The sequence below is a fragment of the Crocodylus siamensis genome, chromosome 5 (assembly GCF_052110815.1).
Source record: "Crocodylus siamensis isolate JL-2025a chromosome 5, ASM5211081v1, whole genome shotgun sequence".
Classification (NCBI taxonomy): domain Eukaryota; kingdom Metazoa; phylum Chordata; order Crocodylia; family Crocodylidae; genus Crocodylus; species Crocodylus siamensis.
In genome coordinates this window covers 164,689,079-164,977,436 of record NC_143399.1, presented here as the reverse complement: position 1 = coordinate 164,977,436, position 288,358 = coordinate 164,689,079, and the positions used below count along the sequence as shown (strand labels likewise).

The window sequence follows — 288,358 nt, the reverse complement described above, 5'->3', positions numbered from 1 at the left end:
CTCTTTTTGTGTAATGTTGTGGGTGTTTTCTTTTGCATGTTCTGTGGGGATGTGCTCTGTCCTCCTCCAATGAAACAATCTGCAGAAAACTCAGAAAGTGGAAATCTTTGTCTTCTGCTCCACAATTGCTTATTTTGTTCACGATATGTCTCCAACAGAGGGAAACATTCAGAAAATATCCCCAACATACTGTATTATTTCAAGTGACACCAAGAACTATGTACATTTTCATAGTACAGTCCCCATATATTGAACAAGATAAATACTGGACAGGGTGCAGCAATGAGAATTAATCTTTCAGAAATACCCTTTGTAATATTTCAGTGTTGTCTGCTGCATCTAGTGCAGGCTGATACACATAGCGTGGAATGAAATTAGCATCATTTTACTCTGATGTGGTGCTTCTGTCAAATTGGCATTTCCTGGCTAATTCTTGCAATTTTTACCTAAACAAAATTTTAGTTGATTTTGTCCTTTTGCTATACTGTAAATTGAATCATATGAAATGCAGAACTTGGCTGCACTAACAGGGAGCATCTACACGCATGCTTTACTGCGCTTGAGGAGTCGATTAATTAGCTCTGCAGTTAAGCATCACAGTCTACATGTGCGCCAGTATTAGGATGCAATAAATTAATGAGCTCTATCTTATAGTGCGCTGCGCTGAAACATATGTGTAGACAATGATCAGGGTCAGGCCAGACTCCTGGCTCCACAGGCTCTGCACCCTCATACCCCAGCCAGCCACTCCGCTACCTGACGCTGACCCCCCATGCTCCCTGCCAGCCTAGGGCTACTCTGGCTTGACTCAAGTGCTGCTGTCATGGGCATACTTGTAGACACTGCCCAGGAGCAGTTGACTATGGCCCAAAGAGCTCTGGAGTTTATTATGTCACATTAAGTGAACAGGCAGATGAACCCACAGTGGGCTAGACTGTATGTAGCAACTCGAAACACCAGAAACATTTCCCTTCATTATGTCCTCCCTACACTCAGTGTCTAGACACTCTCAAACCCCACAAGTACAAGAATGACTGTCTCCTAACAGTTTCCTCGGGCACGTCCCTACAAGCTGGAGCATGTGTTCCCCAGGGACAGCTAGCAGTGGCACACTTTCTTTGACAAATATGTACCACTGCTAGTTGTCCCTGGAGAACGCGCCTGCATGCACACTCTGGCATGCAGCAAGTTGCCCCAGGTGAGGTAGTGGAGGCTGGGGCTAGCACCTGGGATGGCCCCAGCGGCCTTACCTGGGGTCCTAGGGACTTCCCAGGGCTCCAGCAGCAGTGATCTGGGTGCATGGAGACTTGCTAGCAGCTGGTATGTGGCTCTGGCCAGCCAGTTTCCAGTTTTGGGTGGCACATGCTGTTGCCACACACACTGCCCTGCTTTTTTCTGGAGTAGGTTTTCTCGACACTGGGATTTCCCGGTGTCAAAAAAATCTGCTGTGCTGCAAATTAGTAGCACGGCAAATGCCTGTATATGCAGTGTGTGTAGTCTGTGGCACCGCAGAGCAGTCTGAAGCACTGCAAACTGCATGTGTACTCTTGTGGGGATGCACCCCTTAGAATTATTGATAGGCTATTGAAAGGGGCATATAATGTTCATGAGGCGCATATTCGTATGTTCATATATCTGTAAGTACTGACAAACCAAATGATTTATGGTCTTAGCATAAACCCACACAGTGTGAATGCAGATGGTCTCCCAGAGGAGTTATTTTTCTCAGGGGTAAGTTCACATTGCAATTCAGAGGTGTGATTACAGCTTAGGGAGATATATTCAACCCATTTCTAAATTAGCTACTAGCAAGGTAGCCGTATCCCCATGGCTTCAGCCACTAAATACCAACTTGAATTCCTGGGTGGGCTTGTGCAACCCACACTGAAGGCTGTGGTGCCATAATAGCATTGCTTTCAGTGCAGCCAGCCAGGGAATGTCTATAGTATGCTGCAGTGACGTGTTTGAGTCAATTGTGTTCTGAAACCCAGTTTTCTTGAGAGCTCCCTCTGGGCTAGTTGAAGTCTGGAACATATCGAATACAAGACAAGAACTGCTAGACGCAATCTGGCCCAGTTTTGCTCCTAGTTAGTTAATATTGATAGTGAGTTGACTTCTGTGTTTCTAAAGGGCAATAATGATTCTTTCTGGAATGAAACATTAAGCAGAGCAGAGTAATTACACAGTATTATCTGGGGTACCTTTTCAGGGCAGCAGTTCCCATGCAGTGCTTTGAAAAATGTACCTCCGCATGTGTGAGAAGGTCTGTTTCTGTCAATTCACCATTGATTACAAAAGACTTTTCAGTTCTCATTTTACCCTCTAACATTTGTCTCTGTGAGCTGCCTTGTTTTGGAAGATGAAGCAGAAGCAAAATTGAATAGCAGCTCTTATTGATATCAACTCTCCTTTACCTAACAGCTCATTTACTTCTCTCTCTCCCTCCCTCACCCTTCTTTTGCTGCTGCTGAAGGCAAACTAATTAGGCTGTTCCCTTAAGAAAAATATTCGTCTAAGGCCATAACAGTCAAATCAGATAGAATGCTAGTATAAAGTCTCTCCACAAGATAGCCTTATAAGTTCCTATCAGCCTGTCATAATAGTTCCCTGTCTGGTTTCCTTTTATTCCTCACTTTGCTGAGAGAGTTGTCTCAGTTTATTTTCTCTTTTAGTGTTAAGTATTTAATTTCAAAATATACAAAATACATTTCTTGAAATGTGGTTCTTATTTCCCTTCATTCCCACATTTTATTTATAAGTTTTCAAGATACTAAATAGCATCCAGTGGAAACACAGGATCTATATCTTTCTTTTTTTTGTGAATGCTTAACCTTCTGTTAACCCAATATATTAAAATTCTTCAGACACAGAGTAGCAATGTTCATAATCTCCAGTTCATTATCTTAATTAGATCTGTCCTATATTATCCCACAGTTTATTCTCATTACTTTAAAGGTGATCAGCCTTAGAGAGGAGTGTGAGCAGAATTCACTGAATTCTATTGTGGCAGCATTTTCTCTGATCTGCCTTTGGATCTTGCAGGTGCAATAATGATAATGCTACCGGTACATTTAATTAAAAATTGCATTTGAATTATATGAATATTCATTTTGGGGAATGAACATAGGATTAACTCAGGGGGTAAAATGTCTGTAATGGCCCAAGGATGTGAACTGAGTCTGGCTCCCCATTAAAATATAAATGAATCATTAAAAATGATGGAAACTCCAAAGTCTCCCACCCCACAAACTATTAGTAATGCTCTGCCTAGGTTTAGTGTGTCTCCTCAGGTGGCAACAGACATTTAGTTTCATAGGCCATTAGTGTTCATCCTTTGGTAACAAATTATACCACATGTACCTGACATACAGTCCTGCCCGTAAGCTAATCCATGGTGTTGAATCTTCATTAAATAATTAGGAAGGGTCACTGCCTTTTTAAAGAATCTCAAGTTAAAGTGTTATATCAGTAAGCACCAGCTTACCTTTAATTGTCTTTTATGGAAAACATAGCAGCTGAAGAGCAAATTGGTTCCCAGAAAACTAATATTGCATGTGATGATGGTATGGAAAGGGAAAAGAACTACTCAAACCTTTGATAATGCAGCTTTCTTTATCAAAATCCTCTTTGGCAAAGCCCAGTGCTTGAATATTCTAGGTAGGGATGTTATGTAGCGTCTCTTTGTTCTGTGAACAGCACCACTAAAAATATCAAAATGGTTCCTGTTTATTTTCCAAAGTTTGTTTATTGTCCCCCCGCCCACCCCAACACAGGAAACATCAAATAGCAAACAGCTCCTGTAAAGCTTATCTGGGATTGCAGGATGCTTATTTTTAAATAAGACTACAAAACAGAGATAAAAGCTCTTTGGTGTATGGACCTGTGTGAAGTTTAATGAGCATTTGCCAGAGCATGTTTTACCAGCCGCTAGCCAGTTGCCAAGGAAATTTATAGGATTCGGGTTCCAGAAGATTTCCTGAGAGTGAAATGGAGTCTGTTAAGGTGGTTTACATGGAGGCTTGGCTTCGAGCAGAAGTGAAATTCCAGGCTCGTTCTGCAGACAGACACCGGTATGCACCTCCCCATTCAGGAAACATGCTTCCTCACCTTGCCTTCATGGTTGGTCCTTCTGTGCGTGCTTGGCCTTTTACCATGCGGACTGTGTTAAACTTCATGTTTGCTGTCTTCTCCCATTTTTAGAGGGTAAATATTCAGCACCCTCAAAATCAGCCTTCTTCAAAGTGCTCAGTCTGGACACCCAAATGCTAATCACTAGTCACTTATGAAAACCTTGTTCAGGCATGATGGTGAAAATATAAGCTATGTGTAATTCCATTGAAGTTATAGACTTAAGCTGCATCAGGGTTGTATTTGGTCCACTAATTGTATCTGAGAGTGAATTAATAGCTGGACTGCTGCTGCTGCAGAAAACAAGAAACAAATTCAGTGTTTTGTTTGGCCGCTCATGTCTTCTGACAATCTTGGAATTATTTTATTTATGTTTGCACTTAATGTGTTTCACTTTAAGATTTACTTTCCAGGTAAAATAGATCACTGATGCTTCTTTTCTATCTTCCCATTTCTCCCCGTTGCAAAGGGTAGTCAGTAGGTGATAAGGCACCTGGGCTTACATTTGTGCCAAAGGTTTTCTTAGGAATTTAGCTAGAAGACTGATGTTCTATGAATAGATTAATGTGCTCTGTTTTTGGGAAGGAGCCTCTGCTTGTTTTGTATGCCATGCAGATGTTTTGTATATATTTATGTAGTCAATGTGCTCCTTGTCTAATATTTAATTCAAACTTCAATGTTTAATACAGAGAAAGAATGATACGGTTGCATCCTGCCTATTAAGCCCTTAGGAAGGATATGTTGATTTCCCATCAGATGTTACTGATGGAGCTCTTTGGCAACCTTTTGTTGAGTGACAATTGCAGTTTTAAGAGCACAGTACAGAGTGCCACTTTAACACCAAACATCTCAATTCACAGCCGAGAGAAGGATGAAGTTGTGCAGCTGGAGGATGCTATTTCTTTTCAGCAGCTGTCACTGAAAAAGCATGTGTATGCTCTAGATGTCAGGTGTCACAAAAGCTTCATGCAAGCTTTGTCACACGTTTGGTAGTATAATGTCAAGTGTTTGGTAGAAGTTTTGAATACATTAAATGTATTCAGGAGGCTAGATTCTGCCCTAAAATCTACTGAGTTATAGTCAATGGCACTGAGAAATTAATATTTGTGAGACTGTAATCAAATCCTGTATATTTTATTGGGAAAAGTCATAGTGTCATTTTATGTTCCTACAATAATAGGAAGTTTTATATTGGTGTGAAATATCTTCTAATTCTAAGGTGCTTGGTGTTACTTTTCACCAGCTTGTGGGATAAACTTTATGGGTAAATGAATGTAGTGGTCATGCTGAACCTGACTGTGGAAGAAAGGTAATTGTAAAATTCATCTGAATTTAGAAATCTTAGTTTAGGAAAGGGTTATAAACCCTTTTCTCTATGGAGTATACTTATAAAGCATCCAAAGACATTCAATCTGAAAGTTACTTAAATTCAACAAAGATGTCTATCTGCAGTGTGAGTAGTTCTGCTGTAGTCAATACTCACATGCTTACGGTTAGGCACATGCCTAATTCCTTTGCAGAATCAGGGGCCAAAGAAATTAGGGTAAATTACAAAGCCTTAATGCCATTCTGTTATAAATGAATCAGTGAAACCAGATAAAAACACTGCCTGTATGGCAGGGACTTAGTGATTGTTTGGATAAAAATCATGGTGGGAGCTGGAGATAGGAAAAGATAAAGATCTGAACGTGTTTGTTGATCTGTCTGGCTTAGAGGCAAGCTAGCCAGCACTTTGGGCACCATGCAGTTTTTCTCTTAACATTGGACTCCCTTTTTATTGGCACGTGGTCATTATTTTCCATGCCTCAGGTAGGATTACAATGGACATGTTTTTCCCCATGTCAGCTGACAGCTCTGAAGCTATATGAAGTGAAACCAGATATGGTGAAGAACACTTTCAGTTGCTGTTATGTCAAGGGGAGATGTATCAATAAAGTGTTCCTAGTGCTACAATTGCCACCAAACAGTACACTGAATTTACAACCTTGACTACCGTTGAAAGGAATCAAACTCTTCTAGGGAGAAAATAAACCCAAAACTCAATCAGTTCAGTATCATATGATAATAGGTGAGTTTAAATAATAGGAGATGATATCCCTGAGCATCTCTGTTCATTAATGGCTTTTCAAAGGGACTCTTGCTAGGAAACCATGAAAAGCAATGGCGTATCCCCAGAAGCCACCTGATAACTATGATTTACTTTGCACTTGTTTAGATGAAGATTTTTTTTGTAAAAGTACTAGTTATGATGTACCTCTCTGAACTGAAGTTATACCAGATAGGTCAAATGGAGTTGGGACTTGTCAATATTTGAACCTGATTTTTTTGAGGAAAACCCATGATCCTTTTGGACTTCCAGGCGGGGAACTCTTCCCCGTTGCCTAGAACAAGTTAATGTCATGTGGTGGGTTCACTGTATTGCTCTTGTTGCCATAGTGTAGGTCAAAGGTAATGAGAATTTCCTGTCCTTTTATTATAATTACATAAAAACTTACAGCGCTAGTCTCAAGAAATGGGGCTTAATGTCAGTTTGTATTTTCATGAGAAAAGTGAAGGCTATTCATCTTAAACTACAAAAGTATTCATCAGCAGTGAAAACGGGGCTCCCTCAGTTACAAACCTTTTGGAACCTAGGCAAATCGAATTTTAACCAAACCCAAGGTTTTGCAGTTCAAACTGGGAAGATACGTTTAAGCCATTACAATTTATTTTCTGTTTATGGTACCTATACAATTTCTCTTAGTCATTCAAAATATCATACCATTTTCTTCAGTTATGAAGTTTTTTTATTGTACAGTGCTAAAACAGCATCCAGATTTTCTACCTCACCCCAGATGTGGCTGTATTTCAGTGCTTTGAGAAACACTATATATAGCATGGAAAGTGTTTAGGGATCACACAGGATGAAATGAATTAGCATGACTTGATTGCTAGTGACAGTTATCTCTTTAAAGTTGTGGAAATGTTTCCATTAGAGGTTTTTTGTTATCAGTCGATCAGAACTTTCTAAAATGTTCTTTTGGGATAAATGAACTAGGCCTGAAACATTTCTGAGGGTTCATAGTCTTTGGACTATTTAAGACAAAACCAGTTTAACTTTTTTCAGTAGAGGGAAATATGAAACATGGGCTATTCATTAAAAGAAGGAATTCTTCATCTCCTACAAAGTGCCTTTTATATGGTGCACACTGAAACAGCCAGAGGTCTGCAGGAGTTCTTTGAATTCTGTATGTAAGACTTACATGGGTTTTATTTTACTGATCCTGTATAGTAAGACACAAGATATTTTATTTGTCAAATACATTTTATGTTACATTGTACCATTTGAGAAAGTATTTGATCATGTAATTGCAAATTATCATAAAGAGCAGAATTAAGGTTGTATATGCAAACCTAATTTTGGCATTTCTTGAAATTTTGAGTATTTAGACACTTAACCCTAATGATCTATTGCAACATCATTTTGATATAAAGGTAAATGTGCTTTTCAAGTGATGTGTAAGGAAGCATAGGAATCATTTTGACATTGAATTTAGTTTTATTGTTGTCTATGCAGGCAAAGTTATATTGCATGCTCAGTAGAACATGTCGTTTTAGGATGAAAAAATAATCTGATTTTCATGAAAAGGAAACAGTGACAGAATGGAAGGAATGCAAAGATGACCACAAAATGTCAGTCTTTGGAGTATGAGAATGGACTACAATTGTCTGATTTCCTGTACCCAGGTTATGTTACAGTCATTTTCCCATGCACGGTATGTTATTTTCTCTCCTGGTTACCATTGTTGTCATGAAAAAGTTTTTATCAGAACTGTAATGAGTCTTCTATTTAAACCTTTTTGACAGTCCCTGTATCTTGAATGACTTCTTTTTTAACCTCTTCCCCATGGATTACTGATGCTGAGAACAAGAATTGGTGTCAAATCAAATTACTGAAAAATCAAAAGGTTAAAGGACAGATTATTATGATCTGTGACAAAGATTATAAAAAGAATGGAAAAAACCTCAACCTGAGTCTTTCAATATCCCCTGCCAATGAAAAACAAACAACCTGCTACACATAGGCCTGATCTGAAAGCCACTGAAGTAAATGAAAAGACTCTTAGGGCTAGACTCAGAGAGCTAGGATTCAGATAAGGCCAGATCTGGGTGGAGGGTTGGGTCTGATTTCAGCAGCGCCAAACATCTGAGAGGTCACAAGATTTTGGCTTACAAGTGCCAGTTTTACAAGATAGCAGGTCTTAGAAATTTTATTAGATTACATCATTTTATATAGTGGAAAATTATGTAATGTGGTTGTTCTCAAAAGATTGCCTCTATTTTAAGCCAGTTTTTTTTTTTATGATTAATTGAGATTTTCTATATCCAACTTGGATCTGAAAGGTACACCTCTTCCAGTTTAGGGTCAGACTTATGAGTAAAACCATACTGGCTGATGCACACATAGGGATTCAAATCAAGCCAAAGTTAGAATTCAAAAGGATTCACAATAACATTTTCCTGTCTTTGGGCCCTTATCCTAACATAACAAGAAACTAAAGTAAAAACAAAATCGTCATCCTAAACACAAATTCCATATGGCATCATAAAAATATATATATATTTTTTGCATCTCTTAATTTCCCATAGCCACTCTAAAGATAACAGTGCCCCAAAGTGCCTGAGTTTCTCCAACAGTATGAAACCTAACAACGATATAAAATAAAATGAAATCTGACTTCAGCAAGAGCTGCAAAAACCCACCAATCCTTAAATTTGCCCTGGAGAAGTTTAAATGTTACTCATGAAAGCAACCTTTTATTGAATCTTTCATAATCTTGAATTAATTATTATTTGCTTACAGAGGTACAAATCCTATTCCCTCTGCAGCTATGGAAGGCTCAAAACATAGAATATCCCTGTGGTTGTACTGTAGAAAGTCTTAGGTGGAGGAAATAGAGGACTATGCACTTTGGCAATATTCTACCTTGCTGAAGAATTTTGCCTAAAAAATTTTTTTTTGTAGGAGGTGCTTAAGGAGTGTGAAGAAAGAAGTGGGTAGAAAGAAGTAGGAACAAACAATGAAAGAGGTAAGGGTAGAGCCTGTGGATCTGATGGCTATCCATTCACTGGCCATTCCGTTATACTTACAAAAGGGGCTATAGCAACCCTCAACTTCTGCTGTAAGTACACGGCCTGGAGAATGGAGATGGGATCCCTTGGCTACCCAGGGCTACATATTCCCTCAAACATATTGCCTATCCATTTGGGCTCCATGGTTGATCCATGAACTGGAATTAAAACTTGGTAAGAGCCATGGTATTTGGGGAAGAATAAAACTTAAAAAGTATTTCATATAAAGACAATGTTTATTTTGTACCAAGATTCAGAGTTACCTTCCCCCATGAACTGGTTGAAAGCATTCTCTTTCTCTCTGCCAGATAATCTTCGTTCTTAAAAGCGCTGCTGATTAGTCTGTGATGCTTCACAGACATCTGAGATACTCAACTGAGCACATTAAACATCAGAAACCAAGATTCAGGATTTTCTAATATCCTTGTGACCCTGAATGTGTTCACTCTCCCACTTTAATGGTAAATATACTTCACAAATGTACATACTGTGCTTTTTACAAAGATGATTTTCTACAGTATGCAGGAACATTGCATAAGAGCCTCATGAAAAGTACACAAAGAACAAATACAGCAACGAATTTATCTACCAAGAATTTTTGAGTATAGTGTGGCTGTGTTTACCCACATTCTCCAATCTCCATCTGAATAAATAAAGTGGCATCATGGGACATACTGCAATACTGATAATGAGTTTTATACTCATTCACCCTGAGAAGTTTCAACTGATATAGTTTGCCTATCAAATGGATTTAAAATTGTATCGTCACTGCATTGCTTTCTGCACTGATTGCTTTTGTATTGTAGTTCCATGCCTCAATAGACAGTTTGATTGTCTGTATCTGCCACATCGAAGTCTGTCTGTAATGACCTGTAATTTGAAACCCTCCTTTTTAATAATAAAATTCAGCATATTCTCCCACAATGATTTTTAACTTGGGGATACTGCATTGACAATAACATTTTGCTTTGTCTCTCTCTCTCATTATTCCATATTTCAAGCTGGGAGACAATCAGTTTAGCTTTATTAAAGAATATTGAAGGAAACGTTTTAGAAGGTAAATACATGTTGCAGAGACTGCTGCAAACATTTCTGTAGTTTTGAATTGCCATGCTCTACACAGTTATAATAGAAAACCTCACTCACCCTGTGCTTAGCTCTCTATTATTTTTCAATTTGTAATAGACTTATTTCAACTTGAGGCACACTGGATATGTCTCCACAGTCAAAGGGCCATGATAGGGGCACTGCAGTGAAGCATAGTAAACTTGCTCCAAGCATGCTATTTCCCAAAAGGATGTAATATAGCTGCCCTTAGTGTGACGATGGTGTGCTCTGTCTTATTGGTGCTCTTTGGCAGTACCATGGCAAGAAAGTTTGGTGCCTGAGGCAAAACCTGCAGCGGCAGCCCACCCTTGCCCTGCACACAGATCCCCCATGCTTGCCTGGGAGTGTGCACAGTGGCAGGAGCCACCCTCCCGCCCCATCTCCACACCTTCCCAAAGGAGCCACTCGCAGCTGTGTCCTGCCCCATGCCCTAGTTGGGCAGTGCCTGTTGACCAATACTGTATTAAGGGCAACTATACTGCCTCCTTCTGAGGTGTAGCATATATGAAGAAAATATGCCACGTCTAATTACAGGATTTGTTAGTACTGTCCTTTGGTGGTAGACATGTACCTATGATGTTCTCAGTTTAACAAAAGTATATGTTGTGTTTTAACCACGTAAGTGTTCTCACTAGAATCACGGGATTAGTAACATGATTCAAATTCAGCACAGGCTAAGATGAGGCTCATAAGGCTGTGGTTTGAACTAGTCCATTCCACTTCGTCAAAACTGAATCAGTCTGTTTAAAATGTTGCATATATACCTCCACATATATGAGTCTATCTATGGGGAGGCAATTTGAGCAGTGACACTTAGCCATGTTGAAGAGGGGAAAAAAGATTAGGCATTGTACTGTATGAAGATTTTTTTTTTACTGAATTGCTTTAGTGAAAAATTACACATTTGTTTTATCTGGTTAGCATCAGTGGCTATTGATACAGATGGGTAGCTTTGAAAAGGCTGGGTAGTTACGTTACTTTTTTTCACTTGTGATTTGTTAATATGAAGAGACCTGTCTAACTCAATGTGGGATAAAGTAGCTGCAGGTTATATTTGTGGACACACTGTTGTAGGTGGTGGAGATAGAAAGGCAGGCCTAAAAGTCTGGACACAGGGAGCTAAGATCCCGGAGTTCTCTTCCTCACTTTGCTGCATTACATCTCTCCACTATATAGCCCTCTTCATCCAAGAATCTCGTAGTGAGTGCATCTACACACACGTATTTACTGCACAATAACCAAAATTACTGCCCAGCATGGGTGCATGTCTACACATGCGCACCCATACTACACAGTAAATATGGCAACTTACACCAACTTGAGTGTAAATTTGATACCTGCTGTGACAAGTGGAAACTCCCCGACCAGCACTCTACTGGCTACCCACCTGTCTTTGGGCAACACCCTCTGCCTACTCTCTTGCTATACCTTGATTGTAAATAGTTGAGTTGTTGAAGGCAGGAGGCTGCCCTTCAACTGCCCTGTTGACAAGGGCCAAATGTACATGCTCCAACCATCCCTACACATGTCCCATGTCTCACAAATGCTGCTAACAGCTGTGCTAAGCTCTGGCCTGAGGCTGGGCCCAACTCATTACTGTATTGAGCCTCTCACTTTCTGTCCTGTTAAGGGCCACACTTAGACCGCCTTCCCTCTCACTGGGGCCTCTCATGCTCCACCAGCTCTCACCCGGTCTTTTTCATCCAGCCTTTTCTGGGCCTTACTCGTACCGCCCCTTCTCTCCTGGGGACCACACTCACCCTGCCCTATCCCGAAGAGTCCCCAGGCTTGATACCCTTCACTTCCCGGCCAGCAAGCATGCAGCTTTTTTGGGCATCTCCCACTACCCTCATCTGAATGAGCACTGGGAGGTTGACAAAATACTGTGCTGACTCTGCTCCCGGTCTCATATCTGGGTAACTCCCCCAGCTGCTCTCCATAAAGGGGCTGATGGCTTGCCCCCTGTTCTCCTTTTGGCATTTCCTCTGTCACCCTCTAATTGGTCTCCAGCCCATCTGTGGCCTCAGGTGCCTGAAGGCTTACCTGGACCTAACTCAGGCCCCAATGCTAGCAGGGCCTCAACTCAACTTTCTCATTCACAGGGCTTCACAACTGCCACTCCCATACAGCCCTTCAGGTGCCCCTCTACACCCTACTCTGCATCACCACCTCCACTGAGGCATCTACTCCACCCTGTACCCCAGGGTCTGGAGTTGAACACCCCCACAGACTCAGGTGCTGCTCATCAGCATGCCTGGCCCACAACTTGCTCCCTCTCACCAGGGCCTCGACTGCTTGCCCCCTCTCTCAGGGCCTTAACTGGTCCTCTTATGGGGTCTTTCACCCCTTCAGGCTCAGGCACTTCTCAAAGCTTACCTGCCCCCACTACACCCCTTTGGGATCTTGTACCCCTATGGGCTTAGGTGTCTCCTATGGACATCCCTAGCCCCACTACTCCCTCCAATGTTAATCCTGTAACCCACCAGGTGGTGGGGGCAGGGATTTAGGCACCTCAGCCCACCATTACACAAGGAAAGTCCTTGGTCTTGGCATTTGCTGGTCCTGCCCCGCCACAGACAAGACCACCAGGCTTCCCTGTCTTGGCAGGGTGCAGTTTTAGGTCATGCCCAGGATCAATGATGCCTCCTCCTTCCCCATAGACTCACCCTTACCTCCGAGCTGTTCTCGGAGGAACAGCTCCTCTGGGAGATGTTGCTTCCTCAGTGTCTGGCAGCAAACTGCTGCCTCCAGCCCTGCTGCCCTGGGACTTAAAATGGCTGCTTGTCAGGGCTGAGTTGCACCTGCCTGCTGCCTTATCCAGGTCTTGAAGTGGCAGAGCACTGAAGGTGCTCTGACATCCACCTTCCCCCTTACCATGTTTACCAGGGGAGGCTTTTACCTGCTGCTTCCCAAAACAGGCTCCCCCAGAGCCTGTGATAGCCCTAAAGTGGCAAGCACCCCACTGGTGCTCTGGCACATCTGCATTATGCAGGTATGAAATTTACGCCTGATTGGTTACTGCACAGTAATGCACATGAAGATGCCTTACTGTGCAGTGACACTGTGTGTGTGGACTGACTTGGAACTAAGGTTAGTCCCAAGTCAGTCCGTACGCAGTGTTAATCTGTTTTAATGCTTGCACATGTAAATAAACTGACAGCAGTCACCCTAAACACACCAAGAAAACTGTGATAAAATAAACTGACAGCCAAGGCGTCAGATACCATTGAATTTGTATTGAGAAAAACACCCGGGTACCTCTCCACTATTTACCTGCAACATTCATCCCCCTTCTCTCTTCCACCCCCACCCAGCCTGTCCCACCCGCTGACTCCCAAATTTACATCTTCACTGACTGGCTTTCTTGCATGCATACCAGCCTCTGGCTTCTTTAGTATTCATTCCATCCAGGAAGAGCACATGCCAATGGCAGAGGCTTCCTCAACCCAGCTAAGGGTTTTTAAACCTGAACGCTTGCTAAGAAAATGCTTTTCCAGCTATTTAAATTGGTCTAATAAAAAATATCAGATTCACCCAAAGAATCTTGTCTGCCTATGTCCTTAGACCAATACAGCTACAACCTATACCCCTGTACCATATCTAGAACTCAGTTCCCCTAACAAGATTTATTCCATGTGGTTGAAATGCAGCTGTGGTGTGGAACTGCATCAGAAAATTTCTACACTTAAAGACAGGGTAGCAGAGCAGCCATATTGTGATGCATGAGTACTATCTCTGTCTCACAGGAAAAGTCTTCATTCCAGACCCAAATACGTTAAAAGAGAAAGATGCTGGTGAAGGGAGAAGCCCCAGAATCTATATACACTCATATAAATATATTTCTTGACTATAAAGTAAGCTCCAGTATCTTACCAAAGTTGTTTTAAAAAAATCATCTGCCATTGCAAAAGGTATTCCTTACCTTCTGTCCAAAAATATGAAACATCACTGAGTACTGTTAAGAAGCTTGTTCCACCCTAGCAGCACGTGAATTTCCACTGTGAGAAAAATCAATCCTCTTTATCGAAAACAGTCCTGGTCCTTTTGAGATGAAAGGTGCTATAGAAAGGCAAGTTTTGACAATTTAAGCAATGAAATAAGCAATCCTAATTTCACTATCCTGGGCACAGTGAAAAGTTTATTGAGGCTTTGGTAGACTGGTGTACATTATTGAATTGCGATAAGATAGATAAAAAGGTAATGGAACTGGCAGTGTTATTAAACTAATTGTATCTGTAAGGATATTAATTTAATTTATCTCACTTGATTATTATTGCCATCAAGCTAAAATGCAAGTTCTCAAGTGTGAGTTAAATAGATTATTGAATTCATTTTGGGGAAAAATAAGGGATTAAAAATGATAAATGTTGCTTCATTAGGAGAATTTGAGAAAAAAAATGTAATCTTTTTTCATAAGAAATCCATTGATTTCCTTCTCATTTTCTAGTCTTCTTACTAGGAACTTAAAAAACTCCAATTTAGCTATAAAGAGAAATAATGTGTACAGTTTCTGTTCATTGGACATGAACATGCTTGCTTGATATTAAGAACTTTATTATTTGGTGTTTCAGCTGAAGATCAGGAGAGTATTTAAATGAGATGAAATGGTGACTTCAAAGAGAAATGTGAATGGTTGTTCTTCTGCCTACAGAGAAATAATACGCTATAATTAATTTTAAAAATTGCATTAGGGTTACTATTAAGCTGACATGAATAAAAAACATTTAAATTCAGAAGAAAGGTGGTATATTTGCATTCCAATATGTGGAGCTTTTTTAAAATACCAACTCCTCTCTCAAGGTTCTGTTTTTCACTTTTTTTCATTTACTATGTGTTGATGATACAGATTTAAAATCCTGATTCCAGATTAATTTGTATGAAAAGTAATGTGTTCTAATGGGCTAGGGATGAAGTCTAGCCCCATTGAAATCCAAGTAAAAAAGCCCAATAATTCTAATTGACCATGATTTCAGCCAATATATAAAAGGTGGAGTTGGGATTCCACCTTGACCCTAATGCAAATCTGATGTATAGAGGTTCAGCTCCTGAACCCTCTCTCCCTCTGTTTTTAACCCACAAAAGAGGAATAAGGATTCGCTGATGTCACATGAAAGAAGATATGAGGCATGATTGTTACGTGTAACGTACTGGGCATATCTACACATGCATTTACACTGGCTTAAATTTACTGTGCAGTAAGTGGGAATAGGCCAGTGCCTACATAGATTCATAAATATTAGGGTCAGAAGGGACCTCAGTAGGTCATTGAGTCCAACCCCATACCCTGGGAAGGAAAGAGTGCTGGGGTCAGATGACCCCACCTAGGTGCTTGTTCAGTCTCCTCTTGAAGACCCCCAGGTAGGGGAGAGCAACACCTTCCTTGGAAGACCATTCCAGATTCTAGCAATCCTTACTGTGAAGAAGTTCTTTCTAATGTCCAACCTAAATCTGCTCTCCATCAATTTGTGGCCATTGTTCCTAGTTACTCCAGGGTGTGCCCTAGTAAATCTCCTATTCCCTGCTGCCCTCCCCTGATGAATTTATAGACAGCCACAGGATCACCTCTCAGTCTTCTTTTGTGAAGGCTGAAGAGATCTAGGCCCCTCAGTCTCTCCTCGTAGGGCCTTGCCTGCAGGCCTGTGACCATGCGAGTGGCTCTCCTCTGAACCCTCAAGATTTTCCGCATCCCTCTTGAAGCGTGGCGCCAAAACTGGATGCAGTACTCCACCTGCAGCCTGACTAGTGCCTCATAGAAGGGAAGCATCACCTCCCTGGACCTGTTCGTCATGCATCTGCTAATGTATGATAAAGTGTGGTTATCCTTGTTGATCACTTCATCACATTGATGACTCATGTTCATCTTGGAGTCAGCTATGACTCCAAGTTCCCTTTCCGCTGCTATGCTGCTGAGAAGGTCATCCCCCAGCCTGTAAGTGTGTTGGTGGTTCTTTTGACCCAGGTTCAGCACTTTGCACTTGTCTTTGTTGAACTGCATCCTATTTCGTTCTGCCCATTTTTCCATCCTGTCCAGATCCGTCTGGATCTGTTCCCTGCCTGCTAGTGTGCTATCCACCACCATTCCCTGGGTGTGACCCCTAAGCCAGTTTGCCAATCATCTAAGATGGCAACCTCGAAGACAATAGATGACTGACTAAGTGTGATCCAGCTCAAGTTAAGCCATGATTCCTTTAGCCTCAAATAATAACCTTCCTGTAACAGGCCATTTTTAAGAGAAAATGCCATCACCCATGTGCATGTGACAAGCACTTCCAGTTTTAAATCTGATGTAACAGACTGCCAATGTGGGCTCACCAGATTGGCTTGAGATACTTACCCTGGGCTAGAAACAGTGCTGGTGAACTCTGAGCGACCCCAAGGGTGGAGCTGGGGAGCCCTGCCTTGTGGAAAAGGAGAAGCCAATCGAAAGAAGAGGTTTTCAATCCCCTCATTGGTATGGAAGGGGGATGGCCGGAGTTGGGGGCCCGCCACCCTGAGACCTGCTTGGCCAGTTTACAAGCCAGAAAGGGACTGCCCGAGGGGATAAAAGCAGCAGCCGCACTGGCATGGGGGGCTTCTGACAGTGACTCTGAAGAACGATGCAGGAGGCCTAAGAAGAGCTGGAGTGAGCTGACCCAGCAGAGGGGGTAGAGAGAGCTCTCTGAAGAGCCTTGAAGGCCCTGGTAGAAGAAGGCAGTGGCATTTGGCCGTGCCTCCAGCCCTGCAGCAAAGAGGGAGCCGCAGCCAGGGCTTGGGGCAGAGAGCTGGTGCCCCAAGGCCCCATCACAGTGTGCTGGACATGCCAGGCATCCCGGAGGCTAGGGGTGGCAGTAGGCCCCCCACTCCACTGTGGAGAAGAAGCAAGAGCCAGGAGCGAAGGCGGTGTCCTTATCTGGAGCAGGGAGCTGTGCCAGTGAGTTGAGGAAACCAGCTGGGGAAGGGGACAGCAGCAGGCAAGGCACTGGGATCCTGAGGAGCGGCAGAGTGCCAGGACGAGGGTCCCTGGGTGCTCGGGGCACAGGCAGGTACTTCGAGTGGGATTGGTGAGCCACGAGGTGTGTGGGGTGCCTGGCCAGTCATCTGGAATAAAGGTTTAGAGCAATGACCCCTGAGAGCTGCCTGTACTGCTGACCCTCTGCCACTGACTGCCTCAGAGGGGACTCAGTCCTGTCCCGTATCCTGCAGCTGATTGTCATCAGATGGAGTCTCTGAGCTTTGCTTGGGTCATACTGATTGCTGCAGGAGCCTACTCTGTTGCTTGCCGTTTTCATTGCCACAGAGGGTCACACCCTTCAGCTGCTTTGGGGGGTTGGGATTTGGTACAATTTGATTGCTGCAGACCAGAAGAGCTTAATCTGTTGCAGTCTGTCGCTTATTGGGAAGCCTGTTGGAGCTGCAGGGAGTGACCACCTTGCTTCCTTGTGGTAGCATCTCAGCAGTGGCTGAAAGCTGATGGTTACCCTACCTATGGTTCTTGAGTCAAGGGTTGACTAATGCATTCTGGTTTGTTTTGTGATTCTGGTTATGCCATTTAAATTCACTTGTAAATAACCTTTCTTATTGTAACCTGGGTGGTACTCCAAGAGGTACCCCCTCTCCAACTGAAGGGATCAAAGCAGGTGCACAAGCGCTGTGGGAGGTGTAGGGACTCTCCTCTCCCTATAGAGCAGAGCCAGGCCACTAATGGGGACTTAACCATATACCTTTTAATACTGGGAACACAACAGGCATAAATCAGAGGGTATAGTGGACACTACAATGCTCCAAGGGGGCAGGATTCAACAAAGGTTAGACACTTACAATCATTAACAAAAGACAGGGTTAACAAAATATAAAACACAAACAGCTCAACAAACAATACTGGTTGGTGAAATATAAAAAAAGTCACAAAATACAAAATGTCAAATAACAACAAAACATAGGGCCTAAGTACTTGGAGGGGGAGAACACAATGGCCCCTTTCCACTGCAAGAAGATTTGCTTTTTGCTAGCTTACTCATCCCAGCAGCTGGGACTTGAACTTAGATCTCCTACATGATAGGCAGAAGTGTCATCACATAGCCACCAGTGGTGGTGCTGCTTCAGCCTGCTAGGGGTCTTGACCTTCCTGGAGCCCTGGTCTCACGTTGAGTTGCCGGCCTCTGATTGAAGGAGCTGGAAGCAGAGCTGGGAACCCCTCAGGTCGCTGCTCAGATCCTGGCTGGAGTGGGGGAGCCTCTCCTGCTGGCTGCAGCCTCTCGTAGGTGATCCTGGAGCCCAGTGGGGGGCCTCTCCTGCTGGCCACACGCCACGTTGCTGAGGGTCCCACTGCTGCCTGCAGGTCCTGCTCTTTCAGGCTTTTCTGGGGCACTGCTCCTACCCTGCTGGCTTAACTCTTGCCAGCTCTATGAAGCGCCTTCCTTGTTGTCCCTCACTGGTCTCTCCTGAGTCAGCCCACACTGCCCCTTTTATCCCCCTCCAGGTGACCCAAGGGGCCACGGGGGGGGTGGGGGCGGTGAGTCTCTGGGGCCTGATTGGTGTGGAAAGGGACTCCCAAGTCCTCTAATCATCTTCTACCCCTTCAAAATCCCTGGGCCTAATCATCTTCTACCCCTTCAAAATCCCTGGGCCAAATCATTACCAGATTGGTAAGAAAAGGGAATCCCAAGTCCTCCAATCATCTTTTGCCCTTTGAAAACCCCTGGGCTAGGTCACTGCTAGCTAGCCCGTCACACTGTTATTCTTGTTTTGTAAATAAAGTATAAAAAGTTAAATCAGTTAAGTGTTAGACTTTCTTGGGACCATGGGCTGCTCTGTGGGAAGCAGGGGCTGGCTGAGAAGTAAATGTCACTGACCAGAAGCCCTGCCCCACTCTCACCACACCATCCCTGATATTGGCCAGGGGTGGCAACTATTGGGCAGCCACCTGGGTTATACTAACATTTTCATGTGAAGTTTATTGCAGCGTTGCCTAATTAGTGCCGCAGTAAAACATTACTGTCTACATGTGTAGTGCTGTTCATTTGAAGTAAATTAATTAAATCTGCTGTAAGATAGTACTGGTAAACACACATATATCCTATGGTGTACTTACTTACTCTGCGGCAATACACATATAGACACTGACAAGGCTGACTGGGGCATGAGGGTGCTTCAGTGTGGGGGCTGCCTGCTGGCCCAGCCAGCCCCTCTGCAGCAAATTCAGCTGGGAAGCGGATAGGGAGGGGGGCAGGTGGGGAACCCCAGGCTGGCAGGCTGCCCTCTGGACCTCCTGCTCTGCTGCTGTGACCTGGCTCAATGTGCTGTGGTCCTGGGTGCATGTGCAAACAGTGTACCTAGGAGCAATAAACTCCAGCACAAAATGTGCTGGAATTTTCATGCATATCAATTGCACTTGTAGACATGCCCAATGTCATTCAACTTAACAGACTTAACTCAGAGACACAATGATGATCATTGGAATGGATATTCTGTAACTATTTTACTGCTGCCTAAAGCACATAAGAAAGAAGATGGAGGGTCACAAGCCTGCCCAGTATCATCTTGGTACCATGAACGGATGGTTTTTGGGAGAGAACTACAATTTTTTTCCCTTTTTACACTGCCTGTCTTAGCAGGTAAAGATCAGGAAAGTGGAAGAGAACCCGAAGTGCCTTTGGGCTCCCTAAGCAAAATCACAAAGTACACTGTGGATTTCATTTTGCTTGACAGCACCCCCATAAAGCTTGAAACTAGCCCTGGCTTAGCTTGCCTCATAGGGATGATCACTAGGTTGCAACATTTTGGTCCCCTGTGTTTTCAAGCCAATGAGGATGCTTCCCTTCCTTCCCTCCCTCCCGCTCCCCATCCTCCCCATTTCACCCCCTGGTTCAATGTGTTGCAGAAGGGCTGCCTTGGGCACAAAGATGCTACAGCGGGGGGATAGCCAGCAGGCAGCCCCTGCACTGAAGCACCCTCAGAAGGATCTGAACACTGTCTCTAGATCTGACTTCTCAGGTATACTGCTCTGTCTGAGACTCCTGCTTGAACACTGGAACATCATGGCTCAGCTGTCCTGTGTCCCAAGATGAGTGATTCCTTCAGCAAGTTTCTCTCATAGCTCATCCTATGGTAGGTGGCCAGATTAACAGTTTCATTTTTGGGTCCATGTAATAATATGTCTAGTAATACGCAGGCCTTTCTTAAACACACACTTTACTATTAAAAAAAAACTTTGAAAGGCTATTAACACTTGAATACAATCCCTTTTTCCAGTGTTCTCACCACTCCTGAGGGGCTTTTAGGTTTTGGCTAGTGACCTTTAGCAGGTCTTAACTCTTGCTCTCTCTTTCTTTCTGCTCAGCCTTTTGTTTTTGACAAGTGTATATCTGTGTTTGTCAGCACGTCTCTTTTACAAACAGTTTCTAAGGGCTCATCTGTGTTATAGGTCTGCTGCTGCTATAGCTTCATAGGCATATCTCTGGAGACAGAATCCTTGTATCTTTGTTAAGCTATGTCCCCAAATAAGAGAAGCTCTCTTCTGCTGACACAACTATGCTTGTCAAACTTTGTAGCACAGGCCAAGCCTAATGCCTTGAATGCTTTCTTTCCTCGGTTTTACAATTTTCCATTCCTTACCCCTCCATGAGCTTGCAGGCAGAAGCTTATTAACACTTACTAGCTGAACTGGTAGCTTCCATTGTCTTGCTAGTGCAAGGCCGTAAAAGCATCTATGGACTTTTTTCAGTTTCTCAGATTTCATCTATTTTATATAGAAAAAAGAGGATTTATTTCATAATGAAAGTTATCATCAGAGAAATAATTAATAAAGACAAATGTATTCATATGTTTCTTTAGAAATGTCCCCAGACTGTCCCCAGTTATTTTTGTAACTGTTACATTGAATTCATTACAAGCTCTTAATAAATTGGTAAAAGAGCCAGGAATAAAACCTAGGAATCCATAATCCCAGACTTCTTCTCTCAAATCACAAGAGAACAGACACATATTTGAAATTATGGCACTATAATTTTTTACATGTTACAAATCTTTTAAAGATAAAATGGTTTGTCGATGGAAGGAGAACATGATACAATATAGCTGTATGCTGTAGGTTGGCTTTCTCCGAGCAAATGTGTCTGACGTATGGGTACTCACAGATTTGAATGAATGAAATTGGTGGGCATGATAACCACTTTTCATTCAGGCTAAATACAGGAGCAGTTAGAACCCCTCCATTTAGTGATAGCTGAAATGCCTTCTGAGTACTTACAACAAATACCACCACCCAAAGAATGCAAACATAGGGTCTGGGTGGAACCATATACGTCTGCAATTTAGTGGCTTACAGAAGCAGCTAAAAAGCAAGCAGGAGGGTTAGAAAATAGAAGAGATAGTCAGAAAAACAAACACTGAGAGAAAGCCAAGAGAGAAAGTTTTGGGGACAGAGTAGTGGTTGGAAAGACATACTTGGAATTGTCTGCAGGGAAACTGCCTCCTGTTGTCTGTTCCATCTGTCTTCAGGGAAACATTAGGTAGATTCTTTACAAATAAATTAACTGCATCAAGAACTACCAGATAAAATAACAGAACCAATCCACAGAGCCCCAAATATTGGCTAACTGCTTGGACTGAGAAACGTAACAGTACAATTAACAATAAAATTCCCTAGATAAGCAGTTAATTGTGTTGTTCAACTGAGTTTTACAAATGAATTATATTTATGTTGAATTTCTAATTCCGAGTCGCCTTAGTTTTAAATGGACAAAGTAGACAGATTCCTAGACAAAAGTTAGAACCCAATCTTCAACTTATTCCCCTTCTCTTATTGTCATATATGTGTATATATATAGGCTAGTGTAGGTATAGTGGCAGCAGCTCCGTAATAGACAAGTCCTTCCTGTTGATTGGAATAAGTTGAGGATTGGGTCCTAGCTTTTGTCTAGGAATCTGTCTACTTTGTCCATTTAAAAGTGGTGTGACTCAGAATTAGAAATGCAACATATATATTGGTATAACTCCCTAGCAGTTATACCACCTCTAACAATAATATCAGCTAAGCTGACAGAAACCCTCTTCTGTTGGCATAGCTGCATCATTCTCACTCCTAGCTGAGCTATGCTAGCAAAACTTTGTAGTTTAGATTGGCTAACACTCCAAACAATTTCAATGGACTTTGGACTTGCGCCTTCTTTTTGCACTCAAAATCAATTTGTGGAAAGAATCCATTTGAGAAAGCCTGAAGACTACAAATGTGCAGCTTCATAAGGAAGCTAGTATCAGAAGCCTATAAATAGAGAAGATTTCAATATACTAATCCAGATGCCTGACTGTGAAGAAGCTACTCCCCTTGCATTTCCTATCTAGCTTTTAGTGGATTGAACATAAGAAGCAGAAGACTATGTTTAAGGAAGAGATGATAAGTGCCTCTTTTATCAAATGTTCTGTGCACCAAAATGGAAATACTCAAGGAATTTGTTTTGATGACATTTTTCCTCAGTAAAGGAGAGTAATTTTAGGAACAGTACAGAGAGACTGATGAAATGATTATTGAGCAAGATTTGCACAGATGGGTCCACAAAAGAAACAAATATATAGTATAGTGTGTGATCGCTTTTTCTGGAGCACTTATTGGGCAGGCCTCCTTCTTCCTGAAGAAATGTAGAGACATATTTTGTTCTTGTGGAAACCCAATGACCCATTCATGTAACCCTTGGTGGGTCAGAGTAGTTTTATATCAAGTTGTGTTTTACTCTAAAATGCTGGAGGCAATTCATTGGCATAGCAAGACAGAGGGTTAAAACTAGGGAATTAACTGAGACGTCTGAGGAAAAAGAAAGGCAAGGGTAGAAATTAGATTAGAGCAGTGGTGGGCAATTATTTGGGCATGAGGGCCACATAAGGAGTTTTGATAACTTGTCGCGGGCTGGGCCAACACCCCCCTTCCCTCACACAACTCACCAAACTCCCTACGGGGCTATGGTCAGGCGGGAAGCTGTGTTCAGGAGGGGAGGATCACATGCCCCTGCCCTCTGGGGTGTGGGGGATGTGGAGAGGAGCGTGGGGGGTATGTGTGTGTCTATGGAAGGGGGTGCTGCCTGGGCACTAGGTTCTGGCAATCTGCCATGGGTGAGGGGAGGAGGGAAGTGGGGGGGCACATGCAGCAGAGCGTTATGGACTATGCTGCCCCCTCAGCACTCTGCATGGGGCCAAACCCTGTCTGCTCATGCTGGGGCAGCCTGTGCCACACTTACCACACTCCTGCACTCCAGGTGCCTCTGGCCCAGCCAGGTGCTGCTGTGCACTCCCCACCTCCAGTGGCAGCTCCTGCTCCTGATCTTGCCCGTGCAGTGCCGTGCTATACCATGCCATGCCACGCCATGCCACGCTACTCTGGGCAAGAAGCTTCAGCTGGGCTTCTGCCCCAGTGTGCAGGGCTCTGGCTCCAGTTCCTGGAAAAGTGGTCAGGAGCTAAAACCAGAGCCGTGACACTGGGCCAGGAGCTACCTGGCTGAAGCTGCTCGTCCAGAATGGTGCGGCACAGTACAGCATGGCAGGGGCAGGAGTAGCTTCTGGAGGGCTGTGCCTGGTGTGTCTGCAGCCGGCCAGGTGCTGCTCTGTGCCCCCCGCCTCCAGGAGCAGCTCCTCCTCCTGCTTCCACCTGCTCCCCTTTCACTGGAAAGTGACCAGGAGCTGAAGCTGGAGCCCTGCATGCTGGGGTAGGAGCCACCCAGCTGAACCTGGTCACCTGGAGCAGTGTGGCAGGGCCAAGATCAGAAGCAGGAACTGCTGCTGGAGGTGGAGGGTGCAGAGCAGCGCCTGGATGCAGCCGCACTGGGAACAGCCTTGCCAGGCTGGGGCCTGGGCTAGTGGGTGCCCAGCACAGGCTGCCCTGGTGCGAGCAAGCAGGGCATGGCCCCATATGGATCACCACAAGGGCAGTCATGGGCCAGATCCAGTCACCTAGCAGGTCAGATCCAGCCCGTGGGCTCTATGTTGCACACGCCTGGATTAGAGACTATGAATAGAAAATGGCTAGAGAATGAGCTAATTGGGAAATCTGAAAGGGAGGAGAGAATTGATTGGTTAAGGACTAGTTGAAAGGACTAGTTAAAAATAGCCAGAGGATAGGTTGGAAGTGTCAGTGAGTAGAGAATGAAGGATGCAATGGACTGGTGAATATGACGTAGCCTACATTTGATGATTAAGAAAAGAAATGACCTGTTGCTCCAGGGAGGTAGGCATTCTGTTGGTGAGTTGGTGAAAGAACATAAAATGGTTTGGAGGAGAGAATTGCTTGCAAAATTTTATGAGTTTAGGGATAGTGAATAAATTGAGACAAGACGCCAGAGGGAGTGTGGCATAAGATGATAAAAGATAAAAAACATACGTTTGTAAGTATAGTTCCTTATGGTGAGCAGAAAAGGGGTCTTATAATTGAGGCTGAGAGAGGTCATGAGAGTCTCATGTTCCCACAATCAGTTTTTCTTTGATATGTCAGTTCAAGCACATCACATCAAGCTCTTGCTATGAACATTCAAATGGCCTAGCAGAAAACCCAGTACAAATAATCATTAAAAATCCCTGACAGATTCATTTCAAAGAGTCTATATTTAACACTGTCAGAATATTGCAACAAACCTCAGAATGTCTTTTAACTAGGACCCCCAGTTCAGAGATTTACAGGCAGAAGGACAAAAGGCTTAGTGCCAAAAACTAACAAGCTTCTTTAGACAAAGACAGTTAATACTGAAGTAGTTTTAAAAGAATAGGTATAAATGCCAAGAAACCAGGCAGAAGAAATAATATGAAGGAAGTGTCAAAGACATTGCATATGAGAAAGAAAATGTTAGATTTAAAACAGGAAGTCCTTGTCACCCGACAAGGGAACAAACATCCCCTCATCACCCAGGTTGCTTAGTTGAATCGCCTCAGTGAGAAGAGTCACACTGACAGAAGGACAGAGGACATCTAAACAAAACACTGCCTCTGTTTCTAGGCCGTATCCAGAATGGTGCCAACACTGGTCATGCACGGCTAGAGGTAGCTTATGCTCACTCCTGCGCAGACAGTGAAAGCACTGAAGCAAATCTAAGCTCAGGACGTTGGATCCACCTTGGCAGCTGAAAATAATGTGATCACAAAGAAACTGAGCTTCACAGTTATCCATGCAGAGGCAGAATTGTCCTTCTTTTTGTCAGGTGGGCTTAAGTCCCTAACTTCCTTCCCAGAGGTCCCTATATTTGAGTTTCATTGACTGACTGTATCACTTGAAGTTACAGTTTCTGGTTTGTGTGTAACAACAGCCACTGGAGACATGGGATACCAACTCTTGCCAAGTAGGAGGGATATAATGGTGTGTAACCTTGCCCCACATGATGTGATAGGGTTCAGAAAAGAAAGATGAAATCTTTTACCGGAACTCAAGGGGGGCACATCTTTATTACAGAAAGGGCGTAATGCTTTCATTCCCCTTACCCTGTCCATTAACATAGTAAATATTTGTGTCATTCCTTCTACTTTTCTAGCTGCCAAGCTGTCTTTTGCTGTTTCAGTAGTGCTTGTGTCTGAGGACATGCTGCTGGTAGGAACATTTTTTTCTTATCAGTGCTAGGAAGCAACTTCTTCCCCTTCTGTTATGACCTAAGTCTCAGGTCTGTCATTTAACAAAAATATGCTCAGGTATGTTTCTATCACTCTAAAAACCAACAGTTCCCTGTTGCTTTAGACTGTGATTTTATTAGATCAGTGGGGAATTGAGCCAAAGCCCAGTGTGAATGCATCTGCTTGCTAGATCTGAATCACATGCTTTCTTTCTTCTTCTCTGTTCTCACTCTTTCTGTTTTAAAAACATGCACAATAATCAACAAAAGCTATTGATGACAAAGTCCCAGTGTTTACCTATTCAGCTCTCCAGACTGCGGAAGCTAACATGACTCTGGGTACATTGACTTCATGTTCGCAACTCATAGGGAGGATGCTTGAGTAGTGTATACAGGCACACATAACCTGTAGGACTTAAGCTTGGAGTGCCAAGAACTGTCACCATGAATTGGCGTTTTGGGGAGATGACACCAATATAGCAGCCTGTGCCAAGGAAAATTTAGGAACTTGTAGATGAAGAATAAAGGAAGAAGAAATCTGCTTTGTATCTACACAAAGTGGGCCTCATTCTTTGTTTTGTTGGTTTAACAGTGTCCCTTTAAGTCAAGAGAAGTATATTTAAAGCCAGTCATAGTCACATAAGAAAAGTTTGATTTTTTTCCCTACCTTTCTTATTCTTAATGTTTATAGTTCAGTTTCTCCCGAAGTCTGTTTCTCCTGAACACTGTGTTCTGGCATAGGCTGGATCCTGTGCCCCACATATTCATCGTATGATGCTGATAGCCATGCTAAGCCCCAGGGCTGGACTTCTCCTTTGTTCCAAACCAGATGTTCTGTTTCTCCCTGGTAACGGTTAACATGGTGGTACCTTATTATCTCTCTCTCTCTCTGGAAATTATGCCAATGCTACTTCAAAATCAGCCAAGAGCTGTGTTGAATCAATGAGACAGTTGGCACCCTCCCTGGAGACTGAATGTTTTACCTTTTGGATTTGTGCAGTCTCTACTAGCTGAGATCCAGGATGCCATGAATGATTTTTCTTAGAGACAGGTGAGAACAAAAGAGCTTTGTAAACCTAATTCAATAGGAGCAGGAGACATGGTGCTCTATTGATTACAAAAAAACACACACAGTCCAGTTGCATTTTCCCTGTAATTGATTTTTGTGGGAGATGGAGGTGTGCATTCTATCAAACAAAGAAGTCCATAACAGAACCGTGCTATATATAACAGCAGGTAAATAGTATTTTAGCTTATACGAATGTCCATAAGATATTTACAAAAAGAAAAGTAAAAAAGCAAAGATTTAATTTTTTATCTATTACTGAATATACTTAATATTTTTACTGCATAGAGTGAAAGTGTATAAGTAACTGTACAGAATGTATTTGAAGAGGCTTTTAAAAAGTGGGCATCAGAAACAGTGCTTGAACATTTAGCTTTTACAAAACACTATATAAGTAAAATGAATCAAAAAATTCTCAGTGCAATCCCCTATAAGGAAGTGTAGCTGATTTTTATCATATAATCCAAAATATACTCAAATATTGTATAGACCACTCAATGGGCACATCCTCACATGCAAGCATGTGGATTTGCAGCAGCTCAAATAGAAGTGGTGCAAATTTGAGCCAGGGCTTTTTGTCTCAGTGCACATGCTCGAACATTCACTTTGTTGTGGAGCAAATTGTGCCACTTGGGGCAAAATAACCCTGCCTGGCTCCTCACAGATCTGCAGCTAGGGGGAGCTAGAGCCTGGGACCAGCACCTGTACTGTCTCCAGCAGTATCAAAAGCTGCCCTGTCCTGGCCCCATCAGTACAAAAAACTGCCCTGGCAAGCAGCTCAGGGCTACTTGCTCTCAGGAGCTCCTAGGGACCCTCAAGTGTGCCAGGCTGCAGCCCCTCCACCTTCACCTCCAGAGCCTCCTCTTGAGGTTCTGATTGAATTTCACCCCTCACCTTTTTGTTTTTGATCACCCCATCTGTGGCCCCACCAAGTCCTGGGACCTCCTGGTCAACCTCCTCCTGGCCCTGGCCAAGTGGGCCCTGTACATGACCAGGAAGGAAGCTCTGGTCAGCAAAGTGCCCGGAGACTAGAGGGCTGCTTTCCTCTCCCTTGTCTGTGCACATTTCTGGGTGGAGCACCAGTGGGCAGCATCCACCAGCTCCATGGATGCCTTTGAAGAGCAGTGGGTGCAGCCCGGGGGGGCTCTGCTTGGTGTTCCCCTCAGGTGCACTTATTTTTACATTTTGACCCTTTGACCCATACGACACTCCTTTCCTGTGTTTTTCATTAGTTGTCCGAAGTATTTTGTTGTACCATGCACTCATTAGCCCCAAAAGGGGTTACTTGTTAGCCAGGTGGGCCTTAGGGCCCATGGTATGAGTGTTACAAATAGACAGGAGTTCCTAGGGCCCAGCCAATTGGTATCTGGGGACACTACCCCTTGTGCCAGCTGGACTGCTACAGCAGCACCCCAAATCCATTTTTAAAAATACTCCAAAATCCATGTTCCTGCTACTTGAAGAGTAGGAATGGTCATCCAAGTGCCAGTTGCTGGGGCAACCAGGAGGAGCTAGCGGCTCACACCTGTTGAGTCAGCTGACCAGAAGGGGCAGGCCTGGCTCCTATATAACTCCCAGGCTGAGGCTATGTGGGGGCGCCTGCCTGTGACAAAAGGAGAAAGAGCTCTGCCCTGAGTGGAACAAGGGAGAAGTCTGAAGGTGGGTGCAGATGGTGATATGGGGGAGCACTTGTGGGGTGGCTCAGAAGATGCTTTAGCCATGAGGCCTGGATTTAAGTTATAGTGCGGAGGCTTGTGTTTTGTGTTTGTTGTTTAAACTGGAGGACCAGGCTATAAGGGGATGGAGGAGGCCTCCAGGACACCCCGAGGAGGAGAGCTGGGGCTACAGCCACCTGAGCCCCAAGGCTGCGGTAACTCCAGAGCAAAGGGGGCATTGCGGAAAAGGCTGCGGAAGCCATAGCGCCTGTGAGGCATGATTCCAAGAAAAGGTTATGGAAAGCCAGAGCTCCTGTGGGGTGCGTTTCCCAAGAAAAGGCTGTGGAAAGCCAGAGCACTGTGGGGCACGATTCCGAGAAAAGGCTGTGGAAGCCATAGTGCCTGTGGGCCGTGACTGACAGACAAGGGCTGTGGAGAGCCCGAGTGCCAGAGAGGGCGCGAGGGCGCAGACAGTGAGACAGACCAAACAACGTCCGGTCCATCAGTGAGGATCGGGGCATGGTACAGGGCTGGTTGGAGCCACGCATAGCCTATAAGGCTGGGGTGCCCAGGAACACCCATTAGTGGAGCCGGGCTAATGTACAGGAGGATAACCGTGTCCAGGGAACTGACAAGGCAGCCTCCCTAATTACATAATTGACATCAAAGACATGGCGGGTGAGATTGAGGTTGCGTCGTAGACCAACTTGGCATGGTAGAGGGCGCTAGGGGAGAGCATGGCAACCCTAGGATGTTTCCCCCACCTGGTACAGGTATATTTACAATGTTAAAGCAATTTCACCGTTTCATAGTTTCATAGTTTGTAGGGTCGGAAGGGACCTGAGCAGATCATCAAGTCCGATCCCCTGTCATGGCAGGAAAGAGTACTGGGGTCAAACAACCCCAGCAAGGTGTTCATCTAGCCTCCTCTTAAAGACCCCCAGGGTAGAAGCCAACACCACTTCTCTTGGAAGTTGGTTCCAGATCCTAGCCACCCTGACAGTGAAGTAGCATCTCCTGATATCTAGCCTACATCTACCCTCTGCCAGTTTGTGACCGCTATTTCTAGTCACTCCTGGTAGTGCTCGGGGGAACAGGGACTCCCTCAATGCCTGCTGGTCCCCCATGACTAGTTTGTAACAGGCTACTAGATCCCCCTCAGCCTTCTTTTGTGGAGGCTGAACAGGTTCAGGTCCCTGAGTCTCTCCTCATAGGCCTGCCCTGCTGCCCCCTGATCAGCAAGTGGCCCTCCTCTGGGCCCTCTCCATGTTGTCCACATCCCACCTGAAGAGCGGCACGCAGAACTGGATGCAGTACTCCAACTGCGGCCTGACCAGTGTCGCATAGAGGGGGAGGATCACCTCCTTGGACCTGCTTGAGATGCATCTGTGGATGCCTGACAAGGTACGGCTGGCCTTCCTGGCCGCATCCCTACACTGTCAGCCTATGTTCATTTTGGCATCAATAATGACTCCAAGATCCTTTTCTGCCTCTGCACTGACGAGAAGGGAGTTCCCCAGCCTGTAAGTATGGTGCTGGTTGTTCCTCCCCAGGTGCATCACCTTGCACTTGTCAGTGTTGAAACCCATCCTGTTCTCATCCGCCCACCCCTGTAACCTGTCTAGATCCAAGTGCAGCCTATTTCTCCCTTCTAGCCCACATTCCCCCACATCTTAGTGTCGCCTGTGAATTTGAACAAGGTGCTTTTTACCCCCTCATCCAAGTCACTGATGAAGATGTCGAACAGTGCAGGCCTGAGGACCGAGTCCTGCAGAACCCCACTGCCCACATCCCTCCAGATCAAAAATGACCCGTCCACCGCCACTCTCTGGGTTCGGCCCTCCAGCCAGTTTGTGACCTATCTGACTGTGTAGGTGTCGACGCCACAGTCCCCTAGTTTTTTAATGAGAATGGGGTGAGAGAGAGTATCGAAAGCCTTCCTAAAGTCCAGAAAGACTACATCCCCCTGTATCTAAGGATTTGTTACCTGGTCATAGAAGGCCACCAGGTAGGTCTGACAGGACCTGCCTCTAATGAACCTGTGTTGGTTGCCCCTAAGGATAATCTCCCCTGCTGGCCCCTACCAATTTGGAAGCCTACCGGTGTCTCTATCATGATGATAAAATAAATTCTAAATACCTATGTGTTGATGTGTGCTTTTGGTTTTCCTCACTCATGATGGGTGTGTGATGGGGGGATGTGGTGTTTGCAGGAAGGGAGTAGGAAGGCGTGTGGGGGAAGGCAGGTGGGTGTGTGTGGCGAGATATCAGTTGCTGTGTAGGCAGGTGTGGGGTAATTGCTGGGGGGAATGTGGGTGTGGGGGACCTTGTGGGGGGGCTGCTCAGGAGGGGTGGGTCCCCTGACCCTCATAGGGTGCAGCCCCACCCACACAGCACATGGAATGGCCCTCCCCCACAGGGTCCCAGCTCCCCCCTGGAGGGCCACAGCCCCTATCCCCCACAGGGCCCCATCCCCACCCCAGAGGGCTACAGCCCCTATCCCCCACCATACCTCAGCTCCCCCCTGGTGCCACAGGCCCCCCACACAGGGGCACCCTGCAGGGCCACAGCCCCCCTGTGCAGGGCCCATAACTTACCTTCTGCAGCAGCAGTGGGAGTGGGGTGCTCTGAGCCTACTGCTCCCAGCTCTCGGGGGCACGTGCCAAGCCCACTCGGGCTGAAAGCATAGCATCTCTTCTGGAGGACTGACTCCTGTGTTTCATAGTTTCATAGTTTCATTTCCTCCAGGCACAGTCCCAGCTCCGCTGTTCTTTGGAGTGGTTTTTTTTTTGGATCCTTGGATATCTAGGATCTAATTTTGCTCCCCCATAGGGAACATTTTTTCATTCCTGCATGCACCTCTTGACCCATCTCAAGGGGGTTTGAGATGGGGCAAGAGGCACATGTGCACTTGTCTGGATGAGCCCCATCTGCTATATGACTTGCACCAAATTCTCTTTGTATATCAAGTATTCTATATGTCTTCTCTCAAAGCAGCTAAGTTCCTGGCTTTTGTAGAATGTATGCACATTTGGATAGAATAACCCCAATACCCAGATTCAATTAGACCTTACTTTTGCCATCCTTGTCAAAATTAATGATAATACCCAGTTTTAATCAGGTTCTCCTGTAGTCATTCAAGGTGGTTAGCCTTTCTGGGTTTGTATGCTCCCATGCTTCAGTGTTATGTTTCCAAAACAGTCAGGAATGCAAACTTTTGTGTGAACAGAAGTTGGGGAATGCATCCTAACTTTAACCATGCATTATACTATCTGTACTGGCAACATGATTAGTAACACTTGTTGGGTTACCTCTGTCTTCCAGCTTATCACTGGTAAGTGTTAGGAAGTAGTGATACGACTAGTTAAAAAGAAGCAGAATGAAGTGTCAGTAGTTGTGGAGGAAGTTGTGTCATTTTTTGTTTGAAATTTGAAAAGATCCAGAAATGTATTATCGTTACAGTAGTGCCTAGAGTTTTCATCACAATTGCTATGTACAAGTGCCACAGAGGATGAAAACTGAAAATCCTGAAAATGACATTTATTAATCCCATACAAAGCACATGAGTTTCTAGTGGTATATAATGATAATTTGTATTTCTATGACATTTTTTCATGTTAGTGTATTTACAAGCAATAAATTAAGTATCACAATGTTATTGTTGTGAGGAAAACCTTAGTATGTACACATTCCTCCACCCATTAATGAAGCACCGTAGTTGTTTAATAGTCTACAGCAAAACTGAACAAAGGCGGGGAGAGAAAATGAAGAACCTCCTGCTCAATTGAAATGGAAGGGGAAAGCAGAGAGAATATAATGACCACAGCTGGGATTTGACCAGAGTACAAGAAACAGTGCCAGTTCCAAAATAGTGGCATATAAGTAAGTAGTCAGCACCTCAGTTGTACATCTTATCTGAAACAAAGTATCTTCAGCAGTACATTGCTTTCTAATATCATTCTGAGATACTTGACTGATAGCAGTTAGATGAAAAAATGCTACCTACTGAATCACAAATACTCCTTCCTGAAACATCTCGGTGTTCCTCAGAGGTTTACTACGCAGATACTGATAAAGCTTAGTTTATGAGAGATGACAAAATCATGCTAAAATGTGTCAGGGAGAGTGCAGAGGCTTAAAAGCTCCATTGTAGAAACTGGATGAAGGAAGAAAGATACATAAAAAAGTCTTGATTTCTCTTCCACAGCATTCTCCAGCCCATATAAGTTTTACTTATATTTGTAGAATGCACATTTATCCATGCAGAGCTCCATGATGACTCTAAGTAGCTAGGGATTTTAGTGACACTATTATAGCTCAGAGAGACTGCCTACCTCTGAGATGCCTTTGCAATTAAGGTTTCATTGAGGATGGAGGAATGGTAAGCTATCACAAACTTTTGTCTGTAGAGGCCATCTAGATGCCTAAATGATTTAAGCACAAGTTAGGCAGCAATAATAAATATGTGTGATTGGGTCCTGTCTGATGGGGCATGTCTACATGAGATGTTTACTGTGGAGCTGACTAATTAGCTCCACAGTAAAGTCTCTGCATCTATACATGTGGCCCTATTAGGTTACAGTAAATTAATAAATGCTGCTGTAGGTTAGTACTTTTTACAAATATTATTCTCTGTCACTGTTTACTGCTCAGCAATGCACATGCTGAAGGGGCTGGCTGGGGCACAAGGATGCTTCATTGTGGGGCTATCCAGAAGTATGTTGAGCTAGGCTGGAGCAGTCCTGGGCTGGCAGACTAAACCCCCAGGCCTCCTGCTTGCTGAGGTTGCTCCAGCCGAGCTCAATGTGCTGTGGTCCCAGGTGCACATGTAACTGTGGAGCTCAGGAGCAATAAACTCTGGTGCAAGATCTGCTGGAGTTTATTGCTTTGCATTAAGTGTATGTGTAGATGTACCCACTGTGAGTGGAATAGGAAGGGTAAGGGAAAAAAGTAAACGTATGCTGCATCTTAATTGTGTTTGGCTTTTCTGAGATGCTACTAGGCCAAAAGCAAAATTAGTCATTTCTCTTATTCATACTCCTTCTTGACAAGATTTATAAAACAACATGTATTGGGTTGCAATGTCTTTTTGAGAAAGACACTGCAACTTTTCAAGAAAAACATTGGTGTGGTATGGTGAGTCTGCAAAGCAATTCCTCAAGTGGTGTGAAGGTGGGGCTACAAAACAATTATTCAATGCTGCTGAAGACAGTAACATCTACAATAAAAAACCAGAGCTCCCATGGTAAGGAACATATTACTGATGAAATGGAGGAAAAAGAAAGGAAGGGAAACAGGAACGCAGGGTCTAAAATCCTGGACCTATTCAGGTTAGTAGAAATTTTGCCTTTGACTTCACAGAAGACAAGATTTTTTTCCAGGATGTCCTTTTTGGGGGATATTGTAATATTATTTTAGTTGTTAAGATACATAAATTCATCCTGTTAGATGCACATGTTGTTTCCCTAGCATGTTTACCTTAGAATGGTGTCTGTGATTCTAAACCAGGCTGCCGCAGCAGTCTGAACTGCCTTCAAGGGTGCCGCAGTGTGACACACAATGTTAGCATTGTTAGGTATGTAAACATGACAAGATAAACCCAGAGATTTCAAATAGGAATCCATAGTGTTAAAACCATTCTGACCTGTCATGAGCTTTTTGTTGTGAGACAGAAGAATTGCTTTATTATTTTTCTATAGTAAAAGAAAAAGAGTCAAAACTTAGAGCTGGCATTTTCTGAGGGGTGCCTTGAGACTAAAGAGGGGTTTTGTGAGCATATCTAGGGGTGCCTTGAGCCTAAGAAGGTTGAGGACCACTGAATTACATAATCCTTTAATAGGCTGTTAGGACAGTATTTTTAATGTATGTAAAGAAGTTGAACAACATTAATAAAAAACTCCATGCTGGAAATTTTCCTTATGAAGAATTAGGGAGTACCTTTGAAAGTGGCCAAATACCATTATTACTCACAGTGATTAGTCAGTAGTCACAGCAGCTCCATTTAACGTTGGAATTGTCCCCTTTCTACACATCTGTTCAATAAATTACACATTTGCTTGTGACTTCTCTTGTAAATCCATGCAATCTGCTGTGTTATTTACAGGGACCATTCAGGCCTCCTCTATCTAGTCATGATTATATCTGGGTGTTATCAGGAGTGCAAGTAGGGAAAGGGGAAGGACGTGTATTTTTTTCCATAACTTCTTGCAATAAGAAAAACTCTTTATAAGATATGACGGGCTAGCTGGCAGTGACTTAGCCCAGGGGTTTTGAAAGGGCAAAAGATGATTGGAGGACTTGGGATTCCCTTTGCTCACCAATCAGGTCCCAGAGACTCACCCTCCATGTCCCCTGATTGGCCCCTTGGGTCACCTGGAGGGGGATAGAAGGGGCAGCACAGCTGACTCAAGAAAGACAAGCAAGGGACAACAAGGAAGGAGCTTCAAAGAGCTGGGCCAGCGGGGCAGGAGCAATTACCCCAGAAGCACCTGAAAGTGTGGGACCTGCAGGCAGCAGTTGGACCCTCAGCAACGTGGCGTGTGGCCAGCAGGAGAGGCCCCCCACTGGGCTCCAGGATCACCTACGAGAGGCTGCAGCCAGCAGGAGAGGCTCCCCCAGCTCCAGCAAGGATCTGAGCAGCGACCTGAGGGGTTCCCAGCTCTGCTTCCAGCTCTTTCAATCAGAGGCCAGGCAGATCAATGTGAGGCTCAGGCTCCAGGAAGGTCAAGACCCCTAGCAACTTGGTACAACACCAGCACTGATGGCTGTGTAGTAGAGTTTCATAAATAATACACGGTAATGTGGGAGATCCAAATTCAAGTCCCAGCTGGGGTGAGTGAAGTAACAGGGAGAAATTTTTGTTGCAGTGGAAAGGGATCATTGTATTTTTCCCCTTTCTCTCCCTCCAAGTATCTAGGTCCAACAAATATTCCTTGTTATTTGACATTTTGTATTTTGTACCTTTTTATATTTCGCCAACCAGTATTGTTTGTTGAGTTGTTTGTGTTTTAGATTTTGTTAACCCTGTCTTTTGTCAACTGGCTGAATATGTCTATGATTGTAAGCGTCTAACCTTTGTTGAATCCTGCCCCCTTGGGGTGTTGTAGTGTCCCCTATATCCCCTGGTTTATGCCTGTTATGTTCCCAGTGCTGTTCTCTCATTAAAAGATATATGGTTAAGTCCCTGTCGCGGGGAGGAACAGAAGGGAAGAACCAAGGGGGAGCCCCGAGGGCAGGAACCCTCAGAAGAAAACAACAGGAAAAGAAAAGAAAAGTAAAACTTTTTACCTGCAGCAGGATCCGTGACGGAGCCGGAGATGGAGGCAGGGCCCGTGTGGCTCGTTAGCTTCATACAGCTACAGCCAGCTGATCAGGGCAGCTGTGGGAGCCAGCTGGGAGGGCTAAAAGGAGCAGCTGGCAAAGAGGGAGGGGAGAGACCCGCAGGAGCACCAGCAGGGAAGTCTCTCCCAGAGCCCCCACAGGGGGGAAAAGTGTGGGAATCTGCCTCTCGTAGCACAGGAGGACATAGTGGAGCCTGCCATGGGAAAGACGCTGCTGGCGGCAGTGCAGGAAGCGAGGGATCAGAGGCACCTCATCCAGACTGGGGACCCCGAGTAGAAGACCAGGAAGAGCAGGAGGAGCTTGACAGGCGGGGTTGCCACCGAGGAGCCAGAGGGGCCAGCAGATGCCAAAACGCCAGAACAGCTGGGACCACCATGGGCTCTGGAGGGCTCAAGGAGGTGCCCTAGGTGAGGGATGAAGGACATAAGCAGCGTGAGGGGCTGCGGAAGATGGACCCCAGAGGTACAGAGCCACCCTGACAGGGCACATGGGGAAGGTGTACCAAGAAGGGTGTACCGAGGGTCCAGCGAACATACAGGCTGGCGAAGAGTGGAGAGGAGGATGCAGTAGCCTGCAGTTTAGCCTGGACCCATTTTAGGGCTAGCTAGGGGCCTCAGGTGACTGGAGCCTGTTGTTGTAGGGCAGGTCATGGGAGCAGGCAATAAAGGGGGCGGAGGGCCTCTTTTAGTATATTTGTATTTCTCTGGGGTTTTTTTGTTTCCCACTTTTGGAGGGGTTGCAGGACAAGGTATATGGAGCCCGAGTGTTGTTAAAACCTAAAGGGGGTTTACAGTCTCAGGCAAAGATAGACAGCTGTGAGAAACGGTGGGTGGAGTTAGGGTTGGTCCGGCAGACCTATAGCCTGTCTCTGCAAGAGTACGTGGAGCCTCAACAGTTGGGGAACTGGCCGAAGGACATCTGGAGCCCGTCAAGGACATCTGGAGCCTTGCAGATCACCAGACAGATGTCCCGTAGCCGAGAGACCTCTGGTAGTCGGACACCCACCACTGGAACAAGATCCGAAGTCATGGCAGGAGAGACTGGGGAAAAGCTATACTGGAAGGAGACACCCACTCGGCAGAACATCAGGGCGGACAGACAAACACCACTGAACATCCGGGCCCCTGCAGCATGTGACCAGATGTTTGAGGCCAGATGGACACGGTCCCCATTGGTGGTCTGGCTCTGCTCTATATGGGGAGGAGAGTCCCTACACCTCCCACAGCGCTTGCGCACCTGCTTTGATCCCTTCAGTTGGAGAGGGCATACCTCTTGAGTACCGCCTGGGTTACAAAGATATGTTGCTTTACTTCATCAAATCATAAATTTTGTCTGCAGGTGGCTGGGCTATGTTTCAGAGTTTATGGAATATGACACGGCTTATACTATGGATATTTCAAATAGTGCCCATGGAAAGAAGAACCTGTGTAAAAGCATTCCTGGAGGAGAGAAGGAGGAACTGAAATACCTAGCAGCAGATTAAGATAAGGCCCTCTGAATTCTAGGGTCTCCTGATCAATGGTCAAGGAAGGTCTCCAAACTTAGGAGCAGAGAACACTCAGCTTGAAGGATTCCTTACTACAGAAGTTATAGTAGCAGCTCACAGCTCTGTAAATAGCTTTGTAAGTGTTACTACATAATAGTAGTCGGTCCTGAAATCTTTTTGGCTGAAGAAAAGCACACCGAACTGAGCAAAAAGAGCCAGGGCATTTTAGACATGCTAGGATTTCTTCTTTCCATGTGTGAGAAAGCTGGTTCCTTTTTCTCTCAAGACAACTAGGATTCTGTGGGTGCATCTACATGTGTCACTATGGTGACATGAGTACTGCACCTTGATTTAGTACTTCCAAAAGCACAGTAACGGCCTATACTGCACTGTAAGCATGGTGCAGTTATTTTTAACAGCTACTTTGCCATACTGGCGCACTGCACGGGGGGAGTATGTCACTATGGTGAAGTAGCTGCTGGTAGCATGTTGCTATTGCAATGCAGAGTCACATGTGGATGTACCCTATGAGTGTAAAAGAATGGCAGAAAAGAGAGCTACTGCTCAGAATGCCATTCGGCAGAAGAAGCCTTTGCCCAGTAAGAAAGGAGAGAATGAAGGATAAAGAATTATTTTACCTGTAGCCTCCATACCGCTAGGAATACAGGTGAAGACAAAGAGGATGTGGGGCTTAAAATAATTTTCACAGCACTGGATAGACAGGCTAAAAAGATGAAAAATGAAATGTACTGCTCTTACTGTGCTTTCAATATTATATACAGGAAATTACAGACAATAAAATGCCAAGTTAGTGTTTCCAGCCATGACAACAATGCGAAAGATGAAGCTAGCTGTCATTCTTTTGTTTCTTAAATGGCATGTTTTCAAATGACATGCCAATTTGGGTGGCCATCTTATTCTGAGTCTCTGATCCTGGTCTAGTGCTGAGAATGGAGATGTCAAATTCAGTTGGTTTGACACTGGGTAAAGAAGCAGGTCTCTTTCAGAAACCTACCAGTATTTCAATGGAGTTTTGCAGAACAGACAGAGCTTGTATCTATCCCATTTTTGTCAGGTGACACATAGCTCTCACATGAATCAAATCTCCTTGCAGTTTTTTTGATGTATTACTCCTCCTCTCTTTCTTTGCTGTGCTGTGAACTACTTTATCTCCTGCTCTGCCTGATACCTAGTTTCCCTTCAATTTACAGACAGAGATAGGAAAATGGTCTAAGGACTCATTTACTTTATCCCTAAGGCAACATCAGGGATGTTGACAAGGGACTACATGACTCAAAAGAAGATGAAGACAAAGGATTCCATGACACAAAAAACAGTAACATGAGGAGATGCAATGAGAGAAACACACTTTGGATGTGCTGGGTAGCTTCCCTTTAGAACAGTTGTAATGAAGAGCATCTTACACTTGGCACAATCAGTTATCCTAAAATCATCATACCGCAGAAAAAACATGTAACCATCCGTTCAGAACAAAGAAGCTTTCAAAGCATTTTAAGTAACTGAAATTCAAGGTTAAAGCTTAGAACAGTGCATAAAATGAATAAATACACAAGAGATTTACGCAATCTCATTTCATACGAATAAAGAGTAAAAAATGGATTTATTTGGACAAATAGAGTTCCTTGCTATAATTGCTCCTTTAAATTAGAATATATCATGCATGCCTTGTTAGGAGAAAGTTCCCATTTAACTTAAATCATACATGTGCTCAAATCAATAAATAGGCATGTTATAAAGTAACATTCGAAAGGAATTGCGTGATATTTTTATCAGTGCCAGCAAAGACTGAGATCTGATGACTCAAAAAGTCCCTTTCAGTTTTTGATATCTACATTTCTGGCATTGTGAGGTAGGCAATAAGTTGAGATTGTGTAAATCAAAGGAAAAATCCCAGTACATCTATGGTGAAGTGACTTGCCAACATCTAACATCTTACTTTATCAGTATATTTAGTTTCATAGCTGAGAGAGAATGTATTGCAACAACTCTAGCTACATTTCTGATCTTCCATGTATTATTGGCCAAAAGCACTCACTCTGACAACTGCAGTTTTCAAGCAGTCCAGCCTTATGCTTGGCACTATTTGATGATTAATTTCACTGTACCTTCTGTTGTCATTCTGACTAGAATAGCTCATTCTTTTAGGCCATTCAAAGGATACTTTTCAGACTCTGATCTCTCTATTTTGTATGTGTCTGTACAGTTCATTAAGAGTTTCATGTACAAAGGATGGATTATAACACCTGCATGTTCAGCTGATAGAAACTTCACACAAGTAAGTCATTTGTCCAGATAGGTTATATGTGCAGATTTTACCATCTGCACATGCTGTTTAGAGTCTATCTAAGAAAGTTCTGGCATTTATTTAGCTGCTGACAGTATTATTCTTTTAATATTTCCTTAGTATTTTTAGGGCTTGAAACTAAGTGCTAGGGTGCCTATCAGAAACAGCAAAAACTCTATGAATCTGTGCTGATGTTTCACCTTTCAACTTGGTAGAGTCTTTATAACTCCTTCAGCAACTGAGAATGGTTGGTTACTGGATTTTCACAGAATGACATCAGTTCCCAGACATCATCTTTCTCCATTGTTAAATGACAAAGGGATTTGAACAGATCTTTTCTGTATTTCCATTCCTCTTTGATTTTCTCCTGGGGCCACAAAGACTTCCTCGCAACTTACCTACTCAGAAATGTGTATCAACTTGCAGGCAAGCAAGTTCTTTCTTGGGAACTCTGAACAAGCTATAGATCATTGCTTTCTTTCAGTTTTTTCTCTGTGAGTATTTTTTCGCAGTGTGAGTGGATTAAAATGTTGGTTCTCCCCCCCCCAGACTTACAGTAATGAATAGTTTTCACTAACTCATTGGGATTTAAGCAGTTTAATGGCAATGCCATGCTTACCTGAGCTCTTTCTTTCATTCTTCTTCCCTTTTGCTTGTTTTTCCTTGTGTAATGTCACTTTCATCTAGTTTTTTGTTAACAGCTCATCTAGAATCAGCTCAGTACAGTAGTACAGTAGCTCCATTTTCCAGAGCCCACTGCTGTACATAATAGGGTGTCTTTCAACACAAAGTATTCTTTTTCATCTTTGTCAGTCACTGGTTCCAGTCCAATGACCTTTTCACTTCTCTTTACAATGAGCCAGTTTACAATCACAAACAATTTCTTGCCATCATCTTACTTGCCTCCTCCATTTCCAATCTTTTCATTTGCCAGAACTGTGTCATGTCACATCTTGTCGTAGAGTTGTCACTGCTTTATTCAGAACTGATCTTGCATCTCATTTTTATTTTCATTTCACCTCTAAGCCACAGTGTCTATACTAGCATCATTTGGAGTTTCAGACTCTTGGCACAACTCCTTCCAACAAAAGAAGAAAGCAAGGTTAGGAGACATGAAGCTAAGCCAAATGTAAGTCATATTATAGCTGCAGTTTCTCTAAAAATCTCTTTATAGTGGAATCATTTGCAAGACCATTAATAATAGGCAGTATTACCCAACCATTTATAACCAAGTTTAATTTTACATGTAACATCTTGCTGTATGGTATGTTGAGGATGCTACGTATTAAATTCAGCCAGGAGATATCAGCCTTCTTTTGTCACAGTTTCATGCATCTTGGATCTTGAGGATGAGCTTTTATTGAAGAACTGCTCAATGAACAGGCCCTGACATTAACATAGATTGAACAAACTGTTTTAAAAAGTTTGGGTGCTTTAGAGCGTAGGGATCTTTTGAATCCTGGGATTCCAGGAGAAGTCTGTGGAGGGTCTGAATACAAACAGAATAACAGATTTTCCAGTCTCCACTACCTAGAACAATGGGTACCCTTTGTGTAAAATATCTAACTCTGCATGGTTGGCATGATGGCCTTTTTTTTTTAGCTTGTTAGCACCAGTTATATTTTGAGAGAGAATCAACAGGATTTTTGGACTGCTGGAACTAATCCTCCTTTGGAAAAGGCCAAATATAAAGTGAGTCCAAAATCTGTGGAAAAAAAACGAAGTTACTGAAAATAAAATGGTTCTCATGGTACTGTGGCGGTATCCGCACAGCCTGTTGTGGGGAAAGGGGGACTGCCAGCAATAAGGGGAGACCAAGATGGCTGCTACCCCCCTCCCCTTGCTGCTGGTTGGCTGAGAGGGATGCCTGTCATGTGGCCCTGCCTCTCTCCACCAATTGGCTGCAAGGGGCAAGGCTGCGTGATGAACAGCCCTTGCAACCAAGCAGTAGGAAGGGATGCGGGTCACTCAGGCTTCTTAGCCAATTAGAGGCCTGCCTCAATCATCCTGTGAAAATGGTGACCAGCCTCATGATCTCCCCACAAAACTGGCTGGCTGCCCCTTTGAGTTGGGTAGACTCCCACCTATTATTAACTTGATTCCTACTAATTAACTTTCACTCCAAAGGTGTTAACAGTCCTCTCTCCTTTTAAATTGTTTGACGTTCCAGTAATTAAGCTATTAAGTAATTATTTTTGCCTGTTAGCTCTCCCTGATCTCTTTTCTCTTATTTCACAGCCCTAGATCCACCCATGGAATCCAGCCTTCAGCAGCAGCTACAGTTCCAACTTTTGGCTGAGTAGCCAAGAGGTGCTGGCAATTCTGCTGTGAAAGAATTCAACTATATCTTTTGCCTGAGCAGGAAAGAGAGGGTGAGTGAGCTGAAGATTAGGCTCTGTCCCTTCTTTATGGGGCTATAACTCTAGATTAATATTTGTTCTTCATTCTGCTTTCCACAAAACAAGGTGCATGTCTTATTTAGGAACATGTGGTATGTTAGAACACATGATATGTTTTAGTGCTACAAATAAGTGTGCTGGAGGCATCATAGGAAGGTGCAAAGGCTGGGACTGTCTTGAGTACCTTAACAAAGACTAGATTTTATGACTTTTGCTTATTTTCAGTAACACAGATTTAGCACACGAACAAGCCCTTTGTTGTAGTCAGGCTACTTTTGAGAACAGATGATGCTGTATAGGCATAAATGGTGCTTGTTCATGCCCTAGCCAGGTACAAGCTAGCCTGAACAAGATCACTTAGTTTTGCCTCAAACAGCCTGTAGTTGCTTAACAGCTCATACCTTAGAGATGAAAAAGCAAAGGGGCAATTTGATAATCTCAGGAGTCTTCTGGGTTGGTATTCAGGGTCAAATCTTTAAAAATTGCCTCTTGTTTTTGCACCAACAATTAAGTATGGGGACTAGGAATTTTAGTAACTAGTTAACATATTTGCAGAAGAAAACAAGCACAGAGCTGTCTACATGCTATTGTTTTCCACCATGGTTATTTACACCTACAGCTGTGGACCCACAGAAAGCAAAATATCATAAATACCAAAATGTTGACCAGTGTAAAGTCCCTTTAAATAAATAGCCATTGGTACTGGCATAATTCAGGATGTGATGACTGATCAGATATTTTCTCAGGGATCCTAGTACTGGAGAAGCGACAGTTGTGAACATTTACTTGAACTTTGGTTGATATCATAGGAAAAATAAAGGCCATTAAATTGGGATCCATACTATTGGCTGTGTCTATTAGCATGCTGATGCTCCTATAAATGCCTAGTCATGCCCTTTGGACAAAGTGCACATTAATCTAATGCCCTTGAAACTGTTTCTCTTTTCCTCAGGCATGGTAATGAAGAGTCCTTACATCCAATAAGGGAGCAGAGACCATGAATTCCTGAGCTCCATTCCCAGATCTCACAAGGACACTCTCACTCTAGCCTTGGACATGTCACTTATGGCCAGATGCTGAAATGTTGAAATCAGCAGGGGTTTGGCCATTGACTTCAGAAGGAATAAGTTGAGGCCATTAATCTTTCTGTCTCAGATCTTGAATATGTTAAAAGAGGATAACAACACTTGCCTACATCAGTGTGATGCTGTGAGAATAAAGAAATTAATGTTCATAAAGCTATGTAAATTCTAAATATTAATAAATGCATGGATATTATCATATTGACTCATTGAGTTAACAAAATTATTGTTATTTAATAGTCTATGCTGAAAGTCTGTTAAGAACTGTGGCATATCTTATATATCAGATATACTCTGTCTGTAGATCTATATCAATCATATGCTTAAATATACCTATATATATGCACATGTATGTATTTGTGTGAAATAGTGGCTGAAGCTTCATATAGACAGCTATATTTCACAGAAAATTCCTCACTATTTGCAATATTTTTTCAGTATATACCTTTTTTATCCTTAATGGGCATGGCTTACACTTATTTCTGACTAAACGCCCAGTTCAGCATGATTCATAAAGGATGCCTAGGTGAGAAAGTAGAAAGAAACCTGCTTGCTCCAATATGGTTTATGGAAGTTGCCATATCTTGGCTTGGGGAAGAGGTCTGGTGTGGTATAATGAAGAGAACAAAATATTAATATTAAAAACTGCAATGGGGAGCAGCTGGATACAGCAAATGGTGTGAAATCAATTTTTTCAATGAATATTAAGTTTTACAGCATATTAGAAGAAGATGATGTCACTATATGACAGGTTGTAGATTATCTTGTCTTTTAATAAGCTTCCAACAAGTTACAATTCAAGCATTTTAAATTTGTGCATACACATTCAGACATTACACATTCACTTGTGATCCCAAAAACAATTATACACATGCTTAACTTTAAGAACAGGAGTAGCTATACCAGTAACAATTGTATTTCTTGCAGTTAAAGCATATGCTTAACTGCTTGGGAGATCAGGAACTTAATGAAGATACCTTAACACCTTCCTGTGTAATTTTGCAGGGAGCACTGGAAGATCTATTGAAACTTCAATTAAGTAGCTCAGCCATTTTAGTCTAACATCATACCCCACGGTGGTCCTACTGTCAGTTTGGAGGGTTTAGTGTTGAAAATTGTACAGCTGAGCTAATATATTATTATTGTTTATATCCTAATAGTAACCAGAGGCTTTATTCAGGTATAGTACTAAGCATTATACAAATGCATAAAAAGACACTTTGGGACTGGATCCATCTTAATTACAAGAACACAATTATTCTTGTAATGATCACAGGGTTTTTAAAAAAAATAAAATGCAGAACACGACTTTTCCAATTATTCTGTCTTTAAATATATGAACGAATGCAGCTTTAGCGCTGAGCTTTAGCGTGGTGTATCAGATATATGCACTACTGAAGAATAATCAAATACCACAAAACATAGCATCACGATTGCACCCGTATAACATGCAATTAACCTTAGACTAATAGTGCAGTGAAATGTTTTTTTGGCAGGGGCACTGCATTTTCACAGTGCTCTCCTCTGTACGCACACGTCTTCTCTTTTACTCTGCAGTAACTGGTTTTGAGATGAATCCTGTTTAAACTCTCCTGTTTTCTATCCTTCTAAAGTATCCCCATGTAGTGGATCTTCTCTTATACACTTTGCATTAGCAATTTCCTGCTTCACTGCTTCTCCACTATGAGACAAGCTTTAAGATTTAGTGATCTTACAGCAGAGTTGAGTAACAGCACTTCCATTTCCTTTTACAAAAACTGGCAACTCTCTTGCCTTGTGAGAGCCTGAGCCACTGTCACTCAGATGACAGAGGCATCTAAACAGAAATAGCACTAGAAAAATCCAAGGAAAGAGCAACATCAGCCATTTTAACAAGAGGAGTTCAGTTTTTGTATTTTTTCACTATCTTCTGTACGTTATACACAGACACACACACATATCTACCTAACCAGTGTTATGTTAAAAGCATGGGTTAATTCAAATGGAGCTGTGTCCTCTAGTTTGCCAGCACAGTTTGGAGCCACATAATGAACTAGCTTCACAATCTATGCCCACAAAAAAGGAAGATTGTCTTTCCAAACCATTACTTCTATGTTTTTTTTATGAATGAATGCTTTTTTTGCTACGTGTACTGTAGCAGTTGAGTATCTTCAATGTGAGCAGAGCATAGAATAAGACAGAGATGTTTTAAAGACTCTTGCCACAGTTGCAGAGGTATGGGTCTGAGCCTTCCTCCACGCCCATGCCAAAAGGCTGCCCCCAGTTGACCCAGCTGTAAATGATTATCAACATTGCTAGGGAGTCTAAAGTGACTGGACATAATACTAACCATGTCCCTTCTTCATGTGTTGTTGGCTATAGAAAGTAGTGTGCCTTATCTATATTAGCTCAATGGGCTGTTAATATGGCCTTCATTTGATATTTGGTAGTTGCTGTATCAAAACAAGATTTCTTGGATTACAGTTTGTTTGGTGGGAAAAGTGAAGACAGAGCTGTAGTGCAAGTGTTTGACCCCTCAAAATGTGAATATAAATTTCAAGGCCTGCTATTTAATGCTTAACTGACACAACACAATCTGATGAGAAATAGTTGGACAGGAAGGTGATGTTCATCCTTTTGGTTGGGTCTCATTATGCAATTCTGTTTTTGCTGCCGAGAAACTATTTTTCATTCCAAAGAGAGCTCAACTTTAGTGTGTTGTATGATATTTCAAATTCATGAAAACAAACAACTTGATTCCCGTCAGTCTAATTTTTATGTCCCCTAAGTTTCACCTCTGCATATTAATGAGAACAGTTCTCTTTCTAGATAAAATATATCTTCTTCATCCAGATGGCAAGAATGCAACCAACCAAAATACTAGTATCAGTTATTTATTATTTATACCATGGTAGTGCCTAGAGACCATTGTGGTAGCCTCATACAGTCGTTAGTGTCAGTTATATGGCTGAGAGGTATGGAGTGCAGGATGAAGAAGAGACATTTGGCTATAAACATAAGCAGTTTACATTAGCATTTACACTGTGGTTCCTGTGTTCCTTGAAAATTACCCCATTGGCATTAAATGTGGGTCCTCTTTGTATTTAAATAATGATGAATACTGTTACATGGGTGAATTGAGATTATGTGTTTTAAACAAAAATTATAGGCCTATAATTGCACTGAACACCCATGTAAAATGCTAATGCTACCTTTTAAGGGCCTGTTCTAAAGCCCGTTGAAGTCAATGGGCGTCTTTCCATGGACTTCAATGGGCTTTGGATCATATTTAAACATTGGTATTAGGTAAAGTGTTTACAATTCAGTAAGAGTGGAAAATGTAGTTTTGCTGTGTCAGTGACAGAACACTGTTAAATACAAAGTGTGACAAAGGCATTCTAGCTCATAGCCTGTGATTTTAAATTTATGAATAGCTATGTGTGTAATTGTCAGCTTATGCTTGGAGAATATGAGGTTTAACAGAGGGTGATCATTGCAGTATTATACTAAACCACAAGGTGGCACTAGAAGATTGTAATAATCACAGTAATTAAGACCCCCCCTCCCCTTCCCTGTAAATCACATTATTGTCAAAGTCAAGGAAACTGAATTTTTACATTAATAATACAAACCATTCAAATACATCATTTCTTTTTCTTTGGATTTTGGCTTTGCATCCTAAGAATTTTTACTACAATGTTCTCAAAAGTAAAATTGAAATGGGGCAGTGTACAGTGCAGCCATGAGAACTGTCTGACAAAGTGACCCGACAAATGAACAAACCTCTGTTTTTACAACATGCATTCTTTAGCACTGCTGATCCTAAAAACTCTTTTTTTGGCCAAATGCCCACACCTCAGCAATGACTATGTATGAGAAGATACATTTATTTCCACTATAATGTACTTGGGACATGGAATAAACCTTTCTCTCATAAATATATATATGAGTATCACATTTATATTTATATACCTATATATGTAACAGTATTTAAATCATTTTGGATGTACAAGCTTTATTCTGCATTTGATGATAGGTGGACATTCTTACAGAATTTATACATATTTAATGGAGATTGCACAAGACAGCTTCATGTTTTACATATCTTATTTACCAAATGTAACCCTGGATAATAACTGACCAAACCAATTCACTGTTAATGCATGATTTTTGGTGACTTTTCCTAAGGTGCAGCCCCTCCCCAAATCTAAAATTCTATAACATCCCAAGACTGCTAAATATGTCAGTCCAGATCCTCAGTTGATGTACATCGGCATAGCCATCAACTTCAGTGGAGCTTTGCCAGTTTACACCAGCTGTGGATCTAGTCCATTGCATTTATGAATGTATGCAGCATGTATAATTAAAATGTCCAATGCAATTATATTTTTACTCCTGGTATTTAACCACAGCAATAACATACTGTACATGAACAAATAGAAAACAAAACTGCCCTAATGAATATGACTGCCTTACTGAAAAAATGCATAGCATCACAGAAGCTATCAGATAAAGAGCTCAGTCTGGTTACATTTGAAGACAATATCAAAATTTTCATTGATTTCAATGAGAACAGGATTTGGCCCAAAATTACTTGGGGAACTCAGTGCCATGAGCAAAACTTTAGTGTTATTTTTTTCTGCAGCACATTTTGAATCGTAATGAAATCTTGTAATATATCATTTTTTGACTACAAGAGATGAAATAACCCTTCAATCAAGTTCAGTATATCAAATGTTCCCTACTGAATTCCCAGTAAAATCAGAATGTAGTAGATGGAACTTTGTTCATAAGCTTATCATGAAATAAAAAAGATTTGTAAAAGCATGGAGTTCCATGTTTTACTTAGAAACCTAATTTAGGGCTCTCACTTTACCTGCATGCACTAATGACTACATTAAATGTAAAGGAGATTGATAAATGAGCCATGACCTCAATCTGTTCTTTTAAACAGTGTTGTTCCTTTATCACATGTTGTTTTTCCATCCAGTATTAGCATCTGAATTATCTTAAATTGGTACTGTGGCAATTCTATTCATTTACAGGTCTGAATGTTCACTTTCCAGCTGGTGCAAAGCATTTCCTATATCAATAGCATTGCATTTAAACGTGATCTCTGTGACTGCCTACTGCCCTATGTAAAATATATGGCCTCAGTCCAGTTCCCAGTGAGAAAGTGATCTCATAACAAAAAAAACAGCACTGCCACTGGCACTAGCTATCTGTCTTGCTCTAAACTGCTTGGCACAAGACCCAAAGATGGAATAAGCAAGAAGAATGAATTGACCTCTGAACTCGCTAGTGGTTGTTCCAGAACAGCAGAGAGTCACATTGATGAGACAATCTGGAAAGCTTGCACTGCTCAACTTCTGCGCACCTATTTTGTAGATTAACAACATCTCTCTCCAGGAGTGTCAGCCCACCACTCCTCTTCTGGAGCATGAACAATTCATAGAAAATTAATAAAGAAGAATGACAGAAAAGAGGACAACACAATAGTAATATTCAAGCAGGAAACCATTTCCTTGTTTATGATATGTATGAATGGATAACATTGATTGCATCCATCAGGAAGAAACAAACATTATGGGCCCTACTATTTGCTGCCTTGTGCCTTACCACAGCAGGTTGGGGTACTCACACACCCTCTTAGGAACCCCTAAGGGTCGTCCTACGCTTTGGGAAACACTTATTTAGGCAATATCCCAGGCTGGTGAGGTACAGAGCAATACGACTCTGCCTAGGTAAAAAGCACTGGGAGGAACTTTCCTTTACAGCAATACAATCTGTCCTTGACCTCTCTATTGCTCAGCCGCAGTGAAGCAACATCCCTTGGGTGTGACTGGCCATAATCTGGGCTGATGCTGAACAATAGGTACTTCTTCCCCAAGCTTTCTGAGACACTATCGTCCACCTTTTGTTAAAAGTATTTTCTTCTTTTCTTACAAAAGCAAACAAAACAATGTAACTTTCCAAATTGTCATGGCATGGCCTCTTTAGGGTATGATAAATAACATGTATAGGTGATGCACTTACCAACAGTAATTGTGTACTGTACAAAAGCATTACAAGGTTTATTGTATAAATGTTCCTGAACTTGGGGCAGCTAAAGAAATGTAAAAAATGCTTCCTACATAACAGCGCTTAGAAACTCTTTTTTCTCTTAGTTTTGTTCATGATCTTGACAATTATCTTTCCCTGAGTTCAAAGGTCTTGTTACTAAGGAACTTCTGAATATAGGCCATATTGTACCCAGACATGTATAAAGTTGGTTCACTTGAACTCCAGAACCCTGCTTCAGATTTTCATCTCAGGTACACAGATGTCAATCTAGCATAACTTCAGTGATGTCAGTCAGATTGCTCCAGATTTATGCCTGACAACTGGAAATGAGACCTGGGTGGTCCAAACAGCAGTCTTTGAATACTAGGTTCAACTCCGCTCAGAAGACACTGAGGATCAGTCCCTGCTTTCACTGACTGTGTGATTCCCATTCATTTCAGTGGGAATTAAATCAGGCTCTGACTTAGAGGGAGGAATGTTAAAAATGTGTCTCATGAACTCAAGCTCTTCTGGGCAAGTGGTAAGAATGTCTGCTTTTATCTAGCATAGAGATAAATACCACCTGATGGTGCATCTTGGATTGTCACTAGCCAGAAATCAAGTTACAAAAATTCCTTCACACAAACTTGTACATGGACAAATGCAATTAGTGTTATAACAGCTAAATTTGACCTTGAAAACTTGTGGAAGTAAAAAGTAAATGGAATAAAGAATGGAGATGAAGGTACTCCATTTGGAATATTTAAAATATTCATAAAATTACTGCTGAAATATGTGAGGTCCTGTAGAATAGAAGTCTATTGAAAATGTGAAGGGGAGGATCTGTCTGAAGTGGACCAAATTGAAAGTTCACTTCAATGAGACTCTGTGTGAGCAACATGAACAGGTTTTGGCCCCATATGCTGAGCCTGCAAATGCATTGAGGCAATGTAGCTGAAGAGATGCCATAATCCATCATTGTTGTACACACGCAACTCCAGTTTAATTCAATAGTAGCTGAGTATGCATATTGATGGGAGGATATCACTCATGGCAAAGATTGGTTTTTCATTTCAAGACAGCCATGTTAATATTTTAATATCACTTTTGAAGAGATGGGGCAAAACTCCCTTTGACTTTAATAGGACCAGGATTTCACCCTGGGCATTAGGTGTGATTCTGAATCTGAAAACAGCTCAACTGTGCACATCACTTTCTAGTCAGGGATTCAGATCAGGGGGTCAGGTCCTCAGCTGCTGTAATTTTTTTGAGAATCTTCAGACTCTGAACTCGGCCCATTTCTCTACGCTCTTGAGTGCCTAAGTGTTTCCTGTACTTTTATATTCAAAATGTAGTTCGAAAGAAGAAAGTGGGTTTTTGTTTGGATAGGTTTTGTTGCAAGAAACTGTACACTCCATCCCCATTTATGGATTGTAATATAGTTTGCACAGGCAACAGGTATGTTTGGTTCCCTTTATATTGTACCCTTTATTTTTTAGTCAAACTAGTTAAACTACATGACTATCTGCCCAAATCACTTATGAGTCTTTTGAGACTTTTTTTTGACTGCTTTGACTCTCAAAATATAGAGCAATATTTTTGTAACAAATTGTGATTTAAAAATGTCTGAATTTTGAGGCTTTCAAAATGGTCAATTTATAAATCCTTAAACTCTGTTTTTTTAAATAACATTAAAACTCACTGACTGAGGGACCGTACTTTCCTCGAACTGTGCTGGTAAGGACCACTTTATTAAACTGTTTACAAATGGTTGCAATTAAAATACTCTTTTAAAAAATCCAATACTCCTCTCAGGCTACTCTACCAATATTAAATTGAATCAGATAAAAGTCAAATTATTGTGCAAGGAAAACCATGGATTCTTAATATCAGATTTTCATTAGCATCACACTATGAAAAGTGTCACATGTTCATATAACCAGAATCTTTTGGCACATTTCATTTTTAAATCAATTGCATCCAGCTTCTTACTTGCAATTTTAGCAGGCTGCTTTTGTGCTGTCAAACGATAACCAAAGTGGCAATAGGAACAGACTTCCTGAAGTAAAGCCAAATTCTGTTCCAGTTGGAGTCTAGGCCAAAACTGTCACTGACTTCAGTGGAAGTGGTTTTGGGTGAATAGCACCTGATCCAAAGTCCATTGAAGGGAATCTTTCCATTGACCTCAGTATGAAGTGAATCAGGCTCAGAATTACAGACAATTCATTGCATTTAAAAGTATGCACAGCCTGAAGTTTTCTCTTCTCCCTGAAATCAGACAAAGGGTAACAAGAAACTGAAAGAGCATAACAGGGACCAGAGTCTATACTTCTTATTCAACCAGAAGTCCTATTCATTTCACTCAAAGTGAAATCCTGGTTCCATTGACTTTAGTGGAGCCAGGATTTCAGCCTCTGCATTTTACCTGAGGAGAGACTGCAGGGCTTAGGTTTGATTTGAGAATGTAATAGGCCTGATTCTCTGGACTGAAGTCATGCTGGATAGACATTGGGGAATGCTACTCAAGCAGCGGAGACAGGTTCACTAAAGCTGGCAGTCCCTTTCTTTGGGTCTATCAGTGAGATGCTGAGCTTCCTCATAGAGAAGTAAGGCTGGAAAGGACCTTAGGAGGCCAACAAGTCCAGTTCTGTGTTTAAAACAGAATTACATCTCTGGAATTGCTCATCACCAATGCCTTCCAATGAAGAAGATATTGGCTCAGAGCCTAGACTTAGCTGAGTCTCAGTGCCTTATTTCAGAGGAAGCCTGTACCTGGAACTCTGTCCCAGTTCACAGCTCTCTCACAAACTGCAACTGTGCCTAAGCCCTGAGACAAACTAAAAGATGACTGTCCTTTTCTTCGTGTCTATTACAAATAGGTTCTTGCCGCTCAGCAGACTTTAGACCAGTTAAAGGAGAGAAAGAGGGCTACCTTCTGCCAACCCTGCTCACAAACCATTGCATTTTACTTCTGGAAATCAGTGAGACTTCAGGCACTACTCAAGATGAGCAGTCCTGTCCAGGGGGAGGGTAGGGATGCTGAAGCAGATTTTTGCAGCAGTAACTGTTTGGAGGAGGCTCTGTGGACTGCTGCTGCTGTCAAAGTCAGCTCCAAGCAGCTGGTTGCCCTGGAGGAAACAAGATGACTTGTCTTTTGATCACTTTGGATAATCGGGTTTGGTCCCTTGAGTATTACTGGAGCCACAAGAGCCCCCTCCACAGCCGGCTCTCCCCCTGACAGGATCTGTGGCTGAAGACTGAGGTGGCAGCTGCTGGCCAGGAGACTCTCCCTGGCGCCTGCTGCTGAAATGGGCATCATTGGCCAGGTGGCCTGAGCCGTGGGCACTGCCAGGTGCCAGCACTGGCAAAGCATTAAACACAGATCACCTCTTGAAACTGAGGGCACTGATGGTCCAAGCGCAGGCCCCGGTTTAACAGCGCCGCACAGACAAGCACTAAGCTCTCTGCTCTCCGGGGGGCATCAGCCCCGGCTGTGCCGCAGGGACCGGGCAAAGCCAGGGAGGGAGGCTGGCTCGGGGAGCCGGTGTCAGAGCAGCCTGAGAAGGCCCGGCTCTACTGGGGGGTCTCCAGACAAAGCACAGAGCCCCCCCCCTTAAAATAGCCCCTCGCCCCCAGGGTGCCTGGTACAATGGGAAGTCCTGCTGCAGGGGAGGAGGGAAGCAGGGTCGCCAAGACCTCTCTGCTGGCGATGGCAGAGGGCAGCCTTGCCCCGGGGGCGGGGGCGGGGGCGGGGGTCTGGAGCTGCAGGTGGCTGCCTGCGCCCCTCACTCATCCGCTCAAAGCAATGGGCGCCTCTCCCGGTGCCCAGGCGTGCGAGGCTCCTGTCTTCACCTCCAGAGCCCCGAGCTGAGGAGGGGCAGTCCGGGAAGAGGATCGCTTGTGCGTGTGTATGTGTGCGCGGGGGTGGGGGGTCGCACCAGCCCCATTCGTGCTGTTTTGCGGGGGGGAAGAAGGGGGAATTGCTGCCGGGCGCTAGGGGGGCAGCGGCAGGAGCTGCCCCCCCCGGCTGCAGGGCAGGACGCAGCGCCGCGCCCCGGCAGGGCTCTGATTCGCCACCCGGTTTGGAGGAGAGGACGGGATGCCGCTCAAGTCGCCTTCCCTCCCTCCCCGCCTCCCGCCCGCCCCTCCCCGCCGCCCCCAGCACTGACTCTCGGACAGTCCTCGGCGCGGCCGCCGTATTTGAAGCCGCTCGGCCGCGGGCCTCGCAGACAGCGCGCGTCCAAAGTTCAAGCGGCGGCGGCGCCCGCGCCCGCAGCTCCCCGGTGACGGCGACACCGCGCCTGGAGCCGCCGCCGCCGCCGCCGCCGCCGCTCCGAGCCGCGCGCCCGCGGGACGTTGGCGGCCGTGGGGCGCGGCCGGGCCGCCTCCCGCATGCCGGACCCGCGCGGGCGCCTGCCGCGGCGGGGCATGGCGGGGAGCCGCGGGGGGGACCCGACCTGCCCGCCCGGGCGCCGCCAGCCCTTGTAGGCTGCGCATGGAGCGCGCGCGCCGAGCCCTGCCCGCCCTCGGACCCTGCCCGCAGTACGTCTGGCGCGGGGCGGCTCCGCGCGGGGGCGCATGCTGCGGGGCGCCCTGCGGCACCCGCCGCTCGCGGCAGGACTTGGGGAGAGCAGCTGCCGGCGGGACGGTGCCGGGCTGCGAGGGCGGGGGCGGGGGTGCGGTGGGCCGCTCGGGGAGACGCAGCCTGCTCGGATCGCCCGGCTGCGGAGCACCCTGCTCCCTAATCCTGGTATGTCCCCCCCGCCCCCGCCCTGCCCGTCGCGCTGCCTGGGGATTTGGTGGTGAACTCAGCAGCCCCTTTCCTCCGGCACCCGGGGCGCCCCCCTGCCCCCAGGACTGCCGGCGCCTCGCAGCCACTTTGCTGGATTAACTCGCTTTAATCATTAATTGCCCCCCTCCCCCCCGGCAGGCACACGCCACCCACCCACCCGTCACCCACCCCTCCTCCTCCCCCGCCCCCTCGCTCCGCGCTCCCCGCTCGTCTCCCCGCCTAACCCCGCCGCGTGGCCATGGGCTCTACAACCTCCTCTCTGTCTAGGCAGCTGGGAGCGCCCCGGGTTGTGTAAAGTGGCGGCCCCGCTGGATCTATGGTCTGCGAGGAACAAAGAGCGAGCGGCCGCGGAGCGGGGCACCTCGGAGCCGGGAGGATGCAGGCTGTGTACTGGTGCGCCGTGCTCCTGCTGCAGCCCACCCTCGACCTGGTGAGTGACGCCCGCGTGTCCGGCGGGGCCCCCGCGGCGCGTCCTGCTCCGACGGGCCCGGCCGCAGGGGCCGCCGAGAAACTTTTCCTTCCCCGTGCGCGGGGCCCGGGCCGGCCCCGGGGCAGGGGCTTCCTCCAGCGGATGCATGGTGGGAGCGGGGGAGCTGTCCCAGCCCCGTCCGCGGGGCGCGTGGTGCCGCTCCGGAGCGGGCGCTGCCTCCCGGGCCGAGCCCCGCCGGCGGCGCCTCGGCTCCCCTGGCCCGGGCGGCGGGAGCCCTGCCCGGCTCCGCGGCGGGGAGCGGCTCGAGCTGCCCCTGGCTGAGGGCGCGGGAGCGCCCGGCGGCCTGCCCCGCTCCCCGTCCCGGCTCCGCGCCGCCGTCCGTGCGCTGGCGGAGCGCGGCCGCCCGGGGGCGCTGCGCGCCAGGCTCAGCCCGGCCGGCCGCGGCGGGGGCAGCCGTGCCGAGGAGAAGCCGCGGCTCCCCCGAGCGGGAAGGGGCGCCCCCTGCCCCCCCACCCCGGGGACGCGGGGGCCTCGCCGGGCGCCATCCCCGCGGCCTGCCCCTGCCGGGACCCGCCGCGGCGGCGGCGGCGGCGGCGGCGGCGGCTCTTTCTTCTTGCCCTGAATATCCTGCCGCACGAGAGCGGCGGCGGCAAATCATCTATAAAAAACCCGGCGCGAGATCAATACGTGGCGGTACATTTTGGCACTTAAACTGTTTCCCGCTCATTACAACAACAGCGCTGGATTTATTCTAATGCGCTGCAGCCTGAACAACAAGCACATTAATTCTCCTTTAATTGTAAACTGGGAGCATTTGAAAACCATTCAGTGTGCAAATTATGCTGATTCAATTACCGTTTAGTTACAGACTTCATTACCTGAATGCCTTTTTTTTTTTTGCGCAGGCATGACAGAGAGAGAAAAAAAAAGAGACAGTTTTCCCATTTCCCTCTAAACAATGCGAAATATGATACAAGAAACCCGAGAATAAAGGCCAGTTTAGGGGATGGGGAGACGCACTTCGGCTGTGTTGTGCCCCCTGCCAAGACAGGGAGAGGGGGAATAAATCCAAAGGGTTTCCCACTCTCACTTGGTAGCTGTTTACAAGTCAAGCATTAGACCTGTAGTCTCACATCTCGCTCTCCATTGAACTACGGTGTTAGCGGGGGACTTTAAAAAGTTGGACCTTTAGGCCATCTTGTAATAATAGACTGATGTTGGCACCGAGGCATGAAGTTTTGATTAAAGCTCTAATGCATGTGACACGAGCCAGCAAGATGGAAATGTAACTCTGTGTGCGTGTGAGACACACACACACACACACACACACACAGAGTCTCTAAAACAACCCCCCTAAAACTGAACTGATTAACCTCATCTAGGATTTGCCTTTTCAAGGCTCAGCCATTTAGGAGGTGAAAACTAGATGTTAAAGCCCTTCTGCTTCCCATGTAGCTTGCTTTGAAGTGCAGGGCGGATGTTGGGGTGGATCTGCGAAGGGGAAAGAAGGTGGTTAGCTTGCGTCTGAAGCAGACGATGCCTAATAGGAGCGGACAGACGAAGCTACGCTGGGTTGCTTGCGTTAAGTTAAACACATTCAGAAATTTGCCGGCTTGTACCTTAGCTCGAACCAGGAAACCGGTGCTTTCCCTTCCCACCCACCCCTGTAGCCTTTTCTAATCAAGCCTTGTAAAGAGCACTTCTATTCTTTATGTCACGAGGCCTTATTATATGAAATGTATAGAGGTCGTTGCTGATACACATACATCTTAATGAATAGGAGTTTCATGGGGAGACTTTCCTGGTGAAAAAGGTTTCACAGTATTATGTATACTCATAAATAAGGATATAATCTAGGCCACACCAGACACTCGTTTTGTCCATGCTCTGGACTGTAGTTCTGAACAATGCAACGTCTTGGTGGTGTGCTGTATTTGATTAGTGCAGTAAAAGCATTTCCTCTGGCCTAAAGGAATAGCCGAGTGATATTAGTATTTTGAAGTTAAGGGCACACGCTTCTCCTTTCTTCAGACTGGAGGGTATTATACTAGACATATTATAGCACAGAGCGGATTTAAAATGCTGCACTCTTACTTCTGATTTTTGCTAGAGATCCTCACGTTGGCATGGTCTATCCGAAAACACCTAAGCACAATCTTATGATGCAAGTTTTCTTAAGCTATAAGGCTGCATCTTACAAGCTAAGATCGCCATTAAAATGACCCAATATTACTCAAGAAAGAAACGACAACTCTTCTCTATGGTAGATCCTTAAGCGCTGTAATTTTCGAACTGTGTGTACTAAAACAGATAATCAAAGCAACTCTATCCGGTTTATAATAATTCCTAAATTAAAAGCTCTCTTTTAATTCCTGGATAGTTTCCAGTCTACTTCCAGGATGATATAATGGAACAATTAAACTCCAGGCGAATGTGATTTTTTTTCTTTTTTCTTTTTCTTTTCTTTTTTTTTTTTGTGCTTGATTGAAGCAACATGCTGTACAAGTGATGGAAACCATACAGTTCTTGACAAAGACCAGCGGAGATTCTAACTAGAGTTATTTCTCAATAGGACGGGTCAAGGATGGGCCAGAAAGGACGGGTCAGACTATTTCCATACAAATTGCTAAGGAAATCCATTGTTTGACATAAAACGACTGGAGATGGCCGATCACGGCGCGAGCTGCTCCACGGAAATGTTACATTGCGAATGGAATAGCAACTCCAATCCTATGGCAGCAGTGAAAGGGAGCCCGATTGATTTAATACATTAAGATGACGAGAGTAATGTCACCGGGGCAAACACTTTAGGAGATTTGCGTGCAAACAGCTAAAATATTCCTGCTGGATAATCTTATTATCAGCCGGTGGTTGAACGCCGTCCATTCTTCCAGTAAATCTAAGGCAGTGGAGGCGAAGTGCTTTTTTTGGCTGCAGATTTTTAAATACCTTTTTCCACACCGCATGTACAGATCGCGGGTTTGCGTTCGTCTGCTCTATTGTGCAACTTCCCATGCGGTATCCTGAATGCTTAGGATTCATTTGTTTTACTCTGGGTTAAAGGTAACCCCAATTCACGAACTACTTGTCATGTACCAAGAGCAGCTCCCGACACAGGACTAAATGGGATTGCAGCCTTGCTTAGTGGGATAGGCGAATCTCTTGTGCTGTTGTCTTTTTCAAGCTAAAAGATTAAGTTATTCACTAGTGAGTTTTCTAAAATAAGCTTCGGACTGTATTTGATGGGCTTGGCGTTTTCAATGGAGAGGGAGTTACATAGCACAAGACTAAATTAACATCAGCAGGCAGCATTTTAGGAAGAAATTTATGGTCCAGAATAAGAAGAGGGCATTGTAGGTAGCTTGTTTAATAGGAAGCCTAACAGGCTCGTGCTTTTGAAAACAGAACAGTAGTCTGCTTTTCTTTGCTTTCCCTCCTCTTCCTTTTCTTATGGTAAAGGCTTACAGAAGTGGTTGGTTTTATAGACTTATCCCCTTTGCAAACGGTTTTACAAATAGACAGATACCCTCCTGAATTCTCTCGGGCTTTAATTACTCTCCCCCAACATTTGTGAAGTTTGAAGTTTCTGATATTCAGGCGCAGAATCTGGTGACTGTTTAAAATCGGCCGTAGAGGTGGGACTTGGGGCATCAGCTGCTGAGGGAAGGAAACCTCATGTTGATGGCTACAGAGTTTGTGTACACTTAATTCTGTCGCTTTGTTTGCGGTCATTCCTCCGTGTTTAACGCGAGCCATTGTTGACGTGAAGAATATCAGGTGTCTGGGAAAGCAGGTTGAGAGGTGCTGATGTCCTACTTTTTTCTGGAAGGGGAAAAATCTCTAGGGGGCGAAAACAGAGAGAGACAGTATTGTCCTGCAATAACCACTATCTACAATATTTTCAAAAGGTATTTTGTGCTGAAAGCATTTGGGTATTATTGCTTCCTCCCCCCCTCCCCCTTTTTTCGCCCAAATAAGCAATTTTCTGCCTTTGGCTTATTTGATGTAGAGCGTGGAAAAAGAAGAGAACTAGCAGGGATTTTTTGTGTCTCAGTCTGGAAATAAATATATATATATTTAAATATAAGAGCTGTGTTCATTGAGAAAAGTTGCACTGGGGAGGACAATGCACCCTAATTGCACTTGGAGCCGGTTTGCTTGCAATTGGCAGAAAACTGCCTATATGATTTCCTAGTAAACGCAGAATGGTTAAACTCTGTTCAGGGCGTGTAGGTGGACGTAGAAGGAGCCGAAAGTTCCTTTTCATCAGTTGTTAGTGGACAAGCTCACTCGGTGCATTCACTTTTTTCAGTCGCTGAAGAAAGCAGTCTGGAATATGTCTCGCCTTTCAAAAAGGCACCTGAACGTAATCCAATCTCCCCGCCTCTGTTTGATTAGCCCAATCTTCTAAGTCAGTAGCTGGAGGTATCCATTTTAAGCAGTTTAATATTTTCCTGTACCTCTAAACCGCCATTTTAATTAAGAAAAAGCCAGTTTCCCCAGTAGTCTTTGGAAATTGCAGAGAAGCTGCTTGGTAAATAAATGTCTGGGAATAGCCAGAACCTTAAGAAAAAAAAGGGCCCTCCCTTGCCTTCCCAGGCTTGGCTCCTGTCCTTCCGATTGTATTTGGATAAGTTTCGATGGTGATTTATCAGATAGTTTAACTCACAACTCATTCTTCTGGTAAGTCAGCATTAAACCTCCTCCCGGGCGCTTTGTAAATACGGCTTTAGCTTTTTATGCAGCAGATTGACATGTAGACGACTCTGCTTTAAGGAATGTGACAATAAAGTGAAAAACCCAAAGCTTGGCAAGCACTTCATCAAGGATAAAAAGGTTCTGCTGTAAGGATGTCACTCAATTTATTGTGAAAGTCGAATGAATTACGTTTAATGAAAGTGCTCCCCAGATGAATATTACCAGCAATTTCCTGAGTTGGCTCTGTCAGATTGATATGAGGAAATGCCAACCCATATCAAAAAACATCTCCAATCTCAATTACTATGCAAGCTTTCGAAGAGCTGCTTTTATTGATATGATATATATTGGCGGATTCTCAATGCTATGCAAACTGCTTTCTGTTCAGCAGGACAGCACATTTCCCGGTTTATTGTTTAACCCTGCGGATTGCTGGCTGTTGTTTAAACTTCTATTGAGTGCGCTGCCTTTGGAGGAAAGAGAGAAACCACACTGCTGAAACTGTGGACAGAGACAGCCGTGACGCACTCTTCTTTTCAGGGCCATCAAGAGTCAGGACAAATTGGATGCGAGAGCTCGAAAGTTACTACAACATTGCTGGACGTAGCGAAGGTCAACTAAAATGGCTGTTGAACCACTACAATACAATAATATTGCATCAGCTCATTGTCAGTGTATCTAGAGATGACTACCCAGACCCATGCCAGTAGTTGTTATTACTAACACAGTTAATATTGTCCCTTGCTGCTGTGTCCCTCTAGGGCGTCTTTGGACGTATTAGAATTTCAGTAAGTCCCAGACCAGCTCTTATGTCACCTAATCTACATGAGCACTGACATTGTGAGAGGCTTGGCTGCTCTGTTTAAGTGCAGCGACTTTATTGGCTATTTAAAATTGCCACACAATCATCCATTTTACTGTGTTTCTCTGGGATTAGAACTGGGATTCAAAATATCTCCACCTCTTCCCCACAACCTTGCCAGGAGTGGGGGCAAGAGGAAGAGGCCATCAGTGAAGGGCAAGCGAGGGGTGATCTCTGGGCCATAGCCAGGAACACCAGACTGCAGGAGTGGAGTCAATAGGAACTTCCTACACGGACTACATTCCTTTGCTTACATTATTAAAAGAGAGCGGGGGGGGCGGGGGGAGAGAGAGCGACAAAGAGAAATAACCTCCCACTCTATTCTACTTCAGGTCATTCTGGATTCCAGTTGTCATGTTCTTTGCTGGAAAAGAACTGACTTCAATGAGAGATTAACCCCTCTGACCTGTTAAAAAAACCCACCTCTTCTCTAGCTTGGGTGTGTTGACTCTTCAGAGCCACTGATCAGTATAGAAAGAGCAGCGAAGATAATAGGCCGGATGCAGTAGCTTCAAGCTTAATGACTTGCACCCTCACAAGAGGGACCTGGGCAGGGTGTTTTTAAACGTTTGTGAATAAATGGCTGCCGGGAGAACCACCAAACCTTCCGCTTCAGTCTTGAACCAAAGGCTTGGCAGAGCAAATGCAGCTCCCTGGCGTGCGGCTCTGAACCCATCTCCTGGCGATCTGTGGCGGAGGACGGACTGACTGTCTGGTTCGGAGTCCAACCTGGCACAGGGCTGGGTGAGGATCTCATCTTTCATCAGTGCCATGGGCCTTTCTGAGGAAGACTCGCTCCTACCTCTCTCCACAGCAGGCACTACTCCTGGGGTGCTTTGAAGGACACCTCCTAGATAGCCTTTTTCCAGCGCCCAACGGGGATTTATTTCCCAGATACCTCTAGCACAAGAGTCACTCTTCCGGGGTGGATGCGGTGCGGCGTTTCAGGACCACGGACAGCGCCCAGACGCGCCCCTACCCCCCGAGGGTGCCTGCCCCCTGCGATCTGTGGGGTCCGGCTGCGCGCCAGCACCTCGGACAGCGCCCGGCCCGCCCCCGCCCCCCTGAGCCGGAGGGCGAGGCAGCTCTCAGTCCGTGGTGACAGGGAAATCCACGGGGCTACGCGCCGGCTCACGTGGGAGGCCAGCGCTCTGCACACAGTGCAGCCCCTTCGCAAACAAAGAACCTCAGCCACTGAGCCTGAAGTCTCATTAACGATTTTATGTACAGCCGCCCGAATAAAACATTGCTCTGGGAAGCTGGCTTCCACCCACCCCTTAAATAGAAACGCCTTTCTTTTCAATAGTTTCCGTCCCTGCTGAAAGGCCCTGCACCCCAGATCGGAGCTGGCTTTAGGGAGGGATGTCCTGTCTGAGCTCCTAAAAAACTGTAGCCCCAGTTACCTTTTACCGTCTTAATTATTCCACATATTAGAAGAGCCTGTGATTATTCACGGATGGTAAAAGAAAACGGTTTAGCAAGGAAATCAATATATTTACTATTGTTACTGACTGGCTTTCTTTTAATGTAGACTGATGGTAAGGCAGCTTCATTATTTTCTCTGGGTAAACTGCCCACTGTGAGGACGTGGGGGCAACCTTGAATTTATCATCATTAGACCCGAGGAAAAGTAACTCATCTGGTTATAAATGCTTTCATTTTCGGCTCCGGCTTGTCTCTTTCCAGCCCATCGCTCCAGGACCACCCATCTTTGGGCAGAGAAATTCAATTTTAATGTCTCCGCAATGGATACTTGGAAGGTTATTGACTTTGAGGAAACCGCATGGCAGTGGGAGCAGGGAGGGATTAATTAGAAGAGGCACTTCACACTCCTGCAGTCGGGAGGAGGCTCCCTCTCTGATTTAGTCGAAGGTGGGGGTTGTGATGTGCATCGCCAATTCGATTTCAGCCCAAGCCAGGGCGAAGCGGGCTCTTTGTCAGAGCTCAAAGCGGAGCAGCCATTAGGCGCTGCGGGGAGCACGGAGCGGGTGCTCGGTTCTATTAAAGAAGCAGTGGTCTAGAGTTTCCCACCAGCCCCCTTCCTACTTGAAATAAGAGATAATCGTTGGCTCTGTCCTCCGACCACATAAATCCCAACTTACTATCGACAGAGCTGTCCTCTAGGGCTCTGCCGCCTGAAAAGTGCTTGTCAATAAAACACAGGACGTTGACAATGAAGGTGTAACCGGATGACTGATGGGAAGCCCTTCAATAGAGGAGTGTGATGGGAATTGACCGGGCTGGGAAAAGTTTTAGTGGAGTCTTTCATAGATTATTTGCATCAAGGAGAAGGAGGGGAAGTAGCCAACAGCAGAGACTGAGGATAGACGAGAGCGATTACATTTCTTACGCTTAAATCGTTTCCCGATTCACAGTTAGTGGGAAACTGTACTGTCTGCTTCGGAGACATCGCTTTTATCTTCCAAATGCCACCCTCATTACTGTCAGCGTTTTGCAGCCCAGCCAGAGACAAATGTCTCGGTACGTTCATCTGCTTAGACCGCTGCATCCATCTCTCCAGCCTTCCTGTCTTTTCCTCTCCACGGGGTAGTTGTTCTCTCATCCTCCATTGGGAGGCAATGTGTCCACTTGATGTGTCCTCTAAACTAACATGTGTGCTTGTCCATCCCCTTCAGTGCCTGTTGGGTTGTCACCTCTCCTGTGATTAGAACCCTTCCACCGCTAGATAACGGTCTGAGCATTTGCCTTGAAAGGCAAGCTACGCTTATAGGTTGCCGAGAAGAGCCCTTGTTTTACTGTTGTATCTGAGTGTCTTTAAAATGCTCTAGTGTCTTTAAAAACCTCTAGTGCTCTGCTTTCCTCAAATAGCATTTCCAAATCTATACTCACTTGGTGCAAAGGTAGTTGAAGAATAAAAGTTCGGGGTTTGTTTCTGATTTTCTGTTGAACTTTTAAAATAGATGTGTCTCTATTATTTTCCTGGGTGTTAAACCTTTGCAGCTTCCTAGCAGAGAATCCCTTGATTCTGTTTATTCCTTTTAGTGGCAGAGCTGACTGCCAAAATAATGCCAGGAAGGCAATGATCCACTGACATTAATTCTTGGGTCCACAAAGACTTTTAGAGCTTCTGTAATTAAAATCTATGAGATATATGTAAAATGCATTGTGAAGTCTTTTAATGCTATAGTTATGTAGCATGCTAAGTAAAAAAATTAAGGAGACACTTAAGCCCTAAGTAATGCAATTTCCTTGATTTAAAAGAAATGTGCCATTTATTTACCATTTTGGTTATAATCTTTAGACTTTAAGTGCCTGATCCAAAGACCAGTGAAGTCAATGGGAGTCTCACCTTTAACTTCAGTGCATTTTGGAACAGGTCCTACATGCAAAGTGGTATCTACAGACACCACAAACGTTTACCGGAATATATATAACTAATATTAAAAATATTTACTGAGCATACAAGCTTGCAGGAAGAAAACCTTCCCTCATTAATCACATATTTAATGAGCATGAATGTGCAGTTGGCACAATATTTTCAGCCCCTACCTTGGCGATGCCTACAAATTGTTGGAAAGAATTAAAAATAAAATAACAATATTTTCATGGGGGAATTGAAAATCATGGCCCAATCCGTCTGTATTATCTGAAGGAATATTTAAAATTAATGGATCATATGCTTGAACATGGACTGCAGAATTAGTCTCTTGAAGATCATACGGACATTTTAATCACCAAAGGTTACCTGTTATTTAGACTTCAATTTAAAATTAAAGTCTAATGCTCTGTTTTTGAGAGTGTTAAGAAAATATTTTTGTGCTAGGAAGTGCAAACTGACAGTGCCAATAGATTTCTCTTCATACTCAGTTTACAAGCCATTCTTGATTGAACTTTAGCAAAACAATTCTTCTCGTAAGCTATCTTGTCAAGAAATGTTGTCATAGACCTTCAGGTGTATAAAACTGCTTGTATAAAATTAATGGACTGCTTTATATATTTACAATCTCATCCATAGTGTTTGAGGTTTTTGCAAAGGAAGGCATTTAAAATGGATATAATGTAAAAAGTGCATATGCATGGTTGTTGCACAATCAATAGCAATACTGTAAAATATCAGGCTGTCTAAAATTGGATTGTTAGTTTGTAATTTATCACTAATTTAGAGTCACCCTTGTTGTCACTAACTGCACGTACAGAACTCTGTTTTTCCACACAAAAAATTCTCTATTAATGTTTATGTGGGGAATGCTTAACACATTTAGGAAGGTTTTCTAGGTATATATATTGCTAGGTAGAGTATAACAACAGTATTACAGTTCTGTGAACAATACAACTGATGACTTAACAGATTTTTAAAGAGAAGTGGAGCTAGGATATAGCACAAATCTAGAGATACGACAAAATTGGCATAATAAATAGCACATCAAAACTCTACCAATTTACAGATAATAGATTCCATCTTACTGCTTTCCTTTATACCCGGTATTGCCTTACTAGAGCTCAGGTTTTGATACCCTTATTATATTGAGTAGCATCTTACCCCATAAAGAGTAGTGTTTGCTTCACTGGGAATGCTTGTCATATATAGGGCCGTTGTTTGTGAGTAAGAGTATCAGGCCGTGTGAGAGCAATTCTCTTTAATACACTAGCATTACTTGCCTAGATTTTGTCTGTAATACTTTACTCTTGTGAGCAGTTACTCACACACAGACTCTCATTAGTTTCAGTAGGTCCCATCATGTAATAACTCAGCAATTTGAATAAAGAATTCCTGTTCTGGCCCTTGGTCTGATAGTGCTCCATGTTAATATCTTAACATTATTTATACAGAGTCAGATTCTAACTTTCAACCCCTGTTGTGTACCACCTTACCCTAAGAATAACTCCATTGATTTTAATAGGACCACACAATTGAGTAAAATAAAATTTAACATGAGTAAAGGTATTAGAATGTGGTCCTAATGTAGGAAAGTTAAAGGGTGAGTTCAAGGCTAAGAGTAGATTTGAATGATAATTTTAGTCCTTCAGTGTAAAATGAGCAAAGTTTAAAAAGCAAATATATGCATGTGTAACTGAGATGAATTAAAGGAATCTGAATGTTATTCATTTTCACAATTTATGGATAATTGAAAATACAGGATTATAGCTTTGCAGCCTTTGTTAGTTTTGTATGTTGGAGAGTGGGAGAACTTGACATAAACATATATTCATAATCCAAAGACCAGATAACAATGTAAGCTGACATATACAACAAGCTTTTGAGGAGGCAGGCCCTTGTTCAGCGAAGCACTTAAGAAGGTGCTTATCTTTAAGCAGATGCTTAAGATTTTTCAAATCAATAACACTTATATCATTCCTAAAAATAAGCCTATGCTTTACTCATGAGGGATTACTCACATGTTGAAGTTTAAACCTGTGTTCAAGTGCTTTGCTAGATCAGGAGTACATAAAGTTAATGTTTCTTATGTTTTGCATTTCTAACCATAAGGTAGAATATTTTTATCCTGCTGCAATCCTATTTCTACTGCTATATGACTTATTAAGTTATGGATATGGTAAAATATTATCCCTTACCTAGAAAATTTCTGACTTTATCTCTAAATTATGAACCCAGCATCTACTGCACAATTAGCACCTAAATACATGTTTTATGAATTGCATACAACCTCATTCTGACTATATTTTATCTATGATTTTCGCAAGTAATAGATTTTAATTAGTTCTTTCTTTAACTCAAAACACTTTTCTGAATAAGGAGCTGGGGAGCAGGTATAGCTGTTGATTCAACCACTTTAGAAATATGTTGCTAAATATCTTCATTTCTGAAATTAAATAAAAAACTGAACTTTTCAAACAGCTCAGGGGTGGTTTTTTTTTTTACCTTTTTTTGTAATATGGCCTCACAACATCAGGGGCACCATCATTTACTGTTTCACAAAGATAATGAACAAAGAAAACCACGGCATATCTGAGGAAGTCATGCATGGTCAATATATATAGTAGTATTTCTCTATTTTAGATATGAAATCTAATTGCTATTGATGTGGAGATTTTGCACAGCACTGCAGATTTTTTGCTTCTTTCACAAGAAATATGTATTTGAAAGATGACTATATAAGGCTATATTTAAAAACCATATTTCTGCTTGCATACAGATTTAGGGCTTAATCCTGCTCTACAAGAAAACAGAAGTGTTGCCATTGATTTCTTTGGAAATAGAATAGTGTCTTTAGCTTCATAAATATTTTAACTTTCAATAGGCATTTTGAAAACAGTATTTCATTACCATTATTGAACATGTAGGCTCAGGGTTCGAATTACCCTTTGATTCTTGGGGGTGGGGTGCAAAAAAAACGGACTGCTCATCACAATGCCCTAATAAAACCGGAGACCCCCAGGTTATGATTTTTAAATCTTACAGAAGGGCTCTTGTCTCTTATGGGGGGGCTCAGCCCCCCTGAGCTTCCCCATAATTTGAAACCTGTCTAGGCTAATGTAAAACAAATGCCTAAGCTATTGGAGGTCAAACTTGGAAACAAGGCAAAAAAACCCTCAAAATGTTTGTATAAAAATCATAAAGCATCAATATACAGCCAGGAAGTTTATAAAATTTGATTATTGCAAAGCACTGCTTAGAGTGGGGTAAGTCCCACAAGGAACTGAGTAACCTCAGCTGCAGTGAAGGCATTAAGAGCTGAGGATGCTCTATTCTATTCTATTCTATTCTTATGTTGTACCTATTATGGTATGTCAGTTTTCTCAGTAGAATTAACTTTGTTCTTCCACAAGCTGTGAACTTCAAAACTCAGTCTTTTGTCCTTTTGTTAAGAAAGTAAACTCCTGTTGTCCGCAATAGTACTTGACCCATGTAAGGACTTCAGGATCTTTCTTAACCTTTTTTTTTTTTTTAATTTTGAGCTTTACTTTATAGAATTTTGTCAACTATACTATCTCTGCTGTTGGTATCAGGTGGAGAGTTTGCTTTAGCTCAATAGATGGGGCTACAATTTAGTTATCTAGTGGACTCAGTTTACATAGTCCGCTGGACTAAGGCTTGGACTATTTTAACCAGCATAGTTTGTGCCATTTTTGTATATTCTGTTCTCTCCAAGTGGATTGATGGTTTGGGTTCTCTAACCTCCTGACTTGCATTCAGGTAATTAGAAGCACAAATGAAAATGTATTCTCCTAATGCATTAATGAATCTTCATTAGGCCAATTGTGCTTTTAAGAGAACATTGTGCACTGAAGATGTTATGATGTTATAGCATCCAGTGAACCAGTGGGGGCATTCTGCTTCAGATGCCATGGTGTTCAACAAAAACATGTTTTCTGCTATTATGCCTGCTCTGAAGGTTAGTGGAGAGATTGAAATAAGAGGATGTCTATGCTGAGTCTCAACTCCTACTGCCCTGTGCCCTTTGAGACTTCTGTGGATTGGATAATACATTTGTATTCTGGGAGTACAGAGGTGGCAACTATGCCCTACCTTCAAGTGGGCTGTACAAGAGTTTCAAAGTGTCTTTGAACACAAGGTCCCCAAAGCATACAAAAGCCAGAGAAAACCACAATATATAGCAAACTCATTGGCTGGTGTATAGCTACATGTTCATACATTACGTGCAGCTTCTCATGCACTATGTCCTACAATACTTCTTTGCTCAACATTTCCCATTGTAGCACTATCTTCTGCGCTGCTCTAACAAGAGAAATGCTGGTGATTCAACCTACTATATTGCAAAGTTGTACCCTGAGGCTGGTAGCAGACTGGTAAGAAATTTGGAGCAAATTCTGATGTATGGAGAATAATAGAGAAGTCCACATTCTGTCCTTACTTCCAGACTTATTAACCTGTTAGGGAGCTAGGGAGCCTTGCAGACTGACGCCCAGAGAAGCTACTAATTTTCCAACAGAATAAAGGCAGCTGCCTCAGTCTGAGTCATTCCAAGGGCTGAAGTTACAGGTTCTGAACTCTTCATTTGACTTGTACAGGTATCACTTTCATAGAAGTGATATTAACCCTGCTCAGTGTCTTAAAGTTGTTTGCTTGTGGTTTGTGCTTTAATTGGAAACCAGTATTTTTTATTCAGGCAACAAATATTAGGGCAGAGTTGAGAATTAATGATTGATATCTTTCTGGTTGTCTTTAGAGCAGGGCTGAAGTCTTCAAGGGTTCAAATATTTCACCTTGGAATCAGATTGCAACATTTCGCCTTGCAATCACGTTACACAATGTTAGTTAATTAATCAATGTTTAGTGTGCAGTTGACTAATACACTGTGCAGTAAATGTATTATTATCTACTTATGTGCCCCTATTAGGGTGCACAAAACTAATAAACTCTGCAGCAGGGTAGCGCTTGTAAAATACAAGTGCTACTCTGCTGCAGCGTTTTTTCTGTGCACAGCAGCACACATGTATACGCTGCTCCGGCTGGCTGGGACACAGGGTGCTTTAGTGCAGGGATAGCGAGCTGGCAGCCCTTGTACTGAAGCACTCTTATGCCCCAGCCAGTCCCTCTGCAGCATGTGGAGTCCTGTTGGAGCAGTCCTGGGCTGGTTGGCTGACGTCCTCCAAGTCCCCCATCAACTTGGGCTGCCTTGACCAGGCTCCACATGCTGCACACAAATAAACTTTGGAGCAATATCTTCTGGAGTTTTTTGCTCTCAGGCTCCTGTTCAAATGGCCTGCCTGGGAGCAATAAGCTCCAGAGTTTTTTCATGTGCATTAACTGCATGTGTAGACATGCCCATAGTGATTCAGACATGGCTGGTGAACTCAGACTGGTGGGGCAGGCGGAGTGGCACATGGGAGCAGGGTGGGAGGGGAGAGATTTGCAGCCAGCCAGAAGCGGGGTGGGGTTTGCAGCTGGCTGGGAGCAGTGGGGTTTGCAGCCTCCCTGCTCCCAGTTGGAGTGCTTGGCCAGCTGCAAACCCCAGCCTGTTCCTGGCCAACTGCAAAGCCCCTTTCCCCTCCCCCCCACCCACTTCTGTGCGACGCTCCACCCGCCTCACCAGTCTGAGTTCACCAACTGCGCCTGTTGTGATCATGGTCAGAAGTGAAAGGTGTTTACCAGGGTGGGAGAGTGTCTCAAACCAACAGTAGGGGAAGGGGAATGGGGCCCATTCAGCGATGAAGGTGGGAATGTGCCGGACTGATGGAAAGAATGTTTACAAACATTAGTTCTGATTCTAAATTACCCATCACTTCTACCACGCTCTTGTCTTTTACTGTTAGGTTTAGATACATATTTATGTAACTTGTTTTTGTTTTGGTGATTGTTTGGTGAGTGTTTGTTTTCCATGTGAGGCCTTGTATCCATGTGCCATCAAAGAGTTTTGGGCAATCAGTACACATGCTAGTCACATCAGAAGTTCTCATCAAGCACTATTTATAAAAATATCCAATCAGAAAGCAAAATGAATATTGTATGATGCAGCTTTCTAACCCCACCCATCCATGAATAGGTGATTCAGGTAAAGTTGAGACATCCAGAACATTATGGAGTCTGAAGTCAGCTTAAAACATTCTTTGAACACCTGTACATAAATTAACAGAAATCAAAGCCTGTAAGAGGATAAAAATGGCCTAAATTAATCATATAAATTGTTTGCTATTAATAATGAGTCTATCTATAGTCAGAATCCAATAACGGTGCCCAGAAAAGGTGGAAACCTTCCTCAGTTGAAATATATTGATATATCTATCTAAGCTCCTGGGTCACAGGTCTTTTGTGTGTGTATATATATATCTATAAAACAAAAGCTGTCAGGACTTAGCAGCCACAGCTTTGCACATGTAGATTCTATAAGAACAGGGATCTTTTCTCTTGTAGCTGTATAGGGTAGGCTAATCTTTGCTTTAGGGTATTTTCTTTCATTATCACAGAAAAATAGTAGTCAGGATTTTAAAGTTATTCAAAGGTCTAAAATAAACTCCTAATTTTATGGAGAACTCTTAGATAATGTTGAAAATGACTTTGGATGGATATGAAAATAAATTTGGGCCTATCCTATTCCACGCTTCATAATGGGTAAAAATGATCTGAATGGTTTATTTAAATTTACTCCTCTGCTTGCTTTCTGTTTGAGGAATGCCACCTTTGCTTTCACTAGAAGATTTGCTGGAGATTTTAATGGATATGCATTATTATGGATGTATATTATAAACTGAGACTGTGACCCCATGGTAACTGAATCTTTAACAAAAGTTTGTCATTTCCAAAATGTGAATTGGTCATTGAAGCTATGCAGGAATCAAGAAAACTAGCCATAAGACAGCCCCTCCAGAAATCCAGATACAACTCTGAGAAGAGCAAATTGAATCTAACTGAGCATTCCTTCCCTTGTGGTTGTTTAACTTTCACTAGGTTGGCTCTTGTGATACTAGCGTTTCATTAGTTCCTTAGTAATCACAGGCTAGCTTCACAGCAAAGAATACATGCATCTCAAATCCTCCTGAAGCGTGTGAGGCCAACATTTAGGTATTAGTGAGATTTGTAAATCTTCACTTTGGATGCGAAAGTTTCTCTGGCCAACCCTTATAGGTGTTTAGATTTTTGCTAATGGATATGCTTATGTCTGGCTGTGCTGAGCTGTTTGGCACTTATCCTGTACTTAAGACCTGAGCATATTGCATTGTTGGGGCCTGATCTGGAGGCCTGTGTACGCCATGTCTTACTCCACACAAAACCTATTGGTGGTTTCCTTATCCCAGTGCATAGAACACTTTCTCTGGATATGGAAGACCCAGGTTTGAGTTCCTCCTCTGTTTGAGGGTATATGAACTTAGCAGTTCTAGCCAAAGCATTACACTGTGAGAGGTTCTTAGCTGAGTTCTTCCCTCATTCCTCCTGTTCAAATGTTCTATGTATTTTGTATAAAATGATTAACTATTCATGATTAAGTAATGGAATAGAACCCAAATCTCTACTCTCCCGAGTGAGTGAGGCTAGGACATGACCTTACTTTCTTTTTGGCCCAAATTATGATTGATTATTATCCTATGCAACATGGAAGAGCTTCTAACAGAGTTATTGAAAGCCCCATATCAGGATACCTTTTAGCTTGGTGGTTAGGAAATTAGATTCATATCTTTTGAGGTAGAGGAAATCGAACCTGGGTCTTCCTCATCCTGGGTGAATGTGCTAATTGTTAATCTTTAAGTAAAAGGATGCTATCATTTCTTCTTATAGCGGTGCTTTGAATGACTGATGACTTCTCAGCTTTTGAAGGAGAAACTTAAGTGTCTAAATCTAAGAGGAAGCTCACAGCTGTGAATTCCAAGAGAATGTAGGACCTCAGTTGCTGAGGAGGCCCTTAAGTCCAACCTCTTTTCTCAGCATCTCCTGTTGCTTAACTTTGGTGGCCTCCAGCTCAGAATGCTGGCTTCTGTGAATCCCATGTGAAGATATCTTTCCTAAGGCATTGCACAGGGGAATCTGGGTGCCTAATCCAGGGTTGTGAATTTCACTAAGTGGAAGGTACCTAAAAATTAGGTGCAATGCAGTTCCACTGTCCCCCTTTTGAATCTATCCCTTATTATGCTATTCACAGTAGAAATTCTATCAGAGACTAACTCTACCCTGTTTCTGAATAAAATAAAGTAGGACACCACACCACATTTATGTTTATGAAGAAGCTATGCAATTTGAGCCAATTTTTCTCCTTTTACACATCCTTTTAACAAACATCTGTCAGCCTGTCAGGAACACTGATAATGAATTATTTTAGAGATTGGTATTCATTTGCCTGTGACTGTGGAGGAGCATACCCTTCCCTATTAGGAACTCTTATGATGGGCCATGGGTTTATAGTTAACTCAAAACTGTTTTACAATTTGTCAACCCCCATATGTTTAGACTAATAATTACCAATTGCTTTATTTAGCTGTTTTGTAGCAGAGCTTTTAGCTGCATCTCACATTTCCCAGGAAATCTTCCACCATTGCAATACCATCTTTACACCTTCACTGATATCAGCAGTGACGAGAGCACTAGCACAGATCAGCTACTGCTGTTTTATCCGCCATGTTGTCTTAATCTGCAAAGCACCTATTTTACACACAAAAGCCTGTGTTAAAAAAGCGTTATAAATTTTGCAAAATCAAGCATTGGATCTAAAATCTAAGACTGAATCTAAGGTTGTCTGTTGAACCTTAATGGCCCTCTTGTGAATATAACATACATTATGACACTGACTTCAAGAACATGATCACACTTTTTTTCCAATAGAAGTCCTTTGAACTTATCATATACTTTTCAGTGTAGTTCCTAGGTTTATGAAAAGGGAAACAAAAAACAGGAATGGTATCTTATGGCCTAATGCTTATACCTATATGGGTCAACAGCAGGTCTGCCACATGAGTAGCAGAGTGGCTGATAGCAGTGGAAGGGTGTCATCTTCTGTTCAGACCATTACTAAAAGGGATGGGACACTACTGGGATTCTTAAATACTTGCTGGATCACAGGTCTTTTGTGAGTATTCACAGATACAGTAGGAAAAAAAATGAGATTCAGGGATCTTGATTCTATTCTAGGCTATAGAGGAAGTGTGTCTTTCTTTCTGCCTCCTCCAAACTTTACCCTTCCTATTTCACCCCATCTCACCTATCCGTTCTTCAGTCTTGTTTCTGCCTCTCTCACTTCTTCCAGTCTTACTGGTCTTCTTGCCAAGCAAATTCTAATCTCACTACTTCCTGCTCCCTCTTCCAGTCTCCCTGCTAGGCCAGTTCCAGTTCCTTCTTCCAATCCTATCTCCCACTGCCTTGGGAGAATTCAGAATCCTCATCAGCTGCTTTTGCCAGTCTCTATGATCAGCAAGTTACACGTCTCACTATGAACTCTGGATCCTCATTAGATTCCCTTCTTTTATTTCCTTATCTGTTCTTTACTGCTTCCCGATAGCATTCTCTAGCCAGCTTTTCATTTGTCTTTGGTATCCCCTTCTATAACTTTCTATATTTCTTCCATCTCCTAGTTGCCATCTCCTCCACACCTAATATCCTAGTCTCACCACCCCAATCTCACCCTAAGTCCAAGCCCAGTTTGCTGACCTAGTTTACTTCTCTTCCTACACCTACCTCCAGTCCCAATTTCCTGTTCCTCAGTTCCTTATTCTAAAATACTCCCTGTACAGTGGAGTTGTGTCTTATGAGGGAGTTACGTGTTGAAGTCAGCGCGTAAGGTGAAAATCATGTATAGCTGAAATCGCCCTTCCGGCCGCACTCCTCGCCCCTCTCGTCCTCTGCTGCATCGTCCCGCTAGGGCAGCCAGCTGAGCGTGAGCGAGCTGCTGCCCCCCAGCCATGCCGGCCCGCAGGAAGTACCACGCGGTGCCTCGCTATGCTCCATGCCCTGGCCAGCACCTGGTGGCCAGCCCCAGCAGCCGAGTGCATATAGCTGAATTCACGTAAGTTAAATACGTGTAAGATGCGACTTGACTGTAATTCCCAACCTTTAGTCTGGCTCTTGTCCCCTCTGTTTCCTGCTCTACCATGCCTCAGTATTAATAGTGGGGGTCATTGAGAGAGGTGGTTTCCTTATTCTCAGTTCCAATGCTTGACCTCTGTTTCAGCTTCCAGCATTACAGAGGAAGTATGTATTTGCCTATGTAGTATTCTGGAGGGGCATTCTGGTCATACATGCAGCCTAATCAGGCTGAAGCATACTCAGTGTGCATAATATCTTTATTGATTTTAGCTGGAAAATCTAAGGGTATAGGCACATAAACTAGCCACTATGACTAGTTTATGTGCATCAGCAGTTTTGAGGTAACAGCCTGTGTACAAACTCCTGCCCATCTTTTTCCTTTTTACACTGAGTGGTAAGTTGCCATAGTTTTTCTTTCATTTACCGTGGGGTAGGAGCAGACACATGGGAAGTTACCACATTGTAGATTATATACTATAGATCTGCATCAAGGTGGCTAGGTCATTTCTATGTACCCTACAGTATTTCTAAGGAGAAACAAATGCACATGTAAGTTTGTTCTCAGAACCATTTTGGCTGAAAAATAAATTAAATAAACGTCAGTTGAAGCAAATAGCTGCTATGGAACATTTCAGCCCAGACAGATAAAGTAATGCAAACTTCTAAGACACTGTTTTCAGTTGCCTATAGTAGGAAGTGTTGGACAGTCTTAATAACAGGCCATAATACCAGACCAATCTCTAATTTATAGACGTGTACATCCTTCTAAGCATTTGTGTGGCTGTAAAATTCTATAAATATGCATCTCCTTTTCAATGCTGCCTCTTGGAAAACACAGAGCATCAAATAAGATAAATAGAAAAATGTCTGCTCTAATGTTTTAATGTTTGTGTCAGTGATGATTACTGTAGTTATTAATATTTTTTTCCAGTAATGCCTACTATGTGATAACTACATACCAATCTTAACCAGAATCTCTCTGCCATGTGGAGCTAACATACAAAGGACAGAGGAATTAGGCAAGAGGTGGTGGTAAAAAATAAAGGAGAGTTTTTTTAAATATACAAGCCAGCAATAGGCAGAATGAAAAGACTGTTTATAGGGGGTAGGCAGGAGTTAAATGTGCAGACCAGATCAACAGGATACATAGATCCAGTTATTTCTTTATATAGGTGGCATTATCTCTGGAACGTAAACATTATATTATTTTTGATCCAGCTAAATATGTATGTACATATGTGTGTGTGTATATTCTCATTCTTTAGGACTAGAACTCTTTAATCTACATGGTTGAATGATTTTAGCCTGTTACAGCAGCTGCAAACATAGTTAATGATCAGTTTTCAGAGAAGCAGTTGAAGAACATAGAAAAGGAAGTCTATTCTCATTGTTTCTTATCTAACCATCTTAGACTGTGGGTTTTTTGATCTGGAGAATGAAAATAGATCACCAATACCACCAAATGAGGGTGAAATATATTGGCAGCCTTTTGGAAAAGGTTTGCATCTTTTCAGATTTGTACTACATATGACCTTGGGAGAGCTTACTTATGACTTGGGGCAAAAAAATTAAATGTTTCATTTTGTAGCAGTATCTTCCTTCACATTTATGTGGATTTAAAAATGCAAATAAAATTGCTTTCTATAGATGGTATACATGGAGGTCATCTTCATATTCTCCATCGGAATTCAAACTTCCATCTGACCCATCATTGGTTCAATAGACAATAATATATTCTATTAGTTTCTAGTAATCTACTTTAAAAGCATTTTATGGCCCAATATTTTCATGTCTCGTTCCTAGTTTCAAAAATAAGAAATAAACCTTTAAGCACTTCATTGTAGATGTATTTATAGAATAACTGCCTGCATAACAAGCACTGAAGTTTTCAAATGCCAGCTTTTTTTGGATTACATTCTTAGTTGCAAAAAATGGCCATACTTAATATTAGCAGAGATAGGAAAAACCACTAGCAAAGGATTTTAAGGACTCTCTCCTACATTTTTTTTCACTTCAATGTGCTTATCACACTTAATTCTCTCACAGATCTTCTTTGCAGCAGATTGGGCATGAGCTGTATTCTTCTAAAATTCACTACAAGCAACAGCCAGTGTGCCTGTTTCTGCAGGGGTGGGAATGGATAATAGCATCGTGAATGTTGATTATATGGTATAAATAAGATTTTTCAATTTGTGGTAGTAGAAGGCGTGGGAATCAAGTTTTGTTTGCTGTAGTACATGCTAACTGAGTTCCTGGTGCTCTTTCTAAGGAAATCTGGAAAGCTTTTGCACCACCCCTCAGGTGGTGTAAGTCAGCATAGTTCCATAGATATACTTGTATATATTCATTCATACTGCCTTTGTTACTTCCTTCACACATTTTTGGCTTCTGAGCTGGTTATTTTTAATGTGTATAAATTGGCATGCCTTGAAACTTAAGCCAACTGCTAACTGACAGCAGTTAGAAAGCAATTTCCTGTCTATACAGCTTATTCAGTAATGGTTTACCTCAAAGGAGACTTCCCCAAGTGCCTAAGTGATTTAGAAGCACAAGTTCCATTAAATGTGTTTGAGGCTTTTCTTTGAAACATCTGTAATTGGCCAGAGTTAGAACACTAGATGAGATGATTGCACTAATTGGCCATTGTTTTTTGTTTCCATATGACACACATATTTTACAAGAATAGTAGCATCCTTTTAGAATTCGAGTACCACAGAGATTTGAACACTTCTAAGCACTTTTTTTTTGCAATATATTATAATTTTGATGGACACCACCATATCTCAACCCTACACTAAAAATCTATGGATCCAAAACAAAATTCTAGCCTTTATTACTACACTGAGACACAGACAAAATGCTTAGGTGCCATTTTTTTATATATATACTCACGTATAGGAGGGCAGTGAACAATGCTATTACTTCATTTTGTGCCTATTGGGCACATCTACATGTGCATGCCCTTAATGCGCCTTAAAAGTGATGGTTTAAGGCTATGTGCACCTAAATTTGATACCTGTATAAAGCAGGTATTGAATTTAGGTTCAAATAGCTAAGTCACATTAGTGCATGTGTAGATGCACTAATGCACATTAACATTGTATGCGTTAATGGATACACATTCCATTAACACACATTAGCACATCTGCACATGTGCTAATGTGACAACTATTTGTGCCCAAGTTTAATGCACCTTTATGTGTATTAGCGCGTCCACATGTAGACGTGTGCTTAAATCATCTTAATGTGCCTTAAGCAAAGGTGCATTAAGTTTAGGCACACATAAATACACATGTAGACACAATCACTAGTAGGTAAGACTAAGAGTAGTCTAGGTTGTGGTGAAGATGCCACCTTCATCAATTGCTCATAGTTCCCAATGTCAGTTACTTTTCCTCATGGGCAACTGGTCCCTCCTGAGTCAGGAGGCCACTAGTCCCCCCAGCGGCCAGTCAGTGACCAGGGGAGAGGGTCCCCCAGTGGCTGATTGTGCTGACCCGGGAGTGCCAGAGGTGTGCCCAGAAGTGCCAGTGGCGCTTCTCCTGGTGCCCCCACTCCCTGGCTGGCACTCTCAAGGAGGGCACCAGTGCTCCTGACTGCCCCCCTGCCCGTCGCCTAAGTGGGGAACACTGGCTGTCAGAGGGTGCACCAGCACTCTCAGGGGGTGCATGTGCACCTCTGTGCACCCCCTACACATTGCTACTGCTTTTCCTTGTCTTTGTTTGTGGGTTTAGAATTGGATTCATTGAGTATAAGAAGGGCAGTATGGAACTTATGTTTGTAAAGCAGTGGTTCTCAGATGTTTAGTCTCAAGATATCCCTTGATATGCCCCTTGGTATTTCCCCTTGGAAAATGCCAGCTTTTAGTTTCACTCATTTTTTAACTACAGAAAAATAATACAGCAATTCTTCTGCTGCAAACAACTCAGAAGGTCCACGATAGGTCAGGATGTTTTTAACATTATGGATTCCTATATGAAATTTCTGGGTTTATCTTCTGAATCATGTTTTAACATCTAATAGTGCTAACACTGTGTGGCATTGCGGCTAGCTTGAAAGGATCTCAAGGCATTCTAGGGTGCCTTCATGTCCTGGTTGAGAATCACTGTTGTAGAGAGTAGAACTTGTCTGTAACATGAATGATTAAGAGAGCATGTTGTATAAGAGTAGAATTGCTATAGTTTGGAGAAGTACCAATTTATAACTGATACTGATCTTTTTTCTTTTTCTTCTTTTGTGATGTGAATTTCCCTTTTGCTTTGCTTTTGAGATAAGCACAGATGCAGAAGCTAGCCCTAATAGTTGTAACTTGAATTTTTAAGTAGATAGCTTATAAAGATATGTAATCTGGGATAGGAAAATATATTTGTTTATTATTTAACTATAGTTTGTGTGCAGAGAGCATCTTATCCAGATTGCATACCTGAAATCAGTAGGAGTCATTCCATTGACTTCAATGAGGTTTGGACTAGGCCTTTATGTTTTTCATTAAAAAATGTTTTACAGTATTGGGAAATATTATTCAAACTTCCACATGCACAGATATTAGCATGTCAGATATTAGATAACTAGGTAAAACTGTAAAAGATCTGCTCATATGGGATATATTTATACCTATATTACCAACACTTACATTACTTGTCTATTTGACTTGCCCTAACTTACTTTATGTGTCTGTGGCAAAGCTGGAAATACAACACAGTTCTTCTGGTTGCCAGGCTTGTGCTATAACTACTTCCTCAAGGCTAGTAAAGTCATAAACAGCAATGCAGGTTCCTGAGGGGACTTCATATCAAAGCTGTGATGTCCCAATGTGCGGCAATTGTCCTAACTGCCATAAACAAGTACATTCTTTTACAAACAGGAATATTCCACCAACTGAGAACAATTAGCAGGATGATAATTCAACACTTTTAATCTTTAACTGAAGCTGTAGAGCTTCACGAGAGAATAGATCAGTATGGGGCAGAGGTACCAGGAAAAAATATATTGATTTTTCAGTAATGATTTTTAAAACTGGATTCTCTTCCCTTCTTGTTATTTCATTTCTGATCAGTGTTTTATTATATTATGTATTTTTGCAACTATCTTTGTTGGATTCAAACTTTTTTTATTTCAGATTTTGCTTTGAGCCAAGCAAGCTGACATGGAGAGGAGTACAAAGCAAAACCATATGCCACAAGAAAAATATTAGTAGATAATTGCTAATAATAAAGATTGCTGAGGACAATGGTGAACATTATTCTTCCTGGTCCCAGCAGGGCCATATCATAAACTTTCAACACCCCTAGATTGTTCTGAATAGGCTCCCTGGACTCCTTTGCTGGACTAGCTGGGTCACACCTCTCCAGAAATCTTCATACTTTACTTAAATCCCTTCAATGTTATTTTGCAGATAATAGCTTACAAACTAGAGAGTGGCAATTACAGGCTCTTTATAAAGGTAGATAAATAGGTGTCCACTTTGCTGATGAAAATAAATCCTGCCTGGGATTTACTGTTAATTAATGAATTTTGTCCATTAGTATCTGGTAAAAAGAGGAACTACTCAGTATCATAGGCTGCAAATAGATTCCCTTGTCACAATACAAAAAGTTTCATGGTGAAACAACATGTGAGCATATAGATGTTCTTCCCACTTGTCACATCACAAATATCTAAAAATGTTTGTGTGACAATACCTACTAAGGTATTTTTTTGTCCCATTTTATTGCAGCTGACATCTGTATTGTTATGGCAGAATAATATTGGCTAGATGCATCATTGAAGAGCACCTGCCTATGTGGAGCTCACTGTTACTCATAATTAAAATAATAAAGTAATTGGGGAACTTGAGTAATCCTTGTCCAGAGCCCAGTAGAGAACAGGCCCTGGAGGATATGTTCTTGGAGGGCAAATGGCAGCAGCCTGGACTTAAAGTGTGAAGAGAGGGGACACAGTGAGAAAAGGGAGCCTGGGAGCCAGAGACAGGAATCAGCCACAGTCCAGCATGCTCTCACTGATGCTGAGGCTGGAGTACAGGGTGTGGGGGTGACTGGTGCTTGGCGTGGAGCAGCTTGGTGAGGCTGCCTGCAACCTCCAGCCACCCCATGCAGATTCTGCTTCAGGTTTGGAAAAGGGGAAGAGTGACTTGGATAAAAGGGGAGACTTAAGGGGAAGAATGCGCCGTTCTTCCCCCTGCCACCCACCATGGGCTTCGCAGCCACAGCACAAATCCTGCTCTGTGAACCCCCATCCTCCCTTCCCTCAGCCTACTGAAATAGTGCATCCTATTCTTTAAATCTTCTTTGAAAGTTGTTGTGTGGACACACCAGTCTTCATTGTGGCACATACTGCCGCACAATAGGTGCTGCAACAACTGTGACTTCTGTTTATAGCCAGACAGACTAAGACAGACACTGCTAGCATTCCCAGCAGATAGCCTTTAGAGTGCTAGCCCAGACAGCATTTAATCATGTGTTTAACTGTAAGGACAGCAAATCATGCTGTGAACAATGAGACTTTTCATGTACATTAAATTAAGCACATGCTTAAGTGCTTTGCTAGACTGGACCTTGTGTACTGCAAGGGACACCATAGGCAGGGCAAGATAGATCCTCAAGTAAATATTAGCCTAAATTGGACTCTAGTAATGACTCAGTATTAAAGGGGATTCTATGATCAAATCTTCCCTCCAGAAATTTACCTAATACATTCCCTAGGATTTCTAAGATTTGATGCCATCCTCCCTGTTGCAACATGAAGACCGAATAACAGAGAGGACCCAGTAACAGAGAACTATCAACATTCACATCAAAATACATCCTCTGAGTAGTGTGCCACATATATTTTATATTTTTGTGTATCTTGGTGTTGGTAATTTTGTATTACACAGTAAATTGTAAAGGATGAAATACACCTTTTCTGAGGCCAAGCACAAAGGCTAAACACCAATTAAAACACAGATTAAGCTGTACATATGGGCTAGGGACACACATTCAAAAAGCCAGAGCCTGAATTGATTAAATCTTTGGAGGTTAGTCTAACCTGCAGAGGGTGAACTGGTTTGCAAGTGGATAGACATTTGGCACATGCCTGCAGTGGCTCAGGCCAGAAGCTCTAGGGAGCTAGAGCAGCCCTTCCCTTCCAACAGGGAAGCTGAGCTGAGGGGGAAGTGTGGTCAGGCTCTGGCAGGCCTGAGTAAGATTGAGGAGGGGTTTAAATCCCCAACTTGGCCTGCAGGATTTGGAGGGTGGGAGAAGAGGGAGCATCTGCTGTGGCAGGGGGGTGGGGGGAAAAGGAAGAGGAAGAGGAGGAGGGGAGGAGGAGGAGGTGAGAGCTCTGCCTACCCCAGCAGTTCCATGATGGCTGAGAGCAATCCCAGGACACAGGGCTGCCTGGCACCACAGGGGAACTCTTCCCCCTCATCCCTCTCCCCCACCACTGCGGGATGGGGAGGGGGGCTTTGTTCGGTGCTGGAGGACTCTTTCCCTTCCTCCTCCTCCCCGTCTCCCTCTCCACCTCTGCTGCTCTGGGGTGGGGAGGGGGGCACTGTAAGGCTGTCCAGGCCTGGGAGGGGACTCTTCCTCCTGCTTCTCCCCCACCACTGAGTGGTGGGAAGGGGGCGGTTCATGCGATGCTGCCCAGCCCCAGATGGGGACTTTTCCCCTCCTCCCCCCATGGGGTCCCGGCCCCAGAGGGGGACACTTCCCCCTCCTGTGTTCAGTGCTGGGTGGGAACTCTTCCCTCTCCTCCTCCTTCCTCCTCCTCCTGCTGCTGTGGGGTGGGGAAGGGAGGCTCTTGCGGTGCTCCCCAGCCTGGCCTGGTCCAACCAAGGTGCAGGGAGCAGCTGTAACAGAGCCGCAGCTGTTGGGGGTGGCCCTGGCCCAGTCTGGCCTCACTCAGCCCTGGCTAAGGCAACTACTTGGTGGGGTAAGGCCAGGCTGTGGGGGTGGGACCGCCCCTGGTGGGTACAGCTTAGTGATGGGATGCGTGTACAGCCCGGCAGCTGCTTTTCCTGTCAGCGATAGCAGCCTGGCATGTGCAGCTGGTGGGTGGCTGGGCAGTGACTTATCTGGGCCTGCTCAGAGATGCCGTGGGCCTGGAGCCTGGCAGCTGCCCACCATGAGGCTCGCTGAGGCCCTATGAGCCCCCACAGTGCCTCCAAGCAGGGCTGGATAAGTCGCTGCCTGGCTGGGGTCACATCCCGGTCACTAAGCTGCATCCACCAGGGGTGGCCCCATTCCCATGGCCTGGCCCAGCCCCACCAAGTGGCTGCCTTAGCCGGGGCTGAGCAAGGCCAGGCTTAGCTCAGCCACAGGGCTGGGACCACCACTGGAAGCTGCAGCTCTATTACAGCCACTCCCTGCACCCCAGCTGGGCTGTGCCATGCCATGGAGCACTGGAAGAGCCTCCCCTCCCTGCCCCATGGCAGCAGGGTGTGGGGGGAGAAGTAGGGTGAAGAGTTCCCTCCCAGCACTGAACATAGCCCCCCCACCCCATTGTGGGGAGGATGCATCTCCCTTCAGGGCTGCACAGATCCCCCTTCCCCGCCCCTCAGCAGTGGGGGTGGGGACAGAGGAGGAGGAGGAGGTGGAAGAGTACCCCCCCAGCATGGAACAGTGCTCCCCTTCCCATGAAATCCCACCCCATGGCAGGAGGAGGGGAAGAGTCTTCATTTGGGGCCAGGCAGCATCACACGGAGCCCTCCCTCCCCAACCCATGGTGGTGGGCAAGGAGCAGGGGGAGGATGGGAGATGGCCTCTATGTGAGGCTGCCCAGCCTGGTCCCAACCCTGGAGGGGGTCTCTTCCCCCTGCTCCTTCTCCCATCTCTATGAGGTAAAGGTGGGCCCTGCGCAGCCTTGCTCAGCCAGGGCATGGGGAGTGGCTATAACTGAGCCACAGATGCGGGGGGGTGGTGAAGAGTGGGAGAAGAGTCCCCCTCTGGGGCTGGGCAACTTCGCATAGAGCCCTGACGTGGGGGGAAGGGAGGCAGAGGAGGAGGAGTAGTCCCCCTCTGCGCCCTACAGAGCCCCCCTTCCCTGCCCGAGGAGGGGGAGGAGGGGGATTCCTCCTCAGCACAGAACAGAGCCCCCCTCCCTGCCCCACAGGACAACCATTCTGGCATGGCCCTGTTAAGATGAAGGGGGCAGGGAGAAGGGTTAATTCTGCCCTCCATCCATTCTGGTCCCTTCTGCCCTGCAGCTGGAGTCTGCCAGCCTCGGGGCCACTGCCACAGCCCCCTCCCCTCTGCTCCCCAGCTGACAGGCAGACCTCAGCTGCATTGGGGAGGAGGGGAAGGAGGGAAGAATGATTCCTCTCCCTGCCCACTTTACCTTAATGGGGCCATGCTGGCCGGTGTCTCGCCATGTCCAGTCCCTGCTCTGGCTAGAGAGTAGAGGGGCAGGGCCAGCCCAGCTCTAACAGAGCCCCACCCAGAGAGCATGCCGGGATGCTGGTTTAACTCAAACCAGCCAGGGGTCTGGGACAGACATTGCATTAGCCCGTTTGAACCAAATTAGTTACTTTTGATACTACATTCAACCAGATTTTTCTCAAACCAGTTTCAGCCATTTTGATACTGGTTTATGTGCACTGAATGTCTATTCTGTTACAGGCTTAAACCAGTTTCTGATCACTTACCCCTTTTTATAGGTAATGTCTGTCCCTAGCCATGCAGTTAATAGGGTTTAAACATTTTCACTATGCATATTACAAGAAAAAATCAGCTCTGATTATATTAGAATGAATCTCCAGTAGTATTAGTAAAGTGACACCACTCCTAGACATTCTACACAGTCAACTCTAAGACAGAAGTAGCAGAAGCACAGAGGAAAATTATGAAGTGCCCAGGTGCTGTGAACTGGATGTTGTAAGAACCTGCTGCATTGCTCACTTGCTTTTAGAACCCATTTCTATTTCTACTGCATAGTAAAGTGCACTGCCCAAATGCTTACGTACAATGCTGACCAGTTGCTTTGAAACAGTACGTGGTGGGCAGGCAGTGACCAGTGACTCATTTGATATCTCAGAATGTAATAATGGCTCCAGTCCAATTGCATTAGATCACAGGGCCAGTTCAGACTGGTGTTTGTATCCTTAGCCCCATCAGCTGATCACATGAAGTTGGATCCAAAGCCCATTGATTCTTTCTGCTAACTTCAGTGGATGTTGGATGAAATAGTTTTACAGGAACTTTCTTGCTCAGGATTTGACTTTCGCTTCCTGCATATACAAATATAAACCGTAGCAACATTAATAAATTATAGATATTCGTATTTTTATTTTACAATTGCCTCTTTCAAGTAACCACACTTCAAGTTGATTCTGTATTTTAAAAGTTTATTAGTCTGAAAGGTTTGAATGGCCCCAATCCTATTCTTATTAAAGTCAAAGGCGGTTTTGCTATTGGGAACAAAGCATATTATAAAATAGATAGCCTGCAAATTATGCATCTATATGATCTGTTTTTCTCTCTGAAATTTAAAAAGTAAATGAATGTGATGATCAGAACTACAATGGAGTTACCATACTCACTTGGGGTAAAGCTTTATCTGCTTACAAAGCTGTGGTGGCTCACAAAAAAGAGAAGCTTTTCTTCTTATGCAAACTGTTTTAACAATTTTGGAAGCCTTTGTAGGCCAATCTTTGCAGGAAGGCTGGCATTGCCAAGCAAGAATCTTAATTTCAGTCATATGCAGGGGCTACAATGTTCACATTCATAAGCAGTTTATGAATAGGAATCAGGAGGAAATTACCTACTTCTTATCATTAGTCACTGTTTGCACTGTCTGCTAAAAGGTTGGGGGAGAATATTTATTTTTATGATAGAAAATACAAGTTATTTCTTTTATAGAGTTTTGAAGTGTGCATGTGATGTTACAGAACAAAAGAACACATATTTTACACACAGAGAGCACAAAGACTATTATACCTTTCAATATGACAAAACATATGGAACAAAAATAACTTACACCTACATCTTTTCAGATACAGATTCAGGGATAAGTTTGATCCCTGGGTGCTGTGTATGTGCCTAAAGGGACAGCCATATATGGTGGGGGAGTTTGAAGGAGACTTTTAAATGTAGGCTGATGCACTGGGAACAAGGAGGGCTGGCTCGCCACTCTCTTCTGCTATGGGCATTAGGATTAGCTTTCTGCAGGCTGTAGGGTGAGGAGAAGCTTTTGCTGCAGCCTCTTGTCTGATTAGTCTGTCATAAAAGGCCATTTTTTTCGATGCATGATGAGCCAATTTGGTAGCACTGGGCCTTCTTGCACACCGTTTTTTACTGTGAAACTCTAGTGATGGAAGAGTTATTCTTAATTTCCACCAGCACAAGTTAAAGGAGAAGTGATGTGTTGCACCTGTTTGCTTGAGACAAAGTATTTTCAGGAACACTGCATCACTCCGTACTATGGGTTGTAACTTTAATCTTATACGTTTTGCCCACTAGGACCACTCTTTGTTTCTGCATCTTTGGCTGCATGAGGAGAGGGAACAGGCTGTTCCCCCCTGGCCAAATGGTGTAAGTAGGTTGCATTATGGTAGGAAGTGGACAGCAGAGAATTTATAGTGACACTTATAGTGAGACTCTCTTCTAGCAGTAGAAATTGCATGGCTCATATTCCAGTCTCCTATTCTTATCTTCAGAGTAGGGATGCTAAGGGCAGGGACAAACATAATTCTGCTACATTTGAGATTCACTTTTGGATCTAATATCAGTATCAGAAGTTAGAGTGCTCCTACTAATGCCTAGACTAAACAGTACAGATTTGGGAACCACAGCCAGCCTCTGGTAAACACCTCTCTTTTCCGTGTCTAAACTCTGCTGATATAAGGTATTGAGTCTAGCTCAATATGACTATATTTTTCAGTTTAAAAGACACGGAGGGTCTTATCAGAGAGACATCTGCTTTCATTCCACATATGAAGCACCCTGGGTTAGCTGATCATGGTAGAAAATAAAATTGAGAAGCTTCATAGTGTCAACTTTTTTCTCTGGCAGTCTATCCTGGGTCTATCTTAACATCAGAATCTTTGCAGAGTTCAGCCTGTTGCACATGGCAAATTGCCTGGGTCTTAATCTTCATTTATATATTTTCTTTGCTGTTCAATTTGTTTCCTTTACTTCAAAAAGTTTTTAAAGGAAACTTATTGGTGCCTTGACAGCAAAGGAGACTGAAGACCACATATATCCACTGCTTCACAGGTTAAAAGCTATCTATCTCATTGCCAGTCTTCTGAGCCATCTAGTTCCATGCAGATCTGCATGGTATTTACAATCTTCGTAGTTTCTTAAGACTGCTGTGGGAGCTGTTAACTCTACAAAGTTCCATAACAAATTCAGAAAGCTGATCTGTATTTCAGCTCCTTAACTGGAAGTGGAAGATCCATTAGACATTCTTTCCTAAAGGTTTTTCAGTAGTTAAAAATGCCTATTACTATTTCCCAATTTTTTTATGTAGCAGAAGCCAACATCAGTAGAGTGAATTTAATGAAAGTACAAATATTTCAAAGAATAAACTTGGATTAAAGAATCTAGGAAATATACAAATTAGCTTTCTTTCCTGAAAATGAAAATATGCGCCTGATGTGTCACTGTCCTATAGTTTGCATTTAACTTATCCCTGTTTTAAGTGGAAAAATTGCTCAAAGAATTATGAGACCACATATATTCTGATGATTTTAGTAAAGCAGGAATGACTGAAAAAGCCATAAAGGAATAGTGAAACTACCCCATCATCCAAATTACAGTGGCAAAATTGTTGATCATCATGACCAAGACTTAAACAATGGGCTAGGCTAGGAACTGATGTTGCATGTCTCCCAGGACAACTTGTGTCTGTGTTTAGCCTGGAACAGAAAAGTCCCAGGACTGGTGTGTACACACATCACCCTTCCAATCAGGATTTAGTGAGCAGCTGAATACACTTACTCTTCTGCCTTTGATTCACTGATGAATCTTGGGATAACCATTCAGATACACCTTGGGTGCAATTACATGTACCGATTTAAGGCACTTTAGCTTAATTTAAGGCATATGAAGGGCATATATCTAAATGTGTGCACCCTTAATGCACCTTAAAAATGGTGATTTTAGGTTCTTCACACCTAAATTTGATACCTGCAAAAGTTATCTACTGTGCAGTAATGCTGTGTATGTTGACTGACTTCCAAGTTGATCACACATTGTATTAGTGTACCTTAGCAGGTGCATGTGTAGACGTAGACAAATGCATATTAAGTTTAGGCATATAAAAGCATGTGTAGACATCTTTGTGATGTCCCAGGACAAACTGTTAGTGCTTCTTATGCCATGAACTTTTTTAGGGTTTGTCCTGGGACAATGGGCATGGACATTGGAATGATTACACTTTGCCCTGGGATACAATGGTTTATCCTGGGACAAATCTGATGTCTGTTGTAGCCTAAAACTAAGACCTTCAATATCTATGTAAGCATCTAAGTACATAGTCAGGTTTTTGAAAGTGCTCTCATTCTTCCCTATAGAAACTTCGAGGCACTTGGCCCTTTTGAAAGTAAAGCTGTTTGCTTAAATACTTTTGAAAATTGGATGCTGACATAAAGACTTAGGAGCCTAACTTAAGATTTTATATTTAAAAATGTTTGACTAATGTTTTCATGGTTCTGAACAGAAGACCAGCAAGTAATGAACAGCACACAGAGGTTAGCTAAATGATATTGTCTGAGGGTGAATGTGGTGTTCCTGTGAGGAACAGCTATTCCTCCAAGAATTATATAAACCAAGAGCCTGTTTGGGAAGAATATTTTAAAACATCAAATAAAAGGTATATAAACATTGAGGAAGTGAGAAGCTATTCTGAATTACAATGATGTTTGGAGAGCAGTTTTTGGCAATATTCATAGCTCATGAACACATGTCCCAATTCAGTGTCACAGCTGTTCGCTCCTTTCTTTGTTTTCTTTACTTCTTCTAATTAAGTAATATCCAATAGCATATGCTTTACTTAGGACCCAGTCCAATCTCCCATGAAATCAATGGGTCTGAGTCTGAAGGCACATATACTGAAGTACCTTAGGGATGGCAGTGGGGCTGCACCAATGTGAGCATATTGAGAAACAGTCCCAGTGACTACACAGAACATTTTAGGTATCCATCACTTAACAGGATTGTTTCCCTGACTTATATAGAAGGTTTGATTATCTCAGGTGAAATGATTAATATGAAAAGAATAGATATTACTGTGTCTGGATGTATATATACACATATATGTGTATATACACACTTACATATATATGTATAGATGTACACGTGTGGATATATTAATGACGAAATATGAGAAAAGAACAATTGATTTTTATTGTGTGTAAATTTGTCAAGATGTTACAAATTAAAGTAAAACACCCTTCATTAAAATCTATTGAAAATGCAACAAACCCATTTATACTACATTAATTTAACTCTTAAGGATGAATTACAGACCTTCAGTAATAAAACACAGGATTAATTAGATTTTTCAATAGTGTAATTACAGCTTTATCAACAGTGACAACAAATCGTAGGCCTGGAGTTTGCATATGGCATTTGAAATGCATCTGAAATTTAGGGCTAAAACTAGACCGTTGTGCTGGTGCTATATTCAGAGGGAAGGGGAATAGTACTGGCTGCAAGGATGCCTGCATAGGGCTCAGGGATAGGGTTGTGGATATTCAGTGGACTGCACTTTGCTGCTGCTCTGAAAAGGAATAGACTGAAGTCCTCTGCTTGTATGTGCTGTGCATGGCAGCACACAAATTAGGCATCTTGCTATTTCCTCTCATAGATGAATGTTCCCCGTGATGCAGCTAAAACCCAAGAAGCCATTGTAGCTACTGGCTTTAACTGTAGATGCTCAGCCACTTTCCCTTTCCCTCATTATATCTGTTATTCAAGTCCCAAGGAAGGCCAGAGATAGCACAGAGGATGTTATCTTCATCTGTTTTACTGGAGGATCCTATTGGAATCATTCTCCCATTAAATGGCTGCACTGAGTTTAGGCCTGCAGGGCTTTCCTGTAGAACCAGGTCAAGCACAGATGAACATGGGCCTCCCTGGGTTTCAAACAATACTCCTCCACTTATTTTAACATATGCATAAGTCTGGAAACAAAAACTATAGAATATCAAAAATCAAACTTGCCACAGTGATATTTTGTTTATTTTTTCAGAGGTTTCATAACTTGCCTGGCCTTGGCTCCACAGGTGATACCATCTCTTATCTTGGGAATGGTCTTTTACATAATTGTGCCTGAATGTCTGTAAGGCCTGTTCTTCTTACTTGATCTGCAACTGCTTCTGATTTAACATCTTTTATTATTTTTCTTTATTCAAGTTTATTTCTGACTTCCCTTTTTAAGTCACAGTTATCCAACTGGTGGTCCATAGGCCACATGTGGCCCACAGAGGTTTAGCATATGTAAAGAAACTGGAGATGCTCCAAAGACAAAGCATAAACATGATAAAGAGGTTGGAAAGCAAGCTGTATGAAGGAAGGCTGAAGAACTGAGAATACTTAGTCTGGAGAAAATGAAATTCAGAGAGAGGTAAGATAGTAGTTTTCAAATATTTAAAAGGATCCCATAATGGAACAAGCTACTCAGGGAAGTTAGGGAATCTCCTTTCAAGATAAGGCTGGATACACATCTATCTGTGATGGTTTATATAGGAGGGGTTGGACTAAATGACCTCCTGGCCCTTCCAAATCTAAGATTATATGATTTTGCATCCTTAGTGTGCTCTCAGGCTGCAGCTTCTGGAAAGATGGAAAAATTCTCTCCAATTTAACCTAAAGCCTTTGAGTGAGCAGGAAAGTAATCTTGTGTAGGACCTGTTTCTATGGGTAGGTATGACTTGGGAGCATATTCTGCTTCAGTAAAGCTTGGTAATATTAACTGCATTTGTTAGTAAATAGGACTGGTCAAAGGAATCAAATTCAAAAGATGTGGTTCTGCAGAAAGATTTCCAGGAGATGAAAATCTTTGGTGAGCTAGGTAGGGGTAAAGCTGGTCAGGTGGGAGCACAAGAGTGGATGTTTTATTTTGTTAGGTGGTCAAACTTTAGAGCATCATAACCATTAGCATCAGTCCTCCTGACCCTGATAACATACACTGAAAATATATGTTCTAGTCATGCAACATCCAGTGTGAAGATGTTTACTATTAACCACATGCATATGTGTTTACAGAATCAGGGATGTGTCATATATATTTCTGTGTGCATGAATGCATGCATCTATATGCACCTTTACACCACCATCTTTGCATATACTACTAATAATGATGATAGCTAAAAGAATCATAGAATCATAGGGCTGGAAGGGATCCTGAAGGATCATCAGGTCCAGCCCCCTGCATGAGCAGGAAAGACATCGGGGGTCAGATGACCCCAGCCAGGTGACTGTCCAGTCGTCTCTTAAAGGCCTCTGGGGTAGATGATTACACCACCTCTGGGAAGAGCTTGTTCCATCGTCTGGACACCCTAGTTGTGAAGTTTTTCCTAATGCTCAGCTTGAAACTAATTTCCAGGAGTTTGTGGCTGTTGTTTCTAGCTTTCTCCCAGGGCGCCCTGGTGAACAGTTGTTCATCGAGCCCCTGATATATGCCTCTGATATAGCAGTAAGCTGCCATCAGGTCCCCTCTTAGCCTTTTCTTTAGGCTGAAGTCTGAGATCCCTCAGCCTCTCCTCGTATGGCTTGCCATGCAAGTGTCTGATCATGTGGGTGGCCCTTCTCTGGACCCTCTCAAGCTTTAGCACGTCCTTGTTGAAGTGTCGCACCCAGAACTGGATGCAATACTCCAGCTGTGGCCACACCGATGTTGAGTAAAGCAGGAAAAAAAAAAGAAAAGAAAAAAGCTACCATGCTAAATAAACATAAACAATGTATTATCTATCTGATTTGGCTTTGCTTCTTCTTTTCCCTTTCCTCCTCCTTTAGACTGGTTTTTCTGTATCTTGATTTATCTTTTCCCCAGTGTTTATGAGTACTTGTGCTTTCTCTTCTCTTACACTAATTTATCTCATTCCATGCCTTTAAAACATCATTTTCTTCCCCTAAAACCTTTTTCCAAGACATTTTTCCCTTGGTTGATTCTATTTTTTGTTAATTCATTATTTTTCACTTGAAGGTTTGCCTTTTCTTTTACGGGTGTTATTGTTTACATGTCTATTAATTTCTTATCTTCCCTGTACTGAATTTCTTTTTTTTTCTGTTTAACTCATTCCAACCTCTCTCCATCACTCTTATTTGCTCCCTCCCCATTTTTCCATCATTTTTTTCCCCTTTGACTGGTATCAGAATAGATGTCACAGGGTCATTCAGGCCTGCCTTCTCAACACTGTGGACTCTGGCTTCTTCAGCCAGCCCTGCCAAGCAGGAAACAAGTGACAAGATTTCCCCAACAAAGCACAATATATGTAACTTGCTGTTTCAACTCCACTACCCAATAGGGCAGTTGGAGCTGTACACAGGAAATACCTAGGAGTGTAAAGAAATAAACAGAAACCAAAATAAAATGTGGTGCATGGTCACAGACCATAGAACTATTTTTTATTAGAGGAGTAGGGTTTAGGAGCCAGGTAATATTACATAGCATTTTCTTAAGATGATAGTTGCATTTGATGGCCAGTGCTAGGAGACTGGGTTGTGGAGATCTGGCTGACCTTTGAGTGCTGAGCACGATCAAACTCAGATTTGGTTCTGAATACTGAGAAGCCACAGAGAGAGCAAGGGGGGAGAGGGGGTGTGAAAGAGTGCTCTGAAGTGACACTTTCTCAGGGCAGGGATGAACAGTCACAGAGGCCTTTGCAAAGCTATTATACATTTGTATTAGAGAAGTATCAAAAGACTCCGGCTGAGAACAGGAACTTAACTGGTGCAAGAATGTGTATAGATATGGCAAATAAAAGGAGGAGAAACACAGAGAAGTGACACTGCTGCCCTAAATCATACAGTCAGTCAGTGGCAAATGCCAAAGTAGACCTGAAATCTTTAGATTCTACCTATCCACTAGAACCCATGGCCCGTTACATGACAATTCTGGAAATGCTGGAGGAATGTCCCCCTTATTTAATAGTATTCTGAGCTCAGATTTTTCTTTTATAAAAGTGATTAATCAGGCTAAGATATTTTATGGCAGAAACGAATTACAGTCTGCCTTTGTTGGTAATCAAGATTTATTATGGAATCACACAATAAATTTTGTGACAATTCAGAAGGTTTTTTTTGACATCTCATAAAAATCACTGTTATTTATTGCACGTTGTATAACTGCCTATAATTTATATGAAGTTGAATTTACAATGAATCTTTGCAGTTCTTCTAATAACGGATAGAAACATAAACATGTTATTAGATTTACTACATGAAATAGGTAATATGAAAGAAAAGTATCTTATAGTAAGCTTACGTGTCTTAAAAGTAGAGGAAGTTCAGGGTTGTGGGTAATGCTCAGGAGTGTGTTCTTAGCTCTGCCCAGATTTCCTATGTGACTGGGCCCAAGTAATTTCAGGCTTGTCTAGACATCCTCTCTCCTGACCACAGGCTACAATTTAGAAAACAAGCCCGTCCCACTTGTTTCTGCTCAGGCGCTGGTAATTAGAATACATGTCTCAGGAGCATCCCCAACCAGCTCAGAGTGGGCCAGAGTATTTGACCCTTCTGTCCTGAGAGTAACGGTGAAGTTGCTTAGGTCCATTCTGAGCCACTTGGGACCATCTACTCCCATTAACTGTGGTCTCTAGGGCACCCAAACAGGAATAAATAGGCAGGCCTTATTTTGTTGGTGGAATTCCTCAGGTCAGGAAGGAGGCTGTACACAAGACTTCAGGGTATAAGTTTCAAAAGTATTTAAGCAATTTAAGAACATAATTTCCACTAAAAAACAAACAAACAACTGAAGTACTTAACAGCCTCAGTTTTACTAAATGTTGCTTGTAGGAAGCTATGCCTTAATTCCTTATCTTTAGGGCTAAGTACACAGTCAAAAAGCCTGAGGCTGAATCAGTTCAGTCTTTGCAGGTTAGTCTATGCTGCAGAGATTAAACTGAAAAACAACAGGACAGGAATTTACCTTTGATTCAGGCAATGTAGCCACATGCCTGCAGTGGCTCAGGCCAGAAACTGGGGGGGACTAGAGCATGGCTTTCTGGCATGTAGCCAGCATGGCCTGTGTGTTTGCTTCCTCTTCCTGCTCTCCCCAAGGTCTCTGGGATTTGTAGTCCAGTATCACAGCAGCAAGACTCTGCAGGGTTGCTTATCACTTCCTCTTTCTGCTTCCAGGTGCCTCTGCAATTTGTAGTCCACAAGTACAGCCACCAGTAAGTCTGAATGGGGGAAAGGTCTTTAAACCCTCTCCCTGGACCCAGACCCTAGCCAGGGTTTGCCTGGGGGTGTAGCTAGGGAGCAGAGGGGTGGGTTGAGTCCTGCTCTCTGGGATGCAAAGCATGATGGGATGCTGGGGGACTCTGATTTAACTTGAATCAGGAAGAAGTCTGGGACAGAGGTCTGGTGCATAAACTGGTTTGACCTAACCTAAATCAGTTAAGTCTGATCCTACATTCAACTAGGTTTATCTTAAACCAATTTCAGCCATTTTGAAACTGGTTTATGTGCACTGAACTTTTGTTCTGTTACAGGTTTAAACAAGTTTCTAATCACCTAAACTTGTTTATGTGTAACTTCTGTCCATAGCCTAAAAGGGTAATACTTCTTTTGCATCACCCTTTGACCTTAGACTGTCTAAGGAGAAAAGTCTGTCGTAGACAAAGACTGTTTTACTATCTCGTTGGATATTGCCTAGCACAATAGGGTTCCAGTTTAAGTTGATAACTTGAATGGATAGTTTAATACAGTGAAAATAATAGTCTCTTTTGGATCAAGTTCTAGAAAAAACCCCAACTCTCATACCTCATAAATCATCCGAGTTTTCCAAAGCATCATTTCCAAGAGGACTGTGTGTCATTAGACACAACCTAAATTTTTAACACCATGTAAGTCCTGGAGTGCAGGATTTTAATTTAAAAATAAAATCCTAGATATGGGACTTATTTTGCAGCTTTCACATAGCAATGTACAAAATCTGTATGCATGTACGTGTACACATACATGCAGACTGCTCATTCAGAAACTCTGCAGGTGTATACAGCCTTGACTTTTGTACAAGAACATTTTAGAATATGCTACTATTTTTGATTCTCAACCATATGTGCATGCTTATGGGGGTGAGTATGTAGGCGTATTGTTGAAGACAGGCTTCTGAGTCTTGTTGAATCTCTGTGTTGCAGAGGACAGGATCTAGCAAAGAGCAAGAGGTTAGAAACAACACTGAGGAGATGCTCAGATTCAGACTTGTCATTATTTGTCAACTATAATGTCATGCTGTGACCATCTGTTGATGGTCTGGTGGTCCAATGCTGTGTGAGAGAAAGGTGTCTGGCACCTTGCAAAATCAGTTGAAACTCTGTAGGTTTTGTTTTTAGTGTTAAAAAGTGCATTTTTACCATAGGATTACTGTTCTAGATTAGTGATCCTACTGTAAAATCCCTGAGGCAACAGGGCAATACAGTTTTACAGTGAAATAAAGGAGGTGAGGGAAGGAATTATATAGTCTTGATCATGCCTAGGTATCACATAGTGCAGTGGTTTTCAAATAGAATGCTGTGGCATCTTGAGTTGCTGTGAAATCCTTTTATAGATGCCACAGTGTGTTGCACAATATTAGCACTATTGGGTGTGCTAACACCTACACAATTCACAAGATGAACCCAGAGATTTGAAATAAGAATCCATATCATCAAAAACATTTTTGAACTTGTAGTTTGAGTTCCTTACAACAGAAGAAATGTTCTATTAAAAGCTAAGAACTGGCATTTTCCAAGGAGTTCCTTGGGTCTAAAGAGCTTGAGAACTACTGCCCTAGTGGAAATGACAGGAAGTTTGCCCAGTGAGATAACTCATGCATCTTAGTTACTGGTATCATCCTGGAAAAAAATCCCATCTGTAACTTTTCAGCAATGAAGGCAAAGCCAGAGATCTCAAGACAATGAAACAGAAGTGGAAACGTAGGCAGTTTCCTGATATTTTAAGACTGTCGCTTATTTGTCTGGTTGTTTGTGAAAGTTGAACTGCAAAGACACTAAATACAGGAGGAGAAGAGGACCTACCCTCTAAAATTTTGAATTATAAAGTTTAGAAGGCTGAGCTTGGCAATATAACTAGTACAAATATGACTTTAAAAGCCTGTACATTTTATTTTTGATTTTATTCTAGAATTTCCAAGATTTAACATTTTAGAATGACTGTTTCATTATTTTTTCCCCTTAAACAGAGAATGGGGAAATTATAGCATGATGTTATTAGCCAGTCCACCATATCAATAGTTTCTTCCTTGATTTTATTCAGGAACATAGAACACATGATTCAACTGAGCCCAAACAAATTTGTAAATATTAGTTTCTAAGGGTTAACACATTTCTTAAGTTCCAGCTAAAAGGAGAGAAAATCAGAGTAGTAGACTGTGAATTTGTTATGCCATTAAACAATTTCCCCCCAATAATTTATAGCCTTTAATACACTGAAGGTGTAGTAATTGTGTACTGTCTAACCCATGTAACAAATAGGATTAACTTGTGGCAATTGTTTGGTTTTATAAACTACATCAAAGAACAGAGAAGACAGAGATATTTTAAAGATGGAAAAAGAATTACTGTTGTAAGCCTTTTAATCAGGTGTGAAACATACATTTTCTGAGTTGCTGTACTCTTGTGTATTTTATTGAAGGGCTTGTTAGGTGTGAACTACATCATTAGTCTTTAAAGAATGGTCAGTTACTGGGAATTGCAAATTAGCTTTCCCTGTCAGTCTATCCAAAGTCTTTGCCCATCTACATTATATGAAACAATAAGGGAATCTAATGTCATGGGAATCTCTAAAGCAGCTACAACAATGAGCAAATTGTTTTTAAAGAAGATGGAGCCTGATACTTTATGTGAGTGAGAAGATTAAATGGGAAATTGGGTGAGCTGGAAAACCCAGCAATAGGAAAAAAGACTTTGATATAATGACTGAGGCTGGAAAAAAGGTTTAACTAGGAACCAGAACCCATGCAAATCATTTGTGTTCTAGGTAAACTCCCAGAGATCAGCCCTGGTTTAAGTTCCTGACCTTATGGAGCACTTACAGCACTCATCTTCTGTGGCAGTCCCTCACTGTCAAGGATGATTGTCTTCTATGAATGTCTTATGTGTGGGTCTGATGGCTGATGAGGCTGATTTGGGATTGACAGACTATTATAACTCAGGCATGTGTTTCTCTGTGGGGTTGGTATCTCAAAATTCTTGATTTGGCCTGTGGCATGCTGCTTCTGCCACTCCTGCTTTTCTGTCTCCTGTTGTTGTGGTAAGGTTTCAAAGTACAGAGATCCTTACCGGAGACTCTTCTTCCATTTGGGGTGATCCTGGGTGAACATCTCCCAAGAGTTGATATGGATGTTGCATTTTTTCAAGTTGGCCTTGAAGGCATCCTTGAAGCACTTTCTCTGTTCTACTCTTGAGCGTACATCTTGACTGAGCTGGGAGAATAAAACTTACTTTGGAGTCTGGACTTGGACATCTGGATGATGTGGCTGGCTCAGCAAAGTTGATATCGGATGATCATCACCTCAATGCTCATGGTGTCTGCTTCCGACAGGATGCTAATGTTGGTGGGTCTCTCTTCCTACCACTTGTGTGACTGAACATTGTGTTACCTGTTTCATGTAGCCATTTTCCTTTTGCACTTGCAGATTTGAGGGGTTGGTGCCCTAATACTTCCTATATTGGAATAGAATGTTCTAATCCAAAAGTTATTCTTGCCCTTGGATGGTTTACCTTCTTAAATTCCATTGAGGAAGATCATCTTGCCCACCCAGCAGATAAGTACCTGCATGACCACAAAGCACCAAAAGTACATTTAAAAGTCCTGTAGCTGTTTGTGAGAACCTGCTTGTAAAAAGGGGAAGTGGTAGGAGGAGGAAGAGAAAAATGGAGGGGTAGAGGACTGTGTGAATGGGGCGATGGAATTCCTTTGGATCTTCAGCCTGCAGCCAAACTACATCATATCAACAAAAATATGAATAACTCAGGGGTTATTCATGAAGTGGTTCAGTGGTGCCACACCAGATTTCCACAAGCTGAATTGAAATCAGAATCTGGACTTCACAAGGCACCCAATGAACAAATAGCCAGTGATATCCAAGCACATACTTGTGCTCTACTTCTAACTTACATAAAAGGTACATATGTTTGCGAAAGAATAAATCCTGAATGTCAATAGGAATGTAACAGGGGAAACAGATTGCAGAGAAGCTAACTGACTTTTTTATTTATTAATAATATCAAGGACAATGGGGAAATACCTACCCTGGAATTCCTTTTTTTATGTAATGAAAGTGAAGCAGTGCTAGAGATAAGAATATTAAAAAGAAGGTGAGGAAACAACTCTAGAACTCAAATGGCAATAAATTGCCAGGGCCAGATAACATTTTGTAGAACTAATGCAGAAAATAGTAGCACTATTACTGAAAATACATAACTTATCATTCATAACATTTGCAGCTATGGAGAAGGAGGCAGTATGCAAACTTGTGCATTAGTATACACTATGAACCTTTGCTTCAGTACCTTGAAAAATGTAAGAAAAAGAATGGGCAGAGTTCCTGTAGATGACTAAAAAGTGAAGGGAATTTGTACCTCTCTAACTTGCTAGATTTTTTTTTGACAAAGTACTAAAATAATGGGAAAATGAGAACTGTCTGATATAATCAAACTTTCAGAAGGCTTTTGGTAAAAACTTTCACACAAGGCTTTTTATGAAACTAGCTCACCTTGCAGTAAGAGGCAAAGTTCTATAAAGGACTGAAGACTGAGTTTAAGATGGGAAAAAAAAAATACATTAGTGGTTCTTTGTGGGTATGTCTATGCAAGATGCTACTTCACAGTCATTACTGCACATTTATTTAGTACTTGTATTAGCAAGTATTAAACACATGCCCATTAACTGGAGTTACCGTGCAGTAGTGTTGGCGAATGTCTTTTTGGTGTTGCTACTGCACAGTAGCCTAATAATACTACGCAGTAGTGTATTAGCACTGTCTGTGCTGTGACACACTACTGCACAGTATTTTTTGGCTAGTGTGCAGTCAGCATCTTGTGTAGATATTCCCAGTGTGTAGAAAAGGCAATAAAGAGGTGATCCAGTAATAGGACCAGTGCTGCTCAACATATCGGTTAACAATCAATACACACTTGAACTGAAAAGGCAACATATTTTACACTGTTACAGCGGTATCCTTTGATGGGTATATGAACGGGAATCACGCTAGGTTCTTACAGGGTGCTCATCACTCTAGTATCTGAATATTAGCGATTGTACTTGCTTGTGTAAAAACTGCAGTGATTCTGACATGCTTTATGATGAATCAGCTTAGAAAATCATTATCCCTGACTGCACCAGTGCGGTTTACCAGGAGGATTATTGGATGACTAGCACCTTCTTTTTTTATTTGGCATGATATAAAAGTCAGATGCTGGAACTGGACAGATGCTAAACAGACTCAATAAATTATCAATCTGTTCTGGTATATTACTTCCTTTGGATTTAGGACTATATTTCTAACTCTAGTTCAGGCTCTTTTTCTGAAAGGATTTGGGCAGTATTAAAGTATAATTATTACAGGATTCTTTAAGGGGGAAAGATGAACTTATGGTTTGGATAGGGTTGGCAGTCATGAGAAGTGAATTCTATTTATCCTTGCTGCTCTGGTAATGGTTTACCTTTGGCGGTTCATTTATTTTGTACATCAGTTCACTCCTCTTTAAAACAGTAATAATACCTCTCTATTTTGTAGGTTATCTTCCATTAAGAGTTGCATAGTACTTGCAAATCATCCAGTAGAACACTCTGTACCAGTTTAATGTTATACAATATAATTACTGTATAATAAAATGTATGCATTTGAAAAGCAGAGCAAAAATTCCCCTTCCAGAACCTAACAAGTTAAACACATCTCCCTCAAAATCTAACCAATATGCAATGCTTATCATTGTATTATCTCTCCAATATTTAACAGCTGTTAAGAGATTTTGAAATCTAATGGCTGAAGAATAATGTTGAAATAGAGGGACTGGATCTCTCTCAGACTACTTTTGCCTGCTACTTTGTTGCTTTATTAGGCAAAATCAGGTGGGGTAGTTCCTCTGCGGGTGTAAATTGCCATAGCTTTACTGATGTCAGTGGAGCTATGTCAATTTACATGAGCTGTGGAGCTGTCTCTGATGTAAAAGTAAGAGAAGTTACTTCCTTGTCAGTCACTAAGCCCCTAACTGAGGGCTGTGGTGCTAATATTTTAACACATGGAACCGACAAAAACCCCACATCACTTGACAAACAAGCTTGTATAAGCCAGATGTTTGGGAAATATTTGTTGTTACCTGGAAATTTGATGGAGAGCAAGCCCCTTGATTGAGACCAGTCTCCTTGTGTGATTAGAAATGGGAGGAAGGCAAAGACATTGCAGAAGGCACCAGAGAGATTCTTGTTCAGAACAGTTAAAAATCAATCCAGATACTTGGTTCAATCTGGTACAGATAACAGATTTGCTCTTCTAAAGAGCCCAAGGGATAAATCATCTCTTGTTGAGATGGTTTATCAATATTCACAGGGTGAATACAGGGACTTTAACCCTTTCTTTTAGGTGATGGTATTTTAACAAGGGGCACCCCTTTAAGTGCTCTCCAGCATGTGACTGACCTCTGCAACTAATCCTGATACAAAGAGACAGTGAAAGCAAGATGCTATAGGAGCAAGGGTCATTAGTCACAGCAGATTCTCATTTATCTAACAGAGGCATGCAACAAAACTGAAATGTGGGATGTTCCAGGCAGCTGCCAGTGTCTGCAGCAAGACACTGGCAATGTGGTGGAGCAAAGCTGAGAGTGCAGGGATTTGATGCTTTAAACTTCCTGCATTTTGTTTAATTAAAAATATATATTTACATTTTTTGCCTTATGATTCTGATTGTCAGAATTTTGCAGGGATTGCTCTTACTATTATTACTATTAACAACAACAGCAATAATTATTTATATGACAATAATGCCTTAAAGGCCTTTTTTGGGTATCAGAGTTTTAGTATATGCACTATACACAGACATATAAAAAGACAGTCCCCTACAAGAAAACATTTGTAGTCTAAGGTGTACAAGTATCTATATTTATAGTCTATATTTATTGTCTAAGGTATGCAAGATATACAAGTATCTCTCAAATGTGAGTTCCATTTAGGTTTTCCAACACTTAAAGATAGACTCCTGCTCTCCCTCCCCCCCCGCACCCCGAAAAATTTAAGAATCTCTGAAGCAAATGCCATGGTGCCACGGTGCTGGTGAAGATGATGCCAAGAGCTAGCTAATAGGAAATGCTAGGCATAGGGTGTGTCTGAACACCTGCTCTTCTCTAGGGCTTAGGCACCTGTACATGGCTGAACATCATTTTGGGATCCAGAGCACTAAGAGGAGAGGTTCCTAATTTGCAGTGACAGTCAGTAGTAAACCGAGTTTAGTACAAAGCAGAGCAGCCCGCATTACAGAGCATGCCTGGTACTATATGACTCTTGCTTCCTTGCTCAGGAAGTGAGAGGGCCTGGATTTCAGGCCATCAGCCTGGAAGCTGGAACCTGAATTCTGGTTCCTGGTTCCACGTCTTTTGTGCATTTTGCATTAGATAGTCATTGCTTAAAAACAGATAAAACACTGTCAGAAGGGATCAGAAACCAAGTTTTTTCCTGTCCAGTGGAATCCCAGGCTACACATTCAGATTTTCTCTAGTTTGCTGTCCTTCTGGCAGTATGGATCTTGTGTTTTTCTCTGCGCATAGGTTAATTTCTTCATCAGGGATGAAGATGCCTGTATCAAAGCAGGCATATATCAAAGCGGTTATGGCACTTCCCTGGAAAATGAAATATAAGCATTCAAACCCTCCTTAGACTGGAAAGGTTCTAGAATCCCAAATCCCACATCCTGGACAAGTTCACTAATTGCCAGGATATTATGCAAAAGATTTGAAATGCCTCACTTTTTTCTGTCCCTCTCTACCACGTACAAGAATGACTATGGTTGTATTTTGCACAAACTCAATGGTGGATAATAATCTTCAGATACCCGAAGGGTGATTATAAAGAGGATGGTGGGTGAAGGAGGATGGAGACAGAGGACATGGGAGACAGGACAAAGAGCAACAGTCTTATATTGCCACAAGGGAAATTTAGGTTAGATATTAAGAAGAACTTTCTCACTATGAGGGTGATCAAGCAGATTACCTTGAGAACAGATTACCTAAAGAAACTGTGGACTGTCTTGATAAATTCTTGGAAGTTTTTAAGAGCGGGTTAGATGAACATTTTTTTGGGATGGTTTAATCAGGGCTGATGCTGATTTAAGCACAGATTTGGATTAGATGTCCTCCTGATGTTCCTCCCAGCCTTATAAGTGAGTCACAAATGATTCTATGTTGGAACAGAGTTGGGCTGGATCACTTCTGGTGATTTATGTGCCTAAATTCTGGCTAAATCCCATTTAGATGCCTACTAGAAACAAATGGACCTGGCCCTAAATGCATGGAGGTCAACATTGTATACCTAGACTTCCAAAAGGCCTTTGATCTGGTGTCCCATGATGTTCTTGTGGGGAAATTGGAGGATTGTGGGCTTAACTGCTCAACAGTGGGGTGGGTAGGAAGCTGGCTGTGGGGTAGGACCCAGAGAGTTCTAATGAATTGATCTGTGTCGTCCTGGCGAGAAGTGCCCAGTGGTGTCCCTCAGAGGTCTGTGCTTGATCCAGTGTTTTTCAATATCTTTATCAATGATTTGGAAGTGGGGGTGAAGAGCTCACAGGCCAAGTTCATGGATGATATTAAGATATCGGGGATTCTGGTCATGCTTGAAGATAGGCTGCAGATGCAGGTGGACCTAGACAGGCTGGCAAGTTGGGTGGATCGGAAACAGATGAAGTTCAACATTGAGAAGTGTAAAGTGCTCCATCTGGGGATGAACAACTCCCAACATACTTACAGGCTCGTTGGTACCAAACTGACTGGCACCATGGCTGAAAGGGACCTTGGGGCAATATTAGACCATAGTATGAACATAAGCCATCAGTGCGATACTGTAGCCAGCAGGGCTAACAATACTCTGGCATGCATCAACCAATGCATCTCAAGCAAAACCAAGGAAGTGATTCTTCTGCTCTAGTCAGCATTGGTGAGACCACAGTTGGAGTACTGCATCCAGTTCTGGGCGCTGTTCTTCAACAAGGATGTGGAAAAGCTTGAGAGAGGCCAGAGAAGAGCCACCCATATGATCAGAGACTTGCATGGCAAGCCATATGAGGAAAAGCTGAGGGACTTGGGTCTCTTCAGCCTAAAAAAGAGAAGGGTGAGAAGGGACTTGGTAGCAGCTTACCAGCACATCAGGGAAATACATCAAGGGCTTGGTGAACAACTGTTCACCAGGGAAAAAACAGGAGCAATGGCCACAAACTCCTGGAAGACCATTTCAGGCTTAACACTAGGAAAAACTTTGTCATGGTCAGGGTGTCCAGACTGTGGAATAAACTCCCTCCAGAGATGGTGCAGTCACCTACCCTGGAAATCTTCAAAGGGAGACTGGACTGTCACCTTGCTGGGGTCATCTGAACCCAGTTGTCTTTCCTGCCTAATGCAGAAGGGCTGGACCCAATTATCTTGCGAGATCCCTTCCAGTCCCTTACAATCTATGAATCAATCCATCTATCTATGAATCTCTGGATCTATAATTAGAGTCAACAGACTAATACAACAGAAGAGAAAAGAAGAAGGTGGGATAATTTGGATTAGGCCAATAAGCTGCAGTCATGTCTCTTAGGGCAGAAAGACAGCAGCGCTCCTCAAACAATTCCTCAGTACTCAAAGTAATGCTGTTATACAAATGCAAGGGATTGTTTTGTGTTGAATTTTAGCAACACTGCAAGTCAGATATGGATTTCAGTCTGTTGACTGCAATGGTGTGATTTTGGCTTTGTACTCGTGTAAACAACGTCAGAATCCAGTCCCTAAATGAAGGCCATTTTCCAGTACATGCAGACTTTGCATGGTGACATCATTCCATCCACAGTGTAGAGAAACAGTGGTCCTATGTTGCCAAGCCTGGGTCATACTCTTCCTCCATACCCATCTGCTGGCTGTACTTGGGATGTCAAGAGGAGAGCTTAGACTTTTTTTTTTAAACCATTCTCTCATTTCTCTCACTCTCTTGCTACCCTCACATCTCTTCCTCTTTCCCTGTCCCATTCCCTTTCGCTCTCATGCTTTAGCTTACAAAGGAACATGTCTTAAGAAGCTTGAAAGTTGATCTTGTGCTATTGGGTTCAAAATAACAGCCTGTGCTTTTCCAAGTGTAAAGGAACATTCCATTTGTTTGGAGCAAGATGCTCATTGTAATTTGCACTTTTAATTTGCCCCTTTGTCCCCAAACAATTTGAAAATATTAGGGAGACATTTACCCCTTTCCAGAAGGGGAAACCATTTACATCTCATTTAAGTCCTCTGCACAGTGGTAAATTTCACTGCTGTGAAACAGATCATTTCTCTGGTTAGCAGAAGTGGAAAATGAGGCAGAGAGGCTAAATGTCATGCTCAAGGTCAAATGGGAAAACAATGGCAGGGCTGGGACTGGAATTCAGCTCTCAGTCCTGCAGGTTGGCTACAAGCTTAATCTTCCTTTTTTTGTCTTAAATGTGATTTATTTTGTAAGTAACAAATCCCGGCGTGTTACTTCTTATACATGCCAGTGTAATAAAAATAATTAAGTAGATGTTTTGAGCCCTAAATGAGCATCCGTTTTAGTTTGAAGGCTACCCCAACATGAACTCTGAGTTCAGTGAAAATGTCTGATCAATTTGGATGTTCACATTTTAGCAGATAGGAGTATCTTTAGCTATCTTAAACGTATTCAGCTATTTGATTAATTGAAGGGCCCAGCAGTTAGTGGACATCTCATTAGCCGATTCACGCAGGCATGCTGTGACTATTCTGGATCACATATCCACAATTCAAATTGACAGTAAAAGTCCAATTAAAAAGCAAGTGTGTTTTCATACATTGTAGCAGTGGAGGCTTGGGGTTTTTTTTTCTTTTGTTTTACTTTATTCCCTTTTTTGCATATTAATTATGTGCTCATGAAAGCAAAAAACTAACACTCCTCTCTGGAGTCATGCTTAAGGCAAGTGGCAAGCAAACTTTTCTCCTACTGCTCAGCTACTTCAACACAATCTTGCAGAACTCCTAATGCTGGGTCCTCCCTGTGCAAAGAGGTTACTTGTTCTAGGCTGTTTGGTTGTTTTGGGCTGGTTAGGGCCACTGACACCCCTGCACATTATTTATGACATAAATCAACTATTTGCTGAGGTTTCTGGCATAAGAGTTAGGTAAAGTGAGTCACAAATGAAGTGAAACATTGAGTATTAGACATTATCTCCAATACTAGTTTTTTGGTAAGATCCCTCATTCAGAAACCTCATCAGTTTTCTTATTCAGTCAGTCATGGAACCTTGAATCTCAAATTATCCACAGAAAAAATAATTAGAGACTGTGTATTACCTTTGATGGTTAAAACTATATGCCTCACACATACAAAAATATATCAAACATTAAACAATATACATGTTAGACCGCCAAATGGACAGTGAAACCACCTGCACTGAAGCCAGTGGAGTAGCAGTAGAAATGATTACTCTGAATTTCACGGTGGAAAAAGTAAAGCAGAGAGGAGCTGTAACTGGCTTCTTGATAACTCTACTCCTCTACTGAGTCCAACACATGAGGCAAGGGGTGCAAGATCCCTGCCCCCAGAGTTAGTTGGTTCTGGGGCAGAGGCATTCTGCTGCTCATTTCCTTTCCACTTGTTGTCTTGAGTAGCATCTCGCACTCAGCCCCTGCATGCTCTCCAGAATCCAGAGCTAAAGTGGCCATGGAAGTAAAGGGAATCCTTTCATTACCTTTGTGTGTAGCTCCTTTAGGGCTTGTCATGATCTGATTTAGAGTTCTAGATGGTGGGCTAAACATCTCTATGTGGCTGAAAAGAGTCCATAAAAATAGTATTGTTTATAGGAACCTTTTTGTTTCAAAATGATTTAAACATTGCACATGAATATCTATTTTCTGTACTGCCCTCTCCTTTCCTTTCTCCAAAGGCACAGTATAGGAACATTTCTGTTTATTGGACTCTAGGAATATTTGCGACACTTGAATGTTGAAGAGGGTTGAGCAATGAATCTGAAGGGCCTAAACTGCAGCCCTAAATGGCTTATACATTCCTTGGATTACAATGAGTAGTGTCTAACAGTTCCTGCAAACTGCAGCTCCCAAAATCCATTGTAGATCTTTATTTAATCTTCCCATCTATTGTGCAAACTTCAAACCTATGTGTTATACATGGAAAAATGATTCACTAGGATTTGTACACAGTAGAGAGGAAGCCTTTTTTCAATCAGTTCTGAAATTAAGGTCTTTTTTGTGGTGATTCATTAAGTGTATGTGCAGTTTGGATTGTCACATTTACAAGTTGCCAATGTGGTTGCTACTTCAGTGTTTTTGATGTTTCATGGTCAGCTACTTTTATCTTTAATGCACTTCAGTTGCTGACAAAAAACGGTGTGCAATTGCTTTAAGGAGCAAAGGTCCATTTGTAAATCACCATTCAATGATGAGGCAAACATATACTGTGACCAAAGCTTAATGAGACACGGTAGGCTGATTCATTGACATTGATGGAAATTTTGAAGTTCCAGCCTAAGTAGCTTTCTCATCTGTCAGTGTCTTAAAAGGGCATATTGTTAGTCAAAGAAGCTATAGAAATTAAACTAAAGTTGTTTTAATTAACTTTCTCATTTGACAACATTAACATATACGAACCAAGAAAATATTATTTAATTATACTTATTTATTTTTCTTAACTTCTAATAAATTGTTGAAGGACCATATTATTTTATAGGCTATAATGTATTTAGACACACCTAGTTTTCTGGAATTGTACTGAGTAGCAAATACTTTGTGTCTATCTGAGTACTTTGAGTATCACATATTCCATATGAGTAGGAATTAGATCTATGTGAGAGAGTGAAAACAAATGTAAAAATATATATCTGCCTCTGAACTTTCTCTTGCTTTTAAGGGGAAGAAAATAAGACAGGTCACCAAGAAATTAAACACAAAGATCAGAGGTGAGATAATGAGCTCATTTGCATTGTGTTCAGAGTTTGTTTTGAACTTTAAAACCAACTCAGAGAAGTCAACATTTAAACACTGAACTCCAAATTGGAGACAAAATTAAAACGGACTTCTTCCCATAACAATTAGTCTCTGGATGGATCCCTTATTACTGCTGTTTCAGTCAGACTTTCATTTTGTATCTATTGGACACAAAGTTCAGTGTTTCAAACTGCTTTTCATTTGTATCATATTTTTTTTATCCCTAGAGGCATGAATGCTTTATTGTAAGGAGTACTTAACAGCATAACTGAACTCTGTGAGAGATTTTGGACATAAAGCAAATCTGTTGATATTTGGCTTTTCAAGTAGCAGAACTTGCTTTAAAAGTTTTTGTATTTCTAGTGGTGCAATTCACACTTTTGCTTAGGATAAATGGGATATGAGCTACTTAATAGTGAAGTAGAAGGGCAGTGGTTGAATCTGAGCAAAAGCCTCCAGTCTAATCTGCACAAAGCTCCGTAAGTGGAGATATGTTATAGTCTTTTCAAACTCCTACTTTTGTCCAAAGTCATTTCATGTATGAAGTAGGCTATTCAGGTTCTCAGCAGAGATACGAAGAAGACCCATTCTGGGCTAGGTTGTGGTTTGGCTGTTTGCCCTGAGCAGAGACCCACTTGAGACTCAGGTTCACAATTCCATTTGCTCTGGGAAGGGAGTCCCCCTTTTATGGGACTACTTGCTTCCCTCAGTACATCTGGCCAGCTACTTCGGCAACTGAATAGAATGAAGAATGGGGCCAAACTTCTTATACTCTCTACCACTGTGCATACTCCTTGTTCCTCCCAGGATGGGTAGAATCACAGTCCAAGCAAAGGTGAGCAAAGAACTAAGATGGTGGTGGGGTCTTACTTTCTTTTGTTCTTCTGGACAGCCAGTTAAGGGTTTGCCCATATTACCTGCTGGGATTGGTAATAGCCCATCTATACCACTATGGAAGAAGAAGGAGTTTTAGGTTTGTTCACAAACTTTTAAAGAATGGGTTAGATACGGATGAGCACTTTATGCCTGAAAGCTTGTTTAACACCACTCTCACCTATACAGATGGTCCAATAAAAGATATCACCAAAAAACCCTTTGTTTCTTAAGTATTTCCTGGACCATCATGGCTACAACAAAACTCCATCCATATTATGGAGTTATTTAGAGCAGTGCTTCCTAAACTTGTCCTCAGTGTGACTCCACTTCCTCAGCATGACCCCATTTTCTCAGCATGGCCCCTCACTCCCAACATGTAGTCCCCCATATCCCCAGGTGCTTCCCACCCACAGCCCCCTGGCCCTGCTGGAGCCCCTCACTCCTCATGCACAGCCCCTCCCAGGTGCCGCAGTGCCAGGGCCCACAACCTCCTGCTCCCCCACCTCCCAGCAGTCCCCGATCCCCAGCTGCCCCCGCAGGAGGGGGCAGCTGCCGCAGATGGAGCAGAGTGCAGAGCCCAGCTTCCCATCCGTCCTCTCCCCCATGGGCATCACTGCTGGAGTAGAGCCCATGGGTGGGAGTAGAGCTCAGTGGGCAGGACCTGGGACAGGAGGATGCACTGCAGTGTGCCACCATGGCTGCCAAGCTGAGGCATCCCCTGCTCACCCAGCAGCAGTGTGGGCACAACTCTGTGCTGCTGCCACTGCAGTGCCTCACCTTGGTGGCAAAGCACTCCTTCCCACAATGGGTCCCATCTACTTGGCCGCAGAAGCAGTTCTTACCTGGAGCACTCCTTCGGTGGGTCTGGCCTGGCCGCAGCTTAGCACCCTGCTGTGGGCACAGAAATTTCAGGGGGGCACCTTTATTGGGACCCCATCTGTTGATGTTGCAATGCCATTTGGGATCGTGACCCACAATTTGGGAACTGCTGATTTAGACAGAGATGATCCTTTATTGAGGCAGGGGGTTGGGAATGGATGACCTGCCTTTGTTTGTTCTGATTGTTTGACACAGTGTGATGATCTTTCAGAAATACACAAACTAGCTAAAATAAAACCAGCCACATCTCCTTTTGATTTCTGAGTTCTCTTTGCAACCAGTGCCCCAAGTACCACCCAACTGTAAAATCTTATCATATTTGCCAGTATCTAGGTCAGCAGTTCAAAATGCCGGTGGGCCTGGTCACCTCTAAATAGGGGTTGCTTGATTTAGGGGTACAATCAAGTACTCAAAGGTAACACATCACCCAGGTGTTGCACATTAAACTGTGTGGGGCATTGCTAATTAGCAGCGCTGGGGCAAAATTTGCTACTGGGATTTCCCAGTAGCAAAAATAAACCCCTGGAAAAAAAGGTAGCACAAAGCATGCCAAAATGCTGTGTGCCAGGACAAACATGGAGATGGGGGAGCACATAGGCCAGGGCTACCTGTTCTGCCATCTTGAGGCACATTGCACCCCAGCCAGCTGGGGAGGCTTCATGGCATGCACAGATGGGGGACAGTAGTATAATTGAGAGAGATGTTAGACAGGCTTTCAGGCACAAATTGCCTGCTCCCTCATCTCCATGTGCTACTGTCTGGCTTGCTAGGGCTCAGGGTGCCTCAGTGTGGGGGGCTACCTGGCAGCTAGCCCTGCTCTGAGGCACCCTGTGCCCCAGCCAGCCCCTACTGCAGCACACGGAGCAGTGATACAATGTGTCCCACTGCAAACTGCATGAGTAAGGGTGTACGCTGCAGCACAAAGTAGTGGCACAAATTTGTGCCACTACTATTTGTGCTGCTGCAAATGCATGCCCCTGCTCATGTGGACATGGTCACAGGGTACAGCTACACATGCCATTCAGGTAAAGTGATAAACTTAGGCACATCTTGCACCAGACTTAGATACTTCCAGGTGCAGGATCTCCATGTGTTCCCAGGAACACAGGAGTTTGAGCCGGGGAGAGCAGCCTGGGGCTGACAGAAGGCTCAGGGGATCAGCACTGGGCTCTGGGTGGTGGCATTGGGCAGCAGAGGGTCTGGCTGGGGCGTGAGGGTGCTGAAGTGTGGGGCTAGGCAGCAGGCAGCCCCCACACTTTAGCACCCTTGTGCCGGCCAGCCCTGGTCACTGTCTACACATGTGTTTCAGCATGCTTAATTACTTCATCGTAAGACGATGCTGTCCCTAACAGTACTATCCTATGTGGAGTTAATTCATTTATTGCACCATAATACCAGTACATGTGTAGATAGTGATGCTTTACTGCAGAACTGATTAGTCAACTCCACAGTAAATCACACATGTACCTACACATGTGCATTTACTAAGCAGTAACTGAAAATACTGAGCAGTATGGGTGTACATCTACATGTGCACGTACTATGTAGTAAATATGGTGATTTATGGCAACTTGAGCATAAATTTGATACCTGCATCATATAGGTATCAAATTTACTCCCTATTAGTTACTGCACAGTAATGCACATCCCAAGTTAGTCCACACACAACGTTAATGCCCTTTAACATCTGCATGTGTAGATGCTGTCTTATTTCCACAAAGCAGTAAATTTAAGCTGGCGTAAATGCATGTGTAGATGTGCCCTATATATACTACAGAGTGCAAGAAAAAAGTCATGATGCAGTATTTATAATGTCATCCTATATAAGTCAAAAGCAGCAAAGGTTGATTTTTCAGAAAAACTTTAAGGAATTTATAGTACCATCCTCTCATAACTGTTGTATTCTTGCATGCCATTTTGTTTTGCCTTGAATATAACAAGCCAAACAAATAAAAAATAATCTTGTTAGATGCAGACTGCCGTGCTGGCACCTGAACAGCACCTTATGTGCCAGCTGCTTCTTTGTTCTTTTTTTTGTTTGCTGCTTTCTGTATTAATGGATTGTACATCACTTTCATTATGTCGTGCAAATACAATGAAGAACATTCAGGATGTGCCGTGCAGAGGTGCTCTGGTGGGGCTGGGAGAATTTGGCTGAGTGAGATCTGCTTTGAGAGGCAATCTTTGTGTTTTTATTTAAATGGATCTTTACAATGCAGACGACCCCATTAATTGCATCGGGAGGTAGGGGAGGAGCCACTGCGGCGTTTGCATGTCTGCTCCTTCTCTTATATAAGGAATGCTGGAGGTCATGCAAAGCTTTTAACCTAGGATTCTACTCCTGTGGAAAATGCATTGCCTCCACCTGCACCCCTTTCTGTCATTCTAAATTTTTTAGTAATAATAAGAAAGGAGAAGAGGGAAATCTGGTTACTTACATTATTAGTGTTTTAGCCATTCTTTGTATGTACCTCCCTGGCTAATGAATGTATTTTGGTGAAAAGACTTGGCTCTCTCATGATCTTTCATTCTTCGATTGTGAAAATGCTCTTGGGAAGTCAGATATCTGATTATTATTGTCTCACAATTGACTCAATAGGAAATCAATAAAAAGCTTAGGAAAATAATAAATGTATGTACAAATATGATTATATGAAGTTTATTGCTGAACTTTGATGCATAGTGGTATTGGGATGCTTTACAGCCACAGGTACAAGTTGCTATAATGCACTGTCCTTAGGCCAGGGGTCGGCTGATTTTTAAAACCGTGAGAGCTGTATACATGATTCCTGGAGAACTGTAGATGCCAATGGCCACTTATGGTTTTAACTGTTGACCAGCAGTTATAAATATTTGAGCACAACATTGAACGGACATAATCGTGGTAACTTCACATGCAAATTAGGTGCAGAACTTCATACATATTTTTGCATTTGAAATCATGATTGTACGATATTAAAGATTATCCCTACAACTATTTGGGTAGAGAAGTAAGGAGTCTGGTCTAGCTCTGTAATTTTAGCTCTGTGGTTTCAAAAATCATCAATTGTATTTAGGATGAAAATCGCCTAAAATGTTTGGGTGTTTTGAGGAGTGTTTAGAATGACAGAGTTTACAGAGCTTTTAAAAAAACTCCTTAGTTACAAAATGGGAAAGCATAGTTCTCTTTGAAAAAGTCAATAATTGTAGAACCGCAATAAAGATTTAAGGGCATCAGAGTTTAGCTTGTTCTTATCCTTGACAACCTTATCTACATAATTTAATCATAATGGCCTCGCCATGGACTTTTTAAAACCTTAAGTAAATACATGTGCTGAATACATATGCAACAGATTACATCACAAATTAAACATTAACAATATTCTTTAGAAAGTGTGTGAGAATATAGACCACGTTGTGCCTATAGACTAATAAGTATGCATGTGTGCATGCATACAAAGGTTTTTTTTTTTAATGTTAGCATACATCACTTTTAAAAGCATTATTACCACTGTTTACCGCTTGCTTTCTTTCCAGTCTGCATGGCTTATTGCTTATTATAATTTGAAAAGATTATCTTACTAGGGTAATGAACAATAAAAAATTTGTAATTCATCCTAATAAGCTTGAATGGTAACCCACATGCCTTGGACATTTCCAGCCAGGCATAATTTATCCACATCTTTGGCTGTGAAACAGTGTGGATCTTCTTAACTGAGTCCCTGACAGATGGTTTAAGCTTTTTCAGGACTACATTTCCAATCATTTTGCCCATATTGCAAAATTGGCCTTGAAAAAGGGTAAAGAGTTGTTATGCTGCATTAACATCCCTTCTGAATTGCTTGCTGTGAAGGGCATGAAAAAACGAAGGAACTCAAAAGAGTAATGCTTTAAAACTATGCTTTTGAAAGGTCCAAATCTAAGACATATTAATGATCTTAGATACCATCACAAATCTCCATTTAATTTTGAATATGGAGACATTAAACACAATAATGAAAACAAAAACATTTAGGTGCCTTGGTTCATAAGCCATTCAGATGTCAGCCATAATATGAGAAATGTTAAAAGTGCTGTAATTTAGAAAGATTTCCTATAGTTTTAAATCCTGCTGATAGGTACCATTGCTGTCTATTAGATGAACAGAGAATTTCATGGTACCTTTCAAGTTTTGCTACCAGCTCATAATGAAAGCACTCAAATATCTGCATTCATTTTTCCAAGAAACATGAATTGATCATATTCACTATACCAAATTTTCATTTTCTTTTGCAGCTTCAGCTGACTGACTTCTTCATATAAAGCACTGTTCTTTTCTTCTTGCCGCCTTTTAGTTTATGATCAAAATCAATGAGGACTGAAGCTTTCCACAGCCATCTATAAAATGCAATTACTGTATACAACACACAGTAAAACTCCTGTGGTGTATATGTTGAGACATAATTTATGCCACTTACCTCCAGAGAGGTATTGATCTTCTTCTGTGAATGCTTTACAAAAAGGCCCTTGAGTGCAGGCTCAAGGAAATTTGTGGTTATTGGGCTTGAGCTATAATTTGATTAATAATGACCTATTTCTTGAACTTTGCTTCTTACTGCATTGTTTGTGTGACCTGACCTCATATCTTTGATTTTCCCTCCACTGATATCCTTCAGAGGTATGCCTAGTTTTGCTGTCTCCCAGTCTCCATCATTATGGTAGTTTCTTTGTAGTCCATGCCAATGGCACCATAGGAGGAGACTGAAACAACACAGCAGGGTTCTTTATAACCAGTAGATGGAATCAAGACAGTTTTTGCTAAGCAATGGGTTGTAGCTGATATAACCTTGGATGTGACTGAAACCATTCCTTTAAAGCAGTTTCTTTCTACACAAAGGAAGAAAACACATTTCCAAATAAAGGACCCTATGCTGTCCTTACATACACTTGAGTTAGTTTAGTCTCTGTTTTTGAGGGCTGGAATTTGGCCTTAAAACACTAGGTAAAACCCATCAAATGTGGCACACAATAGGAAAGGGGGTATTTTATTTATGACCCTTTACAATTCTAGTTGTGGTGGAATTACTGAACAGTGAAAATACTTTGTTTTCATAGAGCAAACTTCTATTACTTGGTCTCTCAGTACCTAGTTTTAGGTAAATTCCTCAAATAAAAGATTGTCTAGAAGAGTCACTAAACTGACAGTTTCCATTTCTAAGTTCACATTCCTTTGGGCTCTGCAAGACTGTTAGTAATTTGCTGCATTGTGTGAAAAAATACTGTGTATTGGAAGAGTAAGGGGTCCAGGACAGTTTAACTCACTTCAGATCTGAACCTGTGTGGCAGTGTTAGCTTAAACATTATATGATTACAGTAAATAGGCCAACCTTGTTCTGAAATAAATGCCCTCTTTCAGGATTAGATAGAAGTTAATTGTTATTTTGATCACATTGTATTTGCCAAATGCTGTGGTGTGGCCAACAGCATAAAAATAATAGTTATGACAATGAGAATGATAGCTGGGTAAAGTGACACTTCCTATACAATTTAGGCCTCAAATTATCCAAAAGGAATTAAGGACAGGAGAATTTTCATAGTTTCTATGAGTTTCAATTAAAAAACTTGTTTCGGTTATTTGCAGGCCGTGAACCAAGCACAGCAGTATTTTGATAGTGCATGAGAAGTTTAACTAGAAACTTAGTAGAAACCAATGAGAAACCAAATAGTCTCGTTATATACATGAAGAAAAGCAAGAAGTAGGCAGAATAAAACATGACTGGTTGGATTTTGAAACTCCTTTTATTTTTTAATTAAATATATTATAGTAACAGTGGTAAGGAATTACTCTAGGCTTGGAGTCAGAAGATCTATTTTCTACAGCAAACATTGCTATTGACCGGATTGTGAAGAGTCATATAATTTTGTCTATGCTTTAGTTTTCATATCTGTAAGTGGGGTAAATTATTAAACACATTTAGAACAACATATGAAAACCTAAGTCTTTGTCATTGTCATCTTTTTCTTCTTCAAAGACAGTCAAATTCATTTCTGGAGAATGCTTCTGAAATCAGTAGAATATAATGGGAATGAATATGACCAATGACTTTTATCATTACAGAATGTCTTGGAGCCATCTGTTGAAATCAAAGTACTTGATTAGAAATGTAAAGAGAGATCATAAAATCCTGGAAGTCAGAGGTGGAACAGACCTAGATCAACTAGTCTAATTTCGTTATCAAGGCATAGTTATTCCCTAGAGTATTTTATATTGTGCTTGACTCTAATTTTAAATAGACTGTCTAATATGGAGAAGTTATGGAAAAAGACTTGTTCAGAGCTTACTAAACATAAAACAAAGTTGTTGTCCATATCAGATATTCAAGGCCAAATTCATTCTTACTGTAATGACTTCAGTGGGGTCATGCCAGGGGTTAATTTAATTCTTTAGGTAGAAAAATAAGCAAGGTAGAAATTAGTCTGAGGTTAAAAACTTTGGGACTTTGGCAGTGGCTCATAGGGATTAATAACAAAAATTTCTACTATAAACTGGGAACTGTTCAGTTGGAAATGGCTGAGACATCTGTCTATACTAGCAAGTCACCCACTGACATCAGGTATCATAAGCAGCTATGAAAAATTTTCTCCTAGGGTTTATCAGGAGAGGTGTTTCTACTAGAGATAGGGAAGTATTAATGTAATTGCTCAGGCTTCAGAATGCAGTTCTGGTCACCCATGTTCAAGAAGGATAAACTAAAAATGGACCACATTCAGAAAAGGACTGCATCTTGCTCTCTATAGATATCCCCAGGGGTAAATACCAGGGAGGGAGAGGGTTCTTAAGTGAAAGAAAAATATTGGCACAAGAGCAAATAGGTATAAACTAGCCATGAATTAATTTGGTGGTAGTTTATAACCATCAGAGAAGTGAGATTCTGGAACAAACTTTCAGTAGGAGTGGGTGCAAAAAGCCTGACTTATTAAGAGAGGGCTGAATCATTTTATCAAAGGGATTATATATGTAATTTCCTGAGATAGGGGACTAGGTACAATAACTTAGTCCTGTGTTTCTAAATAATTTTCTTTTCCAGTGCTATACTGTAGTAATTGTCCTTTTTAACTCAAATGAGATAAATCCATCCTATGTAGCAGCTCTGCAACCATACTAATTTCAGTGGAGTGATTGAGTGGATATTTACATAAGGCCAGAATTGTCCAATACATTTTAGTCCTATGCAAACCAAATTAATTTAACTGAAAGATGTCCTGGGGTTGGAAAGTTTGTTAAATGCCTGTAACAAAAAACATCAGTTCTGGTTACTGGATCCAGGTGAGATGTGCTTAAGGCATGACTAGGGGTATGGAGGGCAGGGGAAATTTCTCTTTGCGTCAGCTTTTGGTCCCTGGGTTCACTGGGGGTTAAGTGCCCTGGGACAAAAGTAGCTGGAGGTTGTTCTGGCCAGGGATTGATGGATTGCAGCAGATCCGCAGATACACTTCCATTTTTTCACTATAAACTGTGTGCTAGGAACTCAGAAGGAGTCTTGGGGCATGCCATCAGCACAAGGTTGCAATGTGCAGAGATATCCCATACTAGCTCAGTGGGCACTAGCCCTGGGACTGGAAGCAGTATAGCCGGACTACTGCAGCACTGCAGGCTTTACTTATTAATTTGCAGTGCTTCTGGTTTTGGAGCTAGCATGAATGGAGTTAGTTCAGGGTATTTTTGCACAATCCTGCCTTATGCCACATAGACATGCCTTAAGAGACTACACAAACTCTGTGCTATCTGGGGATTATCCACACTGAAGGAATCCTTAGACAGCTGGTTAGGGCAGTGTTGCAGTCCCTTTAGGCTCCTGGAATAAGACATGAGTAATCTTTCTTACTAAAATGAGTTCTAGTTCTTTGTCTCTGTAATACATCATTTCATTTTTGTCACAAGATCCTGGTGCTGCACAATGGATGCTGAATACCTTTAGTTCACCTGAAAACAAACAAACAAACCTCATGGGTTCAATATAATTTATATATTAAGATGTTGCTTTTCAAAATCTAACAATTGAAAATTGCATCGGTTGAACCTGAGGGACTGCAGCCATAACAGCCTCCTTAAAGTAGTTTGGGCTAGCTTGGGTGACCTGGGAGGGATCAATAAACTTACATGAGCTGCGTCCAGATTAGTGTGGCTGTGTAGTATGTGGCACCGCAGACATGTCTGCCGTGCCACATACCGCACATTCAGGTGTTCTCTGCACTGTAAGGTAGCAGTGCAGGGTTATTGTTGACACTAATTATATCTCAGGGTAAAAAAAAAAAAAAAAAGCATGGTGGCACACACAGGGACAGCATATGCTGCCCAAAATTGGAGCCTGACCAGCCAGAGCCACATACTGGCTGCTGGCCAGGCTCCAAGCTCCAGGAGTGACATGGCTGCAGCTTCCCCAGCCCCCAGGATCCCAGGTAAGGGTACTGGGGCCAGCAACTGTATTTGGTAACCTGCAGCATGCCAGAGGGCATGTGGTATGGGTGTTCCCTAGGGATAACTAGCAGCAGCACAAGATGTTCCACTCCTAGTTGTCCCTGGGGAACAAAACGTTCGTGCTCATTTGGACGTGGCCATGATGTTTATTCTCAATTTGGCAGACGGTCCCAATGTCTGTGCCTTTTCATTGGCACAACAGACCTTGACTGACACTGAATTCTGAAATGTCTGATTTATAGGGTAATTACATTTTGGTCTTGATTCTCTGCTGTACCCAATTAGTGTGGAACTCTTGGCTTCTCAGCTGGCCAACCTCTTCAGTTAAAGATGCTGCAGTTTTTACCTACGCTGCTGAAGGAGTTTAAAGAAGCACAGAATTAGGTACAATGAAGCCTCATTCTACTGCAGCTCATCATTTCCCTAAATATAATCTGCTTTCCCTTCTTTGTTTCCCTCACCATCCTTATGCTCAGAAGCAGGGAATATGGAGCAGGTACAGCAGGCAGTGGAGCTGGACATGTTAACTTTTTGTTTGTGAAAATTTCTGTTGCACACTTTTTAACTGCATTATAGTTCCCTTTTTTGTGTGACTCAAAAGTGAACTTGGTACACTGGAGAATCCAGGCTTATACCTGTATAATGCATCACATACACAGTGAAATCCACATTATGTTATAAAATGACTTTATGCATGAATGAAATTTGCTACAAATTACCCTAGGGAGAGGAGAATATTGATGCACTTTGATGATAAAACTTGCCAAAGGCTAAATCACTAGAAAGGTTTTTGAAACCACAGGTGGTTCAGGAAGGTCTTTTTTTGGTGGCTTTACAGGCAAACCTCTGACAATTCTTTTCTCTGTGAAGACACCTGACAAGCTCCTGTAATTTTTTGATGCTGTCATCCATGTAGCTTTCTGTCGTTGTATTACACCGAGTTCAGTACATTGCACACATCCTATTAACTTGGCTGACATTATTTGGAATCCTCATGACCTTTGCCTTCTTAATTCTGGACCTTATGTCCAGGCAGTTGATATGAGATGAGCTTCAATGATTGCTGACAATGGGAGACCTTGACTGTCTTCAGTATCTGCATGTATGTGAAATCAGCTTACTGGACAGGTCTTTTGCTTCTATATGATTACAGATGCTTTGTACATGATAATCTTCTGTGAAAACAGAACCAGAAACAAGGCGGATGAAAATAACAGCGCTTTTGTCAAGAAAACTCACAATAGTGAGGATGCAATTTATTCTTGCATTCCTTAGACTAGGGATGTCAAGCTTGTTTTGACCCCCAGGCCACATCTGGACCACAGAGTTCCTTATGTCTACATCTGGACTGCAGGCAGGGTTTCTCGCAGGCTGGATCTCAACCTACCTCCTGCAGTGGGGCCAGTGGGTAAGCAGCATCAGGAAGCCATGGGAGTTTCTTGCCCTATCACCACTGAAACAGGGCTCTATACCCTGGAAATCAGCAGCAGGCCATGTCTCGGCTCACCCTGCCCAAATTCTCTCTGAGATCCCCATAGGCCAGATGACACAGCTCTGTGGGCTGGATCTGGCCCATGGATCATATGTTTGACACCCCTGCCTTGAACTGTTATGTTAACTATAAATAATCTCCACTTGTGTGCTTCTAAATTTCACAGCTCATGTTTCCCAAGGGTCCAGAATCTGGTTTGCTTGCGAGTGTATGCACAACTAAGAAGCATATTTTCTTTTATGAAGGCTTATTTAAAGGAAAGCAAGCACCAGTGTGATAAGGGAGCCCAGCAGCAGGCTGGTCCTGCATCAGCCCAGTGGCTGTTCTGCAACCTGGAGCAAAGCCAGGGCAGAGGGTATAGACAAGGCCAGTCACAGATGCAGATGACAGTGCACAGGAAATATAATCCAGAGTTTAGCAGCTGCCAAATGAGTCCTCAGAGTGGGCAAACTGGTTGCTCTTTAGGAGGAGATGACAGGAAGTGGCCAAGGGGATCAGCATGGCAAAACTCCAATTATGAGAATTTAGTAGAGCCAAGTGAACAGTATGATTGAATTGGTGTTTTCAGAAAGAGAGGCGCTGTTAGCAGAATCCTAATCCATACACTGACTCCACTTGTATCTGTATATTTTGTAAGGGGTTTTGGCTTAAATGTAGTAACAATACGGGAGGCATGGAGTTTTTTTGATCTCTTACTGGGCCAATTGTATAGCTGGGTGAGCTGTTGGACAAGCTTTCAGGAATCTAGTGTCCTTCCTCAGGTCTGAGAGAGAAGCAGACACAGGCTGAGCTAAATATTAGAGAAAAGACTCCATGGACATGGAGGGATGGAGGAAGGCTGTGAACTAGGAGTGGAAAGGTATTAACAGGAGCCTTTAAAAGATAGGAAAAGAGTAGCAGAATAGGCAATCTAGGTAGATAGTGGCACAGGGAGATGATACAAGGAAGGGGTAGTTTACTGACAGTATTTGTTGGGTTGTAATGCGTCATAAAGCCAATGTCTATATTAATTCCAAACTTTTTACTGTTATGAATTTTTGTTCCCAGGCCTGGTTTTGCAGGTGGTTTGTAAATTCCCTTTGAGCATGAAGATCACGAAGTCAAAAAGAGTAAGGTTGTACTGGCTAGGGACAGACATTCAAAAAGGCTGAGCCTGAGACTGAATTGATTCAACCTTTGCAGGTTATTCTAACCTGGCTAGGCTGAAACTGTTTCCAACCATACAGACAATCCCTCTGGACTGAAGAAATTCAGGCACATGCCTGCAGTGGCTCAGGCTTTTTCTGGGAACAGAAATTCATAGAGCAGCCCTCCCTTCCCTTGCACAGAGTTGAGGTGGGGTGGGGGAAGAGTGTTGCAGGGGGCGGGGAGGGGTGGCCAGGCCCCAGCAGGACTTTCTCATTAGGGAGGTCTGCCTGCACCATCACAGGCTTTTTCCTGCTGGCTGCTCAAGGGGTGGGAAAGTTATCAGCCCCCAGACCCTTGCTAGCACTTTGAGGCAAGTGGGTATGTGCAGTGCATGCATCTGTTGATGATACAGAGCTTTTCAATCTTCCTCCCTGCTTGTAAGACTGTCTGCAGCAAACTGACAGCATGGTAGCCGGGAGCTGATGAGAATCTTTATCACCCAATCAGCAAACAATAGCCTCTCACCATTACTTCAAACTCTTCCTAAGCAGCTGACCAGGGTGACTTGTTGATTAGCTCCACAAGCCCTCTTCTGTCTGCCTGCCTGTCCAAATGAAATTGGAGTGACACACACACACACACCACATGCCTAGGGTCCATGGGGCTGGGTCCATGCTGTGGGAGATGGGAGGGAGGAAGGGAAGAAGGGGGGATTTCCTGCTTGAGCAGCGAGGGGGAGTAGGGTAGGGGGAAGCCAGCAGACCTTAATGTGTCTGCTGTCTCTGCCACAGTCTTATACTGTACTAGCTGGCATACCACACATTGGCTATGGTCTGTGCTGTGGGAGAGGGGAGGAAGGGATCCCTGCTTCAGCAGCAAGTGGTGAGAGGGGAGGGGGCACTGGGAAGCCTGCAGACCCTGCTGTGTCTGCAAGTCTGTGCTGAAGGAGCTCTGCCCAGGGAGCAGAGGGGAGGGGCCAGCACTGCTGTGAAGCAGAGAGGCCCACCCGTCTCAGAGAGCATGCTGGGATGCTGGGGGTGTCTGGTTTATCTTAAACCAGCAAGGGGTCTGGGACAGATATGGCATAAACTGGTTTGAGCCGAATCAGTTAAGTCTGATACTACATTCAACCAGGTTTATCTCAGACTGGTTTCAGCCATTTTCAAACTGGTTTATGTGCACAGAACACATGTTCTGTTACAGGTTTAAACCAGTGTCTGATCACTTAAACCAATGTATATGTAATGTCTGTCCCTAGCCACTGTGAAAAATGTGCTGCTCCTGGTGTTCATGTGCGTCTGTCCTTTATATTTGTTTTGTGAGAGTTCCTCCTGGAATAGTCTGGAATGCTCTCTGCCATGGGTGACTGGTGCCGCCTGGGCCTGGGGGACACCCGCAGGAGCTGGCGTTGTTGTCAGTGGTGGGGACAGAGCTGGCGAGCATCCACTGGCAGTGTTGGTAGCAGGGCCGGAGCTGGGGAGCATCCGCAGACACTGCCGGCAGCATCGGCGGCAGGGACAGCCCTGTCGGGGGTGGGGGCATGTTGAGCACCTGCAGATGCTGCCGGCAGCATCAGCAGTGGCGGTGGCCCTGTCAGGGGGCGCATGTGTCCCCCCGTACCTTCTCTACCCGTCATCTATGCTCTCTGCTACCCACCTAACTTCACCAGGGTCCAAGGCAACATGGGAAGGATTATAAAAGAACCTCAGCCTTCACACCAGCAAGCCACTGATATCTATGTCATCTCAGACTCATTTGCTAGATAACTGGACATTAGGCAGAAGGGCTTTGACCTTTAATTGACTTCACTTTCTGCTGCTTTCTTCTGAACATTTACACCTCCTTTGAGGGGAGGTTCACGTTTAGAAGTGAACAAGCAGAGCAGCAGCACCCTGAAGCTGAAATAAATAGTGCTTCCTCTTGTTTCTGTCCTACTGCTGCTGCCTGCTTTTCACAGCTGTCGAGAGTTCTGCTCCAAAGATGAAGACTGCCTGCTTTCACTCAGTAGAAGGATTAGCTGGACACAGGCTTCTGTCTTAGCATGAAGCCCTCGGATAGTTTGTTCAACTTACTGCTACCTTATTCAGAGGAGGACTGGTTCTTTTGCCCTAGCCCAGGCTAGCAACCTGATTTATAGCTAGGCTTAATGGCCCATCTGGACTTGTTACACAAGAGAACGCATCATGAGGATAGAAAAGAAGCAAGCAAGGAAGCAGAGCCAGAATTGTGGGCCAGAGAGAGATTTTGGTGTGGACTAAAATGTGGTGAAGAGGTGAGGAGAGCCAAGGAGTTTAAACTTAGTTTGGGGGAACTAGAGGATGAACCTGGTATAAATGGAGATTGATTTTGCAAGGAGTTAATACTGGTGCTAGCTATTCCTGTCATACAGTACACAACTATTACATATGTAGATGTGCTATGCATATGATTCCTGTGATAAATGAATATCTCATGTACCTATGACCACCTCATTTATCACTTGCCCTCTGCCTACTCACCCGTTTCTTTAGGTTTTAACCATCATTTAAAAATTAAATTAATCTACCATAGAAATGTTTCCTGCTTCTTCCAAGTGTGGAATTTTCTTCAAAATTATCTCACCTCACTGCTCAGGATGGGTTAGATTTAATCCTGGTCTATTCCCTGGTTTTCTATACATAAAAATGTAACTTCTTCAAAGTACTTTAGCTTTATGTCTCATCAGGGTTACACATGGAAACTATATGTCATTGGAAAAGGAAGATTCCCAAGTGGGCTAAGCATTTGCTTACAGCCCTGCAATATATTTGTCATATATTTAGACATTTTTGCCTCCCATTGAGCCCAGCATATTTGGATTCATGGTAATGAAGGCATTTGGGCTTGTAGGTGAGAAATGACCCTAATAAAATTTTCAAAACTCCCTAAAAACACATGTAGACATATAAAGAATAGACATGACAGTATGATTGTATCGGCTTTTGGTTGAGAATCTGCATAACTCAATCATGGCTTTGGTAGTCATGGCCAACGTACTTATCAAAAACTTATGCTGATAAAAATCTTTACATTTTTTTTTAGCAAAACTTCATAGGCCTTGAGTACTTACTCAAGTGGCTGGCTTGCACTGAAGACCATACTCCTGAAACCCAGGATAGCTATATTATGACAGAAGGTTGGTTATAACCTCTTTCTCATGTATAAATATACAGAAATACAAGTACATTGGGAAGGCAACTAATAGCCTTGTGAGGTTCTGAAGTTAGGGTATTGCACTACAAGATCTACTCTTTCCATAATATAATCTTCCCAGCCTAATAGATATGGCCTGAAATGGCAGCTTTGTGGCATGGGCATTTCAAAGTCAAATACTGTTGCCAGGGCACGCAACTGGGTCAGTTTCTACCTGTAGAAATGTAGGTAGCAGAGTCACCCAAGGCTCTGTCCTGGGACCGGTACTATTCAATATTTTTATTAGTGGCTTGGACAAAGGAGTAGAAAGCACCCTGTCCAGATTTGCTGATGACACCAAACTATGGGGGGAGGTACACAAACTAGATGGCAGGGAGCGAATCCAGGCTGATTTGGACAGGCTGGGGAAACGGCCGAACAGAACAGGATGCAGTTTAACAAGGATAAGTGTCAGGTGTTGCAGCTGGGGAGGAAGAATCATCAACTCTCCTATAGCCTGGGAGGTACCACTCTAAGTAGCACAACTGCAGAAAGGGACCTCAGAGTTGTAGTCAACTCCAAAATGAACATGAGTCACCAGTGTGATGAGGTAATAAGTAAGGCTAACCGCACCCTTTCTTGCATAAGTTGGTGCATCACAAACAGGTCTAGGGAGATGATACTTCCCCTCTATGCAGCATTGCTCAGCTGCAGCTGGAGTACTGTATCCAGTTTTGGGCATCACAGTTCAGGAGGGATGTGGATGGCCTGGAGAGGGTTCAGAGGAGGGCCACCCATCTGGTTAAAGGCCTACAGAAAAAACTCTACGTGGACTGATTGGGAGACCTGAATCTCTTCAGCCTCTGCAAGAGGAAGCTGTGAGGTGATATTGTGGCCACCTACAAACTCATCAGGGGGTCCAGCAAGAAATAGGGGATACAATGTTTACCAGGGTGCCTGTCAGGGTTACTAGAAATAGTGGCCACAAACTGGAAGAGAGCAAATTCAGATTGGACATCAGGAAAAAAATCTTTACAGTGAGGGTTGCCAAAATATGGAATAAGCTTCCAAGGGAGGTGGTGCTGTCTCCTTCCTTGGAGGTGTTTAAAAGGAGATGGGACGGACACCTGGCTGGGGGCATCTGACTCCAGCACTCATTCCTGTCCAGGGCAGGGGGTCGGACTCAATGATCTAATAGGTCCTTTCTGACCCTAACATCTATGAAACTATGAAAACCTGTTGTAATTAAAGAATTTTTTTTGCAAAAATCAAGTTGGTTTAATAAAAGCGATTACCTCTACCATGAGTCCTAATTGCTTGGACACTATGGCAACTTTTTTGTATCAGTGCAGTATTAAAACAGGCAGACCAGGGTCTTCAGGTAAATCTGATATCTTTTATTAGACCTGCTCAAATAGTTGGAAAACCTTCTTCTTTGAAAGCTTTCAGGCACAAACGCCTTTCATCAGGCTGAGGAAGCATCTGCAGGTGGTGTGTGCTCTTCCTGGATGGAATGAATAGTAAAGAGGCCAGAGGCTGGTATGCATGCAAGACAGGCAGTCAGTGACAATGTAAATTAAGGAGTCAATGCGTGAGAGACAGGTTGGGCGGCGGGGGGAGGAATGAATGTAGCTGGTAAATAGTGGAGAGGAAATAGAGCAGATGAAAGAAAAGAATTATTGAAATGTGTCAGGATTTGCTTCCTTTAAGTGCCTAGACATATGCTGGTTTGTGGAACAAGAGGTTTGCAGACTCTGAAGATCTGGTATATGTCTATCTACTTTTTGAATTTATATGGCTAAAAGAAACTGAAAATAAAAGTTAAAAGACAAACATGTGCACTATACTTGAAAGGTGGTTTCTATTGGTTCCTCAAATGACATCAACCTCTGCTGTGTTCTTTCTGTGTAACCATCTAATGTGCCTAACAGGTGAAAACATAGAAGATTTCAAGAGACAGATACATATTAGAGGTTATAACAGATGAGGAGAATTAATCCCTTGAACATAGTCCCTAATGGTAGGTATGGCATAGGCACGGGTGAATGGTGCCACCTGAGTCAGGGGGGAGTATGTGATTCCTCAGCAGCCAGCCAGTGATGGGGGGTCCCCCTGAAGCCAATTGCACTGACCAGGGATGGGGGGGCCACAGCCAATGGTGCCGGCAGGGGTGGGTCCCATGTGGCCGATTGCACCAACTGAGAAGCACAAGTGGTGCTCCCAGAAGTGGCCGTGATGCTCCTAGAAGTGCCAGCAGTACTTCCTCTGGCACCCCCACTCCCCAGCTGGTGCTCACAGGGGCAACACCAGTGCTTCTGCCTGCCCCCCCTGCCTGTCGCCTAAGTTGGGAGCACTGCCTGTGAGGGCGTGCACCAGCACTCTCAGGGGGTGCACATGCACCCCCATGTACCCCCTATACATAGCCACTGGGCATAGGGAAAGGGAAGAAAATAAAATGCCCCAAAAGCTCAATTTATATTACTAAAAAAATGGCCTCCAGGGCAGTTTTCTCTTTATCTAATTCCACATACAAGAGCCAGCTGGATAAGTGGATGAAAAGCGGGTACAAATGTATTAAGGTCTGGAGGAGAGGGAGGTTTGAGCCTTCATGTTTGCTACAATAGCACTAGATACTAGACTGCTGGCACAGAAAACTGACAGGATTTTAAGGGATTATATAAAGTAAGAGTTGAAAGGAAGCTGATAGGTGGTAAGGAGCACTCAGGTCAAACAATGACACCTGTCAAGGATTCTAATACAGGATGAGAAAAACTGAAGCTAAGCAGAAGGAGGGACAGGTTGAGATAATAGATGAACATTCCAGAAGAGTAATAAGGATGTCAAAGGAGTTAAATAAGGAGCCACATGACCTAAAATAAAATTTATACATATCTATATACCGGTGCACGCATTTTAAAAGCAAACCCAGGTGAACCAGAATACTTGGCAATGAGAAAGGGCCATGACATAATGGTTATATCTAAAAAATGGTGGGATGACAGAAATCAATGGCACTTGGGGATACCTGACTCCGAACAAAAATATATAGCAGATCACTGAGCTAGTGAAGCAGTCAAAATAAAGGTCAAATTCCATTCATGCCTGGTGACCAGATACCTGTTTATAGCTGGGTCAGCCAGCAGCAGCCTTTGGGACAAGTCTTGATCAAAGCTTAAATGCATGCTTCATGTGCCACAGCAATAAGTCATAGTTTCTTTAGTGACCACAACCTGTGAGAGACAGAGACAGAGAAAGAGAGTGCTCATGTGGGTGAGAGAGAGACGTACTATACCTTAAAGATGCCAGTCCAGTGAGATAATATTTTAAAGTGGAAAAAACATGCAGTAGAATTGACTGAAATACAAATCTTAAGTTATATAACAGAACCATACTAAATAGATTATACACAAACAGCCTAGTGAATGGGATACCCTATTCAATACTGGGTGCATCTACATGTGCACTTTATTCTGAAGTTGACTAACTCTGCAGTAAAGTGTCACTGTCTATACATGTGCTGGTATTAGGGCACAGTTAATTAATTAACTCCACTGTGTACTGTCTTATGGCAGAGTAATTAAGTGTGATGCAACACACCTGTAGATGGTGATGAGGGCATGAGGGTCAGCACTCCTGTGCCTCAGCCAAGCGTAATGCTGCCACTTGGATCCCAGGGTTGACCTCTTGGGCCTGCTGCCAGTCCTCAGCTGCTCTATCTCAGCTCAAACTGCTGCTGTCTTGGGCACATGTGTAAACACTGTGCTCAGGAGCAGCTGACTCTGGCTTGACCTGCACCAGAGTTTATTATGTCACAATAATTTCACATGTAGATGCATCCACTGTGCACTGTATGTGCAACAGCAGAGAGGTAGCTGAGTAAAACTGTAATATATATATACTGGTCAAATACCACATTTATCAGCAGATTAAATATTTCGTTCTTGGAATAAATAGATCACAAAATAAGAGAAAATATAGCACTGTGGACTGAAACCTCTGGAGTAATTAGAAACACCAAAAAATAATGCAGCAGGTATAACACATCTCCTGCATTCAGTCTGGTTATCCTGTCCCATACAAAAAAGTAGAAGAGATAACCAATAACATGATCAGAAGCATAATAAGATTTCCATATGAAGAAAGATTGAAAATATTAAGATTACGTAGAGAAGCAAATTGCTGAAAATGCCTTTATTCACTCTTTCTCTTAAAAAGGATTAGACATTTAGGCTAGGGACACAAATTATACATAAACCAGTATAAGTGATCAGAAAATGGTTCAAATCCGTAATACAGCAGGTGCTCAGTGCACATAAACTGCTTTCAAAATGGCTGAAAACCAGTTTAAGATAAACCTGGATGGATGTAGTATCAGACTTAACTGATTTAGGTGAAATCTGTTTATCGAATTTCTGTTCCAGATCCCCTCCAGATTCAAATTAACTCACGGTCCTTCAGCATCCCAGGATGCTTTGCACCTCCCCATCAAGCCCCGTCTTTCAGTGTGGGTGGCCTAGCCTTGCCTGAACTGTCTGCTCCAGCTAAGCAGGGAGGCATACTCTAGCATCCCCAGGCTTCTGTCTTGGGCCACAGCCGGCATGTGGCTGCACTTCTGGAATCAAAAGTGAATGTTTGTTCGCTTGCTTATCAGTTTAATCTATGTAGCTTAGACTAACCTGTGAGGATTGCATTGATTCAGCCTGGGGTGTTTTGACTTGTCTGTACTTAGTTTTATATAGATAGTGAGAACACCCCTAGTATATTACATAGGCTAAAACAAACAAAAAGTTGGGGATATAAATCCTCATGCATCAGGACATAAAATAACAACTGCTTGGGTCAGGAGAAAACCTAGAGACAGTTTCTTTCATAATTATCAACTGCAGGCTTTTTTCCTTCTTTTCCAGCATCTGGTACTGTCTACTGTCAGACATAATACTGGACTAGCCAGACCCTTGCTTCATCCATTCTTACAGGTCTGCGAGACCTGCAGGAGGTACAGCTATGCTATGAAATATTTGTTAGATCTTTAAAATCTTGGATTCCTGTGTGTAAAGCTAGAATACTTTCGTATCCCTTAGAAATTCACATGGGGAAGATATCATGTTCTTTCTCACTACATACTGGCTTTACTTAAAAGTAGAAAGTGTTTTGCTGTCACAGAGCAAGCGTTGAGATCAATGGAACAGAAGTTTATATCTGACGAGACTATCCCTTGAGTGGGGGCTGAGTGAATAAAATACATTTTTTTGATATGTGGTGGAAGCACTGTCATTTTCCAGCACCAAAAAGAAAAGCAGCAATGGGATTGAGGGGGGTCTAGAGGGCTTCCCAGACTTTGTTTAAAGCTTAACATTGTTCCAGGATTCTGAGGCTTCCAGTTGGTGTTTGGCAGATTTACAGCCAAGGTGGAGTCAAGGAAAACATCTTGCTTTATAGTTGTAATGTGATGGCCATGGTTTCTTTGTGTATGCTTTTATGATACTTTTGGACAGGGAAGTGTTTTGCACAAGGTTTTCCTTTGATTTTTAATACTGTTAATGTTCTTCAGCCAAAACCAAATGCCTTTTTTCAAGTGTAAAAATATTTCATTTTTAGAATTAGTTCTACACCTTCATTTTACCCTTTTCAAACCAATTTCAGGGACACACTTTCAAAACACCTGGGGCTCGGCCATCATTTGGAACTAAATAGCTGGAAAGGGGATCATAGGGTTGTAAGAAACCATACTTAGGTATGGCCAGATCATGAATCCAGGTATGAGAGGGACACTAGGTTTTATGGGGCTGCTACACATCCATGTGAACAAGTGGATGGGGACAGGGAAGCCTTGGCTTCTTTATTTCAATGTATTAGCTAGAAGAGCTGAGCTGAAACACAGGGGTCTGAAGGCAGATGAGGGAAGCACAGGGAAGAGAAGTAATGGCTGTATCTTGGATCAAGAGGGCAGCCAGAAAGGAAGTGCGGGTTTATGATGGGTTTGTATAGAGCTGCTGCCCCTCACTTGGGGCTAAGAGGAATTCTCAGTCAGGCTATTAAATGGGCTGGTCTTATTATTACTGTATTTTGTAGCCAGAATCTTCCAGTTGCTGCTAGTGTTGATTATTATACAGGGCCCTGTCTTTAGGAGCTTAAAGTCTACTTTCCCTGATATTTAGCCATCTGCAGATCAGGCCTTACCCTGGTGGGTACTGGCAACACCAGCAACACGTCACGCTGGCTCAGTGTGACATGTAGCTTCCCATATTCACTCTTGAACATGGCTATTGCCCACATTCTGCATAATGGCCTAGTGATTAAGGCACTCACCCAAGAAGTTGGAGATCTGAGTTTTAGGCCCTTCTTCACACCCAGAGGACTTAAGCATTGGAGACCTTTCATGGGAGGACTCTCACCATTATAGGTTTATAGATTATAGTCTAATCTGGGTTGGGGTTCCTCTGCTTCTCCTGTTGAAACTGGCACATGGGGCAGCCAAGAAATTTCATGGGGCCAGAAGGACATTAAAAGGGAATCTAACCCTATAGTGCAGTAACTAAGTACAGTACAGAACATTTTTTTGAGCATGGGAAGGGGTTCTGTTCCCAGCACTGTCTGTGCATTTTACAGTTGACAGTTATTGGTTAAAAGACGTACCTTCACATCAGGGACCATAGCCCAGGTTTGCTTTTCAAAGGGGAATAGCCTCGTCACTGGACTTTCTGATAATGCCACCTCTTGCTTGCTTTATATCTGGCCTTATGATTCTTGTATTCTTGGTTGTCTACTGGGTGAGCTTCCACAGGAAGGTTCGGGGGTGCCCACACCCAGCAATTCTGTAGCTTGGTGGTTAGAGCCCTCTCCTAGGATAGTTAGGTTTTGAATTCCTTCTGGTTGAGAATAACCCAGAACCTAGATTTCCAGTTGTCTTTACGGAGGTGGCTATCATGCCTGGATTTAATCTTAGTATAAATGAAAGTGAGGCCCAAATGGTTATATTGTATATATGTGTCTTGGCTGCCTTATCTTTTGTGGGTATTAAAAGTAGGCATTAAAAGAGAAGTTGAAGTATCTGGCATATCTGTTCTGGAGAACTGGTTTGGTAACAGCATTTCATGTTGCCAAAGGGAATCCCTCTGAAGTTGTTTTATTTTTCTGTAGCTATTCATAGAGAACACCATTAACACTACATTCCTCAGTACTACTGGGTTAGGAAAGCATCCAAAATCTGACTAGGCCTGCCAGTGGGAGACAGAAGTAGCATCCTGCTAGGTGTGGACCTGGGACATATTTCTGAAGCATGTGTTGACATTTTATACACATGGTAACTGCATTTCAAAACTGTCAGGTTTTCTGACAGCGAACATCTGTGCTGATAAACAATGCCTATGATGTGCAAACAAAAAAAAAGGAATTAAATGTACAATAAATATGCTCAAGCAAGCAACATATTTCACTATCAAAAAGGAGAAACAGGGATGAATGGTAGCTCCTAATTATCCTCATTTCCCACAACTCATCTGTCGGGTATCCTCATTTCCCACACCTCATCTGCTCAGTCAACCTTCAGGCCCAATAAATAGCTCACGGTGCTTGAAACTTCTGTTAACATATTAGTTCCCGAGGCCCTAAAGTTGCTGCTTCTTGTGTACTCATGTAGAACCATGTTTCCTCAAGGTCCTATCTCCAGTCATATTTCTCCATCTACTTCCTCATGTCATTGGCTGTGTCCCATCCAGCCATGCTAACCAGAAATGCTGCTTTTCTTCTACAAGGCTGCTGTTGAATTCTGTGGGGGCTCCAGCTGGTGTTTTGGCAAGTGACTTGCTTGCACCATGTGCTTGCAAACACCTGGCTTTGCAGAGATGGTTAAGACACAATAAACACATTTACTGGAGTTTGTTACTGTGCCCCAAAGGTGGCTAGTACAGAGTTTTGGCTGATGAAGTTCATATTTTATAATTATGTCTCATAATTAGATATGGTTGAAAAAAATCTGCTCAAGTGTTTTTCCACTGCAAAATATCACATATCAACACAACTGAATTTGGTTCACAAAAAACATATCCATTTGGGAAAAACCTATTTGGAAAATATCAAGTGTCCTGTTTTGATATTTTGAAAAAGCAATCAGTTCTTTATTTGGGAATGAATATTTTGTTTAGAAAATGTACTTTTATGTAACATATCACATTTATCTAAACAATAAATCTTGACAGACCTATAAACATTTAGTTGCAATTTTCTTTTGTGAAAACTTGGAGAATATTGGCCTTTTGGTTCTATTTGGGACAACAAAATATAAATCTTGAAATTTTTCACTGGATAGAATATAGCTCTACATTAATTGTGTTGTTTCATACTTCTGTTTTTTTGTTCAACCATTTATGTAAATTTTTACTGGGGAAGATGAAGTCAGCTTCAGATCTTTTAAACAGTGTGTGTATGCTTTAAAATTATAGTTCATACAGTAAGGAAATTTGAAGAAAATATTTCCCCGTAATGCTTGGATCAGCCTGCTAATTCCCAACATGGTCAGAAGATAAATCAATTAGCAAAAAGCCAGTTTTTATGTCAGTCTTAATAGCTTGATTGATGTCTCTTAGAGAATGAGTCATGCAAAGTGCTGTATATATAGTTGGATTTTTTTGGAAGTCACCCATAATAAAGAATTACAAGAAGCAGGACACATGAACATTGTCTGCTGTTCAGAAATGACTTTTTAAATTAATTGATTCCCTGTCCTTGAAGGGATGTATTTGAGTGGACTTTTTTTTCAAATAGACATGGTAAACTATGCCTACGGTTTCATGTCACAGGCAGCTAACTGGCTGACTGCCCAGCCTCCTATGGTAGACAGCAGCATTAAAAGGATAGGATCATTTATATGGACTTTTCATGTAAAATAGGATGAAATATATTGACTATATTTAATGACAGTAAATGTAAGCAATTATTTGTCTGGGTTGAAGGTATGCCTAACGTAGACCATATCATAATAATTGGCAGATCTATTTTCTATATGATATATTATCTTGTCTCCAATGGTATAGGGAAGAACAGTGTATTTCCCTCATTGGGGAAAGACTCTTCCATTCTCAAAATGAGAACTCATTAGCATGAATCCTAATTTTTCATTTGCCGTGGGAAACCATGGGATATGTTTTTCCACAACCTACTGAAAGTGTTGTGGCATCCCATGGCAAGCAGCACTATTTCTGCTCTCTTTTATTTTTGCTGTGGTTTTTGCCCTTTGGTCAATCAGCAGCACATCCCTCTCCCTCTTCTGCCACTGACTGGCCAGTAGAGGTGTGCAAAATGGGCTGTATTTGATTTGGATTTGGATTCGGCCTGAATTGAGGACAGTGATTTGATTAGGTGATTTAGATCACTGTTCCTGATTCCATTTGGTTGAATCTGAGTCTGAAGATTCGATGCTGATTCAGAGAATCAGTGATTTGGCCATAGACACAGCTTTAAATGTTCTTTCTACATACTTCGGGGTACCAGGCGCAGCTTGTGAATGCTGTGATTTTGGGGTGGATGGAGCATCTCACAGGACTTCCACTTCCAGGTCTGTCATCAAGCATGCTAGGGCTCCCCCTACACCCCCCTGGCTTGGCAATTGGCTGTGGGGGGAACCCAGGTGCTCCCCCAGACCCAGGAGGCACCAGCCACCAAGCTGCAGGGATGTATGCGTGTGTGTGTGGGGGGCCAGCATGCTACCCGGTGGACCTGGAAGTGGACTGGAAGTGCTTCTGGTCCACTTCTGAGTCTGCTGCTGAGCATGCTGGGGAGCCCCTCACACTGCTGTGGGATGCTCCATCTGCCCCAGGATCTCAGCATTCACAAGCTGCCTGGTACCTTGAGGTATGTAGAAAAAACATTTATGTCCGAATCATCTAATCTTTCTAAATCTCTCTGGATCAATTTGGAGGTTCCGATTCGATCTGGAGATATTAAGGGCCTCCTAATTTGATATGAATTTGGAGGTTTGGCCACCAAATCAGGCCGAATCTCCACCGAATCAAATCAGCAACTGAAGCTACGCCCAGCCCTACGGGGCAATAGTGAAAAACCTCATTAAAAAATAAGAGAGAAGAAATGGCACTGCTTGTTGCGGAATGCAGCCACACTTTTGGTACGTCATGGAAAACCATGGATTTATGTGTGCTTTACATGGAGATTTTCTACCCTTTTTTACCTGAGGAAAACTAGGATCCCTGACCATCAGTAGCAGAATAGCAGGTATTCCTAGATATAGCTATTTAATGTTCAGAATATTGTATAAACAGAGCCTAGTACATTTTCCAATAATTGTGAAAGATCCAGTTGACTCTATCACAACCCTTCAACCATGGTTTCCAGTGGTTTCTTAAGAGAAGCAGTATTTGTGACAATACAGGGGTGGATCTACAAAGGACATGGGTGCCTAGGTTTGACAGTGCAACTACATGCCAAAACTACAAACCTCAAAACCTGCACTAAACTGCAGCTTAATCGCACTGGTGCCTTAATTCCTCAGTTTTCTCTAGGGGATTGAGTAATGGACAGTCTGGTTCAGTGGTTGGGGTTGACGGCTGAAACCAGAATATAAGATGACGATCAGGAGCCAAAGGGTGGACCAGGATACCAGTCAAGCATCAAGAGCCAAATTCTGCAGCCAAGGCATAAGCCAAGGGTTATGAGCTAAAGACAGAAGTCATGTACAAAAATGGTAGTCTAGTCTGGAAAGGAGCTTAGAGCAATGTAGGGGAAGGTAGTAGTGGATGGCAACTTGGGCAGCAGTGACCATGAGATGATTGAGTTCAGGATCTTGAGGAAGTGAAGGAAGGGGAGCAGCAGAGTGAGGATCCTGGCCTAAAGAAAAGCAGACTTTGACTCACTCAGGGGGGAACTGATGGGCAGGATCCCTTGGGTGGCCAGTTTGAAGGGGAAAGCAGTCCAGGAGAGCTGATTGTATTTTAAAGAAACCTTGCTGAGGGTGCAGGAATGAACCCTCCCAATATGCAGGAAGATTAGGAAATATAGCAGAAAACCATTTTGGATTAGCAGGGAACACTTCAGTGAACTAAAACACAAAAAGGAAACTTACAAGAAGTGCAAACTTGGACAAATGTCTAGATAGGAGTATAAGAGTATTGTTCTGGCATGCAGGGATAAAATCAGGAAGGCCAAAGTGCAACTGGAGTTGCAGCTAGCAAGAGATGTTAAACCAAAGGGGTTCTACAAGTATGTAGAACAGCAACAAGAAGAAGACCAGGGAAAGTGTGGCTCCCTTACTGAATGGGGGAGACAACTTAGAGACAGAGGATGCAGAAAAGGCTGAAGTACTCAATGCTTTTTCACTTCAGTTGTCACAAGCCAGGTCAGCTTCCAGACTACTGGACCTGGCAGCATAGTCTGGGGAGGAGGTGAGCAGCTGACAGTGGTGAAAGAACAAGTTAGGGACTATTTAGAAAAGCTGGACATGTACAAGTCCATGGGGCCAGATGCAATACACCTGAGGGTGCTGAGGGAATTGGTTAGTGTGACTGCAGAGCCACTGGCCATAATCTTTGAAAGCTTGTGGTCCAGGATGACTGGAAAAGGGCAAGTATAGTGTCCATCTTTGAGAAAGGGAAGGAGGATCTGGGGAACTACAGACAAGTTGGCCTCAACTCAGTTCCTGGAAAAATCATGGAGCAGGAAGGAACCCATTTCCAAGCACTTGGAGGAGGAAAAGGTGATTAGGAACAGTCACATGGATCCACCAAGGACAAGCCATGCCTGGTTAATCTGATTGCTTTCTATGATGAGATGACTGGCTCTGTGGATGCAAGGAAAGAAGTGGATGTGATATACTTTGAATTTAGAAATGCTATTGATACAATTTCCCACAACATTCTTGCAAACAAGGAAGTTTGGATGAATGGACAGTAAGGTGGTTAAAAAGCTGGCTGGATCATTGGGCTCAAAGGGTAGTAATCAATGTCTCGATGTCTAGATGCAGCCAGTATTAAATGGAGTGCCCCAGGGGGTTGGTCCCATGGCCAGTGTTGTTCAATATATTCATCAATGACTTCGAAGATGGGATGTAGTGCACCCTCAGCAAGTTTGAGGATAACACCAAACCGGGTCAAGTAGTAGGTACATTGCAGGTAGGTATAGGATTCAGAGACACCTCAACAAATTGGAGGATGGGACCAAATGGAATCTCATAAAGGATCAACAAGGACAAGTGCAAAGTCCTGTACTTAGGATGGAACAATCCCATGCACTGGTCCAGGCTGGGGACCAACTGGCTAAGCAGTAGCTCTGCAGAGAAGGACCTGCAAGTTACAGAGGACAATAAGCTAAATATGAGCTAATTGTGTGCCCTTGTTGTGAAGAAGCCTAATGCATACTGGGCTGATTTAGTAGGTGTGTTGCTAGAAGATCAAGGGAAGTGATTATTCCCCTCTATTCTGCACTGGTGAGTCCACATCTGGAGTACTGTATCCAGGTTTGCCACCTGCCCTCACACTACAGAAAGGACGTGGACAAATTGGGAGAGTCCAGTGAAGGGCAACAAAAGTGGTTAGAGGGCTGGGGCACATAATTTATGAGGAGAGGCTAAGGGAACTGGGCTTATTTAATCTGGAGAAGAGAAGACTGAGAAAGGATTTGATAGTAGTTTTGAATGACCTGAAGGGTAGTTACAGAGAGGATGGAGCTAGATTTCTCAGTGGTGGCAGATAACAGAACAAGGAGCAATGGTCTCAAGTTGAAGCAGGGGAAGTTTAGTTTACATATTAGAAAAAACTTTAGCACTAGGAGGGTAGTAAAGCACTGGAACAGTTTAGCCACAGAGGTTGTGGAATCTCCATTTTTAGAGGTTTTTTAAGCCCAGGCTAGATAAAGCCTTGGCTAGGATAGTCCCATACAATGACCTTACCTGTGGCTATCTTGGGAAGTGAGAGCACTTGATCATAGGCGTTAGTTGCAAACAGCTCCAATCCTACTAATTCAATAATCTTGATGTTTTTAACATCAAAATTCCCCTGATGCCTACAGTTCTGTTTTTGGTCATGTACACAATCCTGGGACCTGGCTCCATGGAGTAACAAGGGACTTAGCTTACCCCTAAACCCTGGATAAAAACAGTAGGTGTTCCTTTTTTTACTCATTACCCAAGAAGCATGGTTAAATATATGTTTTGACTTGTCAGAAAACACTTGTCTCTGCTTTCTGCATGTCCTTTCACAGCATCTGCTGATGCAAGCTTCAGCTTACAAAAGCTTGCACTATATAGATATAGATAAAGTGGTCTATGGGTGCATCTACATGTGGTGATTTAAGGCATGTTAGCCATTTTTAAGGCTCATTAAGGGCACGGGTTTACACATGAGTGCCCTTAATGTGCCTTAAAAATGGCGATTTTAGGCTAATCAAGCCTAAATTTAATACCTGAATAAAGCAAGTATCAAATTTAGGCACAATTAGTTAAGGCACCTTAACCCATGTGTAGACTCCATAAGACACCTTAACGTTTTGTGACTGAGTGGGCCAGAGCCGAGCCCGTGGGATCCCGTGCTGCTGCTGGGCACTGGCAAGAAGAAAACATGGTGGGTGCTGTTCTGCAGGTGAAGGGGGCAGTGTAGCATGGGCAGGGCCTTTGCTAGTGGCTCCCCTGTGCCTCTCCCTTTGGGTGGGTTTGCTGGGCAGCCAATGCAGCCCTGAAGGACTAGAACACCTCGCTGCCCTCCTGTGATTCAGGCACCCTTAGAAGCCTGCACTGGAGATCTCACCCAGGATAGCAGGTGGGCCATGACTGCGTCTGCCTCCAGCGCCCAGCACAGCTTCCCCTGGTCCACCCACCTCCATCCCAGGCAAGCACCTGGCCTCTGTGCTGGACACTGCAGGTGAGAAAGGCAGCGTCAGCTCCTGGGGCCTGTGTGTGGCTCAGCCCTGGCAGGCTGGGCATAACAGGAGCACAATGCTGCTCCAAGGCCAAGCCCCTGCCTGAGTCGCACCCAGCCTGTCTGGGCTGAGCCAGGCAGAATATTTAGGAGCTGATGCCACCTCTCCCACGCACAGTGTCCAGCACAGAGACCAGGTGCTTGCTGAGGATGGAGGTGTGTGGAACAGGGAAAGCTGTTCCAGGTACTGGGGCAGATGCAGTCCCAGCCTGTTTGTTGTCCTGAGAGGGAGTCCCAGCATGGGCTTCTAAGGGTGCCTGTATCCCAGGACAGCAGTGAGGTGTCCTGCCTATGAAGGGCTGCATTTCATAGATTTCATAGACATCAGGGCTGGAAGGGACCTCGGGAGATCATCGAGTCCAGCCCCCTGCCCAAAGGGCAGGAAGTCAGCTGGGGTCATAGGGTTCCAGCAAGATAAGCATCCAATTTATTCTTGAAGGTGTTCAGTGTAGGTGCTTGAACCACCTCCGCTGGCAGACTGTTCCAGACCTTGGGGGCTCGGACAATAAAGAAATTCTTCCTTATGTCCAGCCTGAAATGGTCTTGCAGGAGTTTGTGACCGTTCGACCTAGTCATCCCTTGGGGCGCTCTGGTGAACAAACCTTGTCAGCAAGCCTGCCTGAGGGAGAGGTGTAGGGGAGCTGCTAGCAAAGGACCTGCTCATGCTGTACAGCCCCCTTCCCCTGCAGAACAGCACCCACCATGTTTTCTTCTTGCCAGTGCCCAGCAGCAGCACGGGATCCCACGGGCTCGGCTCTGGCCCACTCAGTCACAAAACGTTAAGGTGTCTTATGGAGTCTACACATGGGTTAAGGTGCCTTAACTAATTGTGCCTAAATTTGATACTTGCTTTATTCTTGATGGCACCCAGCAGTACTGTGGGGCCCTGCGGGATTGGATCTGGCTCACTGTTGCCCACTGCTGGGGAGGCAGGAACACAGGGAAGGGGTTAGAGCCAGGGCTGGGGCCAGGGCTGGGACTAGGCTGACTTTATCCGAGAGAACTGGAGGTTCCCACCCCCTCGGCCAGCACTGGGTTGCACCACCTGGCTACATTGCTGTGGGCTTCCAGAGGTTGTCTAGGGTGCTGAGCAGGGCAGGCTGCGCAGTGAGCTGCATTAAGGTGCCTTAAGACGTCCATGTGTAGGCTAAGGTGCATTAAGTTTAGGCATGTGTAAATTCATGTGTAGACATGCCCAATAAGGTGAAAAACTACCCTGCCTTCTACTTGACTTCAGAGTAACACAGCTAACTGTACCTAAAAAAACCCCTATGTCCACTTATCCTGTCTTTCAGGGATCAGAGAAAGATCCCCTACTCTTTTATACAATACTATTAACATATTAACCTTGGGGATCAAATGCGTAATGCTCTCATAGGCCATGTTCAGATGAACCTGGATGTGCAGTATGTGGTGCTGCAGACCTGTCTGCAGCCCTACATACTGCACATGCAGGCATTCCCCACACTGCTACTTTGCAGTGTGCATTGTTTTCTTGACCCCAGGAGAACCTGAGGGTCAAAAAAATTCATGCCAAAAAAAGTGGGGTGGTGCATGTGGCGGCAACGTGCACCACCCAAAACTGGAGCCTGGCCAGCTGAGGCCATGCTCTAGCTGCCATCCAGGCTCCCACTACAGGAGTGCCAAGGCTGCAGCTTCCTGAGGCCCCCAGTTGCTGCTTAGTTGCTGGCCCCAGCCTCCCCTACCCCATCCGGGGTAACCTGCTGCTGAGTGGAACATGTGAGGCACAAGTGTTCCTCAGGGACACAGTGTGCTGCTGCAACTTGTCTCTGGAGAAACACATGTTCCCAGTTGTGGGGACGTGGCCACAGACTACTTAAGTTTGCTACTATCATTGTGTAAAATATTTGCATCCAGGATCTGTTTTATTACCTGCAGTTAGAACGATCCCTAAGAATATATTTGCTGTCATAATTCTGCAGTATGTGGTATGGCAGTTTTATTCATGGTAAAAAAAAAAGTCCTCTTTGTAGCATTTGTCTAAATTTGTCTAGTTATCAAATTGGTGTGGAACCATATGTTCCAGATTTACCATACATATATTTCTAAAGATATTACAGAAATGATCTTCAACCTTCATCCCTCAGGGGGTTTTTGTAAAGCAGCCTACCATACAAACAGTATATGGTGGGAAAACAGTTTATTGAATGCAAGAAATACTTCCACCTTTATTTCACTGTTTTATGCTATTCATTGATAGCATTATTGATTACCACTAGAAATTCTGGTACAGTACTGTGTCTGAATTTAGGTACATTGATTTGTAATATCATATTCAGTACATTTATTTTTGGCATAATATATATTAATCCTGTATTATTTAGTAGACAAACTTTTTATGAATTTAAGTTAAGATATGGCTTTTTTGGAATGAATGTAAATATTTCTATGACTATTAATAATCTCTGCTATAAAGGGTATTTCTCTTTATACAATGTTGATGGACTTTTAAGATGATTAAAAAGTTAAAAAAAGCCTCGTAATGCCAGAAAATATCAAATATTGCATATACCAGAATATGCCAGATATACTTTATATCTTTATATTTGATTGAAATGGTTTATGTGATTTTCATAATTGGTGTCTTTTAACATTTTACTAAGTTTTACAAAATGTGGCACAGTTATAGAAACTATTTTAATTAGATTAAAAAATTAAACTAGAATTATCTAGTTATCTAGTTAACTATTATCTAGTTAAGCACTTACGCATACGCGTCTGGTCCAAAATGTAAAACATTCTGGATGACTACTAAAATCAACAAAAAGATCTTGCAAACAACAACCTTAATCTGAATGGGGGTCAATTGTCCTAGAAGGTGCACAACCATACAGGAAGAGATAGTCACTTTCTTGGAGAGTTCAGTCCATGAAACTCTTTGATGTAAAATTTTATAGCTTGATTCTCCTAATGTTACCATTTACTATGGCATTCTGAATCCTGCCAGCTTTTACCAAAATGTCTGAAATCTAACCATCTTTATTATAACCTGAATTTACTTGTCTTTAATGTCAACTCTGGATTTGATTCTGTTCTGTTCTATTCAGTTTCTTATACTATGCACCACTGCTGTAGTATCATCCAAACTTTACCTGGAACATAAAGGGAGGAGTAAACTTGGTTGTGCATTCATTTCCCTGAAACAGATTAATCACATTCAAGCTGGCCTTTTAAAACATCAGTTATGGGCTGGATTCAAGCATGAAAAATTTCAGCCCCAAAGAAACTTCAGTAAGCTATGAGGGTGTCTATACATACACTCCAGGGTGGAGGGGGTGATGCTTTAATTAGAGTGGCTCTGAGAGCTTCTTTAATTAAAGCAGCTGCAGTGTCATGTGTATTCAGCATCCTGCACTTCAAAATGGCAGCAGGGGCGCTTTAACCATTTTGAAACATGGGGATGCTGAATACATGTGGCGCAGGGGCTGCTGGCATGCGCTAATTAACAAGCTTCAGGAGACTTGCAGCAGATTCGATTAATTAAGTCTGCTCCAACCTGTGCTAATTAGCATGCATCAGAGTAGAGGTCTGTCACTTGTCTAGGTGCCCTAAGAGACTAAAAAGGGAGATTAAAAAAGAAAAACATATACTGGATGTGCATTTTATATCTGAGTAATAAAACCAATCAATCCATCAGTTCTTGTGATGGTCATTGGCCAATAGTATTGCAAGTCAGTATATCTGTTAGAAATTATGACTTATGGCTGTGGTAATAAGCACTCTTAAATATATCATAATGAGTAATATTCTCATTATGATATCTGCTGACAAGAATGAAATGAACTTTTTTGTGGCAGTGTTTTCAGATGCTGTGGCTCACACCTAAATATAAATCCCATGTAGACTTGAAATAGTAAACTTAAAATCCTGTATTATCAATGACATTAACACAGACTGTTTTGAACTTTATGCATTATTGCTGGAATTCTATTTTGGGCTTCAGGAGTCTTTCCTTAAAGCTTTCCAAATTAACTTTGTTCCTTCATTTCTAAAAATAACCACAGGTAAAAAGATTCTTCTGAAAGTTTTGAGGGACAACTGAAACTTTCATAAAACCAGTGTTAAAAGAATTATCAGCTTCAATACAGGAAACAATATGAATTTTGAAGAACATGGACGTAGGGATCCCTGTTCTTTTTTCCTTTTCATCAACAATAGTAATTATTTTTGTAAGGTTTTGTCTTCTGGACATTTCTTTCTAAATAACTATGATAATGAATGTCCAATTTCTGCCCTCACCTCTGCAGGCACATAGAGAAAAAACAGAATGATGTGTACAATTTTGCTAAATATAGTGGTTAAAGAATGGAGATCCTACCAAGAAAGTAAAAGTGAAGAATTTGATCCTTTGAGATGTACTTTCAGGATCTCCATGTATTGTAGCATTGGGGAAACTTTAGGGGCTGGGATAAAATACCACCAGTGGATGCAATCCCTCCAATTAAACCCCCACAGTGAGCGACTGAGGCAGTGGTCATGCAAGATAACCATTGGTCTCAGAGAGCAGAAATCCATGTTCAATGCAGGATCAAAGTCTTAGACATTCTTTACACTGTAGTAAGTGTTACTGGTATTGATTTATATAAAAAAAGATAATGCTTGGCAATCTTGAATTCTGCAACACATCACTGAACTGGGAGATAAGGGTGTGGGAGCATATATGATTCCAGTGGATTTCGGATAAGCACTTGATAATGATATCACACACATTGATTTATAATATCAGGATGTGGAGTATGGGAATAATCTATTATGATGGATTTAAAATTGCACTAGTGTTAGGTAAAGAGTGTGTCAGGAAAAGAAGTTGTGGTGGAAAGATCGGGCAGGCAGCCAACTGTGTCAGGATTAGAACTACTGCAGTTTATTTTGTGTGCTATTGTGATTGCCAATGATGAGAATGACGTGGTGTACAGGATTATATATTTTTAAAAGGGTTAGATGATTTAGAATACTGTTGTTAAGATCAGTACATGCAGAACAGCAGTTTGCAAGAGCAAAGAACCATAAGGAAGCAGGCTATTCAGTGATGATTAGGAAAGTGATGAGTCTACATTTTCAAATTTGAGTGCATACTTTTGGGCACCTAAATAAAAGTGGCCTGATTTTTAGATGTTTAAACCTGATTTTTAAACCTCTAAGAATATCAGGTCATTCTTTATACCTTAAATACTGGATTTGGGGCTAAACCCTGGTCCTACTGAAGTCAATAGGAATTTTGCTATGGGTGCATCCATACTTGGCATCTCCTTTCCTTGGCTGGAACAACTGTGCTGCCTACTTACTCCTGCATGCATATTCTAACAGAAGTATGCTGGTGAAGATTCTCCAGCATCATCCCCAGAAATTGTTCACATTGGACACTAAAATTCTGAGATTTGCAGGCAAAGGATGTCCTGGAGCATCTTCATTGGTGTATTCCTGATTGTGGCATGTAACATCCACAGTGGCTGTGTCTACACGAGATGCTGACTGCGCAGTTGTTGCTGTGTAGTCATTTAGTACTTGTGTACTCGTGAGAGTTTAATTGGAGGGACTGCATCCACGGGTGATATTTTGTCCCAGCCCCTAAATTTTCCCCCATGCTACAATACATGGAGATCCTGAAAGTACATCTCAAAGGATCAAAGTACTAAATGACTGAGCAGTAACCAGCATTACTGCATAGCTGTGTCCCTGCCCAGCTTCCTGGTGATGTTGACTGAGCAGTGGCTTGTTACTGCTGTGTGTCACGTCATGGTTTGTGCCACACAATGCTACTGTGCGATAGTAATGAGCTACTACACAGTAGTAATGAGCTATTGCACAGTAAGCATCTCATGTAGACATAGCCAGTGAGTAGGTAGAGCATGCTATTGTTCTACTCACCCACCTGGGCAGAGCATGCTACTGCTGTGCTACAGGCGTTCCCAAGGTACCTGACATGAGGCATCCAAATGTGAAAGTTTTTACCTGGGCACATATTATAATGTGATTAGGGAAGAATAGCCTTATTATTTGTGTTCATTTGTTCCTCTCTAAGCAAGGACTATAACCCTTCTTGTGTGAACCTTTCTTGATCATAGAATGATAGGGCATTTTTACACATGCCCTGGGGAGTGCTTTAATTAGAGGGGCTCTGAGAGTTTTAGTTCAAGTGCCCCCACCACCATTTTTTTAAGGGATGCTGATATATGAGATGCAGGGGGCTGCTGGAGGGTGGCAATTTCCAGGCTCCAGCAGACTTGATTAATTGACCCTGATGCGGTGGAATTCCAGTGTGTCGGAGCAGCCTCAGCCCTCATGTATAGGAGCCCATAGAGTCATAGAAAATTAGGGTTGGAAAGGATCTCAGGAGATCATCAAGTCCAACCCCCTGCTCAAAGCAGGACCATTCCCAACTAGATCATCCCAGGCTATGGATAAGATTTCTAGGGTCTGAAATTTTGAGTAGTTGATTTCTTCCTGCTTGAACAGAGTTGGAGAATGGTAGCTACAATGTTGGCAGAAATTAAAGACAACCAGGAAGCAACGAAACAGGTCAAAAAGAATTAAGACATGCCATAGAAGATTCACAAAAGAAGATCAAAGGAGATTTAGCAATGCTAGAGAGAAATCAGCAACTGACGAAGAATGATCCCCAGTCAGAAATCAAATTCAGACAGCTGCAAAGGAGAATAGCTCTGCAACACAAGATACAAATCGAAGGATGTGGAATTACAGTTCCAAATGTCCAGATTGGTTTGGTGCATTCAAATCAAAGAGGGAAGCAGCAATCTGGCTGACAGACAAAGCTTTCCAGGATATGGAGAAGAGCCAACTTTGGAGCTTATCTAAGAGGAACTAAGGAGTTGGAAAAGTTCTTGATCTATGGAATATTAGAGAAGTTTTTAGGTCAATGGAAGAAACAACAAAAAACAAACAAACAAAAAAGGCTTTGCATAAGACAAACCCTTTCAAAGACTTTTCTAATTGTTTTCCAGTAGAGTTCATAGAGAACCGAACAAGCTATGATGGCTTGAGACATGATGGGAAAGTATGATAGGACATTCATTTGGCTCATATTTACATCATATCTCAAAAGGAGTGTGGGGGAGATGAAAAAAGGAACTAATTTAAGCATACCAGCCTTACTGCTGTTGCAGAATTTGGTGTCAGAAAAAGTGAGTAGGTTATCCAGCCTTGGTTACAAGCCCTGTATACAAAAGTTTGGAGCCAGCTTTCTGTATTTTCTAGAGCTCATCTCTGCCCTGAAGAAGGAAAAGCTAAGGAACTTCACCTGACCTGTCAGACAACCTGAGGATATTGGTGTATCAGGCATATCCAGGTATGAGCAGAAGCACTGCAGATAAATTAGCCAGGAGCTCATTTCTTTGTCCAACTGGATTTGAATCTTTAAATTGAAAACTGTATGAACAGAAGACAAGGAAATCTTATGGACGTGAATTTGCTGCAGCACTGAAATTTTCCTATATGTCTGTACAGTAATAAGGATAGCAACTCTTTGTGTGAAACTTGGAAACAATGAACCACCACAAATTCTGTAAGTACAAATGTATATCTAGTGTTTATACTGAGAAAAGGGGATACTAAAAGGATGCATGGAATGCCATAGATACTTGAAAATAAGCTAAAATGTAGTTCTTGGAATAACTAGCATGGGAAATAATGCAGAAGGCAATGGAAACACTTCCATGGAATGTGGGTACTTGAAGACTAATCATATATATTTTTTAACAAAAATAAAATCAAGATAGGAAAGAACGTCACAGCTGCCACTGAAAGCTTTCCAGTTGAGGAAATATGCTGATTCCAAGTTGAAGAAGCAGACCTGATCAGAAGCATGTCATTACATATACTTTGTTCCATTTAGGAGGACAGTGCAAATAAGGTCCTAAACAGAACAAGGAGCTGACTACAGAGGACAGAAGTGCACCAAGGAAAGGAGAGTACCCTCCTTGGTGTTGAAATCTAACATGGGAATTTTGTTCAACTGTACCTGTGGTGGCAGAAAAATCTCCTCATAATTTGCTTGTACTGCTGGAAAATACCAAAGATGGACTCTAGAACAGATAAAGGACCTGATTCTTTTCTCAACAAACCAATTTTATTCTAGTATAACTCCATTTACTTCAGTTAGGTTACTTTTCACTTACATTAGTCAATAAGAAGAGAATCAGGCCCCAAAACTATTCAAGAGGCATCTTGATAATTATATAGTACGAGACTGAGACACAATTTAACTGCTAAGATTTGAAGAAAAGTTTCCCAGGAGCCCTCAGAATAGTCCACGCCAGTCAGCTGCATGTATGACAATTCCTGAGAAAATATTATTTCCCCTCAAAACTCTCCAAATCAAGTCTAGGTTATTTAGGTGTTTTTTGATGCTTCTTTTTAAGGAGTCACTTTAATCAGGACATTACATAACTTTTCATATCTTTCTTAAAAGCAGAGGTTTAAGGCTGAATCCTATTTCACTTATATGCCCAAGTGGCATGTAAGTGAGCTAGCTAGCTGTATACCTGTTGCTTTCAACACTTATGCAAAGTTTGCAATCCTCCTCTATGGGCAGTGTGGATATATAAGTATTCACAGACTATTGAGTATGTACAATAGGCTATAGGCTAGCTGAGTAGGTACTTTACACTCTATGCATGTATAACAGGCAAATTTAAGTCTTGAAACTGTACTTGGAAAACCCTCATGACTAGCAGGTGTTATATGCTGGAGGAAGAGAGCAGAGCCCCTGCTTCAGACAGCTTCAGAACCCAGGGGGTGTGTACTGCTATTGATTGCCCTCTTTTCCCCCTGGCTGCTGTGGGGGGAGAAGGAAAAGCAGGGGTCAGAAGGGCAGGGGAGGGTGAAAAGCAGCATTGCTCATCCCCTGGGCTCAGGAGTTGTACAAAAACTAGTGGCTGTCGCCAGAGCCCACACCAAGAAGTTGGTGAGCAAAAAGACAGTACATGTGGAGCTCCAGTGTCAATGGCACTGACATGCCAGTAAACTCAGAGAGCTCTCTGTGTGTGTTGTACAGTGAAAGAGGTTGTGGTCACACCCCCTCACCTCCCTCTTGAATCTGCTCATGGGCATGTAAAGTAAAACAGGGTGCTGCCCTCAATATTTCAGTGCATGTATTTTCCAAAGACATGACGATGAGTTTATAATATATTCAAATGTGTACCCAGAACGCGTTTAATATAGGGGTAAGAGTGTGGGTTCAAGGCAGAAATGGGGCCAAGCTTCAATTCAGGAGTCCCTAAAGTAGTAGTTGAATTTACAGTGCCAAATGGTTCAGAAAGCTGGTGCTCTTAAGGGGTTTGCTATAATCTGGAATTTAAATCTTACAAAAAAGCTTGTTCCTGTTTTGGCAACATCTGAAACAGAATTGAAAAATAGGCTAATTCTGTATTTGAATCTGACCTGGAGCTGGGATCAGATCTGGGATTTCAAATCCAGGCATCCCTCCAATGAAAGTCAAAGCAGTTCAGAATTAAGATTCTAGTTTTATTCCAGTCCTGGCTTTCTGAGATTTTTAAAGACCAGTATGTGCATCAGTCCATCTTATGGTGTAATGGCATGTTGTTTGATTTTTTTAATATCAAGGTTGTTGTTAGATTCTTCTATAAATCATAAAACATTAACTTTCTTTTGATATTCACTGGGGACTCAGTAAAAATGGTGTGTGGAGATGAATGAAGTGAACTCCAGTTAAAACCGCAAAAGCCTACCCAAGTGAATATTTGTGCACATGTTAAAATTTGTCCCTAGGGCTAGGGACAGACATTACACATAAACTGGTTTAAGTGATCAGAAACTGGTTTAAATCTGTAACAGAACAAATGTGCAGTGCACATAAATCAGTTTGAAAATGCCTGAAACCGGTTTGAGATAAACATGGTTGAATATAGTGTCAGACTTAACTGATTTGGCTCAAACCAGTTTATGCAATGTCTATCCCAGACCCCTTGCTGGTGTAAGATAAACCAGACACCCCCAGCATCTCGGAATGCTCTTGGGACCGGGCAGGGTGCAGAGCTGGCCCCTCCCCTCTGCCTTACACAGACACCTCTCAGCATTAGCTAGCAGATCACACGCTGGCTATGGTTCATGCTCTGGGAGAGGACAGAGGCATACAGGCTTTTTGGAGCTAATCAACAGGTAGCTTAATGTCTTTCCTTGGAAGAGCTGTTTAAGAAGAACTCCATTAGTTAATGGATAGAGGCTTGTTTTCTTAATGAGTTGATAAACACTGAGTTCAGGGTGGTAAACATTCCCTGCTGGGCTGCTTGGGGGCATGGATAATGAGAATGTCCTCTCCGGGCCTGCCCCCCACCCCCAGCTTAGTCCTGGGGAAGGAAGGGCATCTCTAGCACCACCCCTGGCTTCTAGCCTGAGCCACTGCAGGCATGTCCCTGAATTTTTGGAATGTCTACCTGGGTTACAAAATGATTTAGCTTAGCCAGGCTAGACTAACCTGCAAAGAATGAATCAATTCAGGCTCAGGCTTTTTGAATGTCTGTCTCTAGCCTAAATGATCAAGCAAGGAAGCTATAAAGACGATTCAGGATGACCTTTGGTACTGCAGATTCTGTTGAAATCAGTACGAATCACATGGCAACAGATCTACCTACATTTAAAAATGTAATTCCTAATTTTCAAAGAAGTTTTACTCTCTGAATGAAATAGAAACAAACTTTCTAAAATATAATCAAATATAATAATTTGGTGGTTGTTCTTTAGCTGTTGTATCCCCCTCTTTTTTCCTTGTGAAAATGGCACTCTTCCAAGTTCTCAGAGAGCAATCATGTCTTCTCAAGTTTGCAAATGTCTGGTGATTACAGGGCAGTTTTCTGTTCATTTACTGTTTGGCTGCACAAATCTAGCAGTTGTATTACCAGAAAAAACTGAGGGACAGAGAAAAATAGAACTTTACCATATACACTGATGGTTTTAGGAATCTTTCACAAAATGAGACGTGTTCAAAACGCTTTGGGGGCCCTGCTTTCAGTAAGCAGCATCTACATTCAGGTACAAGGAGAAATGAACAAATGGTGTATTCTGCAGTTAGAACCAAATTCTATGAGGTCAACAAAAGTGTTTAGTATCTTTTAGGACTGAGTTCTTAACAGGAAGAAATGGAGAATTTTTTATGGTGTGACTATTTATTTGTATTATTTTCAATATGGTTATTAATATTTATAAACAATGATATTTTTTAGAAATTATAAGTGAAGCATTGTAAAAATGAATTAACGTTCAAGTAAAGTACATTTCTTTTGCTTTCTGCAGTAATCGAAAGGTTAATTAATGGCTTGTTTATAAAATAATACACAGGTTCTATACTATGGATTATTTTCATAATTAAAATACTAGATTCAAAATATCAACAGTTTTAGATCAAATGGCTTCATTAGCATGCAGCAGAGAACATACGCCTACATTGTTGATACCATTTTTCTTGTTTAATCCATGGCAGCTAAGCAAACTGGCAGCACTTAACATGATTATGTCAAGATCTCACACAAGTTAGCTCACAGCCAAGGGCTGACATGTAGAGTCAATACGCCAGGGCTAATTATGTTGATGTAAAAAAAGTTACCTTTCTTTGTGCATGATAAATGTTTCACATAGATAAAAGCATGTTTGTGTATTGTGGATTTTACCCTAAAGATTGCACCGAAAGGTCAGCAATCTTTGATGCAATTCAATTACAATATTGTTGATTATACATGCCTTGTAATCTGATACTCAGATCAAAGTATAAAGCATGAAGTTTGAAAAATATATGTGTATTATGACTTCTAATCACCATTTTCACTCAGTGATTAAGTCTGGAAGTGCTAGCAAGTCCACGTTAACCTTTGAAATGAATGCTTTGACTACAGTCATTGTCCTTGTTTTTTGCTCTTCACAAATTGAAAACATTAGCATATCCTTTTCTATGAATATAGGAGGGGGGAAGTAGCTCTCAGAGATTATTACAAAAGACCTGGGTGCAAACATTGGATTAACATTTATGTCTACAATTTCAAAAACATTTTTCCCAGGTGATCTTTCAATTTTCTTCTTTGCCTGAGTTTCTGTGGTCCTATCTGCATTTGGCACCCATGATTAATGGAAGGTATATTGGGAAATGCAAAATTATAGATCTGCACTTCTTGTGAAGTTCAATTGCATACTTAAAAGCACTCAGGGCTCCTGGTAGAGGTGATATCTTTTATTAGACCAAGAAGATATTTGCAAAAAAAAGTCTTAATTGCAAGCTCTTGGGCACAAACACCCTTCATCAGGCATTGGAGAAAAGATTGTAAAATTTCTTCTGGGTAGAAATAAAAGTTCATATTTCATAGGATTTCACAGAGGCGTCAATAGATGGAAAACTCCTTTGGGCAGTCAGTTCTTAGCTGGTAAAGTCTCTCACCTCGTGAGGATCTGTGATGATGCAAATTAGCTTGAACTAAGGCAGGAACAGTATCTCAGGTTTCAGGTGGTCAGAGTTGCTTCCTGCTTGGGAAAATCTGAAGATTTCATTTAAAAAATCAGCTAAAATTCGATATCTTCCATGTGTCAGGTATCCAGGTCGTAGTCACGAAAAACTCCTTTGGGCAGACAGGTCTGTAAAAAATCTTGTTGGTCTAATAAAATATATTACCTCTACCATGAGCCTTCATTGCTTTTTCCTCTAGACCAATGTGCCTACAACCTGCATACCATTGCACACTTAGTCATTTAAAAAGGGAATGGACACATTTCATAAGAGTGTGAATTCAGGTCATGGGAAAAGCATTGGCTTAACCGTACTAGAGATTTCTATTTTCATATGATAGGGCCTGTGAAAGTTCCCCCAAAATGTGTTTGACATTAAAATATATTCAATGTGTCATAAAATACCATCGTCATTTTTACTACCATAACTTCATACTGCAGTAGAAATAGCTTCATTCTGAAGTGGAAAGTGTATAGGTCATGGAATAACTTATTAACATTAGTGAATTGGCCTTTTTTATTAGTTTATGTGCACAATATGGGGGCCATCCTTGGAGAATAATCCTTCACAGATTGGCACCAGATAATATATCAAGTATTATCTTGCCAGTAATTTCCATGTAATTACCAGTTGGTAGGCAAATCCTATTTTTGGTGCCACAAATAACTCCATAGGCTTCTTTAACTCTTTAATTGTTGACTACAGGGATCAACAGTGTTTTGGGGGGGGATGCAGAATGACTCACTTTGTGTCAGAGGTGGGCAGGCAGTAGGGCCCACCTGTTGCTTCTCCCCAGAGCTCAGCTGCATTGTGGCACAAGCCCCTCTCTGCCCAACTGCAGTGTGGAAAGAGCAGAATTTCACCTCTGCCAATGCCCCAGGCTGCTGATTGTGGCACGGTGCAGGGACAGCTTCATGCTTCCCAGTGCCGCTGAGGCACGCTTCTGTGGGCTGTGTCCAAATCTCTGAAGGCTGTGGGTTGCTGAACCCTGGTTTACTAGATTAAAAACTACTTGGACTCCTAGAAATAGAAAATACTGCTTATCCAGTGTAATTTTTGCCCTGTTTTGAGAACTCTGACTGAGGAACGTTATAAGCTAACTCTTAAAACTACTTAATGGCACTTGCTGAAATTCAGCATCCGTCCCCACTGCAACACACCCTTCAAAGACAGATTTCTTCAGTAACGACAATTCACAGATAAACTCCCTTGAGGGCAATAAAGTCTTGGCATCTGTACTCCTTTTTGGGAACAAGTACTCTGAAGAGCTATCCTTGATGCCTAATGAACCAAGAACCAAAACCTTGGATTTCATTACGGTTATGATTCCTTATTCCACTAGAGTCTCTCGTCAAAATGTGGTCCCATTAAGTGAAAGAGGCACTGTGCATCATTCCATTAAAATGTGCTAAGCTAACTTCTTGTCAGGCACAAGATAAAATGAAATATAATTATTTAGGATCTGTTCCTAGTAGACTGGGGTACATATCACAGACATGGGATATGTGTAAAACAATTGAGAATTCTTATAGCAAGGCCCAATTTTGAATGTCTTGGGCCCAGAGAGTCAGGGTTTTCCAGTGGACAAGAAATCAGGAAACCCTTGAGTCGAAATCAGGAAACCCTTGCGTCATACTTCTGACTCAGCTAATAGTGGCCACTAGCTTTGAGGTACTCACTTAGGGTCAGATTCTGCTTGGTCTTTGTATCAGAGAAAGAGAAGAGAGAGTACAGAGTCCTTCCCCCTAACTTTTTAATGCACTCCACTATGACATGCAGTCTTGTGTTAGCAGGCAGAGATCAGAAAAGTCACAAACACACTTTGGAAGTAGTGAACTGTATAGAAGGCTGGTACATTTGCCTGTTTGGGGATGATAGAAACTTACAATGATGAAAATCAGGCATAGGGAGGTAGAAAAGAACTAGAAATACAGTGGTAATGTCTGAGATACTTTGTTCAGGGAGAAATCCATTAGAGATCATATTTTCAAATAGAAGTCCAAGCCTTTTGGCATTTCAGTGCTAAATTCCCTTAGCAGAATTATTGCAACTGGACATATAAACCAAATTGATGAAAATGAAGTAGATGTTTAACTACTTATAAAAGCACCTAATATAAGCACATAATTGTTGTCACTGTGTATGCAAATAACGGTTGTTATTGCAGATTTGTATACATGGCCCTTGGTTTCTTGACTACATTGTAAGCCAAAACTTAAATACACGTAAGTATTTATTTAGGCAGTAAGTGTGGCAATGCTTGCTGTTGATGCTTGTCACTGACAAAGACAATAGGTATGACATCTATGACCAAATGATGCTCTAACACCACTTCCAATCTCATAGCTTCTAACTGCCTTGCAAATTTAATAATATACATGCATGACATTCTGTCTAGTTAGTGTGTGTTATTAACTCAGTTGTATTGCCTCACATTGAGTTATATCATGCATGTTACCTGCTTGGGTGCGGAATAGCAGACAATAATAGATAGGAGAGGACCAAACCTGAATGGAGAAGGTCTTAAACATAGCAAAAAGGACTAATACCTGTCAGAGACCATAGTAGGCCCCTCTTTTAAGTACATATGTTTGACAAAGGCATGCTGTGGGTCACTTGGTATTTGAAGAGTCTTTGAATATTTCAGCACATTGAATCTCTCAAATTCCACTCTAAAATTGGGCACAAGGTTTATATAGCTGCATGGTGAGGGTTTTTTTCCCCCCTCCCAAAGAGTTCATTTGAATCTACCCATGCCTGAGAATACTACTCCTATTTGGCTTAAAGTCAATGATTTTCAGGAAAAAAGCAAACTATAGAAAGAATAATGATTTGTAGAAATCTACAGGAGGTCTGAGTCCTAAGTCCAAATGTGACATTGCTTACAATTACATAAATAGTGTTCCCATGCATTTATCCCAGCAATAACCAATAGCTAATAACAAATTATAGAGGCCCAATGTGATTTACACACAGAGATTTCTATGCAGGACTTTGTGTGAATAAAAATGACTATCATTTCTTTTTCTACCAGAAGAAAGGAATCAATCGAATCCTTGTGGAGAATATAATTTTCTTCCATCTAGTTTTAAACAGCATTAGCACAGCAATCAGATGTTGAGGTAAAAGATAAATACATCTGGACCTGGGTCTGAAAATGTACAAAACATTGGAAAATAAAGAGAACAGCGTCTTAGCCTTTGTATTTCATAGAACATTAGCATTTTGCTGTATAGGCTTATAGCTTCTCAAATTGTTTTCCCTCCAAGTGATTTATTTCATTGTTTAAAAACATACAAAATGCTTGTTGAATACTGGAAAAAAATGTTTCAGGTTTAAGATTTAAGATTTCATCATTTTTAAATGAATTTGGCATCATAATAATGTTACTAATCTAGAATTGCTTCTTCTCCAGTTGATATTTCAGAGATTTTTGTAATATGTAACATTATAGAGAAGGTAGGCCAGCTTTGTCAAGAGAGAAGGAAATGCAATGCCATTAATACTTACACTGCATTTGGAAATAACACAGAGAACTCAGTGTCCTGTAATTATGAAAAGAGGCAATAACAATGTGATAAAGACAACCCCATGTGGTCATCTTCATTGCTTAGAAAAAAGGGAACCAGCTAAATAAGGGCAACGATCCAGTCCTCAGAACTGAAGGAAATGGTTGTGTGTGTGTATGTATGTGTGTGTGTGGAGGACAGCTGGGGGGGAGGAATGAAGGGCTTCCGCAGATGTGCTAGTAGGAGAAAGACGATTAACAAAGACGGGAAGATCTGAATAAAATGGTTGAGTGCAGTCACATCACATACTGTGCTGCTGTAACTTTCTGGTGTTGAATGCTGCGTTGTAGATGTCTTTAAGTCTAGTTGTGCAGAAGAAAGAATGGGTTTCTTTTCGGTAGGGCAGAGTTCAGAAGCTGTTATGAGATCACAGCTTTTGATTCATGATTTTTTGTCTTAACAGACTAGCTTATCTCATTTCATTTTCAGACCGCACATACAATACTTTGTGTAAAGAGGTTTTAATGCTTTAAAAACAAGCAAACAAACAAAAAAACCCAATGACAAGTAATGCAAGGAAGGTTAGAGCTTGAGGTTCCTACCCAGGTTACCTCCACCCTTTGTTGGACAAACTCCCTGACTGAAGTGGGATTTTGGTGGTGTAGAAGCTTAGTCAGGACTTCGGCTTTTAATGGCAGGAAATAACAATGGAAAAACTACAGAAGAAATACATGTTCTGACTTTCATTTAAACATCAAAGTCACAGTCCCTTTAAATTCAAAAGAAACACAGGCATTTTCATATAAGAGCAGATTTTTTTGGCCCCGCTATCCTGCTTCTGTCACAGCTGTCTGTATTTGAGACACACTTACTGCCATTTTCTTACAGGTAATTTTTTAACGTGACTCCATGTGAAAAAAAATGGCAACAAGTACTGCTATGACTGATAAAGATGCACCCAGTTAGATTAAGAAATGACACCCCTAGAAACTGGTATAATGGGATTTAAAGGAACAGCTTGGAAAGGCGGATGTAAGAAATGCTTAGTTTTTCGAGAGTGTTGAATGTATAATTTATACTTGTGCTGTAATGCATCCTCAAAAATGTATCACTTAGGGCGAGACTGGATTCTTACTGGATACTACTGTGTGTAAGCAGTAGCACTAGCCTTGCAGGACACCAGAGAGCAGTTTTACCTCCTTTGTCCTGCTCTAGAAACTGGGTACATTTCTTTCTTCTTGTTCACAGGGAAGCTTCCTTTTTCTTGGGTGCCCAATCTGGTTGATAAGTGGGTGGAACTGTTCCTCCCTTTTTCTTTCTCTCACCTCCCCTTCTATCCTATAGGCTCAGGGAGTAGTGATACCAGACTCATGGCCCTTTTCACCCCTCTCAACAACTGGCATTATAATTGGAGCAGGGGCAAGTACCAGAGTGCTTACTTCCTTTACTTCCCAGCGTGGCTGAGTAAGCATGGCGGCAATCTAGCTATTCATGTAGCAGAGCAGGAGAACTAGGTTAACATTAGGTTCTCAAGTTATCTCATAGGATTCTGTCTCTGACTTTTGCCTCTATTATCTGTTATTTTCATCCGTTTTATTCCATATATTCATTTTATGCCACTTACTAGTGCAGTCTTTTTTTTCCCTTTGTGTTTTTATGGTTTGTAGTGTATCTGTATCTGAGGGGGAAAAATCAATAAAACGTTCAAATAAAACCAGTGAAGAACAAAGAAAGAATCACATAGACTGGAAAAGGATGTGCTGTATTTTCAAGACCACTTGAAAGATCTTTATGTTTGTGTGCAGGAGCTCACGTTTGCTTTAGGAGGCATATTCAAGGATATCTGAAAAATATTCTTTAGTATTCGTGGAAGGAGAAATATATTTAGTGTAGTTGATGGCAAAAAAAGAACTTGACAGAACTGAAGCTTTTATGTTTATGTGAGCTAGGAAATCGTAGTGTAGCATACAAACATACTGTATCTATCTGATTCTGAAGATAAGCAAGGAGGAAGCAACTAGCCAGGTTGGAAAGGCAAGCATTAGAATTAAAGATAAAGAGAGATGACAGTGCCATTTTTGTTAAAACAGGCAATAGGTGGGTAAGTTTGTACTCAGCAAAGCAAAACCTTTTGCAGATTTGGTCACATTGTTTTTAGATGGCATTTCAAAGTGCATGTCTCTGATAAATATGTAGGGAAAATAACCTGTATTGAGATAATGGGATATGATTAGATCATGAGAAATCCAGAGCCCCCAGAAGAGAGTTGATACTGAGAACAGACTAAAATGCAAGTAGGCAGGTTGTGAAAAGATTAATATTTGCACAACAGGAGGATGTGAGCTGGTTGCACTGTCTGATAAGAGCTCATAAAGCAGACTTTTTACCCTCCTTTGAGGAACCTTCAAATACCCTCTTCCTGAAAAAGATGTTTGGTCATTATTTAGCGAGGACATACACGATACTTATGGAAGCTTGCATGTCTATGCATGGATTTGGTAATATTCAAGTAGCTGCAGAACAGCACTGACCAAGATTATGATATACACAGTTATAGAGAGGGATTCAGGTGGACTGGAGAAAAGATGAAAGCAACGGTTGCCTAAAATGATAAACACTGAGGATCATATGTTCTGCTGATTAGAACTGATGTAGCTTCTACACTGATTTATAGAAAGTTTAGCTTAGAGACCTGATGAAAACAAGGAATCCTTCCTAGTCTTGACATAGAACATAACTGTTCTTGTATGGGATTTCAGCATTCAATGTTCTACAAAATGTAAGGTATTACAAAGCCTGCGTTCAGTTCTCTTCATCCTGAGCATAAAAAGCTATGTTATATTTACCTCTTTGCCTTGCTGCCTTTTAAAAAGCCTTAGGGCTGGCCTTTGGCTTTATGTGGCATATTACAAACAAAAGGCCAAACACTTTGTTGGTGTATAAAGATATGGCAGTTTTGCATGACACAATTTGCCCATATGTACCAGTGATGAATTTGACTCAATATTTGTAAAAAAAAATTGTCCATTCTTTATTTAACTAAAAAATAGACCTGTTTGAAAATTATCCATCAAAGCATTTTATAGATTCATAGATTGTAAGGGGCTGGAAGAGACCTTGGACAATCATTGGGTCCAGCCCCCTGCACCAGGCAGGAAAGAGAACTGGGGTCAAGTGACCCCCATGAGGTGACTGTCCAGTCTCCTTTTGAAGATTTCCAGGGTAGGTGACTGCACCACCTCAGGAAGGAGCTGATTCCGGTCTGGGCACGCTGACTGTGAAGAAGTTTTTCCTAATGTTGAGCCTGAAATGGTCTTCCAGGAGTTTGTGACCATTACTCCTGGTTTTCCCCAAAGGTGCCCTGATGAACAGTTGTTCACTGAGCCCTTGATGTATGCCTCTGATATAGCAGTAAGCTGCTACCAAGTCCCCTCTCAGCCTTGTCTTTTCCAGGCTGAAGAGTCCCAGGTCCCTCAGCTTTTCCTTGTGTGGCTTTCTGTGCAAGTCTCTGATCATATGGGTGGCTCTTCTCTGGACTCTCTTAAGCTTTCCCACGTCCACCTGCGGTCTCACCAGTGCTGAATAAACCAGAAGAATCACTTGCTTGGTTTTGCTTGAGATGCATCGATTGATGCATGTCAGAGTATTGTTTTCCCTGCTGGCTACAGTGTCGCACTGCCAGCTCATATTCATACTGGGGTCTGTTGTTACTCCAAGGGCCCTTTCATTCGTGGTGCTGGTCAGTTTGGCACCACCAAGCCTGTAAGTGTGTAGGGGGCTGTTCATTCCCAGGTGGAGCACTTTATGTTTATCGACCTTGAACTTCACCTGGTTCCATTTTTCAGTGGAATCTTGGGGTTTTGTTTAGACCATATTTTGGTGAATGGGGTATGTTTTCACATAAAATATTGAATGTTCAGATTTCAGTTTTTGACACGTCAGCATTTCTACAGGAAAAGAATTTTGAGTATCTGTACGAAAAGTGCTTCAGCTAATACAACTACTACATTATCAGAGAATATATTGAATGTGAAAACATGTTCCTCTCCCACAACACAGGGTCAGATTCTGAGGTCCTTCCTACAGTGTCATGAAAACCTAAATGTAACTGTCATCTCAAAAAGCTTTGGTAATTGGAGATGGAGTAGGAATTGCATACCATTCCTACAGGGGACACAAAATGAAGGAAACAAGGCAGAGGGGATAATATATGAAAGGAAGCAGAAGGAATTATTACTGCCAAGTCCAACAAGCATTCAGAGCAGGGTGTCAGAAGAGATTGACTTCAATAAAAATTGCGTGAGTAACAGCAGAGCTAAATCTCTGAGTAAGAACCTTGGGAATTGGACCATTGTTTGATATTTCCTCAATAACTTTACATGTCACTCAGCATCAGTAGCTGGCAGAGAAGCTGACGCTGTCTGAAATAGTTTTGTTGTTAGGCATTGGCAACTCTCTAATTAGTCTTGTTTTATAAGGAGCTGCTGTGGTGTACATTACTGTCTTCATCCTTGGCTTGTTGATTGGTATGTTCAACTATTTCTCACAGCTGTTGCAATCTATTTTGACATCTGCTTTGAATCTGTTGTGGCAATGATTCCTTCCCTAACATTTCTTTAGCATTCTCAGTCATCATCTATATCTTATTTGTTATTAACTGGAAAACATGGGTAATGGTAGATATTGCAATAAATCCTCTCTAATGCCTTTACATGCCTGAGTGACACTTTTGTACCTGTGTAACTGCAATGTTTGGCACTCACTCCACCATTTCTCCCTAATGATTCAGGTACTTTCCAGGCAGTGAGGGACACAGGTTCTAGGCCCTCTCACCCAGTAAAGATTTGAATTTGCATCTGCCACTGCCCAGCTTGGCAATATATTTACCATGCCATGGGCAAAGCAATGCCCAGAGTATTCTCTGCTTGCTTCTTGAGGGTGGACAGCCTCTGGACAGCCAGGATGTGAAAGAAATGTGGAGCCAGGAGGTGGTTAAAGTAGACATACGGTGTCTCAGTGAGATGGATGTTGCTACATGGAAGAAAAGGCCCAGCCCAACCCTGGCCCCCAAGGGGTAGAACCTACCCCACAGCTGTTTATCAATTTTATCAATTGAATGTGGTTCCTATTTTCAAAAAAGGGAGGAAGGAGGACCCAGGAAACTATAGGTCCACTAGTCTTACCTGGGTCCTGGGGAAGCTTTTTGAGAAAATTTTCCTGGCGCATGTCCATGAAGGGCCAGCAGGGAAGACTATGCTTAGGGGCAACCAACACGGGTTCATTAGAGGCAGGTCCTGTCAGACCAACTTGGTGGCCTTCTATGACCAGGTCACCAAATCCTTGGATGCAGGTGTCATGGTGGATGTAGTCTTTCTGGACTTTAGAAAGGCCTTTGACACAGTCTTTCACCCCATTCTCATTAGAAAACTAGGGGACTGTGGTGTTGATGCCTACGCAGTCAGAAGGGTCACTAGCTGGCTAGAGGGCTGCACCCAGAGAGTGCTGGTGGACGGGTCTTATTTGACCTGGAGAGATATGGGCAGTGGGGTCCCCCAGGGCTCAGTCCTCGGGCCTGCACTGTTCAACATCTTCATCAGCGACTTGGATGAGGGGGTAAAATGCACCCTGTTCAAATTTGCTGGTGACACTAAGATGTGGGGTGAAGTGGGCACATTAGAAGGAAGGAATAGGCTGCAATTGGATCTGGAAAAGCTACAGGGGTGGGTGGATGAGAACAGGATGGGTTTCAACACTGACAAGTGCAGGGTACTGTACCTGGGGAGGAAGAACCAGCAGCATACCTACAGGCTGGGGAACTCCCTTCTCATCAGTGCAGAGGCAGAAAAGGATCTTGGAGTCATTATTGAGGCCAATACGAACATGGGCCAACAGTGTGCGGATGCAGTCAGGAAGGCCAACTATACCTTGTCATGCATCCACAGATGCATCTCGAGGAGGTCCAAGGAGGTGATCCTCCCTGTCTATGCAACCCTGGTCAGGCCGCAGCTGGAGTACTGCATCCAGTTCTGGGCGCCGCACTTCAAGAGGGATGTGGACAGCATGGAGAGGGTCCAGAGGAGGGCCACTTGCATGATCAGGGGGCAGCAGGACAGGCCCTATGAGGAGAAGCTACAGGACCTGAACCTGTTCAACCTCCACAAGAGAAGGCTGAGGGGGGATCTAGTGGCCATTTACAAACTAGTCAGAGGGGACCAGCAGGCATTGGGGGAGTCCCTGTTCCCCCGAGCACTGCCAGGAGTGACTGGAAATAATGGTAGAGGGTAGATTCAGGCTAGACATCAGGAGGCGCTACTTCACTGTCAGGGCGGCTAGGGTCTGGAACCAACTTCCAAGCGAAGTGGTGCTGGCTCCTACCCTGGCGGGTCTTTAAAAGGAGGCTGGATGAACACCTGGTTGGGTCATTTGACCTCAGTACTCTTTGCTGCCATGGCAGGTGTCAGACTTGATGATCTGCTCAGGTCCCTTCCGACCCTGCCAACTATGAAACTAAGAATATTAAATGCAAGGTACAGAAAAATCATTATGGGCAGGGGTGAAAATCTAGGGTACTCTTCTTCCAAAGCAACATCCATCTCATTTGGCACCAACCTTGCTCTCTTCTTCCTATATATCTTTTCTTCCTGGCTGGCCAGTGGGCAAGCTTTAAGAGCAGGACTTGAGATCATTGGGCAGTAGCTAGCTCATAGCCTGATGGGGAAGCAGATGTAGGTGCAAATCTTCCTCAAGGTGAGAGGAACATAGAACTTGGGTTTGCTCCCTTTACTATGGGTGAAGCTAAATGTTACACTTAGTAGTCTATAGATTTATTGTGGTTTAAGTTAGAATGTGCTGTGAATGGTCACACTTTAAGGATTAACACTGTTTCCTGTCTGCACAGCTCTGACTTGTCCCTAGAGGCCTGGCAAATGGGAATGGTTAGTAGCCAGGAGACCTGGACTCTACTCCTGTGCTGGGTGGGACAGGGAGTGGTGCATCATGGGGTGCTGGAGGACTGAAAAGTACTCTTTTTATCTTCATGGAGCTTCTTGAAGTTTCCCTAACATGAGCTGGGCAGCCTGGCCCAGGGGTATTGCTTGCCTGATGTGATATAACTTTGAGATGCTCAGAGAGCACTTGGCATGAGTAGGGCCCTGAGAAAATTGCAATTTTGCAGACTGCATGGATAATGTGAAATTAGTCCACACTGTGATTTTTAAGTGTCTTGTGCCTGGGCCAGAAAATGCACGAAAGTGCAGGTTTCCTTTTTCAGGCTGGCAGTGTTTCAGCCTGCAAGAAGAAACCTGGGCTTTTGCAGTGTTTCAGCCTGCAAGCAGCTGCTGGGGCCATGGCCAGGATGCAGCCAGGCATCTGGATGAAGGTAAGTGTATAGGAATCGGGGAGAAGGGGACTTGGAGGGCCAGTGCTTGGGGACTGTCTGGGTGGGGATGAGCAGTGTGTGTGTGCCTGCCATAGGCAGCAGAAGGCTAGAGCTAATGGGGCTTAAATCCCCAAAACTTTTCACAGTGGCCAGCTACTGCAGCAGCTCTATGGTGCTGCAGTACTGCATGTGCAGCCACTCCTCCGCTGCTGTTTATAGCCACAGAGTGCGACGGTCCCACAACCGCCACATGGGAGGGAGGAGTGGCATTAGGCAGGGCTCAGCCCTGCAAAATAGTATTTTCCCCCACTGCTTATGGTGCCTGCCACATGTGTGGCATGTGTGTGGGTAAAGTATCATTTTTCACAGAATATTCATGGAACTACTGGGACCCATTTGCCAAGATCAATGATAGTTCCACGAATATGCCATGAAAAATGATATTTTCCCCATGCATATGCCGCAATTTTTCTATAAGAAATCCTCAATTTTCTCAGGGCTGGCCCCAGCCTCCCCTACCGCCCTGGGGTAACTTGCTGCATGCCAAAGTGCATGTGACACGGATGTTTTCTGGGGACAAGTAGCTGCAGTGCAAGGTGTGCTGCTGCTACTTGTCTCCAGGAAACCAAACATCCATGCTCATCTGGATGCTCCCTCTGTGGGCAAATGTGCTCTCCCTACCCAGGATCTTTAGGGTACTGGGTGACAAGTGTTTTCCTCCCATCCTTAGTGGAGCACCTGTTAGACATCTTCAGTTTCCATGCAGAAGGATTGAGACACAATTATCTGCATCATAGGGGCAGAGAAATCTCCTTTTTGTATTAATCAGATACAGTTATATCAAGATATCCTTATATATGATGTCAGTGCATGTAGACTTCCTTGTAATATATATCTTTGAGAGATCCTGTTCTCTCATCAGCAAAAATGGGACTAGGAATTAGACATTCTTCTAATTCTGTCCACAAGGAGCAACCACCATTCCTGCCAAGACTTTACAAGTAAAGAGAACCCCGACATCTGTAGGAGAAGGGAAGGAATATGGTGGGAGGAAATTAGTGTTGTCTTCACTTGAAGAACCTACGTGCTGGGCCATACTTCTGTCTCCAGAAGTGAAGGGGGTGCTGTATTCCCTTCTCCATTCCTTTAACCTCTGCATGTACCTTCCCAATTACACCCCAGCTTGGGGTCTGCTAAACACTACAAGGACAGATACTTTTTTGTGTTGTTCATACAGCAGTGAAAGAACAAAACTGACATCCTTCTGCCTCCTGTCAAAGGTCCACCTGGCCTAACAGTCCATTAGGATAGCATTGTTAAGGCACAGCAATTTCTGTAGCCAATAGTGTACAGAGGGGAGGATGGAGCTATCTTAACATTTGGCTACCTTTGACTCTGTAGCCCAAATGACTGTTTAAGCTGCGTGGTGGGGATGAACTTTGGCAGGAATCAAGAGCAGGGCTTGGTCTTATACCTCTAGGAGAATAGCTGAGGAGTCAGGCATGTGTCTGCCTGTCTGCCCCACACCATCTGACTCTTCTACCACCCCAAAAAATTGTCCTCTGACTCACACATCTTTATTACTCTAGCAAAATAAATAAAGGAACAAAAGCTTTGTTTTCAGTTCCAAGGCTGACTATGCAGAGCTAGCAGCTGGAGATCTTTTGAAGGGTATACTGACCAACAGAAGTCAATGAAAGTGCATGAAGATTGAACTGTTGAGTAACTTGTACGGAAGTATACATCATAATCCCTTTCTTGGAGTACAGCTGCAAGCTAACTCCACTGTAAGAAAAAAAAATTGCCAACAGCTTTTCCAACTAACTTCATTTTAAAAGTGACAGCCTTTTTCAAGGATTTAACCTGCTCTGCATTACTCTAATTCAGGAGCATCAAATTTGTTTTGGCTTCTAATGTAGCATTCTCAGAGTTCTCCCTGAGCTGGGAATTCTTATGGGAACATGGGGGCAAATATAGAAAAGTGCACTAAATTCCTTTAAAAATAAAAATATTATCAATAGTTTTGCTCTAGTAGCCTGTACACTATGTCCTGATGGAAGGGGCAAGTCTGGTAGTAAGGAGATGAGGCTGAGGTACCATTACACGTGGCATCTTGGCATTATACCTAACTGCTGGGTGTCTGAATAACTTATTGAAGCTATGAGTAGCCTGGCAGCAGCTATACAAGCTATGTGGCTATACAAACTTTTCCAGGGGACCATCTTTTTCTCAGTTGGCCCCCAAATCAGGAAAGCATCAAGGTACGTTAACCTCACCTTTCCTGCTACCCACCCAACACTGCACTCAGCTTGGTGGAACTCTTAAGTCCTGGGTCAATATTTAAAGAAATTCAGATAGCAAACTTTTCTTTTCAGCTGTGGAACCTAGAGAATCCAAATCCTAAAAATAACTTCTACAAAGGAAGAGGGATGACGATAATGAAGTAGAACTTAACATGAACAACATGCAGAACAGTAGGATCCCACCCACATATCAAATTAACCTTTCAGCAGATTACGTGTCAGCAGCTGATTCCTATTATTGGCAGGAATTCTAAAAATATTGCCAATCACTGTGGTATCACCCTATCAGTCTTCTTCCAAGTTCATAATCATCACTTTCTATACCAAAACTGGCTTAATTAACTGGGAGAAAGAGAACAGCTGGATGATTAGTATAATTATAAAAAATGATATTACCTGGACCCTGAAGCAGTTATTTCCGCACAAGTAATTTCAGAATATTCTTTTGGATTATATTCCTTGACATATAGACCACTTTGTCATGATCAGAATTCATATCTGAATCAAAGAGTACATGGTAATAATTGCACAGCCATGCCTTCTGCTGCTGACCCTGCTCAATTCATGAAGGTTCTTCAATGTTTTGCTTAAGCCCTGCATGAGGTAAGGTGAGGTGAATAAAAGATGACCTCTTGTTGGATGGTCTTACGTCCTGGTGGAATGTGAAATAACCACCTGGGTCAAAATAGGGGAACTTTTCAAGTTATGCCTTAAAAACTTCAATATTTCACAGAAATTGGTGGAACCAGGGTACTATTTCTAAAATATCAGATTGCTGCCAAAGTGTGGCCTCTTCCAAAAGTCACAAAGTCTGATCCAATTAGAACAGAACACATTTCAACTGCTTCTTTTTTCCCTGGTTAATGTTTGATTTCCTCCTATTAATGTGCTTTTGGGGGTTTTTTTTTGCTCACCTGGCAGCTTTACCAACATATACAATGTATAGGTCATGGCACTCCTCCATTTTGATTTATCTGTGAATAACTGGTTATTCTCTAAAAGCTGGATCTTGCTTAGGCCCTACTTTGGCCATCACTGACGGGTACGAGGGTAGGGGAAGCAGATCAGGCAAAATAGTAGTATTAACAAGAGTGGAGAGATGTGGGCTATGCATAAACTTGTCAGCATCACATTGTGGGTCTGGATCAGCACACAAGGGGAAGCAAAACATAAAGTAATCTTGGACTTTTTAAATGGAGGTGTAACATAAACGTCAAATCCCTGAAGTTTTATATAAAACTCCAAAGGCACATTTTGCCTTTCAACCAATAAAACACTCTTCTTCTTTATATGAGATCCAAACACATGGCGAATTTAAAATGGCAACTGACTAAAGTGAACGTGATTTCCCTTGCTGAGTTTCGAGAAGAGCAGGGACCAAGTAAAATGCATGAAATATAAAATATAAATAGGCTTATAAAAATCTATTCCACTTTAACATCCCAGGATATTTGTAATGTAGGTGTGAAAGTGTCTTCAGTTTTGTGAAACAGAGATTTCAGATAATTTGCTAAAGTCACTGCACGTAACTGAGAAAGGTGCTATTTGGGATGACACCAAGTGAACCGGCATTCTTACAGCATGTATCGGTTATGAAAACCTGTTTACACTTACTCTGCTGCGAGGTTTATTTTACCTACAGCTACTCCTTGCTTAATGTCATAGTTCCATTCTTGAAAAATGAGACTTTAATTGAAATTATGTTAAGCGAATCCAATTATGTCACAGTAGTTACCTAGTAGCAGGCGGCGGCCAAACAATGTTATAACCAAACAGTGCCTGACTTTAAATGAGTATGTACTCTAATAGATCAGTGACGTAATAATAAAACAACATTAACTGGGACAGCGTTAAGTAAGGAGTACCTGTATTTCACAACTGCACACCTGAGAGACTGTGCAGTTGATGGGGTAAGTGGGACCTGGTTTAGTGTAGTAAACTGGGCAACATGTAGTTTGTATATAGCCATGGTATAAATTCTGGGCCATTCAGCCAGTATGATTTCTGAACTGAGCTGGTTGAAAGTGTTGTTGAAGTCATTTTGACAGAAAAATCTGCTTGTTCAAAACACATGAAATGCTTATGAGTAGTGTCTGCTTTCTGTGAAAATTTGCTAGTGAAAAACTGAACAGCCAGAAACCATTTGGAAATGTACTGTAGTGTTGCAGAGGAGCTTGTCTTCATTTATGGGCCAGGTTCTCCAGCTGAATGACAGCTTCTGGAGTACACCATTGCCAGGTCCTGTAATGGATTATCCCTGTCTCATCACTGAAGAAGCAGGAGACATTACACAGGGAGATTTGACATTACAAGTTTTCATTTTCAGCCAAAAGATTCTGGCCAAAATATTTGATTCTTTGGCTAAAATTTTATCTATACATTTTTCAGCGGAAAAATAGAAAGTTGTCTATGTTGATCAAAGGGGGACATTTTTAAAATCTACTTGATTTTTGAGAAATCTAAATGAAGGGTTTCATTTATGTCTATTTTGCGTCCACTGGAATCAAGATGAAGGCCCCACAAAGCCGCACGTATACTAGTGCTTATTGCTATATAGCATTTTGTAACTTTAAAAATGCTATACAAATGCTAATCATTCCTGAACAACCCTATTAGGCAAGCTGAAAAGCATAGGCTTGCTTGTTCCAATAGGGCAAACAACTTTAACTGTCTATGTCCTAAGTCATGCAATAAGTTTTGAAAGTCCTGGCTAATAGTTCTGCATCCATACAAGACTACCACTGCTTCTTTGCCTTGATTCCCTATTCACAACATGCCAGTATGTTTGCTTTAGTTCTGAGTGGCACACTTCATAGGTTCAAAAGGTTTATAATCTCCCTCCAGTGAATGGCCTGTTAGATAGTCAGAAGGTGGCCAGCTAGCCACTTCCCTCTGATAGAATAAAAAAAGGATATATAAAAAAAAAAGTAAAGGGTTGTTGGTACCTGGACAAAGAGATGGTTAGTTAAAAGGCAAAGTGTATAGAGTTTGCCTGTGTCAGTAAGTCTATTTAGCTCATCGGGGGCTTAGTCCAAGTCTTCATTTAATTTGATAATCTCAAAACACCATTTTTGAACTAGAACTATATTTTTTGCCTGGTTTCAAATGACATCTCTCATAGGATATAGGAACATAGGGCCTCACAAAGCCATCTAGTTCAACCCCCTGCTCAAGGCAAAATCATCCCTGACTAAACCATCCCAGCCAAGAGTCTAATTTTCCTTTGGAAAACTTCCAAGGATGGAAATTCCACAACTTCTCTAGGTATCCTGCTCCAATGTTTGACCACCCTCATAATCACAAAGGCTCTTCTAATCTCCAACATAAATGTCCTCTGCTGCAGCTTGCATCTATTGCTCCTAGTCCTGTCTGCCATGGCCACAGAGAAAAGTCCATGTCCTTCCACTCTCTAATCACCCTTAAGTACTTGAAGGCTGTTATCAAATTCCCCTCAGTCTTCTCTTATCCAGACTAAATAACCCTAACTTATGATGGGTCCTCTCAGTCAGCCGGTACTCCCAACTATTAACTCCTTTGAAAAAGGGCGCCTTAAATAGGGAGTTTTCTGTTCCTCAAATCATTAATCAGATAAGCTATGCCATTGTTTATAGTCGTTCATACTCATTAGGCAAGACTCCAAACAAAATTAGGCCCAGAATTTAGTCCAAAGATTGTGAAATGTAAGAATTCCAGTAGTGAAAATAGTATATTATTGAGTAAAAACATGGTCCCCATCAATTTGTAAACTAAATTCATGTTAAAGCTTTAGTAAGTAATTTTAGGACAGTGTGTTACTAACATAATTGCAGGATCTTACGTATATATAGCAGACAAAGCAAGTTAGGATTATAATTAGTTTTCCATGCCTGAGGCACAGATTCACTGTTTTTTTCATTACTAGGTCTACTGTTCAGATTGGTTGAATGGATCCCAGGCTGTAGCATTGTTTCCTGGTATTGTTTAGTCTGTAATTAACAATGAGCGTCTTTCATGCACTTAACTTTTTAACTGATTCATACGTTGCAGTGCAGTGGTACCGTTGTATCTATCACATGCTCACTACGCAGAGTGACTATGTCCAGTCAAACCATTTTCCAGTATTTTTGTTATTTTCACTCAAGAGATGTCCAGCCAAGCTGTTTTTCTTATTTTTCCTCAATGATGTGAAGAATTGTGGGAGCCAGAATTCATGATTTACCTTAAAGTGGTATATAGCTAAAAACTGACCTCAATGAAAGGCTTTGCTAAAATGGCACAAAGTAGCTGTTAATGAATTAGGTTCTGTCTCTAGAAGCCCAGGTTCTGTAAAGAACATACTAACTCAGTCCACATCTATTGTTACTTACAGAACTTGAGGCTAAAAACTTGCTTCTTTATGCTAATGGCACCATGAACAGAGTGCCCTCTCAGGGTGGCATGGAAAGGGTTGAACATGTTTTTATCCCCTAATATGCTGGATAACCACTTCATTACACTAACAGGTAAATTTGAAAGGTTTTTGAGGGACATCTCCATCTAGATCTGCTAAGCATTCACTGCCACTTTGATTAACAGATTGCATTTAAATTAAATTGGAGCAACAGCAGATGACAGTTCTGAATATGATGTTAAACTGAAATATGAATGGGATATATGCTACTTTGGCACAAAAATAAAACCACAAAAATGGAACAGTTTAAATAGCAGGATTCCCCTTTATTCCTTTTCTTCCAAGTGTTTGTGATAAATTACTGGCTTGGTACTCAGGCTCCAGCACATATTTTACCACCTTGTTTCATAAGTCTGAATACAGCATTTAGTGGGAGGACAGCCTGCAATTATGTTGTAAGTTATCAAACAAACTGCAGATGCATAAATGTGAGGGTAGGCTTAGATATTTTGTTTTGAAAGGGAACTTTAATATTAAACAAATGGGTTCTTATTGCAAATGGTGGCACTGAAAGCACATATTGCAAATAAACGTAATTTCCCCCCAGTGTAGTATAAACTAAGAAAAAGTAATCACTCCTGCGTATTGTCTTTACGGTTGAACCTTAGTAAAAGACTTCCTTTAAAAAAAATTAATGATCACATACTGTAACAGGAGTGCCACTTTCAGAGCCTCGCTGGGCGTGCGGTTCCGGTCTCCTGCAATGGGCCGATCGCCCGCCTACTCTCGCCTGCCACGTCTTGATCTTGCTCATAATTGATGAATGGTTTAAATTAGCGGGAAGCTGCCCATTTTTGTTCGCCCCGATGGCAGGGGGCGCCGTCTGCGGCTCCTTTTCCTCCCCTGCACCGCAGCCCAAGCCTCGCAGATGGTGTTGGTGTGATCTCCCTAGGGCCATGGCATTAGGTCCCGGCCCTTTGCTTGCCTTTGGGGCTCCTTGATGCCCCTTTTCCCTCTTGGGGCCCCTCACTGCCCCTCGATGCCGGGGCTCTTTGCTGCCCCCTTACTCAGCGGCTCCTTGCCGCCCCTCGATGCCGGGGCTCTTCGTTGCCCCTTACTCAGGGGCTCCTTGCACCCCCCCAGTCTGGGCTCTTCGATACCCCTAACTCCGGGGCTCCACACTGCCCCCTAGTCAGGGCTCTATGCCGACCCCTACCCCGGGGCTGGGTCAACATACCCCCAAACAAAGCTGTGCCCCCACGACACTGCCCACTGCACCCACTGGGCACCAGGAGTCCCAGAATTACTGGGGAGCTCCTGTGAGGCCTCTTCACACCCCTACCCTCACCTGGTCCTCCGGTTGAACAAAAACACAAACACAAAGCCCCCGGGCTACAACATAAAACTAGACCCCTCTGGTCTGAACAATTAGAAACCTCTCCTTACCAGAGAGAGAGAGAGAGAGAGAGAGAGAGAGAGAGCTCATCCACCCTCAGCAGGGACCAGGGTGTCCCAACCATCCGAGCGCTCCCCTTGCCCAGGCCGAGTTCCTCCTCCTTCAGCTGCTGGAGGGGAACTGCCCTCCTGGCCTTCTGCCTGGGCTTAAGAAGGGCTAAGCTCTGCCCCTTCCTGGCTCTAGGCTTCCCTGGTTGCTAGGGCAACCAGCACCTGCTTCCCCTTTTCTGCCACTAAGGGTCTCTGCTGAGCCATTTCTACTCTCAGTCGCAGGACACCTGAGAGCTCTGTGACACATACACATGGCCAACTAAAGGTGAGATCTGTTCTGTTTACACCAAGCATTGTTACAAATTACCCAGCCATGTGCATGCACAACATATAACTTGCCCACACAAGTGAAACATTTGCATGTGTTTACAGGGGGAATTAATATATCAGTTCTATGCATCTCATTTGGAAAATACTTCCCTAAATAATTAAGCAAAAGCAAACTTATTGAAATAAATCTGACCTCCGCTTCCATCAAAATCTCCCCACCAAAACTAAAACCAAGCAGATGAGAAGCCTTTTTCAGGTGAGATGCATTCCACATTGGATTTATTTGCATTTTGACTGCTCTTCACTTTCTTGTTCCACCCAGTACAAGCTGCAGAGAAGACACCATAAAAAGGGCAGTTCTCATAGTATTTGCAGCCCCTCTCAAAGCAGGAAATCATGGAAAATTAGGGTTGGAAGACAGGTCATCTAGTCCAACCCCCAAATTTCAAACGTTAGGAAACTTATTTTCACTTCCACTTCTATAGATCATTCATACCCCATTGAGATAAGCACCTAAATATTAGGAACTGAACTGAACCTCTCCCAAACACTTGCTCTTGGTCCTGCAAAACTAAAGTCTGTGCATTTTAATGTAGTTTAAGGTAGAGATGATTGAATAATACTTGCTATTCTGGGATTTCTCTCTTTTTCGTGAGTGTCATGTATGAACAATTATTATTATTTTCCAAGACATTTGTTACTGAGACTTTCATAGATTCATGGAATGTAGGCTGGAAGAGACCTCAGAAGATCATCGGGTCCAGCCCCCTGCACCAAACAGGAAAGACAACTGGGGTCAAGTGACCCCAGTGAGGTGACTGTCCAGTCTCCTCTTAAAGATCTCCAGGGTAGGCGATTGCACCACCTCCAGAGGGAGCTTATTCCACAGTCTGGACACCCTGACTGTGAAGAAGTTTTTCCTAATGTTGAGCCTGAAACGGTCTTCCAGGAGCTTGTGCAGCTATCATCACCAGTGTACACATGGGAGACAGTGGGTTATTTGTGTATAATCGGATATTGGCATCTGGGGATTTGAAACACAATTCTCTATTGGTTGAATGGATGTATTTGTCATAACTATACTTTTTGGAGTTGTGAGGGAGAGAGAGACCAGCAAGGGCAGAGTTGTAAGGCAGCCAGGAGATTTCAGAAAAAGAACACAGAGGGAGTGTGAAAGTGGAGGAGGGGAAAAGAAAAATCAAAGTGCCCTGTAATTCACATGGCCTCCAGTGGGGAGACTGTCTAAAGACCATGGGAGGTAGCAAATGGAGGCAGGGAGCCCATTCACAACTCTCACTTGAGGTATTTTTAGTATTTGCTTTCTACTGCAGCTTGACCTTTCTTCTGAATGTGTCAGCTTGCCTGCTGTGGAACCAGAATCTAGCACTAGCATGGTCCAGAAGGCTCTGGGTATTTCATGCTGGATTAGGTGCTTCTTATATTGCTTAATACAGAAGGCATGCAAATTATCATTACAGCCATTTCCAATTTTATGCAGAGGTTAATGCTTCAAAAAGGAATTTTCTTTTCCTGATGAATCTGTAGTGTGCCCAACAATTGTACAGATCTTTCTTTACTGAACTAACATTTAACTCACCTTTAAAAACACATAGGTGACTCACCATGTAGCACATTAATATTCTCACCCTTTGAACAGATAAACAAGGATTAATTCAGAGACTAGTAAAGGGAACACTCAGTCTATAAATGCAGTCATTGTTTACAGAAGCAAATAGTTAAAAGCTAGCCAAAAAAAACCTTTAGTACTGAAAGGCTTACTTACTTACATCTGTTGCCCTGCTTAATGTGTGGATTGACTGAAAAGCAACTACAGAAATTGGTTCCTTCTCAGTTTCAGAGGTACATGCTAGTTTTAGGAGGAGTATACCTTAGTAGTCATATCTGCTTGTTTAATTGATTAAATAACATTTTAACTATAACACATCCATAGGACAGCAAGGTAGATTCTGCTTTTTTGCAAATAATATGAAGGAGCCAAAAAGTACTCTCTTGATCTTTCAGCTCCCAGGCTGAGATTGCAGGGAGTTGGGGATCCCTGCTCCCTTTTAATCTGTATTAGTAACCCTACTGCATTTAATCTTGAAGTAACTGAGAGACAAACCCTTACAGTCATTTTTGGTATTTTAACTTTCAAAGTAGACACTAATTTGCTCCTCTGGGGCATGTCCTGACAAACATGTATGTGCAATTTGTGGCGCCTCAAACCAGTTTGAGGCATTGCAAACTCTACGTGGTGCATGTGCACTCATTTGCTGCCTTGCTAATTTGCAGTGCAGCATTTTTTTCCTGACACTGGAACATCCCAATGTAAAAAAAAAAAGCTGCTAAAAAAAAGTAGCATGGTGCACAATCCAGCAGTATGTGCTGCCAGAAAGAGAGTCTAGCTGGCCAGAGCCATGCTGTGGCTGCTGGCCAGGCTGTGAGCAGCCTGCTTTAGTGTCACTGCTGCCCCAGGAGGCCCCCAGGACTCCAGGTAAGGCTGCTGGGACCAGCACAGGTAAGGCTGCTGGCCCCAGTCTCTTTTGCTCCACCCCCGGTCACTTTGCCACATGCTGGAGCACACATGTAGGCATGTGCCAGAAGACAAACAGCAGTGGCACAAATATATGCTGCTGCTATTTGTCCCATGGGAAATGCACACCCCCACATGTGCCCACTCATTGGGATGTGTCCCTGGATTTTATTAAACCACATGTTTTATAAAACAGAAAATGAATGTTCAGTGGTATAATCTCCACCATTCAGCAAACAATATAACAATAATTATATCCTGTAGTGAAGTTTCATATTATTGTAACCCTTCTGCTGGGCATCAGCTGGCAGCAACAAGGGTTAGGTTCAATTCTGGGGTACTAAATATATTTTACCTTGACTTGGGGTCCCACTCAGACCACCTAGAAAATACTAAATAAATTACTAGGATGTCCCGCATAAACAAAACCCCTTCCTCACAAGCAGTATAAACACAAAACCCAAATTTATTATAGAAAATAAAATAAAAGAAAACATCAAATATAATTTTAAAACACTATTACTACAAATCAGTCTACAGGTGGCACATTCTTGAGGGAGGCTTCACCCATACCCAGGCAGTCTGGGACGTGGGGCTCCGAACAGGTAGTTCTGGGGGCCTGCACCCCTATACGTGGAAAGGGGGGCCAACACCAGAAAGTCCTGTGCTGCTCCTTGGGTTCACTGTGCTGCAGGGAGCTGCTTAAGAATGTGGGTCCTTCTGCAATGCAAGGGGCTCCGTTGCTCCGGGAGATGGGGTACGGCACCAACCTCCACTTTTGCATGGTGGCTTTGAGGGGTTAACTGCAGTTTTTGTCAGCATACTGAATCCCAAAATTCCTAGTCCCAATCCCAGCTCTGCTGGGCAGAAAGTTGCAAAAGAGAGAGAAACCATAGTTGAGTTGTTCTTATATACCTGGTGTGACATCACCAAAGCCCTGTCCAATTAGGGAGTGCCACACTCCTGCCTCTGTCTTATTCAGTCTGGCCCCAGGGCTGGGGACATTCTCCCCCTCCCCTCCAGCCGTCATGGTGGTGCTCTGTTGTCTGTTCCTGTCTGTGTAGGACACTCTGATTGGCTGCCAAGACAGCCAATCAGAGCGTGAATAAAGTCTTCTGAACAGACAGACAGGCAGACAAACTTAGGCTTTTATATTATTAGAATTCACCACTTTAGTTCTGATTATGCATAAGTAACCATGGATTTCAGATAAAAAGTAAGTGAACACGAAGAGTTTGATGTATTTATTCTGGGTTTCTTTTGTTTGCTTGTATAGTTAGGTCCTACTTAAGTTAATGGTAAAACTCTTACTGACATCAGTGGTCATTAGATTGGGTCTGAGGGCTTGACCCTGAAGGACTAAGTAAACAAAAGACTCCATTTGATATTAATAGAAATCATATTCGGATTCATACTTACTACAGTATGGCTGTAGCACTGAGTATGGGGTAGCATGTGAGTTCAACTACATGTAAAGATGGGTTAGAAAACTGGCACTTTAATAAAAGTACTGTATAATTATTTATATGTTATGATAGTTCTTCAGGGCTACAACCCCAGGAACCTATTGTGTTACGTGTTGTACACACGCATAGTAAACGACAGTCATTGCTCTTATTACATGTATTAGTCTTTTGTTTAGAAAACATGAGATGGTAGAAAAGATGTTTGTTTTCTTATAATTATAGAGATATCTGTTACATATATACTATGACTTGTCATCAAAACATATGTTTTAGGCTTTGTCCTGTTAAACAAGGCAGAATTTGACATATTGATGTGTAAGGGTATTATGCAGTAGAAATCTTTCCTTTTAGTTCAGTTGATGCTGGACCTTAATTTTCAAGAGGATAAAGTACAACCATACATTTTATTACTCCAACAGACTGATTTTGCTAAGCTCCTATATATCTGTTTGTTTAGACTTTTTGTGGCATCAGAGTAGGGGGTTAGAAATTGCAGTTAAATCCAGAAATAGAATTCAGAGACTGAAATATATTGCAATACATGCATCAATTCTGTAAGAAATTCAGTTAATTCAGAATATTTTTGACTGCATGGAACTGGTTACTTTATTATATTTAAAATGTATTTTCAGCCACTTAGTCCTTCAGGAGAAAAGAGATAATTTAGACCCGTGAATTCCCAAATGAGCCAACTGGGCTATGTTTACAGTTACCACCTCTCTTCCAGTATGCCATTGCACAAATGGCCCATTTTCAGTATAAATTTCTAGTAGTCAGACTGAGATCACAATATTCATGAGAGAGAAAATGGCATTTATGTTCATATGCAGTTACAATCAGCCGCAGAAGACAGGTCAACTACTATAATGAAGAGAAACAATTACATAGTGAGATCATATAAAGCCCTAGGGTTAGGGACAGATATTACACATAGATCAGTTTAAGTGATCAGGAATTGGTTTAAACCCATAACAAAACAGAAGTTCAGTGCACATAAACTAGTTTGAAAATGACTGAAACTGATTTGAGATAAATCTGGTTGGATGTAGTATTAGACTTAACTGATTTGGGTCAAACTGGTTTATGCAATGTTTATCCCAGACCTCTTCCTGGTTTAAGTTAAACCAGACACCCCCAGCATTCTGGCATGCTCTCTGGGCTGGGCCTTGTTCTCTGCACCACAGCAGAGCTGGCCCCTCCCTTCTGCTCCCTTGCTGGAGCTCCGGCAGAGACTGTAGGCTTCTGCCTCAATTCCCCCTGTCCCCCCACCTCTCCCCTCCCCAATCCTTGATAATCAGGGATCCCCCCCTCCCCTCTGCCTTAACAAACACTTCTCAGCATTAGCTAGCATACCACATGCTGGCTACATCTGTGCTGTAGGAGATGGGACAAAGGACAGTGGCATAGGGCTCTTTGGAGCTAATCAGCAGGCCAGCTCAACAAGTCAGCTGGTAATGTTCCTCTATTCATTCCTTGGAACAAGTTGCTTAAGAAGAGCTTGAACTAATGAGAAATCCTTTTGTTTTGCTGATGGGGTGATAAATGCTGTGTAAACCCCTGCTGTTTTAGCAAGGGTGGGGGACCCCCTCCCTAATCAGAAGCTCTTGCCAGGGCCTGGCCACAACCCCACTCAGCTCAGTACTATGGAAGAGAGGGAGGGCTGCTCTAGCACCACCTGGCTTCTAGGTTGAGTCACTGCAGGCATGTGCTGGCATTTTTTTGGTCCAGAGGGGATGTCTGTACAGTTATAAACTGATTCAGCCTCGGCAGGTTAGATTAACCTGCAAAGATTGAATCAATTCAGGCTTTTTGAATGTTTGTTCCTAGCCTAGAAGGAAAAAGTAACTGTTGCTATTGAGGCAGGCAGCTGAAATGTTTCTATTGGTAAAATATTAACCAGTGCTATTTCTGCTATATGTGAGAAACAGAGATAGAAAAAGTTTAGTTGTAGCTGTGCTTTGTAACAAATGCCTACTCCTATGTTGTTCTGTAAGAGACAGAGAAAACAGACGCTGTAAAAATAATAAACAGAGACTCAGCCTCTGTTGGCAAGGAGATGTTCTATTTCCACTCAGAGGTCTGCAGGGCATGGTCTCCAGGAAATTGAAAAGCTGCTAGAGATGAACCAAATAAGCATTTTTTTAAAAGTTAAAAGTATTTGGGGAAAAAAAGATGTCAGTCACAATGATGACTCGGCAGCTGCCCAACAAAGAACTACTAGAAATGTGCTGATCAGCATTTGAGAGGTGTTTGTGAAGAATGAAGTTGTATCTACTTCTCAGAAAAAGTTGGCTTGGTTGGTCTTTGTTTTCTTGTTGGCAAAGTCAGTACTTTGCAGTGTTATTATACCAAAAAGAAAATATGAGAAAATAATTTCTTGATATTGGAAAATACTGGCTGTGGCTGTATTTATCAAATACAGTTTTAGTTGTGCTATACTGTTTTATAACTAAAATGGTAGCAGCTGACACTGTGGTATAGTTTACCCCATTTGCAAAAATACAAAATCCACTAAGATAGCCTCTATGTGCTAAAGGCTTTAGCCTGACATAATTCCATGTGAACTTCCATTGGATTTAATTTGGCCTTGACCTAACACCCTGCAAGTCAGGGGGAATATTGAATCCAATGGAAGCCGGATCAGGCCATTTGTGTGTTGAGGACTATGGATTCTGGTTCTAAGCAGTCACTTGATTTGTATGTATAGTGCCTGACAAGAATTTCTGGCTGTTCTCTAAAATTCTCTGACGAAATATAGGCTTCCTTTTAATTTTCAAAATGATGTGATGTGATGTGATGTGATGTGATGTGATGTGTGTGTGTATTTGAAGTTTCTAAGAGAGTGTAAAGGGAACTGAGCAGCATGTCATTCTTCTGTTATTCCTTTCCCCTGTATTTTGTTCTTTGTTAAAATACATATAGTAAGAAATTGTCACTTTGGACATTTAATGACTGTTGGATGATTAGCTAACAGTTCAGTTCATGGGCATGGCAGCTTATGCTCTTATTTTCTAAGTTTTTGCATCCAGATCTAGACCCTTGCAAATAATTCACAATGAGTCATTTAGCCAAACAACAAAGAGTTAATTCCTCTTTCTTTTTCTGAAATGTCTGTTTTTTCTGTTGTAATACACTTACATCTCTTTGATGTTCTGAAGCTTTCAACTAATTTGGACATTTTGTTTGAAAAAGATTATTTAGACTGTAAACATTTTTTCTGCGGGAATTCAATATTGGATTTGAGCTGGTTGGTTTGGATTGGCAAGAGAAGTCACTTAGTATTTTTTCCATTCTGTGTAATCATAGACTTGGTTTTAGAAGGGGCCTCAATGATCATCTAGTCTAATCTACTGCACAGATGCAGGGATTTGCTGTTCCCATCCAGAGAGCTCTCCAACCTCTTCTTGAAAACCTCCAGAGGAGGAGCATCCACAAATTCCCTAGGCATGACTACATGAAATATGAATGAACAGGAGCACATGGGGGAATATTCAGTTCAAAATTCATGTTTGGCTTTGAAATTCATTCTGTGGATGTTCTTGCCTGTACAGTTCAATTTCATGGCAGCCCATTGAAAGCAAACAAAAATAGATATGGATGGAGCAGGAGCAAATTCCTATAGAAAATAGGAACACCCCCCCCCCCATATGGTTTGTGTCACATTCCCCAACCAGTGTCCAGGACATATTTGATTCTGGGCAAGTTTCTAAATGTCAAATTTTCAGTAATCTGGAAACTCATTCACTTTGCAAATTTACCAAAGCATGTGGGGTATATTTGCATAAATAAACTGGATAATTGCACACAACAGGGCAGACTTGAAAGCAGAGACAACGACACCACGTGTACACTGCTCATTAATCTTAAGCACATGGTGGCTCAGAAACATGTTTTGTCTGTATTGCAAGAGACCTCTGCATTTTGCATTTTGATCCCATTTTCTTGTTTACCCTGATTCATACAGCTTTTAGACTACTGGTGGACCTTTTAATGGGATTTATGTTTCAAATTCCTTCAGGCTTTTGAAAAAAATCAGTCTATAAGTTTTTAATGTGATCTCTCACATGCCAATGCAATATGCTTAGGATCTAATTCTAGAAAGTATCCAGGCTCTTTAAACTGTATTAACTTTGTGCGCTATTCAGCACCAGTCTGGTGGTGATTAGCACTTTGTAGCATCAGCTCTTGTTGTCTGACAGGCAAGTGGTATTTTAAAAGAAGAGAAAAGCATTTTTCTAAAACAAACACATTTTGAGCTTTTGCAACTATTTTTAGTTTGTGTCAATCTTCAAGAGCCTTGGGCAGTGCAGGCAAAATGCCAGCCTTGGCAATCTATTGAGATTCTCTAATATGCCACGTTCTGGCAGCAGTACATGTTTATCACAATTGTTTTGCAGCCCTAGTAAATTGCTTCACATGTTGGTGTGACTGTTATGGATATGACATCCATGGAGACCAAAAGATTGCTATGGAAAAGTTGCAAAGAGAATAGAAAGGGTTAGTGTCACTTCTGATTTTCACTATCCTTATCGTGACAATAGATTAATAAGCTCTGTTTCTGTTCTGGTTATAGTCTTTTCCATAAGGACAAAGTATTAGAAACCTAGTGCTTAACATACTCATGAAATTTGGTGTAGTGGAAGTACAGTACTTAATGTATGTCAGTGCAATGTCATGAGTAAGAATATAGATGCACAGAAAAGTCAGGAAATTCAAAGTTATGATTCCCACAGCAACATTAACGCTGCCCCTTTTCACATACAGAGGATTTTCTATTACTGCGTTTGGTGATTACTTCTAAGTCTATGTGCAATGAGGATGTTTTGAGTACTGTGGGAACCATAACTTTGAATGTCCTGACTTTGGGGCATGTAAATTCTTAACCATAATGCTGCATTAACATTTTTAAAAGTGTAATTTCCTTGGCTTAAAGACATAAATCAAATGGAAAGGAAGAAGCATGAAAATATATTCAAATTGATGTGCAGTTTGATATTTAGAAGACTGATCTTGATATTTAAATGACAGCAATGTTCTCTGAAGTTCATAAATTCACTATCTAATCAGCAAAATAAATATACTGTAAGATGTGGATACTATTAGGGCCCAAGCATAAGAGGTGCTGAATCCCCACTAATTCCTTTGTCTTCACTGTGATTTGCAGCTGCTAAGAACCTTTCAAGTTCAGGTTTTTGCATCTAGAGTCAGATCCAGATTTGTCAATTAGGTGCCTTTACTTAGGAATTGCAGTTCCTGAAGTTTCTGTGTGAAGCCTCAGGAGGGCAATCCAAACAGATGGAGCTGGCACCTAGGATCTGTGCAAAATCAATAGAGAGAATTAGGGTTCTTCAGAGAGTGATTTACAGTGCTTAGGTTCTCTGAATGAATGGGGAGAATTATATATCTCTGAAGGGTGATTTAGAGGGCCTAGCTTCTAGGTACCTAGAGGTGGCTGATAGAAAATAGTAAGCACTGTCTGAATTCCTGGCCTGCTCTTGAGCATATGCACCTGGTTTAGGCTGCATGTTAAGCATTTTTATTTATTTACAATACAGAGCACATAGTCCCCTTTGTAGTGGTAGCTGTCTGACCAGTTGTAGCTTACTCAGGAGGGCTTTTCCCGGGGATAGGGAAGTACTGAAGTCCAGTCCCTGCCGGGGATTTTATGTTAGACAGCCAGTGGGCACTTCTACATGTGAAATTAAGTCGATGCAATAAACTCCAGCCCAGTTCATGTCAGAGTTTATTGCTCCTGGGCACAACCTTTACACATGTGCCAAGGACCACAGCACATTGAGCTGGGGTGGAACAGCCCTGGATGGCAGGGAGCTCTGGGGGTCAGTCTGTCACCCTGGGGCTCCTCCTACTCTGCTCAACTTGCTGTGGAGGAGCTGGCTGATGCACGAGTGTGCTACAGTGCAGGGCTAGGCAGCAGGCAGCCGCACACTGTAGCACCCTTGTGACCCAGCCAGCTGCAGCCAGAATCTACATATGCATTGTGGCGAAGTAAATACCTGTGCTGTAGGACAGCATTTGTGTTGGGCAGTATTATCCTACAGTGGAGTTAATTAGTTTACTCCAGCCTAATAGCACCTCATGTTACAGAGGAACTAATTGGTCAGTATCATAGTAAATGTTTTGTGTAGACATGCCCAGTAATTACAAACCAAAATAACCCTAGGAACAGGGACCAAAACCTAGGTCTTCCACTTTCTAGGGGTGTCTGAGCATAAGGTGATAGAGTCATGATTCCTGTTGCTTGTATTGCTTCTGGTACAATGTGTCTTGCATTTTTAGGTGTTCAGTTCCTTTCTTTAGCAGGAAGCAGTTGTGGTCCCACTCAAACTATTTTATAGCCTGTGGTTAGACCATGCTTCTGGGAAATGGGAGATAGTGGTTTGAAACCCTTCAGTCTAAAGAAAGCTTAATATTCTCTCTCTCCGATTTTCTGGGTGAGTGTTCTCGACATGCAGCTATGATGCAAAGGTGGGCACGCTCTCTGTGTATATTATGATTTATTCTGAACCCAGTGCTGTTGATGTAAGTTAAGTGTGTTCTGAGGATAACTACTGCATTGTGTCTCAACAGGAGTGGAGTTCAGGTATCACCTCAGCACCATCCTTTACTACACCTTGTCAATGACGTGATTACATTCTGTCTAAATCCCATTCATGTGCAATGGGATTGTTCTGGTTCTGGCCCTTAGTTCTCAACATAATGCCCAAGAAACGTTTGAACTGATTTCAGAGATTTGGGTCAGGACTATAGGATTTTATCCACAAATACTTACGCATGTGAATAGTTCTGCTGCTTTGCTCCTTCTTAATCTGTTTGTGAATGATCTAGAACAGGTACTAACAGGGAATCAATTCTGTGAACCCACAATATTGAATGATTCTATCCTGCTCTTGCTTGATGCAGATGAGGCACTATTAATGTCATGATCCTAGATAGGTCTCTAAAGGTTATTACAAGGTTTTCAACAATATTGTCACATAGAGCTTGGAAAACCATTAAACCAAGGGTTTTGGGGCACAAAACACAAGGAACAAACTGGTATTTCTTTTTCTCTATAAACCACTAGAGATGGTGTCCTCATTTAAATACCTCAGATTTTATTTTAGTAAAAACCAGAACTAGAATTAAACACGCTGAAAATTTAAGAATTAAAGCAAAACAAAACTTTGGTGGAGTGTTATCCTTTTACAATAAGACTGATAGAAGGGCAGTGTGGTAGAAGGCCACCTCTGTCTCTCCCCAAACTCTGCTATGTGACAATTTGGTTAACATGGTCTGTGCAGAGGGCAGACATCCCGTGGGCTCTTTAGGTAATCCTGAGTTGTAACCTGAGCTGGATACATTCCTAAGGGAGGGGGGAAATCTGCTCCCTCTGCCTATGTGGCTGGCATCACATACCTGGGTGAAGGGCTTGGGCTCCCTATTGTTCTGAGCAATGCCAGGCTACCTGGCAACCAGTGATACATTTCAAATTGGTTGGCTGGCAGCCGGCAGGTGCTGGCCTCCATTGGATCAGGTAAATGAGGTTATAAGGTCTATATAAGTTAAAGACTGCCCATGAGGAGGAGCAGCCATGATGAAAACTCAGGGAGAGAAGAGCTGGATCATCTGAAATTTTCTGTCTTGCTTGAAACTCATGATCAATGAACTGCCTGCCTCCAAAGAGAATCTCCACCTGCCTCTGGATGATACTTGTGAGTAAGCTACCTGAGATCTAACTAGATATATAGCTCGCAGTAACTCAGATGTATGATCAAAGGCTACCTAGCCATGCCAGTTTGCTCTATGGGATTTCTCTGATTGTTTTAACCTGTACCCTATTCCAAACCTACTCCTTGTAACTAATAAAGTTCTCCTTTGTACCTATTATGGGAGACTTACTGGGAGTGGGTCTAGCTTATGCCTTGGGGTTCCCTTGGTTCAGCAGACTAAGGGAGACCACTATTTCAGCTTCAGACTGGGGGAAGCTCCCAAAGTTCTTGAAGTGGGTTGAGTACCCTCAAGGGCTACTAGGCCTGTGTTTCCCAGGGACACAGATCCAGGATCACTCCAGACCCTGGGTGGTGGCAGTGTTAGCCCCAGGCTAGCGGGTGTGCTCCAGGAAGGGGGTCGGCCAGACATGAGGCACCCCCAGGGAGGCACTTGGAGCCTGGAAGGTGGTTGGGCACAGTGAGGTGGGTGGCTCAGCAAGGGAGCACCCCTTACTGGCCCACTACAGGCAGTACTGGCAGTTCTAATGGCATATAGATCAAAGGTAGAGTTTATTTTATTGTACTGAGTGGAAGTGTGGGGTGCTGACTCCATGGTTCATTCCAAAATAGAAAAAGTTTTTAATTATCTTGATGAAACTCAGTGATTGGGGGGACTCATGCTTTGAAATGGAGCTGTTTAATGTGAGCATTTAGCTCAGTTAAGAACTTTAAATTATTGGATAACAATTAAAGCTTGTATCCCTATCAGATATGCCAAGAAGCCTCTTCTCTTCCAAATAAACTGTTATTTGGATGATTAAATTGCATTTATACTTTCCTCCAAACAGACGGCTTGGAAAATGTTCTGACAGTTACTGAACAAATATTTCCCCCGTATTTAAAATGAGATATAAATTTAAGAACTGAAGATGCCAGCGTGTAGAAAGATATGCAGGTAGTCAGATTTTCTTGATCGTCCCCTTTTTTAAAATGATTAAAGCACTGTTTTGGCCTAGAAATCCTTCTGAAGTACAAAACCACAAACAATGAGAGGCCATTATGGCCAGGTACAGATATTACGCTTATACTGGTATAAGTAATTAGAAACTGGTCTATACCAGTAACAGAATAGAAGTTTGGCACACGCAGGCCACATCCAGACATGCAGGCACATGTGATTTGTGTTGCCACAAACCTCTCTGGTGCCACAAACTGCATGCATGGAAAGTTAAAATGTGCCCCATGTTGCAAAAAACCATGCCTGGAACAAAGGTGACACACGACATGGGAACATAGCATGTGCCAGAACAAACGGAGGCTTGGTCCTCCATTGAGGTGCTCTGGCTGCCAGCCAGAGTGTCTCTATAGCTCCATTTGTGCCTCTGCTGCTTCAGCATGCTGGGAGTCAGGCAAGGACAGTTTGCTCAAGGTGGGATTATGTGTCTTGCAACAAAGCGCATGTGCAGGGGCATGTGCTGAGGCACAAAGTAGTAGTGCAAATTTGTGCCTTTACTATTTGTGCTGCTGCAAGTGTATGTGCTGGCATGTCTGGACACAGCCACATACTGGTTTAAAAATGGTGGAACCTGGCCAAAGATATTCCCTCCCCTCGCAAAAGTGGATGTGTGTTCTATTTGCTAGATAGATCTAAACCAGTGTTTCCCAACCAGTGTGCTGTGGCATAAAAGTGTGCCATCAGAAATGAACAGGTGTGCACAGGAATTTTGCCATGGCAATGAGCTACAATGAGCTACAATGGGTATGAGGATGGGGAATGCCTGAAGAAGTGTGCCACAGAAAATGTTTATTAATGTAAGTGTGCTTTGGGCTGGAAAAGGTTGGGAAACACTGATCTAAGCTATGCTGCTTACAGAAAATTGTGTAACTTGGATTGATTCTGCCTCAGGCTTTTTGAATATCTGTACCTAGCCTATGAGACTGATTTACTCTAATGAGATCTGCAGTCATTATGGGGATATCGTATTTGGACAGGTGTTGGACCCCATATTTGGACAGGTAATATTCTTCTGCAAAGAATGAGACAGGTGCCCTAAATCACTATTTGTCATCTTGTTCATTCTTTGAAGAAATAAGAGGGAAATGGATCTCTTTATTAGCTCAGTACTTAAAATTTTCCAATAATAAAGAAAAGACAATTTGGCTTCTCTCTAACTACTTACAGCCTGTCCTATACTCCATAGGTGTATTTCTGTATGTATTTGTTGGCTGGGGGCTAGGAAAGCAGCTAGGAAAATAGGATTCCTGTACAATGATCAGTCCCTATATTACCGGTTCCGATGCTGTATGGAATTAAGGCATTGTGTGTTTTCACATAGTATTGCTTTAATTCTTATTTCAAGTTTCCAATTTTAGGTGTGCATTCCTCTTTCACAACTATACATATTCTAGATTTGAAGTTTGCAAATGTATTCTTTTGGGGGTTTGTAATATACAAAATTACCAGAATATTTTCTTAAAAACATAATATACCTATTTAAGGGAAACATGGGTTCTTTACCAGTAGGTTTTGGGGTGAGAGCAAACAAAGAATTTGATCTTTTCTATACGGAGTAGCTTTTTACCTTAGGAGAAGGCTCTTCTGTCCTGTCTCTACCCAATCGACCTTAGAATATGACAAAATTCCTCAAAGATTGCTGTGGGAGGGGGAATATTTTCCTTTGGTGCCAGGCTGACTCTACCAGCCAGAAAAGATAGAGATAAAAGTGCACCTTTTTTTGCCTTAATGGATCAAGTAGTATTGCTCCTAGCTGTTGCTAGCCAAGTATCAATTGGTTTTGTATACTTGGTCCTGTATGTTAGGGAATTACACTGTCTCAAAACAGCTGGACTACCTGAAGACACTGTATTCTAATGAGTAGTCACCCCCCCCCCGCCCCGAGTAAGGAATAGAGAAGTGGGATGTCTAACTAACAGTGCTACACAAATAATTGAAGGTGAAAAGTATAACACATCTGGTATTACATAAAAGCAAGACAAAAATATGCAGCCTTATTTCCATGACAGACTAGAACTACATAAACAATGATACACGGATTGTAATAGAAGTGTATTGAAACAGTGAAATGACACAAAAGTGGAAGAGTCAAGCTGCCTTTTTCACACTCTCAGCTAGGTTGAAGGGCAGGGAATTATTTTGCTTGTAATGTTAGATGTCACTGATTGGTAGATGACCTAATTTATAGCATTGCCAGTGGCAATCTAGTTAGAAACTGACATAATCATTGTGTTTTCCCCTTTGGAAATGAATGCTTGGGTTAATTACTGCAAAAAGGAAATGTTTGTAACTTGCAAAAAAATGTTTTTCTATTGGTGCTTGAAGCTATGCCTTTGGGATTGGGATGGTCTGGCACTTCTGAAATCTGTTCTTAAGCTATTAGTATAATCATATCATTTATTGGCAATAGCAGTCTCACAAATTCTGTGTGACCCTACAGACAGAATTATGATTAAGTAATATTCCATGGGTGCCTTTCATTTCACATTTGCAAAACAAGGACCATATTAACAGTTTTCATAAGAAAATCTTGGAGTAAATTAAAAAGACCCATGCTTGTGGTCCAGCAAATAAGGGTTATAACTGTGAAACATTTCTCAACTGAAACCCATGGAGTCAGTCAATGGTGAATTGAAATGTTTTTAAAATAAAAGTGCACATCAATAATCCAGATCCCAATGTAAAGTACAAGTAAACTAGTTTTGTGGAGTGGTCTTGGATACTTTGCAGTAGCAGGGAGTGGGTGAACAGAGTTGTTGTCCCCTACAGAATGCAGAACAAGGACAGGGTTCTGCACAAGGATTAGTCCCTCTGTGGGCATTTTGCATAGATGATCTTCACTGCTTCACTTGTCGTATTCCACATCCTTCCTCTCCAGTCTCCATTGCTGTACTGTGGCAGAGCAGAGGAGGACCACAGTTTTCTAATGCTTGCTTCCCATTGCTCAGTAGACAACACAGTATCTCTGTTGCGGTGATTCTCCGTCGAGGGTGCTGTGGAACTCTCAGGCTCTTTTACACACGATTCACTAGATAAAGCCAGAGATTTTAAATGAAGATCTATAGTGTGAAAATCATTCTGATCTGTTGTGGTCTTCCTGAGTTCCTTACAACAGAAGAATTGCTCCATTACTTTTCTGTAGCTAAGAAATGATAAAGGGCTGGCAATTTTTGGGGGTGTCCTGAGTCTAAAGAGAGGTGCCTTGAGTCTAAAAAAGATTGAAAATCATTGTTCTATTGAACTTAACATACTATCTCTGCAGTATTTCAAGAGATTTGCATGGACAGAAAGCCAGACTAGTACATGGACCTTGCTTTTACAGCTAAATATATTTCAGCTTGGAAATTAAAGGGTTTTTGGCTGCTGAGATGTTAGTCTCTGTAAAACTACTATACCACTTGATGACACTACCAACATAGAGCACAGATGAAGTTGCAATCCTCAGGCTCTTTTAGGTGTTAGTGATACCATCAGATATAGCTAAGGAAATATAACATACTGGACTCACAGTTGTCCTGACCCCAGGCATTCAAAAATCATAAGCTAGACCCAAGAAAATTGGGAGGTTTTAAAAATACATTTGAAGTGTTTTTTGTTTGCTTTCTGGATTTGGAGCCTTTAGGGTTCACATTTTCAAACTTTTGCCACAGCCATGAGGGCTAGATACTTACATTTATTTGAAAAGCTGATATTCTCATTAATATATCTAGGAATTAAATAAAACCATAGTACTTGTGATAAAAATCATGAAAGTTGGCAACACAGAGCCCAGGTCTCAGCAGATAAGTAGAGGGGAAATTGATGTAAACTTGAAATAATAGTTCAAACCTGTTTCTAGTATTTATATAAAAGTTATTAAGTGTTTCAGTGCAGTTTGAAGTTAAGGGCTCAGTGAATTAGAAAAAGTATTGCTTAGAAGCTTTTTCTTGACACTGTGTTCTAGATGGCTACATAAGTGTTTGATCTATTCAGTATTTTGTGCAGGATGGTCACTGTTTATTCTATGTTTGACATATTTTTGAAGAAAAAATAGCTTTTCAAGTAAAAGGAAAGCTTTCCAAAAAAATTCAACTTTTATCAAAGAACTTTTGGGTTTTGTGCAAATCATTCATTAATGAAAACCTGAAAAAAATCAAAGCAAGCTGTAGACAAAGGTTATTATCATTTTTTAACATTTTCAATGACTGCTTTGTGCAATACAATTGCCCATTGGCTCTGATCTTTCCTATACATTATGGTTCTGCATTAGTTACTAGACTTCCAATACATTTTGGTCATTACTTTATTGTATGAATATTTCCTCATATGGTCTTTTATTTGCTTATTTTCATACATTTATTTCAGTTGGTACAAAAATGAAAGGCTGTACCTAACTCAGTCATAACCAATAAAAACAAATCCTATTAAGCAGTCAGCAGGATACAAAACTCCCCTCCCCTGTATGTCTACCATGTATTGTTGTCACAATGTTTCATTGGCAATAAGTATGATATAGGCAAAGACAACTATGGAAAAATAACTTTATAAACATGCGGAGAGACCAGTGTTACATATGAAGGAGCTATTGTTTGCCTCTATTTGCATTTTGAAGATGACAACTCTTTACCATTTAGGCTCTTCTACCATTTAGGTGTAGACATGCTCCACCTCAGTTACCACCTGGTCTCATTCTAATTTAAGTAAATTTTTAACAGACTTTTTCATCTTATGAAGCATGTGCAGGGAAGGACAGTGTTGAAGTATTGGGCACTTAGACTATTTTAAAAATATGAAGCAGACTAGGGATATATAGGATGCAGACTGGCCAATCAAAACCAAGTTTTTATGATTCACTATTTGCATGGGATCTTACTCTCATGCAATTAACTACCCACAACCAGTACTTGATTATTGTATTGTGCAAACGATGCAACTGTTTCAGTATTTACACCTAGAGTTAATAGGTGTAAATATATATTTATGTATATATTTAATTTATATATATTTAATATATATATAGTTTAAGCAAAATTAAAAACTAACAATAAAGCTGCAGTCAACATGGGAAAACAAATGAATCTCCATTTTTTAAAGAAACATAGATAATGTAAGTGGTATATTAACTTTCATTTGATTAAGCAATTGGTTAGAATTTAAAATGCTTCTCTTGGCAGATTTCGTGAGACTGCTTGCTTTTCTTTTTTAAGTACATCTCCTGCAGAGTTAAGTAGAGTGATTTTTGTATTAAAATATGTCAAATATATTCATGGATGATATTTAATGTATTGCTATAACCAGTGTGCAATAAAAATGATTTGCTGTGATGTCAGATATCTTGCTAGTCCCCACCCACCATAAATCAGGGACTGCCATTTCCTTGCTATGCCATTGGATCATAGTGATTAAAACCACTCAGGACAACAGCCTACACGTGGAACTGGACCTGAAGATTACAAATAAGGGCTATTTCAAAAGTAGAAGAGATCCAAGGTTTTTACCACCAGTCCCCTCTGTTTGAAACTGAGGAGGGTTATTCCACCATAGTGCTAGGGTCATGCTTGAGGAGTGAAGTTTCAGTCTCTCTGATCAGTAGTACCAGGTCATTTAGGGAATAATTTATATTATTACACCAGCATCTTACATGCATTATAACAGTGTTATATAGAATTAGACTGAATCTTCAAAGCTTACATTTGAGGTACTCTTGCCAGATATTGTGAAGTATGCCTGTGAAGTTTCTGGAAAATGAGATTGTCAGTACACTTGAAAGGATCCTTGCTGATGTATGCCTTTGAAAGTGTTGACTTGTGTGTTTAAAAAAGTGAACCTAATATAGATATCTGAGTGACAAGCAAGGAAATATTTGGGAATGGAGAAAGTACAAAATGTTCTTTAGCTAATTTTATACTTTTCATTTTCAAGTATAATTAAGTAAATAAGAAAAATGTTGATGCTTGTTGCAGAAAAAAAGGACGAAAAGGCTGTGTTTTGAGGACTTGATTTTTTTGCATAATTTATTATCGTAATAAGAGTTTGTCACTTAGTGTTCAGGGATGAAGTCCTGACCACCAAAGTTAAAGTATACTTTTCCATTGACTTTAATGGGGTTGAAATTGCACCCTAAATATTGTATACTCTGAGGTACAGTATATGGGTGGCTTTCCATTTATTTTAATTTTTTTAGTTTATGTCTATTGTGCAGGGCTGCTCTAGAATACAGAGGAATCTCATAGTTTCAACTGACATCTAAAACCAAATACTTTTGTCCTCATAATACTTGGAACAACTACCTGATTGTAGTTTCTGAAGGGCATCTTTAGTTCTTTCTATCATATGTTTTATCGTGAGCTCTTTTATATTAGTAACCAGTAGTGTGCAAACTATCTTCACCTTTTGCTAAAGCAATGGCAGATGGAGGATCTCTGCAACGTGAGTGAAAGAACTTTTCAAAAACCTCAACTTTCCTTCAGTTCTCATTCTCTCAAGAGAGTTAAAACCTCCTGAAGGCAAAATCTTCAGCTGATGGAGAGGCTATTTCTAAGCGGGGTGAAGGAAGGGAGAGAATGTGACATGCTGAGAAGCAGTAAGCAAGAATGCTTCAGCAATTCTGGCTGATGAAGTCACTTTCTGAGAATTATTATCCACTAACACAATTTAGAATACCCCTGAGACTGATCTAACTTGTACAGATCTGCTCCTGGCAGTTTTCTGATAGGGTTCTGGACAGGTGATATACTTCTTATGCTCATCATCTTTTTCCTTCAGTTGAATTCAGAGTTGCTCTGGGAAAACCTGAGGATCTGATCATAATATTAAGTTTATTCTTCTCCTCTTTAACTTATTCACAATGGGTTGCTTGTACCAGGACTACCACAGTTTGGTGATGAGTGAATGTAGCATCATTAGAAGTTTTGTTATGAGTAAGTTGTATGTACAGTACTGTTTGGCAGAACAGACTAGGCACATTTACACATTCATTAATGCACTTTTCCCACTGCGCATTAAGTTTAGTACCTAAACTAATATGAGGTGCTACATAAAGGTGCATTAGGCTTTCCTAATGTGCAATAGCAAAAGTAAACACCTTTTTAGTGACGGCTAACGTTCAGTAGACTAATTTTACTATGCATTAGCGTATTAGCACTGTCTTGCTGTGACGCTTTAATGTGCAGTAGAATAGGCTACTGCACATTAAAGTGCATGTGTAGATGTGCCTACTGAGGTGCATGTTTGATTTCAGAAAATAGGTCTCTCTGATGCCATTTAGTTTTAACTTTGGGATTTCCCTATATTTTCATTACTGGAAAGAATGAGAATGAGAAAGAAAAACCTCACACAGTAGATTCTTCCAAATGATTTACAGAGCATATTGTCATTTACTCGATCCTTATTGCAATTCATATTGAAGCTAATGAAGAATTGCTATTTCAGTGTCTTCATAGCATCATTCAGTTATTTTTCTGAGCACCTGAACATTTTTTTTACAAAATAAAATATAGTATTTGGAAAGTTATAAGATCTCATATAGTCAGTGGTGCATGTCTTTTTGCTAGCAAGTCCTTAATATCCAGGTCTTGTTCTCTTTTAGTTTGGCTTTACAGATACTAGATCCCATAATAAATGGATAATAACTAACAGGCTTCCTGATGGTTACAGAGACATAATTACTTTAAAGAGCCCGTTAGGACCTCAAGATTATTTACAGTATTCACAAGCAGCATGCTTGTCTATTTTTAACTGAATCAGTCATTTTGTTCAAGATGAGATGGTTGTAGAGCTGTTTATATTTATTTAGCAATGTGCATTCAGGATCTTTTTGGTGAGCTTTGCCACACGTACATTTGTGTTATATCTCATGGCCATTGGCTTCATTATTACTTGGTCCATAGATTGTCATTTCTTTACTGTTAGCGAATTGATTTATCCTAGATAGTTGTCAAGTGTTATGTAGTTATATCTTATTCTGAATGTTTCTGAAATTTTAAGAAGTGGGGAGTACAGTAAACCCACCCATACAAATATTGATTTGGCTTCATTAGCCAAGAATTTACAATTATTTCAGTATTCTCTTTGTTTTTAAAATTTGATCTTAACATTTTATTACAGGAACATATATTGTAATATTGAATTGCCATTAAGGTTGTGGCCCAGAGACCAATAACATTCTTTCTGTGGATACCAGGGACTGCTTTTAAGGGCTAATCTAGATGCTGGTAACTAGGTGAAGTAAACAGATCAAACACGTGTGCATAGTCTTCTGTGTCTGTAGAAACATTGCATCAAGGCTGCTGCTTCAGCTTTCTGCCTGAAACACATTTTTATTTTTCCTTGGGCATGCTTACATAAGATGCTTTACTCAAATTAGAGCAAATTACTGCATAGTAAGCATCACTGTCTACATGTGCAGGCACTTATTGTGCTATAATTTGCTCTAATTGTAAGTAAATTTGCTACCTATAAATACAAGTAGCAAATTTACTCACAGTTACCTACTGTGTCATACAGCATGTGTAGACAGCCAACTGAGAGCAAACTTGCTTATGGTCAGCCAGGCAGCAGGAGGCAGGAGATTGCTCCCTGTCCCTGGAAGCTGTGTGCTGTCAGGGCACTGGAGCCTGGGTGGGGAAAATGTCCCCATGCCCCGGCAGCTGGGAGTTTCCAGTTTCTGCTCCTGGAGTGGGGGCTGGGGAGATTGTTCTCTCTCTAGAGTAAACACACCCTGCAGCATTCGCACATATAGGCATGCCCCTTATGTACCTCATAGGCAGACTTCCCAGGAGCTGGTGCCCAATTCTCCCCTGCAGAGCTTCCATTGTATTTCCTCTTCACTTAATTCAGCTTTGTGGTGGCCTAGAATCATCCTACAGAGTAGAAAAGTTTCTTTGCAAAAATCCTAGGTGGGTGGTTTTGGTAGGCTCAAAGCATAATGCAAAGGCATCCATTTAATACTCAGAATTAGGTCCAAAATCTCTGTCCTGGATTTATAATTTATTTTCCATTCAGATTCAATACCCTAGCTTTCATTTGGGTCCAGTGATTCAGTATCCAGGGTTTCATTTGATTACATTTTCTGTCCTTAGAAACCTCAGCAAATTGCACATTGTCCATTTTTATGGCCAGTTCATATATATGCTTTAGGAGAGATCTCAAAAGAAGGTTCATGTTCCAGCTGTGCTGTGGTGAGGGAGGATGACTTGAAGCATTCATCTACTTTAGGAGCAGAACTATTGTTCAAATTTTGCTTTTGAATATATAAGAAGTTTTGTGCTGAATCATGTGAGGTATTCCTCTACTCATACTTTGCAAAAATACAAAAACAATTCTAAAAAGTGCTCTTAATTTGAAAAGTGACCTCTAATTCTGCATCCTTGCTTTGAAATTGGAAATAACGGTAGGCACATTTTTCATGTGCAAATAATTGCAGCTATATTTTACAGCACTTAGCCTGATTGCAACTCCTGCAGAGCTTTGGTGAAGTGTGTTGCATGTACCTCTCTCTCTGTTATGGTGTTTTTGAGTTTATCCTTTTTTCCTATCCACTGTTTCTGGGGATTAGATTTAATTGCGAATTACTCATTTTTTTTTTGCCAAGTTTATCAAAAGATTTTAAAATGCCAGTTTATCATAGCCAAAACTTTAAAATGGGAATGAAAAGATATTAAACTTTAGTTGGGAAGGTTTTTTAGTTCCAGGAAGGAATTTTTGGTGAAAAGCTACAAGAAAGACATACCCTAGAATCAGTGGAGTACTCTGGGTCTCTGGCACCCAGAGGCCAATGCTTGCATTTGTGCTGCTCCCCGCCCCAGGATGATCTGAGCAGGGTGCAGGGCCCTCTTTCCCATCCCATGGCACTTCTGCAGGGAGATTAACAATGTGATGCACCGGACATGGTGGGGAGGGGAGGCGGCCTAAATTTCTGGCTGGAACAGCTAAAGAAACTTACAACCCACCAGGTGGGGGGGGGAAATATACTCCAAATATGGGAGGTCCTGCAGCCTTTCTGTCCAGCTTTGAAGGGCCTGGCCAGCACCCCCTCCCCAGGCTGGTGCACGAGGGCTATGGCCCCCTCCCGCCCCACCATCAGTACACCACTGCCTAGAATAGATACTAAGGTACTTGTGGGAGAATGGACTTGAACCTGGGTCGTCCATATCTCCAGGGTACATTTCAACCATTTCTCTCTGACTCTGTATTTCTTTCCAAAGGATTTAATGATTTCAATTCTGGCTATAGTGGTAACTGATGGCCAGTCTAAGTATTGGGGCTGAAAGTAGTAAACTGTCTTCACCCATCTTTAAATTTCCTTCAGGTTAATATTTTCAAAGTAATAAATGTGGCATGACTTCAGTGGAGATGTCCCAAGGAGCCTTACAGGTATAATGGCCTGATAGGGAGTTAGAAAGAAAAACTTTATGCTATACTTCGTGCATCCCTCCTTTGCTACCCAAAGCTTCTGTATTTCAGGACCAAAGTACGTACACAGAACATTATACTCTGTATCTGAGGGGGAAAGACTGAATTAGGGCTTTGTTGCATGTTACACTTGGGGCATGTTAACTGCACTTAAAATGCTAGTGTCTGAAAACTTAAGCAGTAAAACACCAGCTACGTGCTATCATAGCATAGCAAAATTAAGGCTTTTCCAGTGAGAAGTATCTTTAGATTGTATTACCTAACACATATTGAGCTAACGCCTGACTGCTCTGATGAAGTAATATGATCAGGAGATTCCGGTGTGGTGCAATACGGTGTGGTGCAAGGGCTGGGACCAACAAGCAGCTGTTTGTTGGTCCCAGCCCCCACTGAACTGGAGTGGGTTCAATGGATCCAGCACTTAGGATGAGTTTCATGTAGATCTTAGCAAGCATTACCACGTGACTGCTCTGAAAACTTTTTAACTCATAGTAATGCTAGCTAGATAAAATGCATCCTAAGTGTAACATGTGATAAGGCTCATATATAAGCCCGATTTTCTTTGCTTTGGGCACCCTTTCTTTGTTTCCAGTGTTGTAAAGCAAAGACACAAGTGCCTGGTGGCAGCCAAGTATACTACAGCTTCTAGTGGATGAAGCAGCAGCAGCTGCATGACTAGTACCTTGTGGGAGTAAGAGGACTGTGCCATACAGGAGGTCAGCTGCCCTACACAGCATCTAGAATATTACTGGTAATTTTAGCATAGTTGGTAAGGCTGAGCTTCCTTTAGCTAGAGACCCCATATTTTCCTTTAATCTCTAGTATTCTGTTTCTTACTTTAAACTCTAGTATAATTAATTCTTCCATGTTACTCAATACATTTCTTTTTTACACTCAGAAGATGAATGGTGGTGAAGATCTCCATTTTATTTGACAGTTTTGGATATTATTATATTTACTTATTGAGCTTACCTCTTTATGCAGCACAGATGACAATGACATGGTCCTTCCCACAGAGCCTAATTTTGAATTGTAGCTTACTGCTTAGAGGCAAATTGCTGTACATTAGCATTTTTGAACACTACCACTGAAACTTTGTCACTATGGTGATTTTGCTAGGCTATAGGTAATGAGTGAACTTCAAGGACTAGAAGGTGATATATTTGCATAGCTACTTAGGTTTCCAAAGGATGAAAATTAGGTATTTAATAGTGATTGTAGTTCCATAATTCATTCTTCATTCTATGATACAAGTGAAACCCTTTTTAGACTCTTGATAGGATTACAAATTCTAAACTATCAGGTTTTGATTTTAATTTAATGCTAACCAACCCAATCAATTTATTCAAAGAACTGAAGTCACTGGAACCAATTTGGAATATGAGGTGGCCTGTTTTTAGCTTCCTACCAATTGTTTGGAGCCTGAGGAACAGCATTTGTTTTCTTGGTAGCTTTATCTTATTTCTGCATGGTACTTTCTTGCTACTTATATTTCTGGCCCACATGACTTTGCAGAGTAAGAAAGGATAGTTTTTGTTATTCTAAATATGTTAAAAGCCTCCTTCACACTTGGCTGTGTTCATTCTTCAATCAAATTCATGGCCATATCACCTTTACTTAAGATAGCTTCCTTGGCTGAGGACTACATATTGAATTATTGTCATCTTTCCAATTCACCTTTACTGTAAAGTAAAACCTCACTCTTTCAGCCTCTTCCAAATAACAAACTCTGAAAGTAAACATAATATAGATAATAGGTTTTAGTAACTAACTGGGCATGACATGACAAATGTGAGAGTTTGTAGAGATCTTTTGCTGCTGGCTGATTTAGACATTATACATGATTAAGTGTTGATTTTTTTAGTTGTATTTGATACTGTGCAGTACAATGACTTCTCCTTCTGATTGGATTTCCTTATAGAATTATGCAGTACAATGCTTTTCCTTTATGTAGTTTATTTTCTTTTAAGTAGCAGATTATGCTTTCAATAGTAATGGGCATTAAAATTTAGTATTTGCCCATAGTTTCCATGCAGTGGAAAAGGAAACACTTTGTAGTACGTAATATACTACTATGTGGGTGTGTCTAAATGTGCATTTAAGCATGACTAACGGTAATGGACATTAAGTTAATTTGCATTTAGTGATTTTTGGCAGGTGTCTACATGTGCAGGGGTACGGCACTAAAGTTACTGCTAAGTCCCTGTAGCCCTGCCATGTGCCCTTAGTGGCTGGAGAGACCTGGCACTAAAGTTAGTGCTGGGTTGCATCTTGTATTTTAACTAATCATGCCTAAATTTGATACCTGCATTTTCAGGTATTAAATTTAGGCACAGTTACCTTAATTTTGCCATTTTTAATGTGCATTAAGGGCACACACATGTAGACTTGCACCCATAATGTACATTAAATAAGGCTAATGTGCATTAACATGTCTCTTGTAGATGCACCCGGTGAGTGAGGATCAAGTTATTCTAGTTGGATACAGACCTGTGTTTGGATTAGGACAGATCTGTGTTACCTTAGAATGAGCTCTAGGAAGGGGAGGGTTGTGGGGAAGATAATTTGGAACATTGCCTGGTTGATTGTATAGCATGGCTTCTGGTATATTCAGTGAGATCTGTGTTGTATGGGGTCGGGGTCAAGGCCTTATGATATCCTGTCCGCTGATGGGGTAGCTTGTGTCCACCAAAGTTCTTAGAGAGAGAGAGAATGAGTTCCCTGTCCTACTGTGTCTGGTATGGACACATGAAGGTTTAGTTTATTATCCTATAGTGCACTGTACCAGTATAACCCATGACCTAATTCCTGAGACTCTTAACAAGGATATCAATTAAAGTCTGGGGGTGTTGATTAGGATATAAGCATCTATCCACTAGAAACTGGGAGGGAGACTACCAAATAATTTTCTACCCCAACATGATAGAACCAGTAACTCACCCATTATTATCATATCACATCTCTCCCAGCCCCCCCATGCTTTACAGACCAATGCTTGGCAGTGTTTCTGCTTTCAATGTAAACGTATTTGTTTTGTCTAATCTGCTAGTTAGTAACTACAATGCCTGAGCTCTGTTGAAATTTTATGAAATTCCTTAAGATGTGTAAGAACAGAAGGGCTATATGAATGTATATGAGTGTAGGGTAGTAGTATTGCTTATGTGTCAGTTTTGGCACAACAGAATGCCAGTTGGGGGATGGCAAAGGCTAATACTCAACAGATGGCAAAGTCCTAAAACCCATAATAATGGCTGCAGTTATTTTCATTACTGTCATTTGATGACACATACAATAGTGGGAAAAGACTTGAACTGCGTAATCACAGTAAATATACTCAAAGGGACCAGATGCACTTCAGACTATCAAAATGGTGATGGATGTTCAGGCTGAGTGCCACTTCTGCCCATATTCTAGGTACATTTATTGCTAAGGATTGGAAGCCACATTGCTTGTTGTCATAGACAGGACTGGCATTTCCCCTTTCTGTAATAGCAAGAATTAAACAAAAAAGACATCTGCTGTACACAGACAAATTATTCTTCAGAGTTGATGAGTCTGTGTATCATTATTGAATATATATAAATTTGGTTGGCAGATGCTCAGAATCAGAGATCAAAACACATGTTTTGACAAAAGAATGTGTTATGGATGCCCAGACACTTTCAAAAATAGACCAGAAGACTCTCTGAATGGTTCTGATAAAAATCATATTACAGTTTAGGGAGGAGAGGGATCAGAAGATAATATCTCAATATGAAGCAGTTTTTTTCTTACAGTTGAAGAAGGCACTGAACTGTGACACCATCCTTATAAGGCTTTTTGTTTCCTAATTTGGAGTTTCCTGATTTTCTCCAATCTGGAGGATAAAATTATGATAATCTGAGCTCTGGCAGAAAAAGACATTGGCTTTAGAAAATTAATTAGATCATATCTGAATATTCATATAACTGCTTTGCATCTAACCGTGTTAAAATAGTTCTTGTTGATTGCCTGGGGATTTAGGGATGACCTACCATGACCCAATTAAAAAAAGTGTATAACAAAGCAACCCTTTTTATGAGCTGTTCATTATAGAATCTACCATTATTATATGTTCACAGGTTTTAGCTCGGCTTGTGTTCACAGGGGTTTAGGGCAATCCTTTCATGTTTATGTTATTTTTCTAAAATAAAAAAGTCATGTTGCTTAATTTAACAATTCTGCACCAGGCTCACAAGCTCTACAACAAAGCTGGAATATTTCACATCTGCCGTTGGTGATTTAACACTCTTAATATTAAGACAGCTCCAACTGTGACATATTTTAAACTGTCTCTTCCCTCTGCTGGGCTAACAACATAATAAGGATCAAGAAAACAGTTCTGAACATGGCATTGCTAAAAATCCTGCAAAAAATTCTAGGTTAAGTCCTCTTTCTGACCTCACTTTCTGTAAGTGGTGCAAAGTAGACTGAGAGAACCTGCAGAAAAAAAGCTTGTTAAATCAGGCTGCTGTTTTACCAGCTGATGCTGAACTGCTTATAGAGGGTCCTTGGTGCAAATCCTGATAGATTCATGGTCTCTATAAAGTAGACCATTAAGAAACCGATAAACAAGAGGGAAACTGTAAACCAGCATGAATAGGAAACTGAAATTGTAACAGGAGTTTTACAAATCTGTTGATAAAAAACCATATATATATAATATTGAAGAAGTGACAGCTAAACAAAACACAAGCTTTTGGAAAGGATTTTATTTTGCAAACAGGCTTCTTAGGTATTTTTGTTCCGCAATTTCAGGACCACTAAAGTCAAGGGGAGCCCAACCATATTTAATGTCTCCAAGCCTCATACAGCAGTATTCTGGATCTATGGAGATACTAGCTTCTTATGTTGATATGGGATCAAGCAGGTAACGGTCGTATAGTTGAAGGTACTGAACTAGGGCTCAAGAATTTTGGTTTGGTTTCTAGCTTTGTCCCAGAAGCCAGGAAACACTGGTAAATACTTCTTAGTCCTAGATGATGGAGGCCATTTTGGAAAATGCCAAACTAGTGGTTCCACACTTTTTTATTTTCTCTGCTCCAAGTGCAATATAAACTTAAAAAAAATAATCAGAGTGAGGTACAGTCTTGTTGAGCTTGTGTAACAGTAATTACATTAAGCTCATCTACAGGCACTTGGATATTAGTGGTGGACTTCAACTCCATTTACTATATTGATTAATTTTGACTATTGTATTGTACAGAAATACGTAGACAGTCTTTCCAGGGAATTTAGTGCTATGTTCTGAAGACTACCATCTTTCAGATTCAGCACATAGATGTACCAAGTATTTTGTTACAGTGCTATGGTTCCTAACCCTTTTTCCCTTATTGATCTTGTACTTGCTGTTGAAGTTCCCTCTTGCAGAGACATTGTAAAGACATGAGCCATCCTTACACTATAGCACCACAGTTACAACTGTTGCTAGAGGTGTGACTGGCTAGTTTTGTACCTAGGACAGTGGCAGCACATGGTGGTTTACTGTTGTGGGAGGATATGTCTCCTACTTTTCTGCTGCTGATGTGTGTTCAAGCAGCCACTGATTTTGGGTAGCAAAAAAAAGATGGTGGCATCTAGTTTCTGTCTAGGCACTGCTCCTGCACCATGCACCACTGCTGCTCCTCTATCCTTTCCACTGCCAGAGCTGGAGCTGGTATAGGGAAGGTTCAGGATGTAGGAAACAGGATAGGGAATGGGGGACAGGAGGGCAGGGTGCCCCTCTAGCTCCATTCTTGTGCCCCACCTCTGAGCAAACAGTGCCCAGGGGTCAGGCCCTGCTTGTCTACTTATGGTTATGCTATTGATTGCTATCCCTATTCAAGTCCATTTTCTCTTTTTACATTTTAACTGCTTGTAATGCTTTTTCTTATTTCCACCTACCTTCCATGCTGACTTCCAGAGGCAACATGTGGCAATGGATGCAGTCATCTGTTGGTGGTTGCTTAGACAACTGAGTGCCATAGAAGCTGAGAATAAAAAACTAGGACTGAGGTGGCCTGTAGCTCCCGCTATGATAGTATTTCCTATTTGTGTACTAAAGAGGGGATGCAAGTTGTGCTGAAGGAACTGCCTTGTATTTTTATTCTAGTTGTCTTTAGATAACTGCAACTGAGACTGAGGCCTCATTCTATTAAGATGCTGTGAGTATTAATCCTAGGAGATGTGGTGTGGACAGATTTAGTTAAAATGTTTCAGACATCTTTGAAACATTTCAAAGGGCCATCTGTACACACACAACCACTTTGAAATGTTCCAAAAGTGGCTGAAACACTCCAAACCAATGCCTCTTGAAATGAGGTACTATCTTGGCGCATTCCACTTTTGGTTACATTTGAACAGGGACAATGCCATGCAGAGAGGGAGAGTGAGTGGACAGCTTACCTGTTGGTCATCTGCCAATACTGCCTTGGGACTGGGAGCACTGCTGGGTCCCCACTAGTACCACTCCCTATTCCACTAGGATCCCTGGTAGCCCACCTTTAGGCAATTCTCCGGGCCTTGTCCCCACTTGCATGCCCATGGGTACCCTACTGATTGCTATTCCCTTTTGTCTTTTACAGGATTGTAGATGGAGTTTCAGACTCCCAGCTGCACTGCTGGGGAATTTCCCTGCTTACCTTTTCATTTGGCTCATGACTCTCCCCTCTCCTCTTCCTGCTTGTACACTTTCTACCTCATACACAGATCCCCAGGCTGAAATATTTCCTTTATGAAATGTTTCCAGATGCATTTCAAATGGAAACATTTCAGTTGTTACACCTTTCCAGAGTGAATATCTGCCACAAAAATCTTGCCATCTAAACACACAAAGGGCAGAGAGAGAGAAATACAGATGTGCACAGACACATTTGGTTAGTGAAAGAACTGAAATCAGAATATGGGTCATCCTAGTGCCAATCCACTCTCTGATGCAGTAGGCTGCTTCCCATCCCACTTCAGCTACTGATTCTATGGGGTGAGATGGAGGAAGAATTAAGTGGATTGATTTGTCCATATTTCTCTCCTCTTCCTCCCATCCTTTATAGACTAATCTGATGCTGCACCTCAGTTTACCCCAAAACAAGTACAATACCCAAAACATGTATTTATGTGTATAATGCACACACATATACATAGACATATTTATAATTTATAAACATGAATAATTATTAGTGTTTATAAAAAAATACTTGGTTACAATGAGTGCCTTTTTCTTAAATATCTTTGCTTCAAGTCAATGTTTGGGCAACCAATTTTTAATTATGAAAATGAGTTCATGTTTTCATTCTAGCTACAGCAGGTGTACAAACAGTTTAACATCAAAATTATATTCATTCCAAACTGCTGCGTATAGAGGTAACAAGATTTCAGAACTCCTTGAAATAAAGCAGCAGCAAAGCATGTATTTATAGAATTTTCTTTCAGGTCACACAGTAATGCATTGTTTCTTGCAGAACTGATATCTCAGATTAATTTCTGTATGCCTTGCATTGATAGTTCCTCAGTTAAAGCTATTTACCTTAAGATAAAGATCTTTTCCCTATTGACTTAAAATATTTTTTCTACTATGAGGGGAATTTCCAGTTCTAGATAATTTGGACTTAATCTGGATAGCTTTGAACTCTGTGGGAATCTTCTCATTGATTTTGGTTAGTACTGGATCAGCCCCTTTGTAAGTACCTGCAGGAAAATATAATTTAATAGGTTGCACAAAGTCATCAGAAACATATCTTGCCAAATGAACAGTTTGTTCTTTGGTATGATAGCAAGTTAGGGTACAGCCTTGCTCCTAAGTAAAGTCAATGGCAAGACTCCAAACTCTTTGTGGCTTGACTCATTTCAGTGAATAAAGTAGTCTACATTTTCAAGAGTGTTGTCTAATCTGGGTGCCAATCTCAGGACTGATTTTTCAGAGGAAGCCATGAGTTCTCAGTAACCTTTGAAAAAACAGAGCTCTAAGGACTATATTGTATTCCACTTACTAGGTGTTCAGATAGATTTCACTACTTAATACAGTTCTATTCCACCCTATCCTGTTCCATTAATGCTTTCATCTTACTCTTAAAGTGGAGTCAGAAAAAAAACAGTGAGGAAGAGGACAACTCTCACCTTTTGCATCAACTATTTTTCAGGATCTTGAGAAGGATGGAACAGAATCACATTGTAGGTGCCCAAGTCCATGTAGGGACAACATTTTCAAAAGGTGTAATATAATCTGTGTTTAAAAAAGGCAACCAAAAACTAAAAATCATAAGGAAACCATTTCTAGAAATATACCTGTGTACATTACAAGTTTAATATCATAGAATCATAGAAAGAAGGACCAGGAGGGACCTATAAGATCATCAAGTCCAGTCCCCTGCTATGGGCAGGAGGTAATTGGGCTCTTGGGCTCAAACGAACTCAATGAGGTATATGTTCAGCTTCCTCTTAAAGACCACCAGAGGCAGCGACTGCACCACCTCTGGAAGTGTGTCCCAGATTCTTGTTACCCATACAGAAAGGAAGTTTTTCCTTATGTTCAGCCAAATCTTTTCCTCGACTAGCTTGTGTCCACTGGTCCATGTCTTCCTGGGAGGGGAAGTGGGGGAAAGGAGGCATTTCTGAAAAGTTGCTGAAGTAGGTTTTCAGTACAATCCCATAGGGAAATTAAACAGAAGTATGTAACATAGAATAACTAGAAGATAATGCAGTAGTTAAAAAACTGGAAAATGTTACCTCTAGTGTGTCAATGTCACATTAGGGGTGGGGTTTAGATGGTTGTGTCCCATCTACTGAAATACTTCCATGAATGGATGGAGTGTTGAGTATGGTTCCTCATCGCAGTATCTTTAGAAATATAAAATGTGCCTTTGCTTCATAACATTATAAAGAATCGGCACCTTTACAGTGCTTACTTAATCCACTCTATTTTACAGCATGTAGGCTTGATCCCAAAAGGATGTGAATAATTTGCATAAAGCATAGAAAAGGAATAGCAGCTAATTATGGTTCTGAATAGATAGATTTTAAGTCTATTGTTTGAGGAGCTCTTTTATCATCAGTGGAGTGATGGATTAGCTCTTTAAAGGAAAATGGCAGTATTTAGTTATAATACCTGAGAGAACTCAATAAATATTTACTAAATTAGGATTATTTATTAGTGGTATTACAATAGTGCCTAGAGGCCTCCACAGACATCAAGGCCCGTTTGTATTAGGCACTGTATAAAAAACATAGTATGAGACAGACCCTGACCTAATGTGTTTACAGCCAAAAATAGACAACAGAAAGAGTGAGGGGGGAAAGAGAAGCAATGTGACTTTGCTTGAGAGTTAGTGGCAAAACAAAGAATAGAGTGTAATCTCTCAACTACTAAACTAGTGCTCTGTCTGTAATTGTTGTACATCAGGACAACATTTTCAAAAGAAGCCTTTATAACTATCTAACAACAGCTTTGGGACAACCCCTTTGAGTTCTTCCACCAGCCCTCTATTGCATAGCGCATCAAGCATGGAGTTCTGATACTTGCTTTGGAGGCCATACACAATGCTTTCCACTTTATATATCTTTTTAGGTTTTCCTCTTCGGAGTGGGAGAAATGTTCTTGATTTCCTTTGAACAGGTTTCCTCATCCATTCACTCACCTTGAGCACTCTGCCTAATTATTTCAGATTCCTTAGATTCTACAGTATCTCTCAGCTGCCAAGCTCTTTCACTAAGCCTCTTACCCTCCTATTTCCCTGTCATGTGTGCTCTAGTCCCTAGCCTTCTCCAGTGGCTTCTTCCCCTTGACTGCTATCTTTCTGGCCTGGTATCCTCAGGGAACTCTTACATAGGGCATGGCTACATATGATGCACTGCAATGACGTAGCATCCACAGGTGTCTACACATGACCAGCAGCTACTTCACCATAGTGGCTCACTCTGCTGTTATAGCGCACCGCTATGACAAAGTAGCTGCTAAAAATAACTGTGCACTGTGTGTATGGCACAGTACAGGTGGAATTAATAAAGCACAGCGTAGTAGCAAAGTTGCCATAGGGCAATGTCTAGACCACCCTGTGAATAGCAGAGTCTGAGTCAGATATAGATCTGTGCTTTGAAATCAAAAGAATTGAAGTCTTTAGCTCTGCAGGCCCTCTATTAGAGAAGTAGCTTATATTGCTTTGTCCTTTTTAGTAATCTATTTTCAGATAGCTGATCATCTTCATCTTCCCTCCTGCTTGCATCCTTATTGAAAAAGTGATGGAATGGTCAGCAAATGAATAGTTACAGCAATGATGTGAAAACAGCAAGGCAACCATACCACAGAATGTACTAAGCATTCAGTTTCTGATATATGCCTTTTATTTAAAAAAGAATGTAACAAATAAAGAAGAGCATGAATAATTACTCAGTGCAGCTGAACTGGTGAAATCCCTTTGAGCAAAGGGAGAATGGATAGTGGGCCCATCTCACCTACACAAATATGGAAACTAAACTGCATCCCCTGTACTGGTAAGGTTATTTTGGGGGGCAATGCAAGGTAGGGTGAAGACACCTAAGGAACAGGGACAATAGATCTACAATTACAATGGATCTACAATTGATCTCTATCACTTTTTTCTAGCCTATGTATAATCTGAAGTTTAACTTGACCTCTGTTGTTACAACATAGTAATGTTAGAGTGTATTACTGTATACTGTTGTAATTCTAAAATCACCTTAATATTCTCTGATTTAGGTTCTGCCATGATATGACTGATTTTTTTAGTGAAAAGCCTTGGAGCATTCACATAGAACTTTATGGAATAAGGCTTGCTATACTCTAGATTAATGGTGCCCTATCTAATTGTCTAGTGGGCAAGATGGGCGGGGCCAGGTATCTCCATGGGCCAGATCCGGCTGACTATTTCAATCTGGTGCTTGGAACAGGTGCTCAGGGCCCCATCTGGTCACACAGAGTGGAGAGTGGAGAGTGGAGAAGCCCAGCCCCAATCTAGCCACATGGGAGAAGAAAGCTCGGCCTGGCCCCAATCTGGCCCCATGGGGGGTGGGGTGGGGAGAAAGAGGTGGCTTGGCCCCAACCTGGTTAAGCAGAGGGGAAGGCTCTGCAGGAAGGAAAGGGGCATGACCCAGTCATGAACCAGCTGCACCAGGGCGGGGCGTATGGCTTGGCCCTTGACAGGAAGGGGGTGTGGTCTAGCTGCAGCCTGACCAGGGGGACAGAAGGGGGTGTGATCCAGCCCTGATCTGGCCTTGTCAGGGAAGGATAGTGGCCTGACTCTGATCCACTGTGTGGGGTTTAGGATTTTGGCAGCAGGGAGCGCTGGCAGAATTAACTGCCAATGCTCCCCGCTACTAAATTTCCTGATCCATGGCAAGCCCTGCAGTCTGGATTCCAAGGCTCCACGAGCTGCATTTGGCACGTGGGCTGGAGATTGAGCACCCCTGCTCTAGATGGCTATTAAAATATTTTATTGCAGTTTTCCTTTGAGTAGTTTGTGCCACTTCTTATGGTTTTGAATGTAGAGATTTACCATTCTTCATGCCATTTCAGAGGTACTTCATGTATATAGTTGCACAGCATTCCAAGCTCTTTTGGGATTTAAAATATAGTGAGAAATAATGTGTTGAATGATTAATTATAATTTTTCTAGTCTTTGTGTGTGTTCTTTTCAGAGAGAAATGCAAAAAGCTCAAAATAATAATAAAATTAAGTCTATATGTTAAGGGTTTAGATGATTTTATAGGTTTAAGACATTTTCTATGGGAAACCAGATAGCACTTGAGAATTTCAGAGAGGCTAAAATAATTAAAAGGTAATATTGTGCTCAATGGTTATGGTCCAGCTAGGAGAGCACTCAGCATAACATTTCAGGCTTTACTCTATATTCATTTGAGCACTGCAGTTTACCTTTAACATCATAGCATGTTATTTCATAGTTATCTGGGAAAAAAGGGTTTACTGGAACTTAGGCAGAAGATGCTTTTGCATCTGTACATAAGGTTTTTTGTCATTGTGCAAATAGTCCATGACTTTTTAAATTAAATGTGCAACACTGTGGGTGCATCTACAAGTGCCATTAAGGCAATGTGATAAACTCTGGTGCAGTCTGTGCTGGAGTCAGTTGCTCCCAGGTGCAGCATCTGCATGGGTGCCCAGTTTGAGCTGGGGTGGAGAAGCTCATGTTGGCAGGGGGCTTGGAGTGGGGGTCAGCTCCAGGCTTTGGGTGGGAGTACAGTGTTGGGCAGCAGAGAGGCTAGCTGGGGTACAAAGGTGCTAAAGAGTGGGGCTAGGTGGCAGGAGGCCCTGCACTTTAGCAGCCTCATGCTCCAGCCAGCCTCTGTCAGCATGTACATATGCATTTCAGCGCATGTAATTACTCTGCTGTAGGATAGTTCTGTCAGTGGAGTTAATTTGCTGTGCCCTAATACTCATGCATGTGTAGATGGTGACACTTCACTGCAGAGCAACATGCACTCTGTTTCTACCATATAAACTGAATTCTGACAAGTCAAAATATATGCTGCTGTCTTCTGCCAAAAAATGATAGAAACATATTAATACTTGATTTACAGTTGATAGAGAATCTAGAAGATCATAAAATTAATCTATCCAGCTAAAATAAAGACAGAATATGGCATTAAATGGATATCCTAGACAACTTATTTTCTTCACAGATTACATCTTCTAGAAAAGTAATTTGATTTGTTTTTGCAAGTAAAATGAAAGCTGAAAACGGTGTTTTTTTAATCCATTAACTATAAAGTTCTACAAATGCTATTTTTCAAAAACAGCAGCAGTGTCCCTACTCCAAAGCCTTACAACTAAAGTTCCACTTCTGAATGGACTCATTTCCTGCCCATGAAGCTGGCTGAGCACATGGAGGAGAATGTGCTGTATCATTCTGTAATTAATAGAACTTTGCAAAAATGTTTGCAACAAAAGGTGAAAGCATATGAAATTCACCAGGGTCAGTCACAACCTTAAAACTGACATGCTACTGCAAAGTTAAATTTAAGTTCATGGATCTTGGATCCAAAGCTGAGCCTAGTTTCAAGTGAATTGAGCTACTGAGCATGGAAGCATACAGCCTCTGAATTAAAACTTACTAGATCTTAAATGCTGAAGGCTGAAAGTAAGAAAGAAACAGTGGAAAATATGTTGGTTGCACCCAGTTCACTCTCCCTTTCAGCATCTACTCTCTGCCACTGTACGACACTGGACAAGATGGACCTATGGTCTGACCCAGTAAATGACAATTCTTCTGTTCTTATGAATCTAGACCCACCTTTAAATGATTTGACTTAGGGTCAGATTGTGAAGCTTCACTCTAAGGCACTGTGGCTTCCAGTGTTCCTTACCATGCTGTGGGGACTATTTCTAGTTCTTAGGATTTGTGATCAAAATTATCTTTTTCCTGCAACTGGCCAGTTCAGGCTAATATGTGGGAGAGAAGAGCTGGAAATAAAACTCTCATTTGTTTGTCGAAGCAATAGTTCCCTCTTTCACAAGCATATCCTCTTCAAATTTGTGTATCACAGAGTTCTTTTATGATATAAAGCTTAAATAATATTATAGAGAGCCAATGCAAACTTCAGAATGCATAAAGTTCAGTGAACACCACGGTGTAGAACCCATGTTAGCTTTTCTTTTTAGACGTTAAAACATTAAAACAGTATGGTTGCATCTACACGTACAATTAATGGGCCTGAATTTTCTGTGCAGAAGATTCAGGTTCATTAGAGTGCTCCTTGGTGCATGTTTACTTGTGCACCCTTGTTGGGAGCAAATTTTGCCCAACAGAAGCAGCCCAGTTTAGGGCTGCTCCTTCCCTGGTCTGTCCCCTGCAGCAGCCGGCGGGGGGGGGGGGGGAGGGGGGGGAGATCCAGGCTTGCCTGGGTGCCAGCCTCAGGTTGGCAGGGGGCAAAGGGGGTTTAGTTCCAAGTTCTGGAGGGCAGTAGGGAGCTGCCTGGCTTGGCAGGCAGCTTTGTCCCAGCCAGGGGGAGATTGGATGGGCTCCGTGGGGAGGAGTGGGAGACCTGTCTTGGCTGGACAGGCAGCAGCATCCCAGCAATGTGGAGATTGGGAACCAATCTCCATGGGGCAGGGAGAGCTGTCCCAGCTTCTGGGCAGCAGCCTGCCAGCCCTGTAGAGATTGGGACCTGTTCTGATCTCCATGGGGCTGACAGGCAGATGCCCAGCAGCTGGGATAGCTCTCCTTGATCTGTGGAGGTTGGGATGGGTCCCTATCTCCACATGGCTGGCAGGCAGTGTCCTGTTGAGCTAGGACAGCTCTCCCTGCCCTCTCTGGGTCCCTGCGACCTAGGCTGTCCAGGAACAATTTGCTCCCAGTCAACATCTACACGTGTAGTACAGCTCATTATTAATGTGCTGTTTTTTTTAGTACCTGTATATACTATGGGTACTAGAAAACAGTACATTAGACTAATGTACTGTGCAGTAATTGCTGTGCACATGTAAATGGTGATGAGTAAAGTGTCTCATCTAAATGCACCATATGTGTATCAGTTGTTTTCAAAGGCCTTAAATACATGAATCATCCAGCTGAACTAAATTTGAAATGTTTAGCAATTTTATTCCTGCAAATTATAAGCAAAGATTTCTCTTTAGTTTCATACAAATATATATTTAAAGTTTAGAGTAGAAAATGATTGCCATGTTTGTTGGGAAAAAGTAATCAACAGTGGGATATAAGCAGCAGGCTGAGGGTACTGTTTTAATCTGGTAGTCATTTTGGTCAAGCCAAGATACTGTATTGCAAAAGTCTATATTATATTTTTGTGTGTGTTTGCATGCACTGACATGCACACATGTTGATATATGCACTCAATATAAATATACATGTAAATCATGTATTTATTATACATGCATATCTCTTGATATCTCATATACTGGTATGGGCCTCCCTTGAAAAGATGTAAAGACTATTTTTACAGTGAAAGTAGAAGAAAGATGACCAAGCTGGCTTGGGGTAGGCTGCCCCCTACCTCCTTGCCGTGGCCAAATGGGGCCCTGTGGTGTCTGCTTCAGGCACCAGATTGGGACCACCACCTAGATCTGGCCCATGGAGGGACCCAGCCCAGCCCACTGGCCAAAAAGGTTAAGCACCACTGATTTAGACTGTATTTTTTGTTTATAAAGTAAAAACATAACTTTGAATTTCCAGGCTATCTTTCTAGTATTGTTGCTTGTAACAGAACTATAATGTCCACTCTAGAGGTTCTTTTTTTTTCTTTTTTTTCTTATTTAATCTTTTTCTTTTGGTAAAAGAAAGTGATACTCTTTTCATCCTAAAACTGATGGCTAGTGTGGTTGCTTTCTTGGGAATGAATACATGCCCTATAAATGTACTTTCTTTTGAATTTTATTCAGAAACTTGAGCTAGTACAGAGCACAGCTGCCTGTTTCTATAGAGTTTCTTCTCATGAAGTATATTACATCCTGCTCTTTAAATGGTACATTGTCTATTTCTGGTTGCATTTCAAGTGTTGATTTTGATCTATAAGTCCCTATTATGTTTTCTATCCAGGAGAAATTAGAAGCCACCATTCTTATTGTATATCATCATGGCATATGAGATTTAATGGGATGTTTTTACCACCAGTCTTCCTATAGAAAGGTTGAGTGAGTAGAAACAGGGAGCTCTCACTGAAGGGGGCACCTGGATTTACTTAGAATTGCCTAGAATGTATTTTCCCCAATGGTCCACAAAACCTATATTTTGTGATCTTCTTGACAGTCTCTGAGGGCATTTATACATGTGTTCTGGGAGTGGGGGAAGTGAGGGAGGGCTATTTAATTAGAGTGTGTCAAGGGGAGAGACAGAGGGGCGGACCCGGAGGAGCCAGGGGGGAACCCTGGGGCCAGGAACCCACCAAGGAAAGCAAAAGTCAAATGGGTTGCCAACTGGCTGGAGGGCCGCACCCAGAGGGTGGTAGCGGATGAGTCCTTCTCAACCTGGAAGGACGTGGGCAGTGGGGTTCCATAGGGCTCGGTCCTCAGGCCTGCACTGTTCAACGTCTTCATCAGTGACTTGGACGAGGGGGTAAAAAGCACCCTGTTCAAATTTGCTGATGACACTAAGATGTGGGGGGATGTGGGCACATTAGAAGGAAGGAATAGGCTACAATCGGACCTAGACAGGTTACAGGGGTGGGCGGATGAGAATAGGATGGGATTCAACACTGACAAGTGCAAGGTGATGCACCTGGGGAGGAAGAACCAGCAGCATACCTACAGGCTGGGGAACTCCCTTCTCATCAGTACAGAGGCACAAAAGGATCTTGGAGTCATCATTGATACCAAGATGAATATGGGCAGGCAGTGTGGGGATGCAATCAGGAAGGCCAACTGCACCTTGTCATGCATCCACAGATGCATCTTGAGCAGGTCCAGGGAGGTGATACTCTCCCTCTATGCAGCATTGGCCAGGCTGCAGCCAGAGTATTGCATCCAGTTCTGCGTGCCGCACTTGAGGAAGGATGTGGACAACATGGAGAGGGTCCAGAGGAGGGCCACTCGCATGACCAGGGGGCACCAGGGCAAGCCCTACAAGGACAGGCTACGGGACCTGAACCTGTTCAGCCTCCATAAGAGAAGGCTGAGGGGGGATCTAGTGGCCTGTTACGAACTAGTCAGAGCGGACCAGTAGGTATTGGGGGAGTCCCTGTTTCCCCAAGCACTACCAGGAGTGACTAGAAATAACAGTCACAAGCTGGCAGAGGGTAGATTCAGATTAGACATCAGGAGGCGCTACTTCACTGTTAGGGTGGCTAGGATCTGGAACGAACTTCCAAGTGAAGTGGTGCTGGCTCTTACCCTGGGGATCTTTAAGACAAGGCTTGACAATCACCTTGCTGGGGTCGTTTGACCCCAGTACTCTTTCCTGCCATGGCAGGGGGTCAGACTTGATGATATGCTCAGGTCCCTTCCTACCCTACTAACTATGAAAATATGAAAAGTAAAAAAAAAAAAGGAACAAAAAGCTTCTTACTGGCAACAGCATCCACGGCGAAGCCAAAAATGAAGGTGGGACCTGAGTGGCTCATTAGCCGCGTCCTTATACAGCTATGGCCAGTGGATAATGCCAGCGGCAGGAGTCGGCTGGTGGATATAAAAGAAGCCACTGGTGAGGAAGGAGGGAAGGGACCTGCAGGGACCTTAGTAGGGAGAATTCTCCCAGAGCCCCTACGGGGGAGAAATGGACGGGGAGCTGCCTCTCCCAACATGGGTGAGTGCAGCGAAGTCTGCTGTGGGAACAATGCTGCCAGTGGCAGCACAGAAAGCAAGGCAGTGGTTGCCACTCGCTGAGACCGAAGACCTGGCTTGGAAAACCAGAAAGAGCTTAAGGAACTTGACACAAGGGGCTACTATTGAGAAGCTGGAGGAAACAGCTGCCACGAAGACACTAGACTAGGTGGGATCATCCCGGGCTCTGGGGGGCTTGAGGAGGCACCCCAGGTAGGGGATGAAGGGCATAAACAGTGCAAGGAGGCTGCAGAAGACGGGTTCCAGTGGCACAGAGCCCCTCCGACGAGGGACGTGGGGGAGCATGGACAAGTGGCACCATGGGTCCAACGAGCCCACAGGTGGGACAAAGAGTGAGGAGGGGAGTGCTGAAGCCTGCAGTCAAGCCCGGACCCAGTTTAGGGCTAACTAGGGATCCCAGGCATCTAAAGCCTGGCATTGGTGGGCAGGCTGTGAGCGTAGATAGGCAAGAGGGCAGAGGGGACCCCCTCCCCCCCCTTTTGCATATCTTCTTTTTGTTGTTGATGTTGATAACTTCTTTTTGTTTCCCACTTTTGGAGGGGTTGTGGTGCAAGGCAGCTAGAGCCCAAGTGTTGCTTAGGCTTAGAAGGGGTTACTATCCACTGGGAGGCAAGGCAGAAGTTAGGTGCTGTTGGTGAAGGTAGGGTTAGGCCCCACAGGCTGATATCCATCTCAGCAAGCATACGCAGAGCCCCAACAGTCGGGGAAACCGGCTGAAGAACATTGTGAACCCGTCCAGGCAGGGTGTAAGGACGAGGTAGAGGGGAGGTGGAGCCTCGCAGAAGATTGCCATACAGCTGTCCTATAATCGAGAGACCCCAACAGTCAGACACCCACCACTAGAACAAGATCCAAAGTCATGGCAGGCGAGACTGGGGAGAGGCTACTTGGGAGAGAGACATCCACTAGGTGAGACAGCAGGAACAGACAGATGAACACCCCCAAACATTCGGGGCTATGCAGCGCATGCCCGGATGTTCAAAACCAGATGGGCACAGCGTGGCTCTGAGAGCCACTCTAATTAAAGCACCTGGAATGTCTTGAGTATCAGCGTCCCTGTGCTGAAAAATGGTGGTGGGGTGCTTTAACTAAAGCTTGTCGAATGAGCTTTAGTTAAAGCATTCCTACCATCATTTTTCAGTGAGGAGGCACTGATACACGAGATGCTGGAGTCTGCCAGAGCACAGTAATTACAATGCTCCAGCAGACCCGAGTCTGCTTTGATGTGCTGTAATTACAGCATGTTAGAGCTGCCTCGCTGCTTGTGTATAGGCACCCTGAGTTTTTTCTTAGTATCCAGGAACTTGTTATAAGGAGTGGCTTGAATGTGGCATCAATAATGACTTGAATTTCATTTTGTTATTTGAAAAAACTATCACTGAATGACTTTGATAGTTATGTTTTTTAAGTTGTAATGTTTGGGTTACTGATTTACACTGGGCACAGATATTATGATGGACATGTTATAAAAAATTACATAATAAATAAGAATTTCCAACTTGTAAATCTTTTAATGGTGAAATGCTATTCAAGGAACATCTTCAAAGATCATTACACAGAGTTTTAGATAAAATGACCCTATCTTCAGCTAATCTCTCTTAATTAAGAAGCCTATCAATGATATGCAAAAGGCCATAAGGGCAAACTTTTCCTACCGGCAAATTTCTGAATAATAAAATGCCTATACACTAGCCAAGTTTTGTATACCCCAGTCTTCTCCAATGCCTCTAACCTACTCATCCTTCATGTAGGTTGAAGATGACAATTTGCAGTTCTCTTTTCCCTTAAAATTTTGATATTCAAAAGGTAGAATAAAGGGAAATTGCCTGTGTGAAGGTATGCACTTCTTCACTAAGAGTATCAGCTGCTGCATCTACTGATTTTAGAATAATAATATGACTCATCAGATAAAAACTGGTAACAAAAGAACTCAGGCTAACTAGTTCTAACAATTGCCTAAGGCGATAATTATTAGATACCAAAGAGGGACATGAAATAGTCATTGAAACCTGAAGACATAGCAAAAATGACTCAAATAGGTAACTTTTTAATTAAATCAAAATTGAATAAAGGCAAAAGTACAGTTGCATCATCCACATGAATATTAAATCACCCATCAGCAAAATTCTAATTGACACTGAAGTCAAGCCTGACAATAATTCAGAAAAGTAATTCAAACAATGTATGGCTCTGGAATAGGGTATAAATAATAACTATAACAATGGAAAGATTAGCTCAATAAATAAACACAACAAGCCTGATTCATCATTGCAATTGCACTTACATAACTTCACCAATTAAAAAAAAAAGCGACAGCAAAGTAATGTATCAGAATGTAAGTATTCAAAAATCTTCCTTCTCTTCTGACTTCTCCATGTCCCTGGATCTCTGGAACTTAGAGGTCCCAAACTTTTTTCACAAAGTTAGCCCTCCATCTTTTCCTTAGAGGGCTAAGAGCTTGATAATGGCCTCTCAAGAGATACTTAGTTGGTCTGTTTTCTATCATCCTAGTTATATATCTTCCCTAGTGAAGCCATTGAGATTTCACTATATTTACTAGTTTTGTTGTTTCATAGACCTTCTACAGTTCCCAAGTAGGGATTTTTTCTCCACACTCGTTCTTCCTCACTGGCTTGAAAATTTGCCTTAATACTTGAAAGGTATTTTTAGTTTTCTCCTTTCTTAGTAAGCAAGCTATATAAAACAATGTATCATATAATTATCGTGACTGTCTGAAGCATGGTCTTCATAGACTTCATAGACATTTAGGCTGGAAGGGACCCGGGAGGATCGTCGAATCCAGTCCCCTGCCCCAGGGGCAGGAAGTCAGATCATAGGATCCCAGCAAGATAAGCATCCTAATATGTCTTGAAGGCGTTCAAAGTGGGTGCTTGAACTGCCTCTGGTATCAGTCTGTTCCAAACCTTGGGGGCTCAGACAGTGAAGAAGTTCTTTCTTATTTCCAGCCTAAATCGGTCACAGTGGAGTTTGTGACCGTTTGATTTTGTCATCCCTTGGAGGCCTTTGGTGAACAGACCTTCCTCCAGATACTGGTGGTTACCCCTGATAAACTTATAGGTGGCCACCAGATCACCCCTGAGCCTGAGCTTTTCCAGGCTGAATAGCCCCATTGCTCTCAGCCTCTCATCATAAGGTCTGTTTTCCTGACCTCTGATCATGCGCATGGCTCTCCTCTTCACCCTCTCGAGCTTCTCCAGATCCTTTTTGAATTGTGGAGCCCAAAACTGGACGCAGTACTCCAGCTGTGGCCTCACCAAGGCCGAGTACAAGGGGAGAATGACGTTCTGGGATTTGCTTGACAAGCATCTATGGATGCAAGCCGGTGTTTTGCTCGCTTTACCACCCGCAGCATCACACTGAAGGCTCATGTTCATATTGTGGTCAATGATGACCCCCAAGTCCCTTTCATCTGTAGTGTTAACCAGTGGTAGCACTGCCGAGCCTATAAGCATGGTGCAGTCTTTACCAGAAGTTCTTTAGAACTAAAAACGCTGAACAAGTAAAAACCCCATACTTTTTAACTGAGACTTAATTTCCTCCCTCAAATTATTTACATGCACCTAAATATTTTAACTAACTTGCTGATGTTTATGGCTAATGGCTACTAGCTAGGCTGGTCTATGGTCTTGTCTGCCATAATATTGTTTTCTGGGGACCTTTGCTTGCAGCCTTATAGGATAGTTGTCTGAATCACAAAAAGCTGTCCTGAGGCTTCGAATACCCCAGCTGTTATTGTTGTTCCTTTAAGTCAGCAAGTATATGGTTTTTCTGAGAAACCTCATGTCTGGGCAGCCATATATTTCTTTTGGGTTTTTGTATGAGGAAAGATAATACAATCAATCATATCTTCAGATCTCACCAAATTTTCATCACAAAGATCCTCTTTCCCTTGGTTTCTACCAATTTTCCTTTCCTACTGCAGACACCCAAAACTTTTTGATGTGGAACTCTGGAAGATCATATATTCCTTCAAGTTTTTCATCAAAAACATATATTTTACTTCAGTGGGAACATATATACTAATGAGATTGATACTGTCCTCTCTTTCCTATCCTTAGTAGCAAATTTGTTTGCTGATGGCTTCCAAGACAGTAAGTACTGATGAAAGTTATCACTTCCCATAAAACCTGTTCCTCTATTGTGCCTTGTAGCCTTTCCTCCACTATAAAACATTCTGTATTTGTTAATTGTTAAACACTTATTTTCCAGCCTTCTGACATCTTGCAAGGCTGTGATGTAAATGCAATGTCCTCTATTTGCTCCACTACATTTTGGAGGACTCCTGGTCCATGCAAGCTCAAAATATTCCATATTACCAGAATCATTTTGTGCATTCTCTAAGGTTTATTTGAAAGTTTAACAGCCAGGCTTTTTATGAGATAAAGTTGTTAAAGTTGGGCCTATTTCCCAAACTAGAAAGCCAATTGATTCCTCTTTAGTTTGTCTCTTATCCTTCAACCTCTCTGGTTTGGAAGGTCATACAAGCAGCAAAACTAACAGGCACAGCTTGCAGCCTCATGAAAATACACAAGAGCTTCCACCAGGTTTAGGTAACAATCTGCATGAAGGATCAAGGTATTCAAGGAACCTAGCACTTCTAATAATTACTGTACAGAACTATCATGGCAGTACTAAATGCACAATGAAAGTCAGTAATCAGGTTGCAAGGAAAGGCATACAGTTATAATCAGTTCAATCAATTTGCAATATCCAAAATATAAGTTCAGTGACCTCTCTTTATATAATTATCATCACCATCATTAAATTTTAGATGCTGAATAACAAATATCTCTCTAAAAATCTAAATCTAAATATAAAAACAAAACTAATTAAACCCTAGAATATTAATTAGGCATCATGCAGCTCTGAATATCATGTACAGGACTTGATTCTCCTTTGACTTACAGTAACCAAAGCAGGAATATGTTCATTCAAGTAAACAGAATTATGTCAGTGTAATGCTTGGTATACGTAGGGCAATTGACTGCAGTACCTATTATAGAATATCCTATTGCACCATAGCTATTTAGGAATATCTTCCTGTATAGGTCTCACTTTTGGAATGAGGGTACTTTTTCTGATTTACTTATATCCACTTTGGTAGTGTATAATTCTGGTGCAGTTCTCAGCCATCTCCTAATTAATCAAATAAAATTTAAAAGAATAACAGATATTGATATGTTGAGAAGGTCTCCTGGGGCCACTGTGATTACTTAGTCAGACTCCTGTATAACACAGTCCATGGGACTTCCATTGATTAATCTTAATTTACCTACAGAATATATTTTAGGTAAACATCTAATCTTGGCCCACAAGCTGATAAAAATATCACCACAATTCTTGGTAAGTTGTTCCAATAGCTATTTACCCTTAATACTATAATATGTTCTTTATTTCTAGTTTGTTCTAACTTCAACTCCCAGGCATGAGAATCCATTGGTATGTCTGTCTCCACCAGACTGAAAAGCACATTATCCAATTTGTGTTCTACATATATGTTCTTCAAACTGTAATTATATCTTTCCTTTACTTTCCCCTTTGATAAGTTAATACATTGACATCCTGGAGTCTTTTGCTGTAAGGCATGTTTTCCAATCCTTTAATAATTTTTATGTCTCCTCTAATGAACTCTATCCAATTTATCAACATCCCTTTTGAAATATGGACATCCATATTTGCACACCATATGGCATATAACTCCTGTGATGGTCGGAACTGGACCAAGAACAGAAATAATATAACCTGCTTATTCCTGCATGATGTTATCTTGTTTATACTGAGGATATCATTAGCCCTTTGGTTACAGCATTAAATTGGGAACATAGGTTCAGCAGATATCCACTATAATCTCCATGTCTTTTTCAGAAAATGCTTTTAAGTATGGCATTTATTCTTTGTTCCTAATACCTATAATTATAAACCAGGTATAAGGAAACAACAAACATTTCAGTATGACTGTGTATCAGTCATATGCCTTCTTCACTATTTACAGCTTGGTCTGTGATGCTTTTATGTTTCCTTCCAGGTCATTGATAAATATGTTAAATAGTACAGGAGCAAGAAGGGGCTCAGTAGTGTTTCTAGTTTAAATTATCAGAAGCATCTTTTTCTTGGGCAGTTACTGTAACTGATTACATTGGTATTTCTCTCTCTCTCTTTCTGGTCACTGACAGGTGTGTTTGCTCAGAGCTCTGAGATCTTCTCCCTGTTTTGTGAGCCTTTCTCCCTCTCTTGCTTTGTTTTCCCTCCCCAGCCAGTCTGATCCCTTTCCCACCATATCCCTGCACCTTTCATTCCTTTTCCCTGCCTTTTTGAAATCCTTTCTCCTGCAGTAAACTTCTCCCCCTCCCCTCTCCATCCCTCTAGGTTGAGCTTGTTTTCCCCCCTTCTCACTGTAGCTGCTCGGCTGCTTATTCTCTTCCCTTCTCTTCCCTGCTCTATCGTTCACCTTTCTACTCTCCTCTGGTGTTCGTTTGTTTGTTTTCCAGCTTCTTTGCTCCCTGCCAGCAGAGGGCTACCCAACCCACACCCCTCTGGTACCTTGCAGATTTAACCCTTTTTTTTTGCTGGAATGGCTGAAGGCAGCTCCCATGGCCCACTGCTGGGGCTTCTGCCCCTCTGGACCGGAGTTTTGGTCTCTGGCTTCATGCCTCTTCCTCCATTGTGGAGGAGTATGCTGTTGCTGTGGGGGCACTGGTAGGCTGCAGAAATGTCCTCTGTGCTGCCTGGGTGAGTTCAGTTCCTATCATTTTCCTCTGCTTTGGTGCTTGAGGTTGTGGTAGCAGGTGTGTCTGTTAGGGTGTTTTTTGCCTCGTGATGCCCTTAGACATACCAGCTGTTTAGGTGGTAGCCTCCAATATCCCCCCATTCTTCTTGGATGAGGAGCTCACCAACTGCCTTAGCCCTTATGGCATGGTGTCAGGCCCAGTTCATAGACTGCTGCTTGGTAGCAAGATCGCTGAGCTCCAGTATGTCCTGTCCATGAACAATGGCAGATGTTCATGCTTCTTCACATGGAGGGTCGGAGACTGTACCACTACATGTCCTTCCTGATTGATGGGCAGCGGAATGAGGTTTACTTCATCACTGGGGACACCTTGTGCTTTCACTGTGGTAGCAGGTCCCATCTGACTACCCAGTGCCTTAAGAAGAAGTCAGCCACAGTGGAGCCAACTGTGGCTGTGCCTGATGGTGGCTCATCTGCTTCTGGTGCAGGAGCTCCATCAGGTGGTGGGGACAGGCCTTCCTCCCAGCCACTCTCTGCTTTGTCAGAGTCAGCTAGCTCCGTGGTAGTGGACCCGCCCCCCCGCCGCCCTTTCCTCCTCCAGGGGAGGTTTTGGCTCCTCCTGCTGGGAAAGGCAGGTCCCAGAAACAGAAGGGGTCTTCCAAAAAGGCCTCATCATCCCCTCAAGACCTATTCACCACTTTGAGGGGAGCTGAGGTTAGTGAGCGGGAATGCCCAACTCTGCCTGCCTCCTTAGCACCCGCCCAGGCCTGGTAGTGTTCGGGGTTGACCTGGGGGACGGTGAGGTGACAAAGGGGTCGGTCCATCAGCCTTCCCCCTGCCTCTCAGCTCACTGAGCCTGATGAGGTTGACGTGGAGGTTGGGCCCTCTGGGAGCTTCAAGTGGCTCTGGGAGCAAGAGTGCCCGGCTCAGAAGACCACCCCTCCCAAGAAATCAGGGCCTGATTCCTCCCCCACAAGACCACTCAGAGGGTACTGCTCCCACAGGGACTGATGCTGAGATTCTTGGTGAGGGGGCGAGTACCCTGTAGCTCTCGGTGCAGGATGCGTATGGCTCTTCCTCCTCAGGGTCAGATTTTGATTTTGACTCTGAGGATGAGTTAAGCCAGAAGTCCTGCCTCAGGAGGTAGTGTCCCCTGATTCAGCTCCCTCTTACATGGGGATGGTGCCCACCCCAGAGGTGGAACCTGTTCCTGCTTCTGTGGAACTTCACTGTGCTGGTTACTCAGTTGAACGCCTTATTGAGTTTCTCGACCAGAACAAGCACCACCGGAAGGTTGCACAGAGCATTTGTAAACGGTTCCCAGAACCCAAGACATTTGTGCTTTCCACTAAGCTGCAGCAGTGGCACTGCACTCCACTTTGGTGATGCAGCACTGTAGTTTTTGCCTGAGCAAGCTTGCAGGCAATGTTGGGCACTTGCTGTATGATGCACAGGCTGGTAGCTGTAGGTACATTTTTCTCCCTGTCCTGCATGCTTACTCCTCCCTAGTATTCCTGTCTGTTCTTTTGGCTTTGCCTGTCCCCCTTTCTATACCCTTCACACATGCCTAATATGGCCTTTGGGTCTCTCAGTGCCAGTGGCTGCTGAGCTCCTGTGCTGCAGAAGGCTCTCTTCGATTTCCTGCACCAGAGCCAGCTAGATGTCACCTTTCTGCATGAAACGCACACTGACATGGCTAATCAAGCCAACTGGCATGTTGTCTAGTGGGGCCATATGTTCCTGGGTTGTGGAACCTCCCTCAGCACAGGTGTCACTACTCTCTTATCGCTGCAGCTGACACCTGACTCGGCAGTTGCCCAAAAGGTTGTCCCTGACTGCCTGCTGACTGTTTGTATCTTGTTTGTGCTACATCACCATTACCATCTATGCACCCATTGTACAGGTGGGAATGGCTTGCCCTCTTTGAGACTATGGTTGTTTTTTTTTATGGAGTGCAGCTGATGGCAAAGACTTTCTCCTCCTGGGTGGGGATTTTAATTCACACAATTGACAAGCAATTTGACCAGAATGGGCTGGAACCCCATCCATCCTCAGCCAACTGTGGACTGCTTTGGAGGCAGTGGAATTTGTTGCTGCCTGGTGCCATTTCCACACTGACACAAGGCAGTACACCTGGCTGATGGTGACCACTGGTGGGATTGCCATGGCATGCCGTGGCTGCTTGTGCTTTGCCAAGCATTGCCTTCCAGCCCTGTGGGGTGGCTGCATTATTCTATCTAGACTCTTGGATTACAGTCTATGGATAGTGACCTGGGTGGTGGGCCCAGCATTTCCTTTACTCTTCATGTGCCTCCTGCCAGTGATGCTGGGGTTTGCCTTGACGTGATCCCCTGGGGCCCTTGTACACATGGGCATGTCCACCATGCTGTCATTCTGGACACTCATAATGTGGCGGTGGTGCCTAGTGGCACTGGCCCTTGGTGTCTTGCTTGCAGTGCAAGACTTGGGTGTCTTGGACATTACTTATTTTTTCTTTTCCATGTTGGGCACCTAAAGGGGCATCATCTGCCAAAGATGGCTACCCTCCAGAGCTGTAGGAGTCAACTTGCTGGAGGTGGCTCTGATGCCACCCTGTGACTGTTCCAGTATTTGGTCCAGGCATGCCTATTGTTGCGATTCAAACCTGGGGTTATCTAGCAGATGGTACCCACCTTCCAGGCACATTGGATCATTTCAGGGGAGCTCTGCAGCATTGAAGGCAGTCATTTGGTCCTCAGGCAGTGGCACTGCCCCTCCCCACTCCTCCAGGGGTAACAGCAAGGACCCTAGTGGCTTGTTATGGTACTTGATATTTTTGCTTTTGTTTTTATTTTCGACTGTGAGGGCAGACCTTGAGGGCTAGCCCTAGGCTCTGTTTTCTGCACATGGGCCCCTGTGTGGGCTGTCTTTTTTTGTCTTGTTATATTATCACCCATTTCCCCCCAATGTTTATAAAATGTTAAAAATAAAGTCTGTCTGTCTTTCTTTTTTGCTTTCTTTCTTGTTTTTTCATCTCATAACAAAACTCAGCATAAAATTCAGGCTGGTGATGTTCATTTATTGTAAATTAAAGCTATAGTCCCACAGCTTGACATTTTATACCTATTTTATTTCTCCTCTCTTAAAATGAGCATTGGTAATGCATATATTTTGTGTACTGGAACAGGTCATGTCCCTTTCTGTCACAGTCCACCTTGTTTTGTGATTATGCACCCTTGGATGCATAATGGAGACATGGCCACTTGTGCATAAAGAAACGTAGGTTAAATGAACTGTAAACTTTGTGCTTTATTGGACAGCACTTTTTGAACTTTTTTCCCCTGAGTGAATTATTCAAAAGACTGGTGTGTAAATGGTGCATAATGTTAAATTGGGGTCTGTGCACTCTCCATCTGATATTTGATTCTCTTCTTTAATTTAATTTATTATTAGCACATACTATTACTTTACCTTTTTATTAACTTGTATATTTGACTAACAAGAAAGTATTGGGAAGTAACATCTACTATTTCAATCTGTTGTTACTTGAAACATCTTCCTCTCATTTAAATTATCCTTCGTGCTGGCTTGGGAGGTTATTGCTGAATCTGAACACAGCTGCAGGTGAAGGAGTCTGTTAAGAGAGAGATTGATATTGATGTGAGACACATTGAAAATAATATTAGAAAAGTGATCAAAACCTATTGAGAAAAATCAAGACAAGCTAAAGAGGAAATTCTGGAAGATTACAATTCTCTTTAAAAGGACTTTGATGTCTTTTTAAGGTGGCTTGGCATTTTAAGATGGATCTGTTCAATTGTAAGAGGATTGCTTGTAAATTCAGTGGACTCAGAGAGGAAGGACTGCTGCATATGGTTGGAATAAAAGAACACTCAAAGGACAGAAGAGCGTCATATATGTTTTAATTATGTGAATTTGATTAACTGTGTGTGCATGCATGTGTCTACATATTTTCCTATGCACTCCTATGATTAGTTAAGCAATAGTGTTCACTTAATGGTAAAACAGTAGGGCTTAGTACAAACAGTCAAAAAGCCTGAGGCTGAATCAATTTAATCTTCATAGGTTAGTCTAAGCTGCACAGATTGAACTGATAAGTGAGTAAACAGACATTTGATTCTGGAAATGCAGCCCAATGTCTACAGTGGCCCAGGCCAGAAGCCAGGGGGCACTAGAGCATGCTTTCCTGGTCAGCTGGAGCATACAGCTTGGACCAAGGCTAGCCAATCCACCCTGAGAAGCAGGGCTTGTGGGGGAGGTGCAAAGCATTTTGGAATTCTAAGGGATTGAGGTCTGTGCTTTCCTTATCTAGAATGGTTTGATCCTACATCTCCTGTTTCCTACTATAATTCTCTAACCATTAGGCAACAAGTTAGGCATTACCCAAGTCCTCTCCACGTGCCTCTTGAAACTGCCCTACTGTGTCTTGCAATTAATATACATTGCATAACATGACCCAAGGGCAGTGGGGAAGTTTCTGCCAACTGGAAGTAACGGGCCAGGTTGGAATATAGGGCCTCCTCTTATCCAGGGTAGCATCTCTCTTACAGAGCAACACACCCACATGTTTTCTTACCTACCTTAAATATATCCCCTCTTGGATGCCCATGGGGGTCACTGGATATTTTTAAATATTGGTTCCCTATCCACTCTTTACCTCAGTTTCTTTATCTGTAAAATAGTACATCCCTGTTTCAGAGAGATGGTGGAAGGATAAATACCTTAAAGACTTTGATTTTCAATTTTTAACATAATGTTATGATTTGGGAAATCCAGATATGTACAGTTTATGAATTCTGACTATTTTTTACACAAGTGCTGAATACCTCTAAGGATGTGGAATCTACCATCTGCTGTAAAAGCTGTAGCATATCTCTCGGAACAGTGAAAACAGAATATCATTCAACATCAACAATCATCTGTTCAAGTGGAGTGTAGGCCATAAAGCAGGCCTACTAAGCATTAAGTTTAGTTTTCATGAGTATTCCATTTGTGATCGTCATCAGTGTAATACAGCTGTGCTGCTGATTTTCCAATAAAAGAAAATAAAAAGGAGTTGGTCAGGAAGGCAGGTCAGGAACAGTAAGAGTTAAAAATCTGTAGGACTAAAGTTCTGTGGAAAGCACCAGGCTGTAGCAGAACAGTTGGAATTTGTTCAAGAATGTCTCAAGATGAACAGTATCTGTCCAAACTGGTATAATAGATAAGGAGAGCATATAGGATGGTACAACTAAACATGGTATAATAGGTACGAGTAGTATATGGGAATGTTGTAATTAAGTAAATTCATTAAGCAAATTGTAAGGTTCCTGAACCAATTGGGATCATGTGTGGGCAATGATTAAGGTTTATAAGGGCTACTAATGTAAAAAAAGGAGTAGAATAGAAATCATGAACAACGCATGCCCCTGGTGGCGGGGGGGAGGGAGGGGGACACAGTGGCGGCAGGAGCATGGCAGTGGTCACTGGGAGCTCCTGCAGATGCTGCTAGTGCTATCGGCAATGTGGGGGGTGGGGTGGCCAGCACTGACCAGGGCAGCTTTGGATCTCTGACCACCCACAGACACTAGCAGTGGTATTGGTGGTGGGGGTGGGTGGGAGGGTGGCGCCTTTTTGTAGGCGGTACACTGCCACACGCAGGGGGTGTACCCCCTACACATTGCTGCTGATAGAAATGCATTTTAAGCTTATGTTTACCCCTACATTATCCCTGCTGTCAGCCAGTCTGATCACTTGGCTGATAGCATGAATATAAGCCATACTAAGTTTATACTTACTCAACAGTTGCTGCATGCTAGTAGAACTTAACAGCAGTTTGGTGGCCACAACATTCTTCACCCTTGGACAATGATGTGTCATGGATGTGATTTTGGTTTTCTATTCTATTTAGTTTCTAGACTCTTAATAGTTAGGAATCAAGGAGAAGTTCTCTCCATCTGAAGGTACTGGAGTTTGTTGAGTGGGAAATACCCAAAAGAAGTCTGGTGTCAGAGCTGTCTGAAAAAAAACAAGGAGCCTCTGAGAAGAAAGGGACTTGGAGGAAGGACCCCAGAGAAAAAGAATGCTTGAGCAGGCGAGAGGGGAATGCCTTTTTAGAAGAGGGTCTTTTAACTATGGGATCAGCTAACGAAAGGGGAAGCTCTTCAAATAGGAAAGGGTGGAGAAATTATGTGCATGAAAGAGCTGGGAGATACACAAAGAAGCTTTAGCTGTCTTGGACCTAAACCCCCAAAACACTCAAAAGTGTAATGTGGAAAGAGGTACAAGTGTTTTATTGTTCTATCTAGGTATGCCCGCCTGCATATTTGTTTGCTTCCACTAACACATTTCCCTGAAAAGATGGGAGCATGGGAAAGAGTGTGCTTAATGTATCTGGAGGGTGCTCTGGCAGCCGGCCATGAGATCCCATGGAGAGTTAACAGAGGGTCTTTGTCCAGAAAGAGACCAAAGCCTGAGAAGACAGGCTACACAGCCTGTAGCCTAACAGACCCAAGGGAAGTTTAAGAGCATGAGGGCCCAAGGTGATGGAATCCAGGCACAAAAACCAGATTAGTCTCCTGCTGGGGGAGCTTTTCAATGGGTGCGACTGGTTTTCTATTCTATTTAGTTTTAGTTTCTAAACTATTAAAAATTAGGTACTAGGGAGAGAAAACAAATAATGGCAACATAAGAGATTTTACAAACCAGGCTTGAGAATCTGTTTATAAATGAAAGTAAAGTATGAAGATATTATTCACAAACATAACCTGTCATACCTATGACTAGGTAGGTAGTGGCAATTTGGAAATGACTGAAAAGCTGGTGAAAAAGATAAGAATTATATTAGGCTGTGGGTCTATTATGGAAGAGGAAGATGTTTGTACTCTATATAGGTCTAAGTCCAAACAGAAAATCCACCACAACAGTAATTTAGAGGACAGAAAGAGCTTTGTTGTGAAGATTTTGTTTTAATATTGAGAAACAAGAGGTCCATAAAAGAAGTGGAAGAAAGACTGGTGTAATTTATTGACAGAAGCACTAGACATTAAATTAATGATTTGCCTTAGTGTTCATAAAGGAGGGTGGGTGACAGATGCCAGGAACTGACATACATTTCCCTGGAGAGGAAGAAGAAATACTGAGGGGAAATGAGGATCAAATCAGAACAGATGATATTACAATGTCTAAAGACTAAAAAAGCTCTATAGCCAGATAGAATCCATCTTGGAAATCTGAAGTGCCAAAAGAAATGAGAAAACTGTGATAGCTATTTTCAGACCATTCTGGAAATGGGGGGAAACCATATTCCCCTTTGAAGAAGGTACTACAACCCTGCACAGGACTGAAGGAAATGAGGAGGCAGGAGATTACTATATATAAGCCTCATTTCTGACATGAGGGACTGTGATAGCTAATAAGGCACTTTTAAAAAAGTTATGATTTAATTAAGGCCAGCAAGGATTCATAATGGGGATAAACTTTTAAAATATTACACATAATTGGAAAAACAAATTTAAAAGTTAATTGGAAGGCGGGATATAATTGCCGTGGACTCCAACAAAAGTTTGGCTATAGCACTATGTAAAGGCAGGTTTCATTTTGTTAAAAGGTCTTTTGATATGTTTGCCCAGGTTCTGACATTGAAAAGATGTGATGCTGCACATTATCTAGTGCAGGGGTAGGCAACGTTTTTTGACTGGAGTGCCAAAAACCCCACAATGTCTACCTTGGAAGGTGTTGGAATGCCGACATACCAGAAAAACAAAATTGAGGGGGGGTACATGGAAGGATGCACTACATATTTAATAATCATAAATGTTGCCTTTGTTGTTGTGTATTCCTTTTTCATTGAGCATCTTGCAATGACAGAGAGAGAAAAAAGAGACAAATAAGAGAAAGAGGAGAGAGAGAGACAGAGAGAAAGAAAAAAGAGAGCAGAGGGAAAACCAGACACATGCACACACACAGAGAACTATGTGCACAACCACAGAGAACCAGAACACAGCCAGAATAGACACATGCACACAAACATCCAGAACCAGACACATGTGTGCGCACATGGACACAAAGAACCAGATACAGGCAGACAAACACACAGCACCAGATGTGCAGGCACATGGAGCCAGGCCCAACAATGCCCTCGTCTCACAAGAGCCCCTGGGCTTGCCCAGGGAGCCAGCCGTCAGGCTGCAGTGCAGCTGGCCGAGGCCCTGGCCTGGAGCCTACCCATCAACCCAACCAGAAACCCACTTTGCACAGCTAAGCCCGCAAAAAGTGCAATGCTCCTGGCAAGGGGCAGTGCCAGCCACATCCTGGTGGGGGGCTGGGGCAGGGCTGGGCTTGGAGTGGGTGGGAGTCAGGTGGGCTCAGCTGCAGGCATCCTGGGCTCCGTGGTTGGCAGCAGCTACCAGAGCCTGGAGCTGCAAATAGTTGCTCCGGGCTCTGGCATCAGCTCCATACTGGCGGGTGCAAGTGCGCCTCAGAGCAGACAGTGGGGATAGGCCCTGAGGCAACACAGCCTGCCCACTGTCTGCTCTGAGGTGTATGTGCAGTTGCTGCCAGCATGGAGCTGATGCTGGGGCTGTGGAGCTCGGCGCAGCTGTTTGCAGCCTGCCCGCTGCCTGCTGCAGCTGCCCAGAGACCAGGCTGGCTACAAACAGCTGCGCTGAGCTCTAAAGTCCAGTCATCAGCTCTGTGCCAGCAGTGGGAAAGAAGGTGGGGTTGCGCTGCCTCAGGCTGCTCCCCCACCATCTGCTCTGAGGCGTGTGTGCACCTGTCAGTATTGAGCTAATACTGGTGCTGGAGCCTCCTGGCTGCAACCGGCCCAGGCCCAGAAGGGCTTGCAGCCACCCAGCCACCTGATGGGAGCAGCTCGGGCTTCATGGCTGGCAGCAGCTGCCTAGAGCCCAGGCTGGCAATGGCATGCTGATCAAAATGGCCTTGTGTGCCATGCTTAGCACATGTGCTAGGAGTTGGTGACCCCTGATTTAGTGAGCTTCTGCTGGGCCAAGGGTTCTGTACCTCCAAAAATCAGTCCCAAAAGGACAATGTTTTTTCTATCTTAAATGGATTTTAAATAGTGGTAATTGTTGCAATAACAGACAAGTTCAGTAACTCTGGCTTATTGGGAGAGGAGATAAGCTTCAATAAATATACTAAAAGCTTGTCTCTTGAAGATCGTAGGAGACCTTGATGACAAAAATAATTATGGTCATTCTATAAGGACCAGTATAAAAGATCATTTTTGTTTACCTCAGTCACTCTTGGGCTAGGGACAGAAGTTACACATAAACCGGTTTAAATGATTAGAAACTGGTTTAAAACTGTAACAGAACAGAAGTTCGGTGCACACAAACCAGTTTCAAAATGGCTGAAACCAGTTTAAGATAAATCTGGTTGAATGTAGTATCAGACTTAACTGGTTTAGGTTAAACCAGTTTATGAAACTTCTGTCCCAGACCCCTTCCTGGTTCAAGTTAAATCACAGTTCTGCAGAATCCCAGCCTGCTTTTCAGCCCTGGGTTGTGCTGTGCTGTCTGCTCCAGAGAGAAGACCTGGCCCTGTGCCTCTGCCCCCTAGCTGGAACAGTGAGGGCTGGCTCACGGGCTGCACTGGATCCCTAGACAAACCCTGGGTGGGATCTGGGGCCAGGGAGAGGGGTTAAATTCACCTTCCCCCAGCACAGAGCTGCCCCACCTTGCTGGCTTACTTAGTGCTGGCTGCAACTGTGGCCTACAAATCCCAGAGCCACCTGGAAGCAGGAAGAAGTGATGAGCAACCCTGCAGAGTCTGGCTTGAGCCACTTCAAGCATGTGGCTGCATTTCCTGAATCACAAGTAAATGTCTGTTCATTTGCTTATTGGTTCAATCTTTGAAGTTTAGATTAACCTGCAAAGACTGAATCAATTCAGCCTTGGGGTTTTTGACTGTCTATACTTAGCTTTGGGGGGAGTAACAAAGAGGACTAAGGTGCATAGTAATGCTCACTCAAAACTGTGGGGAGCAAGTCAATGTAAAGAAACCAGGAAATTCAATTCATATTTGCTTGGGAGAGCTCAGTGATGTAGACTGGCAAATTGCTATATACAGTTCAGTTAGAGAAAAGTAAGGAAATGGCACTGGGAACAAAAGAAAAAAAATCCCCTTGAAAAATGCCTAAACTTTCCATAATTACATGCAAAACACTAATCAGAAAAAAATTAGAGGAAGTATATAACTCCTCTCTCTACATAGTGTTTAGCAGCAGTAAATAAAGCAAGCAAAATCAGGGATGCATAAACAGTGGTATTGAATATCAGTCAGAGGAAATTATTCAAGCATCCTAGAAAGAACCCTCGGAAGCTGCCCATTGTCTTTGTCTTTGTCACTTTGACTTATTTTTTATTAATATTTCAATACTGAAGAAAACATCTTTATAAAAATATATAGCCCAATAATTCCACAAAACAAAACATATTGATCTGTAAATATATTGTGGGCATAAAATTAATTCCTAGAACACAAAGAAAAGTTCCTTGCTTGCCATCATTCAGTGATAGGCAAAATTTCTGAGACTAATCTACAAGAATCATTAAAGTTATTTGCCATTAACCCATTCCACACAAATGGGAATTTTATTTTTGAGGTATGGTATCTCTGCAGCTTGTACTATGGCTAAGGCCTTTTTGACATATGTTCATCACATTTTAACTAATGTTTTCCTCTAGTTTTTTATGCAGAATCACAAGAACCAGAGTTTTTAATAGTGCTGTTTAATAGCTTAAGAAAAAAAATCCATCAAAGCAGACCTACATTTCATAAAGCTTTAAACAATGATAGGTTCTTTTCTCACACAATATAAACCTAGTTTGCAGTGCCAAAGCAGATTCTGAGTAGTCTGGAAAGAAAAGGTTTACAAGGTCCAAAAGGGAAAATGAAAGAGAGAGATGAAGAACACGTTGCATAATTTTCTATTTTGTCGCCCTAACACTTTAAAAGTATCAAACAAAAAGTTAGTCTTGTTGAAATGTGACAAAATCAGGGAGACCAGGTTCATTTGCAGATCTAGGATTTTGAGAAGGGGGGGTGCACATGGGGTAATACATCATCACATATAACACAACACAGCCCGGTGAAAAGAAACTAGAAGCTTTACTAATATGCTAGGGGACTAGAGCTATACTATTCAGTTTAAGGTAGAAGCCGAAACAAACATAACTTTATTGGAATATGCATTAATTTGCTATATCATACACTGTGTATTGAGAAACATGGCAAACTAGGCAAAAGTAATCAAAAGATGTTGTTTCTTTAGTCCTGTGATCAGTAGAATCTTTCAGATTCATAAAACAGAATTAAGTCTTTTTGAGCATCTTGACAGTGATGCTTCACTGCAAGTTATTTCTACAGCTGATTTAATGTTTACCTGAATTAACATTTCCATACCTGAGTTAATGTTTTTAGCTACAGTTAAAAACAGTCTGCAGGGATGTGAAATAGGAACTACATTACCAGGAGCAGCTAACAGAAAGTGGAATTGCAGAAGAAAGGCTAGCTTGATCAGCGGAACATTAGACTATTAAAAAAGGAGAAAGAGTCATTAACAGCTGTGGAATGAAAAGTTTAGGAGTGAAGTAGATTAGTATGAGCCATGAAATTAAGTGCCTCTCTCACTGCTTCCAGCATAGAAATGTTGCTGCCACTTTCAGGTAGTTTATTTTAAACTTTCGGTGGAGCAGGAATCAAAGCAGGTTCAACTGCACCACTGCATGCCTCCTGGATCCACCCCTGGACCTGTTGGAAGGGATTTGATACTGCTTCATCTAAATGGGTAGCAGATTTTATTTCTGAAATTGAAATGGAAGTTTATAATAGGGCATATTGGGGTGCTGATTTGAATAGTCTGACCTTAGAGAAATGTCTTTCTCTTCAGTTGAGAGACTGCTAGCAACAATTGAGTTGATGAAAATCCACCATATTGCCTTGATTCCTAGATTATTAGGGGCTGGAAGGGACCTTGCAGATCATCAGGTCCAGGTCCCCCCTCCTCCCTCGCTCTAGGCAGGAAGACAACTGAGGTCAAGTGACCCCAGTGAGGTGACTGTCCAGTCTCCTCTTGAAAACCTCCAAGGTAGGTGACTGCACCACGTCTGGAGGGAGTTTATTCCACAGTCTGGACACCCTAACTGTGAAGGAGTTTTTCTTGGTATTAAGCCTGAAGTGGCCTTCCAGGAGTTTATATCCACTGGTCCTGGTCTTCCCCAGGGGAGCCCTAGAGAACAGTTGTTCACTGAGCTCCTGATGCACTCCTCTGACATAGCAGTAAGCCGCTATCAAGTCCCCTCTCAACCTTCTCTTCTTTAGACTGAAGAGGCCCAGGTCCCTCAGCCTTTCTTTGTATGGCTTGTCTTGCCTTCTCTGGACTCTATCAAGGTTTTCCACGCCCTTACTGAAGTGTGATGCCCAGAACTGGATGCAGTGCTCCAACTGCAGTCTCACCAGTGCTGAGTATAGCAGGAGTATCATTTCCTTAGTTTTACACGAGATGCATTGGTTGATACATGGCAGCGTGTTGTTTGCCCTGCTGGCCACCGCATCACACTGCCGGCTCATGTTCATGCAATGGTGGATCACTCTCCCTAGGTCCCTTTCAGCCTTGGAGTGAATCAGGCTGTCACCACTGAGCCTGTATGTATGTTGAGGTTTATTTTCCCGCAGGTGGAGCACCTTACATTGGAAGTGTTAAACTTCATTTGGTTCCAGTCTGTCCAACTCTCTAGACTTTCCATGTCCTCCTGCATCAGCAACTGATCTACGGGTGTGGCCAGACTGCCCCATAATTTAGTGTTATCTGTGAACTTGGCCAGTGAGCTTTCACTCCCCCAGCCAAATAATTGATAATTCAAATGCTTCCAGAATGAGAACTCCTCTTGGTGGTGGTAAATGATTGTTGTAGTTCCCTACTCCTACAAGCACGTTCCCTTTTGCCATCCCAGGGGTCATCCAAAATGTCACAAGCAGTCTGATACTGCAGATGTTAGATCTGCACCCTATAAATTTTCCAAGTCAAATCTGCTTAGTTCACTGACAAAAAAGACTTTCTCATTCAGCAGCACTGCAGAGTCAATAAATACCTATCTATGGTAGTGCAAGCTGTGTTCTAGTCTGTCTGCTCCACCATCACCATCAAATTGCTAGCTAAGGAATGCTTCCAGAAATAATATTGTAGATGATGGTTGATGTATGAAGCAGAAAGAACACAGCTTAATTTGCAGATCTGAATTTGAGCTAGCATGACAGGAAAATCTTGTTTTGACTTGTAAACTGAGAAAATTTGACATGAAAGCCACTGATGAAAATAAATATGGAATGCCAAAATATCATTTGTACAGTCAATTTTCAGAACAACATTCCTGTTTTCTCCTTGTCAGCCATACCATGTTTCTATATTTATTTCACTGCTGTTCATTTTCCTTCTACATTCCCCTAACCGTAAATTTCTCTTGGCTTCCTTTTTTTACAGATATATTTTATTGCTTTCTGTGTTCTGTGGTTGTGCAAAGCAATGTTGAATCTCAGTGGTTTAACACAGTGGCCTTCATTAAAAGTCAGGATTTTCCCCAAATTGCCACTGAGCGGGTGCATCTACATGTGCGCTTTACTACTGAGTTGACTAATTAGCTCTTCAGTAAAATGTTGCTGATTAACATGTGCTGGTATTAGGGCTCAATAAATTAATTAGCTCTGCCATAAGATAGTAGTGCTATCGGAGAGAGTACTATTTTATGGTGGAGAAATCAAGTGCGATGAAATGCATGTGTGGACAGGCTACTTGCTGCAAGACTCTGCACTTTAGCATTCTTATGCCCCAGCCAGCCCTGATGCTCCTTGACCCTACCACTCAGAGCCTGGGCCAGACCACCCAAGCCTACAGCCAGCCCAGGACTGCTCCACCATGGCTCGAACTGCTGCTTTCCTGGCCACATGTGGAAATACTAGGCCTGGGAGCAACTGATTCTGGTACAAGCTGCTCTGGAGTTTATCATGTTGCATTAATTGCATGTGTAGATGCACCCAGTGATATCTGAGATCTAACAGTTTTATTTATTACTCTTGCCTAGATTATGCAAGTTGAATGGTATCTATAGGCTACTGTTAATTTTTAACAACCCAATTCAGAATCATTGCAGAAAAATAGCAGCTGCCAGCACAGCTGCACAATTACACTGGTGACCACTGCAACCACGAGCCACTGCTGCCCTAGGCACCCAGCTGCCCAGTTGTACTTCTGGTAAATAAATGGTTAAGGTGAAGTTGTAATAATGCATTTCCCTTGCCTGTTTATAGCAGAGGCTCTAGGAAAGACCAATTTATTTTTGGCCATCTCTGACTATAAATTTAAACTGTTGGTGTCATTATGACTAGGTACAGATGTTCTGGGAGGTTAGGGAGAGGTTAGAACATGGTAAAAATATTCACCTAATCTAACATAGCTCAGGTGCAGACCTTACACTAAGATTGACCTAACTAGGGATTTAAATGTGAAATGTATATTAGTTCAGGAAGGTTAGATTGATCTAAAAATGGCTAACTAGATTTAAATAAACTGTACCTCTGAGATAGTTTAACTTTGATTGGGTCAAGCAAGACCAATATAATTGAACCTCGCTACAGTTCCCAGTGCAGCCCCGGAGCTGCGGAAGCCCACCACTGGCCCCAGCCCTGAGACTGTGCTTTTCCTACCTGACCCCTGGCACTAGGCTACTTTTAGACCCCTCAAATCCTCACCCTTCTCCAGGTGGACATTTTCTTCTCACTGTGGACCAGCCAGTCCCCCCCTGAGCTTGCCAACTCCCCAGTCCTGCAAGCCATTCCTGGTGCTAGTTTTACTGGCATTCACTGGTGCCAGGAGGTGATTAAAATACGTTGGGTGGAGGGAGGAGTGGGTGGAATTGAGGGGGTGGGTTCACCAGAGGGGTTGTTCATCTGGGGGTGGGGGAAGTTGGGGAGATAAAAGCTCCTCATCCTGGTGGGGGAGAGAGCTCCCCCATTCCCCAAGTCCTCTCCTAGACCCCACTAGCTCCCCTGAACCTGCCAAACCCTCCCAGACCCCATGAACCCCCCTGCAGATCTGACTAGCTCCTTGACCCTTCTAAAATCCCTGCAGACCCCACTTGCCCTCCCAATTCTGCCAAACTCTCCCAGGCTCCACCAATCCCTTCCCCTGGACCCCACTAACATCCCAATCCCCTGATCCCCACCATGGACCCTGCTTACCTTCTGATCCCTCTGATCCCTCCTGTATGCCCCCCAAGCACCCTCCACTAGTTCCCTCTATCCTGTTTTACCTTAGATCAGGTGGCTGTTTTTAACTCGATCTAACTCCCCTGAATGTCTGTGTACCTATGGCCACATCCAGGAGAGTATGGTCGTGCGGTATGTGGCACTGCAGACACATCCATGGCACCACATAATGCACATTCAGCTGTTTTGTGTGCTGCAAGGTAGTAGTGCATGGTGGAGGAGGAGGGGTGGCTGACCTCAGGAGATCCTGGGGTTAAAAAACCTGTGCAAAAAAAAAAAAAGAAAAGAAAAAAAAAGGGGGATGACATATTCGGGGACTGCATACGCCATTCAAAACTAGAGCCTGGCCAGCTGGAGACACACTCCGGCTTCCACCCAGGCTCTGAGTGGCAGTATCATTGCTACTTCAGCCCCAGGAGGTCCTTAGGACACCAGGTAAAGCTGTCCCAGCCTCTCCTTCCCCACCCAGGGTAACCTGCTGTGCACCAGAGGGTGCATGGCACAGGTGTACCCTGGGGACAAGTAGCAGCAGCACAAGGTGTGCCACTGTTAATTGTCTCTGGGGAACCAAATGTCCACACTAATGTGGACATGGCCTATGAGACTTTTTGCCCTGCCATTATCATGGGGGGATCGAGCACAAAAGTGACTTGATGGATTTTTCTGTTCATCGGGTCAACTAACTGAGATCTGAGTATCATAGCTCTGAGACTAAGTATAAATGTAAAACAAAACATCTCCCTGATTTTCTGTTACCCTGTGGGAACTATAGCCTAGTTCCAGATCTCTGTTGGCTTGGTGGGGAGTCTGCCTCTAATGAGACCACAATGTATTATAATATAGATAAGTAGCTACAGTCCTTTTGCTTGTGGAACTCCTGTTGTTTTTAGTGGGTACATAGAAGCCTGCAGGGGTGGGTCCTGGATAAATATATTTTTTAATTGTACTACCAGTGCCTGAAATTTCAGGAAAATAAACATTGACTTCTAAGGGCTGTTTCTGATGGTGGTAAAATTTTATGTTAAAGCTAATTGGCATTTTTTTTAAAGCAAACTTTTCTTTTTGGTCAAAACCCAATAATGCAACAGGGCTTTCCACTAGCCATTTATCAGTTTCATAGAACCAAAGGTCATTTAGTTCAGCTGTGCTCAAAGGCAGGAACATCCCAATATACACCATCCCAGGCAAATGTTTGTCTAAAGTGCATGTAAATACTTCCAACAGCAGAGATTCTGCAACTTCTGTGAGTAATCTGTGTCACTGCTTAAACACCCTCTTGGCAAGTTCTTCCTTGGCAAGTTCTTCCTATCATTCTACCTGTATCCAGAACTGGACACGGTATTTAGGGGAAGCTTCACAACTGCCGAAGAGAGGAAGAATCAGTTCCTGTTACCAATGCAACACTTCTGTTAGTATAGCCAGCTTTCATATTACATTGTTGACTCATGCTCAGTTTGTGATCCACTACAAACTCAAGATCCTTTTTAATGGTATTGCCTAGCCATTCATTTTCTATTTGATCGTTCCTTCATAAGTGGAAGGAAAAGGAATTTATTTCTTACATTTGTCCATGTTGAAGTCATCTTATTTTTTCAGATCATTTTTTCCATTTTAACAAGGTCTTTTTGAATGCCAGTTCTGTCTTCTAAGTGCCTGCAATCCCATGCAGCTTGGTCATATCCATAAATGTATTAAGTGTATACACAATTCCATCCTATAAGTCTTTAATAAAGATATTTAACACTACCTGATCCAGGACAGACCCATGGTAAGCTCTTTTAGATACTCCTTCCCACTTTGACTTTGTGCCATTAACTATAATTTGAAGATTATTATCCAACAAGTTAGGCACCCCATTTAGTAGTTTAATTTTCTTATTAGAATGCCAGAGGAGACATTGTCAGAAGCCTTACTAAGCTTGATGTGTATCCCATCCAGTGGTCTTTACCTGCCTGTCCACAAAAGGCCATTACCCTCTCATAGAATGATATCAGGTTGATTAGACATGATTTATTTTTGATAAATCCACACTGGCTGTTACTCATCCCTCTTATCCCCCAACAAATTCATTAATTAGATGATCCAGTGTCTTTCTTTTTTCCCTCCTCCAATATCCTACTCTGTGGGCATGTCTACATGAGACACTTAACGTGCAGTAGCCTAATAACACTGCACAGTAGTGTGCAGAGCAAAAACCATGCTAATACACTATTGAGCAATAGTATTAGGCTACTCTGCAGTAAACATAATTAAAAAATTAGTGCTACTGCTCAGTAATTACTGAGCATTAATGAATGTGCAAATGTGCCACCTGTTTTTTTTTAAAGATAAGCACTGTCTCTGTCTTTGTCTTTTTCTAGTCTTTTGGGAACTTTCTTGACCTGCATCAGTTTTCATAGATAATGGTTACAGTTACTTTTGCCAGTTCCTTGAATACTCTGAGATGAATCTCAGCAGGTCCTGCTGATTCGAAAACATCTAGTTAACTAAGTAATCTCTATATTGTTCTTTCCCTATTGTACCTACCCTTTGCTAGTGATCTGACTGCTGACCTTTTTTGTTAGGACTAATGTAAAAAATGCATTGAGCACTTCAACCTTTCCACATAATCTATTATTAGCTTTCCCTCTCCATTCAGTAGAGAACCTACACTTTCCTTTGGCCTCCTCTAACATATTACTAGAATACTTTTTGTTACTTTTATGTACTTTGTTAACTACATCTCCATTTATATCTTGACTTTTCTAACTTTGTTACTACATACTTGTACTATTATTGCTAAGGATGACTAAATGGCCAATTTACCACTTAAAAAAATCCACTCTGATTCAAGTAGTTGAAGAACTCATAGTTTAAATAAGAAGGACTCTTGTTATGCTTCCTTCCTTCCTTCTCTCTCTTTCTCTTTTTGTATTGGAATCTCTTTCCCTTGTATTTTTAATAGTTGTCATACTTTTTTAATTCTTTTTTTGCCTTAGATTTGCCCCCCATGGGATCCTGCCTACAAGTTTTCTGAGTTTGTTATAGTCAGCTTTTTTGAAGCCCAGTATTTCTATTCTGCTGTTATTTCTCCCTTTTTTTTAGTATCTAGAAATATTATATCATGATGAATGTCACCCAAGTTGCCTTCCACCTTCAGATTCTCAACTGACTCCACTCCATCAAATTAAGAAGTCTGTCTGTCAGAAGGTGCTTTCCATGTGTACTAAAAAGTCTCCTTCCTGAAAATCTAAGAACTTGATGGTGAACCTATGTTTTCATTAGGGAGACTTTTCAGGTCCAGGGTAGATTTTATTTGGGGAGAGAGAAAATGTTTTATGCATCTATCAGTTTTGCCCCAGAATAGCCAAGAGCATGGTGGTTAAAGTACTCACCTAGGATAGGTAAAAGGCAACCTGCAGTTCTCACTGGGGATGAATGAACTAGAACTTGAAAAGTTCCCATGCACCTGGACCACTGACTAAAAGGCTGCATCCGGATATGCAGGCATATGGTGTTTGTGGCACTGTAAACCTCTTTGTAGCACTACAAACCTCACGTGGGGAATGTTAAAACGTGTCCTGCACTGCAAATTTGAAGTGTGGGGCCAAAATCTGTTACCAGGGAAAAAAAAGCTGGGAAAAAAGCAGTGTGGTGCATGCGATGGTACAGAGGCTCGGTCCTCCAGGGAGATACCATGACTGCCAGCTAGAGCATCTCTGCTTCTGCAGTTGTGCCCTGGCTCCTTCAGCATGCAGTTTGCCTGAAGTGGGACAATTTGTCCCTCACCAAAGTGCACAATCAGGGGTGTACAGTTCAGCAAAAAGTAGCTCATAAGTTTGTGCTGCTACTATTTTTGTCACTGCAAGTGAGTGCCCCTTCACATCTAGATGTGGTCAAAGAGTTTGCCTCATGCTTACCCAGTTTATTCATATAAAACAGAACAACACCACTAGGAGAGACAGCCCCATGTCAGCCAGTAGCCTAGGAAGTAAGAGACTTGGGTTCAAATCTTTCTTTTGCCTCATTTGGAGCAGAGACTTCAACCTTGATTTTTCTCATCCCAGTTAAGTACTCTAATCACCAGCTCAGTGACTATTCATCTGTCTGTCTTTATTTATCCTTGTGAGGGACAGGACACTTTTTTTGAAATCTTGAACATTTTTATGGAGCAGGAAAACTGTTCTATCCAGTTCTACCCTTGAAGCAGGCTCTCCAGAATGTCAGATGCTCTCACTTGTTTCTGCTGAAGAGGATCACTGATAGTTTTGTTTTCCCTCTTACTTCTGTTGAACAAAAGAAACCACCAGGCTTTACCATGAGGATTTAGGGCTAACTTCAGAAGGCATTTCTAAGAAACGTTATGTCAGTTCCCCAGCACTCAGTTATACTACTTGTCACCAGCCTATTGGGGTGCGGGACAGTCTTATTGGTGTACCTTAATGTGCGGAGAGGGTGGAGGAAATACCTAAAAGAATAAGTGTCAGAGAATCTAATGGAATGGATGCAAGGATAAATGTGTATCACAAGAGTATCACTTCTCAACCTGGAGCTCTGTGTTTGATTGCTCAGTGAACAGATGTATCTAACAAGGCCTGCAGCCAGGAAAAAGGCCAGAGAAATGTTCATGCTTGCCTTCCTGATGGACCCTTACTATATGTGTACACCACTTCTGACTGTACTTTGGAGCTCCTCAGTAAAACCCAGCCCATCTGCTTTACTTGTACAGCAGCCTCAGAATTGTAATATAGCAGTTATTTGGCATGTGTCCAGTACCACTCAGTTTCTGGTGAACATCCAGTACCACTCAATTGCCTTAATATTGTTTGTCATCATTTAGCATTCCCAGAGCAGAAAGAAGTGGATGGGGAGTACCTTATAGCAGCACTATTGGACATAGCACAGAGGCAGCATAAGCATTCCATTACTTCTGTGTTTCCTTTTTGTGGGTTCATCCAGACAAGCACATATGTGCCTCTTGCAGCATCTCAAACCAGTTTGAGATGCTGCAAGAAGCACACTGAGAAAGGAAAAAATGCTCCCCATGCTGAATATTTGCAGCATGGGCTCAAAATCTGATACCTGTATTTCCAGGTATGAAATAAAAATACTGTGGAGAAAAGCAGTGCAGGGCATGGCTCTTCACCGTGCCTTGAGGCAAGCCGGGGCTTGGATCTCCAGAGATGCTCTGGCATCTGCTTTGATAGTTCAAAGTGGGCTACCACAAGGAGCACATCTTCTGGACAATAGCTGCCCAGATGGAAGAGTGGGAGCACCCCATCCTGTCCGGCAGGGGCACAGCCTTGGGGCTTCAGGTCTAAGGGGGAAGGTGCTGTTGCAGGTGGCTGTGGGTCACAGCCAGGCAGCAGCCCCCACTACCAGAGTGCTGCAGTGGATAGAGGGTGCAGTGGCCACTCCAGGTTAGGGCTGCTTGAACAGTCCAGCTGGCACAAGGGGTAGTGTCCCCAGATACCAAGTGGCCAGACCTTAGAAGCTCCTGACTATCTGGCCATTCAAAATTGCTGTGGGCTCTAAGGCCTACCCAGTAAACTAGTAGCCCCCACTATATGGGGGCTAATGGATGAATGGAACAAGTGATTTTGTGGGACAACTTAGGAAAAAAACAGGATAGGAATGACATAGGAGTCAAAGGATTGAAATGTGAAAGTAAGTGTTCTGGAGGGGGACACTGAGCAGAGCCCCCTGGGTCCTCAAAGGCATCCAAGGAGCCGGTGGATGCTTCCCACTGGTGCTCTGCCTGGAAACATGCTCAGACAAGTGACAGAAAAGAGGCCCATAGTCTCCAGGCACCTTCCCGGCCAGAGCCTCCTTCCTGGTCAAGTACAGGGCCCACTTGGTCAGGGTCAGGAGGAGATTGACTAGGAGGTCCCAGGACTTGATGGGGCCATGGATGGGGTGACCAAAAACAACAAGATGGGGGGTGAAATTCAACCAGAATTGAAGGCAGTGGCTCCTGCTGCCACATGCACCCTGGAAGGAAGGTGGGGGGACTGCAGCCTGGTGCACCCAGGGGTCATGTGTGCCAGGATCTCCCTCTGCCCGCAGAAGGGACAGGAGGCTGGGGTGTCTGTGAAGCTTGCCACATACATCTCAGAAGCTCCTGAGAATCTCCTGTCTATTTGTCAATTCAAAATTGCTGTGGGCTCTAAGGCCTACCCAGTAAACTAGTAGTCCCTACTATATGGGGGTTAATGGATGAATGGAACAACTGATTTTATGGGACAACTAATGAAAAAAAATGGGGTAGGAGTATTGTGTGGGTCAAACATAAAAATAAATGTGCCTGAGGGGGACACCGAGCAGAGCTCCGCCCCCCCCCCGGCTATACCAACCAGTCCTCAAAGGCATCCAAGGAGCCAGTGGATGCTGTCCAGTGGTGTTCTGCCTAGAAACATGCATGGACAAGTGAGAGGAAAGCAGCCCCACAGTCTCCAGGCACCTTCCCAGCCAGAGCCTCCTTCTTGGTCACGTACAGGGCCCACTTGGCCATGGCCAGAAGGAGCTTGACTAGGTGGTCCTAGGACTTGGAGGGGCCATGGATGGGGTGACCAAAAACAAAAAGGTGGGGGATGACATTCATAGTTTCATAGTTTCTAGGGTCGGAAGGGACCTGAGCAGATCATTGAGTCCAACCCCCTGCCATGGCAGGAAAGAGTACTGGGGTCAAACGACCCCAGCAAGTTGTATATCTAGCCTCCTCTTAAAGACCCCCAGGGTAGGAGCCAGCACCACTTCTCTTGGAAGCTGGTTCCAGATCCTAGCCACCCTGACCATGAAGTAGCGCCTCCTGATGTCTAATCTGAATTTACCCTCTGCCAGCTTGTGACCATTATTTCTAGTCACTCCTGGTAGCGCTCGGGGGAACAGGGACTCCCCCAGTGCCTGCTGATCCCCCTGACTAGTTTGTAACAGGCCACTAGATCCCCCCTCAGCCTTCTGTTGTGGAGGCTGAACAGGTTCAGGTCCCGTAGCCTCTCCTCATAGGGCCTGCCCTGCTGCCCCTGATCATGTGAGTGGCCCTCCGCTGGACCCTCTCCATGTTGTCCACATCCCTCCTGAAGTGTGGTGCCCAGAACTGGATGCAGTACTCCAGCTGCAGCCTGACCAGTGCTGCATAGAGGGGGAGGATCACCTCCTTGGACCTGCTCGATCTGCATCTGTGGATGCATGACAAGGTATGGTTGGCCTTCCTGACTGCATCCCCACACTGCTGGCCCATGTTCATCCTGGCATCAGTGATGACTCCAAGATCTTTTTCTGCCTCTGTACTGACAAGAGGGGAGTTCCCAAGCCTGTAGGTATGGTGCTGGTTGTTCCTCCCCAGGTGTATCACCTTTGCACTTGTCGGTGTTGAATCCCATCCTTTTCTCATCTGCTCACCCTTGTAACCTGTCTAGGTCCAATTGCAGCCTATTCCTCCCTTCTAGTGTGCCCACATCCCCCCCACATCTTACTGTCATCCCTTCACTCCCCACACTCCCTCCAGCTATGCTGCTGGGGCCAGCAGAGGTGCTGCCCCCAAGCTCTAGCTCTCCCTGGCAGCAGATCTGGGAGGAGCTGGCCAGTGTTATTTTGCCCCAGGTGGCACAAATTCAACCAGAACCTTAGGAGGAGGTTCTGGAGGTGGAAGTGGAGAGGCTGCAGCCTGGCTCACTCGAGGGTCATGTGCTCCAGGGTATCCCTCTGCCCACAGAAGGGACAGGAGACTGGGGTGTCTGTGAAGTTCCCTATATACATCTCAGAATGTCTTGAGAAACTCCTGAGGGCAAGTAGCCCTGAGTTGCTTGCCAGGGCAGGTTTTTATACTGCTGGGGCCAGTACAGAGGTGCTGCCCCCAAGCTCTAGCTTTCCCTGGCAGCAGATCTGGGAGGAGCTGGCCAGTGTTATTTTGCCCCAAGTGGCACAACTTGCGCCACACCAAAGTGCATATCTGGGTACGTGCACTGAAGCAAAATCCCTGGCTCAAATTTGTGCCACTCCTATTTGAGCTGCTGCAAGCACACGTGCTTACACAGGTGGATGCTCCCTGTATGTACCTCTGAATTGTAAAACAGTAAAGCAATGCTGTGAAAAAGGCTTCTTCCCTTCCTCTCAATACCCTACCCAGCTCAGAGTAGGATCGGGAAACTGATCTAGAGTCATCTAGGGAGGAAGTGAGTTAAGTGACCTGGGAGAAAGGTTTGAGGGAGGTTTTGCTTTTCTCCTTCTAACTAAAGCTGTGGTGACCATTTCAGCATAGACCACAGACATTGCTGGAACACGCAGCTGAAAAACTCCCTCCTTTTTGGGCTAAATGTGACATGTTGCTGCTGAGCTGGGAAGCTGTGGGAGCTATAGCATAATTTAGGGGTTGTGAGATCAGAAGCGCCTGGTATCAGGGCAAGTAAGACTGGGAGAGGCTTTCTGAATGAAATGGCTCTTCTTTCATAAAGCGTCAGCCCGAAAGAAAAAAGGAACAGCAGGGAGTGAATATGTAGCAATAGTGTGCCTATGTGTCATATTAACTATAAAGCCCTGTTCAAAAAGTGTGCTGAAGATAATGGAAAGGCTACTACCATTGATTTCAATTGGTTTTGGATGAAGCTCTAAAGTAGCCCAGCTAAAGCCTATTCATCATTTATGGCTTCACTAATGCCCCCAAGAAATTATTCCAAACATTTGTGTCACTGACTGAGTTGACTGGTTTTTCATTAAAAGCTTTTTAAGCCTGTAAGTTTGGATCAAGGGATATGTTCAAGGAAACAACAAAATAGGGGGAACTGTTGTTGCAAGGAACAGAGGGTGACTATACATTCTTTGCAGTTTTTTTATACTGTTAGTCTTCCAGCACAAATGCACTGAAATGATGTCTATAAAGCCTGAATTCTTTTTAATATTATTGGTTGCATACTTGTGATCATTCTCAGCTGATGGTTTAAAAGGGCATTGCTCTTCCCTTGATTTCCTTCTGCAGTTATAAAATGAATCCCCGAAGCCCATGCTGCAATGAGCTGTATCAGTGGGAGTCATATCAATTTTGTTTTTGGCATAAAACTTTTTACAAAAAAGTTACAAGCATTTGAGTACATTTACTTTTTTTTTCTTTTTTCAAAACAAAGCATTTGTCTTTTGCTGCCTTTTTATTTTATCCATGTCATTTTGGTTCTTTTGTTTTATACTTCACATTTTTTCTACTTTCTTTTTTCTTCCCTTCAAGCCTTAGTTTATAGTCGCTGACAGGATTCTCTCTATGCTATCTGCCAAAACATCTGTTCCTTTACTGAATAAAAGGCTTCCTTCTCCAGAAAGTGTCATACAGGTCCACAAAAACTATAAGCCTTTCTTTTTCTACCCAACTTTGCCAGTGTTAGACCAGTATTGAGAAGCTTTGTATTCTTGTCTGTCTCATCTCATGTTTCATTATACCTAATTCAGGAGTTTATTGGAAAATGGGACTGCATCTTTTAAGTTTCAAAGCACACACATAATTTTAGAGACCACTTTTTGTACTCATACTTCCCTGTTTTAGTATGACTGGACTGATTTTTTTTTGCTATATTACTCATCAAAACAGATTTTTATTAGTATTCTACATACTGCTTGTTTTCAGGATTCTATGCTTTAAACTGATTCCAGTTAAACTGACTGATGTTCTGTAATGTCCATCTATATCGGCAAGATCTCTGGGCCTTTTTAAGTACCTTATTAAGTACTTTCTAATGTAATGGCCTGAGTCATATCTTTTGAACTAATTTCTTGATGATGATAAAATTTATCCTAATTTTTCCTAATGGGCAGTTAGGAAACAACATTTAAAGCAGTTAGGGCTCCTGAGTATTATCTGTCTTTGATGAAATAATTAATTTTCCTTGTCTTGATTTTCCAATCTGTAAAATGGGAATAATAATTCTTAATCTATCTGACAGGGCCTGCAAAAATTGTGTTAAGTGATTTGAGATCCTCAGGGAAAGGTGTGCTGTATAAGCAAGATGTTGCTAATTTTTTCTCTCTCAGAATTATAGATAATACATCTACATAACATAGTTTTCCTATGGAAAATATCTGCATCTTGTCATTTATATAGCTTCAGTAAGTCCCATGTCAGCTTGCTTTTTATTTTATGCATTAAAAAAATGGCAATTTTTATTTGTGTCATTCTGCTGTCTGGTGCTTTGCTATTTAAATTGCTTGCTTTTGTGTCTATTTTTTTATTCTAAAAGAGGAGGGTTTGTTTATTCCAGAAAAAAGTGAATGCAAATACCTAAGGCATAATCATGTAAATAGTGTGAAGCAGAGGTGAAAAAGAATATACTTATAAAAACTGCTTGTGCAGAATTTGCAGGCGGCACTGTGGGACACCTGTCTTTTGAATTTTTTAATACATGTTTCAAGTATAAAAACCACACAAAATAAACCGGTGCAAATTTCCACCAAAAAAAAAAGAGCACCTGCAATTTCCTGCAGTCCCTTTGTGGGAAAATGTTGCTCCATGAGATGATGTGTTGCAGTTACACTGGGGTTTCCCAATCGAATTTCACCAGCCCATACTTGTGCAAAAAAGCAAAAACAGGACGAATGCTGCATTCTCTTCTCTGCCCTTAGGCATGTGGGCATTCTTATGGGTGGGTAGAGGCTTAACAAATTCTGTGAAGCTGAGTCTGAGCAGAAGGATGGAGCTGGAATATAGCCACTATGCATGGCATGATCCCCATAGAGCAGGTGGGCTGGCAATCTGGCCACAAGTCACTGTTGATTGAACCCTTCCAAAATTTCATCCCCCTTACTGAGGGATTTGTTTACAGTAGTTGGCAGGCACTGCTCTTGAGGAAGCTAAGCTGTCATTGCTGTGTGGGGGAACCTGGGAGTTGCTCAGGAGTCCCAGGTCTCTGCATGGATCTGCCTGTGTTTTGCTGGTTCACTCAGATTCCTGGAAATCTCTTATGTGCATTTACAAGGTTGAATTATCTGCAAATTCCAAATTGACAAAACCTTTCCCAACTCCACACTTAAAAACACTTTTACAGAAAGTCCATGAGGGACAACTTGCATTTTCAAGGATCATGCTCAGGTTTATCTGATGTTGGCACACATATTAGTATATTTCCTCATCCCTGCAAATAAGTAGTGAACCCTGCCTGGTTTTTAAATACTATTTGGTACTAATGGAGACACAGATCCCAGTGTACGCAGTGAAGCAGGTAATAACGGGTCCCAGTGCTGACAGGGAACATGTTCCAGCCACATTCTTTTCCTTGTGGCCTAAGTTGCAATCTGAGCAGCCCTTATTTGAACACACATGAAAATACTTTCCTCTTGTCTTATTTTTCCAATGGGCAATTAATAAAGAAGTACAATCTATCACATTTAGAAATTAGAGACTTTTTGAATCATAGTACCAGCCTTTAAAGCCTTGGAAAATATTGAGCCACATGCTACAGGACCTTTAGAAAGTATCTGTTTAAAAGTTTACATTTATGCATGCCTATGAGGTAAGCTTATTTGTTTTATACTCAAATATTTGATGATAAGAGATAAATAATGGGGCTGAAATATGGGAGCAATATTCTAGACAAAGTCAAAGAGAATCAAAATAATTTAGATGCCATTTATTTGCCTGTTGCTGCCCATCACTAGATGAAAGAATATTGGCCTATGCAGCCATAGTGGACTACTAAATTTGATTGGATTATCTATAGAGAGCTTAGTTATTGTGCATGCAATTCTGATATACTGAAGTTGCCTTATGACAGAATTAAAAGGAAAAAGAGAAACATTATGGTTTATAACACAGTTGCTTGGTCTAAATATTTTTCCCCTACAGAGGGCAGGATATAACCCTATATAGAGGTATTTGCATAGTTTCAGTAAGTAGTATGCATCAGCTGGTATAAACTGATATAACTCAGTTGTCTTCACTTGGCATTACACAGCATAGCTTTGTTGAATGTCTGATCTAGTATATTTTGCTATAATAAAAAGTGTCAAATATGATTTAAAATAATCTATAAATGAAATCATTGCTGGTTCAACATACTGATTTGATATCAGCAAAGGCTAAAGCCATGGTTTTCAGCTAGGGTGCTACTACACGCCTTGGTGCTGCTGCTGCTGTGGTGGTGGTAGCAGATAGATAAAACAGTGCGTAAGGTTGCAGCATGCATGCACTTCTGTTGCATTAGAGCTCTTTGATAACCCTAAGGCAGATGGAGAGAGCTTATACTGTAGTTCTGCCCTGTCTGCAGCTCCTCCCTAGCTTAAAGCTCCTCCTGGAAACAGAGGCACATAGGACATTTCTACCATGTGCCTCTATTTGAAAGTGATGGGTATGACTGACATCACAAGTTTATTTTACATACACTTCTTATCAACCAGTAAAATGTAAAATTATTGATGTGTGCAGGTTTTGATTGAGTAATCTAGGACTGAAGAACTCTATAAATTAAAACCAATCTCCTGAGACATTCAGTGTCCTATTCCCACTATAAAGTGTTATTCACTTATTCATACTCTCACCAGGAGTGGACTTAGAAACACCAGTAAATTTTCAGACTGAAGGTGGATATAACTGCCTAACTAGAGAAGCTTAATTCTGAAAAATGTGGGTACTGGGCCCACTACTGTCACACACCCTAGCCATGTATTCTTATGTGACTGGTAGGTGAATTAATGGAGGGTCTAGAACCCAGTGTTCGCTCATGAGAAAAATAACTTGTGATTTTGTGCCACTGCATTTCTTAGGAGGAGAAGGATCAGTGAGCATTTGTTCATATTATCTATATAAAGTTCTATATAAATGTGACTGAGATTGAAATCTGTCTAGATTTACATAGGACAGCATTTAGAAGGTTGACCTGTCACTAGTATGAAGAAAATGTTTCTCTCACCTTCTGAAATTTCAGATTGCCACATAAGTCATATTTTAGCACATTTGTTGTAGTTATTCTGCAATATGACCATTTTGTCCCAGACTCTCAGTTTCCTTTTGGGGCTCATGGTGATTTTAGAGGGAAAATTGATTTAATAAATTAGTATTTGTTAATATAAATACCAGCAATTTTCAGGTTTGCATTTCATCATAGATACTTATGGTGACAGGTGTCTTTCGGAGGCAGACATCAACCTATCCAAAACTTAGCAAGCAATCAGTAGGGCTTTTACCAACAAACCCCTGCTAGACTGTTCTTGTAAACTTAGAACTGACAAAAATATGTCTTATCTGACTCTGTTCAACAGTATCAGTCACTAGATAATCTTACTGTTTCATGAAATGACAGCTGAAATGGCACTAGCCCCATATTAAGTTACTTGTTAAAAGCAGTTCCTTATGGATGTAACAATGCAGTTGTTAGCTTCATATCCCCTAAGTGTTTATGTATCCATGCTTAATAATTTTTAAGATAATATATTTTTTTCATTGACTGTATCAAGGAATCACATCTTTGTTTTATTCCTTACAAACAGATTATTATATTGACATAGCTCATAGCAGTGGTGCTCAACCTCTGGCCTACAGGCCAGGAGTAATGTCATCTGGCCCACACGACTCCCCACAAGTCTGGAAATCTGGCACTGGGTAATGGTGGCAATTGACATTGCCACTTCTCCCCTACTGCCAAAAGACATGGTCCCATGTGCTGGATTGGGTTAGCATGGGGCCAGGCCAGCAGGCCTGAACTAACATGCACGGGGCCATGGTGATAGGCAGTCTAGCACATGCGGGGCCAAGGCGGCAGGTGCAATCTGGCATGTGCAGTGCTGGGGCAGCAGGCACGATCTGGAGTGTGTGGGGCTAGGACAGCAGGCCTGGTCCTACATGGGCACAGCCAGGGCTACAGTGTCATGCCCAATCTAGGGTGTGGAACTGGGGTCACACGCCAGATTGCATCCATGCCCGAACCCTGCACTAGGTCTGGCCTACAGGCTGACCCCACACCACTCATCTGGCCTGCAACCTGGAAAGGCATCACTGGCTTACAGCTATCATGCTGTTCTTTAAGATCTAATTTCCATCATTATTAGTGAAAAGTTTAACCAAAGAAATGAAATTGTCTTTTCCAGGTTTGGACATCTTGTTTTAGGAAGGTGGATAGTATGGAAAGATTTATTAACAAGACACCAAATAGTTTTGCTTCACCAAATTCTGAGCAGAATTCTGAATCTGTTTTGTATGCTGAAAATGCTAGCCTGTGGGCCTCATTTTAAATTTTCCAAGAAGGAATGTACCAAGGGAAAAATTTAATCTGAATTGTGCTTGTCTGAGAGAGATATTTCCTATACAAATAAGGTTCAACCCCACGCCCAAGAATTCTGTTGGGATCTTCCCATTGACTTCTATGGGCAGTCAGCCTACCCTGTGGAGTAAAGTACTGTAAGAAGAAAGCCTGTTCAAACGGGTAAAAACTTACTTTAAAAGTGGAAGATTAAATTAAGTCACCCAGGCTTTCATTATTCTTGCCTATCTTGAACCGTATGAGCTAGATCATTCTATTGTCTGTATCTTGAAGATATACTAAAAGACTGATTAAGTAAATTAACCAAACTTGTGGAAAATATGGTGTTCATTCTATGCAGGTGAACGATGACCCTCCTGACTGAAGGCAGTGCTACCCCCTCCACACACAGAGGGATTCACTTTAAAACAGCATATGGTATTGGCATATCTGCTCTTCACATAGATTTTACGGGGTGAGGGGTGGGGTGGAAGGGAAGAGTCTCAACACTAATGTTAGGGCCCTCCAGGTTGTGAACTAACTAAGCAACTTTTGGGGTGGCATTGGATGGCTTCGCAGTCCTGATGACGTGGGCATTGTGGATTTTTTTTGGATGAAACACCTCAGATCTTTGGGCTGGCTGTGTGCTGCCATGAATGGACCCATGCCCTTTTCAAAGCAGGTGATCTAATTTTATACTTAACCAGATAATCAAATGACTCTATTTTCCTTCAATCAAGATGGCATTCTGAATTACTAGAAAGGGTACTGGGTCTGGAATATGCTCCCAGGTCTGCAACTGAACATTTGCATGACCTGGAGCAAGTCTATCTTTCCCCTTGCATCCTGTGTCTTTGTTTATTTAGATTATAAAGCTCTTTAGGGCAGGGATTATTTTGTCCTGGTACAGTTCCTAGTAAGATGGGCCCTTATAACAGGAGGAGCCTCTGAGCCCTCCTCTATTATAAATTATAATTTGTAAAACTAACTATGGTTTTTGAAGGTCAGCCCATCTTCAGAATGCATTTCAAAGTACAGAAGAGCTGTCCTTCACTGGAAGCAAAATAGAAGTGCTAAGCATTTATATTTAAATTAAATGCTTTTATGAGTTCATTGAATGTTAGTTAGCAAGTATATTATGGTGAAGCAATATTACTTATTGCCTTAGAATAGAGCTCTTATTACATTTTCATAGTTATTTTTTAAATCAGTTTAGCAGGTAACAAATGAAATCTGCTTGCTAAGGTTAAATTGTTTCCCACTGATACTCAGTTACAGAGATAGAGCAGATGAGACTATGAATGGAGATATCTATCTATCTATCTATACGATACTATACTATACTATATATATACTTTTGATATCTCTCTCTCTCTATATATATATACACTTTGAAATGACACCTTATATGTTTATTTTATTAAAGCTCCTCAGCCAAATTCTAGTCTGAATCACTCCTCTGGGCATTAAAGACTGCACAGATGTAAATAGAGATAGAATTTGTCCAGATGTTTTCAACATGGTCAGACTAAGGATGCTCAAAATGATTCGGGGTCAGAATAGCATGGCTGCAAACCATTGGTCAGAAATCTCAGGCACAAATGACTGTTTTCTAAAACTTTGGTTTTCTCAGCAAATCTGGACTTCCTAGTTCAATGGATAAATTGGTGGTATTTCCAATGCAGTCAGAAATGCTGGAGATCTAGTATGAAAGCCAAATCATGTGAGGGAATAGCAGCTTAGTTTCAGACTACAGTGGTTTACCTAAAGCTAAGAAAGATTTTATACATTTGTGTATCTCATTTTTCAAATATGTGTGAGCTTTAAATATGGAAATCCTATATGTCCTGTTTTATCATATTCCCTCTGATGTCAAGCTAGGATAGTTTTCCCTTTTTCCCTCTTTCTACTAAAAAGAATAAAGCAAGCAGTAATGCCACCACAATTTTGTTATGATAGTATTACCAGGGTTGGGTTGAAAAATATATAGTGGGTCAGCCACCAGTGTTTGAAGGAATCAGATAGAAGGAAGACACTTCAGCCTATAATTAGCTTCTCAGAACTAAGCAATTTTAGATCATGTTGTGCTCAGCTGGGGAGATCTCCAGAGCCCTTACCCATGTATTTCTTTGCAGCAGCCGAGTACTACTGCAGTCCCTGCAGTTCAGACATTTATAAAGGTCTTCGTAGGCTACAAAGATAAAATGCAAACAAATTATAAAACTTTTAGTCAGGTTTTGGTAAAAAAAAATCTGCTAAATACTGTCAGAGTTTATCTACACAAATAATCAGTACTCAACCCATAGTGAACTGCTTTGGGATAATTTAAGCATGAAAAGCCCTGTGTCAAAACTAATTTGTGGTATAGTGAAGAAGCTTTAGACCTCCAATAACCGAACTTATAATGTTGCTTACTTTCCAGCTGAAGTTGCTGAAACATTGCTCATATATATATATATATTTCCTTCAAGTTTTTTTGTTCTTTGGGAAAAAAATAACTTTCCAAAGAATAACCTCTTTCAACTTGTGTGTCAGTGCCCTAAGGAGTTTTTTATTCATCTAGATTTTAAATTAATGACCTCATTGATGGCACTAGCAATTGAACCATGGATCTCATGAGCCAAGTATTCACATACTGAATTTGATTAATCCTGCTGGCTATTAATTTTCACTGTTAATTAGGTATGGTACCACTGTAAAGCAATACTAAGATGTGTAAGGCAAAATATCATGAAACTCAATGTCATCTGTCTACATATGACCCCTGCCCTACTGTTAAACATTCCTTCACTACAACCATTTAGACTGAATCATAAAAATGCCACAGGCCAAAATATTTACTTGTAAAAGTCTAGGAATAATCCATTTTAAGGAAATATTTTGCTAGACAAGTTTGCATACAAGTGTGAACACATAACTAGATCTATGATATCTAATAATACCCTTTTTGGCCCTTCTGTTACTTGGCTTTGTTTTCAGCATTAAGGAAACAACACGTGGGTTCCTGATGTGGGGTTTCCATGGATTTTGACATCCAGACACCAATTGAATATGAATCCACTGACTGGAAAACAAACAAACATACGAAGGAAATATTGACTCCTCAATACTGTTATCCCAGGACAGTTCAGCAAGGTCATTGCACAAACCCTGAAGAGAAATTTTCAAGGGCATCAAATACAAGTTTGCATGCCCAGCTGTTTTTCAGATTTGATGTACTTTTTGCCTTGAAAAATCTCTACAATAGGCAGCTGTGTGCATGCAGCTGGTAACAGCGGGTGTAAATACATAGGCTGTGTTTACATGTTCAAGTTATCTGGGAGAATTTTCCCAAGTTTGTTTTCCTGGTAGAAACATGTACCTGGAGACACCTGAACAGACATTTGAATTCTGAGCAGCAAGGATCAGGTAAATTGCTGTGCTGATGTTGCATGGCCAGACCCTGTGCCCCCACGTCCCCACCCTGTGCTTATAGTTCAGCATGCTATACAGGCTCCATCAGTCTGCCTAGAGACAGGTGGAAGCAGCCCTGACTGACTGACCCAGACTGATCAGGGTCACCCTGTGTCTCCCTGCAGTACAATGTGGGAATTGTGAAGGTGGCGTATTCTGCTCCCTGCTCAGCTGGAACAATCGAGTCAAGCCCAAGTGATACACTGCCTACCAGGGTTGTGGGTGTTGGGAGAAGCAAAGCACCTTGAGGTGCTGAAGTACTATGCTGCAGCCTCTCTCAGAAGGGAAAATGTACAGACATCTGATTTCCCAGGAGAAACTCTCCTGGGAACTATTTAATCCTGGTTGTTCCTGGGTTATTTTTTTCCTAGAATGCCCATTTTTTCTTTGGGGGAAAAATCCTGAACATCCATACTCTTGTGTTTTCTACTGGGAGAGTAATGAATATCTATATGTATAAGTTATTGTTTACAATGTGACTATATGGTTGCACATCTGCTGTGTGCACTTCCTTGCATATGAAGGCTGCATAGTACCTTGGCATGAAAAGCCTACATTCCTTCAGTATCAATGGCCAGTTTAATCTCTGCAAATAACAACTTCAAGATATTTTAGTGCATCTGTGAACAATTCCTTTTCAAGTGGTTTAGTTATATAAATATTTTAATGCTTTTCAATGAAAAAGATGATGTCACAAACAGCAGTAATAAATTACTCCCTTTGGTATTATGAAAAATGGGAACTATTTAATTGTATTTATTAATTTAAGAGTTTAACAATGAAGAATTTAAAACTAGATGTGGATAATTAATAATATGTTAATAGAGAACAAAGTTCTGGCACATTAGAGTATTGCTGTCTCCCCAGAACTGTTATATTATTGGAAAAGTTATAGTCTCTTTCACCTTGCTCAGACTGAGTGTGTCTACACATGCATTTACTCCAGCCCAAATTTACAATGGTGTAAGCTACCCTGCAGTCAGGGTTTTTGGGCAGATATCTACACATGCGAATTAGGGAGCAAATGTGCACCAAGTTCCTGCAGCCTTGCGATGAGCCCCTGCTGTGACCAGGGGGAGCTCCAGACTCCCCCTGGGTGCTAGCCCAAGGTCTGGCAGAAGCACCAGACCAGGAGATAGCTGTCTCCTGGCCCTTAGGGGTTGCCTGCTGCTGAGGCAGGGACAATGCCTCCCTATCCCAGCAATGGGGAGCTCCTGGCCCTGGGTAAGGGAGGGGCAGGACCCAGCCCCCTGCCCGACCTGCTGGTGGGGCAGCTGGCAGCTAACTTGCTGCTAGCTTTCCCACTGGTAGATCGGGACAGGGGGCTGAGACCTACCCCAACCCTGCAGCTGTTTCCAAGCCCTGTGCCTCAATCACCTGATTGGGGCACAGGGTTGGGACCTGCCCCTGACTGGGATAGTTCCTGGCTAAACCCAGGATGCACAGATAAATCTGTATATGCAGCCTGGATCCTCAGTCACGTCCACACTGCATATTCTTCCCCGCACAGCCTGGGGCTGGCTGGGAACTGTCCTGGTCAGGGGCAGGTCTCAGCCAGCTCCAGGCTGGGTGGGGAACTGTCTTCATGCAGGGAGCTCCCATGTCCTGCTCCGCAATTGCAATCTGTGAATGTGGAGTCAGGGCTGGGGATCTTGTTCCCAGCTCCCACTCCATGGTTGTGGAGCTGGGGCTGGGAACAAGCTCCCAGCCTGTTCCCAGTCCCAGCTTCATGATTGCAGAGGAGGGGCTGGGAACAAGCTCCCAGATCCGACTCCATGATCATGATTGGGAAGTGGGGTCTGGAAGCTCCCTGCTGGTGGGAACAATGCCCCCACCTGGGCATGCAGGGCAGGGGCTAGGGAGCACCAAGCTGAATTGGGAACAGCCTCCCTTGCCCCTGCTGGCAAGGAGCTCTCACTATTGGCTCTGTGGTTGCGGGACTTGGGCTGGGAGACCTTTATCTCCCAGCCCAAGCCAGGTGACCATAGGGCTCAGGCTGGAAGATAAGGATCACCCAGCTCTCCACTCCCTGATCGCAATGGTGGAATAGGGGCTGGGAGATAAGGATCTCCCAGCCCCTGCTTCCTGATTTCAATCTGGGAGCAGGGGGCTTGGGGCTCCTATGGCACAGCCTGCCCTGGCAGCAGGCAGCTCCTGGGGGCAGGGAACTATCTCCCACCACATGGTGGACAGCTGTCTGGGTGCAGACTTTGTTCCTGGTCAGGCATCTACACGAGCACTATGGCACTGTTACTATTCCTGATTAAATTTGCTACTTGCATTTTCAGGTAGCAAATTTACTCAGGATTTGGAAGGTTTACTGCAAAGTAAGCACATACACATGTATGTGCACATGCCTACTTCACAGTAAACTGTGCTAATGCAGAAATACCCGCTATGTATTTCACTGTGCATTCATGTATTATATGTAAAGCAGACTACAGTTCAGATTTTGATTAAAATGTTGCTCTGTGGCCTTTCAGCTAAATTCTATTTAATATTCCTTTCTACATGTATGCAGAAAATGGCAAGCCAATATTAATAAAAGAAGGCTTAAAGGAGTGTGGAATGAGAGCAATAGATTCTTGACAAAAGTTATTTACCTAGCTAGAGTTTCATTTCAAAGTTAACAGAAGTCTGTAATGGTGGTATAATGCAGTGGCCTTAAAACTCTGCTAGACATTTTTAACCTACTCTTATTTATTCCATGAAAGTTTAATCCCCTGCTGAATGGAGCTGGTGTGAATTTTCAAAAGTCATAATCCACTGAAGTAAAAAGTCTTTAATGAAGACATAGGCACCAGGCTTCAAGAGTTTAGTTTAAATTCTTTCTGAAAATGTAAAACAGAGGGCAGGAGTTAATAGGATATTTCATACAGTTACATTTTAGTCCTTCTCTGAATCTTTATAAATTCACTTGCATCTGCACCACTATTGACATTCGGGCTAAAGTTCCCATACCTGTGAAGCAAAAACTGCCAAACTATACTATGGGGATCATTTCTGTGTATTGTTGCTCAGTTTGGTTTTCCAGTTTATAGAGTATATGACATGCCTAACACAAAGTCCTCTACATTGAAAGAGAGATGGCATGATTCACATGCCAAACCGCCTTCTATTCCAACATAATTATATTATTAGGCAAGAAAGTGAAAACAAACTACATACCACAGACTTTCCAGATCTTTGGTCCTGCAGGAGTTTTCTACCTGTGTTTAGTGGGGACAGAATTTGTCCTATAAATGGAATACTTTAATTCTCTTTATGCAATTTATTCTAGACAAAGCAATTATACAGGTGTTTTCACTTAATACATTTTCTTTGATTATGTTATGACACTATAATGCCTTTAATAATCACATAGAGACAACTTTCCAGAGGTATAAAGCTACATCAAGATGTAGATAGGGATTTTCAAAAGTACTGAAGTAGATTATGCATTTGATGCCAATTGATTTCAAGGGCTTATCTGCACTGAAAATCTGATCTTTTATATATTTGTTTTACAAATCAGTCTATGTTGGAGGCTCAGGAACATTGCCGTTTTGCATTCGTTTAACCCATTGAATTAAACCAAAATATAACTTCACCTAATCAGGACTGAATGAACTCTAAAATGAGGTCATAATTACTTTCACTTTGCTAAATATAAAAACAACAAACCAAGTCTGATTTGAAACTTTAGAATAAGCGATTTATGACTTGGGGAACCAAAGGAGTGGAGGTAGGCTGTAGGAGGAAATGTTAGTGTTGGCACTTGGGGTACAAGTTGCATAGCAGTCCAATGTTATCAACAGGTTTGGAAGAAGTGAGGAATTTGGGCACAGTTAGAACTGGCTGAAAATTCAATTTTTTTAAATCTTTGCAAGTAGAGCAACCTCTGTAGAGCTACTAGTTCCCTCTTGGACAAGGAAAGGTGGGGATGGGGACTTGCTCAGCTGCACTGAGGAATATACACTGCATTGAGCACAAGGTTGGCCTTTCCTTCCCTAAACAGAGAGAAGGATGGAGGCAGACTTGGACTCTGTGAGCCTGTGGGAGCAGAACAATGTGCTGTGCAGCCTATATGGGGCTTGTGGCAAAGCCCCAATTGAGTTTTCAGTGAGCAAGACAGAAATCTGTGGATAGCAAGCACTGAAAAATATAAAGTAAAAAGTTTAACTTATTTTTTAAGGACATCTTCATGGACAACAGAGCACTGCAGGTGCTGCATAAAGTTGCTAAAAGCTATTAAAATACATGTTAGTTTTCAAATACATTTATATAAGAGAACTTAAGATATACAGAAAACACTGCAAAACCAAAGGTGTTTTAACCTGTTTCTTTAGTTAGAGTTAATAATATCTTCAGGCAGAGGAATTTAATCTCTCTTTTCTGGGTTTGGTGCTCCAGTCTTTCAGGGACACCAGTTCTCCAGTTATTTTGGATGTAAAAACTAACATTACAGGCCTGATCTCCTGCTGATGTAGGTTAGTTGATTTACACTAGTTTACACCAAATAAAAACCTGGTGGCAAGCTTCTGGTCTTGCTTAATCTTAGTTGCCTGAAAGGTGGAAATGGTCCAAATGCCATTTCTTTTTCCTCTTTAAGAAGCTGTTTTGAGCAAGCAGAATAGCTACTCTCAAAAATAAAAATAGGAAAGGAATGCAGGCTTTAACTTACAACTGAATACTGTTGACTGCACAATACAAGCATACATGCATAATAAGGTTATTACTTAGAATGATTACCTGCAGTAGCAATGTATATCCAGCTAAGAGTAAAGCCTCCTCATGAACATTTTCAAATTTACATCAAAAGAAAATCTTGAAAAAAATAACTGAAAAAACATGGATTTGGGGGCAGTTCACTATACATCTCTCTCATCACCCCCCTACCCTTCCCAAACCATCTTACAACACTCGCATATTAAAAAAATCACATTTCCTATAGAAAACCATTTTCTTATTTTCTTTTTTAAAAATAAGGCCTGCTCAAGGAATCTCTGACATTGTCATTAATGTTCAGACATTGTTACCACTGGATAGAATAACCACTTTTTCTATGCACACTAGTTGGCTTGGGGTGCATTCTTTAGTATTGGGTCTGTGAACATTTTCCATTTCTTCCATTTTTTCTTTAAACATGTGCTTTATATTATAATATCCATTTTTCATTAAATCTTGTACTTTTGTATCCCAGGGCACATCTCTGTATGCATTAATGTGCCTTTGCTACTATGCCTTAAGTTTAGTACTGCTAATATGAGGTACTACATAAGTGCGCAGTAGTCAGTGCTAATGTGCGGTAGCAAGGGCACACCATTTTTTGGTGATGCTTAATGGGCAGTAGACTAATTTTACTGTGCATTAATACATTAGCATGGTTTTTGCCGTGATGCCCCAATGCACAGTAGACTACTTCTACTGCACATTAAGCCTGTCTACATGTGCACATGTACTGCTTAGTAACCAAAATTACTGTCCATTAACTGAAAATTACTGTGCAGCATGAGCAATGTGTACATGTGCATGCCCCTACTGTGGAGTTAATATGGCAACCTACACAGAATTGATACATGTAGGTATCAAATTTACACCCAATTAATTACTGTGCAATAATGCACATGTAGACACCTTACTGCACTGTACCAGTGTGCGTGTGTACTGTCTTGAGACTAAATTTATTCCCGAGTCAGCTCACACACAGACTTATTGTACTTTAACTCCTGCACATGTAGATGCTGGTAAGTTACTGTGCAGTAAATCCACATGTAGACACTCCCATTAAGTGTCTCATGTAGACATGCCCACAATGTATCACATCACAGGAAAAAAACACCAGGATCTTCCACAACTTCCTTTTTCTTTTCTAAAATCTGTACTCTTGACTCAATGCAGTAGTTTTCAACCAGCCTCCTATGGCACCTTGGGGTGTCATGAGATCTTTGTAAGGGCGGCATACAACATAGCACTGTTAGGTATCTTGACACCTGCACATGAGTGACAAGATAAGCACAATGATTTCAAATAGGAATGAATAGTGTAAAAACATTCTGATCTGTTGTGGTCTTTCTGTGTTCTCTGAAACAGAAGAATTTCTCTATAATTTTTCCCTAGTCAAAAAACAAGGGAAAGCTAAAAGCTGCCATTTTTGAAGGGTGCCTTGAGTCTAATGAGCGGTTCCCTAAAGCTAACAAGGTTGAGAACCATTAACATAATGCTATAATACAATAAGAGCTGATGTAAAGGTAGCTAAATAATCCATTTGAGGATAGATTCTAAATGAGTATTTTTAGTAATCAAATTGACTGTTCTTGGTATAAGAAGGTGCCTTTGGTGTTCTCCGCTGGGTAAGAGAATGGTATAGTAGAAGCATTAATCTGATTGCATGTACTGAAAACTGGAACCTTCAGCATATTGTAACTAACTGAAGTAGCTGTCCATATAGGCCACGTCCAGACAAGCACGGATGTTTGGTTTGACCTTGCACCACAGCTACTTGTTCCCAGGGAATGCCCGTGTCACAAGTACTTTGGTGCATGGCAAGTTACCTCAGGGGAGGTAGAGGAGGCTGGCCCCAGCAGCCATACATGGGGTCCTGAGGGCCTTCTGGGGCTGCAGCAGTTGCAATCCTGCTGGGTCCTGGGATATCCAGGGGTCAAAAAAAAACTGCGGAAAAAAAAAGCGGAGCAACACATTAGGGCTGTGCGAAGCTTCAGGCACTGATTTGATTCAAAGGAAATTCAGCCTGATTCAGTGGCTGAATCTCTGAATCTGAATCAAATCAGGAGACCCATTAATCTCTCCACATTAAATTGGAAGCCTCCGATTCGATTCAGAGAGATTCGGAGAGATTTGATGATTTGGCCATGTAAATACATAGCTCAAGGTACCAGGGGTGGCTTGTGAATGCTGAGATGGTGGGGAAGACGAAGCATCTCATGGGAGTATGTGGGGGCCCCTTGCATGCTTGGCAGCGGACTCAGAAGCGGAATAGAAGTACTTCCGGTCCACTTCCAGGTCCACTACAGACCGTGTGGGGAACCCCTTCTGCTCTGTAGCTTGGCGACTGGTGCCTCCTTGGGGGGCACCTAGGGTCCTCTGATAGCCGAGCCGGGGGAGATATGGGGGTGGTCCCCCTATGCACTCAGCAGCAGACCCAGAAGTGGACTGGAAGTACTTCCAGGTCCATTGCCAAGCACATGGGGGTCCCCCCTGTGCTCCTGTGGGACGCTCCACTCACCCCATCATCTCAGTGTTCACGAGCCATGCCTGATACCTCGAGGTATGTAGAAAAAACATATAAAGCGGTGTCTATGGCTGAATCGCTGATTCTCCAAATCCGAATTGAATCTTCAGATCACCGTCCCCTGAACTGGGCCAAATCTGAATCCGAATCAAATACTGCTTGCTTCGTACTTCCCTACAGCACATGCACAGGCAGTGTGTCCTTGCAGTGCAGAGAATACCTGAGTGTGCAGTATACACAGTTGAGCTTGTCTGGACACACCCATAATGTGCTATTCAATGAAGCCTGCTTTTGGTCTTTTTGCTGGCTGGAAGTTTTCCCCTTGTTTAGGGTAAATGAAGTGCACAGCCCAATGTTCTTATGGAAATGTTGGGGATCTATCTGCTCTTATTTGATGTTCCTGATCAGTTATGCTATTATTCAAATTCAGACTAGGAATACAGGGAGGGTATATTTTAAATGTGCACAGCCAAGACACATACCTATGCAATCTGGCCATGTAGCAAAGATGCTTATGAATAAAAATGCTAAGCTCAGTCTATGAAATATTAATGAGCAGGGCCTTTTGTTTAAATGTGTGTTTTTCCTCTGCTTTCACAATATTAATTTGTAATGGCCTCACAAGAGCTCTGTTGTATTTCATTCCATCTGTTATAATCAATTCTTCATCAAATCCCAATGTTGTCCTCTTTGTTTAAATCATAATATCTATTATGATTTATAATATTTGTAATATAATTGGTCTTGGCATTGGTTTGTGTGGAAACTAGTCGCTGGGTAGTATCTAACAGCAGTATCATATTATTAGTGACACCCAATGTTTCTGTTACCTCCTCTACAACTGAGCTCAGCAAGCTTATCAGGTGCTACTATTGCACGGCACCCGTTACACAGTATAAATTATGGCTACACAGTGGGTCTTGGTGAGAATTATAAGTGTTTTCTCCTCTCTGTATTGAGGGCCATTTACATTGTGTCAATGACTCCTGTGCTAGCATGGTATCTGAGATATCTGGGTATGGAGAGAGTATTCTGTATTTCTCTACACAGTGAATGTGCAGTCACTGAGCTGCCAAATTCCTACTACAAGATGCCAGGCAAAATTAACTTGTTTTTGATTAGTTATTTACCTGAAGAGACAAATTTCCTACCTTGAGTATTAGATTGTTTGTTTACATCTCCATTTGCCCTCAAGTATTCATACATTTAGAGGAATAAATACATAATTTCTAAACCGATACTGTAATTATATGTAATGAACTGCAATAGATCTACAGTAAAATGAAAAGACTCAAGAAATCAAGAGGCATTTTATACCACTTTGAAATATTTTTTAAACTCACCTGATCTCAAGCATGCTCTTAGGCCTAAGGGAGGTGATAGTTCATGTTCATCAGGTATGCCTTTAGAAGAAATCCTTAAGTCTCTAAGATAACCTCTCCCCAGGGAGCCTTAAGTGAGACACTAAGACTCAATGAAAACGTCATTGGATGTGTTTAGATGTCACTGTGAAAATGTCTTCATTTTCTAAAAGAAGGCCTCCACAATACTGGAGTGTGCTGTTGAAACTGGACATACAGATCGATTCCTTTGTCTTTTTAATATAGCCTTGGCGTATTTTGTTCAGTGAGAACACTCCTAAAATGAAAATATTTTGAATAGCAATTTATGATTATTAATGGGAAAAGGGTCTCCAGATGATAGGGTCATTGCACTATGGTATCAGAAATCATGTGAACTAGAGGAAATACAATGTTTTTTTCACACAAAAGGTATGAAATCAAGGCTATTGAATTTAATGCTGGTTTTTCCAGTGACTACAGTGGTTTTGGATTTGGTCCCAAATCTCTTTTTCCCCCTCTTGCTGCTGTTCTCTCATGGGCACTCCCATCATTGCACCAATTAAAAAATGCCAGCAAACATTTTCGTCCTAAGGAAAAAAAAATCATATCTTTACACCATTAATTGAATGGAATATAGTGAATAAAGGCATTTGGCATTTCATACTTGCTGCACTGATTAATGTAGTTTGTAGTATCATAGTGCCTAAAGCTCCCTATGAAGGTAAGAGTCCCATCTGTACAAACAAATAGTAAGGGGAAAGTGTGTTCCCTAAAAAACTTCTGATGACAAAAACTTAATCACAGTATTGGTTTTAGAAAGGCAGTGTACAGGACAGCCCGCATATATTTTGATGCTTTTCATAGTTGTGAAAGTTTTCTGGGTTTTTTGTAATCCACAGTCTAAGTACAGGGAATACTATCCTACATTCATCCTGATCCTGAAAAAATTCACACAGACTAGTAGCCCCACTGAGTAACCTTATCTGCAATAGCAGTGAAGAATTCAATGCAGTAAAATACCAGGACTAGGGGAGCACTTGATATATTAATATGTATCAGGAAAAAAGTCACCTTCATTTAAGATCAAATAACAGGTTTGTTGCAGCACACACATTTCTGTACTGTATACATGCTCTAGGAAGAGGGGAAATATCCCTAACAGAATCTGAAATGTTCCATATTTTTGCATTTCATTTGAAATCAGTTCTATTTTCTTGATATTTCTAAACCAAAACCAAACCATGTTCAAGTGAAATAGCTTTCACTGAGCAAACTGACAAGGCGCCATGGATTTGCCTGCTTTGTATACAGATAATTGCTTACTGAATCAATGCTATAGACATATTATTGTGAAGTCTGGTGAACATGAAAGCAGGCAGGACAAAACTAGACTATACCATGTAAAACCACCCCTCTCTGCCTTTCATTCAGCTCTGTGAGGCAGCTGCACAATGCATCCTATACTGTACCTAACTGAGAGGATGCATGTATAGTTAACTTGGCATGATATATAGTACTTTAATAGTACATATGAAATAGCCATTGCTTTGACAAAAAGAAAAGCCTTTACATTTATAAATAATCATCATCATAATCCTTTGAACAATGGATTCTTGCACGTTGCTGTTAGCCCCTTGGGACCGATTTTGCACTCATTATTCAAACTATTCTTTCCTGACTACAGAGGGCAGATTCATGTCTGTAATCATGAATGCAACAGTTATCCAAATACAGAATTACAAAAAGAAGGCTAAATGCATGACTAGAAGCCCTGCAACAATTCCAAAATCAATTATAGTAACAATCAATGGCATTTATTAGGTCAGATATGAAACAACATAGCACTTGCATATAATCTGAAGTTTTCAGTTAAACTTGAGATCTGTTGGTTTTTAAAACCAGCAATTTGTACAGCAAGCATGTAAAAATGTTCATTGCCTCTCCTGGGCATTTGATTTTATGCAGTCAAAAAAACCAGTTCTCTTTAAAATGAGCTTCGGGATGTAACATCTCGTTATGGGAGAATTTGTAGCTAAATCCTACAAAATGTAACGCATTGAAACACAAGAAGGAAAAGAAAAAAAAAATCAGTCTGTGAGGAGAGTAAAAGATGGCAGTAAGCAATTTTGTCCTACCTGCAGATTGCAGGTATACTAGATCTGCTAGTTACCTGCTTAAATTCATAGCAGGCTGACAGATTCATACTAGACTGGCACAATTCTCTTTTTAATCACATTTCTCCTTTTAGTTTGCTCTCCCTCCCCATATGCCACTGCAAAATTGTGTTCTAAGTCTCTCTCTCCCTGTGACATCTTCATTGCTGCTTCATTAACCAGTGCGCCATCAGTGCATTTCATTATAGCCTCTCTCCTGGCTTACTGTGTTGATGCTAAGACACTGATACAAACCAGCTATCAAATGCTAAGCTGTTTATCCTTCCTTCCATTCAGACAAAGGGAAAATCATCCTTTGGGCAAAATCTTAAAGTCCATATTTTATTTATTATCCCCATCTACCCACCAAACTGAAAGGCAGTGGAGCAATTCAGTTAGGAATATGACTGATTTATTTTTTAAAGGAAGGTTGCAAATGTATCTGGCATCTCTTCAAGATGTTCCTATGATAGCTTCCACATAGCACATTTAAGAGAGGGGGACGCAACTCAACTGCCCTTGAAACAGTATGCAAACTGGTGAGCAAGATGGTTCAAATCCCCTGATTATCAGGAAAAGGAAAAAAACATTGTTATGTTTGATATCTTTCTTTACAAATTTCTATATTGCATCTAGAGAAAGGATTGATATTAAACATGATTACTTGCATCCCTGGAATTTCATGGGGTGGGTTTATATACAATTCATTTTTGTTTAAGTGAAGAGACACCTATAATTGCATAAAGAACATAAATGGCACTGGAACTTTGTTGTTATGAAATGACCAGGTCTATTTCTTAGCCACAAAATACAAGAGCTGATAGCCTACTTCACCTACCTTTCAGAAACCAGGAACATGTCTGCTGTATTTTTAAAGGAAAAATGGAAAATGAATGTGACTTCTTGCATTGGCACTGAGTTTTGTGCAGAATTGACTCTGAAGTTTATGGCTTCCTCATGATTTCAGTCCAAGGTTTTCATTAGTTTATTTTAGCTCTCTAATTTTGAACTCCAATCTCTTTGATCTTGCATTTTTTATCATTAATTTTACATAGATAGCCTTACTTCTGCACATTCTGAATGTGATCCTCACTTTAGGAGTCAAACACTCAATTGGATTTCTAGCCTGTATAATTCACTTTGGCCCTAGGGGATCACACATTATACCAGAAATGGACCCAGCATTACATATTCCCTTTCTGAAGCAGAAGTTGAAACAGGAAGGCAGTCATGTATGCAGGGATGGTACAGCAACTCACTTGCTGCAAATAGCATAGGGATCCAAGACATGGTTAAGCCTTTTTCTAAGTATATTCTATTATTTAAATTGTGGTTTGGTCAATGAACTTCATGAAGAATAATAGCTCTAACCTACTATGTACTTTGCAAATGAATTAAGGAAATTTGCACTGGTATAACAACATTTATACAGGTTCAAAGGCCCAGTGTAGACCTACTGTACCGCCAAGATGCATATTGATAGTGAAGGTTGGCAGCAGCAAGGATAGACTGTAATTAATTTCCTTAGTGTAAAAAACCCCAAACCCAACCTCAGTATAGAGGAGGCTTCAGAAAGTATGAAATTCTGTTTGAGACAAGATCCAACCAGTGAGTGTGGCAAACAAAACTGAAAGAGGGACATAGGGGAAGTGAATGGAAAATAAGAATACATGGTCATACACATTAATGATTGTATAACCCATTGGTGAGGTTTAAGTCAGCCTTTTTTTCTTTCATTTTTTTTTTTTTACATAAAACAATAGGTTATCATCAAATGATTCTTTGCCAAAAATTAGCTGCTATGAGTTTTTGAATTACAGGTTTTGAGTTGCAGTATGAATTGAACTTCTGGATTAATTATAATTAAAGGTGTCGCTTATTAGTGAGAAGAGCCTCCCTGGAAATTTGCACACAAAGGGTCTGTCTGTTCTGTTTTATCTGAGTATAGAGAATAATTTAAACTTTGTTTGGAAAATCATTTTTAGCTCTGTTTATTGTTGAATTCCAGTCTCTAATATCAGATGAGAACAATGGGATTTGCAGGCATGTTTGTATAAAAGTATCTCAGTGTGCCCTTTCTTTTTTCAGGTTACGTGTGCAAATTTAACAAATGGCGGAAAATCAGAACTTCTAAAATCAGGAAGCTCCAAATCCACACTAAAGCACATATGGACAGAAAGCAGCAAAGACTTGTCCATCAGCCGGCTGCTGTCACAGACTTTTCGTGGCAAGGAAAATGATACAGATTTGGACCTGCGATATGATGCCCCAGAAACATATTCTGAGCAAGATCTCTGGGACTGGCTGAGGAACTCCACAGACCTTCAAGAGCCTCGGCCCAGAGCAAAGAGACGGCCCATTGTCAAGACTGGGAAATTTAAGAAAATGTTTGGCTGGGGTGATTTTCATTCCAACATCAAGACTGTGAAGCTAAACCTGTTAATAACTGGAAAAATCGTTGACCATGGCAATGGGACGTTTAGTGTTTACTTCAGGCATAATTCCACTGGTCAAGGGAATGTATCTGTGAGCCTAGTGCCCCCTACCAAAATAGTGGAATTTGACTTGGCACAACAGACCGTGATTGATGCCAAAGATTCGAAGTCCTTTAACTGTCGCATCGAATACGAAAAGGTTGACAAGGCTACCAAGAACACGCTCTGCAACTATGACCCTTCAAAAACATGTTATCAGGAGCAGACCCAGAGTCATGTGTCATGGCTCTGCTCCAAGCCCTTTAAAGTAATCTGTATTTACATTTCCTTTTATAGTACAGATTATAAACTAGTACAGAAGGTGTGTCCTGATTATAACTACCACAGCGACACACCCTACTTCCCTTCAGGTTGAGGATGAACATGTGTCTGAGACTGAATCCGGAGGAATAAAAGAGGTCATATGACAGGGCTGTTACCTCAAAGAAGGAGGCCACATCTATTGCCTGGAATGTGTCTACACTCTACTGCTGATGTCAAATGGCTGCAAATACGTTAGTGGAAAACAATCTAATGTAATTTCTGCCCAGTCAGCTCCATGTTATCAGCCTAGTTGTAAATCACTATGGATTTGAAATAAAACCACACACACACACAGACACACACTCTTTTCAGCTTGCATCTATTGAGATTCCCGTTAAGAGGGCTTTCATTGTCTGATACATAATGTTTCAGGATAACCTATCATCAAGCAAAAAGGATTAACTAGACAGTGAATGGTTTCTAACACAGACTGTTATGGAAATCTCCTTTAAAGTCTTGAATACATGCCAATCAATAATCCCCACTCGTGCATTCTGCCGCTTGGAGTAGCTGTACTGGTAAATAATACTGTAGGAGTAAATGCTTGTTAAAATGGGAAAAAATGTGTGTCTAGAGCTCAGTATTCCATATTATATGAACACAACAAAGCGTAGTGACTTTTTCCAGCATATAGTAGGCACATTCAAGGTGGTGTTAGGTGGCTCTTTTTTCTGTGGAGGGAGCCTGTTTCTAGTAAAGATGAGCAAACATTTGGAATTTACATGTGGGCAGATAACCTGGTTTCAAATTTCTTTACTGACCATTTAAAGATGGAGGCAGGGAGACCAGCTAAGCTACTGAAACTCTTCAACTATGCTGTAAGGAGGAAAATGCCTGATAGACAACATGTAAGTTATAAGTGGCTGTCTTATCTTTATTACAACTATTGTAACAAATTCAATATCCTAGTCTTCATTTGTATGAATGGTTTGTATTGTACATAGTTTAACCAGTGTTATTTGAGCTGCTTATTAATATTAACTTGTAATTGTCTCTCTGCTTGTTATTGGTTAAAAACAATCAAGGAAATGAGGAACCCATTTTATCAATGTAGCTGTAAACGCCATTAAAAGACAGAATTATGTACAAAGCATTTATTCAGCTAAAGTATTGTTGAAAGCTATACATATACAACATTACAGTCTGTCTGTATTTAGATATTTTATTTCCAGACAAAAGAAAATGAACTGTACATAAAAATAAAAACCTTAAAGTTGAGTTTCAATATGTACTGTGTAGATGGTAGTTTAAGTAGCTCTGACAAGAAGATCGTGCTCAAACTTTGTCATGGTATTCAACTTTCTGTCTTCACACTTGTGTCAAACAATCTCTGTTTCCATTCCTGTAAGGTATTCACAAAAGTAGACCATTGTATCTCATAGGGCCTTGTTGACTGTTTTGGGAGTACCTTCTCAAAGAACAAAGTAATTAATCATTATAAGTGACAGCAAATGACCAATTTAAGAAAAAGTTGTTCTCTCCCTTTGTGAGTACATAGGTTTGCCTTACTTCTAGCCTGCTCCAGGTCATAGGCTCCTTTTTATGTAATGAAAGTTTTCTTCCTCAAAGAGAAAAGAGATCATTATATTTCTGTTTTGTGGATACTGTTACATCCTACCCCCAGCACTCTGGTATTCAGTCACGAGGGATTCAGTGATCTGCCTATACCTAGTTGAATGCTGTTCCCCTCAACATTTCTTTTTGTTTTTCTTTGGATTATGATTCCTGCAAATCTACTCCCCCCCCCATCTTTGTCTCTCCCTCCATTCTGTCTTTCTTTTCCATATCCCTCCAGAAGACATGAATTCAGAAAAGGGTTAGCCTCCAAGCTCTTCAAAGCCCAAACATGCACTTCTCTAGCATTATGCTCCCTAAAGTAAGAAATGAGAGACCATATTTCCAGTCCTAGATCTTCCATGTTGAATTACACCGGAATTAAGTAAAAGCCATGGTGAATTGTGCAGGTATTAAGCAATAATTCACACTCTTTCAGCTCAACCCCTTTTTTTTAAGACCAGAATGAAAAAAACCCAATGAATAAGAAGTAAATATTTCTCCCCTTGACCTTTTGAGCAGAGGAGAGCTCTATTTAGTATCATGTCTCTAGTTATTTGCAGCCAACAGGGTGGTGGAAATCATTCCTTTATTATATAAGACACTTTCTTGGACAATTTTATCCTGATCTGTGACCTTTGGATGGTTTTCACAAAGAGAGAGGCCAAGCCACAAAGTTCAGATTCTGATTCAGATTTCTGCAAAGTGAAAGAATTTGGGTGATAATTTTTGCAGGTGTCCTATCTCCTAGAGGAATTATGAATATAATGTTAGTGTTTCATAGCTTGTGCTTCACAGAAATAATCCATGCTAAGGACTAGAGATTAAATCCTCTCTCCTCTGAAGTCAGAGCTTGGCCATTGGATTTCAAAAGGAGTCATGATTTCAAATTTAGGGTTGCGTTTAGGCATTAAGCATCATGCATAGCAATTTATATTCATGCAGAGATAGTGAAAAATGCTGCAAGTGGTAGTATTTTCTTTAATCTATTTTGTAAATCTATCACCATTTGCAATTATCCCATGAATTTATTTTTAAACTTTCTAATTTATGCAGTATATATGCTTACTAATTATATGTTAACAATATGACCACAACTGATATGAAACAACAGCAACAACAACAACAACAAAATCAATCAATATGCAATGGTTCATCTCCTTCCAAAAATGAGGCTTTGTATCTTTTGCTGCTTCTGTCACCATAATAATATTTTCCTTAATCCTATTTGAATTGATTGCTGTTTTTCATAACTATGCTTAACTTTGGACTTGGAAGAGTCCTTTTTTTGGTGTACTAGATGGGAGTTAGTGATATGAGTATAGAATATAATATGGTATATTGCTGGTATGCCAAGTTTCATTACTAGAATATCCTAGGGAAAGACTGTATGTGTGGTAGCCTTGTTGAAATATGGTTTTAGTTTTCCCATGTGAAAAGTGAATCTAATGACTATAAATACATTTTACTCAGTTAATGCATTGTGCTTCTTGGGAACTGGGTCTGAAAGTCATCAGTGCTTTAGTGGGTTGCAAACCAGGCAAATGTAGCAGCTGTAAATCACTTACCTTGGGCATTATGAAGATTTGAAGTCCTAAGGTGATATTTTGGAGTTGGGGGGAAAGGGAAGGAGTTGTTCAAATTTAAATAAATCAGGATATTGTGGGGTTTAAAAAAAGGAAAACAAACTTTTAAACTTTTTTGGATTTTTATTATTTCAAGAATGTTTGACATTTTAAAATATTATCTTAGTATGTATGCAAAAGACAGTTTAGTAATGGGGTACAGAAGGCAAATATACTTAATGCTGATCAGTTATTGTTGCAAAGTAACAAAAATGACATAAAAATGGTTTGATGCACACCATCTCCATGTTATTTTAATATCTAAGGCTGAGTACTATTTGCACCAGAGCAGATAGTCACATACTAAGTCATGAATTGGATGAATCCATGCCAGGACACTTTCATCCAGCTGTATAGAGAAAGGGAGGAGAGATACAAAGAAACAATTTCCTTGGATCGCAAACTAGTAAAAGGAAAAATCTTCATTTTGGATTGTCACCAATCTAGCTCAGAAGCAGAATATTCATCCTCCGTGCTTGTGAAGAATTCGCTTGTTCTGCTTGCTGTAAGATAGCACTATCCCTTCCCAAATCACATGGATCATAAAGTAGACTACTAATGCCAAATGATGAGCTGTTCCATGAACTTTATATGTGCAGTTCCAAATTGTTGGAACAGAGTGGGATTTACTTACCATGAGCTGAGAAAAAGGTAAACCTCCATTTACAGTAGAACAGAATGGAAGTCTCAGAATAAATACACACCGGTACACATTTTTAAGAAACATTCCTGCAAAATGTTTTACTTTGAAAATGCTTCTGTCATATTACTGCTGGATCCTCAGGGATTCTCAATTAGAATTCCATATTATAACTTGGTGTCCTCCAGGAATCCTAAATTATTATGAAGACAACGTGCAAGATGACTGTGGAGGCCAGTGTGGATTTGCAATGGAACTTCTGTTTTACTTGAACAACTAACAATAAAGGGACAAAAAAGGAAAAGTGTCATATTTTAGTATCTTTTTCTGAAGGCTAGTGCCTCACCAGCTAGTATCCAACTACAACTTCAGCATGCAGCCTCCATGCCCTTCTCGATCAGAAGTGAGTAAGCCATAGTAAATAGTGCCTAGAACTTGGAAGGATAGTTTAATTTCTAGTGAGCCATATTTCATTCTCGATCTAATATTTATTAGTGTTAACTCTAGAAGCAAGCAGAGAAAAAGCCAAAAAGATCACTGATACAATCAGGTCAAATTGCAATGATTTCAAGGGATGCATGTCATCTTTAATGCAAGTAGGATTAGACCCTCCACAACAGTCGTGTAAAACTAAGACTTTCAATGAACTTATACATTAAAAATTAAATTTTATCTCAGATTTTCTCCTTGAGAAGACAGATAGCAAATAGTGATCATAATCATCATTCAGTAAATCTGTTTTTTGTGTAGATCAGGGGGAACTCATATTTTATTTTCATGAGAAATATAGCCTAAATATTCCTAGAAAGCTCAAATGAAACCTTGCACAGAAAAACCAAAACAGAATCACCTATATTTTCATCAAGGATTGTGTACCTTAAAACACTGAAATACTTGCAATTTCATTATCATCAAAGACTATATATTTTAGTAACACCTACAGATCAACCAGTTCCATCATAATACAAGGTATTACATAAGTAATTGAAAATATCAATTTTGTCCCACTGATCTTAAAATATTTAAAGCACTAAAACAGCAGAGCTTTTGTAAATACGTATACATAATACTATGCATATAACTTAAGATGTATGAATAGAGCTTTTTATAAACATATTCACCTCCCTCTAGGATACCTTTAAACCACTCTCCAAAACTTATGAATATTTTAGCTTACTAGTATTCCAGACACTTTATACAGGGTTCTAGTGCAACTATATCAGTCCAAGGTGTAAAAAAAGTCAGGAGGCTTGACATACTTTGCACAAGCATTCAAAAGTTTCGAGGCTTGATTCTCATTTGTACTGAAAGATATTTCATGAATCACCACATTTCCTACAATCATTTTAATGCATGAGCATTACTGGCATTTCCTAATCTCCAAAATATTCAGAGATAATATGCAAGTATATGATACTTACTATTATGTACTATTAGTTAATTGAAAATAAAGACATTTTTTCTTACTGCAGTGAAGATGAATTTTACAAGTTAACGTTGAACGCAATTTGAAACCAACAATATCTACAGATGGATTTAACGCTTATGTTTGCATTGGTTATAGAATAAGCACTTGTTAATATTACCCAGTAGCATTTTCAAGAGGTGAACACATTCCCAGGACTATAGAAGTGTTGTATTCACTTGGATATTATGCACCTGACAGTATGACTAATAAATGTAACACTACCTCTTCTGAAAGGGTAACTGCATCCTATGGGCAAAATAAAACCTTTAAATTGCTTTCTATTTTTCCTTCTAATTAACTAAAATGTTAGCATTTCCCAAGCTAACAAGTAGATCACCTATTCTACAAAGGAGTTTATTTTTTCATTAAAATGCTAATATTTATCTTTAAACTTACTTCACTTGTGTACCACTGCTTGTACTGTATTCATCTAAGATGGATTTCCAAGGAACAGAATAAGTGATTCAACTAAAGTCTCTCAGGTATTTTGAATAATACTAAAACTACTACTATCTCAAATAGTTGTGATTGCTTTAGAGCAGGACCAGGCCATCTACTCATTGAAACTCTATTCTAATTAACAGTGGTCAAAATATCCACAAAATGATTAAGTAAAGTTAGAGCTATGAGAAAAACCGATAAAAGCCAAGGATATGACATGTTAAGCCTGGCACTCCTTTTTATGTTCATCTCCATTTTATTTGGATTGCAGTACAGATGGCCTGAAACATCCTGGCAGTATAAATCCTGTGTCATATTTTTTTTTTTTGGTGTAGGATTTCTGGTAGTAGAGACAATTCAGTTCTATTGCCAAGGACAGGATTTGGGAAGATAGGGCATAAAAAGGTTTATATCCCTTGCACAGGTGGAGTGCATCCATGCGGTGATTTGCGTTGGCAGGTAGGAATATTGCAGTATAGGTTACATGAATGTATCCACTTCCTTGTGCAGATCAATTAGTTCCTAGTAAAATATATGTATATGTCCTTGAAAGATGAGCAAATATGATATGCAAGTCATTAGTAGAGAATGTGTATGAAACAGTAAAATAGTGGCAATATATAATATACTATAACTGTGGTGCAGTTTATTGAATCAATGTTTATGAAACCTGGTTTAGATTGCTGGATTGGAGGAGCTATTTTTATTAGTAAACAAGCAAGGTGGTACTGGAAGTGAAGCAGGAAGATCTTGTTCTACAGATACGTTCTACAGTGAAGAACATTAGCAGCAAAGAAGTGGGGAAGTGGGTGACCTGGAGGAAGAGCAAGCAGGAGGGGGCAATAGGGCAAGTGTTCTTATTCTCGCTGAGAAATCAGGGCAATCAACTAGTTACCTCAGGTGCCTATATATGAATTCATGGAGCTTGGGAAACAATCAGGAAGAATTGGAAGTCCTTGCACAGCCACAGAATTACAACATGATTGGAATACCAGAGACTTGGTGGGAGCTCACATGACTTGAGCACTGTCATGGATGGACACAAAATGTTCAGGAAGGACAGGCAGAGGAGAAGAGGAGGAGGAGTTGTACTTTATGTAAAAGAGCCATATGATTGCTCAGAGCTCCAGTATGACACTGGAGATACACCTGTCAAAAGCCTCTGGTGATATCTGCTATAGACCACCAGACCAGAAGGAAGTGGTGGATGAGGCTTTCTTCAAACAGCTAGGAGAAGTTTCCCAACCACAGGCCCTGGTTCTCCTGGGGTACTTCAATCACCCTGACATCTGCTGGGAGGGCAATACAGCAGTGTGTAGGCAATCCAGGGAGTTTTTGGAGAGTGTTGGGCATAACCTTCCGGTGCAAGTGCTGGAGTGGCCAACTAGGGGCCATGGTCTTATTGACTTGGTGCTCACAAATAGAGAAGAACTGGTGGGGAAATGTAGTAGTACATGGCAACTTGGACAGCAGTGACCATGAGATTATTGAGTTCAGGATACTGAGGAAAGGAGGATGTAGAGCAGCAGAGTAAGGACTCTGGACTTCAGAAAAGCAGCCTTCAACTTGCTCAGGAAACTCATGGGCAGGATCCCCTGGGAAGCCAGTCTGAGGAGGAGAGGAGTCCAAGACAGCTGGCTGTACTTTAAAGAAGCCTTACTGAGAGTGCAGGAACAAGCCACCCCACTTTGCAGGAAGACTAGCAAGTATGGCAGAAAACCAGCTTGGCTTAGCAGGGAACTCTTCAGTAACATAAATCACAAAAAGGAAGCTTATAAGAAGCGGAAACTTGGTCAAACAACTAGGGAGGAGTATTGCTTGGGCATGCAGGGATGAAAGCAGGAAGGCCAAAGCACAATTGGAGTTGCAGCTAGCAAGGGATGTAAAGGGCAACAAGAAGCGTTTCTACAAGTATGTCAGTAACAACAGGATGATCAAGGAAAGCGTGGGTCCCTTACTGAATGGGGAGGGAACCTTGTGACAGAGGATGCAGAAAAGGCTGAAGTACTCAATGCCTTTTTCACCACAGTCTTCACAGGCAAGTTCCGCTCCCAGACTACTGCACCTAGCAGCACAGTTTGGGGAGGAAGGAGCAGCTAACAGTGGTGAAAGAACAGATTAGGGAATACTTAGGAAAGCTGGACATGTACAAGTTAATGGGGCTGAGGGAGTTGGCTGATGAGATTGCAGAGCCAGTGACCATCATCTTTGAAAATTTATGGTGATTGGAAGAGGTCCTGGATGATTGAAATAGGACAAACATAGTGTTCATATTTAAGAACGGGAAAAAGAAGGATCCAAGGAGCTACAGACATGTGAGCCTCACCTCGGTCCCTGGAAAAAACATGGAGCATCCTCAAGGAACCCATTTCTAAGCACTTGGAGAAGATAGTGATTAAGAGCAGACAGCATGGATTCACCAAGGGCAAGTCATGCCTTAGCAACCTGATTGCTTTTATGATGAGATTACCGGCTCTGTGGATGTGGGGAAAGCAGTGGATGTGATATACCTTGACTTTAGCAAATCTTTTGATATGGTACCCCACAACATTCTTCCAAGAAAGCTAAGGAAGTATGGGTTGGATGAATGGACAGTAAGGTAGATAGAAAGCTGGCTGGATCATTGGGCTCAAAGGGTAGTAATCAATGTCTCAATGTCTAATTGACAGCTGCTATCAAGTGGAGTGCACCAAGGGTCAGTCCTATGGTTGGTTTTGCTCAATATATTCAACAATGACCTGGAAGATGGGATGAAGTGCACCCTCAGCAAGTTTGCAGATAACACCAAACTGGGTGGAGTAGTAGATACACTGGAGGGTAGGTATAGGATTCAGAGAGACCTCAACAAATTAGGGGATTGGACCGAAAGAAATCTCATGAGGTTCAACAAGGACAAGTGCAAAGTTCTGCACTTGGGACGGAACAATCCCATGCACTAGTGAAGGTGAGGGGCTGACTAGCTGGGCAGCAGCCAGTCAGAAAAGGACCTGGGGGATACAGTGGATAATAAACTGAATACAAGCCAATAGTGTGCTCTTGTTGCCAAGAAGGCTAACAGCATACTGGGCTGCATTGGTAGGAGTGTTGTAAGCAGGCCAAGTGAAGTGATCATTCCCTTCTGTTCAGCCTTGGTGAGGCCACATCTGGAGTACTGTGTTCAGTTTTGGGCCCTCCACTACAGAAAGGATGTGGACAAATTAGAGAGAGTCCAGTGGAGGGCAAGGAAAATGGTTTTGGGGCTGGGGCACATGACTTCTGAGGAAAGGCTGAGGGAACTGGGATTATTTATTTTATAGAAGAGAAGACTGAGAGGGGATTTAGGACTGAGAGGGGACTTCTACTACCTGAAGGATGGTTTGAAAGAGGATGGAGCTAGACTGTTCTCAGTGGTAGCAGATGATAGGATAAGGAGCAATGGTCTCAAGTTGCAGGGAGGGAAGTTTAGGTTAGATATTTGGAAGAACTGTCTCACTAGGAGGGTTGTAAAGCACAGGAACAGGTTAACCAGAGAGGTTGTGGACTCTCCATCCTTGGAGGTTTTTAAGACCTGGCTAGACAAACCCTTGGCTAGGATGATCTAGCTGGGGATGATTCTGTTTTGAGCAGAGGGTTTGACTTGATGACCTCCTGAGGTCACTTCCAGCCCTAATTTTCTATGATTCTGTGATCATAAGTGAAAAAGGGATACGCTAAGATGGTATAGATGCCAACAGATCCAGGGTGGGTGGGTGGATAGAGAAGCTCATTCCTGTGTAATGGTCCCCCATGAGTGGCCCTAGTGCTTCCAGCCCAACATCCCACCTATGTTCTCATTATCAGGATTTGAGTTTTACTGATACCTCTGTTGTAGCCACTATAGGTAAAGCAGTTCACAGCATAATAGGTATCTCATGATTAACTTTGTTCTCATGGTTTTAACATAACTGTGTAAAAGCAAACATTTTATACTGCAGGTGACAATTGATTTTTTTTTGTTTAATGGATGCTACTGCTTAGTGAAAATATATATTCACTAAACATTCAATATAAAATAAAAATAATCAAGGTAGAGGCAGGGATATTAACCGTTCAAAAAGATGTATTTCTCATGATCCAGTGATTGTCCACGTACATGTAGGCATTCATTTTGCATAAGCTGTTTCTAGTTTTGAAACACATTTTTTTTCCATACTAGGTATGGTGAGCAAAATGTTTAGCTAAATGGCACTTTAGTTCTCAGTGTAACTACCACTTTTAGGAATTTCATGTCATATCAGATGTGTTGCTGAAAATCAAACAAACAGATTTTACCACTGTCAACACCCCAAAAGAACAAGATGTGCTCCTCCATTATCAAGAAAACTGCCAGATATGGTAAGATTCCAGAACAGCTATTGTTGATACTGACTGAAGCAGAAACAATGGAGCTTGATTGTCAGGAACTGTGGTGATGTGGAAGAGATAAGAGCTGTCTCTCACCAACCCGTCTCTCACACTTTTCTTTCAATCAAGAGTAAGGGAGAGATTGGCTCCTAATATTCACTCATTTTAAACCTATACTTTTGAGACCCAACATCTGAGCTATCATTGTGTCTCTTAGGAGCATTGGAAGGACTCCTTGTAGAAGCCATCAGTATCGCTACTTTAAACCTATTTAAAGGACTGTTGCTGTCTGATGCAAGTGGCTCCTTCAAAGAGTAAGAAGACAATATTTTAAAACTTGAATGTGTGAAGCTAGCCACAGCCATTGTTATTTTAGTACTAACTTGCATGAAGTTAAAGAAGTTTGGCCTGTATATATTGAAATACTAGCACTATTAGCACAGGGATGAGAGTTTATTTCAAACTGGTTGTTTGGAACTACTCTGGACCAGGTAAAACGAAGAATTAAAACCCTTATCAGAGCAGATATAGCAAGTTAGCATAGCTGATGCCACCTGGCCCCCAGAACTAAGTAATAGCAATACTATATGAGCTTTGGATCCTAACGCACTTATTTATACAGAATTAGTTTTATTACAACAAAAATCACATTGAAATCAATGGGACTATTTTACTAGCCAGCCTGAATAACTACTAGAACAGGGGCGGGCAATTATTTTGGGCAGAGGGCTGCTTACTGAGTTTTGGCAAGCCATCAAGGGCTGCATGACAGGCAGCCCAGGGCAGATAAATATTAATTTTCTAAATTTTTTAGGGGTCCCGCGGGCTGGATAAAATGGCCTGGTGCGTTCCGGCCCCCTGATCGCATTTTGCTGATCCCTGTACTAGAATCTGTGCCCTTCCTGTTAGTCATCATTGCTTTGATCAAAGCTGTATAGATAGAAACATGTATTAGATATTCTCCTCCATCCCTCTAGCAGTGCAAGATTATTTCCTGTAGTATGTTTGCTTGTGCTTTGTTCACACAGGTTCCAAAAGTACCAAGAAAGTGGATTTCTACCCTTTCCCTAAGCATGGCTAAACTGCTATTGAATATCATTCACTGTCAGAAAGCTTTTCCCCATATTCAGATAAATGATCTTTTTCTTAGTTTCACCTTGTTTGTGACTCACTGGGTACACCTACACATGCATTCAAGCATGACTACATTTAAGACATATTAAATTAATACGTATTAAGTGATTTTTGGCAGGTATCTACGCATACAGAGATGTGGGACTAAAGTTAGTCCCAAGTCCCTGCAGCCCTGCTGTGTGCCCCTGGGGCCCCTGGGGGGAGCTCCAGCCTCTGGCCACATGGCTGCCAGTACTTGGTAGCCACGTTGAAGCCAGAGCCAGCTGCCAGCATCTGGCAGCCACCTGGGAAACTCTGATCCCTGGCTAGCCCCTTCCCTACCCAGGAGCCACATGCCCAGCACAGGGGCAGGAAATGGTAGCTCCCTCCTTGCCCACCCTGCCTTCCAATGCTAGGGCTGCTCCAGCCTCTGCCTCTGCCCCTGCCCCTGCCGCCCAGTGCCCCACTGCTCCAGCCTGGCCCCTGCCAGTGATGACCAGTGTCCTCCATGGTGCTCGACCTGCTGGCCCCAGCAGTCCCTCCTTGCTCAGGCCCCAGCACAGCTGTGCACCTGCCACAGGGGGCCAGGGCACTGGCTGTGGGAGGCCCTGGCCAACCCCCTTCTTCTGCACTCCCCACTTCAGCCTGCTTGCCCTGCCATCCACACAACCCCTACCCTCTGCCCACCCCCAGTACAACTCAGGATATGCACATGGTTGAAACAAAAAAAAATATTAACCTGGCAGCACCCACCCCAATTTCTTCCCCTCAACAAACAGAACCCTCTCTTCCCACTCCTTTCCCCCTTAATCAACAGACTTCCTCCACCACTCTCCCCACACACCACCAATAAAAAACTTGCTTACAATTGGGAAACTATATACAAGAGGAAAACTATTTACAATATTTTGGGTCTTCAAAATATAGTGGGGAACCATGGGTGGGGGGGCTAGGGGACAAGACCCCAGGGTAGGTGCCCAGCACCCAACTCCTGGATGTTCCCTGGGGCTGGGCTCAGGCTAGCCCCCTATTGGCTAGCCTAAGTGGGGAAGAAATGGCACTAAAGTTAGTGCTGGGTCATATCTACACATGCATTAATATGCATTAACTAATCATGCCAAAATTTGATACTTGCATTTGCAGGTATCAAATTTAGGCATGATTAGCCTAAGTTAATGTACATTAAGGGCACGCTTGTATAGATGTGTGCCTGTAATATGCATGAATTTAGGCTAATTTGCATTAATGCACCTTGTTGTAGATGTGCCCACTGAGGAGGACTATAGCTTTTACTTCTTTAAAACATGGTTGTTTATTTGTGAAGTTCTCATATCTCCTTTTAAAACATGTAGCCAAAATGTACCTTTAATTCATTTACTCACCTTTCATTAATCAATCCTTCCTCTGTCCTGATCATTTTTATTACTCTTCTCTAGCCTTCCCCTGATTTGTCAGCACTTTCAAATCACAATCAAAGCTCATGTCTAGTTTGTCTAATTTGTTGCCCACGATCATTTCTAATACTAATAGTATTGGTATTCAGCTGTTTATAAGGATTTTCATTTAGCATCTGTATTTTAGATAAGTTTTCCTTAGGTGCACTGGTGACCATAACTTGGTACTTTATGCAGCTGTTCCTCATTAGTCCCTCACTATAATAGCATAAGTGACCTTCACTAGCATGTTGGTTACTCCCATTTCCAACTCACTGATTTAGATGTTAAATAAGAGAAGTTTTTGCACTGCTATCTATTGTAGCTCTCCTCAACATCACTGTGTACTCTCCTCAACATCCCACATACTATTTATTATTACACTGTTACTTCTTAGTCCACATGATAGTGTTTTAAACTAGGCCAATATGCATTTATTTTCCAGAAAAGAATGTGAGAGACAACAAAGTGTTTTATTGAAATCCATCTAATGACAAAATTAGATGATACATTTATGCAGCTTACAAGCAACTAATGTTTGCAATGAGGTCTCAGGAAAGGATTTTGGTACAGTCTAAAAAAAGCAGGTATTTTATTCAGCAAATGTAAAATGGGTTAGAGAAAGGCTTAGGGCAGCACCTCTCTGAATTTGTAGGTACCCTTAGAAATCTTAGTGATTTGCTCAAATAGTCAGAGGAACTCAGTGACAGCTTTTAGAATAGATCTTAAATAATTTCCATTGCCTTGCTAACCACTATATCACAGAATAATAGAAAAACAAGTTTGAAGGGGTCATCAGGAGGTCATCAAGTCTAGCCCCCTCTCAAGACAGTATCATCTCTATTATAAAACATGTGTTTGATTAATTTGCTCTTAAAACTTAATAAGGTAGAGATTGCATGACCTCCCTAAATAACCTGTTGCCAGAAGGTACCTCTTTCTACTTTCCTGTCTTAGAATACGTTAGCATTCTAAGCCCTTGGTTATTTCCCTCACCCAAAAGAAAATGGTCCATCATTTCCTGCTCTTATATAGCTCAGAATACCTGGAGGGCCACTGTCAACTGAAGGTTACTTTAATTTATCAGTTTCCTCTTTACATGCTTGTTTGCAAATTTCTATAACTTTTGGTTTAGCCACTAAGCATATTCTAAGTCTTCTATTCACCTACTGTATCTGGCATTAACCTCCCCCCTGTCATCCTAGGTAATATTCCATCTGTTATCATTGTGGAGAAAAATTTCAGTCAATTCAAAAGTTTCCTTATTTAGGTCAACTGATTCTTGATCTAGGATTCCTTCATCTCATTACAATATGAAAACTGAGCAAATTTGACATAAAGAAGACCCTAGTAAAGAATATATGTAAGCCATTAATGCATATAAGACAATAATGAAATATCAAATGGGAATACGTAAATAATAATAAACAGCTTGGTAATTATATAACATTTTTCATTTTAATATTTGTTGATTATGCATTTCTTCTAGATATTTCATAGATTTCATAGCCATCAGGGCTGGAAGGGACCTCAGGAGATCATTGAGTCCAGCCCCCTGCCCAAAGGGCAGGAGGTCAGCTGGGGTTATAGGATCCCAGCAAGATAAGCACCCAATTTACTCTTGGTATTATCATCTTTTTTTACATGTGCATGAACTGAGGCATGCAGAGGTTAGCTGACATGCTTAAATTGCTGTCAGAGAAGAATCCTTTTCTGCCCTCCAAATCCCATACTGTCTAAACAATAGACATTGCCACTTTCTACTCAGTCATAAATAGTATACTTGATAGGGCAGGGTTTAAGTACAGGTTTCTAAAGATGACTTGATGTTGTGAAAACACCAGAATCATACAAGTGTAGTATTGGAAGGACCTCGAGAGGTCAGGTAGCTTACCTTTTGCTGAAGGATCAAGTATCTATCTATCTATCTATCTATATGGAACTATTGAAAAAGAAAAAAGAAGCATATAAGCAATGGAAAAATGGTCCAGCAATCAGAGAGGAGTATACCAATATAGCCAGGGTTTTCAGGTATGAGACACGGAAAGCCAAGGCAGGCATGGAGATCAAGCTGGCCAACAAAATAAAGGACAACAAAAAGTCCTTTCATAGGTACACAGGGAGCAAAAAAAAATTGAGCTCCATTGTGGGACCCCTATTGAATATAGAGGAGCAGCCCACAGTTGATCCCTGTGAAAAGGCAGAGCTCCTAAATACATACTTCACAATGGTATTCCTGAAATCAGATGGGAGATGTTCACCTGTCCAGAGACCCAGAGTATATGGGGAAGACAACAGACCACATGAAATCAGTTGCAAACAGGTGAGGGTACTCTTAGAACATTTGGATATTTTCAAGTCTGTTAGGCCAGATGACCTGCATCTGAGACTCCTAAAAGAACTTGCTGAGCTCATAGCAGGACCTCGGTGAAGCTATTTGAAGGGTAATGGAACTCAGGAGTGGTCTTGAATGACTGAGGGACAACCTGCTACCTATCTTTAAGAAAGGGAAGAGGGATGACCCTGCAAACTATAGACCAGTCAGTCTGACTGCAGTCCTGGGAACATTTTTTGAAAAGATTGTTAAGGAGGCCAACAATCACAAGCTTGTAACTAGTGGGGTATTAAGAAGCAGCCAGCATGGCTTTGTCGAGGATAGATAATGCCTGAAAAAACTTGTTTTCCTTAAATGATGAGGTAACTAACCAGCTGGACAGGGGACATGAGGTTGATAACTTTTACTTAGACTTCAGTAAAGCCTTTATGTTTCCCATGAGATTCTTTCAATTAAACTAGAGGGTAATGGCTTAGACCAGTTTACAGTGTGGTGGATGGACAACTGGCTTAGAGGCCAATCCCAGAGAGTTGTAACCAATGGGATGACCTCATCCTGGAGTGTAATATCCAGTGGAGTCCCTCAGGTATCGGTGCTTGGACCCATGTGCTTTAACATATTTATCAATGACTTGGATGAGGGGATGGAAAGCTCATTGATTAAGTTTGTGGATGATACCAAGCTTAGGGGAAATGCAGGCACATCAGAGGATAGGGTAAAGATCCAGGATGACCTTGACAGACTGGTTCTATGGGCTGAATGGAATCAGAGGAGGTTCAACAGGGAAAAGTGCTGGGTCCTTCATTTGGGTAGGAAGAACCTCCTCCATAGCTACAGGATGGGTGGTGGTCTACTGGCTGGCATCCGAACGGGACCTGGGTCAACATTGTGAAAGATGAACATAAGCCAGTTAGGTTGCCAGAAGGGCAAATAGAACTCTGGCGTGCATCAGCTGATGTGTTGCCAATAGATCCAGGAAAGTGCTTATCCCTCTCTATTTGGCATTGATGAAGCCACAGCTGGAGTACTGTGTCTAGTTCTGGGCACCACACTTCAGGAATGATGTGGATAAGCTCAAAAGGGTACAGAGAATGGCCACCCACATGGTTAGGGGCCTGGAGGATAGGCCCTATCAGGAGAGACTATGTGAACTGGGTCTCTTCAGTCTGAGTAAGAGGTGACTTGATAGCTGCCTACAAGTATGTCAGGGGTAAGCACCAAGATCTAGGGGAGCAACTCTTCAGAAAGGCACCTCAAGTGAGGACGAGGACCAATGTGCACAAGCTAATTGAGGGAAGATTTAGGTTGGACATAAGGGAAAACTTCTTTTCTGTAAGCGTAACAAGTATCTAGAACACACTCCCAGTAGAGGTGGTGCAGTCACCATCCTTGCAGGTTTCATAGTTTCTAGGGTCAGAAGGGAACTGAGCAGATCATCTAGTCCGACCCCCTGCCATGGCAGGAAAGAATACTGGGGTCAAATGACCCCAGCAAGATTTTCATCTAACTTCCTCTTAAACACCCCCAGGGTAGGAGCCAGGACCACTTCTCTTGGAAGCTTGTTCCAGACCCTAGCCATCCTATCTGTGAAGTAGCGCCTCCTGATATCTAACCTAAACCTACCCTCTGCCAGCTTGTGACCGTTATTCCTGGTCACTCCTGGTGGTGCTTGGGGGAACACTGACTCCCCCAATGCCTGCTGATCCCCCCTGACTAGTTTATAACAGGCCACAAGATCCCCCCTCAGCCTTCTGTTTTGGAGGCTGAACAGGTTAAGGTCCTGTAGCCTCTCCTCATAGGGCCTGCCCTGTTGTCCCCTGATCATACGAGTGGCCCTCCTCTGGACCCTCTCCATGCTGTCGACATCCCTCTTGAAGTGTGGCGCCCAGAACTGGACGCAGTACTCCAGCTGCGGCCTGACCAGTGCCGCATAGAGGGGGAGGATCACCTCTTTGGATCTGCTCGAGATGCATCTGTGGATGCATGACAAGGTGCGGTTGGCCTTCCTGACTGCCTCCCCACACTGCCGGCCCATGTTCATCTTGGAGTCAATGATGACCCCCAGATCCCTTTCCGCCTCCGTGCTGACAAGAGGGGAGTTCCCTAACCTGTAGGTATGGTGCTGGTTGTTCCTCCTGAGGTGCATCACCTTGCACTTGTCTGTGTTGAAACCCATCCTATTCTCGTCCACCCACCCTTGCAACCTGTCTAGGTCTGATTGTAGCCTGTTGCATCCTTCCAGTATGCCCACGTCCCCCCACATCTTAGTGTCATCAGCAAATTTGAACAGGGTACTTTTTACCCCCTCATCCAAATCACTGAGGAAGATGTTGAACAGCGTGGGCCTGAGGACAGAGCCCTGCGGAACCACACTGCCCACATCCTTCCAGGTTGAGAAGGACCCATCCACTACCACCCTCTTGATTGTGGCCCACCAGCCAGTTGGCAACCCATTTGACTGTGTGGGTGTCTACACCACAGGCCCCCAGTTTCTTAATGAGAACAGGGTGAGAGACAGTGTCAAAAGCCTTCTGGAAGTCCAGGAAGGCTATATCCACTGCTACCCCTGCATCTAATGATCTGGTGATCTGATCGTAAAAGGCCACCAGGTTGGTCTGAGAGGACCTGCCACTGATGAACCCATGTTGGTTGCCCCTAAGCTTGCAGTCCCCTGCTGGCCCCTCCTGGATGTGTGCCAGCATAATTTTCTCGAACAGCTTGTCTAGGATCGAGGTAAGACTAACCAGCCTATAGTTTCCCGGGTCCTCCTTCCTGCCTTTTTTGAAGATGGGGACCACGTTGGCCCTGTTCCAGTCCTCACCAGAGCACCACGAGTGCTCGTAAAGTTGTGCCGGGGATTTGCAATGACCTCAGCCAGTTCCTTTAGAACTCTAGGGTGGAGATCATCCGGGCCGGCTGACCTGAATACGTCCAACTCCTCCAGAAGCTCCCTAACTAAATCCTCACTAACCTGTGGCCCAGGTGTGCCTCCCCCGGGGCCTGAGGGGGGCCCAGCAGGGAGGTGGCTGTTCTGGTCCCTACTTAGGAAGACGGAGGCAAAGAAATCGACCAAGTTTCCCACATTACCCGGGAGCTTCTTTTTACCTCCTACATATTTAAAGAAGGACTTCTTATTGGTGTTCAAGAGGAAGCTGGATAAGCACCTCATTGAGCTCGTTTGAGGCCAATAACCTCCTGCCCATGGCAGGGGACCGGACTTGATGATCTTGCAGGTCCTTTTTGGTCCTTTGATTCTATGATTCTATATCCAGATTAGTCCTGGAAGAAGCCTAGCTAATCTGTCCTTAAAATGCTTCATTGATAGAGGTGCTACTACATCTTTAAGTAGTCTATATCAGTCTGATCTGGATATAAACTAAATCTTCTTCAGTGAAACCAAATACTTGTCTTATACTCAATGGACTTGAAGAACAATTGATTTTCATCCTTCCAGTGACTGGGGCTCTTTTCCATGTGGTAAATATAGGTATGACTTTCCTGAGGCTGAGGATAACCCAAAACATAAGTCCATAGCCTCCTGGCTAAGTGTTCCAAGCACTAGGTTAGCTAGTAAATAGAATACCAGAGTTGCTACTTCCTTCCTGGCTGTGTTTATGAATGAAAGTGACTTTTGCTGATGTGCTTTATGCTGTCAGGGTATGTTAGAAGTGCTTTAAGCAGGTCTACTAGAGTGTTCCCTTTAGGATGCCTGGTTTCTGTACTCAAAGAGGGTACTACTGTATTGCTCAGAACAGGACTTTTCTGCATACTTGCAGGAACAGAACTTCAAGGCTAGGGACAGAAGTTACACATAACCCAGTTTAAGTCATTAGAAACTAGTTTAAACATGTAGCAGAACAGAAGTTCAGTGCACATAAACCAGTTTCAAAATGGCTGAAACTGGTTTAAGATATACCTGGTTGAATGTAGTATCAGACTTAACTGATTTGGGTGAAAGTGGTTTATGGAACTTCTGTCCCAGACCCCTTCCTGGTTCAAGTTAAATCACAGTCCCCCAGCATGCTTTCCAGCCCTGGGCTGTGTTGTTCTGTCTGCTCCAGCAGAGAAGAGTTAGGGGGAAGGGGGGTGGAGAGGCAGGAATTGCCCCATCCAGGCAAACCCCAGCTGGGGTCTGAGATGGTGGGGGGAGGGAAGGGTGTTAAACTTCCCTTCCCCTGAGTATAGAGCTGCCCTGCCTTAGTAAAAACTTAGTGCTAGCTATGACTGTGGACTACAAATCCCAGAGGCACCAAGAAGTAGGAAGAGGAAGTGATGAGCAACCCTGCAGAGTCCTGCTGCTATAATTCTGGACTGCAAATCCCAGAGACCTCAGACACAGCAGGAAGAGGAAATGAATACACAGTCCATGCTGGCTACATGCCAAAGAGCAGTGCTCTAATGACCCCTGGCTTCTGACCTGAGCCATTGAAGGTATGTGGCTGTGTTCCCTGAATCAAAAGTGAATGTCTGTCCAGTTGTTTCTCAATTTAATCTCTGCAGTTTAGACTAACCTGAAAAGGATCCATTCAGCCTTGGGTTTGGCTATACTTAGCCCAGATGTCTAGGAAAATTTCAGGCCCAGAAAGAGGCACCTAGTTTATGTAGCTGTTGAGCAGGAGTTTTGGACTTAGGCATTTGAAATGCCCCTAATAAGTCCTGAGAGCATATGCTTCATTTTAGCATGCAGCAGATAGTGTACATACTGGCTTACTGTAAAGATTTCCCTAAGTGTAGTATTTTTATTTCTCTTTATTGAACTTCCTCTAATTAAACTTCAGAATATTTTTTTTCAATTTATGCGGATCACAGGTTTTCAATTACATATCCCTCTCCCCAAATTTCTCTCTCAAAGTTACATCAGTTCTTCAAAATCTGTAACAATGATGTAAATCATTTAAAAAAAACATACTGGTGGGCTTAATGGTGCCAGAATAACCTAGATGGCTGTTTAAAAGGACACTTTTAAAATCACGATCACATATTTTAAGGAAATGAATGTGTAGGGACTAATTATAATGTTGATTATTGACCATAGAGAACTGGCACATAGCAAGGGAACCAGAAAAAAATATTGTTTGTCCACTTGTACCTGACTGGATTTTTGAGTATATATTTGAAGCAGAAAAGTCTTTTTTTCTTGGAACTACTTAGTACTAATAAAGGCCAAATTCTGTCACAGTAACAAGTAGAGTAATTTTCCAGAGAGGGAGATTGGCAGTCTCTTTTGGCTTTGTGCTGACAGTTTCTGATGGATTAGAAGTAGCCCTGTGCAATTGCTGCTGCCTGTATGTGTGAATAACAAATATAAGCAATGCCTGGACCAGAAGTTTCAATTTGTGGGAATAGCTTTTTTTTCTTTTAAACAGAGTAATCTAGCAATCTTCTACATTATAATGGGCACCACATGGCTAAAGTAAGCTATGCAAGGTTGCAATCTATGTTAACCTTTTCATCAAAACAACGGTTTTGACCTTTAAAAATGTTTTTTTTTTCATTTTGATCATTACATTTAGGTTGTTTAGTTTTAAATTGAATTGTTCCTTGTTGATAAGATTTTAAGTGCAAATATTGGATGGTGGGAGCTACCTGAGGCTATTCTTTTTATTGTTTTACTATTTGCTAATATCTATATATCTTGGGTGTTAATATGGACCTCATTACCATAGCATTTGAGGGCTTTGTCTAAAAATGAATTTGAGTGCTTAAAGTAAGTCATAGGTAGCATTTGGACACCCAAATCCTAAATTATAATTCTAAAAATACCTAATCAAATGGCACTTGCTTGGCAGTGTACTCTATTCTATGGGTTCTAGTTTGTGACCTTGATGATTGTAATGTTCCACTTTCATGCATGCACAGAAATGTTTCAGTATGACGCTGTAATCTAGCACATAATCTACTCAATTTAGAGAGAATCCTGATTCAATTTTTAGGACCTTTCCTTCATTTTGCATAAACAACTATTGGATAAAGATTGCTCTTTCAGCAACTAAACTGAGCACCTCGCTTACAATTCTGGGTTATACCCAGTAGCTAAAAACTAGCATTGCAGTACCTAAATCCTTTATTTGATTTGTTTATGAATTCCTCAAATCTCATTAGTGTTATATAGCTTTACAACTTCCTTATGATCCCGTTTCCAGGTGGGGAACCCTGGCACAGATGTTCAGGTTCAGAAAGGATACTAAGAAGTCAAAATCTTAAGTACTGCAGTGTTTAGCTTATTTGTCTGCACCTTGTGGAATTAACAGCCCTGCTCAGGCTCCATTATACAATTCATGGGGAGCATTAGGCATCTTAGACTGGGATTGACAACAGCCAGCACACTGAGTGGGAAATGACTTTAGCTAGAAAGTACATAGTATGAACTAATAAATGATGCATTAAAAGAGAACTTACTCTGGAGCAGTTGATGTGTAGTAAGTGTCTTTGTACCCAGTTTTATCCTACAGTAAGTGAAAGCTAAACAGTTACAGCTTACTTCTCAGTGAAACAGGGCTAAACTGTTCTGGTTTTGGTTTAGCTTTTGCTAACTACAAAGCAACAGCAGGCATCACAGAAGTTACCATCTGTCAGATATTCTAAGGTAAGTCAACATTCCTTTTTAACTCACTGAAATTTAATTGTGAATCTGATTGGGAAACATGACCCTCTCATGGGCTAAGTATAAGTGTTCAAAGGGCATTTTTACATGTGTTGGAGGATGCAGCGCTGGACGCTTTAATTGGCGAGCCATGATATTTAAAAGCATCATGTATACCAGCATTCCTGCTTGTCCCCATGCTGACAAAATGGTGGTGAGGAGCTTTGGACTAAAGCTCATTGAACCTGTTTTATTTCAAAGTGCCCCACTGCCATTTTTTCAGCGGGGAGATGCACTGGGACGCTGTTACACGCGATGCAGAAGGCTGCCGGAGTGCCTCAATTTCTGTGCTCCAGCATTCTCGATTAACTGAGTCTGCTCCAATGTGCTGGATTTCCAGTGTGTCAGAGCAGGGTCTGCACACATGTTTAGGAGCCTAAAAAGCCCAAGGTGGAATTGATTTAAGTCATGCAGTTTTCTGTAAGTGGCGTAGTTTAGATTAGTAGCAAAAAGAACACACGTTTGCCCAGAGTAAATGGAGACGGGTGTGGGGTGGGGGGGGGACAAATCTTGGACTGGATTTTGCCATTTTAAAACCACTTTACATGTGCCATGCTTCTGTCCTGTTATGGGTATAGATTGGTTTCTGATCAGTTACACCAGTAAACGTGTAATGTCTGTGTCTGGCCCTGGAGTTAGGTCCCTGTGCCAGCATTCATTTACTAAATGGAGTGGTCTGCCTTTAATCCAGTAGTTCAATAGTTATACATTCATCCAGGATGTGCTAGACCCAGATTCAATTCCAGCTTGGGCCTGAGGAGATTCAAATCTACTTTTCCCACCCCTCAGGAAATTTTCTTATTAGTTGTCGGATGTTCTAAAACTGGGAATTAACACTTTCCATATGCTGAATAGGAAACCTAACTCAAAGCTGTGGATTCTGCCACTGTTGTAAAGAGCTTAAAAGTTCAGCAGTATCTTAATATGCCTGGCAGTTCCCACATCATTTAGGGCCAGATCCAATAAAAAAACTTTGAACTGGATCTGAAAAAACATATATGTATCTTAAATATATCTTGAGAGGAATTTAGGGGCACTTTTACATGTTCTCTGGGGATGGGGAGGTAGTGCTTTAATTAGAGTGGCTCTGAGAGCTTCTCATGTATCAGTATCACCACGCTTAAAAATGGCAGTGGGGGTGCCTGAACTAAAGCTTGTGTGATGAGCTTTAGTTCAAGCATCTCTGCCACCATTTTTAAGCATGGGGAGGCTGATACACAAGATGCGGGCGGCTGCTGGAGCATGATAATTACTACTCCTGCTCCGATGTACTGTAATTCCAGTGCATTGGAGCAGCTTCCTCACTCATATACAGGCATCCTAGGTGCCTCGGTCCAAGTGTATGATCTACAAAAACCTTGCTTAACCCCTGAAAGACCATGGGCACCTAAGTTAGGTGCTACTGCATAAGCCCATAGGAGCCACCCGTTTGGCTGAGTATCCGCTTAAACTCATTTTTCATACACAAACTGGCTACCTGTGCACATGAGTTGCCTGAAGGACCCAATCTAGTAGGTGTGTTGGGAGCATGACTAATATCTACCAACAAAGCTCAGCAGCTATAGTAAAAAAAAAAACATGTCCGGAGGAGGCGCTGCTTTTCTCTTCTTTTATAGCTTAATGATTACAGCATCTGTCCAAGAGAAGGTGATCTTTCTAGGTCATCCTCAGCCTAAAAGGGGTTCAAAGTCATATCTTCCAGGAGAGCTCCCTCTCCCCAAGGCCTTAAGTTACACCAGGACATACCTCCTATTAATGCTGGGCCTGTGTACAGCAAGGAATGCAAGGCTCATAGGGCCAGAGAGAGGTAAAGTATTGGGGGGGAGGAGGGGGACTGACTCTGTTGGTCTTGCGATACAGAAATTCAGGAATACAGGAGAGGAAAAAAATCTATCCTCAAACATACCAGTATGCAGAGTGGCAGCATCCATTAAAATAGTACAATACAGTCTCCCTCATGTTGCTGCTCCTTTTGCAGGAGAGGGAATGGGATATGGTCCTGCCTTTTAACGAACTTAGTATCCTTGTTTGAGTAGATTTCTGCAGTATGTGGTTGAATAAGGAGGTGGTACCAGCTGGCCTTTACAGTTTTTTCTTTGTTGCACAACTTCTATTTGAAAAAAGCCACTCTACTGAGAGATGACAACTCTTCTTCGTCTACAATTATAGGACATTGTTTTGAAGCTTTTTAAAAAAGCTATTGAATAGTGTTATTATTGCCAATCTTTTCTTTGCAGGTTTGAACTATCCAATGCCCTTTCTGTGTCAAAATATAATATATGGGCAATCTGAATCACACAGACTATTTCTGAAGGTCTGTAAACTGAAAATAAATTGCTGGGTATAAAGATTTGGCTGCAGGCTCTGCCTGTCTGTCACTCATTTAAAGCTACCTAACTGGGCACCATCTTCAATTGGGTACAGTATGTTTTACTGGAGACCATGTGTTTTGCTGTGTGCATTTTCAGCCACAGCATAAGATATCAGCCCCTATCATTTTACTTTACACACATTGCACTGAATTACGTAAAAGAAGATCACATTTGTACTCCTAATGATTCAAATCTTTAAAACATTTGCAATCTTCTGGTTAGGCCAGCATTTAACCTCTTTACCTGAGGTTGATTTTTCTTCATGATAAACACTTATAAAAAATATTGGTTGGGTTTGAAGCACTCAGTCCCTAAACTGAACACCTGGTTGCATCCCAAATCTGGCTGCACACCTTGCTCTGTTGAGATTTCACCTGAAACTAGTGGCATGATTTCCACTGAATGCAGTTGGCTTCTGTCATACCTTCAGTGAAGAATCAGTGCAGTGACACCACAACTACCAGGGAGTACTTCTGAGGAACACATTTCTGTACTGAAAGTAGATAAATTCTGCCTGCCAGGATGGTTGATGATATAATCCAATAAGCATTTTTTATTTCTAATTTTGAGGCACAAGCCTTTGCATTGTGCCTTAGTTTCCATATCTACAGAAGTTATAATAATGATAAACTCTTTACCTTTCTTTGAGGGGACATTGCAGGGATTATTGGTTAATGTTTGGGAAGTACCACGGATGTAAATAATACTACGTACATCTTGTACAGCAGTAATACTATGTCAGAAGAGTCATGTCTGCAGAAGGTCCAAAATCCTATTAAAAAGATTGGGTATGCTGGCAAGTGTTCACCAGGATCTCTGGTATCAAAGCAGTACCCCAATACCCCAGTCTGACATATTTCTCATCCTGAAAAACAAATGACCTAAGCTGAGATGGTAAGCAGAGAGGTTGTGTAGGAAACAATAAAAGGAAAGGGTAATGAGGAAGTAAGGATTAGGATGACAGCAGTCAGAAAATGTGCTTATATAAGCAAACCATGTTCACATTCTGATGGTTTTGAATTGTTGGGGAGCTTTAAAAAATAAATAAAAAGACATTTATCCTTAACCTCAGCTACCCCGACTGCCACTCAACCTAGTCAGAATGGTTGGCTAGTTTGGTAAAGGTGTCAACAGAACTGAGTCTTGCACATGTATTTGAATCAAGTTTGACATGGGTCAATGGAAACCTGTTGGGAATTTGATAGATACCTTTTTGAGAATTTATGAAGTAGAACATGTTTTTAGATAGAGAATATAAGAAATGCCATGATATATTATTGGTGGTAGTTTTGGGGTATTGTAGCTGTGATGGTCGAGGAAAAATAGGAGAAGTGAGTATTTTTGTAGGTGACATTTTTTTATAGGACCAACTGGATAGTTGGGAGGCAGAGAGACCTGAGGAAGGGTATAGTGCTACCCCAAAGTTTGTCTAAATTAGGAAGAAGGCAGGGCAGTGTTGCACCTTATAGATTAACTAATTCAGAAATACTTTTGTAAGAAACAGGTTACCTTATCAGATGCTATAAAAGGTCTGATGCTATGGAAGTCCCTTCATAGCTTCTGATGAAGTAAGATGTTGCTTATGAAAGCTTATGAGTTAGTCTATAACAGTGGGAGCCAATCTCTTTGGCAGATGTGCCACACATAGCCCCATACCCTTTTCAAGTTCCACTTCAGTCCTGTCCCCTGTCCATGGGTGACTGGTGCCTCCTGAGTCGGGGTGGGGGGCACTTGCCCTCCCTGACTGGACAGTCAGCGACCGGGGGATTCCCCCCATGGCTGATCCTGCAGGCTGAGGGTGGGGTGGTTCCCCATGGCCAATCCCACAACTGGCCGCAGCACCACAGGCACTTGCAGGTGCATCACTGGCACTTCCAAGTTGGTGGGACTGGCCGCGGGGGGACCGCTTCTTCTGGCGCGCTCCTCTGCTGGTGCTCTCAGGGGGGGCACCAGTGCTCTCACCTACCCTCCCTCCACCTGGGATTGTTGGCTGACAGAGGGTGCACCAGAGCTTTCATGGGGTGCATGTGCATTCCCGTGCCCCCCACACGTTGCTACTGCCCATGTCTCATCTGCTGTTTTGCTTTCTGCTTTGTGCCCTCTGTGTGACTGTCTTCTATCTATCACCTACCCAATCTTCTGTGTGCCACAGACAAAAGCTGCCTGGACCACTTGTAGCACATATTTTGCAGGTTGGCCACCCCTGGTATACAAGATATGGTTCTGCCTTGCCTTTTATCTGGCTCAGACTAACATGACTAATTATGTAGCTGGTACAACAAAAGTCCTTGCTTCTTGAATGATAAATTTAGAAACTTTAAGCAGGCAGAAGAGCTAGAAAGTTCTGGGAAACTTATAGGAATGAAGTTGTCTTGGGATGTATGGTGTTTTGTTGAAGATGGAGCCATTTGAAATTGCAGTGGGATGAGGAGAGTTTTGGGAGGTATCAGTGGGAAAGAGTACTTCAGAGTTCTGTGTTTCTTGAGATTTTCAGAGAGGGGTGATTTCCAGACAGGTCTGTTTTGGGGAAGTAAAGGACAGTGAAAACTGAAGAAGGTCCAAGTTTAGGCAGGGTTATGATACGCACGCAGGATGTCCAAAATAAAAGAACTCCTTTGCTGTTTGACATTTTGTGCATCACTAATTGGTTTCCTATCAGTGAAACATCACTATTTAAGTTTCTTTTACATGTTTTTATTGAAATGTGATGCTCATTCAAACAGACGTCTTAACACAGTATACCAGAACCACTGTAGACAAGCTATGGCAGCTCAGCAAAAGCACCTCCAAGTGTCTGACAAAACTATAATTGCATCTGCACATGCTTGGAGAAAACCATAAATCAACATAAATGGGGATGAGTTAGACAGTTATGATGGTATGACCATGGAAGAAATATTAAACGTAAGTAGGAAACAGAAGAGAGAGCTAGAAACAGATAAATGGCTTTGGGGAGACTAGGGACAAAAGTGACTTGGCTTAGGCATCAAATTCCAGGAGAGGTTTCATGGCTGATGTTCTTAAGTGGAGAGAAGTATCTAACTCTGGGCAATTAGGTTTTTCAGCTTCTAAAGTCCCTTGCGTTTCCCTGTTTCCCCACCTCTCCTTTCCACACCTGACTTCCCACCTCATATGTCATTAGGTAGTAATATGTCCTTGTACTTGCAAACGGGATGGGTCCTTGGAGCTTGATTAAGGCAGTTGTCTTGGCCAGAAATTCACCCTTTTTCTCATTATTTCAAGGTTGCTTTGTATGGGCCTCACTTCTTAATGTCTCTTAGCTATGTCTGACAGCTCAGTTGGCATACACTCACTGGCGAGTTGAGGTGGCAAAACCACCACTTTCTTTTTCAGAAAAAGGGAATATAGGGTAT

The 288,358-nt window shown here is 42.2% G+C and overlaps 1 protein-coding gene across 4 annotated transcripts; it reads left to right on the top strand.

Moving 5' to 3' along the window:
* Positions 1–53,455: 53,455 nt before the first annotated feature.
* On the top strand, positions 53,456–262,216 carry NXPH1 (neurexophilin 1). 4 transcript variants are annotated; one of them, XM_090046923.1, is made up of 3 exons: positions 53,456–53,800; positions 54,322–54,480; positions 260,289–262,216. In XM_090046923.1, exons 2-3 carry the CDS (start codon positions 54,367–54,369, stop codon positions 261,048–261,050), a joined length of 876 nt encoding a protein of 291 aa, XP_089903049.1. In that variant the 5' UTR covers positions 53,456–53,800; positions 54,322–54,366; the 3' UTR covers positions 261,051–262,216. The 4 variants fall into 4 exon arrangements, with proteins under 4 accessions (XP_089903049.1, XP_089903046.1, XP_089903050.1 ...); XM_090046920.1 differs by having other exon boundaries at positions 53,457–53,800; positions 54,318–54,480; XM_090046924.1 differs by lacking the exon at positions 53,456–53,800 and adding an exon at positions 53,875–54,008.
* The last annotated feature ends 26,142 nt before the right edge of the window (positions 262,217–288,358 follow it).

Excerpts from the sequence above, each read along its gene's own strand:
- NXPH1 (XM_090046923.1), top strand. The coding sequence starts at position 54,367 with ATGGTCTGCGAGGAACAAAGAGCGAGCGGCCGCGGAGCGGGGCACCTC. Across the intron at positions 54,481-260,288 it reads TGCAGCCCACCCTCGACCTG|GTTACGTGTGCAAATTTAAC; the intron begins GTGAGTGACGCC and ends TTCTTTTTTCAG.